This window comes from Micromys minutus (genome assembly GCF_963924665.1).
Source record: "Micromys minutus genome assembly, chromosome: 6".
In the NCBI taxonomy this organism is placed as follows: domain Eukaryota; kingdom Metazoa; phylum Chordata; class Mammalia; order Rodentia; family Muridae; genus Micromys; species Micromys minutus.
The window spans coordinates 20,809,725-21,061,556 of NC_137975.1; the positions used below are offsets into that span (position 1 = coordinate 20,809,725).

General features: G+C 40.0%; 1 pseudogene across 1 annotated transcript; it reads right to left on the reverse strand.

Annotated features, from left to right (window-relative positions):
- Nucleotides 1-82,239: 82,239 nt before the first annotated feature.
- On the reverse strand, nt 82,240-238,099 carry LOC308421720 (heterogeneous nuclear ribonucleoprotein A3-like; annotated as a pseudogene). Its single transcript has 3 exons — nt 238,026-238,099; nt 83,534-83,613; nt 82,240-83,342 (listed from the first exon to the last, which is right to left on the reverse strand). The product of its transcript is annotated as a heterogeneous nuclear ribonucleoprotein A3-like (transcript).
- Between the last annotated feature and the right edge of the window lie 13,733 nt (nt 238,100-251,832).

Consider the following 251,832-nt stretch of genomic DNA (forward strand, 5'->3'; position numbering starts at 1 on the left):
ACCATTTGTTGAATAGGCTGTCCTTTTTCCATTGAATGTTAACAGCTCCTTTGTCAAAAATCAAGTGACCATATATGTGAGGGCTAATTTCTGGATCTTTTATTCTATTCCATTGGCCCACCTGCCTATATCTGTACCAGTACCATGAAGTTTTTAGCACAATTGCCTTGTAATATAGCTTGAGGTCAGGGAAAGTGATTCCTGCAGATGTTTTCTTGTTGTTGAGGATGCATTTTGCTATTCTAGGTCTTTTGTTATTCCAGATGAAATTGCACATTGCTCTTTCCAACTCTATGAAGAATTGGGTTTGACTATTATGTGTCGGAAAGAATTTAATTTCTGGTGCATTCTATTTGGAGCCCTGTGGGCTTTTATGCTCAAGGTGATCTCATTTTTGAGGGTAGGGAAGTTTCCTTCCACAATTTTGTTGAAGATATTTACTGTGCCTCTTAGTTGATATTCTTCACCCTCTTCTATTCCTATTATCCTTAGGTTCGGTCTTCTCATTGTGTCCTGGATCTCCTAGACATTTTGGCTTAGGAACTTTTTGGCTTTTACATCTTCTCTGACTGTTTTGTCTATGTTTTCAATGTTGTCTTCAGCCCCTGAGATTCTCTCTTCCATGTCTTGTAGTCTGGTGAAGAGGCTTGTATGTGTGACTACTGATTTCTTTTTTAGGTTTTCTACCTCCAGAGTTGTCTCTTTTAGTGTTTTCTTTATTGTTTCCATTTCCATTTTCAATTCCTTCTTCAATTCCTTTATCTGTTTGGTTCTGTTTTCCTCTATTTCTTTGATTTCTTTGAGTGTTTTTCGGTTTTCCTCTTTTAAAGCTTCTATTTCTTTATGCTTTTCTTCCTGTTCTTGTTTAAGGATCTCTATCATCATCTTGAGGTGTGATTTCAGGTCTGAGTCTTCTTTTTCTGTAGTGTTTGGCATTCTGCTCTTTGCTGTGATGGGAGAGCTGGGTTCTGATGTTGCCAGGTTGTCTTTGTTTCCATTGGGTAAGTTCTTTAGCTTTCCTCTTGCCATTTTGTTGTCTGTGATTATACGTGGTCTTGTTGTCAGTGATTGGTTCCCATCTCTTCTGTGTACCTTGCCTGTGTCCCTGGATCTCTGCTGTTCCTGGTGGCAGATGGCCTGAGCATTTGGTCCGCATGCATGGGCCCTCTGGGTGGAAACCGAGTCCCTACAGCAGAGTTCCTGCTCCCTGAACCGATTGGGGGGCCACTTTCCACGCACTCTCCCCACAAATCTTTTTGCCCTGGCTACTCGCAGCGCAGTCTCACCAGGCCTGCATCTGTGGATCTCCTCTGTTCCCAGTCACAGATGGCCTGAGTGTTTGGGTCTTATATGTTTCTGGTGCTATTATGAATGCGGTTTTTTTTTCTCCTGATTTTTGTGTCTGCAAGTTCATTACTGGAATATAGAAGTTACTTATTATTGTTATTGTTAGCTGTGTGCATGTATACAGCATATATGCATATGTTTATGTAGGGATGTATGATGCCTACAATTAGAGAAATCAGAGGAGGATTTTTGGGGTCCTGCTTTTATCGCTCTATGCCGTATTTCTCTGAGACAGAATCTCACCGGACCTGGAGTTAGACTGGCAGCCAGCATGCTCCAGCAATCTTTCTGTTTCCGTCAACCACATCACTTGGGTTCCAGGGATGTGGGACAACAGTTGGCTTTACATGTGGCTTCTGCTGATTTGAACTCAAGTCCTCGAATTTACACAGATAGCACTTTTCCCTCTGAGCCGTCTCCCCAGCTCAGGCCCTGAAGTCCTCAGTGCATCAATTCCATTATCACAGGAAGGGTTAGTTATTGTGACAATAGGTGCCTGAGAAGGAACAAATCTGCTTGCTTTCCTATTTGTATACCTTCCCTGGCCTTCACATCCCTGTTCTTCATGGTATGTGTGCCTTGATTTTTTCTTTTTCAGGAAATGAGCTAAATAAGTATCTACTTATAAAGTTCTCATCCTCTGGTATTCCATGATAGAAACAGAAAACTGCCAGGAGAGGCAGGTGGGGAATAAATTTCCTTTAAGATACTGACAATGACAGTACCTGATTTTTTTTCTTTTTCTTCTCACTCCTAGGTAGCAGACGGCCCAACAGCCATGCTAGTCACAAACAGTAAACCACTCCAACAGACAAGAAATCTCTACATATAATGAACATGAGAAGCTGGCTCTCCCACAATAACCTCTGCTGCAGCTGACTATTGGCAGAGGCCTGTCCTACTTCCTTTGTTCTTTCCTCCCTCCTCCCTGCTGGAGCTACAAAGCAGGAAGGAGGAGGGACAGGAAAGCTCTTCCTTGAATTGCCACCTGCATCACCTTCTGGTAGATATTTTTAGTGACTGTCAATGATGCTCTGGTGAGCTCATTGGGAGTTTTGCCTGGGGACCTGCTGTAGCAGTCTTGGCTCAGGCTCTGCAGTTGCCGGCCTATTTACTCCCCTTCACCTTTGTTTCTCTGCCATGTTGTTCCACCACACACACTCTCTTGCACCCTCCCTGGCAGGCTTCAGTGCTGTCCCTCTTGGTCAACATCTTGTCCCAACGGAACCTCATGTTGTTGGCCAGTCCTGCTGTGCATGTTGCTCAGTCTTGTCAACAGTGAATGGTGTCTGCTACCTATTTTGTGAGCCTGTGGTAGCTCCTGTTGAGTATCAACTTGACAGGATTGAATGACCTTGGAGTCAAATCTATTGGCATGGTTATGAAGAAGTTTCTAGAGTGCATTAAGTGAGGTGGTGAAACTACCCTTGTTGTAGGCAGTGCCATCCCATTCTAAGTGTAGTAGTACTATCCCAGCCTAAGTGTAGAGTACCATCCCAGCCTAAGTGTAGAGTACCATCTCAGCCTAAGTGTAGTAGTACCATCCCATTCTAAGTGTAGTGTACCATCCTAGCCTAAGTGTAGAGTGCCATCCCAGCCTAAGTGTAGAGTACCATCCCATTCTAAGTGTAGAGTACCATCTCAGTCTAAGTGTAGAGTACCATCTCAGTCTAAGTGTAGAGTACCACCCCATTCTAAGTGTAGAGTACCATCTCAGTCTAAGTGTAGAGTACCATCCCATTCTAAGTGTAGAGTACCATCCCATTCTAAGTGTAGAGTACCATCCCATTCTAAGTGTAGAGTACCATCCCAGCCTAAGTGTAGAGTACCATCTCAGTCTAAGTGTAGAGTACCATCTCAGTCTAAGTGTAGAGTACCATCTCAGTCTAAGTGTAGAGTACCATCTCAGTCTAAGTGTAGAGTACCATCCCATTCTAAGAGTAGGCAGTACCATCCCATGGGCTGGGGTTCTGGAGTGCATAAAATGATCAGGCCAGCTGACCATGACTATTTGTCTGTTGCTGTTTCCTGACAGCAGGGCCACATGACCAGTGACCTTCCCCACCATGATGGACTGTGCAGCCTCACTTAGGGAGCCAGAATAAACTGCTCCTCCCTTAAATTGCTTTTGTCTCTAGTTCCTTCACAGCAATGAGAGAAATAACTGCAGCAGACACCCTTTGTGTTTTAAAACAGCCCAGGGTTACCCTCTGTCTAGGCGCAAGGTCAGCTCAGGTGCCGCCCACAGCACTTTCACAAATACCTTCTTCTATTCACTTACTTAACCAACCTTACATTACCAGAGTAACTAAGCCCTGCTGGTAATGGAGATCATGAGTTACAGGAAAGAGCCTGGACACTTCCTGTCAATTCCCCTCCATCTCTCTCCCTCCTTCCCCGGCACACCCCATCTCACTCTCTCTCTCTCTCTCTCTCTCTCTCTCTCTCTCTCTCTCTCTCTCTCTCTCCTTTTCTCTCCCCTCCATCTCCCTCTCTCTTTCTCTGTGTGTTTGTGGTCAGTCTCACTCTGTACTCTGGATTGACCTAGAACTTGGGCTCCATGCAGTCCAGACTGACCTCAAACAGGATTCTTTTTTTGCCTTATCCTCTTAAATGGTGAGCTTAAGGGTGTGCACCCTTTCATCTGGCTTATTTCTGCTCTCTAATATGTCTAGTGTCTTCAGTGCTGTCATCTCAGTTGGAGCAGACAGGAAGAATTCCTGTTAGCATGTCTGTGCACATGACCCATGCAAGGTGCTCCAACCCCCCACCTCCAAACCATACAACAAACCCAATCTTCAATTTGTTGGGATTTGGAATCGAGGCTTCAGGATGGTGTTTATGTCTTGAGGGGAGAACACTGAGGACTGTCATGTGTAGCCTTACAAAACTCTCCAGGGGTCTGGGGAGTCAGTTCATTTAGTAAAGGTCTTACCTTGTGAGCAGGAGGATGTGAATCTGAGTCCTAGAACTTACACAAAAACAGCCAGGCATGGTGGCTTATGCCTGCATTCCATCTCTGGAAAGGCAGATCCCTCTAGACGCTGGCCTACGATTTATGGTACTTGGTGAGTTACAGGCTTAGAACAGATCATCTCAAAAGCCAAGGTAGACAGCATCCTATGAATGGGGCCTGAGGTTATCCTTTGTCATCTACGTGCTTTTACACACATGTGCACATGCATTGAACACATATGTATAAATATATACACATGAACAAGAGACTCTAGGGAATTCACTTGCTTCCTTCCCCTTGTTTCTGAGTGGTACATGAAGATGGTCTCCTTTTAAAGAAGTGGGATGTAAGACCTTCCCAAACACAGAAATGCTGCCACTTTAATTCTGAACTTACCAGCCTTTTCAGCAGTGAGAACTTTCCATTCACTCTAACCATGCAATCTATGGTACTCTATTATAGCAGCCTGAACAGACCAAGATACGCCCCCGCCAAGGCTTCTCTGAATGTTAGACAAAGAAGGCGCCTGTTCTTCTTGGCATTGAAAGAGAAAGAAAAAGCCAGCAATTGTTCTGGCTACAATAAGTTCGTGTAATGACTTACATAATCCAAACAGCTGTGAGAATGAAGAACCAGCTCACAGAGGAGGTTAGGCAAATCCGAGTTAAGGGGCAAACTGCTGCAGACTGTCATGGTCTATGGAAAGTTCTGGAAATGCCTCCAGGAAGAGGATGCTGGAGTTACTATGCTGCTTTGGATAACAAACTGGTGTTTTATTACTTGGTGGTTATGCAAAATGTAAATTCACTGGTGGCTGTCAGTCTTGTGGAAAGCTGAATCACATGGGTTTTTTTGCATCGTTGAGGAAGATGCATCCTGACTATAAGCCTAGTGGTCCCAATTCACTGCACCCCAGAAGCACTGCCAGAAGGCTGGCTTTGATGTCATTATGACAGAACCACAGATCAAGTAGGAAACACACTTCCGGGTTGTCTGAGATGGTATTTCCAGGAAGGATTACCTGAGGGAGAAGAATGAATGGGTGCCATCTTCTTGTTTATAAAGGGCTGGGAACAATCAGTGCTGTGCGCCTGCCTGCCCTCACTTCCTGATGGCTAGTGCATCTGTTGCTGCTGCCATCCCTCCTGGCCATCAGACACTAGCTTCTTCAGTCTTCCAAATGGGATGATGATCAGCAACTCTCCAGGAGTTGTCTAGGCCTTCAGCAGCAGACTGGAACTCTGAGGTGTGCAGACAGACGAATGGTTGCTGGAATCTCAGCCCCTCCAGCATGCACACACCCATTGCCAGACTACCCAGAAACTACTGGTTGTAACCCATTCTAATAGATTCTTCTTTATAACCCACATGAATTCTACATACCCTGTTCATCTGGACAATTATTCTAGGTTCCTTTTGCTGCTTGATAAAACAGGTTGGCCAAACACAACTTGGCATACACTTCCAGGTCACAGTTCATCATGCAGGGAAGTCTGAGCCAGAACGCAAGAAGGAACTTGAAGCAGAAACCATGGGAACACTGCTTGGTGGCTTGCTCCGGCTCATGATGGGCTAGGTTTCTTATTTAGTGAGGACCACCTATCTGAGAAATGGTGCTTCCCACAGTGAACCGGGCTGGCCTACATCAAATAAAAATCAAGCCAGTACCCCACAGACATGCCCACAGGCCAAAACAATCTAGATAATTCCTCAGTTGAGATTCCCTACTCAGGCGTCTCTAGGTTGTGTAGAAGCTGACCTGGACCGGACCCTGCCTAATACCCTGTCTATTGAGTGTCGGTGTTTTCCCTCAGTTCCCCTCCCTCCATGAAGTCCTCCTGAATCTCTTGCTTGGGAGACATCTCTTTGAAGTTAGTCTGAGTGCCACAGCTGTTTCCTGCCTCAAACTGTTGCTAGGTCCCTTGGGTGATGCTCTTGTTGCTTTATGTGCCTTTTAGAAAAATCCAAAGTCCTACATTAAGGATCAGTGTGCTGAAGAACCCCCAGTTAGACACAGGAGTGGGGGACCTTAGTGGAGCTAACACCTTCTGCCATGCTCCTGTTGCAGAATTAAGGGCATCCCAGTTCCTCAAAGAGCCATCTCAGCCTGAAGGTAAGGACTATGATTTCCTCTCAATATTACAAAGATGTTAAACAAGCTCTGTGCTATGTGCTAGGTTCCCAGCCTCTTCATCAACCCTTGGCACTTGCTCCTCCAAGAACCCAGTCTCGAGTGGAACCTGACAAATGAGAATATATAATGGGGGGGCTTCATCTGCTCAGTTTTGAGGCCAGTATTTTGAAAGAATGAACATTAGAGGGGTCATCTCTTTCCAGGAGACACATGTGACCCACAGTGTTTCCTGTTACAGGCTGGTGTGTGTGTGTGTGTGTGTGTGTGTGTAAGTGTATGTGTGTGTGTGATAGGCAACACAGCAGGGAGGGTTAACTAGAGGAGTGGAGATTTTGGCAGCTTCTGGGCATAGGAGGCTTTGAGAAGACCGTGGAAGTCTGAAGAGGATTTTAAAAAGGCCTTTCTGTGGATTGTGGAGTTGTAATTTCCTATTCCCCGGCAGTGTCCTTAAAAAACGGAAAAAAAAAAAAAAAAAAAAAAAAAAAAAAAACTAGCAGATTTGGAGACTGGCAATTACCAGCTGGACCCAGAGTATTTCACAGTGGGCCCAGGAGGTGATGCTGGCTGGGGACAAGAAGGCCACCAAGGAGATGGTTCCTGTGTAATGACCTGTATTTCTCTCTCTCTCTCTCTCTCTCTCTCTCTCTTTTTGTGTGTTAACTGTCAGAGAATTCCCTTTGCAGAGTTTATGCACCTTAAGTGGTTTTATTCCATATTTAATTTTTTAAATATATCCCCTACCCATCACCCACATCAGTCTTCCCAGCTGTAGCCTTTAATGTGTTATCCGTGCTTCATGTTCTGATCTTACTCACGCTCCTCTGGGCAATCTTTTTGAGAGCTAACATTTCAAGTGCAATGTCCACTCCTCACACTTACTTCCTAGACTTTCTCCATTATTTTTTACTGGTTTTTATTTCAGCAAGTTTTCAGCTAGTGTGTACTTATGGCCTTTTACTTCTTCCAAAATGTTTTAGCCTGCCTTACAAATGTGCCTAGGTTCCTTCGTAGACCCTGTCACATCTCTTACCTTCTCTTGGTGTCCGTTAATGTAGCCATTGTCAATATTCGGAAAGAGTCATTCTGATCAAGTCAGTCACTGTGTTCTGGCTTTTTTTGTTTCTAAAATGTTTTAAGTCCATCTGGTTAGCCTACTGTATTGCTGTAGTTACTATCCCTCCCTTACTGGGCCCCACGCTGTCTGGTTTTTTTTTTTTTTCAGAAGCACTTTTCTTTTTCTTTTTCTTTTTTTCCACTACCCCTCCCCTGCTTCTATGAGGGTGTTCAGCCACCTACCCATGTCCTCCCACCTTCTCACCCTGACATGCCCCTACACTGGGGCTTCAAGCCTTGGCAGGACCAAGTGCCCCTCTTTCCATTGATGCCCAACAAGTTCATCCTCTGATACATACAGCTAGAGCCATGGGTCTGTCCACGGTACTCTTTAGATAGTGGTTTAGTCCCTGGGAGCTCTGGTAGGTTAGTATTGTTGTTCTTATGGGGTTGCAAACTCCTTAAACTTCAATTCTTTCTCTAACTCCTCTATCGAGGACCCTGTCTTCGGTGCTACAGTGGCTGTAAGCTTCTGTCTCTGTATTTGTCAGGCTCTGACAGAGTCTCTCAGGATACAACTATATCAGGCTCCTGTCAGCATGCACTCCTGGCATCAGCAATATTGTCTGGTTTGGTAGTTGAATATGTACTGGATCCCCAGATGGGGCAGTGTCAGGAAGGCCTTTCCTTCAGTTTCTGTTCCAAGCCTTGTCTCCATATTTTCTCCTGAGAATATTTCTGTTCCCCCTTCTAAGAAGGACTGAAGCATCTGCACTTTGGTTGTCTTTCTTCTTGAGCTTTATCTGGACTGTGAATTGTATCTTGTGTATTCTGAGCTTTTGGGCTAATATCCACTTATCAGTGAGTGCATACAATGGATTTTTTTTTTTGTGATTGGGTTACTTGACTCAGGATATTTTCTTATTTGCCTAAGAATTTTATGAACTCATTATTTTTAATAGCTGAGTAGTACTCCAGTGTGTAAATGTACCATATTGATATGAATACTGTCTCTGTGTCCTCTGGTTAGTCTGGGTAAGAGTTTACTATCTTGTTGATTTTCTCAAAGAACCAACTACTGGTTTTGTTGATTTTTTTGCATAGTTCTTTTTGTTTCTACTTGGTTGATTTTGGCCATGAGTTTGATTATTTTCTGCTTTCTACTCCTCTTGGGTGCATTTGCTTTTTTTAAAAAGAGCTTTTAGGTGTGCTGACAAGCTGCTAGTGTATGCTCTCTCCAATTTCTTTTTGGAGGCCCTTAGAGCTATGAGTTTTCCTCTTAGTACTGCTTTCATTGTGTCCCATAAGTTTGGGTATGTTGTGCTTTCACTTTCATTAAATTCTAAAAATTATTTAATTTTTTCTTTATTTCTTCATTGACTAAGTTATCATTGAGTAGAGAATCATTCAGTTTCAATGTGTATGTGGACTTCCTGATGTTTTTGTTGTTATTGAAGACCAACCTTAGTTCATGGTGATCCGATTGATGTATAGTATTATTTTGATCTTCTTGTATCTGTTGAGGCCTGTTTTGTGACCAATTATATGGCCAGTTTTGGAGAAGGTACCATCAGGTGCTGAGAAGATGGTATTTTTTCTGTATTAGGATAAAATGTTCTATAGATACCTGTAAAACCCATTTGGTTCATAACTTCTTCTCTTTGTTTCACTTTGTCTCTGTTTAGTTTCTGTTTCTGTGATCTGTCCATTGATGGTAATGGGGTGTTGAGGTCACCCACTATTATTGTGTGAGGTGCAATGTGTGCTTTGAGCTTCAGTAAGGTTTCTTTTATGAATGCAGGTGCCCTTGAATTTGAGGCATAGACATTCAGAATTAAGTTTTCATCATGGTGGATTTTTCTTTTGAGGAGTCTGAAGTGTCCTTCCTTATCTTTTTTGATAACTTTTGGTTGAAAGTTAGCTTTATTCCATATTAGAATGGCTACTCCAGCTTGTTTTTTGAAACCATTTTCTTGGAAAACTGTTTTCCAGTCTATTATTCTGAGGTAGTTTCTGTCTTTGTTACTGAGGTATGTTTCCTCTATGCAGTAAAATGTTGGGTCCTCCTTATGTATCTAGTCTGTTAGTCTGTGTCTTTATATTCAAAAATTGAGTCCATTGATGTTGAAAGATATAAGAGATCAGTAATTGTTGTTTATTGTTACTTTTGTTGTTAGAGGTAGAATTATGTTTGTATACCTGTCCTTTTTTTTTTTTTTTTTGTTAGTTGAAAGAAAATTACTTCCTTGCTTTTCTAGGGTTGTGTTTTTATCCTTGGAACTTTTCACCTATTATCCTTTGTAGGGGTGGATTTGTGGAAAAATGTGTAAATTTGATTTTGTCATGGAATATCTTGGTTTCCCCATCTATGTTTACTGAAAGTTTTGCTGGATATATTAGCCTGGGCTGGCATTTGTGGTCTTTTAGGATCTGTATGACATCCACCTTTCATTCTAGCTTTCATAGTCTCTGTTGAGGTATCTGGTGTGATTCAGATAGGTCTGCCTTTGTATGTTATTTGACCTTTCCCCCTTACTGCTTTTAATATTCTTTGTTCTGTACTTTTGCTGTTTTGACTATTATGTGACATGAGGAATTTCTTCTTTGGTTCAATCTATTAGGAGCTCTGTAGGCTTCTTGTATGTTTGTGGTCATATTTCTTCAGGTTAGGGAAATTTTCTTTTATAATTTTGTTAAAGATATTTATGGGCCCTTTAAGTTGGGAATCATTCCCCTCTTCTACACCCATTATCCCCAAGTTTGATCTTCTCATTGTATTCTGAATTTCATGAATGTTTTGGGTTAGGAGTTTTTTGCATTTTGCATTTTCTTTGACTGTGTGTCCGTGTTTTCTATGGTATCTTCTGCCCCTCTGATTCTCTCTTCCATCTCTTGTATCTGTTGGTGATGCTTGTATGTATGACTTTTGTTCTCTTTCCTAGATTTTTTATCTCCAGGGTTGTCTCCCTTTGTGATTTCTTTATTGTTTCTATTTTCATCTTTAGGTCCTGAATGGTTTTGTTCAAGTTCTTCACCTGTTTGCTCGTGTTTTCTTGTAATTCTCTAAAGACTTCTACCTGTTTACCTGTGTTTCTTTAAGGAGGTTATTTATGGCCTTCTTAAAGTCCTCTAACATTATCATGAGCTATGATTTTAAATGATAATCTTGCTTTTCTGGTGTGTTAGGGTATCCAAGACTTGCTGTGGAAAGGAACTTGGTTCTGATGGTGCCATGTGGCCTTAGATTCTGTTGCTTAGGCTCTTGGACTTGCTTCTAGTCATCTGCTTGTCTCTGGTGTTAGCTGGTCTTTCTATTCTGACAGTGGCTTGACCCTCCTGTAAGCCTGTGTGTCAGCACTATTGGGTACCAGTTTTCTCCCAGCGGGGTTTGGGTAGAGATAGCGGTGGCATAGTGTCAGCACCGGCACCCTGGCTTATTGATGACTCTGGTCTCCTTCTTTTCATGTCATGCTTTCCTACAGCATAACAATGATGTGTGTGTGTGTGTGTGTGTGTGTGTGTGTGTGTGTGTGTGTGTATGTCATGTCTGTCTTTCTGTCTGTCTGTCTATCTTTGTGTGCACAAGTATTTGAGGATGAGTGTGTATGTGTATGTGAGTTCATGTAGAGATAAAAAGAGAGACTTGCATGCTGTTCCCTAGAGCTTTCTGGCTTTTGTTTGAGACAAGGTCTCTCATTGGCTTGAAACTTCACCACAGACTCCAAGCTATGTGACAAGCAAGTTTCTAAGAGCTGCTTCTTTCTATCTCTGGCCTTGATTTTGTAGAGCTTCCAGGATCCTGCTACCACACCCATCTTTTTTTATGTTATATGTGATTTATATGTGGACTTGAGCAGCAAGCACTTTATAACTGACACATTTTCCTACCTCCAGTGTATTTTTTAAAAGATTTATTTTTTATTTATTTCTCTTCACTCTTCCTGTGTGTGTACATGTATGTGCAGGTGCCAATAGAGACCAAAAGAAGGCATTGGCTTCTTTGGAGTTGGAGTTATGGGTCTGTCAGTTACTAACTGTAGGAACTAGAAACTGAACTTAGGTCCCTTGCAAGAGCAAGTGTGTCCTATTAACTGTTGATCAATCTCTTTAGTCTCAGCATAGTAATAATTCTTTTTTTTCTTCCCCAGATTTTTTATTGAATAGTCTCTGCATTTACATTTCAGATGTTATCCCTTCCCCCTCCTCATCCCACTGCCTCCATGAAGGTGCTCCCTCTTCTAACCACCATCTCCCACCTCAGCACCTTGGAATTTCCCTAAATTGGGGAAAGGAGCCTTCACTGGACCAATGGCCTCTCCTCCCATTGATGTCAGAAAATGTTATCCTTTGTTGCATATGCACCTGGGACCATGGGTCTCTCCATGTGAACTTATTGGTTGGTGTTTTAGTCCTTGGTAGCTGTGGTAGGTTTGGTTAGTTGATAATTTTGTTCTTCCCATGGGGTTGCAGACCCTTTCAGTTCCTTCGGTCCTTTTTTTAGCTCCTTCATTGGGATCCTCCTGTTCAGTCTGATGGTTAGCTGCAATCCTCCTCCTCTGTATCAGTAGGTGTGTGTGCGTGTGTGTTTGTGTGTTTGTGTGTGTGTGTGTATGTGTGTGTGTGTGTGTGTGCATGTCTGAATGTAGAAGTTTGTGCATGAATGGACCCTAGAATTTGCTGTTAGATATCTTTCACATCATTATTTTCCACCTTATTTTATTTCATTTTATTTTGAAAGAGTCTCTCACTGATCCAGGTTCTTACTGGTTTGATAGACAGGTTGACTGGTGAGCTTCAGGAATATAAGATTACAACAATGTGCCACTACATTAAACTTTTATGGGGATGCTGGAGATTAAACCTAGGTATTCATGTCTGCGTGGGAACCAGTTCACTGACCCATATGTTTCTCCAGCCCCACCTTGGTTTTCATCCATCCTTCCTTCAGTTTTTATGATGTGCTTAAGTGGTACTTTTCTTCTTTGCAATCCCCAGATGCCAGGTCATTTCCATAGCATAGTTCTGAACCCCAAATATGGATTTGTCAGTGGGCTGCCTCAGACGTGTCCACATCTCTGCGTGGCCAACAGGTTGGGTAAGTACTACCCTGCGCACTCGTTGCCCTTGACTGTGTATGAGCCTCTTGGTGCTCACATCTCCCAGGGAGCCCATAGCCTCCAGGCGTCTATAGCTCTATCTGTAGCTTCTGCTTTTGAACATGCTTTTCCTTGGCATCTCTCTCCTGGCTGGTCTCTCCTGTACTTTCAACCCCTGCACACCTCTGATTTCTTTCTGTGTGAGATCTAAGCTTCACTATCCTGGACTCTGGGAACCATCGTGACTTTTCTTGTCCGTCTTCCCTTTGATTCCTTACCCCCTGACTTCCCATTTTCACATACATGCCAGAGTATGAATCACCATTGTTTGTTCTTGCGTGTTTGCTATTTCCATCCTAAGCTATGGCCTACTTGAGTATGTAGGATTGCTAATGTTGGTTAGCAGCTTGAGAAGGTGTAGAATTCCATATTAGACAAGCCTCTGAGCATCCCTAGAAGGTGTTTTCTAGATTGGATTAATTGAGAAGGAAAGATTCATTCTGAATGTTGTCTCGGATTTAGACTTAATACAAAAGAGAAAGGAGAGCTGAGTACCAGCCTTCACCTCTCACTTTCCTTTTTTTTAAACGACTTTATTTTACAAAACAAAGATAAATGTACAAATTTTAAACAATTTTTGCTTAAAATTATACATTTTTGTCAGTACTGTTCTTTCAGACATTGAAATAATTTTTTACATAAAACCATGTGAATATATTTTTTTAGTCAGTACTTAATTTTTTTCAAGGGCTTGACAGTATGCATTGAAAACCTAATAGTTACAATAAGCGTAGAGTACATGCAAAACAAAACGCAACATGGAAATAGTCAAAGTCTTCTTGTTTTGTAAATATATGTATTTTTTTTGTTTTCTTTATTTCTTGGACTTCTTGGACTTCATACAGTCTGTTGTTTCTGAAGGAGTGCAAGCCTCTGGGGTTAGCATCCCACTATCAGTGACTGCATATTATGTCTGTTCTTTTGTGACTGGGTTATCTCACTCAGGATGATATTCTCTAGATGCAGCCATTTTCTTAAGAATTTGGTTAAGTCATTGTTTCTGGTGGCTGAGTAGTATTCCATTGTGTATATGTACCACAATTTTTGTATCCATTCATCTTCTGAAGGACACCTGGGTTCTTTACAGCTTCTGGCTATTATAAATAGAGCCGCTATGAACATTGTGGTGCATATATCTTTGTTGTGTATTAAAGAGTCCCTGGGGTATATGCCCAGAAGTGGAATAGCTGGGTCTTCAGGTAGTACTATATCCAATTTTCTGAGGTATCGCCAGACTGATTTCCAGAGTGGTTGTATTAGCTTGTAACCCCACCAACAGTGGAGAAGTGTTCCTCTTTCTCCACAGCCTCGCCAGCATCTGCTGTCATCTGAGTTTTGGATCTTGGCCAATCTGACTGGTGTGAGGTGGAATCTCAGGGTTGTTTTGATTTGCATTTCCCTGATGGCTAAGGATGTCGAGCACTTCCTCATGTGTTTCTCGGCCATTCGGTGTTCCTCAACTGAAAACGTTTTGTTTAGCTCTGTACCCCATTTTTTAATAGGGTTATTTGATTCTCTGGTGTCTAGCTTTTTGAGTTCCTTGTAAACCTTGGATATTAGGCCTCTATCTGATGTGGTGTTGGTAAAGATCTTTTCCCATTCTGTTGGTTGCCGTTTTGTTTTCTTGACGATGTCCTTAGCCTTACAGAAACTTTGCAGTCTCATTAAGTCCCATTTGTTAATCTTTGACCTTAGAGCTTGAGCCATTGGTGTTTTGTTCAGAAAATTTTCTCCTGTACCTCTGTGTTCTAAGGTTTTCCCTACTTTCTCATCTAATAGTTTCAGTGTATCTGGTTTAATGTGGAGATCTTTGATCCACTTACACTTGAGCTTTGTACAAGGATATAAGAAAGGGTCTATTTTCATTCTTTTGCATGCTGAGTGCCAGTTGGACCAGCACCATTTGTTGAATAGGCTGTCCTTTTTCCATTGAATGTTTACTGCTCCTTTGTCAAAAATCAGGTGACCATATACATGAGGGCTCATTTCTGGATCTTCTATTCTATTCCATTGATCCACCTGCCTATTTCTGTACCAGTACCATGCAGTTTTCAGCACAATTGCCTTGTAATATAGCTTGAGGTCAGGGATAGTGATTCCCGCAGATGTTTTTTTGTTGTTGAGGATGGATTTCGCTATTCTAGGTCTTTTGTTATTCCATATGAAATTGCACATTGATCTTTCCAATTCCATGAAGAACTGGGTTGGAATTTTGATGGGGATTGCATTGAATCTGTAGATTGCTTTTGGTAGGATGGCCATTTTTAAGATGTTGATTTTTCCAATCCATGAGCATGGGAGATCTTTCCATTTTCTGAGATCCTCCTCAATTTCTTTCTTTAGAGGTTTGAAGTTCTTGTCATACAGGTCCTTCACTTGCTTAGTTAGAGTCACACCAAGGTATTTCATAGTTTTTGTAACGATTGTGAAGGGTACCTTGTCCCTAATTTCTTTCTCCACATGTTTGTCCTTTGAGTACAGGAAGGCTACTGATTTGTTTGAGTTAATTTTTTATCCAGCCACTTTGCTGAACTTGTTTATCATCTGTAGGAGTTCTCTGGTGGAATTTTTGGGGTCACTCAAGTACACTATAATGTCATCAGCAAAGAGTGATGTTTTTATCTCTTCCTTTCCGATTTGTATCCTTTTGATCTCCTTTTGCTGTCTAATTGCTCCAGCCAGGACTTTCAGTACTATGTTGAATAGGTAGGGGGAGAGTGGGCAGCCTTGTCGAGTCCCTGATTTTAGTGGGATTGCTTCAAGTTTCCCGCCATTAAGTTTGATGTTGGCTGTTGGTTTGCTGTATATTGCTTTTATTATGTTTAAGTATGGGCCTTGGATTCCTGTTCTTTCCAGGACTTTTAACATGAAGGGGTGTTGGATTTTGTCGAATGCTTTCTCAGCATATAGTGAGATGACCATGTGATTTTGGTCTTTGAGTTTGTTTATATGGTGGATTACGTTGATGGATTTCCTTATGTTAAACCATCCCTGCATCCCAGGGATGAACCCTACTTGGTCATGATGAAGGATCGTTTTGATGTGTTCTTGGATTCGGTTTGCAAGGATTTTGTTGAGTATTTTTGCATCGATGTTCTTAAGTGAGATTGGTCTGAAGTTCTCTTTCCTTGTAGGGTCTGTGTGTGGTTTAGGTACGAGGGTTATTGTAGCCTCAAAAAATGAGTTGGGTAATATTCCATCTGATTCTATCTTTTGGAATAGTTTGGAGAGTATTGGTGTTATATCCCCAATAAAAGTCTGATAAAATTCTGCACTGACCTGTCTGGACCTGGGCTTTTTTTGGTTGGGAGGCTTTTGATGACTTCTTCTATTTCTTTAGGTGTTATAGGGTTATTTAGATGGTTTACTTGGTCCTGGTTTAACTTTGGGACCTTGTATCTGTCTAGGAATTTATCCATTTCCTCCAGATTTTCCAATTTTGTGGAGTATAAGTTTTTGTAGTAGGATCTGATGATTTCTTGAATTTCCTCAGTTTCAGTTGTTATGTCCACACTTTCCTTTCTGATTTTGTTAATTTGCATACTCTCTCTTTGCCCTCTAGTTAGTCTGGCTATGGGTTTATCAATCTTGTTGATTTTCTCAAAGAACCAACTCTTGGTTTTGTTGATTTTTTCAATGGTTCTTTTTGTTTCTATTTGGTCTATTTCTGCCCTAATTTTGATTATTTCTTGCCATCTACTGTTTTTGGGTATATTTGCTTCCTTTTGTTCTAGGGCTTTTAGCTGTGCTGTCAGGTTGCTGATGTGAGCTCTCTCCAGTTTCTTTTTGGAAGCACTTAGGGCAATGAGTTTTCCTCTCAATACTGCTTTCATTGCATCCCATAGGTTTGGGTATGTTGTGTTTTCGTTTTCGTTGAATTCTAGAAAATCTTTAATTTCTTTCTTTATTTCATCTTTGACCCTGCTATCATTTAACAGAGCATTGTTTAGTTTCCATGTGTATGTGGGCTTTTTGTTGTCTTTGTTGTTGTTAAAGACCAGCCGTAGACCATGGTGATCTGAGAGGATGCATGGGAGTATTTCAATCTTCTTATATCGATGAAGGCTCATTCTGTGTCCAATTATGTGGTCAATTTCCGAGAAGGTGCCATGGGGTGGTGAGAAGAAGGTGTATTCTTTTACTTTGGGATAGTATGTTCTGTATATATCTATTAATTCTAGTTGGTTCAAAGTCTTTGCTAGTTTTGCACTGACCTTGTTCATTTTCTGTTTTTTTGATCTGTCCATTGGTGAGAGTGGGGTATTAAAGTCTCCCACTATTATTGTGTGGGGTGAAATGTATTTTTTGAGCTTTAGTAGGGTTTCTTTTATGAATGTGGGTGATTTTTTATTTGGAGCATATATGTTAAGGATTGAGAGTTCCTCCTGACAGATTTCCCCGGTAATGAGTCAAAAGTGTCCTTCGTTATCTTTTTTGATAACTTTTGGTTGGAAATTTACTTTATTCGATATTAGAATAGCCACTCCAGCTTGTTTCTTGGAGCTGTTTGCTTGGAAGTTTTTTTCCCGCCCTTTTACTCTGAGATAGTGTCTGTCTTTGTCCCTGAGATGAGTTTCCTGTATGCAGCAAAAGGCTCGATTTTGTTTATGTATCCAGTCTGATAGTCTATGTGTCTTTATTGGGGAGTTGAGACCATTTATGTTAATAGATATCAAGGAATAGTTGTTTCTGTTTCCTGCTGTTATTGCTTTTTTGGGTTGAGTTGTGTCTGTGTTTTTTTTTTTCTTCTTTTAGTTTTCTTGTTTAGGAGTTTTCTTGTTCTTACTAGGCTGTATTTTCCCTCATTGTATTGAGTTTTCCACCTATAATTCGTTGTAGTGCTGGGTTTGTGGTCAGATATTGTGTGAATTTTGATTTGTCTTGAAATATCTTCGTCTCTCCATCGATGGTGATTTATAGTTTTGCTGGGTATAGCAGCTTGGGCTGGCTCTTGTGCTCTCTTAAGGAGTGCATGATGTCTGTCCAGGCTCTTCTAGCTTTCATAGTCTCTGTTGAGAAATTGGGTGTGAGTCTGATTGGTCTGCCTTTATATGTTACTTGACCTTTTTCCCTTACTGCTTTTAGTATTCTTTCTTTACTTTGGGCACTTGATGTTTTTATTATTATGTGTTGGGAGGTATTTCTTTTCTGGTCCAACCTATTTGGAGTTCTGAAGGCTTCTTTTATGCTCGTGGTCATCTCATTCTTGAGGGTAGGGAAGTTTTCTTCTATGATTTTGTTGAAGATATTTACTGTGCCCCTTAGTTGATACTCTTCTCCCTCTTCTATTCCTATTATCCTTAGGTTCAGTCTTCTCATTGTGTCTTGGATTTCCTGGACATTTTGGGTTAGGAGCTTTTTGTTTTTTGCATCTTCTCTGGCTGTTTTGTCTATGTTTCCTATGTTGTCTTCTGCCCCCGAGATTCTCTCTTTGATCTCTTGTAATCTATTGGAAATGCTTGCTTCTGTGACTCCTGATTTCTTTTTTTGGTGTTCTGACTCTAGGGTTATCTCTTTTAGTTTTTCTTTATTGTGTCAATCTCTGTTTTAATTTCCCTCTTCCATTCCTTTATTTCTTTTGTTCTGTTTTCCTCTAGTTCTTTGAGTTATTTGAGTGTTTTTCTTGTTTCTTCTTTAAAAGCTTCTGAATCTTTTTGCTTTTCCTCCCTTTCTTGTTTAATTAACTCTATCGGCATCTTGAGGCATGATTTCAGGTCTGTGTCTTCTTTTTCTGGAGTGTTTGGAGTTCCGATGTTTGCTGTTATGGGAGAGCTGGGCTCTGGTGTTGCTAGATTGTCTTGGTTCCCTTGGGATATACCCTTTCTCTTTCCTCTTGCCATTTTGTTGTCAGTGATATGTTCTTACCTTTCCCTTGTATCTGGTCTGTATCCCTGGTTCTCCACTGGTTGATGTGTCAGATCGGTCAAACCCTGTTTTGTGCCTCAGAGTCGTCGGGTGTGAGCAGAAGTTACACCGTTCTGTTTCTGTTTGCTGGTTCAGGCACAGTTGCTCAGCCTCTATGAGCCTGGCAGGTAGGCCAGGCTCCGCTCTGCGTCCGGAAGTCGCCTCGGAGTGGATACAGAAGGTCTAATTTTCTGTTCCCAATTGCAGTTGCTCAGCCTCTATGAGCCGCCGTTCCGCCTGGCAGGTAGGCCAGGCTCTGCTCTGTGTCCAGAAGTCACCTCCGGGTGGAAACAGAAGTTCTGATTTTCTGTTCCCAATCGCAGTTGCTCAGCCTCTATGAGCCGCCGTTCCGCCTGGCAAGTAGGCCAGGCTCCGCTCTGCGTCCGGAAGTCGCCTCTGGGTGGAAACAGAAGTTCTAATTTTCTGTTCCCAATTGCTGGATCGGGCAGAGCGGGGCAGGGCGAGTTACGGTGTGCACTTTCAGTGTGCACTTCGCAGAGATCTCTCTGCTCCCCTGCAGTCTTGGTCTCTCACTCACCAGTTGCTCAGCCTCTATGAGCCGCCGTTCCGCCTGGCAGGTAGGCCAGGTTCCGCTCTGCGTCCAGAAGTCGCCTCCGGGTGGAAACAGAAGTTCTAATTTTCTGTTCCCAATCGCTGTTGCTCAGCCTCTCTCACTTTCCTTTTTTTAAAATTAAAATTAAATAGATGTGACTAATGACATAAAAATATACATAACAGGATATGGACCTAGTTTTCCTGTCGACATGAACATGTCACACAAGGTCTGATATGTCTTTTTCCTCAAACTCTCATCATTTCTTCATGGTGAAAATCTTTCAAAGGCCTTTTCTCCAGCTTTTTGATCAAAATGATTGTCTTAATTCCTACTGCATGGATGGCCAATGGAATGAAAGATAAAGTCCGTTTTCACAATCACTGAAAGGAGTAACACATGTTTGAGTCTTATAAAATGAAGAAGTTGTTACTGCTTCAATGTGCAGAGAGTTGAATGCGCCCAACATGAAAACAAGAACCTATGATAGGGTTGAAATGAGAACAACATTAACTTTATATGCTCTTTATGACTCCTGTGTGCTTTCACTTGGATTTTGTCCTTTATCACTTAATGGCACCCTCTCTGCCTGGTGCTAATGTCTACTCCTCCTACAAAGGTCCTAATGACAAACCAAAAGTACACTTTTATCAGGGATCTCTCTGGGAAACCCATGAGTTTGTTAAGCTTAACTAGAGAGCAATGTGGGTGATGGGCAGAAGTATGGATAACCTTAACACAGACAGCATGGGTGATGGCCACCTCCATGTCCATACAGACGGAGCCCCTCTCCATAACTTCCCAGTCTGTATACTAATAGCTCTTCCCAAAGTCTTGTGCACTTAAAGCAGAACTGCATACATCCGGTGGATGAGCAGCAGGTGGATGTCTCAGTGAGGGTCCCACCATACTTCCCATGCCTTCTTGTATGAAGCAAGGACAAAAGTCATCAAGCCCAGCTGAGGGGGTCTTTTCCAATGAGGCCCAGACAAACTTATGACAGTGGTGATGGCAATGGTAATAGTTGGGCTCAGAGGGTAGTCCTGTACAATGTCTTCCTTTCTATACTGAATACTCCACCGATACTTATACCTCCTTACATCGATATATGTATACAGTATAGGCGAGGATCAGAACTGTGCATGCACTTTTTCTTTCTTTCTTTCTGAGTTTGTTTCACCTAGATAGGTTTTCTAGATCTATTCACTTCTTGAAATTTTCCAAATTTTATTTTTATTTACAGATGAATGATATTCCTTTTTGCATGTATACCACATTTCATTACCTATCCCTCTGTTGATGGACATCTGAGCTGGTTACATAATCTCGCTAGGTTTGATAGTATGCATTGAAATCTTACCAGTCATCATAAGCATAAAGTACATGTAAAACAAAAGGTTACATGGAAATAGTCAAAGTTTTCTTGCTGTGTATAGATTAGACATAATGATTTTTAAATACCAAAAATTGCCACAAGGCTATCTTCTTAGCTTTTGAGTTATTAATGATTTAACGTCTAGGTGTACCCCACTCTGAGTGGGTGCTATACACTTGTTGTTGTTGCTGTTTCTTTTTTTTCCCTACGGACTGAGGCTTCCACTTTTCGGCCTTTCTTTTTTTGAGCTTCATATAATCTGTGAGTTGTTTTTTGGGTATTCAGAGCTTTCTGGGGGCTAGTATCCAATTATCAGTGACTGCATATTATGTCTGTTCTTTTGTGATTGGGTTACCTCACTCAGGATGATATTCTCTAGATACATCCATTTTCCTAGAAATTTCTGACAAAAACATGTTCATATAGTTTTATGCCAAAATGCTTTAAAAAATTTGTGCATCTCTCTCTCTTTTTAAAATAAAGTTGTAAGAAAAAAATAGAGTAGCAATATACATGGGTGTGCAAATGTCTTCATGGAAAAATGTGGTCAGGTGTGTGTGTGTGTGTGTGTGTGTGTGTGTGTGTGTGTGTGTGTGTCCCAGGAATGGTATAGCCAGGTTATATGGTAAATCTATTTATAGCTTTTGAGGAACCTTCAAATAAATTTCCATAATGGCTGTATTAATTTGTACCCTCACCATCAGTGAAGAAGGACTCCTATTTCTTCACTTCTTCTCCAACATTAATTGCTAGATTTCGAGCTAGAATAAGGAAGAATTTCTCTAAATGTTTTAAATTGCATTTTTGATGACATGGAATGTCACACACTTATAAAAATAGTTATTGGCCGTCCGTGTTTCCTCTTTTGAAAACTATCTGTTCATTTTATTAGCCCACTTGTTGATTGAGAGTTTGTTTACTTGGTGTTTAAGGCTTTTTAAATTTTAGTTCTTTATAAATTCTGGATGTTTCTGCCTGTCTGAAGTGTATCTGGGAGAGAATTTCCTCCATTCTTTGGGACAGCCGTTTGTTGATAGTTTCTTTTCCTGAACAGAAACACACAGACTGATCTATTGATCCTTAGGGTTGGTCTTTTTGAGACTGAAATTTCATTTGTCTAACTCAATATCTTGAAAAACAGTCCCTGTGTTTTTCTTTAACAATTCTATCATTCCAAGTCTTTTTAAAAGATTTATTTATTTCATGTATGCGAGTACACTCTCACTGTCTTCAGACACACCAAAAGAGGGCATCATATCCCCATTACAGCTGGTTCTGAGCCACCATGTGGTTGCTGGGAATTGAACTCAGGACCTCTGGAAGAGCAGTCAGTGCTGTTAACCTCTTAGTCACCTCTCTAGCCCTCATTTCAAGTTTTAAATTTTGGTCTTTGATCCACTTTAAGTTGACTTTTATACAAGGTCAAAGATATGGATCTAATTTCATTCTGGATGGATATACATCTTTGTCAGCTTTGTCAACTATTATGTTGAATGGTCTGTCTTTTTTCATATTGCAGGCTTTTGGCACCTTTATTTAAAAAATCAAATATGTATATAGCTTTATAGTTTAAGTCTCCTATTCTGTTCCATTGCTGTTTGTTTTCATGTCAGTACCTTTGTCACTATAGCTCTGTAGTATAGTTTGAGGTGAGGTATTGTGATACTTGAAGCTGTGTGCTTAGACTTTAGGGCTGATTTAGCTATGTTTGCTCTTCTGTGATGACACAGATATTTCAGGATCATCTTTTTGTAAACCTGCAGCGTATGACCTAAGAATGTGGGTAGGTATTGCACTGGGTCTGTAGATTAATTTTGGAAGCATTACCATTTTCATGATGTCAGTTCTGCTATTCCCACAGCATTGGTGGTCTTCCCATCCTGTAATGTGTTATCTGATTTCCCTTTTCAGTGTCTTCAAGTTTTTTTTTTATTGTTCATGTCTTTCATTTATTTTGTTAGGTTTATCTGTAGCTACATTACCTTTTTTGCATCTACTGTGAATGAGATAGTTTCTTTTTCAGAGAATTCACTGCTGGTATATTTGAAGGCTAGTGCTTTCTTTTGTTAGTTAATATTGATTTTGCATCCTGTTACTCTACTGTGTTTATTAGATCTAAAAATTTTCATATAGATTCTACAAGCTCCTTTAATTATTGAATTATGTCATCTGCAAATAAAAACAATTTAACTCTCCTTTCCTATTTTCATCCCATTTTTATCTTTCTTTCATTTCCTTGCTTTTATACTTCAAGAACTATTTTGACAAAAGCATTTTTTCTTAAATAAGGAACAAGATGGGAAATGCTATTAGCTTGTTTCTATCTAGTATCATGTTTCTATAGCTTTGGTATATATTGACTTTAGTATCTTAAGATATGCTCCATATGTCCCTAATGCCTCCAGGATTTTTATCATGAAAGCACTTTGGACTTTGTTGAATGCTTTTAAGCCATAGATAATTATATAGTTTCCGTCTTTAACTTTATTTATACAGTATATTGCATTTATTGATTTACATATATAGAACCAAACTTGCATTTTTGGAATGAAGCTCACTTGATTATGATGCATGATCATATTAGTATGCTTTTGAATTTAATTTGAAAATATTTCGTTGATTATTTTTGCATTTATGTTCATCAGAGAAACTGATTTGTGGTTTTCTTTTTGTTGGGTCTTTACCTTCTTTTGTCACCAGGTTACTACTGACTCCACAGATGGACTTTGGTGGTGTTTCATCTCTTCCTATTTTGTGGAACAAATTAAGAAAGATCAACTTTAGGGTTACCTTGAAAGTTTGATAGAATTCATGAGTGAATCCCCTGATTTCAGGCTTTTTTTTTTTTGTGAGTAGACTTTCAATTATTGCTTTTATTTCATTATTTGTAATGATTTGTTTATTACGTCTTCTAGATTTAATCTTGGCAGATCATATGCATTTAGAAATGCATCTATTTCTAAATATGTTGAAAACATATTCTGAAATTTTTTAGTCTGTTTTTAGACTGTGGGAACCACGTGACCTCACCCTCCTGCAGTCATCCTTCCTCACCATGATGGACTGTGAACCCTCAAACTGTGAGCTACAATAAGCTTTCCCCGCATTCCTTGAATTGTTTTGTCGGGTATTTTATTATATCAATGAGGAAAGTAACTGATGTGGTGTGGGATGCTTATGTTCTCCCCACTGTTAATTATGAGAAATAGTGAATGAAGTGGAAGCTGATAGCAGATAGTAGGGTATTCTGTTGCTACAGACTGGAGCCATCCTGACAACTTTGTCACCTATTCATGGTGTATCCCACTGTTCATCATCATCTTACATTGCTTACTGTGTGCAGCCTAGGACCACTTGGTAAGAAATAGGGCAAACAAGAAGCATTTGCGGATGCATTTTCTTGATTTATTGTTAGGTTGAGGATTTTGTGTGGCATTAGAGTCCTCTGTACTCCCAGCTCCAAAAGTTCTGAAATTCTCTGGGCCAGTGACCCATTCTTGTCCTGGCACTAAAGAATTTGTGGATTTATGTGAGGCCTGATAATGAGGTGATATCTATACATACAATCTGGTTCATAATTTTCTAGATGTTATGACAATAGCAACTTGAGAAAGGATGATTTTCTTTGGCCACTGTTTGAGGGTCTAGTCCATCACAGCACGGGCATTATAATGGAAGTTCAGCTTGCTTTCTCTTTTTATTCAGTTCAGGTATCCAGTCCAGAAAAAATGGTACTGCCTATATTTAGGAAAGGTTTTCTGATCTCAATTAATATAACCTAGAAACTCCCTCATATACATGCCCTGAGAAGTTTCTTCTTGCTGTTCTTGATCATGCTGATGGTTAATATTAATTGTCACAGGTGCACAAGGCTATCTGTCCCCTGGATATGGGCCGGCAGATCTGCCTAATGGCTCTTGCAATTGTTAGAGGCCTGAACATGGAGTGCTGAACACTTGCCTCCCTGGCGGAGCTGTATTTTATCCCTTCTCTTGCTCTTGTTCCTATCTGGTGGATTAGGGAGCTCAGCTCTGCTTCCCTAAGATAGGGCAGAGTTTTATACTCACATATAATCTCTTTTCTAAGAATATTGTTCAAAAAATAGGCCATCTATTGTAAAGAAAATTAGCTAGTAATTAAATTTAACTGGAAGTTACAGTATTGGTGCTTTCACTCGGAGACAGTATGCTCCCCTAATTACTTTATTGCTACAGTTACCCTGACTGAGATTTATTATTATTTGTGTGTAGGGGAGGGTAATGGGTAGTGGTGGGAAAGGTTATATTTAATAAGTTAGATAAGGAATTTTGGACTTGAATTTTTTAATTGGCAGAGGGCCTTCTTCAAAGGGAAACTTTCCTTTGTGCCCTTTTCTGGTCTATCTGACAGAAGTCAGCTTAGTTTCACTCCAAAGTCATTCTGCTTTGCCACCTCCTGGGAATCTCTTGGCAAAGAACAATGTTTCTACATAGACAAGAACAGCTTAGAAGGAAACAGCTGACTTTGATGCTCTTTGTTAGTGTAGCCCATGGCCATGGCTGGGTAAGACTATATAGTCTCCTGGATGTACTTCTTCCCAAGTTGATTTCTCCCTCCCCAGGGCCTTGCAAGGGAAGCTGATAGAGTACAGGTTAGAACACTCCTTGGTCCAGCAGCCTGTTTCCTATCAGCCTTGGATGCTGTGGCTGGGTGAAGGGAGAGCTGAGGCCAGGAAAGTAAAGCCCCAGCTGGGATTTAGATTTATCTTGTCCACAGGAGATGCTTAAGGGACCAACCATCCTTGGAGGCAACAACCTGAGTCTTCTGTGTGTGAGTTCCTTGGCTGTTTTACATTTCTCCTAGCTCTATGATATGTTTGGGTAACCTAGTTCCAAGGAACAAGAACCCCGTGGCTCCTTCACTTTGATCCCCATTGTTAGTGGTAGTGTCTTTCCTTTAAGAACATGCATTTCTCTTGCTATTTAGAGCCTCTAGACAAAGTAGCTATTTTAGCTACTTTTCTCATCATTGCGGAGCACCCTAATGGAAGAGAAGTTCCTTCTGCATCATCGCTGAGGGAACACATTCTGTCATGGCGGGGAAGACAATGGAGACAGCTGATCACCTGACTCCACAGTCAGGCAGCAAAGAATGAGCAGGAAATAGGGCCAGGCTATGAAGTCCTATCTTCAGTGACCCACTTCCTCCACTGAGGCTCCGCCTTCTAAAGGTTCCTTAACCTTCCTAAACAGTGCCCCCAGCTGGGAACCAGATGTTTAAGCACACAAGGCTCAGATGGGGATATTCACAACCAAACTATAACACTGGCAGTGGTGGTTTAAATATGCTTGACCCAGGGAGTGGCACTATTAGGAGGTGTGGTCTTGTTGGAGTAAATGTGTAAGTATGGGGGTGGGCTTTGAGACACTCCTTCTATCTGCCCATGAGACTATCTTCTCCCATGTGCCTTTTGAATAAGATCTAAACCTCTCAGCTCCTTCAGCTCCATGCCTGCCTGGGTGCTGCCATGCTTTCTGCCATGATGATAATGAACTGCATACCAGAGTCTGTAAGCCAGCTCCAATTAAATGTCCTTTATAAGAGTTGCCTTGGTCATGGTATCTCTTCATAACAGTGAAAACCCCAAGACACTGACCAAGTGAAGACCAAGGGTGTTCCAAGCAATGTGCTGGATCCCTGTGCCTTCTTTATGGGGTGTTTTTTATCTTTACAGTTCTGCCTTTACACTCAAAGATTTCTATGTTCCTTTACAGTTAGGTAATTTATTTTGTCTGAAGGCCCACAGTGATGGTACAATGACCCTTTCCTAATAAGAACTTTTCATGCTGACTAACTTGTTCTTAATTAGGTAGTGCAGGGACAAGGCAGCCAGCCCAGGGGAGCTGTACTGTGTCTTTGTTCAGAAATTGCCCATTGGCTGAAGCTAGCAACTGACTTCCAGATGGAAACCTTGCCGAATGAAGATGACACCAGGGTCATGCCTCAAAACCCTGCCTTGGTGCAGTACCTGTGAGGTCCTGGTAAAGGAGGGCAATTTTACAAACAAGGAGAAAACTCAGAAATGGCAAAATAACAGCTCAGCCTTAGAGATTTCTTAAGGAGTCAGAAAGGACCCTGCCGAGTACATTTTTAGCTGGTTAATAAGGAAGCCAAGTGCACTGGGCCCTGTATATAACCCATGCCTACACTATATCAATATATAATTACCACATTTTTCCCCAATCTGCCCCTGGGAGAGGTGTCAGGTAAAATAGATTGAGAAGAAAATAATGGTACTTGCTGCACAATATATTAGATTGATATCTGTTAATACCTGAGCAGGCTGCTGGCAGGAGAAATGGAGGGGTGGGAATGCCCCAGTGCATTGAGACAAAGTGGCTGGTTAAGCTTTGTTCTCCTAAGTGCCTGTGCAGAGACAGAAGAGAGAGGGAAGCCAAGATGTCCCAGTCTTTGGGTTTGGAGGGATTGCTAAGCTTGTCCACTGGGAAGGCTAGGCTTATGTGGACACCAGCTAGAGTCATCTGGGAAGAATGAACCTCAGTTAAACAAATGCCCTTGCCACATTGGCCCATGGGCAAGTCTGTTGTGCATTTTCCCGATTGTTGACCGAGGTAGATGGACCCATCTCACTCTGGGTGATGCTACCACTGGGGAGTTAGTACTGGGTGCCACAAAGAACAAGCCAGTTAGAAGCACCCTCCATGGGTACTTCAGTGTGGCTACAGGTAGCCAAGTAACTTGAATTCGAGCACCATGGGCCAATGTCCAAAGTCCTTTTCAGTTCCTAGAAGTTGGCAAAGTCTTCGGAGCTGTCATAGACACTGGTAAGACTGGAGGGGGTAGGGATGGAAACATGTCATCTTTTCACATAGCATATAACTATGTGCATTCTTATTCAGGTTCTTAGCTTGCCTTTTCTAAGTAGACTACAAACTGTAAGCTGAAATAAGCCCCTGCCTACTCAAGTTGCTTTAGGACAGTATCTCATCATAGCACTAGAACCCTGACTAAGAGAACAAGGGTAGGGCAGTGTTGAACCCTTTCTCTACTAGTGCCCGGCGAAGCATTGGTGAAGCTTTCTGGGGTTTGTTGGGGTGATGGTTTGTGGTGCCAGGGACTGAACCAAGCATCGGTCAGGAATGTGAAAAAAGCCAGGCATGCTGGTTGGACACCTAGAGTCACATCAATGGGGACATAGAGCTAGGCAGATCTCTGGGGTTCACTGGTCAGACAGCCTAACCCCTAGTGAGAGACCCTGTCTTAAAAAAAAATCAAGGCAGATGGAGCCTGTAGAAAAACACCCAGTGTTGGTCTGTAGCTCAGCATGTAAATACCCACTTGTATGCCTGCCCACACATGGACACATACACATGAGCACCCCCTAGAAAGAAACTCCACTCTGTGTTTTATTATGCATTTAAAATTATTGGTAATTGCTAGTGCGCATGCGCACACCTGTGTGTGTGTGTGTGTGTGTGTGTGTGTGTGTGTGTGTGTGTGTGTGTAGGTATCCATGTGTAGCAAGCATGTGGAAGTCAGAGGGAAAATTCCAGAAGTCAGTTTTTCCCTCCTAGCTTGTTTTGAGGTAGCATCTCCTTTGTTTCTGCTTTTCTGTGTGCTCCAGGCTGGCTGTCCTGCGAGCAACAGGGCAATTCTGTCTCCATTTTCAGTCTTGCTGGAGGCTTCAATTGCAAACCATTGCATCTGGCTTCTTTTATGCGTTTGGAGTCTGGAACTCAGGCTTCCAGGTCTGCACAGTGATTTTCCTGCTCAAGCCATTTAGCTAACCCTTCCCTTCTGCTCTTTGTTAGTGATTTCATCTCCAGTGCCTTGTTTCGGCAGGAAAACATCGACCAAGACACTTGCTTTTGATTCTGATATGATCCTCAAATCTATGATAAATATCTATGCTAAGTCAAATCATCCAGAGCTGAACAGAGTTGTCCTTTCTTTAACCCTAACATTGGATTCCATCCGTGTCAAAAGTTGAATATAGGTGCGTGTGTGTATGTGTGCTAAAATTTGTGTACCGGAAGGAGATTTTTTTGTAGATGGCTGAGGGTTGTGAAGCTCTTCGTTAGGCTGAAATTCATTCTAAGATTTCCCTTCATCCTGAGTCCCTAAGGAGCCAAACTAGAATGAGTCCTCAGCTGGATGTGGGCACATGTATGTTCACAGTGTGGCTGCAGGGAAAGTTCTTTTAGGTTTTCATGGGAATAAGAGAATGGGCACATATGGCAAAGGGGGCAGTTCTTGTCCTACGGAAACTATTTTATTCCCACTACTGGAAAAGTGGCATTTGATGGCTGCTTTCCCTTCTGCCACCACTAACCGCAGGTGCCCACTGTGTCCATCTTTAAGACGGATTGGCACCACTGATTATAAGCGCAGCTTTCTGGAGGGGTTTGAGGCAGAGGTCAGGCTCAGAGGGACCCACAGTTGGGGATCTGTGACTAATGAGCAGGGTCAACAGCCCGTGTGCTCTTTCTTTCCAGTTGCGAGGTGTAGGTCAGGAGGACCCAGGGCATCTGTGATGTTGTCAGAGCGAAGACGGCAATTTGAGCGTTTGAAATAATAAAACCATCTAAGCTGGGACCCTTGTTCTTCACTTTATGATATTTTTAATGCTACTTGTGCATGTGTGCTTGTATGTTCAGTTACATGTGGAAGCCAGAATGCTGGGTCTCGCATGCTGTCAGTTTTAGTTTTGGGGGACAGGATCACTTACCTGGAACTTGCACTCACTGGCTAGCCGAGGCTAGCTGGCCAGTGGGCCCAGGGACTCTCCTGTTTTGTCTTCCTGTGCCAGAATTATTAAGTGTGCACTACTATGCCCAGCTTTTATTTATCTTTATTTAATAAAGATGTCACCAGACCAACTTTTGCTTTGGGTAGACAATGAAACTCTTTTGACTTACATTTCTGCACCTGTGAGGTGAACTTGATGGTCCCTGCATCATACAGAACAAAATGAAGAACTACGCACAGGTGCTTCTTATGACAGTTGCCTTATGTGCCCACACCAAGGCTGTGTCCCAGGATGCCCTTGGGTTTCCATGACTCTTGGGCTGGGTGTTACAGAGCCAGCCCCTGATGGTTAGCTTGGAGCCATTAGTAGCATGTTAACGTCCTCAGCTGCTTTCCCACGTCAGGCTGCAGCCATCTCTTCTCAGCCCCGAGGCTGGCTGCTTCTCTGTGTTTAACTTTCTACTCTTTCCATACAAACTTTGATGTGTGTTTTAATGGGATTTCACCCAGGGCAGGGGCTGGCTGTGAGCACTGCATTTCATATTTGTCTGCTGTCGATCTTCCAGCCCTACAGTGATGGGCACCCACTGTGTATCCCCCTTAGCCCCGGGCTTGACATAATCTATGCCTTGGTGCCCAAAGGGACACCATCTTTACAGCACCCTGTGTGTTTGTCTCCTGCCTTAACCTTGAAATGGTGGATTTAACTGATTTTGTTACCCTCGCCCAGGGGACAGACGGCTGGTTCTTTCCACCCTTTTCTCATCCTGCTTCATTTTTCTGCAAATGGACGTTCTCTATCTCCAGGGAAGAGCTTTATCATCACAGTTCGCTCACACCCCAGTTGGAACCAATATGTGTGTGTGTGTGTGTATCTGGAAATAGAATCTGCTTGGATTTAGGAAGGGAGGGAGGGAGAGAGAGAGAGAGAGAGAGAGAGAGAGAGAGAGAGAGAGAGAGAGAGAGAGAGAGAGAGAGAGAGAGAGAGAAGGGGGGAGGGATGGAGGGAGAGAGAGACAGACAGGCAGAGAGACAGACAGAGACAGACAGACAGAGATAGACAGACAGAGAGAGACAGACATAGAGACACAGAGAGCACATTATCTTCATTGCAGCAGAAGGTGTCAGCTTGTCTGAGACTCAGTCACCAAGGTGAAGCTCCTTGGGTGTCTGGCCTACAGAAACTCTGATTCCAGCATTTGGAGATACTACTCCAGGGTCTTTATTAGGTGTCAGGACTTGGATGCTAAGATTTGGAGGCCAGGACATACAACATACAGCTCAAAAAGGGAACATAACGTTTCGCTATTAACTCCTTTCTAGTTGTTTTTAAGACATAACATGATTATTGGATGGCCATTAAGATATGATGTAATCACATTTAGAAAAGAGTTTAAGGTGGCTGAGGAGAGAATGCAGTTCATGGAAAATGTAATTTTCTCTCTCTCCCTCTCCCCCTCCCCTCCTCCCTCTCCCTCTCCCTCTCCCTTTTCCTTTCCCTCTCTTTCCTTCCTTCCTTTCTCCTTTCTTCCCCTCCTTTCACCCTCCCTCCTCCCCTCTTTTTTTCTGTGTGTTCACATGTTTGTGTGCTATGACGATATGCCTGTGGAGGTCAGAACAACCTTGAAAACTGGTCTTTCGTCTCTATCAGCCTATATCAGGGCCATGAATTTCTGGGGGCGTCTTCTGTCTTTACCTCCTATTGCCTCATAGGATGACAGATACATGTTCTACTATGTCAGACTTTTATGTGGGCCCCAGGAATCTAAACTCAGGATCTTCTGCTTGTGCAGCAAGCAGATTACCACTTAACTACCTTCCTACCCTACTTTAGCTTTCAGAAGTGTAATGCTTTGCAAAGGACATTTGCTTTTCATAAAGACAGGGTCTCACTATGCAGCCCAGCTTTATCCCAGACATGTGGTGATACTCCTGCCTTAATCTCTCAAATGCTTGAATAACAGGTGTGTGCAGCAACTCCACTTGGCTAGCTAAACAATGTGTTTAAGAACTTAAAAAAATACTCAGTTCTTAAGTGTCTCCCTTAGTGCCCTCTCTTCTGCTCCCTGTAAGACAGAGTTCATAGGTACTGCTCATCTGTAGCTGCTTTTCTGAGCAGGTGTACTAAGTCGGCATCTGGTACATTTGGAATTAGGAGGTTATTTGTGAAAATAGTGTTAAAATTAAAGAAGTCTTTAAGTATGGTGTAGGTAACTTTCTGAGGTAGAATTCTTTATATGATGTTTCATCATCCCTGAAAATTGTGTTTCTTTATTAAATAAGGATTTTCCAGTTCTTTGTCTACCTACCCTCCACAGAACCACCCACCATTTATTTATCTATACATCTGTCCTTTCCCCATTCGCTTACCATCCACTCACCCATCTACTTAAAATCCACTCATTTATCATCTCTACAACCATCCATTCACTCATCATCTATCCATCCATTTATTATCCATCCATTCATTCATCCATCCATCCATCCATCCATCCACCATAATCCATTATTTGTATTAGACCAATAGATTTATGCTTGCTTTATTAAATAAGCCACAATTCATTCCTATCAAGATTTTGATATTCAAATCATTTCAAAAAGGGCCAGCAGAACTCCCTTCAAACTTGTGTCCTCTGCTATGTCCATACCATTTGATAAACACCTTCATGCTTTCTGGTTTAATGTTCTAGACATGTTATATTTTCTCTCACCCAGCCCTAGAACCCATTTTTTTTCCAGAGTTGAGTCATTTATCACTTTCTCTCTTGCTCCTTCTCCTTTCCCCCTCTCTCTTTCTTACCTCTTTCTTCTTCCCCTGCCCTCATCTTCTTCTTCTTCTTTTTTTTTTTTGTTTCCTTCTCCAATGCCTTAGTCCCCCATCTTCTGCAAATGCTATTTAAAAATCAAGATCTGGATCCAGATGTGTTCAGTGCTACAGGACTTCCATTATTCTAGGTCCACCCAATGGATAGAATAACATATGTACACATGTACACGTGTTAATACCTGGAGGTATTGTTTCAGTATCCAGCTATGCACACTGAAAACCACAAGTTCATGCTAGAGTCACTAATTCCATCCACTGTCACGGACTGTTCTGTTGAACTTTCTTCTGTACTTGTAGCCTCCCATGATGACAGTAAAGAGTCTGATCTCTGTCTTTGCTATGTTATATATTTTATTGTTTGTTTGCAGATGGCCTTGCATGTCTCCTATCATGACTACTACCCACTCTATGCCTAGACATCTTCTCACCCTGCTTGGGACCTGGGCTGATACCTGCTACTTTCTGGGCTATCCACATCCTTGATGACATCACTTGTGCATCTTTGTGCTGAACCAGTGCCCTGCCTAGGTGACTTCTTTATCACGTGCTGAAACATTTTTCTACAGAGATCCTGCTTTTTCACTGCTCAGATGCAGACACTGTGGGCTAGATTGTTCCTTAACTGCATATGCAAGGTTTGAACCCTTCCAAATCTAGGCTCCCTTCCCCACCCACTCAACATATTGTATCACCTTACCCAGCTAATTCTTGCCTTCTCTGCACCAGCCTTTTTCTTGCAGCACCTCAGTTCTAGAAGCAGCCACCAACCCCTCCTTCTCTTGAGAATGCCTCCCTCTCTGTACCCAAATTTTAATACACTACCCAAAGGAATCCTCCCCTGTTCTCTCCCTTTTTCTTTATACATATTGGGGTGTCCTTTTTGCCCTGTAAATCTCTAATACCCACTTTGGGCTTTGAAAGTCTAGTTTTTTCTTTTCTTCTTCTTTTTATTTAATCATCTTTTTACACTCCAGATTTTATTCTCCTTCCAGTCACCCTCTGACTGTTCCACATCACATACCTCCTCCTTGCCCTCCTGTCTCCACAAGGATGTCCCCACCCCACCAGATCTTTAAACTCCCTGGAACCTCCAGTCTCTTGAGGGTTAGATGCATCTTCTTTGACTGAACCCAGACCCAGAAGTCCTCTGCTGTGTATGTGTTGAGGGGCCTCATACCAGCAGGTGTATGCTGCCTGGTTGGTGGTCCAATGTCTGAGAGATCTCTGGGGTCCAGGTTAATTTAGACTGCTGGCCTTCCTATAGGGTGGCTCTTCTCAGCTTCTTCCAGTTTTCCCCTAATTCAACCACAAGGATTAGCAGCTTCTGTCCATTAGTTGGGAGCAAATATCTGCATCTGATTCTATCAGCTGCTTGTTGGATCTTTCAGAGGGCAGACATGATAGGTCTTCTTTTGTGAGCACCCCATAGCCTCAGTAATGGTGTCAGGGCTTGGTGCCTCCCCTTGAGCTGGATCCTACTTTAGGCCTGTCCCTGGACCTCCTTTTTCTCAAGCTCTTCTTCATTTTTCTACATTTTTGGCAACCCCACTTCTCATTTGGTGCCCTGTCTTTCTCTACAAGTTCCCCTTCTCCACTGTAGGGCATTTCATCTTAGGGTCCTCCTTTTGAGTCTTGAAAGTCTCTTACCTTCTAGGTTTCTGGTACATTCTGGAGGGTCCCTTCAACCTCCCACCTCTTGAGATGGCCTGTTTCCATTCTTTCTGCTGGCCCCAGAGATTCAGTCCTTTCCCCCCACCCAATACCAGATCATGTTCCCCTCTTCTCCCCCACCTCTGTCCCCTTTCTCTCCTAGGTCTCTTAACTCCCCCCACCCCCTGTCATTGCTCTCTTCTCCTTCTCTTCCACTTGTGGCTTTTGGATTGAATTGTTAAGGATGGAAAGAAAAAGGACTAGATTAAGGAAAACAATGAGATTTTAATAAAATTTAAAGACCAGTATCTTTATGTACAGTGCTGGTATATTTTCCTTTTAACATTTGTCTAGTCAGAGTTCAGGAATATTTCCAGTTTAGTACAAAGCTTATGAGCCATATACTCTCCTAAAATAATATATTTTAACTCTCTATATAAAAATAAAGTTCTTAGATACTTTTTCTAGTATTTTCCTGCCCAGAAGAGGTTAGATGAAGATCATGGGGTAGAATTTTCTTTTTAACTTGATCTGTTGGGAATTCTTGACTTTTTCAAATTATCATAGTGCTATATAGATCTTTAAAAATTATACTAACATTTCCTTGCTTGTGTGTGTTATGTGAATGCATGGTGGTCAGAAGACAACTTGCAGGAGTTTATGGTCTCTTTCTACCCGTGAGTCCAGGAGACTGAACTCAGGTCATAAGCCTCAGTAATTATTGTATTTGCCCACTAAGTCATCTTGCTGTCTCTGTGTAATTTTTAAATTTTTATTTATTTTTCATCTTTAAAATTAGTGTTTGAAGAATTTCACATGATGTGTTTTGAGTATATTTACTTTCTTTTTTGAAACCTCCCAAATCTATTCTCCCCTCCCCATGCACTCAACATACTGTATCCTATTTTTTTTAACCCATTTTGTTTAACTTGTGCTGGCCATATATTCTTGGGTGGGTGGCCGTCCAGTGCTGTGTGGTTCTTAAAGAAACTGACTCCTTCTCCCAGAAGCATCAATTACCAATAGGTTTACATCTGAGGGTGGGACTTTGTGCCCATATCCCTTTCTCCACACTCCATCTAAGGGTGGGATTTTGTCTGGCTTGATATAATGTGCAGGTCTTTTGTTCACTGTCACAACTGCTATGCTTTTTTCCCAAATGTATTACCCCCGTGCTGGGTAGATGTCTAATTAAGGACTGAATATTCCACAGTCTTTCATTCTAATTGCCTTATGCTGCAAGAAGAAGCTTCTCTGATGAGGGTTGACAGATACACTAATCTATGAATGTAGCAACAAATCACTCAGAATTGATTTAAAACTATGTCCATTTAGCAGAGTAATAGTCATACATTTTTCTTCTGGGGTCTGTGACTTGTTTGGGCAAATGCTCTTGTCTCTAGAATGGTACCAAATAAGGATTTCATCTTGTAGAGTGAGAATTAGATCTCACCAGTAAGTGGTTGTTTTCTTCTATGATGTTTTTGCTACTTCTAAAGCACACATCTATAAAAAAATTTCTAAGATATGTACATCCTCACATGTAAAAAGAGTTAACACACTCATTCCTTGCTGGTACAAACTTGTACAGATATTATGGAAATTAGTGTGGTGGTTTCTCAGGAAGCTAGAAATAGATCAAGATTTATCTCTATATCTCAAGATCCAGCTATACTGCTCTTGGGTTTAAACCCAATCGATTCTTCATCACACTACAGAGACACTTGCACAACCAGGTTTTGTTTTATTCTACATAATACCCAGAAATTGGAAACAGTTTAAATGTGTATAAATGAATGAATGAATAAAAAATGGTCCATTTATACAATGAACTATTACTTGGTTGTTAAAGGGAAATCATGAAATTTGTAGACAAATGGGTAGAGCCTCAAAAAAAAAAAAAAAATCTTGAGCGAGGTAACCTAAATTCAAAATGACAAATATGGTATGTGTTTGCTTATATGTGGATATTAGCTGTTAAGTCTTTGAGTAACAGGCTACAATCTGTATAACCCCACAGGTTAGTTATATAATAAGGAACTATTGGGAAAGGGAAGGATCTCCCCAGAGAGGAGAAAGAGAATTGTTATGAATAGATGTGGGGGTTCTTCAACAGGAACATTAAACAGTAAAGAAAGATGTGGCTAAGAGAGGGATTATGGGGGAGGGACAGTTAAAACTATAGATCATTTGAAGAGTTGTATAGAAACCAAATACAGTAAACTATTTACATATATGAAAGAAGGTTAAATTATAATAACCAAATAATAGGCAAGACAAAATTCCAAATTGACATCTCTTGCCAGAAAATGAAACCTCCAGTACTGAGAATGGGTTACATCTAATCAAGTTGTAGGCCAATGGGGCCCCATAGAAACACCTCAAAAACTCAAGGCTTTTGGTTGTCCTCTACAATCTGATATTCAGTCCTGATCCCTGAAGACACCCATATAACTAATTGAATACAGAGCAGCTGAGCTGGTATCTACCTGGAGCCTTCACCCTTACTGACTAGTGTGTATGGTCCTGGAAGGTACTCTGTATCCTGCCATAAGAGGACATCTCCAGACCTTCTGATTTACAGTGATGACCTGTGCTGCTGTGACAATAACACAAAGCCTGTGAGAGTAACCAATCACTATATGATTGGATTAAATTTCACTCTGTAAGATGGAGCTTATATTGCATGAGTGGCCAAGAACCTGAGACTGAATAGGCCATCAACCTAGGGGAAAACCAAACATGACTGTTCTGCTAAAGGAACCCAGCAATAAAATGGCTCCCATAATATTCTGCTACACTCATATATCAGTGTGTTGCTCAACCATCACCATAGAAGCCTTTTCCTTCAGTAGATGGAAACAACATGGAGACTCACAAGTAGACAGAGAGTAAGAGACCTTGAAACACTCCATCACATCCTCAAGAGTCAGAGAACTGTGTGGGAGAGGTGTAAAGGTTGCAAGAGCCAGTGGGGATGGAGGACACCAAGGAAAGAAGGCCATCTAGACACAATGGGGCTGATGCACATATGAATTCTCAGAGACTGTGGAAGTATTTACAGGGTTTGCATAGGTCTAAGCCGGATGGGGTCCCAGTGCTGAAAGGGGAAGTAGACAAAAGGCCCCATCCCTGACTCAGAAGCTGTCTACAATTGATAACTGTTTACAGAGGCATTTTTTTTTCTCTAATGGAGTCTCACTGGGTATACAGACCACACTTAAAGACAGGCTCCGTTTTCATATAAAACAAACACAATGGCATTTTTGGAGTTCATATCTAGGATTTAAAAGAAATTACAGGTCTTTTGCATATATGTTGTGGTTTCTGGTTTTGTGTGTTTATGAAAGTTTGTGTGTACAAATAAGTGTGTCTTTGTGTCCATATGTGTTTCTTATGTTTTTTCCTTTGGCTCTTTTGGTTGTTTTTATTTTATCATATTTCATTATTATTTTAAGATGCCTTTTTAAGAAATGAGATAGAGATAGAGAACTACATAGATAGATGCATAGAGTATAGATATATAGAGAAGCTATGGACTTGGGTGAGTGAGGAGGAGAGGAAGATATGGGAGAAGCTCATGGAAGGGAAATAATAATCAGAATGTAGTGCATAAAAATATCTATTAAAAATGGAAGCTCCCAGTTACAGTTCCAGCTCCATATTGCCTGCCTGATCCCACTGTGATTGTCTTAGACTATAGCCCTCTGAAACTGTAACCTTCCCAATAAACTATTTCCTCTATGAAAAATAGTTAACAAAGTTAACCTTTAATGAGTCAGCAGTGCCCTTACTAGACACTACAGGCTAACAAATAAAATGTCCAATGCCTGCAAAAAAAAAAAAATCTTTTGACGTTGTTGGCTATTGAGGACTCATTGACCTCCAAACGTTACAAGCTACTGCCAGAGTTCTGTTACTATCAAGAGCCTGGTGGTGAGATTTTATTGCTGAAGGCAGCACAAACTTGAATCATAGGCTACAGATACATCAGGAATATTCAGCTTTGCAAAGTAAATACTTTCAAAGTTCCCTAGAGTCTTTTTAGGTCTACTCTTAGCCTGGTACTTTCTTTCATTATTTTAAGTTGGTTATATTGTTTCTGGAATCATCTATCTATCTATCTATCTATCTATCTATCTATCTATCTATCATATGCATACCCATAAGTATATATATATATATAAAAGACTTTCATTTTACTTTATGTGTATGAGTTTACCTGCATGCATGTATGTCTATCATGTGTGTACCTGCAGGAGTTAGAACAGAGATTGAGTCTCCTAGAACTGGAGTTACAGAAGTTTGTAAGCCCACATGTAGGAGCTGGGAACCAAACCTGGATCCTTTGCAGAAGCAGATTAAATACCCTTGATCTAGAGAGATCTGAGCCATCTTTCCAGCTCAAGTCTTTTAATCTTACCTTTAATTTAATTCTTTTTCTCACCTTTGTTCTAGTGGACTTTTTCAACAGCTATTTCAGAAAGTGGTTGTGGAAGCAAACTTCATGAGTTAATGCATATCTATAAATGCCTTTTATTTTGCCCTTGAACTTAGCTTAGTATAGACTTTTGTATTCAAAGTAATTTTTCCCTCTGAGCTTTGAAAGCATTGATTTATTGCACTCTTCTTACTAAAATAGCCATAAGAGGTTGTCAATTTTTAATATTAATCTATTCACTAGAGGTAATCTATTTCCTTCTCATTCTCATTCTTATTTTAATTTTACCATTAAATCTATCTATCTATCTATCTATCTATCTATCTATCTATCTATCTATCTATCTATCAATCATCTATCTATCTATCTATCATCTATCTATCTATCATCTATCTATCTATCTATCTATCTATCTATCTATCTATCTATCTATCTATCTATCTACCTATCTATCTATCTATCTATCTATCTATCTATCTATCTATCTATCTGTCTATCTATCATCTATCTATCTATCTATCTATCTATCTATCTATCTATCTATCATCTATCTATCATCTGTGTGTGTACATGTCAGTACATGTAAGTGTGTGTGTATATATATGTGTGTGTGTGTGTGTGTGTGTATTTGTAGGTCAGTGGACATTTTGAAGGAGGAGTTCTCATCCTATGTGGGTTCTGGGTATTTCTATCAAGTATATACATGCATACTCATGTATTTAACCACAAGTACACACACAGACAATCATCACATTTTGTACTTTGATAATTCATAGACTAATTTTTATTTTTGTCATAATTTAAGTTTTATCCTCTCGACTTCTGAAGGCAAATCTTAAATGTTTGACTGGGAATGCTCCACTGTGCTCCCTTTGGGAAAGGTTTATAGACTTCTTAGACTGTTAGTCTGAGTGCTGCTTCTTGATGCTGTTACAGCTTCAGAATTTTCCCATGGGTGAAACGACCTTCTGTATGCTCTACACATTCCTACCTGCAGACTACCTCACAATCAAATAGAATTTAGTTATTTATTGCTGTTTCTCCATATATGTCAGGGACTCCTTGGAATTGTTAACTGTCATGTGCATTTAAAAAAATTATTTATTATATGTAAGTACACCGTAGCTGTCTTCAGAAACACCAGAAGAGGACATCAGATCTCATTACAAATGGTTGTGAGACACCATGTGGTTGCTGGGAATTGAACTCAGGACATTTGGAAGAAGAATCAGTGCTCTTAATCACTGAGCCATCTCTCCAGTCCCCATGTCACATGCATTTTTGTATATATCATCCTGTATATACTGATCAAGATAAATACTTAGGATGCATATAAGGTTGAGTTGAGCCTTGACCATTGCAAAAGATGACAATGTTCTTCACCTTCTCTTGATGCTCAGAGATCAGGTATCTATTCAAAGCTTGATTTACAGACCAAATCCTCAACTAAACCTAAGAGTGTGATGATATTTATTTTCCATATGTTGGCAATGCTATTTAGATGATTTTGGGTTATTGGTAAGCTTTATAATATTCTGAAGAGTTGTTGATTATATTGATTCACCATGTTTCCAGAAGTTTCTGGATTATGATGTTGTCACAGATCACTTTATGATAGAATTTCAGGATGACATTCTTTAGGAAATTATATAGTGATATACCATAGGGTAAAGTGCGCACAGCAGTACCCCATCTTTAATTCTACTCCATTGTTTTCCATATTATGGAAGATTGTAGAATTCTGATCATAAGGCAGACATTTTGGGACATGCTAACCCTTCCTTACTCACTCCTCTAGCTGAGCAGAAAGGATACTGGTGAGAACGACTGTGAGATAGTTTGGTGACTGAACCATGAGGTGTGGTTTCTTAGTGTCTGGTCTTGGAAAGGTTTAGCTTAGGATCTGTCCGTTTTGGTAAGACACTAAGACTGCAAGAAGCCACCAATATAAAGGCATTTTAAACTTCTTTCTTTCAAAAGAAAGCAAATACTGAACTCCCAGAGTTGAGAAGAAACAATCAAGCAAAAACTCAAACACAAATCTCCCAGCAATCCGTGTTCTGAATGCACAGAAGTTTAGCAGGGTGTGGTGCTGACAGAGAGATGGCTCTTTTTGTCAACATTTGCTAGAAGAAGGTCCAGAAAAAACAGAATCCAGCTCTGTAATGTGTGTAGATGTATTAGAGGAATTTATTGTGGAACTGTATGCAGGGACTCCCATAAATCTCAATATCCCAGGCTTTTTGACCCTGTATCGAATAAATAGACTCAACTTGGAGAAATGAGCCTGTTCCTCGTGAGAATGCAATTTAGGGAGAGTCAGTAAGAACTTGGAGACAAGAATTATGTACTATATGCTGTTGTTCAAAAAATGAGATCAAAATTCATCAAGTGGGGGAAAGTCTATCAAAAGTTTAAATAAAGGTCCAGGAAATAGGAGAGGTGGCACATGAGAAGGAGGAAGACACAAAGAAATTCCTCTGCTGTAGAAACTTGAACTTAATAAATAACAAATGAAAATTGAGGACCTTTACAATGTAGGCAGAATACAGTCAATAGATTTTTCCAGTGTTCTCTAAGAGAGTCTGGAAACACAGCCTTGCTATGGTGAGGAAGGGCATCTTCAGAGACAACTTACAAGGCGGAAAGGCCCTCAAAGATGTCAAGGCCAAGAAAACTAAAGCATTTGGAATTTGTTGATTGATATATGTTGCACTGGAGATCTCTGGGTGGATATAGCCACCTTGGAAGCGAGTCTATTTTGGGGGTAAGATTTCATTGGCCTGCTGGTGTCTCACAGAGATAGATATTCCTGAAGCATCTCTAGATGTGTGTCTGCTAATCACTCCTGACTGTCATTTAAACAAGGATTTAATCATCTCCAAGCTCTCATTGCCCATTATCAAATGCCCATTTCTTCCCACTGTGGATCTGTACCCGGCCTGGTCTCAATAAGCTTCAAGGTTGGCTCTGTGAACAAATTCAAAGATCTTTTCATCTGTGCAGTTTCTTCGTAATTCATTCCAAGACACTCCTGTAAGTAGACATGAGTTTCTTCTATAAACACAATAAAAAACATAGCTTAGGGTTTGGCTTAAAAAGTGCTTGTTGCACAAGTGAATACAAGGTTTTAAGTTTGATACCTGTGATAAAAAATAGTTGGGTACACTTATTATCTTGGGCACAGTGGAAGGTGCTCTCTGGGGCTTGGGGCCACTGAGTCCTGTAAAATTGGTGAATTCCAGTCTTAGTGAGACTGTGTCAGAATCTAAAATGAAGAATGATTGAGGAAGACACCAGATGTTGAGTTCTGGTTGGTACAAACATCCTTACCTACTCTCATACACAGGATGTGTCCTGTACCCCACTCCCTCAGCACCCCTAAGTCCCCTTCTGCCAGATAAACAGATCATTTATTCATTGCTTTAACAAACACGTCGCACTCCTTGTTTATAAGGCTGCCTCAGAGAACAAGGACACAGTACTGAAAAGCAGAGAGTGCTTTGACCTGATGTGGGAGCTGGACACCTGCAAAAGGTATTGGTAAATATTAGGTTTTAAAAATTAATTAATTGGGCTGGGAGGCCAAGGTCCACCTTGTGCATATTCTTTGGTTGGTGGGACCTGCAATCCTGCCTCCTATCTTTTCATCAGAGCCCCCAAGCTCCATCCACTGTTTGACTATGAGTGTCTGCATCTGTCTGGGTCAGCTGCTCGGTGGAGCCTCTCAGAGAACAGCCATGCCAGACTCTTGTCTACAAGCATAACAGTATCATTAATGGTGTCAGGGATTGGTGATTGCTTATGGGATGGGTCTCAAGTTGGGCTGATTATTGGTTGGTCATTCTCTCAGTCTTTGTTCTATCCCCAGTCTTTGGATTTCTTATAGACAGGATAAATTTTGGGTCAAAATTTCTATAGGTGGCTTGGTATTCCCATTGTTCCATTTGGGTTCCTGCTATAGAAGGTGGTCTCTTCAGGTTTCATATACCCAAATGCTGTGAGTCACAGCTAAGGACATTCTTGGGTGCCTCCTTTATTCCAGGTCTCTGTCTTGCCCTGGAGATGTCCCTACCTACTTACCTCTGTTCCTTTCCATTCATTCTCATGGCCATCTGGCCATCCCTCCCCACACCTGATCCCAACCCCCTATTCCTCTCCCCATCTCCTCTCCCACTCACTTTCCTCTTCCTACCTACCTCTTATGGAAATATTATTCCATCTTCTAAGTGAAATTCAAGCTTCCTCACTTGTGCCTTCCTTTATTTTTAGCTTCTTTGCATCTGTGGAGTATAGCATCTTGCATTTTATGACTAATATCAATTTATAAGTGAATATTTACCATGCATATTCTTCTTGGTCTGGGTTTTCTTACTCAGGATGGTATTTCCTAGTTCTATCCTCTTTCTTAGGAAATTCATGATGTCCTTGTTTTTAATGGCTGAGTAGTATTCCATTGTGTAGATGTACCACATTTTTTTTTAAATCTGTTCTTCAGTTGAGGGACATCTATATTGTTTTCAGTTTCTGGCTATTATGAATAAAGCTGCTATGAACATACTTGAACAAGTGTCTTTGTGGGATGGTGATGCATCTTTTGGGCATATGCCAGGGAGTGGGATAGCTGGATCTTGAAATAGAACTATTTCTAATTTTCTGAGATTTCACCTAATTGACTTCCAAAGTGGAAGTTTATATAAGTTTGCACTCCTAACAGCAATGGGAGTATATAATCCTTGTTCCACATCCTCACTAGCATGTGCTAATACTTGAGTTTTGCTATTCTGACCAGTTTAAGATAGAACATCAGAGTTGTTTGGATTTGCATTTCCCTTATAACTAAGGACTTTGAGCATGTCTTTAAGTGCTTCTTGGTCATTCAAGATTTCCCTGTTGAGAATTCTCCATTTAGCTCTGCACCCCATTTTTTTTAAACGACTTTATTTTACAAAACAAAGACAAATGTACAGATTTTAAACATTTTTTGCTTAAAATTATACATTTTTGTCAGTACTGTTTTTTCAGATATTAAAATAACTTTTACATAAAACTATGTGAATATATTTTTTAGTAAGTACTTGATTTTTTCAAGGGCTTGACAGTATGCATTGAAAACCTAATAGTTACCATGAGCATAAAGTACATGCAAAACAAATCGCAACATGGAAATAATCAAAGTCTTCTTGTTTTGTAAATATATATATTTTTTGTTTTCTTTATTTCTTGGACTTCATACAGTCTGTGAGTTGTTTCTAGGGGAATGCAAGCCTCTGGGGTTAGCATCCCAATATCAGTGACTGCATATTATGTCTGTTCTTTTGTGACTGGGTTACCTCACTCAGGATGATATTCTCTAGATGCAGCCATTTTCTTAAGAATTTGGTTAAGTCATTGTTTCTGGTGGCTGAGTAGTATTCCATTGTGTAAATGTACCACAATTTTTGTATCCATTCATCTTCTGAAGGACACCTGGGTTCTTTACAGCTTCTGGCTATTATAAATAGAGCCGCTATGAACATTGTGGTGCATATATCTTTGTTGTGTATTAAAGTGTCTCTGGGGTATATGCCCAGAAGTGGAATAGCTGGGTCTTCAGATAGTACTATATCCAATTTTCTGAGGTATGGCCAGACTTATTTGCAGAGTGGTTGTATTAGTTTGCAACCCCACCAACAGTGGAGAAGTGTTCCTCTTTCTCCGCAGCCTCGCCAGCATCTGCTGTCATCTGAGTTTTGGATCTTGGCCAATCTGACTGGTATGAGGTGGAATCTCAGGGTTGTTTTGATTTGCATTTCCCTGATGGCTAAGGATGTCAAGCACTTCCTCAGATGTTTCTAGGCCATTTGGTGTTCCTCAACTGAGAACGTTTTGTTTAGCTCTGTACCCCATTTTTTAATAGGGTTGTTTGATTCTCTGGTGTCTAGCTTTTTGAGTTCTTTGTATACCTTGGATATTAGGCCTCTATCTGATGTGGAGTTGGTAAATATCTTTTCCCATTCTGTTGGTTGCCGTTTTGTTTTCTTGACAATGTCCTTAGCCTTACAGAAACTTTGCAGTCTCATTAAGTCCCATTTGTTAATCTTTGACCTTAGAGCTTGAGCCATTGGTGTTTTGTTCAGGAAATTTTCTCCTGTGCCTATGTGTTCTAAGGTTTTTCCTACTTTCTCATCTAATAGTTTCAGTGTATCTGGTTTAATGTGGAGATCTTTGATCCACTTACACTTGAGCTTTGTACAAGGAGATAAGAAAGGGTCTATTTTCATTCTTTTGCATGCTGAGTGCCAGTTGGACAAGCACCATTTGTTGAATAGGCTGTCCTTTTTTCATTGAATGTTTACTGCTCCTTTGTCAAAAATCAGGTGACCATATACATGAGGGCTCATTTCTGGATCTTCTATTTTATTCCATTGATCCACATGCCTATTTCTGTACCAGTACCATGCAGTTTTCAGCACAATTGCCTTGTAATATAGCTTGAGGTCAGGGATAGTGATTCCTACAGATGTTTTTTTGTTGTTGAAGATGGATTTAGCTATTCTAGGTCTTTTGTTAATCCATATGAAATTGCACATTGATCTTTCCAGTTCCATGAAGAACTGGGTTGGAATTTTGATGGGGATTGCATCGAATCTGTAGATTGCTTTTGGTAGGATGGCCATTTTTAAGATGTTGATCTTTCCAATCCATGAGCATGGGAGATCTTTCCATTTTCCGAGATCCTCCTCAATTTCTTTCTTTAGAGGTTTGAAGTTCTTGTCCTACAAGTCCTTCACTTGCTTAGTTAGAGTCACACCAAGGTATTTCATAGTTTTTGTGACGATTGTGAAGGGTACCTTTTCCCTAATTTCTTTCTCCACATGTTTGTCCTTTGAGTATAAAAAGGCTACTGATTTGTTCGAGTTAATTTTGTATCCAGCCACTTTGCTGAACTTGTTTATCAGCTGTAGAAGTTCTCTGGTGGAATTTTTGGGGTCACTCAAGTACACTATCATGTCGTCGGCAAAGAGTGATGTTTTTATCTCTTCCTTTCCGATTTGTATCCCCTTGATCTCCTTTTGCTGTCTAATTGCTCCAGCCAGGACTTCCAGTACTATGTTGAATAGGTAGGGGGAGAGTGGGCAGCCTTGTCACGTCCCTGATTTTAGTGGGATTGCTTCAAGTTTCTTGCCATTAAGTTTGATGTTGGCTGTTGGTTTGCTGTATATTGCTTTTATTATGTTTAAGTATGGACCTTGGATTCCTGTTCTTTTCAGGACTTTTAACTTGAAGGGGTGTTGGATTTTGTCAAATGCTTTCTTAGCATCTAGTGAGATGACCATGTGATTTTGATCTTTGAGTTTGTTTATATGGTGGATTACATTGATGGATTTCCTTATATTAAACCATTCCTGCATCCCAGGGATGAAGCCTACTTGGTCATGATGAATGATCGTTTTAATGTGTTCTTGGATTCAGTTTGCAAGGATTTTGTTGAGTATTTTTGCATCAATATTCATAAGTGAGATTGGTCTGAAGTTCTCTTTCCTTGTAGGGTCTTTGTGTGGCTTAGATACGAGGGTTATTGTAGCTTCAAAAAATGAGTTAGGTAGTATTCCCTCTGATTCTATCTTTTGGAATAGTTTGGAGAGTATTAGTGTTATATCCCCAATAAATGTCTGATAAAATTCTGCACTGAACCTGTCTGGACCTGGACTTTTTTTGGTTGGGAGACTTTTGATGACTTCTTCTATTTCTTTAGGTGTTATAGGGTTATTTAGATGGTTTACTTGGTCCTGGTTTAACTTTGGGATTTTGTATCTGTCTAGGAATTCGTCCATTTCCTTCAGATTTTCCAATTTTGTGGAGTATAAGTTTTTGTAGTAGGATCTGATGATTTCTTGAATTTCCTCAGTTTCAGTGTTTATGTCCCCACTTTCCTTTCTGAGGTTGTTAATTTGTATACTCTCTCTTTGCCCTCTAGTTAGTCTGGCTAGGGGTTTATCAATCTTGTTGATTTTCTCAAAGAACCAACTCTTGGTTTTGTTGATTTTTTCAATGGTTCTTTTTTATTCTATTTGTTCTATTTCTGCCCTAATTTTGATTATTTCTTGCCATCTACTTTTTTTGGGTATATCTGCTTCCTTCTGTTCTAGGGCTTTTAGCTGTGCTGTCAGGTTGCTGATGTGAGCTCTCTTCATTTTCTTTTTGGAAGCACTTAGGGCTATGAGTTTTCCTCTCAGTACTGCTTTCATTGCATCCCATAGGTTTGGGTATGTTGTGTTTCCTTTTTTGTTAAATTCTAGAAAATTCTTAATTCCTTTTTTTATTTCTTCTTTGACCGTGCTATCATTTAAGAGCGTTGTTTAGTTTCCATGTGTATGTGGGCTTTTTGTTGTCTTTGTTGTTGTTAAATACCAGCCGTAGACCATGGTGATCTGAGAGGATGCATGGGAGTATTTCAATCTTCTTATATAGATTGAGGCTCGCTCTGTGTCCAATTATGTGGTCAATTTTCGAGAAGGTGCCATGGGGTGGTGAGAAGAAGGTGTATTCTTTTACTTTAGGATAATATGTTCTGTATATATCTATTAATTCTAGTTGGTTCAAAGTCTCTGCTAGTTTTGCAGTGTCCTTGTTCAGTTTCTGTTTCCATGATCTGTCCATTGGTGAGAATGGGGTATTAAAGTCTCCCACTTTTATTGTGTAAGGTGAAATATATTTTTTGAGCTTTAGTAGGATTTCTTTTATGAATGTGGGTGCTTTTTTATTTGGAGCATATATGTTAAGGATTGAGAGTTCCTTCTGACAGATTTCCCCAGTAATGAGTAAAAAGTGTCCTTCCTTATCGTTTTTGATAACTTTTGGTTGGAAATTTACTTTATTTGATATTAGAATAGCCACTCCAGCTTGCTTCTTGGAGCTGTTTGCTTGGAAATTTTTTTCCCACCCTTTAACTCTGAGATAGTGTCTGTCTCTGTCTCTGAGATTAGTTTCCTGTATGCAGCAAAAGGCTGGATTTTGTTTATGTATCCAGTCTGATAGCCTATGTCTCTTTATTGGGGAGTTGAGTCCATTTATGTTATTAGATATCAAGTAATAGTTGTTTCTGTTTCCTGCCATTATTGCTTTTGTGGGTTGAGTTGTGTCTGTGTCTTTTTCTTCTTTTAGTTTTCTTGTTAAGAGTTTTCTTGTTCTTACTAGGCTGTATTTTCCCTCATTGTATTGGGTTTTCCACCTGTAATTCATTGTAGTGCTGGGTTTGTGGTCAGGTATTGTGTAAATTTTGATTTGTCTTGAAATATCTTCATCTCTCCATTGATGGTGATTGATCGTTTTTCTGGGTATAGCAGCTTGGGCTGGCACTTGTGTTCTCTTAGGGTGTGCATGATGTCTGTCCAGGCTCTTCTAGTTTTCACAGTCTCTGTTGAGAAATCGGGTGTGAGTCTGATTGGCCTGCCTTTATATGTTACCTGACCCTTTTCCCTTACTGCTTTTAGTATTCTTTCTTTACTTTGGGCACTTGATGTTTTTGCTATTATGTGTCTGGAGGTATTTCTTTTCTGGTCCAACCTATTTGGAGTTCTGAAGGCTTCTTTTATGCTCATGGTCATCTCATTCTTGAGGGTAGGGAAGTTTTCTTCTACGATTTTGTTGAAGATATTTACTGTGCCTCTTAGTTGATACTCTTCTCCCTCTTCTATTCCTATTATCCTTAGGTTCGGTCTTCTCATTGTGTCCTGGATTTCCTGGACATTTTGGGTTAGGAGCTTTTTGTTTTTTGCATCTTCTCTGGCCGTTTTGTCTATGTTTACAATGTTGTCTTCTGCCCCCTAGATTCTCTCTTCCATCTCTTGTAATCTATTGGAAATGCTTGCTTCTGTGATTCCTAATTTCTTTTTTAGGTGTTCTACCTCTAGGGTTATCTCTTTTTGTGTTTTCTTTATTGTGTCAATTTCCGTTTTAAATTTCCTCTTCCATTCCTTCATCTCTTTGATTCTGTTTTCCTCTAGTTCTTTGAGTTCTTTGAGTGTTTTTCTTGTTTCCTCTTTAAAAGCTTCTGAATCTTTTTCCTTTTCCTCCCGTTCTTGTTTAAGTAACTCTATCAGCATCTTGAGGTATGATTTCAGGTCTGTGTCTTTTTTTTCTGGAGTGTTTGGAATTCCGATATTTTCTGTTATGGGAGAGCTGGGTTCTGGTGTTGCCAGGTTGTCTTGGTTTTCTTGGGATATACTCTTTCGCTTTCCTCTTGCCATTTTGTTGTCAGTGATATGTTCTTGCCTTTCCCTTGTATCTGGTCTGTGTCCCTGGATCTCCACTGGTCCAGGTGGCAGATGGGTCGAGCCCTGTTCTATGCCTCAGAGTCACCGGGTGGGAACAGAAGTTGCAAAGTTCTATTCCTGGTCGCTGGATCAGACAGGGCGGGGCAGGGCAAGGCAGGGTGTGCACTTTCCGTGTGCACTCCGCAGAGATCTCTCTGCTCCCTGGCAGCCCAGGTCTCCCACCGACCAGTTCCTCAGCCTCTATGAGCCTCCGTTCCGGGTGGTAGATGGGCCAGGCTCTGCTCTGTGTCCTGAAGTGGCCTTCGGGTGGAAACAGAGGTTCCTAAGTTCTGTTCCAGGTCATTGGATCGGGCAGGACAGGGCAGGTCAAGGCAGGGGGTGCACTTTCCGTGTGCACTCCGCAGAGATCCCTCTGCTCCCCAGCAGCCTAGGTCTCCCACTCACCAGTTGTTCAGCCTTTACGAGCTGCCGTTCCGGGTGGCAGATGGGCCAGGCTCCGCTCTGCACCCCATTTTTAAATTGGATTATTTGGGTTGTTAGTGTCTAACTTATTGAGAAATATATGTCTATATCTATATCTATATCTATATCTATATCTATATATAATCTATATCTATATATAATCTATATCTATATATAATCTATATCTATATATAATCTATATCTATATCTATATCTATATCTATATCTATATCTATATCTATATCTATATCTATATCTATATCTATATCTATATCTATATCTATATCTATATCTATACCTATACCTATACCTATACCTATACCTATACCTATACCTATACCTATACCTATACCTATACCTATACCTATACCTATACCTATATCTATATCTATATCTATACCTATACCTATACCTATACCTATCTATATCTATATCTATATCTATATCTATATCTATATCTATATCTATACCTATACCTATACCTATACCTATACCTATACCTATACCTATATCTATATCTATATCTATATCTATATCTATATCTATATCTATATCTATATCTATATCTATATCTATACCTATACCTATACCTATACCTATACCTATACCTATACCTATACCTATACCTATACCTATACCTATATCTATATCTATATCTATATCTATATCTATATCTATATCTAATCTATATCTATATATAATCTATATCTATATATAATCTATATCTATATATAATCTATATCTATATCTATATCTATATCTATATCTATATCTATATATTATCTATATCTATATATAATCTATATCTATATATAATCTATATCTATATCTATATCTATATCTATATCTATATCTGTATCTGTATCTGTATCTGTATCTGTATCTGTATCTGTATCTGTATCTGTATCTGTATCTGTACCTGTACCTATACCTATACCTATCTATATCTATATCTATATCTATATCTATATCTATATCTATATCTATATCTATATCATCTATATCTATATCTATATCTATATCTATATCTATATCTATATCTATATCTATATCTATATCTATCTCTATATCTATGTCTATGTCTATGTCTATATCTATACCTATACCTATACCTATACCTATACCTATACCTATACCTATCTATATCTATATCTATATCTATATCTATATCTATATCTATATCTATATCTATATCTATCTATATCTATATCTATATCTATATCTATATCTATATCTATATCTATATCTATATCTATATCTATATCTATATCTATATCTATATCTATATCTATATCTATATCTATATCTATATCTATATCTATATCTATATCTATCTATATATATATATATATATCTGTCAGATGTAGGGTTACTGAAGCTCCTTTTCCAATGTGTAGGATGCTGTCTTGTCCTATTGACTGTCCTTTTTCTTACAGAAGCTTTTCAATTTCATTAGGTCACACTTATCAATTGTTGATCTTAGGGCCTGAGCCATTAGTGTTCTATTCATGAAAATGTCTCCAGTACAAATGTGTTTAAGGGTATTTTACACTTTCTCTTTTATGAGACTTAGTGTATTAAATTTTATGTTGAGGTCCTTGATTCACTTGGAGTTGAGTTTTGTGCAGAGTGATAAATATGGATCTATTTTCATTCCTCTATGTGCAGACATTCAGACATTAGTTATTAGATGGTAGATGTTAGATAGATATTAATTGCTTCTGTTATGATCTAGTCTATACCATCTACTCTTTCAAGTGCTGGAGACATTTGTCAATTTGATGATCAGTTCAGAGGGTGAAAATTAGAAAAGAATAACAATTATTTGAAACAAAATTGACAGTTTGAGGTAAAGATGACTTGTTCAATATCATGGAAATTTGATTATGTACAAAGAAGCCTAGATAGCTAATCATGTGTCATTTCTAATGCTTCTGTGAGGCAGCATTCCTAGAGTTTAGGTTCGAGCCAGTTGATGGGTAAAGGAAATATGCCCTTACTGGTATGAATGAGAAACATTATATCAATTGGAATCTGCTTGTGGGTCTGTTGGAGTCTACAAGGGCCCAGGTATTCTCTCTTTCCCCTTGATGTAACCACCCCAACTTCTTAACAAAAGCACTAGAATTCTTTTTCTTGGCCCTTTGTATATAGAAGTTATACTAAAGGAGTGGTTCTTTCTTTTTAAGCCAGTGATCTTGACTGAATTATATCATCATTTCTCCTGGTCTTCCTGCCTGTAGATGGCAGAGTGTACTTTCTCAGCCTTATAATCGTGTGAGCCAATTAACAAAAGGCGTCTCTGTATGTCTATCTCTTTATCTGTCTCTCTCTCTCATAAACACTCAATTTTGTTTATCTCAAGTGCCTCAGCTAGTCCAGAAAATAAAATGAGCACAGGTTTGAGAATGTCTGGGAGAGATGAGATATGTGTTATAAAGTGATTTCTTCTGTGCTGAGAGATTTATTCTGAATTAAAACATTTTAACCTGGAGGGAAGAGGAAGAAGGTTCATAAGACTCAGGAGATAAACAAAACTTGTAGGTCTCAGAAATCTGAAAGATACAAGATTCATAAAGTTCCTTCCCAAATTTCTACAATGAGTAAACAACTTCAGGGGAGGGTACTGAGGCCAGCCAAGCTGCCTACTAGTTGTGTGTGGAGCTCTAGGGATTCAGATTGTGTGAGTTTGCATTAAGACTGGAGAGGGATTTTTGTAGATACTGTTGTCTTTGAGTAAACCATGTCCTGTTAGTAAACCCAGAAAACTTACTGGTTTACTAAGATAGCCTAGAAGAGTTGCTTCTTTGAACAGTAGTCAATGCCTGCAGTGACACCAGAGCCCTGGGGTTTTGAATGCTTGGTTGGGCTTTTGGGAAGGTTATGGAAATCTTAGGAGGTGTGGTTTTAATCACTAGGAGAAGGCTTTGAGAACTCAAGGTCTTGGATGATGTCCAGATCACTTTCTGTGCTTCCTCTGTATGGCTGAAGATGTGTTCTCTCAGCTTTCTGCTCTGATAGCCTGTTGGCATGCCTTCCCCATCACCATAGACTTACTCTCTGGAACCATAAACAATAATGAACTTTTTCTTTCACAGGTTACTGTTGTTCACGCTGTTTGCAAAAATTAACTAATTTAGCACCCTGCTGAGATAAATGGACATTCATTCACATCTACTCAGGAACAGTCATATACATGTGGTAGGGAGGTCCACTTGCTAAAATAATGGTAAAGCTTCTCAGGAACGTTCTAGAAGGTGAAAAGAGGTACATGATAAGAATTTGATAGGAGGGTGAGCAGAGTTTCCATGTGTCTTTAGTTAAAGTTTCCACTGCTATAAAGAGACACCATGGCTATGTCTCAATATCTGGATCAAAAGCCTATTTTTTCCAGCTTCAGAATCTGGATCACACGTGTGTCTTCCATTTCTGAGATACAGTTTATTCCAGATTAAATGAATACAATAACCAGGTAACAATAATAATGCCTAAGTATAACAATCCCTTGTTCAACTTCAAAAGCCTAAACAATAAGTTTAGCTGGGTTGGATCTTGTCCCTAAGTCACCACTCCCTTAATTCTATTTAATATCCATAAACATGGGATTTAGCTCCATTCTACTTCCTAGTGCTCTTTTATTGCTTGAACCATACATTTTGTATTTCTTTCTTTCTAAGTTACTCATTTGATCAGAATGCTCTTTACGAGAGTAAACCAGAGGACAAAGTCTATGCTGGGCTTTTCTGAAATTTCATTTGTCAATGTAATTAACTGAACTCTATCTTAGCCCCAGGTAGATTCTTTAGATAAGGGCAAAGAGCACCAACATTTTTCACCAAAACATCATCCAAACAATCTCCAGAGTTTGAATAACCCTTAGCACCAGTGTATTCCATATTCCTACTAGGATAGACCATTAAGCCCCACTTAGAGCATTTTATGGCTTTTCCAAATTCAAAGTTCCCAAAACTATATTATTCCAAACATAAACAGGGTCAGGCCTATTACAGCAATACCCTAGTCTCTGGTACCAAATTCTGCCTTAGTTAGGGTTTCTATTGCTATGAAGAGACACCATGATCACAACAACTCTTATAAAGGTCATTTAATTGAGGTTGGCTCACAGGTTCAGAGGTTCAGTCCATTATCATAAAGGTGGGAACATGACATGGGAGGAGCTGAGAGTTCTACAAGTTGATCTGAAGGCAGCAAAGAGAAGAATGGCTTCTAGGCAGCTAGGAGAAAGGTCTCAAAGCCTATCCCAAAGTGATACACTTCCTCCAACAAGACCACATCTCTTAACAGTGCCACTTTCTGGGCAGATCATATTCAAACCACTACAGCATGTGTAGAAGCCTGGGGAAGAAATTGAAGGAAGCCATAGAATGCTGTATTCGGGGAGAATGAAGGATCACAGGATCTGAGGTGCACAAGAGCTCTGATTGTGATTGGTTTCATGGACTATGCTATGGTTTGGCCCAGTATTATATCCTTAAGTCAATGTAAAGCTTTAGAAAGTTTGATCAGAGGAGTGGTGAGACCTGAATCTTGCTTGAAGGAGGCTTTTATATGTAGAAATAGGATGCAGTGGGAAAGAATAAAGGCAGAGGAGTCCATGGAATGGTCATGTGGTGGTCCAGGCTAGCTGGCTTGGATCAAAATTAAGACAGTCCATAGAGAGATACACAAACCAGGTCCAGGTGACAGTTTTGAGGCAGTGCAAAAATATAAATATAGACAAAGTCTGGCAACATTAGGAACAAGGAAATTGATTTAGGTGGTTGAATAAGATGTTAATTTGTGAAGTATGCATGTTGAAGAAACCCAGAGATTTGTCAGTTGCCATGTTGCAGAAGATACCCAGAGACACACCTGGGCACACCTGACAAGATGAAGAGTAAGAATGTGATAGGGAGTTGGGAGAGAAAAAGAAATGCAATAGTTTGTACACTATAAAGAGAAGAGGAGCCGGAAATGAGGGAAGTGTGGAACAGCCTGAAGTGAGTAGCCTGTGCTGACACCTGAGGATATGATGAGTTCCCATGGTGCTTCTGAGGGCCATGGCTAGGTTCATGGCCCTCATACAGCAGGGGTCTGTGTCAGTGTCTCTGCCTTATGTTACCACCAAAGGCCACATGGACATCCCTGATCTGGGCTGTTGCCTGGGGCCATCTTAATATCTGAGGGCTTCTCATAATTGGCCTCACCCCTTGCTGACCTATGGTAGCACAGGATTGTGAGAGATGGCCCTGTCACTTGCCTCCAGTGGCAGGTAGGAGACCTAGCCCTTCCCTTCACCTTGGCAGTGTTTGAGAGTTGGCCTGAGGGCTGCAGACTGCATGAGCTGCCCCTCACTGGCTGTAGCACTTGGGCAAGCAGACCCTGCACTTTGCCTGGGCAGTATGGTAGAGCTAGCTTGTTGTCATGAGCTCCAATCTTCCCTCTTGCTGGCTGCAGGAAGCAGGAGAGCCATTGGATGAATAACATCACCACTATCCAGGCTCAGATCCAGGGCTTTGAGTTGGCCCACTCCAATGTCTACATTATCTATGAACTGCTGGAGCATGTAAAGGGGCCAGGCCTCTAGAATCAAAGCTGCAGCAACTCCATGACACAAGGCAGCAACAGGATATCTGAGAGGAGCCTCTGTGAGGATCCACTACTGATAGTGTAGTAGAATATAGAGGTCTCAAAGAAGACCAGTGACTTTTGCAAGTAAAGTTGTTTGAGGAAAGGGTATATGCTGTTTATTATACATCATGACTTCCACAGTAAGAATTTATTTTTCTTTTTATTTTTTTGTATTAAACTAATTAATTAATTTAAGATTTTTTTTTCTGGGGCAATTGCAAGGGTGGAGGACAGATATGGAGGGATGGGGAGATGAGTGGGATTAGGGTACATGATGTAAAATTCACAAAAATCAATATAAAGTTTAAAAAGCTGTTAACGTGTATGTCTTATTTACATTTGTACACATGTGTGCATACACGTGAATGTGGAGGCCAGAGGTTACCATTGTGTCTTTCTCAATTACTCTTTCCTTTGTTTTGTTGAGATAGTGTTTGTTCATTGAACCTGAAGCTAGATTAGCTAGACTGGCTGACCAGTATGCTCCAGGAAGCTTCCTGTCTCTGTGTCTCCAGTTGTCTTAGGATTTCCATTGCTGTAAACCCATGACCAAGGCAACTCTTATAAAGGACAACATTTAATTGGGGTGGGCTTACAATTTCAGAAGTTTAGTTCATTTTCATCAAAGTTGGAGCATGGCAGCATCCGGCAGGCATGGCACAGGAGGAGCTGAGAGTTCTACATCCTAATAGTGGCGCTCCCTGGGCCAACCACATTCAAATCACATTAGTGGCGGGATGGCAGTTGTGAGTGATCACGTTTTTGTTTGTTTTAAATGGGTTCTAGAGCTCCAACCACAGGTATTCATTCTTGCATAACGTGGAGCCTTTTAGCCCCAAGATGTTAACGTTGAAATAAAAAAATATCCTTTCCAGGTTGACCTGTGGACAGAATGATTAATCTCTCTGGGCTCTGCTGGCGTCATACAAAATACACATGCTCCTCTTGGTTTGTTGTATGTGTTCAGTAAGTTAATATATGTTTAATTGTTTCAGCATAGACTATATTCCTAATAAATAATAGCTATTATTACTACAGGTTTAAAACTTTCCTGCAGTCTGACCTCATAAAAAGTTTGTGCGTGAAAATGCTACTATAGAATACGGTATTTTATTATCTTCAAAGCATCAGCTTGCCTAGACGCTACCATGCTTCCCGCCATATATTCTGCCAATATTCTCCCAGCAGCCTTCAGATGAAGACATAGAACTCTCAGCTCTGCCTGCACCATGCCTGCCTGGATGCTGCCATGCTGCCACTTTGATGATAATGACCTGAACCTCTGAACTTGTAAGCCCATCCCAATTAAGTGTGAGCTTTTGCAACATTAGCCCTTCCATGAGATTGTTGACTTCCCCTTACAAAAGTATAGTATTACTGGGCCCTTTGAGGGTCAAGCTACCCTCGCCAACCATACAAATGGCTAATCTAATTCTGCCCTAATTTCAGGATGCCTTCTAGGTCTTGGGAAGCACTAGAGTATATAGGCTTGTGGACGTTAATGGACTAGGGCCTCTATTCAGCTACGAGGAAGCCATCATCCATGCTGAGTGAAGACTTTCTACTGTGATTGCTTCGTGGTCCCTTACACAGTCACAAAAGGTGAATTGTCCTTTACTCATGCTTGATTAGTAAGCCCAGTAAACCCATTGGTTTCCCAGGGTGAGCTTTGGTTAAATCCTACTTTGGTTTATGGTTGGAACGTTTTGAAGAACAGGTAAATGTTTTCATTTTGTGGTGGTTTGAATAAAAATGCCCTCCCTCATGCTTATAAGGAGTACCCTTATTTGAAAGGATTAGCACATATGTCCTTGTTGGATTTGTTTGGCTTTGTTGGAAGAGGTATGTCACTGTAGATGGGCATTGAGATTTCAGTGCTCCCTCTTTCTTCCTGTTGCTTACTGAGATGTATAACTCTCAGCTACCTCTCTAGCACCACGTCTGTCTGAGTGTCACCATGCTTTAAGACATGACAATAATGGACTAAACTTGGTAAGCCAGACCCTACTGAGTGCTTTCTTTTAGAAAAATTTCCATGGTCATAGCATCTCTTCATATCAATAGAAGCCCTAACTAAAACACATCTCCTCCAAGCAACAATCATCAAAACAAATACAAACACAGGCATGTCATACCCAAGTCTTTCAAAATCTTTCCAAACAGGAGTGGTTTAGGTAGAGCTGGTGAATGAGAAAGGTTCTCTAGTATTGCTGGTCATTTTTGTTTTTTTAAAAAAAGTTCTTTCAGATTGTATGATTGGATACTATCCTTCATGCCCTTTAAACCTAACATTATTCATTTCTTTGATTGGCCATGACTGACCTTATCTGAAATTAAAGTAGTGTTGTGCTCATTGGTTCTTTTATGTGCATTTTCCAGTAACAGGATGCATTTCAGTGCCCCTGATGCACTCCTGCCTCACAGAGGAGAATGGATACTTTCAACCTTCCCAGAGCAGCAGCCATTTTATACAGTTTCTCATATTGTGGTGACCCCTTCCTCCAAATGTAAAATGATTGTTTTGTTACTTGATAAATGTAATTTTTCTACTGTCAGGAATAATGTAAATGCCTAACTTTTCCCCAATGGTTATAGGTAATCCCTGTGAAAGGGTTAACTCTTAAAGAAGTCATGACAAACCAATTGAGAAAGCTGTTCTAGTGTTTAGTGTGATACTGGACACATTTTGGAGGTTTATAAACATTTATGGGGCTGGAGGTGTAGTTAGGTAGTAGCTTGCCTAGATTCATGAGGTTCTGGGTTTAAGCCTCAGTACCACAGACAAACAAATGACCAAACATTTATGGGGTAAGTTACTATAAAAGGCACATTAAAGAAACTCTTGTGTGAAGAGTAGCTTTTCATGTTTCAAAGATTTGCCTCACTTTTAATTATGTGCACTTGTGTGTATCTATGTGTGGGTTTGTGTCTGTGAGTACAGCTACTTACAGAGGCCAGAGGACATGAGATACCTTGGAGCTGGAGTTAGAAGTGATTACGAGCTGCCCAGCATGGGTTCTGGGAACCAAACTTATGTCTCCTGCAAGTGTAGTGTGCACTCTTAGCCACCACACAACCCTGTGATGGTTAGCTGTAACTGTCAACTCGACATAACTCAGAATCACCTGGAAAGAGGGTTCCAAGGAAGTATCATCTGCATTGGATTGTCCTGTGGGCATGTCTGTGAGGGCTGCCTTAATTAACTTAACCAACTTTCTGGGAATGGCACCACTCTCTGGGCTCTATTTAAGTGGGGGAAGCAAGCAGAGGACAAGCAAGCACACTGTAATTCACTTTGCTTTGTTCTTGATGTAATGAGCCATTTGAAGTTGTCGAGTTCCCCAAAGTGATGACCCGGAGTTGTGAGCTGAAATCACCCTTTCTCCTCAGAGCTGCATGCTGTCAGGATATCCTATTATGGCAACGTGAATGAGGCTAGGAACCACAGGTAGTCCGAAGGACTGGGATGTGGTTGGAGAGGAACTACTTGGCTCTCTGAAACTCTTGTGTTCTCACATCTTGCCTAATAATGTTTCATCAGTGAGGGACTGTGCACACACAGTCCTGTTATGGTTTGCATATGAATAACATCGTCCAAAGGTCTATATGTGCTACAGAATTGGTTCCCAAGTATCACTTCTAGGTGGTGGTAGAATGTTTAAGTGGTGGGGAAAGGGCTGGAGAGATGGCTCAGTGGTTAAGGGCACTGGTTGCTCTTCCAGAGGTCCTGAGTTCAAATCCCAGCAACCACACGGTGGATTACAACCATCTGTAATGGAATCAGATATCCTCTTCTGGTGTGTCTGAAGACAGCTACAGTGTACTCATATGTAATAAATAAATAAACAAACAAATAAATCAATCTTTTAAAAAAGAGGTGGGGAAAATCTTTGTTTCTTTTTTATTTTTTACTTTATTTTTTTAATTGAACAACTTTATTTAAAAAAAACAAGATAAATGTATAGATTTTAAAAGCATTTTTGCATAAAAGTATATATTTTTGTCAGTACTTGATTTTTTGTAAAGGTTTGATAGTATGCCTTAAAATCTTACTGGTTACAATGAGCATAAAGTACATACAAAACAACATGTAACCTGGAAATAGTCAAAGTTTTCTTGGTGTGTAAAGATTAAGCATAATGATTGTTCATTTTTTTGGCCTTTATTTTTCTTGAACTTTAAGATTCTGAGAGACTTGCTTCTCCCTTTCTTTTCTCTTTTTCTCTGGCTCATCAAGTGATGAAGATGGATCTACTCCAAGTCATAAACTCTCAAAAGAGGCTGTACTAGTTAGTTTGAACAGTAAATTTAACACAGACTGGTTTCACTTGGGAAAAGAGTATTTTTCTTCTATTGAATATTTAAAAAAATTACATTTCAAATGTTACTTTCTTTCCCACTTTCCCCTCCAGCATCCTCCTATCCAATTCCCTTATCCAATTCACCTCCCCATATTTCTATGAGGGTACTCCCCCAACTACCCACCCCTCTTGCCTGCCCAACCTGACATTCTCCTACACTGGGGCATCAAGCCTTGGCAGGACCAAGGGTTTCTCCTCCAATTGATGCTCTACAAGGCCATCCTCTGCTACATGTGCAGTTGGAGCCATGGGTCCCTCCATGCATACTCTGGATTATTTGTGTACTCTGCAAGCCAACATCAGCCTTCCTCTCCTCCCAGTACCCTCAGACAAATCCTTCCCCCATTCCACATTCCTCTTCTCTTTTGAGAAAGCTTCCCTCTGGGTGTTGATCCCTAGCCTCCACATATCAAGATACATCCTCTCCTTCTGAGGACAAACAAGGCTTTCCACTTAGGGCTACAGGATCCACAGGCAAGCAGGCAGGCAGGCAGGCAGGCAGGCAGGCAGGCAGGCAGGCAGGCAGGCAGGCAGGCAGGCAGGCAGGCAACAGGCTCAAAGACAACCCTCTCTTCAGTTGTTCAGGGACCTGCGTGAAGACTAAGCTGCTCATTTACTACATATGTGCAGGGGGCTTAGGTCTAGCCCATGCTTGCTCTTTGGTTGGTGATTCAGTTTCTGGGAGCCCCCAACCATTCAGGTTAGTTGACTCTGTTGGTCCTCCTGTAAAGTCCCTGTCCTTTCCAGATCAAGACCCAGGGATTCTTTGAATTTCCACAGTGTCTGTTGTGATGGCTCCCCTTTCGTTTCTGATTTTGTTGATTTGGATACTTACTGTCTCCCTGCATTTTAGTTTGGCTATCTTTTTGATATCAAAGAACCAGCTCTTGGTGTCATCAATTCTCCATATTGTTCTCCTTGTTTCTAATTGATTGATTTTAGTATTGAGTTTGATTATTTCCTGCCATCTAATCTTCCTGGATATGCTTGCTTCTTCTTTTTTTCTAGAGCCTTCAGATATACTTTTAATTTGTTAGTATGAGAATTCTTCAATTTCCTTATGAGGGCACATAGTGCTATGAACTTTCATTTTAGCACTGCTTTCATGGTATCCCACAAGTTTGGGTATGTTGTGCCCTCATTTTCATTGAATCATAGAAAGTCTTTAATTTCTTCCTTTATTTCGTCCCTGACCTAGTGATCAGTGAGTAGATAGCTGATCAGTTTCTATGAGTTTGCAGGCTTTCTGTTATTTCTGTTGTTGTTGAAGTACAACTTTAATCTGTAGTGGTCTGTTAGAATATAGTAGATTATTTCAATTTTCTTATATCTGTTGAAACTTGCTTTTAGATGGAGTATAAGTATATGGTCAATTTTGGAGAAGGTTTCTTGAGGGCCAAGAAGGTATATTCTTTGGTGCTTGGGTGAAATATTCTGTAAATATCTGGTAAGTCCATTTGACTCATAATGTCTGTTAGTTTCATTATTTCTTTGTTTAGTTTATGTCTTGATGACCTGCTAATTGTTAAGAGTGGGGTATTGAGGTCTTCTGTTATTCATTTGTGGGCTTTGATGTGTCATATAAGCTTTGGTAATATTCCTTTTTCAAATGTGGGTGCCTTTGCCTTTGGGGTATAGATGTTTAGAAATGAAGTGTCCTCTTGGTGGACTTTTCCTTTGATGAGTATGAAGTGTCCTTCCATGTTTTTTGATTACTTTTGGTTGAAAGTCTACTTTGTTAGATGTTAGAATGGCTACTTCAGCTTGTTTCTTGGGTCCATTTGCTTGGAAAAACCTTTTTCTAGACCTTGATACTTGGCTAATAACTATGATTTTTGCTGAGATGTGTTTGTTGTTTACAGCAGAATGATGGATTCTGTTTATGCATTTATTCTTTTAGCCTGTATCTTCTTACTGGAGAATTGAGTTCATTGATGTTGAGAGATATTAATAACCAATGATTGTTATTTCCTGTTGTTTGGTGTTAGTGGTTGTGTGTGTGTACACGTGCGCATGCATGTGTGTGCGTGTTTTGCTTCTATTAATTTTGATGGTATGAAATTATTTATTTATTGTATTTTTTTAAGTATAGTTAGCTTTATTGAGCTGGTGTTTTCCTTTTTGTATCCTCGACATATCTAGGTTAGTGGAAAGGTATTGTTTGAATTTGGTTTTGTCTTGGAATAATTTGGTTTCTCTATCTATGAGGATTGCAAGTCTTGCTGGGTATAATAGTCTGGGCTGACATCTTGGTCTCTTAAGGTCTGCAAGCCCTCTCTGCTCGGGTCCTTATAGTTTTTTATAGTCTCAGATGAGAAATCAGATGTAATTCTGATAGATCTTCCTTTATATGTTACTTGACTTTTTTTCTTGCTGTTTTTAAAATTCTTTGTTCTTGTTTTAATTATTATGTACTAGCAGGATTTTCTTTTCTGCTCCAATCTGTTTGGTGTTCTGTAAGCTTCTTGTACTTTTATTTGAATATCTTTCTTTAGATTGGGGAAATTTTCTTCTGTGATTTTATTGAAGATGTGTTTTGGCATTTGAGTTGGGAATCTTTTTCTTCTATTCTGATTCTTCTTAGATTTGGTCTTTTTGTAGTGTCTCATATTTCCTGAATGTTTTGTTTCTTGAACTTTTTTGATTTTGCATTTTATTTGACTGATATATTCATTTCTTCGCTTGTACCTTCTACACCTGAGATTCTCTGTTCCATCTTCTGTATTCTGTTGGTGATTTTTACATCTGTGCTTCCTGTTCTTTTTCCTAGGTTCTTCCATCTGCAGGATTGTCTCAGTTTGTTTTTTTATTGCTTTCATATCCTTTATTCATTTCCTTCCCTGCCTGGTTGTATATTCTTATATTTCTTTATATTTATTTGCTCTATCTTTTTTTCCTTACAACTTCATTAAAAATGGAGATATATGTACAGATTTTTAAAAGCATTTTGGCATAAAACTATATGAATATATTTTTGTCAGTACTTGATTATTTTTAAAGGTTTCATAGTATGCATTGACATGTTACTAGTTACAACGAGTATAAAGTACATTTAAAACAAAACATAACATGGAAATAGTTTTCTTGGTGTGTAAAGATTAAACATAATGATTTTTAAATACCAAAAATTACCACAAGGCTATCTATTTAGCTGAGTTATTAATGATTCAAGGTCTAAGTGTACCTCACTCTGAGAGTGTGCTATACACTTTTTTTTTTTTCCTAAGTAGAACTGAAGTTTCCACTTTTTGGCCTTTTGAGCTTCATATGGTCTGTGAGTTGTTTCTAGAGTATTCAGAGCTTCTGGGGCTAGTATCCAATTATCAGTGATTGCATATATTGTCTGTTCTTTTGTGCCTGGGTTTGCTTCCTCTTTTAATGGCTCTATCTGTTTGAATGTATTTTCCTGTATTTCCTTAAGGAATTTATTCATGTCCTCTTTAAAGGACTCTATATTTATTATAAGAGGATTTAAGATCCTCTTCTTGAGAGAACTTGGAGTGTTTGAACCACAGTCCTCAGAATTTTAGTAATGGCACAACAAATTAAAACAACTTATGCCCTAGTACGATGTCTTCATGTGTCTTGCCATGAACTCTTTCAGTAGCCAATCCTCCTGGTATGTGACAGTGATGTTGTTGTTGTTTTTAAAGTTTACTGGGGAAAGCGTATCTGCCCAAATGCTAGGGCAGTCAAGCTCATTGCAACAAAACTAGAAAGTTTATTGTATACATAAGCATATGAAAGTGCACTTAAAATAAATCTTTATCATTTCTGGGATTTTAAATAGTCAATCCAAAGTCTCCTTTTCTGTTGCCATCACCTTATTTAATCAACTATTTTTTAAGGCACTTAATCAGTGTTGCAGCATCTCACAAAGTACAGCTACTATGCCTTGTGTTACTTATTCACATAGTAAACAGGCCTGGAAATGAATGGAACTAGTACTCCTGAGAATTAAATTGTATATTCCCAAATTAAAATTTACTTCACAAGTGTTAAAGATTGTATGTCCTAAATTAAAGTACAAATAGGCTAAGGCTTAATTACTGATAATTTAATACAACTTCCCATCCCTAGTCTTCTGTGTTTGTGATGTTAATTTCTTTTGTTGTATAACAAAAGCAAAGAATTATATATATTTTTAAGAAGGATCCTCTTCTTGTGATTCAGTTTCATTAGGAGATTAGAGTTTGCTGTAATAAGATAGCTGGGCACTGGTGGTACCATATTGCCCTGGGACTTACTGATTGGGTTCTTGAGTTTCAGCAAGTGTTCTTGGGAAGGTGGGGGAGTCATAGGCTAGAAAATGGAGATCAACCCTACTCTATTGGCTGTGCCTCCGATAAGACCCCACTCTGCAGACTGTGTTCCCGACAGAGCCATCTAGGGACACAGGCATATCTGACTCTGCAGGTTGTCCAGGCGGACCACCTGAGGTGGAGGGTGGATCTGACTAGGATGGGTGGTCAGACAGGGTTTCAAGCTGGTTAGTTTTGGGACACCTGAAGATTTCCACTGGGAGACAAGGCTCCTCTGGACTGAAGAGCAAGGCCATAGCTAAACAACGAGGCTCAGGGGACGGCCTTGATGCCACTCACCTCTTGGGAAATGAGAATTAATAAAAAATTATCTATACTAGCTTGACCTGTGGGCAGACCTGTGGGGAACTGTCTTGATTATTAAGTGGTGTAAGAAGATTCAGCTCACTGTGGGTAACACCATTCCCTAGGCTGGGCCACATGAGTCAACAACAACAACGACAACCACCAAGCAAGCAAGTGAGCAAACTAGGATTTATGTGTGCATTTAGTCTCTCTTTGTTCTAGGCTATGGTACCTTGACTTGCCCACAAACATGGACTATAGACTGGGATTATGAATTAAATAAATCCTTTCTTCTCTAAATTGCTTTCTGTCATGCTATTTTGACATAGCCACAGAAATGCAACCAGGAAAGAATCTTAGTGACGATTCAAACCAAGGTCTGCCTACCTTGAAAGGTCGGCTTTTTCCCACTGTGAAACAAACTGTCCCCTTCACATTTAAATGGTAGAGTCAGGGTCAGAAAGGGGGAACTGAGATCAGAAAAGCGGTATGGACACACTTTTGCAATTCCAAAGTACTACAGAAGGCCCTGTAATCTGTCTGATACCACAGTGAATGGGACTGTGGAAAATAAAACAATAACAACAAAAGGAGAGGATCTCATTCTTCCCACAGCAAAGCTAGAGCGATGGTAATGGGCACAAAGCGAGCACAAACACTGGTGTGGTGCTGGGTTGTCATCAAACCTGCCCCTGCATGGTTCCTGTCATCACACAGCATAGACACAGCATGCATTATTAAAAATAGTTCTGAGGTCAACGATACAGTTGGGCCACCTAGGCTAACACAGTAGCAAAAGAAAATGTGTCAATTTGTTGCAAAACACACAGCAGACATTTACTCTTGGATGTTTCCAAGAACAGAGATATTTGTACTTAGAGCCTATTAGTTATTGTAGAGGAATGGTCGGTCGCTGGAGCTTTTTTCATTTCCAATCAGGGGAATCAAATTCCTGGTTGTGTTATCAGTCTCCCACCACGTCATTTTTAAAGGCGAGCTGTAAACTGTTTTTGTCTACTGTGGAGCTAGGAAGAAAACTTTATTAGCAGAAAAGTAATATAGTTTGGAGGTGTCCTGTAAACTCGAAATCTGTTTAGGACACTCAATTCTGGGCATTACAAGGCAACCATGGTTTTCTTTGCAAATAAACAAAAGGTTCCCCTATGTGCACAGATTTCATGGTATGTGTGGGGAGGGGAAATGGAGGTAGACTTCGTCTTTCCTCCTGTTGGGACGAGTAAAGAGCTGAGAACTGGATGTGAGGCAGAACTGGCTGGAGGAGTTCTGCAGATTCTGCTCATCTTTGGCTGGAGTATGTATGGACCAATAGCGTGCCTGGCAACATGGCACCTTGAGGTCTTCCTCTGGTCTATCCTTGAATTCATCTCAAAGGGTAACAGGCAGCCTGGTTATATTCCAGTGATGGTGAGTTTGATTTGTTCTTTTTGCTTCACAAAATTATATATATATGTATATATATATATACATACACACACATATATACTCATCATGTATATGTGTAGTATATGCAGAATTATGCATATATTATGTACATGCATACACACACACACATACACACACACCACCCATTCCATGGTCCACATGTACCAAAAATAACAGTTATAATGTTAATACTGTCAATTTGAAAAAATCTAGACTCATCCAGTCTAGATCTGACAACTGTCCAAACATCTGTATGAGGGATTATTTTGACTAGGTTGATCAAGGTGATAAGGCCGTAAGTGTGGGCAGTGCCATCTAGGCTGGGTTCCCAGACTGACAGAAAAGGAGAGAGTGACCTGAACACCAGCATTTCTCTTTTTTCTTCTGGGAGGCCTGCAACCAGCTGTCTGTAATTCCTGCTACTGTGACTTCCCGGCCATAACGGACGGTGCCTCTAAGCTATGATCACAACAAACCCCTTCTTAATTGACTTCCTCAGGAATTTTATAGCAGGGACACAGTCATAAATGGAACCTAGCATGAAATCATAAATTTACTTAAAACAGGAGATTGCTCTGATGATTTCATTTTAATTGATGCAGTGTGTGTGTGTGTGTGTGTGTGTGTGTGTGTGTGTGTGTGTGTGTGTGTGTGTGTGTGTGTAGCTATATGCATGCAAGTGCAGTTACTCACAGAAGCCAGAAGAGGGCACTAGATCCCCAGGTACTGGGGTTACAGGTGCGATCTATGAACGAAACTCTGGTTCTTTGCAAGAGTAGCAAATGCCAGAAACCACAAAGACACCTTTTTAGCGCCAACATGGGATTATGGGTTTTTGTTGTTGTTGTTGCTGTTGTTGTTGTTTGCTGTTAATTTTTAAGAACTCCTTTGTGGTTTTCAAGTGTGAACATTGTAGATAGAGAAAGCAACACCATAGCTCAAGGTTGTGCAAGCATGACAGTAAGACACATGGATCTTAAAACACTTGGGAAAGAAACAGAAGAAAGCAGCAGTAGCTGCCTTCTGACTAAAAAGAAGAAACATTGTTTTGGTGTTGTTGTATATTAAAGACATGGTTCTGTTTATTACATATACCTGTGAGACATATATATATATGTCTGTTTTTGTGGTAATGAAAGTTGTCCATGCAGGTTGCTGGCAGCCTGAAAAAAATAAAATATAAAGAAAAAATATAATTAGGCAGTACATCTCCCAGCCAGAGAGAGATGCTATGATTGCTATTGTGCCCTCATATCTTTTCTCCAGTGCATTTTAAAGCATGCTTTTTGCAAAGCTTAAAATATCATAAAGGCAGGGAGTTTTGCAGCTTTCATGTAGAGAATGATAAGGAAAGGATTGAAGAAGATAGTATCTGACTTAGAATACTTTTTTATTTAGTCTTTACCAATAAAAAAGTAAAATTCTGAGGCTCAGGTCATCCAATATGAGTTTTAAAGTCACAGAAAATCATTACTTTGGGTGCTTTGGCAATGAAAATGGCCATTACATTGTGCTGTACAGCTCTACTTTTTATGGGAGAAGAAAGAAAAAATAGTTCAGTGATTCTCTGAGCACAGCGTCATAACCATGTAAACAGATGAGCTATTATTTGAGCAAGTGCTGGCATTGAGTAATATAGGTTATTTTTAAGAGGTAATCAAACATGGAGGAAGCTTTTATCTGAACCCTGGCAGAAACAACAGGTTCCAAGGGTGAGTGTTTCCTGGTTCAGATGAGAGCACAGTCACTAGTGGGTCACATTGCAAGGGCAGCTGGTACCCTGGGCTGTGTGTCCATCAGAGAAGATAATGAAATACAATATCCATTTTCAGTTGGTCCCACTGAATAAAAGGATTCATAAATTGCTCGAAACCACAATACCACAACTTAAAAAAAATAACCTTTAATTTTTTCCTTCCTAAAATTTGTTAAGTAACTTCTTTTTCAGTAGGAAAATATGGTAAACTTATTCCTTTCTTTCTTTCTTTCTTTCTTTCTTTCTTTCTTTCTTTCTTTCTTTCTTTCTTGTTTGTTTTATGTTTTGAGAAAAGAATATGCTGATATTTTTTTCTTTGGATTTCCACTTTCTTTGTTGTGAACCTGATATAAAATAGAGTTACTTGGGAAGAGGTTGGAACCTTATGTGAAGAACTGGTCCAATCAGACTTGCCCATTGGCATGTCTATGAGGAATTGTCTTGATTTATGATTGATGTGGGAGGGCCCTGCCTGAGGATCCAGCCCACTGTGGGCAGCACCATCTAGGAGCATGTGGTCCTGGATATATATGAAAACTAGCCGAATGTGAGACAAAAAAAAAAAAAAAAAAAAAAAAACAATCTAGTAAGCAGCAATTAGCTATGGCTTCTGCTCCAGGTTCCTGCCTTGAGTTCGCTCTCTGACTACCTCTGGTGATATATTGGTACCTGGAACTATAGGTTTAAACAAACCCTTCTTTTCTAAGTTGCTGTTGGTCATGGTGTTTATCATAGTAGGAGACCAGTTAACTAGAACTTAAGGTCCGTATGACTGAGTCTTGGCTGGAGCTCTCTTCATAGCTGAGGCTTACCTTAAACCTCTGACCTTCCTTTCTCTACCTCTTGAGTTATGGGGTTACAGACATACACCATCTTTATGTAGTAGTCAAGATGGAACTCAGGGCTTTGTGTATCTTAGACATGCGCCAACTGAGGTACAACCTGAAGCTATGATAAGTTACTTACTTTTCTATTTGAGAAAGCACACAATTCTTGGTTAAATACTCCCTCTTCAAAAACAGTAATTTTAGTTTAAAAAACTGGGAATTCTAATATAAATATTGATATAAAACCAACTGAATAAGTTTAAAACTTCCTTACTGTTTGTTATTTATTTCGAGATTCCTTGCCTTATGATATACCAACAAGCCCATTATAAATACCTTAAATTTTGGTTTATTTATTTTGAGAAGAAAGGGTCTTATGCAGCACAGGTGAGTTTCAAACATACTCTACCAAAGTTGATCTTCAACTTCTGACCCCTCTGCCTCCACCTACCTTCCAGGTGCCACCATGTGGTTTATGTGGCTCATGTGATTTATGAATGGCACCAATTTATATATATAATTAGATTTATTTGTTTCTGTTTTTGACTGACTCCAAGACATAGTCATTGACAATTTGTTTACTCCTTAACCATATGAAATAAACATTATCTCCTCTGATAGAGAAGAAGAAAGAACTTACACGGCTGACATCTGTGTGAATAGTAGCAACAGGACTTCCCTCCTGAGAAAGCAAGTGTTCTGTTCTCCAAAATCAACTTCAGGGGCCATGGACATCTTTATCTGCACTGGGAATCAGTGTTTCTTTACCTAGGAAATAGGACACCATATTTCCATAGAAAGCGAAGGCTTACTTTCATTTAGTTTCATTTTTAAATAGATGAAATACACACTCATTTCAAAAGTCGGTGTTCACAAAAGTAGAGTTTAGACAATTTCCTGTCCACATTTTTACTTTTACCAACACTCTTTGCAGTGAAATATTTTAAGTTTTTTTGAAATAAGCAAATTGTGTGACTACTTATTCCTCTATCATCCTAAATCCAACGAATCATAGAATGTATGTGTGTGTGTGTGTGTGTGTGTGTGTGTGTTTATCACAAGTCAACCTTTTGTGTAATTTTTTAGGGAGAATAAGTGAGGGAGAATCTCTCAGTGGCCTGGAGCTCCCCAAATAGGCTAAGCTGGCTGATGATCCCTGGGGTTCTTCCTCTGCCTCCCCAGTGCTGGAATTATAAGCATGCCTCATTGTGTCTAGCTGTTTCATGTGAGTTCTGAGGATTGCTTGAACTCAGGTCCTTGTGCTTAGTTATCGGGTACCTTACTGACTGAACTCCAGCCCCATGATGCTTTGCATGTTTATTTACCTTAGGGATGCATTCACTATGTTGCTCCATATGCATTCTGGGAGATCTTACTCTGCTCTATTGTTATAAGGGTCTCCACTGGTTCTTCAAGTAGTCGTCCACGAAGGTCCATTTGCTCTAAGATGTTTTTGTCATGAGATTCACAGCTAGAAATAACTTTGTGCACAGGGCCATAGCTTTCTCTCTCTGCTGTTACCTTTTCAAGGAGTCTTACTGTGAGGCTCCTGGTTAGTTCTCCTTAATTGAGTTTTATTTTCATTAAGTAAATTCCTTTTAGATCGATATCAGCTTGAAGTCTGTGTCCTCATCCTTTTTGATCAGAAGTACAAGTTGCTATCACCTCTCATACATCATCTATTCTTGAAAGTTTTCTGTCAGGGTGGAGAAGCCAGACACTAGATTGACTTATCGGTTACAAAGACATTAGGAGAAGTTCTATTTGAAGATTGTTAAAATGTAATAAAATTCTTAATTTTACCTCAGTTCTTTAATCACAGTCATTTATGATTCATGGCCAGCATTTGGTACACGTTTTTTTAATTGTGTTCTTTTTCTTCACAATTAATTAAATACACAATTGAGCTGTGTAAAGCCAATGAGAATCTGATTAAGGTGAAAGATTCTCTGTCTGCAGGCTGTGTGGTGATTTGCAGCTTTGTCTCAATGGTGTTGAGACTATATGACCTGTTCTTGTTATCCCTTGTATCAGCACGTTCATTGTTCTGTTTCCTCCTCATTTTTATAAGGCACTTGGACAAAATGCAATAAGCCTCCAAGTGATTGCACAAATATTGCTGGTCTGAAACAACAGTGATCCCTGAGGTGATGCCTCTGAGTGATAGCTTGCATTGATCATTCCTGGAGCTTACACGGAAACACTGAAGCTTAGTACGCGCAGGGAGTTTAGCATAGTCAGTGAGGAGACAAATTGTGAAAGGTGAGGCACCGTACATTGTATAAGAAGCTGCAAGAGGCGGCCAGGCTGATCCCTCCTACAACAGAACAACAAGAATGCTGAGGAGAATGTGTGGGTAGGTAGGTGATGACCTACTCTGAATATAGCTCACATTACAGAGCTAGTGATACAGCTTCAACATACAGGTCTAATTCTTCTTTCCACAATCCTTCTATCTTTTCCTTTTATTCTTACCTACCCCTTGCTATGTATGTATGTATGTATATATATATATATATATTATATATATATATGATGTATGTACGTTTGTTCGTTTGAATGTATATATGAATCTATCTACTGCCTATGTGTTATCTATCTATCTATCTATCTATCTATCTATCTATCTATCTATCTATCCATCTATCTATTCACCCACCCATCTGTTATAAGTCTATCTGGCTTACAATCTACCTATCTATCTTATACTTATTATTTATCTATGAACCTATCTATGTATGCATCTCTGTCTGTCTATGTAGATATGTACATATGTATGCATTTATTTATGTATGTATCTATATATCAATGCATCTATGCATCTTTCTATGTCTCCATCTCTCCATCATCTATCCATCTATCTATTCATCTGTCTGTATGTCCATCCATCCATCATCCCATATCTATCTATCTATCTATCTATCTATCTATCTATCTATCTATCTATCTATCTATCTCTGTCTGTCCATCTGTCCGTCTGTCCATTACCTACTTAAAACAAGTACACTAATCCATAAGTCTCATCTACGCTGGCCTCAGATGCTTTCTCCTTCTGTCTTAGCCTTCTATGTTCCAGAACACTAGGATTTCATGTATGAGCCATCATACTTGGCTCAAGTATATACATCTTTGTCACTGTGGTGTTTTTGAATGAGATGTCTGCCATATTCTCTGGAATCTAAATACTTAGTCCCCAGATAGTAACACTCTTTGGTAGGTTTAGGAATGTGGCTTTGCTAGAGGAAGAATGTTAGTGACGGTGGGCTTTGAGACTTTAAAAGCCATCTACTCTCTGCAGGGTACTCTCTCTGCTTCTTGTTTGAGAGCTTCTGCTGACATGTTTGCTTGCTGCAATGCTGCAATGTTTTTCCATCACAATGCTCATGGACTCTTATCTTTCTAGAGTCATAAGCCCAAATAAAAATTTCCCTCTATATTATGCCTTAGTCATTGGACTTTGTCACCAGCAATAGAAAAAAACATCAAATATTGCTACTAACAAAATGCTGTATTTGGGGGCTGGATAGATGGCTCAGTGGTTAAGAGTACTGACTGCTCTTCCAGAGGTCCTGAGTTTAATTTCCAGCAACCACATGGTGGTTCACAAAATGCTGTATTTGGAGAGAGTGTGGTAGGGGTAGCAGCTTTATAAGCAGTTCCTGGGTGCTCACACTGAGAAGATAAAACATCAACACTCCAGGGACCAGTCAATGATTTTAAGTTTAGAAATAGTCTTTTCAAAAGGGAAAAGCATGGAGAACTTCGTGAATCATCTTTGGATATCTTTGCATCTTTCTCCTCTGTGCTCTCCTTGGAGTATCCCTGGCTGTGACAGGAGAGAAGAGCTGCCCTGGGCCCCAGAGCTCCAGCCAGTAGATGCTGCAGACCTGGTCATAGTATGCCAGCTCCTCTCCAAATGATTCCCTTCATTAGGAGTCATCTGGAGGTTTAGGGAGGGTGATTGCACCAGGGAGGCCATTTGGCATTGAGCTGATTATAAGTGCAGCTGCAGGGGCCCTCTCCCTGATTAGACCCAAGATGCTGAAGCCAGATGAATTACTAATGAGCTGGTAGGAGGTAGGGGAGACTGACATTGTCCTTCTGTGTGTTGAGAGAAGTCTTAGGTCTTTTCATTCTACAGAGCAACAGTCTTTCTTAAATTTGAAACCATGGAAGAGTGCGTGGAGTAATTAAGCCAATCTTCCCAGAGCGTATCCCTTTTCCTAAGCACTGCCCATTATATCCTGCATAAGCTATGACTTCTGGGTCATGCCGATTAAGAGCTAGGGAGGAAGGAGAATGGGGACATGACTGAATGCTACTTTCAGAGGTATGGCTTGGGAGCACAGCAAAAATTTAAACCAAGTAGGGTCTTTCTCCTCATTTGATTGCAAGAAACCACCTAAATGCAACACAGCCAGGTTAGTATTATTTAAGCAATGTAATTCTATCTCAATTACAAACATTAAAAAAAAAACCCCTATTATCCTTGATTAAATCTAAGCACAATAAAAATGCTATCCAGTTGGGTTTTTCCCCTCCCAGAAATGAAAGATAAACTACAGTTCTAAGTTCTAGTTGTAAGGCTAGCATTTTGCCAGATTTTGTGGTGGTAGCAAACCCTATATTTATTTGAAATTGCTTAAATTTGTACTCCTCCCAGCCTGATTGAGCTAATTAGAACCCATGGGGAATTATACGGGTAATGGAGGGAGCTGTGGAAGTATAAATATGCAATGCAATTAGTCCCTGTCTTTGTGTGTGTGTGTGTGTGTGTGTGTGTGTGTGTGTGTGTGTGTGTGTGTGATAATCTTGAAGCTCTTAAGCAAAAGATTTAGAACAATGGAAGCTGTTGATTCTCAAGCTGCTATGGGAGTCCATAATTATGATATAATATCTTACCAGCCTCTTCATGCATAGAAGGGAATGTGAGTAAATAAACCCCAGCAATTTCCTCCACCTAACGTTCTCGGTATCAATAGCATACTTTCTCCGTTCTTTTTTCCTCTTGCTTTTGTTTGTTACAGAGCTCAGAAATTCACTCATTTGAACATTTTGCTCACAATTGAAGGACTTTATTGCATGGGATGGAGTTTGGTTTGCAGTTCGGTGAAAGGCTATTTAGATGTTATACATAAGGAAAAAGCGGCTCCCCTTCAGTGCCCTACACCTAAAACACCTAACCCCAATTTTGCTGACTACTGTTAATGTTGTAAGACCCTCAAAGTCTCAGCCTAGGTGCACCGCCCCACAGAACACAACTTGACTATAGATCTCTGCAATGGCAGGAGGTTTATTTTTGGTCTGACATTTGTGGGGTTGCTCAGCCACACAGGGAGAGTCAAGCCCGAACTCACAAAGCACACATCTTTTGTACCTTTTTGTGAGGGGGGTGAACTACTATATTGTGATTGGTCCGTGAAGCAGGAGTATAATTTTATTTTATTTATTTATTTATTTATTTTTTTTAGACTTTATTTTAAAAAACAAAGTTAAAAAAAATTTTAAACATTTTTGCATAAATGTGTACAAATACAACTGTGTCAGTGCTTGGCTTTTTTTTTTTTTTTCTTCTTCTTTTTTTTTTACAATGAGCAAAAAGGACATGTAATACAGGGTGTAACCTGGAATTTGTCAATGTGTTCTTGGTGTGTAAGGATTGAGCATGACTTTTTTTTTTGTTTTGTTTTCTTTTTTCTTGGACTTCACACAGTCTGTGAGTTGTTTCTGGGGCAGTGCGAGCCTCTGGGGTTAGCATCCCACTATCAGTGACTGCATATTATGTCTGTTCTTTTGTGACTGGGTTATCTCACTCAGGATGATCTTCTCTAGATGCAGCCATTTTCTTAAGAATTTGGTTAAGTCATTGTTTCTGGTGGCTGAGTAGTATTCCATTGTGTAAATGTACCACAATTTTTGTATCCATTCATCTTCTGAAGGACATCTGGGTTCTTTCCAGCTTCTGGTTATTATAAATAGAGCTGCTATGAACATTGTGGTGCATGTATCTTTGTTGTATATTAAAGTGTCTCTGGGGTATATGCCCAGAAGTGGAATAGCTGGGTCTTCAGGTAGTACTATGTCCAATTTTCTGAGGTATCACCAGACTGATTTCCAGAATAGTTGTATCAGTTTACAACCCCACCAACAGTGGAGAAGTGTTCCCCTTTCTCCGCAACCTCACCAGCATCTGCTGTCATCTGAGTTTTGGATCTTGGCCAATATGACAGGTGTGAGGTGGAATCTCAGGGTTGTTTTGATTTGCATTTCCCTGATGGCTAAGGATGTCGAGCACTTCCTCAGATGTTTCTCAGCCATTCGATATTCCTCAATTGAGCACATTTTGTTTAGCTCTGTACCCAATTTTTTAATAGGGTTGTTTGATTCTCTGGTGTCTAGCTTTTTGAGTTCTTTGTATACCTTGGATATTAGGCCTTTATCTGATGTGGAGTTGGTAAAGATCTTTTCCCATTCTGTTGGCTGCCGTTTTGTTTTCTTGACAATGTCCTTAGCCTTACAGAAACTTTGCAATCTCATTAAGTCCCATTTGTTAATCTTTGACCTTAGTGCTTGAGCCATTGGTGTTTTGTTCAGAAAATTTTCTCCTGTGCCTATGTGTTCTAAGGTTTTCCCTACTTTCTCATCTAATAGTTTCAGTGTATCTGGTTTAATGTGGAGATAGGAGTATAATTTTAAACTCTTCGGTCAGAAAGGGGAGAGGAAGAGGGGGAGAAACTTTGGCAGTAAGGTTGTTGACAATTTGTAGTTCTCCTTGGAATTCAGTACAGGAAGAGGCAGGGGAGCTGTTCCGAAAGCAGTTATTAGTTTTGTTTTGTCTTAACTCAGTTGGGTCAGCGTAGCCTGGTTATTCTGACCTGTCTACTAAAACTTTGTTTTTACGTTTTAAAAATCTTGTTTATACATTCTTAAAAACTTTGAGGGGGTTTAGGCTGATAATGTATATTTGAACTTTTCTATGAGACCTTGTGGCTGTCATTCAGTAAATTCTGTCTTCAAAAATGGGTGTTTTAGAAGTCTCAGAGCCCTCCAAAACTTTATTTTTACATTTCCCTTTACATTTTTTAACTTTGCTTTTTACATTCCAATGTAAGTTTATGGTAGAAGACACTTGAATTTCGTCATATTCGCTTTGATTTGTTAGGACTACCTGAGCCAGGTTACCTTCCTCTATAGTCTTCCTGATACTCCACAACAGAAAGATCATTTCCAGCCTCCCTAGTACTTACGATAGTCATACTTTTTCTTTACTAAAAATGACATTAAATAGCAAAATATACTGGCAAATATGTGTGTGTGTTTGTGTATGTCTGTGTATATGTGTTGATGTGTGTGTGTGTGTGTGTGTGTGTGTGTGTGTGTGTATGTGTGTGCATGTATATTTGAGTATATAAATGAGAAAGACCACAAAACACAGGACAGACCTGGTGTTCTTTAATGTTACTCTCCCCAGATTTCTTGAGCAAGGGCACCAATTTTTTTTTTTTTGTGCTGGGCCCTACAAGTTGTGTAACTAACTGTACACAAGTACAGAGATCCTGCCCTTACTCAGCAGGCCATTTTGTTGAGTAGGTCATTGTGCAATAAGCCACAGTGCTGACAGAGGAATTCTGCAGCTTAGGTGGGGACTGACTGGGTTCACTCTTGGTGAGACACCTGCCTGTCTATCTTAAGCTCAGGTCTTGGAGCTGCTTGGTCTTCAGAAGTCACGACTCTGTCATGGAGGAAGAGAAGTAGTACTCACAAGTATTTAGGAGCTGTGCATGGGGCTAGGAGGAGTTGGGAAAGAAGGGTGCTTCCAAAAATATGGGAATTTGAATTTGCACGACATTTTAGCATTAGAAGTATCTGATCTTTAATATGTGTGTGTTGAGAATGCTTTAAGGATGTATCACATAGAATTTGCAGTTTTCAGTACTTCATTGTGAGTAGTGGTTACCATGCTGTACGTAGGTTCATTAAAAACATTTGGAGAAACTTCATTCAAGTGAGAACAAGCAATTGAGGACAGCACAGCTTTTTGCTGTGACCACAGGCTGTGACGCATGTCTAATGTGTCTCTATTCAGATTTGAGATGACGGGTCTCTTCTGTCACTGGTGTCAACAGTTAGCTCTGAAACCCACATTGGCTGGTTTCCGATTCTGTTCTATTCCCCTGACTGTGATACCCTTAGTCCCTGCCCCACAGTGTGACAACAGTCCCCTGTCTTGTTACTGGTATTAAGTCATGAAAAATAATATAGGATCTTCAAAGCACTTTTGCTGTTGTTTAATTACAAGACTCATAAGAGCTCCTCATTCTTTCTTCTTGTTAATAATTTTATTTGTTTACACTTCAATGATCTCCCCCTTCCTGTTACCCCTCCACCAACCCTCCATCCCACTCCTCCTCTCTCCACTCCTCTTTGCCTCTATGAGGGTGCTCCTCCATCTATTCACCCACTCCCACCTCACCCCTTTTGCATCCTCCTATGCTGGGGCTTCAAGCTTTCCTCCGCTTCCATTGATGTCAGATAAGGCCATCCTCTGCCACACATGTATTTGGAGTCCTGACTCCCTCCATGTATATGTACTCTTTGGTTGGTGGGTTAGTCTCTTGGAGCTCTGGGTATTTCAGTTAGTTGATACTGTTCTTTTATGGGGTTCTTATCAACTGCTATGTTTGTCATGTGGCTTTTCTTTAAGAGACATAGTTTCTATTTCAATGCATATATGGTGCCAACAACAGATCCAAGAAATGGTTCCACCCATCTAGCTTAGCAAACCAATAAGTTTGGGAGTGCTTACAGGAGGAGGGGTGAGGGGTCACTTACACTGGAGCATGGGTGAGAGGGGTTACACACAGGAGCAGGGGTTTGGGTCATTTTCAGGAGTTAGGGGTTACTCACAGGAGCATGGCTATGGAGTTACTCATATGAACACGAATGGGGAGTTACAAAAAGTATGGATAAGGTGTTAATTATGGGAACATTGGTTAGGGTCGGCCTTTATAAATGTGGATAAGGGATTGTACTGGCTGGTTTTGTGTCAACTTGACACAAGCTGAAGTTATCACAGAGAAAGGAGCCTCAGCTGAGGAAATGCCTCCATGAGATCCGGCTGTAAGGCATTTTCTCAACTAGTGATCAAGGGGGAAGGGCCCAGCCCATTATGGGTGGTGCCATTTCTGAGCTGGTAGACCTGGGTTCTAGAAAAAGCAATCTGAGCAAGCCAGGGGAAACAAGGCAGTAAGCAAGATCCCTCTATGGCCTCTGTTTCAGCTCCTGCTTCCTGACCTGCTTGAGTTCCAGTCCTAACTTCCTTTGGTGATGAATATCGATATAGACATGTAAGCTGAATAAACCTTTTCCTCCCCAACTTGCTTTTTGGTCATAATGTTTTATGCATAAATAGAGACCCTGACCAAGAAAATATAGAAACATTGGTGGGGGCATGCTACAAGAGTGTGGGCGAGGAGTGCACACTGAACATGCCTGACTGAAACATAGTTACATCACTGAAAATTCCACCCCATCCTGGGCTATAACTCAGGAAAGCTATTATATGCAATACATTCCCTTCATTCCTGCAGGGCTTGTAGACAGCCTCACAGAAAAATGCTCTCTCCTCAACACCTCTTACTCCTTGTATAACCTTGGGAAGGGGCTTCATGATATTTATACATTTCTGCATTTTGTGAGCCTGGTAAGTTACCTGAGCATCTTTTTCCCTCCACTAGGTATTATTTTAAATTGAGGAAGTAGCATCACAACAAAATTCTATTAGTAAATTTAAATTATAATTTGTTTTATTAAGGAACAAAATGATTTTTTATTTTGTTGAAAATGGATTTCTTTTTTCATACAATATGTCCTGACTATAATTTCTCCTCCCTCTACTCTTCCCATTTCTTTACCTTCCTTTCCCTTCATATTTACTCATGTTCTCTCTCTCATTAGGAACGAACATGCTTCTAAGAGATAACAATCAAATGCGACAGAATGCAACGCATTTAGATGATGCAAAAACTATTTTATCAAAGTTGGATATGGGAACCCAACAGGAAAAAAAGAGTTCCAATGGCAGGTATAAGTCAGAGACCCACTCTTTCACATAGTCAGGAGTCCCCTCAGATATTAAGCTGATAGATATAATATATAGGCAGAGGGCCTGTTACAGACCCATGTAGGTCTTCTGTCTCTAGATTATATGCACCTTCTTAGTTGTTTCAGAGGGTTTTGTTCTCTTGGCATCCTCCATCCTCTCTGGCCCTTACACTCTTTCTGTCTTCTCTTCTGATTCCCTGATCTCCAAGGGGAGGAATTTGATGGAGAATGAAAGCAAATTTAGACTCTCTCCACATAGCGTCTGGTTGTAGATCTCTGCATCTGTCCCCATTCTGTTTGTCAGGGGAAAGTTCTCTTATAACTAGATAAGGCTTCTGTCTTAGAGTATAGCAGGATATCATTAGACATCATTTTAAATGATTAAAAATGATTTGAAACTTTTTTAAAGAATAGCAATGTTTTGTTTTACCCTAGATCTTGTGACTATCCCATTTCTTGTTCTTGGTTACCCAAGCAGTGTTGGGCATGGGTTCCTTCTTGTGGACCTTAGGTAAAACAAGATATTGGTTTGTTTCTCCAAGTTCTGTGGCAACATTGCCCTAGAATACCATATGGACAGGATAGATTGTTGCTCAAAGGGATTGTGGCTGGGTTGATGTCCATGTCTCTCTTCTGGTAGTTGGCAGACCACCTTCCCACACCAAAGAGACTAGAATGGAAGGGTGAAGTCTCCATGTCGGTACCAGCTCAGCCTTTTCATGCTATGGCTGCAGCACAACAAAATTCTACTAGTGCATTTAAATTGGAATTTGCTTTATTTAAAAACCCATCACCCCTGGTATCTGCGGTCTGAGCCAGCCTTGGACTAGTGAGTGAGGATGGGCAGAGCTCTCTTGCTGGTTTGCAGCCCGAGTCTGCCTTAACAGAGTCACTTGATGATCACTGAAGTGAGCTTCTCTGAACCTCAGCTTCCTCACCTGTCAACAAGCGATGTCCTCTGCCTTACATAGACATAGAGGGTGGGGCTAGTAAATTGAGATTATGAACTCTAACACATATTATTCCATTAGTGCTTTGTTCATCCCTTGAAAGGTAACACATTTTCCTACTTCTTAAGGGTTTTATCACATGGAAACCATACTATTTTACACCAAATAAAAACTTCTGTGGCTTTTAGTGTCCCATTCTTTCTATTTATAGAAAAAGTGATTATTAAGTTTAAAAGTTTTCTTTCAATGTTCACTTTAAAAAAATCTCAGCAATGAATTTTAAGAGTATCAAAAACTCTGGGGCAGATTTCAGAATCAATAAATAAATCAGTGATTTATGATTAGAAGATGCTTTGAAGAACACCATCATAGCTTCCATGAGCAGAGGGCCAGGTACTGCTCTGAAATTACCATAAATGAATTTGATAAAATCTCATAAGGCATCTTTGAGAAGTAAGTATGTGATTGTATCAGACAAAAAACATACCCAAAGATACCCTGGCTGGCCAGCACCATCATTCTATACTATGGTAAAAGGTGTTAATATATTTATTATTATACAGGGTTATTGCACTGGCTAGCTTTATGTCAACTTGACACAAATAAGAGTCATTTTAGAAGATGGACTCTCAATTGAGAAGACTCATACCAGACTGGCTTGTGGGAAAGTCTGTGGTTACCTTTTCTTGATGGATTATTGATAAGGGAGAGTCCAACTGACTGTGGGCAGTACTGCCTCTGGTGCTCCTGATGATAGAAGAAAACAAACTGAGCAATCCATGAGGAGCAAGCCACTAAGCAGCATGCCTCCATCAGATCCTGCCTGCAGCTTCCTACCCTGCTTGAGCTGCTGCCTTGACCTCCCTTTGTGATAGAGTGTGACCTGGAAGTATAACATGAAATAGACAGACCCTTCCCTTCCCAGGTTGCTTATGGTCATGTTACTGTGTTCAGCAGTAGAACTTTAACTAAAACAGTTATAGGAGGTCATGTTCATGCAAGTATCTAATATGCTTTGAACATGTCCCCACCCTGCCCACCTTCCCTCTGCTCTTCTCCCCTGATCCATCTATTAATGGATATATATGTATTATATATATATATATCCACAGTGCATACATGACTTTATGCATCTATAAAGTCTCAGACTCACAAATGAGGAAAAATGTGATAGTTGTCTATCTGATAGTAACGTAAATTTTACAATATGGTCTCAGGTTGCATTCATTTTTCTTCCAAGGACCTAATTTCATCTTTTTTTCACAGCTGCATAAAATTTCCTTGTGTATATAATCCACACTTTTGTTATTCATTCTCCTGTAGTTGAACACCTTGGTTAGCTCTATAGCTTGTACTCTTATGGAGACTGCACTAATTCCTCTTGTACAAGTATCTCTGAGATTTGCTGGCTTGGAGTCTTTTAAGTAAATATAAGCTGCCTATAATTGTATTGTGTTACAGGCTCCCAATTTTACGTATGATAAACTGAGACCCCTACAGAAAAATGTCTTCATTTAAGCAAGATGGTCTGCTTGCTTAAATGAGTGTGTTGGGGCTTGAATGAGAACTGGTCCTCAGAAACTTGTGTTTGAACACTTGGCCTCCAGTTGGTGCTGCCGTTTGGGAAGGTATTTGGAACCCTTAGGAGAGTGGGCTTTGAAGGTTTGTAGCCTTACTTTCACTTCCTGTTTCCTGTCTTTGCTTCTGGTGTGAAGATAAAATATGATCTCACTGCTTTTTGGCCTGCCTGCCATGACTTCCCACCACAACACACTCTATCCTCTTGGAACTGTGAGCTAAAACAAACCCGTCCCTCTTCAAGCAGCTTTAGTCACTGAATTTTATTACAGCAACAGAAAAGTAACTAACACAGGGTGAGAGTTGGAAGATCTGCCCCCAAGTCCTGGTCTAAGTCTACCCCCCTCTCCCCGGAGTTATTGGCATGGCAGCCTCACAACCTTCTGAGCTCAGTAATACAATTTCTATTTCTGAGTCTTTCATTAAAGATGCATAATTTGTATAATTCTTTCCTTTAACAGTAATTGTTTTGTTTTGTCTTTCAGAAATCTGGGCAGGAGGAGATAAGCCAATCTATTTACCTGTTGAACCAAAGTTAAAAAAAATAATTAGAAGCAAACAGAGATAGTCCTGAAGCAATAGTGTAGTGGGACTTTTTTTCCTTCTCTCTTCTCTTCTCTCCTCTCCTCTCCTCTCCTCTCCTCTCCTCTCCTCTCCTCTCCTCTCCTCTCCTCCTCCCTCCCTTGCTCCCTCCCTTCTCCCCCTCTTGAAATAGGGTCTCACTATGAAACTGGCTTCAAATTCATACATTCTGCAATTTCTTTCTGAGAACTGTGATTACAGGTATAACCATGCCCGATTTAAACATTTTAAAATCCTGCTTTTTTACATTACCCAAATCTAGTATTAAGGAAATACCCATGAGCAATTTGTTATCTACAGTTTTCCAGAAGAATAGATAGAATGAATATGTACCATGTAAGGGGATTTACTAAATTAGTTTACACCACAGCGGCTGGGTAGTCCAACAGGGGATGTCTGAGGGTCTGAGACTCTGGAAGCTGCTCAGCCCACTGGATGCAGGAAGGACTTATGACCACTGACTTCTCTCCAAACCTCTCGTAGAACATATATCATTAGGAATTAGTTCACAGGCAAGCTCAGGCATGAGGGATTTTAGTAACTTCTGTCTGTCCACAGCCTCTTCACCAGGTCCTGCCTTTAGGTTCCTGCCCTGCTTAAGTCCCTGGACTTGTAAGAGAAACAAACCCTTTCCCCTACAGGTTCCTCAAGATCATGTTACTTACCCCTTTCTATTCCACCAACGGAAAAGTATGAGTGAAAAATAAACCTTTGCTTCTTTTAAATTGCCACGTCAGCTACTTTGTCACAGTGATGGAAATCCTAACACATTTTCTGTTAAAATCATTTAGAAGCTGAAAAGCGAACAGTCAGAAATATTAATCTCGAAGTTAAATTACTGGGAATGTTGGTCCATGTTTGACCTAGAAGAGTCAGAGAAATGCATTTTTTTAAACTTTTGAGAGCCTTTCCATTTGAAGGTAACCTTAATGCTATTAAATTCACAAATATGCAATTTTTTATTACCCAATCGTAATTATTTAAAGTACACATTGCAAACATACAAATATCTACTTTCTCCACATGTCGGTTTCCATTCACCACAGCGTTGGAAATGGGGAGAACAGATTCCCCTTTAACTGCAAGTCAGTAGGTATTTCTTTACAGTGAACTTTACAAAAGGCTTACAAAACAGTAATTAAGAATGATTTTCTTTCTTGTTAACTCACAAGGAAACACTTTCAAAACTGCATTTTGCTAAAATTTCTGTACTAAAATGTAGAAAAACTGAAATACACAAATATTGAAAAGTTAAAAATTCCTTAATTTTTTATTCCTGGTACGACTACTACAATTTACAGGGCAATATGCCCCGATGTGATGAAAAGAAAAAAGAAAAAGCTACGTCAGATAAAAGGCCTCAGGTATGTACATCTAACTGACACCACATTGTATTAATCAATAGCTGCACTTTTTGCAAACTGGGACTGTGACATTCCTGAACAGGAAGGGTTTCCTGTTTAAGCTGCAGTAACTTTTCTGACTGTGGATCATCGTTCCTCCTGCAGCAGATTTTTACAGTTCCTCTAATGCATTTAGGACGACTGTCTCAGAGTAACCTGTAGCTTTCCTGACAATCCCTCACTGTCTCTCCTGCTAAGAACTGTAGCCGTTTCTGTTTTATCTGAAAACTTTCTGCTTCCATATCCACCACTTCCACCTCCAGATTCATAGCCACCAACACAGGGACTGCCTGAGCTTCTGCCACCAGACGCCCCCATGGGTCCATATTTTGATTGTTGGTGTCCACTATCATTTCCAAAGTCACTGTAGTTCCCACCACCACCATAGTTACCTCCACCAAAATTCCCTCCTTCACTGTAACCATCATATTCTCTTCCTCCACCACTATATCCACCACCTTGGTTTCCATATCCTGGTCCACCACCTCCATAACCTCCTCTACCACTGTAACCAGGACAACCACCATAGTTACCACCATCCTCCAAATCCATTATATCCACCATCACCACCTCCATAACCACCTCTGCTGCCACCACCTCACCACCACAGCCTCCTCTTCCACCACAGCCTCCTCTTCCACCAAAGTTCCCTCCACAACCCATAAAGTTGCCAGATCCACCTCCACGACCTCTCTGAGATCCAGCAGACTGCATCTCCTGTTTAGAAAGGGCCCTTTTCACTTCACAATTATGCCCATTAACAGTGTGGTATTTTTGAACAACAATTTTATCAACTGTGTCATGATCATAAAAAGCCACAAAAGCAAGTCCTCTCTTTTTCCCACTCTGCCTGTCTTCCATAACTTCTATGGTTTCAATCTTGCCATACTTTTCAAAGTAGTCTCTCAGATTATATTCCTCTGTATCTTCTTTAATACCATCAAAAATTTTCTTCACCATCAAATGGGCACCAGGCTTCACAGAATCCTCTCTAGCAACAGCTCTCTTTGGTTCCACTACACACCCATCAACCTTGTGTGGCAGAGCATTCATTGCAACACCAACCTCTTCAATGCAAGAGCAGGTCACAAAACCAAAGCCTCTGGAACATTTTGTTTGAGGATCTCTCATAACCACACAGTCCGTAAGTGTGCCCCACTTCTTAAAATGTTCTCTTAAGCTGTCATCTGTGGTTTCAAAACTCAGCCCACCAATGAACAGCTTCCTCAGCTGCTCTGGTTCCACTCAGCCCACCAATGAACAGCTTCCTCAGCTGCTCTGGTTCCACTCAGCCCACCAATGAACAGCTTCCTCAGCTGCTCTGGTTCCACTCAGCCCACCAATGAACAGCTTCCTCAGCTGCTCTGGTTCCACTCAGCCCACCAATGAACAGCTTCCTCAGCCGCTCTGGTTCCACTCAGCCCACCAATGAACAGCTTCCTCAGCTGCTCTGGTTCCTTTGGATCATGGCCCTCCAATTTGAGACCAGACTTGCCTCTTCCAACTCTGGTTCAATCTCAGAAAAGCATTTCAAAGCAAGTTATAGAGAGTTTCCATATTGATGCCTGCTGTCCTGCAGTTCACACAGTTGAACCTAGATTCGAAGAGATGAGAATGGCTTCCTGGCAGTTTGACTGACATGTTCGTGGGCTGCAACAGCTTGAGATGTGGCAAGGTCTACATTCACCTCAGTTTTCCAGGATACCCAATAAAGTAGGTCAGTAGATCACAAAGGGGAAAAATTAGAGGATTGTTTTTAATGATATGTGTATGTGTGTGTGTGTGTGTGTGTGTGTGTGTGTGTGTGTGAGAGAGAGAGAGAGAGAGAGAGAGAGAGAGAGAGAGAGAGAGAGAGGGAGGGAGGGAGGGAGGGAGGGAGGGAGAGAGAGAGAGAGAGAGAGAGAGAGAGAGAGAGAGAGAGAGAGAGAGAGAGAGAGAGAGGCTACTTTAGATTGTCCACAGCACCTGACTATTATTTGTCTCATGCTCTGGCAGGGGCGTGATTTTACCAGCTGAACACAGTTAGTTTGGAATTCTGGGGACTCCTTAGAAGGGATAAAAAATGCTGGAGCCTGGAGAGAGGCAGCAGCTGATGCTTCCCCTGCTGTGGTTCTTGCTGCTGTTGCTAGATTGTGGTTTGCAGGTTTGCTGGGTTTCTGGGTTGGTGGATGGCAATATCCTGCCAGTGAAAATTGAACTTGCCCCAAAGGTATTGACACCCTTAATAAACAGGAAGTAGTCTAATGAGTTGGAAGCCCCCACTCTCCTTTACCTTCTTCTTGGGGATTGGAAAGGGCACCCAATAAATTAGCCAATAGTGTGTGTGTGTGTGTGTGTGTGTGTGTGTGTGTATTGCTTGCTTGAAAACAACCTCAGGTGGTGTTCCTCAGGAGCCATCCACTTTTTTTTTTTTTTTCCTTTATTACTGGTATCTGGAGCTCACTGCTTAGGTTAGATTGGCTGACCAGTAAGCTCCAGGGATCCTCCTGTCTCTTACCTGCTCAGAGATTACAATCTAGAAAAGTGTCAGGGGCTTGGAATTCAGAGAAAAGAGAGGGAAAAACTCTTGAGTGCTTTCTTACATACTAAACCAAGGACTGGGTTTTTCCTTTGACCTTCAAAACAATCCTGTGGGGCTGGGGATACTATTACTTTTCCTTTTTACAGTGGAGAACATTAAAGCCCTAATGAGGTCAAACCTGAATGTCAGACTTTACAGGAGAGCGAAGGCAGAATGTGTTGGGTCTGAGTCCAAAAAAAGTTGTCTGGGTGTCTGGGGTAGTGAGACCTGCATGGTGGGAACAGTGGCTGGGCTGGGTCACTACCCTAGATTTCAAGTGCACCAAATTTTCATATATTTTACAGGCCCCAGACTGAGGTGGCATCGATTGTTTTCAGTGTGTTTGTACGAGAGTGGACACGAGGACATCCATGTGGGCCATAGGAAGATGTCAGCTGCCTTCTGCTCTTACTTTCACCATATTTCCTTCAGACAATGTTTCTCAAAGAACCTGGTGCTCACCGTCTTTCAACTAGACAGTTTGTAAAACTCTCCGGCCATCCTCCGTCTCCATCTCTGCAACTGTGGTGCTGGAGTTACTAGTGTTCCATTTACATGGGTGCTGCGGATTTGAACTCATGTCCTCATGCTTGCATAGGAAGTGCTTTTACCCACTGAACCACTGCCCAGCTCCTAGTACTCTGGAGAAGTCCTACTGTGGCATGCATTTACATTTTTCTGTGCTACAGCAGTAACCTGCCATCAATATTTTATGGAGGGATTTGATTATGCCTCATTCCCAAAACTTCAGGAGAAGAACATATTCTTTAACATTAATAAGTAAGTATTTTAGCTCAGCACTGTTAACCACACTTGATCGTGATAAAGCTCCCCTCGAATGGAAAAAGAATGATGTCCCACATTCAGGGATTTTTGAAATCGATTATGTTTTCCTTAATTGGTTTTGTTCTCCTTTTTTTGGCCCTAACACAAGAAATAAAATCTGGGGTTAGGCTTTCCCTTTGATGGATAGCACCCAGGGGCAATACAAGCATTTTTTGGTCGTCTGCTTTGTTTTTCCAGAATGCTCTGAGTGGCCATTACATGAGTTTGAAAGACCCAGGGTCAGCTTCTATTTATGTGACAGAGTCTTCGAGTTTGTTTATTTCACCTGAACAGCTAACCCAGTGGAAACATTTTGGGATGCTGACCTTTAAGCACTGTGGATAAAATCTTTTTTTTCTCTGTGCTTAACAGAAAAAAAAAAAGAAAACAAAAACAAAGCCCAATCCCCCAAAACAAAACACCAACCACAACAGTAATGAAAGCAGTTAATCCCAAAGTATTGATAGATTTTATGTACTTTATGAAGGAATTTTCAGACACAGTATCTCATTTAAATCCCCCCAAATCTTCTGAACATGACAATGTTTACATATCTGTTTGATAGAGGAGAAGACTAAGAATTAAGGGAGTCAGCTGTCAGGCAGAAGGACACTGGGTGGTATTGAGGTATTCATAATGATAGAATTTCAGGTGAGTGTTGCCTATGGAAGAAGTATCAGATCTTTGTGTTCTGAACCTATGTGCTCAAGTGGGTATGAGTGTGAGCTCATGAAGGTGTGTTGTGGCCTGAGGTAAACCTCAAGTATATTCCCTGATCACTTCTTGGACCTTATCTGTTTGGATAGGATGCTTTAACGGGCCTGGAACTCAATGAATGATTCAGCTAGACAGGCTGAAGTTCCCAGGATCTGCCTACCTTCACCTCTCCAGTGCTGGGATTACAAATGTGCCCTGCCATTCTTGTTTCTTCTGTGGGTGCTCAGGATCCAAATCAAACCTTTTTGCCCAGGAAGCAGGCAGTTGATGTCCTTGAGCTACCTCTCCAGATCTTCAAATGTAGTGAGAGCAGTATGATTGTGGGTCTTGATGATCAGGTCACCTTGACTGGGTTTGGAAGCTTAGCAATTGGCCAAGAACACTTTTTGTGTCAGTGAGGATGTTTCTAAGGCTAATTCATGTGTAGCTCAGTCCACTGAGATCCACCTTGAATGGAATTGGATTGCTCAATAGCTTGGGTTTTTATTAGTGAACGAATATGTTTCTTCTGTGGTTGCTTGTAGACATCACACCCTACATACATGGTTCTTCTCGACTGGACTCCATCAGTAACTCTTCAGGCAGCTTCCAAGACTTCAACCTGTGATTAGGTTGGCATTATTAGTCCCTTCTACCCCAAGGTTCCAGCTTCTTGAACTGAATGGCTACTCATTTTCCAAGTTCTCCAGGCTGCAGTGGACCATTGTGGGACTTTACAGTCTCCAGTCCATAAGCCAATTTAGCTAAATCCACCCTTATATATATGTTCCAGTGGCTTCATTGCTCTGGAGAATCCTGACTAATATAAGCAGTGAATAGGCCTTAACTTTCTTGAACAATTCACAAAATACAGTGTTGTATATTTGGGGTTTCTAAAGTAAAGAGAGCAGATTCATTTCACCTCAGACACCTTGAGTCACTGTCTACACTGTCCAGATTCATGCCAAGCTCAGGCCTGGGGACACATCATAAAACCTGACCTAGCAAATAACCAGCCAGCCTTGGGAATCACACATCAATTTCTGCTCAACAATGTCCCCAAGTATCTGCTCTCTCCAAATTAGATGATTCTCAGATAGCTCCTCTTCATTCCATATTCCCTGTTCTATCACTGAATGCTCCTACTCCTGGGCAAACTTGGCCAGTTCTTCATCTTCCCTCTAGGAGAGTTTCCAACTACTACAATCCTGGTATTCAAACCCTTCCATTTATCGATAAGGTTCTCCTATGTCAAGAGCTTTTCTAAGCCCCCCAGACAAAAGTTCCCCTTGACCAAACTCCAGCCTCTTCAAAGTCTTCTTCTCAAGAGGACCTCAACACTGGCCTATAAAGACTTGAAAAATGATGCTTCTTGTGGAGATACATGGCTGTAATCTCAGCACTCAGGAGGTTTAGGCAGGAGAATGAGTTCCTGATCAGCCTGGGCTACATAGTATAATTACCTCAAGTACAAACCCCAATATAGTTTCTAACAGCTGAAAGCCACATCTTGTAAAGGCCCCAGGATGATCTCTTACAGAATATGAGAAGACTCAGAGGACAGATCTACTGTCTGTTCCAGCTAACATCCAAGAACTGGGTATCCCTGTCTCTTAGCCAGTATGAAGGCAGAAAGCCAGCTTTAGTAGCTTGTTAGAAAACCTCACTGGGTTTCTATAGTTTATCCCAATTCCTAATGATCTGACATCTTCCCTTTAACACTCCTGGTCACCCCCATAAAATTGAATGCTCAGCAGTGTCCCCAAGTATCTGCTCCCTCTGAATTCTTGTCAATTGCAAAAATATTTTCCTGTCCCAATTATTCTTCAGATCTGTACTTGTGATGGTTTGTATATTCTAGGCCCAGTAAGTGGCACTATTAGAAGGTGTGGCTCTGTTGGAGTAGGTGTGGGCTTGTTGAAGTAGGTGTGGTCCTGTTAGAGTAGGTGTGCCACTGTGGGTGTGAACCTTAAGACCCTCATCCTAGATGCCTGTAAGTCAGTCTTCTGCTTAGCCTTCACATGAAGATGTAGCTCTCAGCTCTGCTGTGCATTCCTGCCTGGACTCTGATCTGAAAGCCAGCCCCAACTAAGTTTTGTCCTTTATAAGACTTGAATTGGTCATGATGTCTGTTCACAGCAGTAAAACCCTAAATAAGACAGAAGTTGGTACCAGGAACTAGAGTATTGCTGTGATAACCCTGACCATGCTTTTGTTTGGAAGAATGTGGATTTTTTGGAACTTTGAATTTGTAAAGCAATGGAGCTTAATGGGCCATCCTAGTAGGAATATGGGTGACATTGTTGCTGAGTATGATTTGAACCGTGCAGACCTGGCCCAAGAAGTTTCAGTGAAGAATTTCAGAATGTGGTCTAGAGACTCTTTTTGTGGTATTTTGGTAAAAAATGTGGCTGCCTTTTGATCTTGTCTGAAAAGTTGACCTGAGTCTAAGGTGAAGAAACTCAGATTAATTGAATTGACAAAGGAAGTCTCAGAGATACCCATTATGGACTTTGTTTTTTGGTTAAGTCTCTTGAAGAGTGTTTTGAACAAGCATAGCAAACTTAGAAAGGAAAAATATAAAATATATGGTTCAAGCATTAGAGGGGCACTAGGAAGTAAAATGAAGTTGAATCCTGTGTTCTAGGAGATAAATTGAGGGATTTGGGGGCAAGATCCCATCCAGCTAAGTTCAGATCCAGACACGGTAGAGCATGTCAATCAGATCTCTGAGTTCAAGGCTATCCTGAGACAAAGCAGGTTCTAGGTAAAGAAAAGCTTAAATCCTGGCATGGTGGCACATACCTTTAATCCCAGCATTATAGGAGACAGAGCCACTCAGATCTCTCAGTTCAAGGTCAATCTACAGAGCAAGTTCCAGGAAAGCCAAGCTTAGGCAGAGAGGGGATCAGAAAACAGAAATCTGGTAATAAGAATAAGGGGGGCATGTTCTAGCCCCAGAAAGCAGCAGAACACAGCAGCTTTGGTCATGTGCCTCTGGATTTATAGTCAAGAAAAGGAGCTGACTAGGACAATTGATTCTGGTTAGCTGTAGTTAAGAAATTAGTGGTGATTAAGAAGATACTAGCATCACTGAGGTGAAATCTTCTGGGAAGTATTTTCTGAGAGTACAAAGAAGCTGTCTTTCAGAGATAGCCAAGGTTTTCCCTTGTGCAATAGCTATATTCAGTAATGTGTAAGAGTCACCCAGATAGTACTGGTTTTAAAGGCATGAAGGGGTTATCAAGACCAGCTGAAGCTTGGCACTGTGAAAGTCAATGGAAGGTTACTGATGAAGCTGCAGCCTCAGTTATAGTTTACAGCCTAGGACTAAAGGGGTTATACAAAGGATTTGAAGCTTGGCACCATGAAGAAAGTCTATGAGAGGTTATTGGTGCCTAGTTGCAGCAGAAGACCCCAGTGTATTGGAGATTCCAGTACCATGGGATGATCACCAAGAACAGAACTGGCAATGGAATGGATCAACCTGAGCTTAGAGTGCTACAGAGGGCAGAGCTAGAGATATGATGCCAGCACTTTGGAGGAGCCCAGAAGATCATGTGTGGATCCCAGACATTGAAACAAGAAGCTGTAACAAGATGCCAGAGCCATGGGCTATCTGCTGAGAAAAACTGCTAACAAGAAGTGGAACCAGACCAGGAGAAAAATGTTGCAGTCAACAAAGATGAAAAAGGAGTTGAAGATCTGAAGACTGCTTTGCCATCAGACATGGAGATGCAGAGTTAGAAATTTTCCCAGCTTGTCTCCTGCCTTGCTTTGAGGATTAAAATTAAGTGATTGAATGAATCTCAGAAGATTTTAACGTTATTAAGACTGCTATAGACTATGGGGACATTTGAAGTTGGCTTAGATGTATTTTGCATCATGCTTTAAGTAAGGCCCTCATAAACTCACATGTTTGAACAAATCTATGAGAACCAGGCAGTGGAATGTGTTGTATATTCTTTACCCAGGGAGTGGCACTATTATTAGGTGTGGCCTTGGTGTATGTGTGTCACTGTGGGTGTGAGCTTTAAGACTCTCAGCTACCTGGAAGTCAGTATTCTGCTTAGCAGCCTTCACATGAAGATGTAGAATTTTCAGCTCTGCTGCACCATGCCTGGCTAGACTTTTCCATGCTCATGCTTTGATGATAATGGACTAAACTTTTGACCTGTAAGCCACTCCCAATTAAATGTCCTTTATAAGCTTTCATTGGTTATGATGTCTGTTCATACAGTAAAACCCTAAGATACCACTCTAGTGTCTGGTGTGGTCACTTCCTTCATTATGTCTGTGTTGATTTTAATGCCAGTCACCCTTCCAGCTGAATCTACTCTTTAAGGAACTCTTTGTGGGTCTTCAGTGCTAGTTCCAGTTCTGTTTCTCCACACTCCTGGTGGTTGTCTTTGGCTCTCCTATAGCACTCAACCTTGGTGACTCTCCCCAGGGAAATAGGATGCCTTATATAAAGTTGTCTTCTAGGTAGACATCATATATTGGTCTCTGTTCTCTAGTTTCTTTGGAGTAAGATGGTCTTTTGCCTATTTGTGCACCTAGGGCACGAAGATAAACTCTTCCTCTCATAAGCTGTTCTTGGCAGGTGTTTTATCAGAGCAACTAGTGAAGTAATCCAAGTAAATCAAAAGTTTGTGGTGTGTTATCAGGGAAAGGGTTGGAGGAGGTGGTTGTCCTAGAGGTCTTAATTTGTGAGAAACACACAAACACACAAACACACCACACACACACACACACACACACACACACACACACACACACACACACTTTTGTACCAATAAATAGTTAAGGACACAATATTTGGAGTCATAATGAAATGGATTTCCTAGCTCTGAGTTCATATGTGTGTGTGTGTATGTGTGTGTGTGTGTGTGTGTGTGTGTAAAAACTCATGTGTAGTTCCTCATGTTCTTGAGGGCACTGTCCATTGTGTTTTTGATAGAGGGTCTCAGTTTTACTTGGAACTCACTAATTCAACAGACTGTCTGGCCAGTGAGAACCAGGGACACATATCTCCACTTGCACCACACAAGGCTCTTTAAAGTTGGTCCTGGAGTCTGAACCTCAGGACCTCAGGACCTGCTCTGTTTATTGATTCATGTTTATTGACTGAGATAGCTCCCCAGCTCATAGAGTTCACATTTTAAACTTGTGGACACATTTGTTTCCCTTCAGTAAGCTTCATTTTGGCACCTGTAACATAAGCATACTATGTCGTTCCTAGGGGACAGTGGCTGTGAGCAGGATTAAGTGTCATAACCATACCTGCCACACAGAATGTAGGTAGGATCAATGAAAACCATCTATCCAGCTATCAAAACGAGATGGGATTAGACAGTTAAGTGATCACTGTGGTGTTGGATGAGGAAAAATATAGGGAGTTGAATAGAAATTGGAGCCATAGAAGGGTCAAAGATTTGGGGTAGGAAGGGCTTAAAAAGCCTTTTTAGAAATGTGAATGACAATAAACAGAATTTAATTTATCTGTTGAGCCTGCACTTTATGCACTAGTGTTGGAGGTCAGCTCGTTCAGACAATAGGCTCCCCAGGGCAGGAGCAGGGATTAAAAGAAAAAAGAGGCAATTAGATAAAAATTATAACATGACTCTGGCTAGTTCTGAGGCTGAAGCAAAGTCTTTTTTATTCAATTCTCTTTTAAACCACTTTAATAACATACAGAAAAATAGCATCAGTTCTGAGTCAGGAAACAAACAAGTTAATAATAATCAAAAACCTGTAAACATCTTTCTGGGGGTTAGGTGGGGAGACCAGAGACAAAGGGGGGTTCCAAGAGACAAATGAACTGCCACACCTACACCTGCTGAGCCTGCCCTGAGCTACAGATGTAAATGTTCTTAATCTAGGCCAGTTTCCTGAGTTTAAGGCCAGAGTCAGATTTCTGCCTTGACTAACTTCTAATTGTCCTGGTGATGTCAAAAAATTCTCTCCACCAACTGTCTAGTGGCACCCAAAAGCTCTCCACACACTAGCAATTTTCTAAAGTGTGTAACACTTGATTCTCAGAAGGATGCTGCAAGCTACACATCTGTGCCATCATTTACAGATGTTACTGTTTTCTTGTCTGAGCTGAGAAGAACTTCTGCCTGTCTTATTTACATAGACTACATCAATTCTATCTGTCTGTCTATCTGTCTATCTATCTATCTATCTATATATCTATCTATCTATCTATCTATCTATCTATCTACTTATCTTTCTATTTACTAACCTAGCTACCTACCTATCTATCTATCTACAGATGTTACTGTTTTCTTGTTTGAGCTGAGAAGAACTTATGCCTGTCTTATTTACATAGACTACATCAATTTTATCTGTCTGTCTGTCTATCTATCTATCTATCTATCTATCTATCTATCTATCTATCTATATCTTCATCATCATCATCATCATCATCATTAGAGTTTCTATTGCTACAGTAAGTCATCATGTCCACAAAGCATGTTTGGGAGGAAAGGGTTTATTTGGCTTACACTTACAGATCATAGTACATCATTGGAGGAAGTCAGGACAGAAACTCAAGCAGAGACCATGGAGAAATTACTGGTTTGCTCAGCCTGCTTTCTTATAAAAGCCAGGATAGCCATCCCAGGGGTGGCACCACTTATCATGAGTTGGGCCCTCCTCCACTGAACACTAATAAAGAAAATGCCTATTGCTGGATCTCATGGAGGACTTTTCTTAACTGAGGGTTCTCCCTCTCTTCCTTTCTGGTGAATCTAACCTGTGTCAAGTTGACACATCTATCTATCTATCTATCTGCCTGCCTGTCTGTCTGTCTGTCTATCTATCTACATCTATCTATCTAGTCAATTTAGTTACTGAATCAGGTCTTATATAGCCTAGTTTGGACTTAAACTCATCATGCAGCTGATAATGACCTCAAACATTTGATTTTCCTGCCTTTATCCACTGAATGCTGAAATTACAAGCATGCACCACCATGGTTTGTGTACTGTTACAGATGAACCCAGAGCTTTGTTCATGTTAGGCATGTACTCCACTAACCGAGCTGCATCCACAGCCCAAATATATTAGTTATTTTGATTGCTATGATGAAACACTATGAGCAAAGCAAGTTATAAAATTATTTAACTGGGTTTACAGTTTCAAAGGGTTAGGGTCTGTGACAATGGAACAAAAGCATAGTGTCAGAAACATCTTGAACCCACAAGAGGCAAGAAAGAACACTGGGAATGGTGAAAATCTTTAGAGACCTGAAGTCTGCCCCCAGATTTACACCTTCTCCAACAAGGTGACACTTTCTAATCCTCCCCAAAGCCATCAACGGGTGACCAAATATCTGAATGGCTAAGACTTATGAAGGGGATCTTATTAAACCACCACACTAAGGCACTTCTTACGTTTTAATAAACTTCTCTTTAATCAGTATCATCTGAAAGGAGACCCTATGTTAATATCAAACCTTTCTCATGCCGATCTCCCCACTGTGTAGCTATGCTAGCAAGAAAGTTTACATTGCATCTCTGAGCAGCACCAAGCAAAACACAGCTCTGCTTAACCCAGAGGCAAAATGACTTAACCCAGGAGCTGGTTTTGAGGTCTTTATAAATCCTGTCTAATAGAGCAAGAGCAGCTTAACACAGAGTGAGTTCTGATTATAGAAGATTTTAAGAAATCCATGGTTATATCATTTTCCAATGCTGGCAGAAATTTGGGTAATAAAGAGAGATAACTCCAGTGTGTGTGTGTGTGTGTGTGTGTGTGTGTGTGTGTGTGTGTGTGTGTGTTTGTGTGTGTGATATGTGCATATGAATAATTTATAATGAGCTTATCAATTATTTGTATTTAATTCTTTGCTATAAAGTGCTCATGGTGGCTGAACATGAATGCAGTCTTGCCAATTACTTTAACCTTTTGCTCAGAAATCTTGTTTGCACTATTGATTCAGACGGCCAATTCTGAGCCTGAAGTAATAAGGGTTTGGTCTATTTCTGATTGAAATCTCATCTGTTCATCAGGGTTTTTTTTTCTTTCTTTTGGACATAACAGGACATTTGATATTTGGGTCCTAGCTTGTTGGGAAGCTAGCTGGAAAGAAAAATTACCTTTTGCTATTATAGTTATCTGCAAAGGGAAATGTGAAGATCTGTACAATCTATTTCTTATGTTTTAATTAAAATGTGGAAATCGTGGCTGAGATGATAATTTAGGTGGTAAATACTTTCTGTGTGAACATGAGGTCTTGAGTTTGATCCCTAGGACTTAAGGAGAAATCTGGGTGTGGCAGTGTACAACAGCAGTCCCAGGGATGGGTAGGTAGACTTGGAAGGATCCCTGATGCTCACAGCCAGTCTAGCTGAATTGGTAAACTTGAAGTCCAGTGAGAGTTTCTGATTCAAAATATAAGGCAAAGAATGCCTGGGAAGATGCTCTATTCTCCAACTTCCTTATGTGCATGCAAACATGTGCACTTACTCACGTGTGCATGCACACATGAAGGCACACACATGCAGACACTAACCATATACATTTATATGGCTCTAAATGTGCACATCATGGGTAGGTTAACTCAGGCCACTTTTCATCTTGTCTCATATGACAATCATTTTGTGATAAAGAGTACTAAATGTCTGCTCTGTGACTGTCAGGTGTATAGGGTGTTGGCCTCTCTACCTCTTCTCAATCTCTGGTCCTTTTCATGTCACATGACCTTTCCCCTTTCTTCCACTTCCTTAGCACCTAAGTTCTTTTTTTCTCTTCTTTTAAATTAGATACTCTGTATTTACATTTGAGATGTTATCCCTTTACCCCATCCTGCTCCCATCCTCCCTCCCCCTCCAGTTGCCTTCAGAAAGGTGCACTCCCTTCTGATCCTCCTCTCCATCCCATTGTCTTGGCATTCCCCTACATTGGGAAAATGTGCCCTCTCTGGAACAAAAGTCTCTTCTCACACTGATGCCAGACACTGCTGTCTTTAGCTACATACACAACTGGATCAATATGTCTCTCAAAGTATGCACAAAGGTTGGTGTTTAACTCCATGGGAGTTTTGGAGGGTTTGTTTGGTTGATAATGTTGTTATTATTACAACCTCTTCCCATGAGGTTGCAACCCCTTTCAGCTTCTTAGGTTCTTTCTTTAGCAGTCTCATTGGGATCCCTGAGTTCAGACTGCTGATAGTTAGCTGCAAGCATGCTCAGATGTATCCATATGACTCTACCATAGTACCTGAGGGGGCATTTCTGTCTGGTTCTTGCCAGTAAGTACTTTTTGGGATCAGCTATAGTGCTTGGATTAGGTGACTGCATATGTGGTAGATCCCCAGGTGAGTTGGCTTCTGAGTGATCTTTTCTTTAATCCCTGTTCCTCTATTTGACCTTGCATTTCATCCAATGAGAATTCTGTTCAATTTTCTTAGAAGGACTGAGGCATCCCCATTTTCGCCTTCCTTCTTTTTGATCTTTATAATGTCTGTGAATTGTTTCTTGGTTATTGGGCATTCAGAGCTTTCTGGGGCTAGTATCCACTTATCAGTGAATGCATACCATGTGTGTTCTTTTGTGACTGGGTTACTTCATCAGGATAATAGTTTCTAGTTCCATCCACTTGCCTATGAATTTCGTGAAGTCATAATTTCTAATAGTTGAGTAGTATTCCATTGTGTAAATGTACCACACTTTCTGTATCCATTCATCTGTTGAAGGACATCTGTTTTTTTCCAGTTTCTGGCTATTATAAATAAGGCTGCTATGAACATGGTTGGAGCATGTGTTCTTGTTATATGTTGGAGCATCTTTGGGGTATATGCCCAGGAGTCTTCAGGTAGTACTACGTCCGGTTTTCCGAGGAACCACCAGACTGATTTCCAGGGTGGCACCTAAGTTCTTGCTACTAGATCTTGATTGCCTTTCTAGTGTCTTGGCATTATCTACATTTATACCCATTATATAAATCCATGTCTACATTATGCACTATGATTCACGTGATGGCTATTCTTTATTGTCAACTTGAATACATTTGGAATGAACTAAAATCTAAATGGCTGTGAGAGGTTTTTTTTTTCCCCCACAGTTAAATCATTTGAAGGGGGAAGAACGTTTCTAATTTGGATCTTTTAAATGGGAAGATACACCTTTAGTCTGGGCCACACCTTCTCCTGGAAGCATAAATAAAGAAGGAAGAAGGAAGCTGACTCTCTGCCTACTTGCTCTCAATCTTACTCACATTCACTGGAATTAGAATTTCCTTATATGGGATTCTGGTGCATACTGAAGACAAGATGAGACATTTAGCTTTGTAGGCTGAATACCTACTGGAGTCTTGGACCTTCCATTTATAGGCAGTTCCTATTGGTTTAGCTGAACCACAGCCTGTAAGCCATTCTAATAAGTCCAAGATATATAATATGTGTCTAATAAATTATATATATATATTCTATAAGATAATTTATTCTGAAGAACCCTGACTAACATAGCTTATATAAGAGAAAACATGTGACTTTGTCATTTAGAGTTGGGTCACCTTGTTTAATATTATGCCTTACAAATACATCCATTTCTTGCAAACTTCAAGTTTCTTTACAGTTGAATAACAGTCATTTGTGAGTATGTACCAAATTTTCATTATCCTTTCATCTGTTGATGGACATCTAATTTCTTGGTATTGTGAATAGGGCAGGAATAAGCAGGTAGTTATGTCTGTGGTGATGTACTGAGTCTTTTGGAAATGTGCTCAGGGACATATGGAAGTTTAATTTTTAGTTTTTGAGAAACCTCCATACTGATTTTCCTAATGCTGCAGCAGTTTGTTCTCCTGCCAGGATTGAACACAAGTTCTCTCCTTCCACATTCTTAACAGTTTTCAGATTTGTGGGTGACAACCATTCTAACTGGGGCAAGGTGGCATCTCAAAGTAGTTTTAATTTTCCTTTCTTTGGTGGCTAAAGATGTTGAACACTTTCTACAGTAGTCATTCCTTGTCTTGTTATTTGCATAATGTCTTCCATGTAACTGTTTCCATACAACTCAATTACATGTGTGTGCCTACCTCCTTTATCTGTTGTATGGACATAAAATTCTTTCATGTGCTTGCTGTTCTGAATAGAGCTGCAGTAGACATGGGGATGGGGGTACAGATTTCTCTTTTCAATACTGGCTTCCTGTGGAACTACTGGACCTTAGGGTAAGTAGTTTTCAGTTTTCTGAGGACCCTCCATTCTGTTTGTTCTTCCACTTGTGCTAATTCACATCCCCCACATGAGATCTGCCCTTCTCCACGTATGGAAGGTGATACTTGTAGTCATTTTGATAATATTTACCCTCATAGGTATGACTTGATAGGTCACCATGGTGTTAATTTTTATTTCTCTCACAATTACTGTTTGCTACACTCTTCTCTGTATGACACAAACGTGACCTGACCTTGGATTGTTAATGGCTGAGTCAAAATTTCCTCACTGTGCAGGATGTTGGAAAGTGGATGGGGAATTTACCAGTTCGTCGATGTTTGGGTTACTTTCTTTTGGGAGTGGGTGTTAAGTAATCTTTGTTCTGTACTATATATCAAGTCATTAGCATAATTTTGTCCCACAAGAGTGACCATGTGGCCCATGTTAACCTCTCATTTCATCGAGAATAGCTGAGGGCAGTTTTTCACCTTACAGAGAACCTGAGGTTGTTTTCTCCTGCTCTTCTTCCTCTCTGTATCCTTTTAATACAGATGAGGAACCTTTCCCTAGACTAGTGGGTGGAAGTGAGGAGGAGTGTCTGTGGTCTGTGGCTGGATATGGTAGTGTAGGGCCACAGGGTCCGTGTTTAGTTGGTGAATAGGAAAGTCTTTAAAGGTAGAGAAAGCTTAGCTCTTCAGAGCTGCTCTGTTGAAGCTGAGCCTCTCCTTTTTAAAATGTGGCTCTGTACTGAAGTGGATTCTTTCAGCCACATCCTAGGGATAATCTTTGCATGCTCCGTGATTTGACCCATAAGGCCAGGACAGAGAAATTAACTAGGTATAATAAATAATATACAATCTGGTGAATATTTAGGGCCTGGTAATGATGATAAATCAGGGTTGAAATGCTCCTCGAGGAGATGGTGAGATTCTGAGAAATGAAGCTGGGAAGATTGATTAGAACCTCTTGCCGCTCAGAAAACTGGCTGTAGAAAATACGAGGAGGTTTGCTGGGCTAATGGGAAAGTGAATGCAATCTACCCCGGTTTCCGAAGCTGGAATGGGTGTAATCAACAAATGCCAAGACACTTAGGGGCAAGTGAGTAGAAAGTAAAGGACTCCCCAAAGCACACAGTAAGATATGTTGGAATGCTGTACTCCAGGCTTGACATGGCCATGGCCTTTTGAAATCTCGAAAGCTGAGATTACAGAAATTTGACCTGCAGAAGACTGGCTCAATTAATGTACCATCAAGGAGAGGCTCACAGGGTTATATCCATCCTCAATGACATAGAGGCAGAGAGGAGTCAATTATAAAACCCGTCCCTTTCCCAAGACTATAGAAGTGAATAGTTTACTGGGGGGTGGGGGGGAACATTTCCTCAGTTGTGGAGCTGCCTGCAGCTTGTCTATTCTCCTACAGGTGATCTTTTATTCCTGATTCTGTATTTAACCCTGCCCACATCCTCACCCAAGAGGGAGATGTAGGCATCCTCTCCCTCACATCCCTGTGAGAATTCCCAGACCATGCTCCTGTGAGCAACCCCCACCCATGCTTCAGTAAGGAGCCCTCATTAAGTTCATTGTCCTCCAAGCTAGATGTGAGTGGAGTTATTTCTTTGGTCTGTCATTGGTGCTCTGTCAAGAGTGAATATATGCTTGTTCATGTTCAGGAAGAGTTCTAAAAGTATGGGGTCATTCATTTGATTCCCTGATAGCTATGAAAGAGCACATTAGGGGGTCTCCATGGTGTGATTTTTTTCCCCTGAAGATTGTTATTCATTCATTTGTTCATTCATTCATTTATGTATCTATTTTTAGAAACATATTATATATATTATATGAATATTTGCTTGCCTGTATACCTGTGTGCCACATGCATGCTTTTCTCATGGAGGCCAGAAGAAATTATCAGATTCCCTGGAACTGAAGTTACAGATAGTTGTGAGCTGCCTTGTGGGTATAGATTTAAGGACCAGTTCCTACAGAAGACATTGGTGTTATGTTTCTTAAAAGTTTATGCCACAAGAATCTTCTTCAGATCTTGGTGTGAAGATTCTTACCCCAGATTTGTAGGTGGGTGGATCCCATCAAAAACTTTAGTGAGAAATTACTCTGTTCCCTCACATCAGCCCAGCTGACTGGCGAACTCTGCAGAATTGCAAAATATCAAACCTTTTGGAAGCTTTCTGCAACAAGAATAGTTTTAGTCCTTCAATATTAAAAAGTAAAAATGAGGAAAAAACAAGTCATAAACAGAAGAAGCATAAAGGAATTGTGCACAGGGGTTGGCAGGCCAGGGGCATGTTTGTGATGGGTAGGAAGGAAGACTATGTGGTCAGTGGGGATAGAACCCACAATTAACTCTGGGGCATGGGAGAGTTCCATGTCTCCTCTGGGTCCACTTCTGCCTGGGTAAATTGGAAAGAATAAATCTGCATATCTAGGGAATTAATGAAGCTGTGTATCCCTGCATAACCCTGAGTGTGGCATGTGATGGCTCCCTTTCCCCTGACTTTTGTCTCCAGATACATGTCTGTGAGGGTTAATTTTATGACCTAATATTTCTGGAACATACAATTCCTGAACACTTGTTCAAACATGATTCTGTGTGTTAGTGAGGGTTTCTTAGGATGAGATTAACATTTTTTTTTTTGTCTTCAAAACAAGATTTATTTCTTTTTAACATGAAAATACATGGAAAATACATTGGACTCTTATCTGTTACGAATAAGACTCAAATTATTAATCATAACAAGAAGTGTTTCTTGAGATAGTTCCATCTACACAAAAGACTAACAGCTTATTATTTTTTTTAAAGATTTTAAACATTTTTTGCTTAAAATTATACATTTTTGTCAGTACTGTTTTTTCAGACATTAAAATAAATTTTACATAAAACCATGTGAATATGTTTTTTAGTCAGTACTTGATTTTTTTCAAGGGCTTGACAGTATGCATTGAAAACGTACTAGTTGCAATAAGCGTAAAGTACATGCAAAACAAAACGCAACATGGAAATAGTCAAAGTCTTCTTGTTTTGTGAATATATGTATAGTTTTTGTTTTCTTTATTTCTTGGACTTCATACAGTCTGTGAGTTGTTTCTGGGGGAGTACAAGCCTCTGGGGTTAGCATCCCACTATCAGTGACTGCATATTATGTCTGTTCTTTTGTGACTGGGTTATCTCACTCAGGATGATCTTCTCTAGATGCAGCCATTTTCTTAAGAATTTGGTTAAGTCATTGTTTCTGGTGGCTGAGTAGTATTCCATTGTGTATATGTACCACAATTTTTGTATCCATTCGTCTTCTGAAGGACATCTGGGTTCCTTCCAGCTTCTGGCTATTATAAATAGAGCCGCTATGAACATTGTGGTGCATATATCTTTGTTGTGTATTAAAGTGTCTCTGGGGTATATGCCCAGAAGTGGAATAGCTGGGTCTTCAGGTAGTACTATATCCAATTTTCTGAGGTATCGCCAGACAGATTTCCAGAGTGGTTGTATTAGCTTGCAACCCCACCAACAGTGGAGAAGTGTTCCTATTTCTCTGCAGCCTCGCCAGCATCTGCTGTCATCTGAGTTTTGGATCTTGGCCAATCTGACTGGTGTGAGGTGGAATCTTAGGGTTGTTTTGATTTGCATTTCCCTGATGGCTAAGGATGTCGAGCACTTCCTCAGATGTTTTTCGGCCATTCGGTGTTCCTCAACTGAAAATGATTTGTTTAGCTCTGTACCCCATTTTTTAATAGGGTTATTTGATTCTCTGGTGTCTAGCTTTTTGAGTTCCTTGTACACCTTGGATATTAGGCCTCTATCTGATGTGGTGTTGGTAAAGATCTTTTCCCATTCTGTTGGTTGCCATTTTGTTTTCTTGACGATGTCCTTAGCCTTACAGAAACTTTGCAATCTCATTAAGTCCCATTTGTTAATCTTTGACCTTAGAGCTTGAGCCATTGGTGTTTTGTTCAGGAAATTTTCTCCTGTGCCTATGTGTTCTAAGGTTTTCCCTACTTTCTCATCTAATAGTTCCAGTGTATCTGGTTTAATGTGGAGATCTTTAATCCACTTACACTTGAGCTTTGTACAAGGAGATAAGAACGGGTCTATTTTCATTCTTTTGCATGTTGAGTGCCAGTTGGACCAGCACCATTTGTTGAATAGGCTGTCCTTTTTCCATTGAATGTTTACTGCTCCTTTGTCAAAAATCAGGTGACCATATACATGAGGGCTCATTTCTGGATCTTCTATTCTATTCCATTGATCCACTTGCCTATTTCTGTACCGGTACCATGCAGTTTTCAGCACAATTGCCTTGTAATATAGCTTGAGGTCAGGGATAGTGATTCCCACAGATGTTTTTTTGTTGTTGAGGATGGATTTCGCTATTCTAGGTCTTTTGTTATTCCATATGAAATTGCACATTGATCTTTCCAATTCCATGAAGAACTGGGTTGGAATTTTGATGGGGATTGCATTGAATCTGTAGATTGCTTTTGGTAGGATGGCCATTTTTAAGATGTTGATCTTTCCAATCCATGAGCATGGGAGATCTTTCCATTTTCTGAGATCCTCCTCAATTTCTTTCTTTAGAGGTTTGAACTTCTTGTCATACAGGTCCTTTATTTCCTTAGTTAGAGTCACACCAAGGTATTTCATAGTTTTTGTAACTATTGTGAAGGGTACCTTTTCCCTAATTTCTTTCTCCACATGTTTGTCCTTTGAGTATAGGAAGGCTACTGATTTGTTTGAGTTAATTTTGTATCCGGCCACTTTGCTGAACTTGTTTATCAGCTGTAGGAGTTCTCTGGTGGAATTTTTGGGGTCACTCAAGTACACTATCATGTCATCGGCAAAGAGTGATGTTTTTATCTCTTCCTTTCCGATTTGTATCCCCTTGATCTCCTTTTGCTGTCTAATTGCTCCAGCCAGGACTTCCAGTACTATGTTGAATAGGTAGGGAGAGAGTGGGCAGCCTTGTCGAGTCCCTGATTTTAGTGGGATTGCTTCAAGTTTCTCGCCATTAAGTTTGATGTTGGCTGTTGGTTTGCTGTATATTGCTTTTATTATGTTTAAATATGGGCCTTGGATTCCTGTTCTTTCCAGGACTTTTAACATGAAGGGGTGTTGGATTTTGTCGAATGCTTTCTCAGCGTCTAGTGAGATGACCATGTGATTTTGGTCTTTAAGTTTGTTTATATGGTGGATTACATTGATGGATTTCCTTATGTTAAACCATCCCTGCATCCCAGGGATGAAGCCTACTTGGTCATGATGAATGATGGTTTTGATGTGTTCTTGGATTCGGTTTGCAAGGATTTTGTTGAGTATTTTTGCATCAATGTTCATAAGTGAGATTGGTCTGAAGTTCTCTTTCCTTGTAGGGTCTTTGTGTGGCTTAGGTACGAGGGTTATTGTAGCCTCAAAAAAAGTGTTGGGTAATATTCCATCTGATTCTATCTTTTGGAATAGCTTGGCGAATATTGGTGTTATATCCCCAATAAATGTCTGATAAAATTCTGCACTGAACCCGTCTGGACCTGGGCTTTTTTTGGTTGGGAGGCTTTTGATGACTTCTTCTATTTCTTTAGGTGTTATAGGGTTATTTAGATGGTTTACTTGGTCCTGGTTCAACTTTGGGACCTTGTATCTGTCTAGGAATTCGTCCATTTCCTCCAGATTTTCCAATTTTGTGGAGTATAAGTTTTTGTAGTAGGATATGATGATTTCTTGAATTTCCTTTGTTTCAGTTGTTATGTCACCACTTTCCTTTCTCATTTTGTTAATTTGGATACTCTCTCTTTGCCCTTTAGTTAGTCTGGCTAGGGGTTTATCAATCTTGTTGATTTTCTCAAAGAACCAACTCTTTGTTTTGTTGATTTTTTCAATGGTTTTTTTTTGTTTCTATTTGGTCTATTTCTGCCCTAATTTTGATTATTTCTTGCCGTCTACTCTTTTTGGGTATATCTGCTTCCTTTTGTTCTAGTGCTTTTAGCTGTGCTGTCAGGTTGCTGATGTGAACTCTCTCCAATTTCTTCTTGGAAGCACTTAGGGCAATGAGTTTTCCTCTCAATACTGCTTTCATTGCATCCCATAGGTTTGGGTATGTTGTGTTTTCGTTTTTGTTGAATTCTAGAAAATCCTTAATTTCTTTCTTTATTTCTTCTTTGACCCTGCTATCCTTTAACAGAATGTTGTTTAGTTTCTATGTGTATGTGGGCATTTTGTTGTCTTTGTTGTTCTTAAAGACCAGCCGTAGACCATGGTGATCTGAGAGGATGCATGGGAGTATTTCGATCTTCTTATATCGATAAAGGCTCATTCTGTGTCCAATTATGTGGTCCATTTTCGAGAAGGTCCCATGGGGTGGTGAGAAGAAGGTGTATTCTTTTACTTTAGGATAGTATGTTCTGTATATATCTATTAATTCTTGTTGGTTCAAAGTCTCTGCTAGTTTTGCAGTGTCCTTGTTCAGTTTCTGTTTCCCTGATCTGTCCATTGGTGAGAGTGGGGTGTTAAAGTCTCCCACTATTATTGTGTGGGGTGAAATGTAATTTTTGAGCTTTAGTAGAGTTTCTTTTATGAATGTGGGTGATTTTTTATTTGGAGCATATATGTTAAGGATTGAGAGTTCCTCCTGACAGATTTCCCCGGTAATGAGTAAAAAGTGTCCTTCTTTATCTTTTTTGATAACTTTTGGTTGGAAATTTACTTTATTCAATATTAGAATAGCCACTCCAGCTTGCTTCTTGGAGCTGTTTGCTTGGAAGTTTTTTTCCCACCCTTTTACTCTGAGATAGTGTCTGTCTCTGTCTCTGAGATGAGTTTCCTGTATGCAGCAAAAGGCTGGATTTTGTTTATGTATCCAGTCTGATAGTCTATGTCTCTTTATTGGGGAGTTGAGACCATTTATGTTAATAGATATCAAGGAATAATTGTTTCTGTTTCCTGCCATTTTTGCTTTTTTTGGTTGAGTTGTGTCTGTGTTTTTTTCTTTAGTTTTCTTGTTTAGGAGTTTTCTTGTTTTTACTAGGCTGCATTTTCCCTCTTTGTATTGGGTTTTCCACCTATAATTCGTTGTAGTGCTGGGTTTGTGGTCAGATATTGTGTGAATTTTGATTTGTCTTGAAATATCTTTTTCTCTCCATTTATGGTGATTGATAGTTTTGCTGGGTATAGCAGCTTGGGCTGGCACTTGTGCTCTCTTAAGGAGTGCATGATGTCTGTCCAGGCTCTTCTAGCTTTCATAGTCTCTGTTGAGAAATCGGGTGTGAGTCTGATTGGTCTGCCTTTATATGTTACCTGACCTTTTTTCCTTACTGCTTTTAGTATTCTTTCTTTACTTTGGGCACTTGATGTTTTTACTATTATGTGTCGGGAGGTATTTCTTTTCTGGTCCAACCTATTTGGAGTTCTGAAGGCTTCTTTTATGCTCGTGGTCATCTCATTCTTGATGGTAGGGAAGTTTTCTTCTATGATTTTGTTGAAGATATTTACTGTGCCTCTTAGTTGTGAGATTAACATTTTAATCCACAGACTCAGTTCAGCAAATGGCCCTTTCTGGTGTGGTAGACTTCATCCAATCAGATGGCAGACTGAAAAAAACAAAACAAAAAACTAAACAAAAGAATTTTGTTCTCAGTGCAGAAAAATTGTGCTGTTTGACAGATTTCAAACTGGGATCTCAGTCTTTTTCGAGCTTTTGGATTAGAGCAGTGAGCCCATGCTGGGTCTTCTGTTTTGGCTTTAGGACTGGAACCACAACATTGGCTTTCCTGTATTTTTATGCTTGTACACTGTGACTTGAGGAAAACCATTAGTTGTTGGCTATGAAGCATGCATAATAACCCTGGAGAAATTGGGGTGTTGCAGTCCTAATAATTTTGCTAGTCAATTAAGCCTCATTATATAACCAGCAGTATACATAGATGCATCTTATTGGGTTTGCTGTGTTTGTGTGTGTGTGTGTGTGTGTGTGTGTGTGTGTGTGTGTGTTTGTGTGTGTTTGTGTGTGTATGTATATGTGTGTGTTGTATACCATGAAGGTCAGGTAGACACCTTGTGAGAGTTGATTCTCTCCTTCTACTATGTGGGTTCTGAAATTGAACTCAGATCACTGGGCTTCACAGCAAGTGCCTTTATTTACTGAGGGACAGCTTCCTCACCACCCTTTTTAGAAGACTCTTCTAATATAACCAGTACCTTGAGCATAATAAGCATTGAAGATGGCTGGTGATGTAGCTCACTGGGTAGAGTGCTTCCCTAGCAAGCATGAAGCCCTGGGTTTGATATTCAGCACCACATCAACTGGGCATGGCACCCCACGCCTCTAATTCTAGAACCCACTCAGGAGTTGGAGGAAGAAGGAATCAGAAGTTTAAGGTCATCCATGACTAGAGAGTGAGTCGAGGCGCACCTGAAGTGGACACCTGATGGGTAGTCTACTTCAATGCTCTTTCGGAAGAAACCTGAGCCTCATGCCACAGAGCACGAGTTGTGTGTTGAGAGACAGACACTCCACTCTTCTCTTGCAAACCTGAACAAACACAGGTACAGCCCACCAGGCAGAGCAGAGTTTATGCACAGTGCAGTGCGTTTCCTTTAAATTTTCCTACATTCAACCATGGTCCACATTTAAGGCTCTAAGAATGAGAAGTTGTTCTTCTTTTCCAACTGGGAAGGTCGAATATGAATGCTGAGTCTGTGTAAGTAATTTGAACAGCACACCCTTATGCTCAGTGGTTAGACTTGTTAAGCATTGTGAGGAGAGATGGTAATGGCTTTCTAATTTACTCAAGATTAAATAATGCAATAAGCTCATCAGCTATATCTGATCTAGATCCTCAAAGCCAAGAGACTTGTGACAGAGGAGGGAAATATTGCCTGAAAGCTGTTTTTCTGCTGGAGGAATCTAAAGTTGGGGGTGGGGTGGGTGGGAATACATGTTAGCATCATATTAGAAATCTGTCTTCTGCTAGAAAAGGAAACTGAAAGTTAAAGTAAATGTAACTCCCAGACTTGCTTCTGTTAATCAGCTTACATACTCAGCAGTCTATTTAAAGATTGGCTTATTAAATCTGTCTGTGGCACATTAATGTGGGCCTTACCCAATGGCCTCCATGGTTGTGAGCGTGAGCCATGTGACAGGAAGTGACTTATCAAAAGGAGATTCCTAGGTGAGCGGTGGTGTGTCACTGTAAGACTTTCTAATGATATACATGCTGTCCTCAATTGGCTGTGAACTGTGACTGACTGAAGGCACCATGGCTGTGTCAGATAAATACTCAGTTATGATGCCTGCTGTCCTTGAGCAGGTGGGCTATACAACTAATACCAGTCTCCATCTAAATCACCACACCGCTGTAGAGCATTTCTGATGACTACTTCCCTGACATAGGAAGCGGCCAGAGCATACTTAGCTATGAACATCTCAGTGCAGCTACGTTGACTAGTTTAGTTCATTCATTAGACTATCCAGTCCCAGCAGCCATTCTATCTTTAATCCTTTCTTTATCTCTTCTCTCTTTCTCCCTTCTCCCTCCCCCCTGTTTTCTACCTGAAAATATGTATTGGGTAAAAGTCGAGATTCTAAAGAGACCCCAGTCAACACTACAGAAAAAATACCTGTTTCTTTCTTACAATTCTTGCATCTCTCTCGCTCTTTCTCTCTCCTTGCTTCCCTCCCTGAGAGTAGATACTAAAACCTGCTCATATATATTATTCATGCACATGTGACTATACATGTACACACCAATCTTCTTTTCCATTAAAATGTTGGTTGTATAATCAATCAGATAGCAGAAAAACTGAGTAGAGACACCCAAGATTACAAGGAGTTTTTTAGAAGTCTCTCAGCATCTCAAAGAACAGTGAAAGGCACTACAAAGTATCTGATGTTGGGTCTCCAAATGCAGGGCTTTGAGTAGTTCTATGGAGAGTCAAATGATAGCCCAGGTTGGCGGATGATAGTTGTTCTTGAAATCCTAAAATACGTTTGAAGTGTTGCAGGAGTTCCCGAGGATGTATAAGGAACAGATCATTCAGGTCAAAAAGACTTGAATTTCAGGTCCAAAAGACTGCATCCGTGACAGAGGGTGCTGGACACCACTGGAGTCTCAGCTGCACTATGGTTTGGGCCAGTGGATTTTGAGGTGTGATTTGGGATAGAACTCACAACCCCACATGTCACTGGTATGCTCATTGTTTATTTCTGTGCAAATATGAGTCATCAGGCATATTAATTTTCTATTGCTGCAGGCAAATTTCCCACTGTCTCTGTTTTTAAGCATGTGTTTATTTGCTATCTCAGTGTTTCTGTGGATAAGTAACTTGGGGTACTAATAGGATCATTTGGGATTTTTGTTTTCTTACTGAGCTTTTCCTAAGCTATGAGCAACATATGGACTATCTTATATTCTCAGCTGGACATTTGTTTGTGGAAGTATCGACTTTTAAGTTCTCTCAGGTGGTGACAGCCTTTTCTTCTTTGTAGTGGCTGCGATGAGGGCCGTGGTGATTTTCTGGATGGAGACTACATACCACCAACAGTTATTGGCTGCTACCTTCAAGTTTGAAAGCTGCGGTTAATCACTAGAGGCTGCCTTCAGTTCCTGGAGGCCACTTCTGCTTCTATATGTTACCTTTGTTTTATGGACATTACCTTTGGTTCCTGGAGATCACCTCAGTGCCAGGAAGCCATCTTCAGTTGTTGGATGTCACCTACCAAGGTTGTTGGGATTCTGTAAACCCCACCCATCAGTTACCTAGCAACAGCCAGGTATACCCCACCCTTCAGTTACCTGGCAATAGCCAGGTATGCTCTGCCCCCGTGACCTGACACTATAAAAGGGGCTGCTTGCACCCTCCTCCCTCCCTCCCCCTGCCTCTACTACCCTCTTAACTCCCCCATGACTTAAATAAACTATATCCTGTACTATCCCATTGTGTGGCTGGTCCTGCAGGGAGAAGGGATTCCCAACATGAGCCTCTTAGAGGCATCTCCCTTGCCTCCAGGCATCACTGAATCTTCATGGGCCATATCTCCCCCACTCTCTTTATCCTTTTTCTAACATTGGTGCCAAAACCTAGGATGTCATCATTTAACAACATTGGCGCACCATGACTTTTAACAACAAAGGTGACCAAGGATTTCTATATGACAGCTGTTGTTCTTGGGTACTATTCTTGTTTCCAGGAGGCCACCTTTAGTTCCGGGGGACCTTACCACTTTCCTAAGGGCCACTTGTAGTTCTTGTTATATGAGATTTCCTAATGTGACCTCTTACTCTGTCAGGCCATAAATGCGAATCTCTAGACTAAAAGTTGTCTAGCATCTCATGCTGAGTCTTCTGCAATACAACCTGTTCTAAGTAAGGTCTCATTTCCTTTGCTATATCATATTCATTACAAACAAGTCAGAGGTCCTGTTAACATTTGATGAATGGAAAACTGTGACAACTAAGGAGATTCTGGGAGTGAAGGACTAAGCAGTGCTGTTACCATGACAGCTCATTTTAGCATTTATGTTGTGCCTGGTTTGCTTGCTATAAATAAATGTAAGTTATTAAAGTCATCCTAGACTGACTGGATTATATTCTCTGACATAGAAGTGAAGAATGTACAGTGGTCCCCTAGGTACTTCCTATATAGTTATGGTTGAAGAAGCTGGGGAAATAAGACAGACTTGAGTTCTGTGGTGGTAAGAATAAGAATGGTCCCCATAGGCTTCTAGATTTGAATTCCTGGTCACTAGGGAACAGCACTATTTTGAAAGGATTAAAAAGTGTGGACTTGCTGGAGGACATATGTCCCTGTGGGTAGGCTTTGAAGCCTCAGAAGCCCATGCCAAGACCAGATTCTCCTTCTTGCTGCCTGTAGATCTGGATGTAGAACTCACAGCTATGATGTTTATTTGCAGGCTACCATGTTCCCTGCCTTGAGGATAATAGACTAAACCTCTTTTATTACAACTTTATTTTAAGAAGAGAGATACATGTGCATATTTTTTTAAAGCATTTTGGCAAAAAACTATATAAATATATTTTTGTCAGTACTTGATTCTTTTAGAGGTTTGATAGTATGCATTGTCATCTTACTAGTTACTACAAGCATAAAGTACTGTAGAATAGAATGTAACATAGAAACAGTCAAAGTTTTCTTGGTGTGTATAGATTAAACATAATAATTTTTGGATATCAAAATTGCCACGAGGCTATATTCTTAGCTCTTGAATTATTAATGATTTAAGGTCTAGGTGTACCACACTCTGAGAGGGTGCTATAAACTTAATTTTTTTTTCTAAGAAGAACTGAGGCTTTCACTTTTTGGTCTTTGGTTTTTTTTTTTTTTTTTTTTTTTTGAGCTTCACATGGCCTGTGAGTTGTTTCTGGGGTATTCAGAGCTTTCTGGGGCTAGTATCCAATTATCAGTGACTGCATATTATGTCTGTTCTTTTGTGACTGGGTTACCTCACTCAGGATGATATTCTCTAGATGTATCCATTTTCCCAGGAATTTCATAAAGCTATTGTTTCTGATAGCTGAGTAGTACTTCATTGTGTAAACATACCACTATTTTTGTATCCATTCATCTACTGAAGAACATCTGGGTTCTTTCCAGCTTCCGGCTATTATAAATAGGGCTGCTATGAACATGGTGGTGAATGTGTCCTTATTGTATGTTGGAACATCTCTGGGGTGTATGCCCAGAAGTGAAATAAGTGGGTTTTCAGGTAGGACTATGTCCAATTTTCTGAGGAACCACCAGACTGATTACCAGAGTGGTTGTACCAGTTTATAACCCCACCAACAGTGGAGAAGTGTTCATCTTTCTTCGCATTCTCACCAGCAACTGCTGTCACCTGAGTTTTTGATCTTAGCCATTGTGACTGGTGTGAGGTGGAATTTCAGGGTTGTTTTGATTTGCATTTCCCTGATGACTAGGTATGTTGAGCACTTCCTTAGATGCTTCTTAGCCAATTGATATTCCTCAATTGAGAATTTTTTGTTTAGCTCTGTACCCCATTTTTTAATAGGATTGGTTGATGTTCTGGCATCTCACTTGAGTTCTTTGTATATATTGGATATTAGACCTCTATCAGTTGTGGGGTTAGTAAAGATCTTTCCCACTCTGTTGGCTGCCATTTTGTTTTCTTGACAGTATCCTTAGCCTTACAGAAACTTTGCAATCTCATTAAGTCTCATTTCTTGATCCTTGGTCTTTGATCCACTTGCAGTTGAGCTTTGTAGAAGGCGATAAGAAAGGGTCTATTTTCATTCTTCTGCATGCTGAGTGGCAGTTGAGCCAACACCATGTTTTCAGCTTCTTTGTCAAATATCAAGTGACTATATGTGTGAGAGTTTATTTCTGGGTCTTCTATTCTGTTCCATTGATCAAAGTGCCTATCTCTGTACCAGTACCATGTGGTTTTTAACACAATTGCCTTGTAATATAGTTTGAAATCAGGGACAATGATTCCCATGGATTTTTTTTTTTTTGTTTTTGAGAATAGATTTCAATATTCTAAGATTTTTGTTATTCCAGATGAATGTGCACATTGCTCTTTCCAACTCTATGAAGAATTAATTTGGAATTTAGATGGGGATTGCATTGAATCTGTAGATTACTTTTGGTAAGATGGCCATTTTTACAATGTTGATCCTTCCAATCTATGAGCATGGGAGATCTTTCCATTTTCTGAGATCTTCTTCAATTTCCTTCTTCAGGGATTTGATCATTGCCATACAGGTCGTTCATTTGCTTAGAGTCACACCAATATATTTCATACCGTTTGTGATTATTGTGAAGGGTATCTTTTCCCAAATTTCTTTCAAAGCATGTTTATCTTTTGAGTAGAGGAAGGCTACTGATTTGTTTGAGTTAATTTTATATCCAGCAACTTTGCTGAACTTATTTATTAGCTGTAATCACTGGAGGAATTTTTGGGGTCAGTTATGTATACAATCATGTCATTGGCAAATAATATTTTGACTTCTTCCTTTCTGATTTGTATCCCTTTGATTTTCTTTTGCTGTCTAATTGCTCCAGCCAGGTCTTCCAGAATGGGCAGCCTTGTATAGTCCCTGATGTTAGTGGGATTGCTTTGTTTCTCATGTTAAGTTTAATGTTGGCTATTGGTTTGCTGTATATTGCTTTTATTATGTTTAGGTATGGGCCATGGATTCCTGCTCTTTCCAAGACTTTTAACATGAAGGGGTGTTGAATTTTGTCAAATGCTTTTTCAGCATCTAGAGAGGCAACCACGTGTTTTTTTCTTTGAGTTTGTTTTTATGTTGGATTACATTGATGGATTTCCATATGTAAAACCATTCATGCATCCCAGGGATGAAGTCTACTTGATCATGGTGAATGATTGTTTTGATGTGTTTTTGGATTCAGTTTGTGAAAATTTTGTTGAGTATTTTTGCATCAATGTTCATAAGGGAGATTAACCTGAAGTTCTGTTTCCTTGTAGGGTCATGTGGTTTAGGAATGAGGATTATTGTGGCTTCAAAGAATGAGTTGGGTAGTGTTTCAACTGGTTCAACTTTGTGGAATAGTTTGGAGAGTATTGGTATTAGATCATCAATAAATGTATAATAGAATTCTGCACTGAACCCATCTGATCCTAGGCTTTTTTTTGGTTGGGAGGCTTTTGATGACTGCTTCTATTTCTTTAGGTGTTATGGGATTATTTGGATGGTTTAATCTGGTCCTGGTTTAACTTTGGTATCTTGTGTCTGTCTAGGAATTCATTCATTTCCTCCAGATTTTCCAGTTGAGTATAGGCTTTTGTAGTAGGAACTGATGATTTCTTGAATTTCCTCAGTTTCAGTTGTTATGTCTCAACTTTCATTTCTGATTTTGTTAATTTGGATACTCTCTCTTTGCACTCTGGTTAGTCTGGTTATGGGTTTATCAATCTTGTTAATTTTCTCAAAGAACCAGCTCTTGATTGTTTGAATGGTTCTTTTTGTTTCTATTTGGTTAATTTCTGCCCTGAGTTTGATTATTTTTTCCTGTCTACTTCTCTTGGGTGTATCTGCTTTTTGTTTTAGAGCTTTCAACTGTGCTCTCTCCAGTTTCTTTTTGGAGGCACTCAGAGCTGTGAGTTTTTCTCTTAGAACTGCTTTCATTGCATCCCATAAGTTTGGGTATGTTGTGCTTTCATTTTCATTAAATTTTAGACAATCCTTAATTTCTTTATTTCTTCTTTGTGCATGTTGTTCTTGAGTACAGCATTGTTCAGCTTCTATATGTATGTGGGATTTTTGTTGTTTTCCTTGTTATTAAAGACCAGCCTTAGTCCATGGTGATCTGATAGGATGCACGGGAGTATTTCAATCTTCTTATATCTATTGAGGCTTGTTTTGTGACTGACTTTATGGTCAATTTTGGAGAAGGTTCAGAGAGGTGCTGAGAAGAAGGTGTATTCTTTTGTTTTAGGGTGAAATGTTCTGTAGACATCTGTTAATTCCAATTGGTTCATAACCTCTGCTAGTTTCACTGCGTCCTTGTTCAGTTTCTACTTTTACAATATGTCCATTAATGAGAGTGAGGTGTTGAAGTCTCCCACTATTATTTTATGTGGTGCAATGTATGTTTTGAGCTTTAGTAGGGTTTCTTTTATGAATATGTGTGCTCTTGTATTTGGAGCATATATGTTAAGGATTGAGAATTCATCCTGATAAATTTTCCCTGTATGAGTAAAAAGTGTCCTTCCTTATCTTTTTTGATAACTTTTGGTTAAAAATTTACTTTATTTGATATTAGAATGGCTACTCCAGCTTGTTTCTAGGGGCTGTTTGCTTGGAAGGTTTTTTCCCAACCTTTTACTCTGAGATAGTGTCTGTCTTTGTCTCTGCGATGAGTTTGTTGTATGCAGCAAAATGCTGGACTCTGTTTATGTATCCAGTCTGATAGTCTATGTCTCTTTATTCGGGAATTGAATCCATTTATGTTGTCAGATATTAAGGAATAGTGATTGCTGTTTCCTGCTACTTTTGCTTTTAGAGGTAGAATTATGTCTGTGTGTCTTTCTTCTTTTGGGTTTCTTGCTTACTTTCTTGTTTTTTTTTTTTTTCTAGGATGTAGTTTTCCTCTTTGTATTGGGTTTTCCATCTATTGTTTTTTGTAGGGCTGGATTTGTGTTCAGACATTGTGTAAATTTAGCTTCGTTCTGGAATATCTTGGTCTCTCCATCTGTGGTGATAGAGAGTTTTGCTGGATATAACAACCTGGGCTGACAGTTGTGTTCTCTTAGTGTCTCTATGATGTCTGTCCAGGATATTCTAGCTTTCATAGTCTCTGTTGAGTAGTCAGATGTAATTCTGATTGGTCTGCCTTTATATGTTACATGTCCCTTTTCCCTTACTGCTTTTAGTGTTCTTTATTTACTTTGAACACTTGTTGTTTTGATTATTATGTGTCAGGAAGAGTTTCTTTTCTGGTCCAATCTGTTTGGGGTTCTGTAGGCTTCTTTTGTGCTCGTGGTCATCTCCTTCTTAAGGGTAGGGACGTTTTCTTCTACGATTTTGTTGAAAATATTTACTTTGCTTTTTAGTTGATATTCTTTGCCCTCTACTATTCCTATTATCCTTAGGTTTGGTCTTTTCATTGTGTCCTAGATATTCTGTAAAATTTTTGTTAGGAGCTTTTTGGTTTTTCCATCTCCTCTTATTGTTTTATCTGGTTTCTATGTTGTCTTTGATCCCTGAGATTCTCTCTTCCATCTCTTGTCATCTGTTGGAGATGCTTGCATCTGTGACTCTTGATTTCTTTTTTTTTTTTCCGTTTTTCCATTTTCAGGGTTTTCTTTGTGTGTGTTCTTTATTGTTTTCATTTTCATTTTTACTTCCTTCATCTGTTTAGTTGTGTTTTTCTGTATTTCTTTGATTTTTTTTTGTTTCCCCTTTAAAAGCTTCTATTTGTTTATGTGTATCCTCATGTGCTTGTTTAAAGGAGTTATTCATGTGCTTCTTGAAGATCTCCATCATCATTGTGAGGTATGATTTTAAGTCTGAGTCTTCTTTTTCTGGAGTGTTTGGCAATCTACTGCTTACTGTGGTGGGAGAGCTAAGTTTTGATGTTGCCAAGTTATCTTGGTTTCTGTTGCTTAAGTTCTTTCATTTTCCTCTTGCCATCTTGTTGTTTGTGATTTTATGTGGTCTTTTTGTCAATGACTGGCACCTGTCTCTCCTGTGAATCTGAGGGCCCATGGGCTTAGGAGGAAAATTGTTTCTGAGTGTTCTGCTTTTAGTGGGCAAGCAGTGAGTTCTGGTTACAGTGACTCAGCTCTGTCTTTGTGGGCTCAGGTGTGGGAGCTCTTGTGAGGCTGTTCTGGGAGCTCAGCCCTCTGCCTGCAGGTCCTGAGTACTACTGGCAGGGACCTGGCTCTTTCTCTAGGCCACAATTGACCCTTTTCCAGATAGCACAGTACTTGCTGCTCTCTGCGAACTCCTGATGTGTTCTCCCTGGGCCTATGTACCAGGCTCCCCTCTGGTCCAAGTGTATGAGAGCTTGTCGAGCAAGCACTTACTTTCTCGGGCAGACCCCAGTTCCCACTGTCAAATGCTTTACTGTGGGCCTGTGCAATTAGTCTGCAAGCATGGGCTTCCTGGGCAGATCTTGAGACACTCTGCCAGAGACCTGGCACTCATTGTGGGCTGCAGTGGCAAGCTTTCCATGAGCTCCATCTAGCACTCTCTGTGCTTTGGATACTCACCGCACAATCTCACCAGGCCTGTGTCCCCAATCTCTGCTGTTCCTGGTGGCAAAGGGCCTGAGCATTTTGTCTGCTGCACGGGCCCTCCAGACGAATCCCGAGTCCCTCTCCCAAAGGTCCAGTCCTACTATTTGCTCTATTTAGCCCTCTCTGTGCTTTGGTTAATCACAGTGCAATCTCACCATGCCTGTTTCCCCAGATCTCTGCTGTTCCAGGTGACAAAGGGCCTGAGTGTTTGGTTTGCTGCATGGGCTTTCCAGCTCTGTCTCAATTTTTATTGTAAGAGTTGCCATGGTCATGGTACTTCTCCCCAGCAACAGAACACAGACTAAGACAAGTTAGCTTGAGGGTTCTCTGAACAATGTAGTTGTACCTTGTCTTCCTTTCTGCCAATTTTGCTGCAGGTCTTCCAAGTCGATACTGGAGGTGACCATTGACCATATGGTTATGAGCCCATGAGTCCCAGGGACTTGGCAGCTAGCCCTTCAGTGAAGTGCTGTAACCACGGCAGCTCATCTATATACAGTGAGTCTTATGCTCAGTGGATACCTAAAATTAGAGCCTGCTTCAGAATGTGGCCTTTGAACTTTATTATCCAAGAACATTTAAAATCAAGTACTGACAAAAATATATTCATATATTTTTATGCTAAAATGCTTTTAATAATCTGAGCATGTATCTCTGTTTTTTTTTAAATAAAGTTGTAAGGAAAAATAGTGTGTGTATATTTGAAGCAGCTTCCTTCATGATGACTTAAAACTAGTCACTAGTCAAATTTCCTTTCTAGTAAAGGGTCAGACTATGGTGTATCCACACAAGACTGTATTATTCAGAAAGAACAAGAAACAAAGTATGGGTATATGCAGAAGCTCAGATAGCTGGCTAGGGAGTTAGGTTGAACAGAACCCACTCCTAGCCATGGAGATGAGTAGTAGGTAAAGTGTTTCTTTGTAATCATGAAGACCCAAGTTCAATACCCCCCAAAAGCATGTAAAACTAGTACATGTTTATAACCCAAGTATATACATACCTAGATCCCCATTCACATAAAAGCTAAATGAATGAATGATGCCCACTCTGTTTCTACCCAGCTCCTCTTGTGTCCAGGCACACTCAGGATTCTTCAAAGACAACACATTGTGGCTGTTGTGGAGATTTATTTTTCAAGAGTGTGTACCAGTGTCAAGATGGTAGTTTTTTTCTGATTTGCATTTCATGAGTAAGTTATCGCTAAGCAACTCTGAAAGAAACCTAATAGGAATCTTAGTCTAAAGGCTTGAAGAAGGGAGTCTCTTAGGCGTGGTAGCTGGGCAACTTGCCTTCTGTGATCATTACTTTTTAAACATTTGGGAGAGTTTGTGTAAGAACTTTGAAGTAAGGGATGGAGGCGAAAGCTCCCATTTAATGCCAGGGCATCCCTATTATCCACCCCCTACTTACTCCCTTTCTGAGACATCCTTCCAGGGAACCAACTCATAGGAGATGTTTTTGCAAATTCTCTCTGATTGATGGCTTGAAACTGGATTCTGTCTTCAGTGTCTCTATAAGACCAGTTCAGCATGCAATAAATTGCTTGGAAACTCTGCAAGTCTGACTTCAGGAATTCTTGAAAAAGATGCGTTCAAGAATATCAGCAGGGATATCAAGTACCTTGTCTTAGTTTGGGTTTCTATTGCTGTGAAGAGAGACACCATGACTATGGAAACTCCTATAAACAAAAATGTTTCATTGGGGTTGGCTTACAGTTTCAGAGACTCAGTTATCTTCATGGCAGGAAGCATGGCCACATGGAGGCAGACATAGTGCTGGAGAAGGAGCTGAGGCTTCTACATCCTCAGAAGCAGATGGCCACACTAGCCCTAGCTTGAGCATATGAAACCTGAAAGCCTGTTTCCACAGTGACACACTTCCTCCAACAGGGCCTTACCTCCCAACAGTGCCACACCCTATGAACCAAGCATTTGTATGGTCCATAGACATGAGTCTATGGGGATCATTCCTATTCAAATCACCACACACCTCATTGTTTGTAGAGGAAACGGGATCAGGCTTGGGCTTTCAAGGGTATGTGCTCTGAATATCAGTTTCTGTCATTGGCTGGATAATCCCAGTATCTTGTCAGAAGGTTGTGTGGTTTGGATCTCCATGTGAGAGTAATTTTATAGCTAATAGTTACATATGATTAGAATAAAGATCTAAGGGCTGAGGAGATGACCTGTGTGCTTGCTATCTGTGGTGGTTTGAATGAGAATGTTTGAATTCTTGATCCTAGTTGGTAAAACCCTTTAGGAAGGAATAGGACGTATGGCCTTATTAAAGGAGGTATGTCACTAGGGGTAGTTTTTGAGGTTTCAAAAGCCCATACTGTTCCCAGTTATCTCTCTCACTCTGCTCATGCTTATGGATTAGATGCAAATTCTTAGCTACTGCTCCAGCATCATGTCTGCCTACCTGCGACCATGCCCCATGCTGTGATGGTCATAGACATATCCTCTGAAACTTTAAGCCTCTGACAAACTTTTTACTCTGTGAGCTGCCTTGGTCATGATATCTTGTCACATTAATAAAAATGAACTAAGGTATAAGCTGGAGAGGGTTATTTCTGTGATAGACCTGACTATGCTAGTTTTTGGAAGAATGTGGAAGACTGGGTTTTTGGATTAGGAAATGAATTGAATGCTATAAGGGAGTCAACAGTCTATCTTAATAGGAGCTTAGAACACTGTATAATTAAGAGTAATGTGAACTGTAGAGACCCAGCTTAAGATATCTGAGAAGGCAACAGTGGGCTAAAGACAACTCTTGGGATATTTTGGATAAAAATGTGACAGGTTTTGTTTATTTGTTTGTTTATATGTTTTTATTGCCCTTGTCCTTAGAATCTGCCTGAGGCCTGAACAGTTTTAGACAAATTTATTGTCAGATGAGATTTTTCAGACAGTCCAATACTGAATTTGTCTTGTAGCTACTAGTCATTGTTCTTATGCAGGGCTACAATGAAAATGAACAAGTTGAACAAAAAGAAATACAAGATGTGCAGTTTGGGGAAAAAAAAACAGTACCAGAAAAGTTAGTGTTGGAGTCAAGGCTTGTGCTCAAGGAGATAAGGGGAGGCCTGATATGAAATGGAATATAGGGAGTGGTGCTATCATGGCAAGATCCCATCCAGTCAGTTCTGGAACCAGCGGAAGAATAAGACCAATGGAGTTCTGTCTAAAGAGGAACAAAGGGAAGCTTGTGCAAATGTAATTGAGGGAGGGACCAGGTGTCATCTTAAGCAGGTGACCAAACCTAACTGCATAGGACATGTGATTACTACATCAGAGTCAAGATGGGTATAAGAGTAAAGAGGTTGTAGATCCTTCTTCAGTGAGTAAGGAAAGCTGTTGAAGTCAGGCATGTGCCATGGAAGCCCATGCATGGAGGTGCTGAGAGGTCACTGTATAAAACAGTAAAAGTGAAGTCTGGATTGTGTTGAAGGACACAGAATACTAGAGCAGTCAGAGATGTGGGATGTCTGCCAGGGAAAGCTGCAGACAAGGAGTGAAATCAGCCCAACAGAGAGAGTTTTGCAGAAAGCCCAGCTGGAAGGGTAGAACCATCTAAGTCTTTTACTTTGGACACAGAGCTATAGGATTTGGAGTTTGCCCTGCCAGGTTTGGCTCTTGGCTTTGATTCAGTATTTCCTCGCCATACCTCTATTTCTCCGTTTTGGAAGGGTAATGCATTTTCTATACCATTATATGATGAAAATATGCAGTTTTGCTTTTTGCTATTACGGGGGGGGGTTATAGTTAAGAGCTTGCTTTGAATTTCAAAAGAGTATTTGGATTTTTAAGCAGTTGAGACTATGTACAACTATGGAAACTTTGGAAGCTGGACTGAATGCATTTGCATCATGACCTGACTACAAGTATATGGGTTCCAGAGAATAGAATGTGATGTTTTGAATGAGAATGGCCCTCGGGTTCATATGTTTGAATTCTTGGCCCCAGTTGGTAAAAGTAGATTAGGAAGTGTGGGCTGTTTGGAGGAGGTGTGTCACTGGGAGTTGGCTTTGAAGTTTAACAGGTCACAGCATTCCCAGTTAGCTTTCTGTGTCTCATGCTTGTGGATCAGATGTAAACTCTCATCTGCTGCTCCAGTACCATGCCTACTTGCCAGCTGCCATACTCCTATCATGATGGGCATGAAATAACCCGAAACTTTAGGCCTCTAATAAACTCTTTCTTTTATAAGTTGTCTTGGTCATTGTGTCTTATTACAGCAGTAAGAAAGTAACTATGATACTCTGCAAGAAGACCTGGGTTTGGATTCCCTGGACAGATAGATATTAATGCTGAGCTTAGCAATGTCTGAAGTGATAGGTACGTCCTTAGAGCTTGTTGAATGTCTAGTCTAGCCAATTAGAAGACCATATTCAGTGACAGACCTTGTATCAAAAATAGTGTAGAGAATAGGAAAGGAAGATATCTCTGGCGTCCACATGCAATTATATGGGCACGTGAACCCATTCATACACTTTTACACATGTGTACATAATAACAAAGCAACACATAGACCACTGAGTGGGCTTGCTCCTTATTGCCTCTCATATTTTTGGCTGAAGTGATATTCCTCTTCTCCATACCCCGTATTTCTCATGACATTGCTCATACTGGGACCTCTTAATTTAATGATTACTGGGCTGGTTGTGGGGAACAATGTTTATGTAAAGGCAAGGTTATATGGAAATTAGACTAGTCCTTCTTCTGTATTTATGTAAACAAAGACTTTGATAGACTACTCCTGCTGTTATTGGGATGACATATTAGCTACTTTTATAATTACAGTGATAAGATGTCTGAAAAAAGTGACTTAAGGAAAGAAGGGTTTATTTTGGCTAACCATTTGAGGGTGTGGTCCAAAAGAATGGGGAGTCAAGGTCACAGGATTATGAGGCAGATGGTGACATTGCATCCACAGTTAGGTATCCCAGAGAGATGAATTCTGGTACTTGGCTTACTTTCTTCATTTGATTCAGTCCAGAAGTCGGACCCAAGGAATGAATGGTACCATACATATAAAGAGTTGGTCTTTCTACCTAAACCTAATCTAGAATCTCCCTCACAGATGCTCAGCTGTGTCTCCTAGATGATTTTAGACCCCCTCAGATTGACAAGATTAGCCACACCTATCCACTGCTTTAAAGATATGCATCTGTACTTACTCTGAAACAACAGAAACAGGTACCATATACTGAAATCTTTGAAACCATGAGGAAAACTAAATCTTCCCTTCTTTAAGTGAGTCAGGTAGGAGCATCTAGGCCACTGAGGTAGACCGTTGCTGATTTACTATTTGGAGAGTATTGGGGTATGTTTGTAGAGCATGTGTTCCCGTGTTGTCCCTTTCTCCTATACCAGAGGCCAGAATCTATGTCACAGCTCTTGACTTGCCAGAATCTTTGATCGTCTCAGAGTGTAGGGGTGAAACTTGGATGTTGTACGTGTTAACTTGAATAATTAAACTTTAATGAATTGGCATCACATTTACTTGAGTGACCTAGTTATGGCTTTAACAAGTAAGTCACATCGTAAATAAGCTTATCTAAAAAAAAGTCCTTTTTATTGAAGAGGGAATGGCCACTGTGCACCAGGAACATTTTGCTAGATAAATAGAAGCCATCTTCATTATAGTTAGAGCTGTTGGGGAGACAGAAGCACTGTACCACTTTCAGCCTCACAGATCCCTATTACTAGCTCCCTGGTTTTACCAAACATGTATAAAGCCAAAATGCTACTTCTGTAGGGACAGTATAACAGGCACGGGAACATGAGATTACCTGAAATCCAGGAGACAAAAAGAGCTTCCATAAAATTACCTATCAAGTGTAATAAACAGGCACAATAAGACATTATCAAGGACTTTTGAAACAGACCACATAATGAGCTATGATGGTAACTAAATGAAAAATTTAAGAGTAAGGGGGTGTGGAGGGAGGGTGTGGGGGAGAATAAATAAGGTTGCACACAAAGCAAAGAGAAAACAGAAAACGGGGCCATCAAAAAGGAGCAGGGCTGTTGGGAATGGAAAGTGAAGACAACTCTAATGAGCGCCTCTGCCTTTAGATTTAAATATAATATTCTGTTCTTAGAAAACCAGGCTCTTCATTTGTCAGTGGAATTCTGAGTTGTCTTCGCACAGCAAATGCATACCATAAAATAAAAATTACATTTCCTTCCCTCCTTAGGAGTGGCACAACTCTAGTCTCTTTAAAATTGGTTACTGATGACAATTTTCTTTTTTCTGTTCATTTTGAGGAAAGGTCTTGCTATATAGCTTTGGTAGTCCTGGAACTTACTATATAGGTTGACTTCAAACTCACAGAGATCTTTCTGACTACTGTGATTAGGGTTGTAAGCCACCAGCCTAGACTTGTAGCAGCTTTCTTATCCCTAGAGAGATTCATTGATGTGGTGTGTGAGTGAGTGTGTGTGTGTGTGTGTGTGTGTGTGTGTGTATGTGTGTGTGTGTGATGGATCTTATATGAGAGATATGTGTATATGTGCAGGTGTATGTCCATGTCTAGCTGTGTACATGTATATGCTTCCCTGTGTGTATGTTTGTATATGTGTATTAGTTATGTGTGTGTGTGTGTGTGTGTGTGTGTGTGTGTTTGTGTGTTTTATACGAATGAGCATTCACTTCAGTGTGCAGATTTTATGATTCCTTTTAGCCTCTGAAACCAGTATATGTGTGAGGATTTAATTGACAACTCGTCTACCCTTTTGATGATTTGTAGAATGATGCCACTTCTTGTATCAGTCACATCCTAGATTGTAAATTTGATTTATTTGGTGAGAGAGGTAGAGGCAAGAAAAGAGAAGAAATAGAAGCAAATATGATGATACATTTTTTTAGTTATTTTTCTAGTATGGCATCAAAATACATGACAAAAGCAGGTTAAGGAAGATAGAAAGGAAAGAAGGAAGAAAGGAAGAAAATAAGGAAAGAAGGAAGGAAAGAAGGAAGAGCCTTACTTTTTTGGTTCACAGTTTGAGGGCATGGTCTGGGATGGTCAGAACACCCTGTTGACAGGATTGTGAGGAGACCACTGTTATCTACAGCCAGGGAGCAGAGATAGAGGAGTGCTGGTGCCCAGCTTGCTTTCCCTTTATACTTCAGCCCAGTTGTCCAGTTCATAGATGGTGCTGTCTCCATTTGGGGTGAGTCTACCCATGTCAGTGCACCTAGTCTAGATGCCCTCTCACGGCCATACCCAGAGATTTGTGGACAAGGTGCTTCTAGACCTTTCAAGCATACAGTCAGCATTAACCATCACACTATCAATTAGCATTTACTTTGCATAGTTACATGAAGCCATTTCCATGCATGAATAGAATAGGTTTTTAGTGTAGCCTTTTCCATACTCTGTTCCCTCTCCCCTCTCATTTTGAAAGTTAGGTTTATATTGTGTGTTTTCATGACTGTTTCATGGCTTAGATGTGGCTTGTCTCCCAGTAGCTCATGTGTCGAACATTTGGCCTCCAGTCTGGAAGTAAGACACAGCATAACCTCTGCAATGTGAGGCTTAGTGGAAGTTGATTATCAGGGGTAGGGTGGGGTGGGGTACCGATCTCAATGCAAATTAACAACTGGCCTCCTAAAGCAACTTAGTTTTCTGAGGAATGGGTTGCTATAAATGAATGAACAGGACTCTTAAATCTCCCTTTCCTTGTATTTCCACGTGGTTCCTTCTTGTCCTGTGTTCTCCAGCCACGATGGCATCTTTCATATGATTACATAGCTGGGAAACCTTTATCAGAGACCCCAACAATAGGGATACCCACTCTTGCACTTTCAACCTCCAAATGCAGTAGCAAAGCAAATCCTTTTCTTTATAAAGCTCAACTTCAGGGTTGTTTTTCATAGCAACAGAAACAAAAAAAGCTCACTAAGATTATCTGGTAATGATAAAAAAAATCACATTTCAGCCTTCAGAAATTAGCCCAATCAGTAAAGTGATTGTTTTAAACAAACGAACAAACAAAATGTGAGTTCTAACTCTGAGCCCATGGAAAATAAGAGGGGTGTGCTGGTTAGTTTCTATTGTCAATTCTACACAACCTAAAGTCACTTGGAAAGCAGGAACTTCAATTGAAAGATCACTTCAGTGAGACTGACCTGTGTGTATGTCGTCATGGGTGCAAACTTGACGTGCACAACTTGAGTGATAACTGAGGTAGAAGTTCCCATCCCACCATGGATGGTACCAGTTATCAGGCAGGAGGACCTGGGTTCTATAAAAATCTAGCTGAATATGAGCCAGAGCAAGGTATCCAGTACAGGCTTCTCTGTGGTCTCTGCTTCCATTCCAGCTAGAGTGGCTGCTCCGCATTCCACCAAGGTCACAGCTGAAACAAACCCTTTCCTCAGAGCAACAGGAAGCAAGTCAGAACAATGGGCATGGTGGCTCATGACTGTGATTCCAAGGCAGAGATAGGCAGGTCTCTAGGGTTTGTTCGGCAGCCAGCCTAGCCTACTTGGCAGTCTGCAGACCAGTTAGAAGCTCAGCCTTACAAAACAAGATTGGGGGCTGGAGAAATGGCTTCGAGACTGAGAGCACTGTCTGCTCTTCCAGATGACCCTGGTTGGATGCCAGCACCCACTCAGATGACAGATCACAGCCATCTGTAACTCTGTGCTCCGGGGTTTCAGCCCCCTCTTCTGGCTTTAATGGGCTGTGAATGCATGCGGTTCATAGACATATGCAATCAAAACCACACATAAACATAACCATTAAAATAAAAACAAAAGAAATAAAACAAGGAGGAGCTTGTGTAGGCAGCCAAATTGTAGTGGCAGGATGAATGTAGATTCCCTGTCATTTCTAGGAGAGGAGAGTTAGTCTTTGGGGATGAACCAAATGGTCAGCTCTGAAGTCATATAAGAAACACTACATAGGCCTGTCAGGTTGTATTTGTATAGGATTGTGTGTATGTATGTGTGTGTGTGTGTGTGTGTATGTGTGTGTGTGTATATATGTATAATTGTGTATATATAATATATATGTATAATTGCAGCAATATATATGTTTATATGTAACAATAATAAAAAATATACCACAGATTTGAGAAAGAGTCGGGGGTGGGAGGGGCTGAAGGGAGAGGACATGAGAAAAATTGGAGGGCAGAATGGGAGGGAGGGAAACAATGTAATTATATTTGAATAAAAACAGCCAGAACACAGAACTCCAAGGCGAATAGAACCGGAGGACTGATGGCTGAAGTTGCCCTTTGGCCTTAGCATGCAGGTACACTCAGGAATGCGTACCTCCTCCTGCAGTGCACCTGCACACGCATGACGCATACCTACATATCACATATATAGAATTCTTTGACTGGATTTATGGACATTGTTAAGCTTCTCCTACTAAGCAATTCTTCTATCCTTTGCTTCTCATAAACTTTGACCTGCAGCTCTTCACATTTCTATTTTCCACAAAGCCCTGCATGGCTCAGAGCAGTTAGCTATGACGAGAGCAGCTTGCAGACCTACAGCGTGAGGCAGGATGCAGACGTCCTTTAATACCTGGCAGAATACTTGCATCCGTGCACAGAAGAGTGCGTTCTCCCCACACTCTGCCGAAGCTTCCATTTCTCACTATTGAACTCTGGTTGTCCGAGAACATGCTCTTGGCTCTTGCAGATGCCAAGCAATTGTAAGCTTCAGCTCTACAGCTAATGAAATTACAGCGCCTTGGCTTTCTTTCATAGCAAAGGATTTGCTTTTCACCCCTCAGAGTAACTCCTTTTGCTTCTTTCTGTGCCAGCAGGTCTTGTGGATTTTTACTGAGATGCCTGAGCATTAATTGTCATGGGTTCAGTTGTTATGTCATTTTTCACTTAGATGGAGAGGAAGTGAGGTTGGAAACCCAGATGCCTCACTTCCTCAGGTCAGAGCATGAGTGCTGGGTGACTAAAAAAATGCTTTTAGATTTAGTTTTTAATAACGGATTTTATTACTTTTTTTGTGTGCAAGCATTGTGTATCCGTGTGTGTGTGTGTGTGTGTGTGTGTGTGTGTGTGTGTGCATGTGTACAAAGGTCAGAAGTCAACAGTAGATGTTTTCTCAAGCCACTTTCTATCCTTGCTTTTTGAGTTAGGGTCCCTCACTGAACATGTAACTTCCCAATTTGGTTAGACTAATTAGCTAGGAAGTCCTGTGGCTTCTATCTCTACCTCAGTGCTCCACCTCAGATGCACATCACCACATCTGGGTGCTGATAATTTGAACCTAGGTCTTCAAATGCTTTCACAGCCAGCTTATTACTAGCTTGGCCACCTCCACAAGCAATGTTTGATGAGCCTTTTTTAGTTTCAGTTTTGTGGTATTGAACTTACATGAACAGGTGATAAACTATCTTGGTAGCTGGCTCAGAAAGCTATTGAAGAGAGTTCATAGGTGCCAATCTGAACAGCTGTAGTGTGTAGTTGAGTGATAGGTTGGGACAATAAGTAAGGCAGAGGAAAAATCAGGAGCCCAGGGTACATGCCTGTAACAATCATCTAAACAAATTGCAGAAATTAGGTGAAAATATTGATAGTGTCAATTGAATTGGATTAATGTAGACAAGGTTTGAGATCTGAGCATGCACCCCTTAAAGATAGTAGGTGATGCCCAAAGCATAGCCAGAGCTATGATGATGGCCATGTGTGTGCTATGCTAACATTCTTTACACATCCGGAAAGTTGTCAGCCTCACCTGAACAAGTCTTTCATCTCCAGACACCAAGTAACCATCACGTCCCTCTTGGAGAGATTTACTCGCTGGTGGAGGCACACTTTCACTTATTTACCAAGACAAGTGTCAACACTGACACAAAGATCGTACCTTTTACTTTCAAAATGGTTTTAGAGGAAGCAATTTTAGCTAAAATGGCTTTCCCCCCACTTTTCTCAGTTTTATCAGCAATGATTATTCACTTTGATACCACATTGGGTCTCTGCTGTGTCAGCCCACATCCAGAGTGACTGAATAATTGATTGCCTTCTGTCTCAAAGAGAAGCTTGAACTACCCAGGTCTTAGAGATGACCGGAGGACACTTGAGCAAGGGTTATTTGTTGTGTCATAGCTAGAGAGATCTGTATGGGGGGAGGCAAGGCTCTGTGTAATAAGAGCCCTATTCTGGAGTTACCTCTCTGGGTATGGTCACTGTGATTACTCATAAATGTCTACTTGATTTGATTCAGCATCAACTAAGAGGTTTGCTTTTAGATGAGTCTGTGCGACTACTTCCAGGAAGGGTTAGATGAGGAGGGTTTTCTGCCTTTAGTGGGTGGTGCTGCCCCATGGGCTGGGTCTTGGAGAAAATAAAAAGGAAAAGATGAATTGATCCCTAATGTTCATCTGTCTCTGCTCTCTACTTATGGATATAATATGGCCAGACATCTCAAGCTTTCATGGCCATGAATTCCCAACCTTGATGGGCTACACCTTCAAACTGTTAATCAAAGCACTTATTTTCTTAACTTTCTCTAGCCAAGCATTTTGCAATAAGAAGAGTACCTAATGCACTCACCACATTGAGAAGATATGCTGAAGGAGAAGAGCTGAGCCATGCCCAGATATATGTGGAAGCAGGGATAGAGAAGGAGACAGTAAGGCAGAGAAGAGCCAATGCTGAGGTTGGCCACATAGCTGTGTCTCCAATTGGAGGAGGATCCATCCCTGATAAAGTTTCTTTCTGTTGCATCACCATTAAAAGCAACTTAGAGGAATCAAGGATTTATTCTACTTTACAAGGCACAGTAGTCCATTGAGAGATGTCAAGGCAAGAACTTCAAGGAGAAACCATGGAGGGATACTGATACCTGGCATGTTCAGACTCCTGCTTAGCCAGTTTTCTTATGTAGCTCAGGAACACCTGCCCAAGGAATGATGCCACCCACAGTGGACAGTGTTCTATATCAGCTAACAGCCGAGATGACCCGCCCCCCACAGACTTCCCACAGGCCAATCTGATCTTGGCAAGCCTTCAGATTAAAGCTAACCAGGACAGTACTTCTGTGATTCTGAGGGGCCATCTCGGAGTCCCACTGGCTGCCTTTAAATCCCAACACTTCTAACTGGCTCTGTGACCTTTGGTGAGTTTCTAACTCTTTCAGAATATCATGTATAAAATGAGGATAATGATTTTTATTCACCGGGGGCTTTGATGATGACACACGTAAATCATTTTCCTTACTTTGTGTCATTCAGTAAGTGCTCAATAAATGTTACACCAGTCTTTTATTTCTTCATCAATCATATCAGCCTTTCTCATCATAGTATGCACTTTCCTGGAATGAGAATTCTAATGTATTCGTCACTTTGCTTTTGCATTTCTTCCACCTCTCTGCAATTTTAAAACCACCTTGCAGCAGATGCTCTCCTGGGTTTCCCCACATCCAGGCTGCTCCTTCCACATGTTCTTTGCTGCATTGTCCTCTTCTATTAGATTTCAAACCATAAGCATTTTCTCTGGGACTCTACATTTGCTCTCTGATTAATTTTCTTTATGTATGTTCTAAAATGTAGATATGTTCTGTATGCATGTATACATACATGTCAGAAGAAGGCATCGGGTCTCCTTATAGATCATCATGAACCCCTGCGTGGCTTCTGGGAATTGAACTCAGGATCTCTGAGAGCATATTGTGTTCTAAACTGTTGAGTTATCTTACCACCTCTCTTTGTGATTTATTTTATTTTTAATATATATGTGTTTATTTGAATATGCACGGGTATGTATGTGTGTACACATATCTCTCTGTGTGTATGTGCACACGTGTGTGCCCTCATGTGTACTGGTATCCTTGGAGGTCAAAGGAGAACATCAAATCCTCTGGAACTGGAGTTACAGGTATTTATGAGTGAACAAATGTGGATTCTAGGAAACCTAAACGAAAACCAAAACCTTGGCTCTTTTAGTGGGCCATCTTTCCCTTCCCCTATGTGTTCTTTTTTTCTTACTCTCCCGCCTCCAAAAGTGCTATGTTATGGCTCAGTCTCTCCCGAATCCTGTAGTCAAAGCCAGTTTTTTGTTTTCTTTTTTAATTTTGTATTATTTATCACCCTTACAGGTTTTCCTCTTAAAACTTATATAAATCTAACCTCATCAGTACATTTAAAGATTCATCTGAATTGCAAACAATATTGTAAATTTGATCTCCAGTTATTTATATTCTTAGTATTGGATTACAAAATTACATTTGTTTTATCCATTTTTTTAACAACTTAATTTAAAAAACAGAGATTAGTGTACAGATTTTAAAAGCATTTTTGCATAAAAACTATATGAATATATATTTTTTCAGTACTTAATTTTTTTAAAGGTTTGATAGTATTAATTGAAAACTTACTAATTTCAATGAGCATAAAGTACATGTAAAACAAAATGTAACATGGAAATAGTCAAAGTTCTCTTGGTGTGTAAAGATCAAACATAATTATTTTTAAATACCAAGGATTGCTACAAGGCTGCATTCTTAGCTCTTGTATTATTAATGATTTAAGGTGTAAGTGTACCACACTCTGAGAGGGTGCTATACACATATTTTTTTTTTCTAAGAAAGACTAAGGCTTAAACATTTTGGTCTTTCTTCTTTTTGACCTTCATATGGTCTGTAAGTTCTAGGATTTCAGAGCTTTCTGGGGCGAGCATCCAATTAACTGTGACTGCATATTATATCTGTTCTTTTGTGACTGGGTTACCTCACTAAGGGTGATAGTTTCATCCATTTGCCTAGGAATTTAGTAGTCATTGTTTCTAATAGCTGAGTAGAACTCCATTGTGTAAATGTACCACAATTTCTGTATCCATTCCTCTACTGAAGGACATCTGGGACATTTCCAGCTTCTGGCTAGTATAAATAGGGCTGCTATAAGCATGGTGGAGCATGTGTCCTTATTGTACATTGGAGCATCTCTGGGGAATATGTCCAGAAGTGGAGTAACTGGGTCTTCAGGTAGAACTATGTCCAGTTTTCTGAGGAACCGACAAACTGATTACAAGAGTGGTTGTACCAGCTTACAACCCCACCAACAGTGGAGGAGTATTCCTCTTTCTCTGCATCCTTGCCAACATCTGCTGTCATCTGAGTTTTTGTTCTTAGCCATTCAGACTGGTGTATGTGTGAGAGTTCATTTCTGTGTCTTCTATTCTATTCCATTGATCTACCTGCCTATCTTTGTACCAATACCATGGTTGTTTTTTTTTTTTTTAACACAATTGCTTTGTAATATAGCATGAGGTCAGGGATGGTGATTCCTGCAGAAGTTTTCTTGTTGTTGAGAATAGACTTGGCTATTCTAGGCTTTTTGTTATTCCAGATCAATTTGCAAATTGCTCTTTCCAACTCTATAAAAATTGAGTTGGAATTTTGATGGGGATTGCATTGAATCTGTAGATTACTTTTGGTAAGATGGTCATTTTTACAATATTGATCCTTCCAATCCATGAGCATGGGAGATCTTTCCATCTTCAGAGATTTTTTTCAATTTCCTTCTTCAGAGATTTGAAGTTCTTGTCATAGAGATCTTTCACTTGCTTAGTTAGGGTCACACCATGGTATTTCATAGTTTGTGACTATTATGAAAAGTATTGTTTCCCTAGTTTCTTCTCAGCATGTTTATCCTTTGAGTAGAGGAAGGATACTAATTTGTTTGAGTTAATTTTATATCCAGCAACTTTGCTGAAGTTGTTTATCAGCTGTAAAAGTTCTCTGGTGGAATTTTTGGGGTCAGTTAAATATACTATCATGTCATTGGCAAATAGTGATATTTTGACTTCTTTTTTTCCAATTTGTATCCCTTTGACCTCCTTCTGTTGTCTAATTGCTCTGGCCAGGACTTCCAGTACTATGTTGAATAGGTAGGGGGAAAGTGGGCAGCCTCGTTTAGTCCCTGATGTTACTGTGTTTGCTTTAAGTTTCTTACTGTTTAGTTTGATGTTGGCTACTGGTTTGCAGTATATTGCTTTTACTATGTTTAGGTGTGGGCCATGGATTTCTGTTCTTTCCAAGACTTTTAACATGGAGGGGTGTTGAATTTTGTCAAATGCCTTCTTAGCATCTAGTAAGATGATCATGTGGTTATTTTCATTGAATTTCTTCATATGATGGATTATGTTAATGAATTTCTGTATAATGAACCATCCATGCATCCCAGGGATGGAACTTACTTTATCATGGTGAATGATCGTTTTGATGTGTTCTTAGATTCTGTTTGCAAGAATTTTATTGAGTATTTTTGCATCAATGTTCATGAGAAAGATTGGTCTGAAGTTCTCTTTTTTTGTAGGGTTTTCGTGTGTTTTAGAAATGAGAGTAATTGTGGCTTTGTAGTATGAGTTGGTAGTGTTACCTCTGTCTCTATTTTGAGGAATAATTTAGAGAGTATTGATATTAGGTGTTTTACGAAGGTCTGATAAAATTCTGCACTAAACCTATCTGATTCTAGGCTCTTTTGTTTGGGGGGCTTTTGATGACTGCTTTTCTTTCTTTAGGTGTTATGGAATTGTTTAAATGGTTTATCTGATCTTGATTTAACTTTGGTATCTGGTATCTTTCTAGAAATTTGTCCATTTTCTCCTGATTTTCTAGGTTTTTGAGTATAGTCTTTTGTAGTAGGATCTGGTGATCCCTTGAATTTCCTTCATTTTCTGTTGTTATGTCTCCCCTTTCATTTCCGATTTTGTAAATTTATATACTCTCTCTGTGCTCTCTAGTTAGTCTGGCTACCGGTTTATTGATATTGTTGATTTTCTTAAAGAAACAGCTCCTGTTTTTGTTGATTCTTTGTATGGTTCTTTTTGTTTCTACGTGGTTGATTTCTGTTCTGAGTTTGCTTATTTCTTGCCGCCTACTTCTCTTGGGTGTATCTGCTTCTTTTTGTTCTAGAGCTTTCAGCTGTGCTGTCAAGCTGCTAGTATATGCTCTCTCCTGTTTCTTTTTGGAGGCAGTCAGAGCTATGAGTTTTTTTCTTAGTACTGCTTTCATTGCACCCCATCGGTTTGGGTATGTTGTGCTTTCATTTTTATTAAATTCTAAAAAATCCTTAATTTCTTTCTTGACCACGTTATCGTTGAGTAGCACATTGTTCAGCTTCCATGTGTTTGTGGGCTTTTTGTTGTCTTTGTGGTATTAAAGACCAGCCTTAGTCCATGGTGATCTGATAGGATGCATTGGAGTATTTCAATCTCTTTCTATCTGTTGAGGCCTGTTGTGTGACTGACTATATGGTCAATTTTTGAAAGGTGCTGAAAAAAAGGTATATTCTTTTAAAATGAAATGTTCTGTAGATGTCTGCTAATTCCAATTGTTTTATAACTTCTGCTAGTTTTGCTGTGTCTCTGTTCATTTTCTGCTTCCATCAACTGCCCATTGATGAGAATGAGGTGTTGAAGTCTCCCTCTGTTATTGTGTGTGGTGTAATATATGCTTTGAGCTTTAGTAGAATTTCTTTTATGAATGTGGGTGCTCTAGTTTTTGGAGTATAGATGTTCAGGATTGAGAATTCATCTTGATAGATTTTTCCTGGTAATGAGTATAAAGTGTCCTTCCTTATCTTTTTTGATAACTTTTGGTTGAAAATCTTTTTTTTTTTTTTTTTTGATATTAGTATGGCTACTCCAGCTTGTTTATTGGGGCCATTTGCTTGGAAGCCTTTTTCCAGCCTTTTATTCTGAGGTAATGTCTGTCTTTGTCTCTAAGATGAGTTTTTTATATGCAACAAAATGCTGGGTCCTGTTTACATATTCTTTTTGATAGTCTATATCTCTTTATTGGGGAATTGAGTCCATTGATATTTAGAGAAATTATGGAATAGTGATTGTTGTTTCCTGTTATTTTTATATATAACAGGTAGTGGTAGAATTATGTTTATGTGTCTTTCTTCTTTTGGTTTTCTTGCATATTTATTTCCTTGCTTTTCCTAGGGTGTAGTTTCCATTCTTGTGTTGGGTTTTCTATCTCTTATGGATTAAGGCTAGATTTGTGGTCAGATATTGTGTAAATTTGGTTTTGTCCTGGAATATCTTGGTCTGTTCCAAGATATCTATGGCAACTGAGAGTTTTGCTGGATATAGTAACCTGGGCTGGCATTTGTCTTCTCTTAGAGTCTGTATGATGTCTGTCCAGGATTTACTAGCGCTTCTCAAAGATCTCCATCATCATCATTGAGTATGATTTCAAGTCTAAGTCTTCTTTTTCTTGTGTATTTGGCAATCCACTACTTGCTGTGGAGGGACAGCTGGGTTCTGATGTTGCCAGGTTGTCTTGGTTTCCAATGCTTAGGTTTTTTCACTTTTCTCTTGCCATCTTGTCATCTGTGATTATAGGTGATCTTGTTGTCCCAGACCTGTGCTTGTCTCTCCTGTGGATCTGAGGGTCCATGGGCTCAGGAAGGAAATTGCTTCTGAGTATTTTGTTCTTTGTGGGCCAGCAGTGAGTTCTGATGGCAGTGTCTCAGTTCTGTCTTCGTGGGCTCAGGTGCGGGAACTCTTGTTCGGCTGTTCTGTGTGCTCAGCCCTCTGCCCACAGGTCCTGAGTCCCAATAGTGTAGACCTGTCTCCTTCTATAGGCCAAAAAGGACCCTTTTCCAGAGAGCACCACACTCCCTGTGCTCTTAAAACTTTGTTCTCCCTCACTGGACATTACTCTGGCATATGTATCAGGCTCACTCTTGGTCCAGGTGGAAAAGAGCCTGTGAAGTTGTTGTGCAAGCTCAGCCTTCTCTGGGCAGATCCTGAGTCCTAACACTAGAGATCTGGCCCTTACTGTAGGCTGGAATAGACCCTTTTTCAGAGATCACATCACTCTCTGCACTCCAAGAACTCCTGGTGTGTCCTCTCCAGGCCTAAGTGTCAGGCTCACCTTTGGTCCTGGTGCTGCTAGTTTTTTTTTTTTTTTTTTTACTAGACAGTTTTGTTTGATGTTTTATTAGCAAAACAAAAGTACAGAAATCAAGAGTTTGAGGCATGGGGAAATAAATCATCTATCCAATACTTGTTGCATAAAAAAGAGGACCTGATTTTGATTCCTAGAACCCATGTCAAAAACCTCTGTCATGGTGGCACACACTTGTAATCTAAGAATTACAGAAGCAGAGACATAAGGATCCCTGTGGCTTAACAATCACCCATACTAGCTGGATCTAGCTCTAGGGTCAAGGAGATACCCATCTCAAACAATTAAGGTAAAGAGAACTAGAGGATATCTGATGTTAACTGTGGACTCTGTAGGTCTGCTCATACATGTGAACTCCCCCATGTATAAACACTCCCTATGCACACATATCAACAGTTCTCTTGAAATGAGAACTGCTGTTCTTTCCTTATTGATTTCATCCCACGTACAGCTCCTCCACTCATCTCAGTTCTTCAATAGAAACCCAATCGCCTTCATGTTTCATAGTCGATCAGTTAACAAGTCCTTTAGGTTCAGTTTTCAAAGTGTCTTACAGCTAGCTACCTCCCTCCTCTGCTGCTGCTGTCATGGATCTCATGGTGATGTTGGTCTTTCCTGTGGTCTTCTAACCGTTCTTTCCAAGTCTACCTTGATCACTTTTCAGATACAGACTGAGAAATCTCTTAAGGTCAGACCTGGATCACTTCCCTTCCTTGATTGTACTCCATCTTGATTGTTTTGCACATGGCATAAACCCAGAGTCCCCATAGAGCCCTCCCAACCCTGAAATATCTACTATCTCTGTTCTTAAATAACCCTGTTTTCTGTTTTTTCTTCTCTCCCCATTCTCTAGTCCAGTTAGCTTTCTATAACCTGACTACATGTCTCAGATTGTCTTCATAGTTGTTCTTGCTGCTAGGAAACTCATTTTTCCAGTGTTTATAATTGTTCCTCTCCTTCTTCAGATGGTGTTTTGAATGTCACCTGATGCTATTCTGCATCTGGTATGTTCTATGCAGCCTCTCAGTTATTCCCTTTCTGGCACACGTCACACGTAAGATTTGCAATTATCTTGCTTGTGCACTTTTCTCTAACTGAAGTACAACTCTCAATGTCTAGCACAATGTTGGCACAAAGTAGGACTCCATGAATCCATGCTAAATGAACAAGTCCAACAAGGTGCTATGTATCTGTTCTTTGAATGAATGAGAGAGGGTAGCTCACTGTAAAAGTAAGAGATTGTTTTTAGAGGTTATTTTACTTTAGAGACATTGGTACCAATAAGTAAAACATTAAATCCAGTAGAGGCATATGTGCGTAGGGGAGTTTGGGATTTGGGGAGCAGAAGGCTACAGTGTCAGCCATTGTTCTGCCTCTTATTACCTGTACATTTCTAACATGCTGATTAACCAACTTTAGCTTTCGTGAAGTTTTTTTTTTTTTTTTTTTTTGTCAACTTGATAGAATTAGAATTGTCCTGGAGGCCAGTCTATGCGCATGTTTGTGAGGGATCTAGATTAGATTCAGAGCATCCATCTGTCTTTGCTTCCTGACTGTGGGTACCACTTGACAAGCTGTCAGGACCATGCCTTCCTCACCATGATACACTGTGCCCTAAAACTGTGATCCCAAATCCTCTCTCCCTTTCTTCAGTTGTTCCTTCTTTTCAAGTATTTTTGTCACAGCAACAAGACTACTAATGAATACAGCTCTGCTCTGATGTCTTTTTTTTTTTTTTAAGTAAAACGAGGATTAAATGTCTTTCCTTCAGAGAATGAGTAGGGGATTAAATGACATAATTATGTAAATCTTTTGTCACAGATTTAGTACATGTTAGACAGTATGTGGCCATCTATTTATTTATGTATTTATATAATATTTATTTTATTTATTGTTTTTTTACAATTTCTGAAATTTCACGCACCAATAAGCTAGCAGGAAAATTTGTTTGGGATGAGACAGGCTGTCTAGGTATAGGCTGTACCTATACACCATACCTTTGCATTCAAACCCCAATCATATCCTATTGAAGCCTCAGCCCGGAGCAGGAAATAAGATTGGTTCTCAACCACTGTGGGGCACAACACCCAGGCAGCTGCCACAGCTCATTGTCCCTTAATGTTTCAATTTTCAAGTTATCTCAGAATATCATTGCATATTTGGGAGTAGCTGGTGGCTTTTGCTTGTTTTTCCTTTTCATTTCCCCCGTTGAATGTTATTCCTATTATTTGGTGGCCTCAAACAGACCCTGAGGATTTCCTAGCACTTCTCACTGTTTTTGGAGTGGCCTTTTGGTCTGTCTTTGCAAAGCTCTCCTGGTTGTATGGGAACCTGCCTTCTGTTCTCTTTTCTTTCCTTCAGCAAGTGGCCCAAGCTCTTTTGGACTCTCACTACTCCCTTGCCCTTGGTACCTTGTTCTTGTTTTTTTTCCCCTTTATACTCCTCCTCCTTCTCTTCCTTCTCCTCCTCCTCTTCTTCTTCTCCCTCTACCTACTCCTCCTCATTATTTTAACAGTGTTTCAAGTATACTAGAGTGGCCTTGAACTCACTATGTATCCAAGGATGACCTTGACCTTAAATGATCCTTTTATTCCCATCTCCTGATAGCTGGGATTAAAGGTGTGCTCCACCACACCCAGTTTATTTAGTGCTGAGGCTTTCTTTGTGTCTTTGTCTGCCAGGCAAACATTATACCTGCTTTCTTCCTAGCATTTTACTCCTTTGTCTCCTTCCTTCTATAGATGTTTTTCTCTCTCCCTGCCTGTCTGTTTAGTGTCCATTTTCTGCTGCGATGGTGCAACTGATGGAACACTAAGGCATCCGGTCTCACATCCCTAGGTTAACCATAGGTATGGAAGACAGTTTAGCCCCTCCCTGCTCTTCCTTTTTCTGCCTCAGAGCATCTCCAGGCCCACAGAAGAGTTGTTTTGGCTGGATGCAAGTCCCATCCCATGGAGAAACCAACTTGGGTATATCTAGCTCTTAGACTTGAGGGAGGAGGGATGACTGCCAGGGAGTAGGTCAAGGAGATTAGGTGGTTATGGACATGTCAAGACAGAGGGTCCAGGAGAGTCAGCACAAGGATGGGTGGGGCAGAGATCACATCCGTGGGTTTCTGTTTTTTCGGTATAGTGTTAGCATTTATGTACCCAGGATTCTGGGAACAGCTTGTCTATATGGCTTCTTTGGAAATTCAGATACCACCACCCAGTTATGGTACTATTATGCTGAAATTATCCCAAGATTTTCTTCTTTAAATATGTGTTTCATTGTCACAGAGAATGTCAGTATTAGATTCATAAAACTGTTATTTCCCTGTCATTTGTCAAGCCACTTTGGAAGTCATTTGCTTTGGGGAGGGGATTAATCTTCTAGAATATTAGCACTGCATTCTATTTCTGAAAGCATCATAAATGGTTTGGTAAACAAGAGTTTAGCATTTATGTATCACTTAGATTTTTCTAGGAGCTCAGCATTAGTTAATTCTTAAAATGTTTGGAGATAAGTGCCATCCACAGCTCTTTCTCTCTCTCTCTCTCTCTCTCTCTCTCTCTCTCTCTCTCTCTCTCTCCCTCCCTCCCTCCCTCCCTCCCTCCCTTCCTCCCTCCCTCCCCCTCTAATTTTTTTCTAAGAGCTATTTTACCTTCTATAACTAACACTTCTATGCTGTTGACAATTCTCTCTGTAGAGTGGGACTATCCGAAGATTGTGTGTGTGCATGTGTGTGTGTGTGTGTGTGTGTGTGTGTCTGTCTGTCTATACGTACATGTAGAGACCAGAAGTAACATCAGTTATATTCCTAGTTGTTAGAACCCCTAAAATTTTGAGGTAGAGTCTCTCATTGAATCTAGAGCTTTGGGACTCAGCTAACCTGGCAGCCAGCATATTCCAGAAATCCCCTTGTCTCTACTCCTTTCCATCCCTAGCCCTGGGGTGACTGAGATGGTTACCATTGTGCCTATTTAAAAAAATTTCAACTTTATGGGTATTTTGCCTCCACATATGTCGGCATACCACGTGCATGCCTGGTGCCAATGAAGGCCAGTGGAGGGGGTCCTATTGCTTGAATCTGGGGTACTGATGGTTGTGATATGCCATAGAGGTGTTTGGAATCTAACCCAAGGCACCTGGAAGAGCAGCCATTGCTCTTGGCTACTGAAGCATCTCTGGACCTCATCAGGCCTCCTTTCTTTTAGGAGGATTGTAGGGATCAGAAATGAAATAAATTCCTCATACTTGCTTGACCAGCATTTTACCAATTTACCAAGGAAATCTTTCATCATACTTGATACATAAAGACTTTTGTTTGCTATACACCAACTACTTGCACAGTTAAGAGCTTAACATGGCTGCCAAGATGTACATCTTGCTTGGGCAAGTTCGTTAACATTTTGTGTCAACAGGAAAAGAACATAAACTAGGGCATTGCTTTATAAAAGACAGAGTTACCCTGGGTTCTAGCTGTTCACTTAGAAGAATATCCGGTAGACTTCACTCAGACATCATTTGCAAACCTCCTGCTATCTAGACTCCTTGAGCAAAAAAAAAAAAAAAAAAAAAAAAAAAAAAAAAAAGTGATCATTAGCTCAGGAGTGGATGCCAGCATGATTCCCTGAAAATATCAGGCTATAATGAGAGGTACCCCAAAGCGGAAGACATCCTGGTGTGGAAGTGCTGCTGGTGACAGCCGTGGGGGGCCCATAGTCTATGAGAAATCTTTATAGAAGAAGGGCTAAAAGAAGCTGAAAGCTGTTAGACACAGCTGCATACCACCCCAGATGAGGAGGTGTAATAGAGAAAACCATCAACCATCAATGTTAGATTAACCCAGATGTGGGGCAGAGCAGCTCCAGGCAAAGGCAGTGGCTGGCATGGACTCCAGACACATGGACCAGAGCACAGGTGGCTTCCTGTGGTGCAAGCAGGCAGCTATCACTCTTGAGGTACAACCCTGTATCCAGATGTCTTATGTGGACAGGAAGAGGGTGTGTTAGTTACCTTTTAAAAGACTGTGACAAAATTCCCCAACAAAAGCAATGTAAAACAGGGAAGGGTTTATTCTGGTCCATCGTTTGAGGGGATAGTCCATCAACATGGGGAAGGCATGGCCACAGGAGGCAACTGGTAACATTGTGTCTGTCTATAGTCAGGAAGCAGAGACAAATGTTGCTTCTCATTTCCTTTTCTCCTTGCTATTCAGATGATACACATGTATGTCCAACCACAGTGGCCTTCTGTGAGAAGGGTGACAAATTCTTCCAATGCAAGTACAACTAAGTGAGGCTTTGTGACACCAGAAAAGCCCATCCTTAACACACAGACACTTCCTAAGTCTGTCCCTGCCAGCCGTGCTCTACTCCTATTGTCCTGACTCCTGATAGGCTAACTTCTGCTGCTCTCATCTCTTGCTGATTATCCCACAACTGCCACCTTCCCCTCACCCAGCCTAGGCCCTTTTCTGGCAGGGCTTGCTTCTTCAGAAGCACACGAATGCTCTTTCCTGCTTCCTGGCTGTTCTTTGCCAAGCCTTGTACCTCTGTGGCTCACCTTCCACAACCCTCTCCTGGTCCTCTTGGCCACACATATGCCCAAGTCGTCAGCTGGCTGCTGTGGTTTCTGAGCCATCCACAGAGAGGCCATGCCATCTGTTTGGCTTCCAGACATCCCTGACATGTTTCCTCCATCTCCCAACCCGTCTCCACCACCTCTGTGCCTTTGGCTTCCCACATGGTGGGCCTGTCACTTTTTCTGGAAGAGGTCCAGGACTGTGGGGTTGAGTGGCAGCGAGTTTGCCTTCCATGTGGGAGAACTGGTGCAGAGCCAGGCAGCTTTGCCAGTGACATTGCCCTTCCATTCTTTATTAACCATGACTTGTGCCTAGATGGGTAGAATTGTATTTCCATGGAGAGCTGAGCTTAACATGCATATGGAAATGATTTTGGTGGTAGGTAGAAGAAAAGAATTTACAGAAAAAAAAGCTCACCCATCAAGAAAGATTTACTTGCCACATTTAACTCACTGCCCTAACTTTCTCTTTCTTCCTTTCAGTTAGGATTTTTAATAGTGTCTGTTCGACCCTAAGATAGTGTTGTAACTCTGTGATAGAATCACATACATTCTCAGGCACACAGATACAAACTTTAATAGTGTTTCATTACTTATGACCCGACAAGCTTGGGCAAGAGGCTCACTCTTTTTGATCTTTATTATTTTTTACAACTTGTCAAAAAGAGTCAGAAATATTGTAGTAATAAGTATTTATTGTGTTCAGTCATTGTTTGGCACCCACCAGGATCCCCCTTGCATTTTGAAATCCAGAGATATAGCCTCCTTATATGTATAATTCTTTTAGTCATTTCTATGTTACATAGAATACAACATTTGTTGCACTGTTTTTAGTGGCTATTGACAAGTAAAAAAAAAAAACAACCCTATACTTGCTTAATTCACACAGTAAATTTTTTCTGGTCCCTTTTCTGTACCTCCCCTCCCCTCCCCTCTCCTCCCTTTTTCTTTACCTTTCCCTTTGCCTTTCCCTTTCCCTTTCCCATTCCCTTTCCCTTCCCCTTTCCCTTTCCCTTTCCCTTCCCTTCCCTTCCTTTCCTTCCACTTCCCTTCCCTTCCCTTCCTTTCCTTCCACTTCCCTTTTCTTCCGTTCCCTTCCGTTCTCTTCCGTTCGTTCCCTTCCCTTCCCTTCCGTTCCCTTCCCTTCCCTTCCGTTCCCTTCCCTTCCCTTCCCTTCCCTTCCCTTCCCTTCCCTTCCCTTTCCTTCCCTCTCCTTGCATTTCCTTCCATTCCCTTCCATTCCTTCTTTCTTTAATGCAGGATATCATGTAGTTTAGGTTGACTTTGGACTCATTTTCTCACCAAGATCATATCACTTTCATGATGCTCCTACCTCCACCTCTCAAGTGCTGGGATGCCAAGCATGTATCACCCTACCCTTTTTATGTGCTGTTGAAAATGGAACCCAGTGCTTTGTGCACCTTAGGAGAGCACCCTATCACTTGAACTGCACTCCTGGACCCTTTTCTAGGCATTTCTATCCTGTGATTGATGGCTCTGAGTAAAATACCCATGGATATAGAGACCAGCCGTATTTACTATTGGATTTTATACTACTATATTAAATTTAGTTCTTATAGACATGGTAAGTCTACAAGATTACTTTTTTATAGATGGGGCATAGGAAATTATAAAGGGCCTAGATATCCAGATTCACACAGCCTTTGAGGAATGGAGCCAGTGTTTGTAATTAGTCAGATCACTATGAACTGACAGCTGCAGTCTATGCTATTGACATGTTTCCATGAAGTCACAGAAGCACCTATTTTTAATTTTTTTCTTTTAATATTATGATACAATGACATCATTTCCCCTTCCTTTCCGTCCTTCTAAACCCTTCCATACATACCTTCTTGCTCTCTTTCAAATGTATGACCTCTTTCACATTATCTATCTATCTCTCTCTCTCTCTCTCTCTATCTATCTATCTATCTATCTATCTATCTATCTATCTAACATCTATGTATCTATCTAAACAAATAAATACAACCTGCTCAGTCTATATGATTGTCTTAGTTAGGGTTTCTCTTACTATGATGAAACACCATTACCAGAAGCAACATGGGGAGGAAAGGATTTATTTGGCTGACACTCACACAATGTAGTCCATTACTGAAGGAAGCCAGGACAGGAATTCAAACAGGATGGGAACCTGGAGGACAAGAGCTGTTGCAGAGGTCATGGAGAAGTATTATTTACTGGTTTGATCTTTATGGCTTGTTCCTCATGGCTCAATGGCTATCCAACATGAGATATGCAGCAGTGAACAATAAGAGACTGTCTCAAATGAGGTATAAGGAGGGGGCTGACTAATGAGTTTGTCTTTCAGCCTCTTCGTGCATGAAGTGGCATACGCCACCAATGTTCACAAACAAACATAAATGTACACACACACACACACACACACACACACACACACACACACACACACACAGAGGAATATCTCAGCACTTTGTAACCAAAGATCAGGAGGTGCCTACTTCCCTATCTCATATCTGTGGCTATAGGCTGAGTCTCTCAGACCCCATGTGACAATGAGCAATGAAACTCCTGTTTATGATCCCCTCTCCTCTTTCTGGAACCTCTGTTCCTGTATCCCATCAATCACTGCCACCTCAAAATTTTGCAGTGTCTTAAAAAATGAATGCATGTCAATTTTTTCATTTTTTAGGCTTCTTCAATAAAGATCTGTGCATATCTTGTCCCCCATGAGTGGGAATTACATTACATGGAATCTTCAGTGACAAGAGACCCTCAACAATGGCAGGTTGACAATTACATCATCTGCCAGGATGGTGATAAATGTTAAACAGGAGAATACCCTACAGGGTTCCCACAGTTTGGTGCATTAAGTACATAGCTTAGGGACCTAGGGCTCATATTTCTGCTGTCCCATGCAGGAGTTTAATGAGGAGACAGGACAGTGGGATGGAAAGCATGGGATCCCCCAAAGAGATGGTGTCTTAGCGCTGGCCAATCACTGCCATGCTGTGTTATAATTTCTTTACATTTCTCTAGAGAAATGCAACTGTAGATTTTATATGCAAGTTCCTTCTATAAAAACATCAGCAGCCAGTTCAAATTAAAAACAGATTCTCCCATTCCAACCAGAGCTCTTAGAGATTAAACTACTATCAAAAAAGTACACATGGATGGACCCATGGCTCCAGCTGCACATGTAGAAATGAATGATCTTGTTGGGCATCAATAGGAGGAGAAGCCCTTGGTCCTGCCAGGGCTTGATGCTGCAGTGTAGGGGAATGTCAGAGCAAAGAGGTGGGAGGGGGTGAATGGGTAAACACCCTCATAGAAGCAGGGGGAGAGGAGATAGAATATGGGATATGGAGGGAAATCCAGAAAAGGGGATACATTAGAAATGTAAATAAAATATATCCAACCAATAAAATAAAAAAAAAAAATAAAAACAAGTCCTCATGTGTGGAATGCATGTCCTTTTGTTTTAATGGGCTGTGATTCAGTCTTTCCAAGCTCCTGAATGAATACAATACAGTAATCCAAACCTGATAGGGCTTGGTCTTGGGGGAGAGAACTTAGTCAAAATCCCTACACTCCAGAAGTCTAAAGAGCCATTTACAAGGCCACTACCATCCCAGCAATGGTCCAAGAAGCCACAGGGCTCTTCAATATAGCCACCCTAATTTCGATGGCTTTCATGCTACTTCCAGGCTCCCATTCAGGCTTCCTCATTGAATCAATTACTTTCCCCACACTGGGTCAAAGTTCCTGACAAAATGACCTTAAGGAAGGAAAGTCTTATCCTCTTCTCAGCCACAGGGGCCAAGCCCTCACAGTGAAGAAGTCACTAGTTCGAGGCAGCTGGTCACACAGAATCCACAGCCAGGAAGCAGAGAGAGATGAATGCTGGTGTTCATCTCAGCTTTCATGATTTTTCTTAGGTCAGGACCCACTCCTATGGGGCGGGGTTCACCACAGTAGTGTAGTTCTTACTGATTCAGTAAATCCAGTCTAGAGACTTTCTCACAGATATGCCTAGTAGTTTGTCTCCTACATGCCTATAGATTTTGTCAAGGGGCCAATCAGTATTAATCAACACCCTCAGCTTTGCTTTCATCTCTTGTTAGCTTTTCTGGCTTGCTTTCCTATCCACAACCTACAGGAACCCTTCAGTTCTCCTCAGTGGTTCCTCTACAGGCGCCGGAACCTTCCATCTGCTTCTTTGGAGGAAGCTGAGCTGCCAGCCTACATGAATAATCCGGCAGAGACCAGGATTTCTGGTAGCTTCTCTATGCATGTCACTGTGTCTCTCTGAGGTAGAAAAGAGCCCATAGATTCTAACCATGCAATGCTGTTCTTGTGAGTATCAGTTGTCAAACTGTACTAAAGGATCTGAGTAGAGCTCAATTATTTCTGCCCAGTTCACATACAGGAGCACCATTTCCTCAAGATGCAGTTCTGTTTGGACATAGAATCTTTATAGTGGATTGGGTTGCTTAGGATTAGGACATTGGGCACTGTCCTACTTCAGAATACTCAGTGCCATCTCCTCAGCTCCTGATTGCTCTCTCCCTGTGTGTCTTATCTATGCCCATGTCTGTGATCTCACATCCTCGCTCATGAGAACCAGGGTTGGATCCCTCATAACCCAGATGTTTTAAAGGGGTTTTAAATCTTAGCTCAGAGGAGGTAGAAACTGGAGGCTCTCTTGAGGTTTCCTAGTCAACAAGTCTAGCAAATTTGGTGAGATCCAGGTAAAAAGAGAAAGACTAAGTCTCAAAAATAAGGGAGATGGTATCTTGAAGAGTCACAGTTGAAGTTGACCCCTGCTCCCCCCGCCCCCACATACACAGTCATTTAGAGTCAAGACACAGACGTCTTTAGATACCAGTCCCACTGATCTTAGACTTTCTAGCCTTCAGAATAGGTAGATAGTGTTCTGTGGGGATTTTGTTATGTCAGCCTAGCAAAGTAAAAGTCTCCAAGCAAAGATCTCAGTTTTGTGCTACAAGCTCCCAAGTGAGGCCTTTTCCATCTTTATGAAATGCAGCTCGACATCATGGCTACCGTGGGCTACATTACAGACTTTGTAAAGGAGTTCTAAATACATGTTTCAGAATGGCAGCATGGGTGTATGCAATTCTTCTGTGTAGTTGCCTTTCTAGTGCCGGCATGAACACAGTGGAACTATTTGGCATTGGGGGTGTGGATAATTGGTGGGAGTGCATTGTAGAGATTGAGGAAACCCCAAGCCAACTCCCAAAGGAGAGGCCAGTTATGCTCTGTTGGGAGAAAATGTCTGTTTGAATCCTGTGACCAGGAGGCACTTCGGTTCTGTTCTATTTTGTGGTGAAGTTGGAATAGGTAGCTTAAGATGAAAGGTACTGGTCATGTCAAGATATTACAGGCTACTTTGTGTGTGTATCTGTGTGTGAGAAAGAGAAAGAGAGAGGTAAATGCACGCCCTGGAGGTCAAAGGTAGCAAGCATACTGACCTACCACTATCAACTGTTTTCTTTTGATACAGGGTCTCTCACTGAACCTGGAGCTAGGCTGACATCTGGTAAGCCCAGTGAGATTCCAGACTCTACTCCCAACAGCGCTGGGATAAGAGGTGTATGTATGGCCACACCCAGCTCTTTAGGTGAGTTGGAGATTTAAACTTAGCTTCCTCATGCTTGTGCAGCAAATGTTCTTACCCACAAGGCCATTTCTCCAGTCTTTATAATGCTATTTATACTATCAGATTTAAGGGCACGAGCAAGGTCAGCTTTAAAATTCTTTAGTTGATTAGTCTTGATGACATAGTTTTGTCATTTTCTGTCAGACAAATCTTGTTTATTGTGTTTGGTCTGATGAACATTCTTAGCTTCTCAGCATAATTTTGACACTTGATCTTGTTGTTTTTACATTGCGTCTTACAGGTATTGATCAGCAATGAAATTAGCAAAGAAAAAAATCATAATTAGTTGGTAGTCATAGAATGAACATTTCCCAAGAAAAGACAAAACTATGGATCTATATTGTTTTTAAACTGGAAAATTTCCAATGGACAAAGCCCCCTCTTCTTCCTGGCAATGATTTGGAAGTCACTTGGAGCTCCTGGCTGTGGCTTTGACAAGGTGAACAGCTGTGTTCATGCACTGACAGGTAACTACAGATATTAGTTCCGGCCTGTGGGTTCAAGAAGTTCACAGCATTGATGTTTGGAAATGAAGAAACGGAAATGCTGGATCCTTGCAAGAGTTGAGCATCTCTAGGGCAAGAAAATGCACTGATTTTGAATTTAAGAAGGAAACAGTTGTAAACTCTGGTGTGTGGAACCTTAGATTTCATGTATATGTATAAGGGAAATTGGCAATAGCTTTACTTGGACCAACACAGTCCCTGATTTGGACCTCAATCATTTGTTCTTCAAACATTTGTCAAGACTCCCATCCTCTAGATGCTGGGGAAGAAGTAGTCATTAAGAAATATGCTAATTGTGCCAGTGACTCTTTTGCTTGAGTTAGTTGTGGGAAGGCACTGAATACATATGTGTGATGTCCTACAATGGGGTATGTTAAAAATGTGTAACAAGAAAATGAGAGAGATGAGATGGTGGAGGGCTTTCCCTAGGAGAGGAAACTGTTCAGGACACCCCGAGAAAGTGACTTTGAAGGTGAGATCGTCAGAGAAGCTTCATAAAAAACCATGTGTGAGATAGTGACTGGATCAGAGAGGACATGATGAGAAGGAGAGAGTGAAGGAGAGGCAGAGAGAGTGAAGGAAAGGAAAGGAAAGAAGGAGAAAGGGAGGGAAGGAGAGAGAACAAGACATGAAGAAAACACCAGGTTGCTTGAGGAAGAAGTGAGGACTCATTCAGTTAGAACATCATGAATAATCGCTAGAAGAAAAGAGGTGAGGCCAGCAGGGAGTTTAGTTTGCATTTTATCATGTGCATTTGAACATGTTCACATAAGTGTGCGCAGGTGTGTAAAAGCCATGACAAATCATCTGCAGCTCTAGGTCTGTTTGACATCAATGTATGTACATTACCTGTTCTCTCTAACTCCCTGATGCCTGATGCTTAAGAGAGAAGTTTTTTGGCCTGAGGATATGTCTTTAGATTTCATCCAGATACACACTGCATGTGATCACATGATTTTCTAAGATTCAGTGTCTTCATTACATAAAAAGCCTCAGGGGATCATGAAGCCCTTGTCTTACCTCTGAAGATCTGGTTAATAGTCTGAGAATAATGGGATTGAACAAGGATATATTGTCTAGAAGTCTACAGAAAAAGGGAACCAAAAGATTTTATATGGATACATAAGAGAAGGCTTACAGGGGAATTGGGTCATGTGATTGCTAATAGAGAGAAGTGTGCACAGCACACCACCTGCAGGGAAGTGAGCGGCATCAATCATTCTAAGGACAAAGGATGGAGATCCAGAATCTGATGTAGAAAAGCAGATAATAGGTGAGAGAGAGAGAGAGAGTGAGAGAGAGAGAGAGAGAGAGAGAGAGAGAGAGAGAGAGAGAGAGAGAGAGAGAGAGAGAGATTGAGAGAGAGAGAAGGGGGCAGAGGCAGAGACAGAGGAGACAGAAAGAGAGAGAAAGACAGAGATGGACAGAAAGGGACAAAAGAAGAGATTGTGGAAGAGCAGAGAGAAGAAGAGAGAAAAGAAAGAAGATTGACGAGGAAGAGCAGGAAAAGAGAAAAGGAGGGAGAGAATAAAGAGAAGATAAGGAAATAATGGAGTCAATAGAAAAGGATAGGAGAAGGCAGAAGAGAGGAGAGAAAGAGAAGAGGAACAGAGAGGGGAAGAAAGGAGGGAGAGGAAGGGGTGGGGAGGATAAATGATCTTACCTCTGTCTCCTTGCTTCAGTCAGCCTCTCAGAGGATGCCTTATGCCAAGGTCATATCTTCTTTTATGAAAACTGTGCTGAATCCAATTCTTTTGGCAGACAAACTCAAGAATAGTTTTACCTATTTTCCAGCCATTTCTCCATGCAGTCAGACTGACAGTCAACATTAGGCATCATGGAGAAGTTTATCAGTTTCAAACATGTATGAATGATGGCGTTAGTAGTTTTTAGTGGAGCAAGTTTATCCCAAATAGGTTTCTTTTAAGCAGGAATTCTTAAATGATGTCTGCAGCAGGCTAAAGGATTCATGAGGGCCAGAGTGGGGTCCATCAACTATTTTCTACATTTTGAAAATGTCAGCTATGGAGTGGTACCACTTTGTCAGAATCTATGTTTTTGAGTTGAGCACACAAATACCCTAGGGCCCAGCAATTTCTTTACTAAAAATGTGTTCTAGATACAGAAACACTTACATATATTCCCCCAAAGATACATAGCAAATAATTCAAAGTGGTACTGTTAGAAATAGCCGACACTGGAAAATGACCTAAATGTCTGTCAACATTAGAATTGAAAAATAAATTCTAGTATATTTATACAATAGAATGCACATTAAACTCTGAGAATGGAATTTATGTGAAATGTGGAATTTTGCTGATGCTAAGTGAATGTAGCCAGACGCAAAATTTACTATAAAAGTCATTTAAGTGAAATTCAGAGACAGAGGGGACTATTTGGTGTAACTGTGAGTCAGGAGATGGAAAAAAACTTAAAGGATGCTGACAGGCAAGTTTGGGATCCTGTTAATGTAAATGCTGGTTTGGAGGGCATCGTTGATATGTGAAGAGAATTTGCCAATATGTTTTTGGTATGTGTATTTTTCCTTTGTGGGTTACACCTCAATTAAAGTTTTTAAAAGTGCACAATGAAACTTCAGCACTATAGCTATTTCTTCTTTTATTTACACCAGTTGAGTATGACAATTTATTATGTAAGATGCAAAAGAAAATTAATTACCTCTAGAAAATTATTTGTATGGTAACCATTTTTTAAAAATGTATGCTCAGTCCAGGAAGAAAATAATTAAACATTTCTGTTTAGACAATTTATGAAAAACTTTTAGAATCTTGGTGTAAGCATTTTAAAAAAAATAACCCCCTGCCATTTTCCCCATTTCTCTCTCTCTCTCTCTCTCTCTCTCTCTCTCTCTCTCTCTCTCTCTCTCTCTCTCTCTCTGTGTGTGTGTGTGTGTGTGTGTGTGTGTGATCTTTGTACTATGGAATATATGAAAGTCAGTGAACAACCTTGGGTATTAATTCCTACCTTTTTCCTTGCCTGAGACATGGGTTGCCTGCTAAGTACACCCAACTAGTTAGTTAGCCTATGAGTTTCTGAGAATTTCCTTGTCTCTGTTCCCATGTTACTTAGGAGCATCGAAATTACAGTTATAGATGTGCTTGGGTTCTGGTACTCTGAACTCGGGAGCTCTCATTTGCATAGCAAGTATTTTACCTAATGAAATGCCTGCTCAGCTTCAACTTTAAAAACAAACCATTTCTTTAAGAGTATGAATAATACAAGAGAGTTAATCAAATTTTTTTCATAAGATATGTAAGAGATATTGTAGGACATGGGGAGGTGGTTTGGTGATCGTTAACTGTAGCATTTTTTTGCTTCATTTATTATGACAGTCCTCTTTGGAGAGGTCTGAAGTCATGTGGGCTTCTTCCCTCTTATTCATCCAAAAAGTGTAGGGCAGCTGTGTTGTATAATACTTGGGTGCCATCTCCCGGTTGGTCTGTCAGTAATTAAACAAGGAAGACGTCAGGAAAGAGGAGGAATCGAAGGTCTGAGTAAAAGTGAGTTTGTCACATGTCTGAGTAGAAGTGAGTTTGTCACATGCATCAATTAGACAAAAGACCCTTGTTCTGCTAGTACCATGGTTGACCGCTCCTCTTGGCAGCAAGATGATCTTTAACCATCTGCTGGCTACCCTTGCTACCATCTGCTGTCCATCTAGGCGATCTAGTTTCCAGCTTGCTATGTGCTCTGGAGAGAACAGCCAGGCATTTTACATAGCTGGACCAATCCATCCAGACTCTGCAGAGACAAAGGCAAGGCAGGACAAGCTGCAGGTGGCATTTGTGAAGTGTGAGAAATGTCCCCTCCCCATTTCATTTTTGCATGGCTTCATTTAATTAGTTTGTGACAGTGGCATTGCCCTGGGTGGCTTGGAGAAATGAGTGACTGCTGTCTTTCTTGGAAGGACATGAATGCCCAGGTTCTGGAAAGGTTCTGCCTTTAGCTGGAATCACTCAACTGTGAAGAAGAGCTCACTGAAAGCATGGTGTGGTGAAAGAATCAATCAACTACATGAGGTGGTGTGAGCTCATACCCGTGGAAGTATAAGCTCATCTTCCACCTACTGTCCACTGTCTCCCAACCCAGGGTAAACTCAGTAAATCTAGATTTATATGAGCCAAATGTGAGTGAATTGCGTTTATGTTTTGCCTATAATTGATTCGGGGAAGAGAAAATTTTCCAAACCATCAAGAGAGGAATGATGCATTAGGGGAGATCTGATAAGAAAAAAATGGCCTCGTTGTTGTGTCTGCAGTCATGAAGATACCACCTCTGTAGAGAAAGACAGAGGCTGGTGGAGTGAAGATGGAGAGAACCCAGATTCTTCAGGACATCATAAAGTCTTTAAGATGGTAATCAGTGCTAATGTCTTGTTAGAGAAACTATAATGTTTTCCTTACCTTTTCAATGCATGGGGTTTAAGAATTTGCTTCCTTGCATCACAAACCTCCAGTTAATTTGAAACTTCAGCCCTGTGTCTTCATACTTGCATGTCCATATGGCTCATTTCAAGCTGGAAATTTGTACTTGGCTATATCTTCTAAGCCATTGTTTTACTGACTTAAGATATTGAAAACTTAGACTATTTTCCTCCTCACTTGTAAATCTTAAAATTTTATTGGAAATAATTGGAAATATTGGATTTGTCTTACTTCCTGTTTCCTAGGAAACTATACTCATACACAAAACCTGACAACTATACTTTAACAATTGTGTAAAATATTTTTACCATGCACTGTGAATGTTTTCTGTATGACACATTATATGATAGTGAATTGTATGTGATTTATAAGAACTGTTAAAAATGATTAATATGGTTCTGCAGGGTAGATAATTTTTATATCCCCTGTGTCATGGAAAGGAGAGCTTAGTGTCATACTCCAAGTCACACAGCAGAGCTTCCCCCCCCCCCTTACAACTTTATTTAAAAAAGAGAGATACATGTACAGATTTTTAAAAGCTTTTTGGAATAAAACTATATGAATACATTATTGTCAGTACTTGATTTTTTTTAAAGGTTTGATAGTATGCATTGAAATCTTACTAGTTATGATAAGCATAAAGTAATGTAAAACAAAACGGAACATGGAAATAGTTAAAGTTCTCTTGGTGTGAATAGATTGAACATAATGATTTTTAAAAACCAAAAATTGCCACAAGACTATCTTCTTAGCTCTCAAGTTATTAATGATTTAAGGTCTAAGTGTACCCCACTCTGAGTGGGTTCTATACACTTGTTGTTGCTTATTTTTCTAAGAATGACCGAGGCTTCCACTTTTTGGTCTTTCTTTTCTTTTCCTTCTTTCTTTCTTTCTTTCTTTTTTTCTTTTTTTTTTTTTTTTTTTTTTTTTTGAGCTTCATATGATCACACAGCAGAGCTTTGATAAAAGCAGACTAGCAGGAACCCAACATAGGAACTTTCCTCATAAATGTCCCTGTTCTCTAGTTGCCTCTTCTTTATACCTGCCCATGTTAGGTGATTTTTCCTCGGAAAATGTGAACAACATCTTCTCATTTCAGATAGATCACCATTGACAGACCAGCTTCAAACCATGTGAGCCAACAAGTTTATAAATGTCCCGTACAGAAGCATAGATGAAGGCTTACTTCTTAGAGCATGACTGAGTCAAATGCAGCCACATCATGGTAAGACCATTGTCAAACTAAATGTTAACTCACAGAAGGTATATTTTGAAGCTCCTTGCATGACCTCGAGGTAGAGCTGGATAGGTCAGAGTCTTCTCCCCTGGGAAGTTTTTTCTGCTTCTCTGACCTTGAGTGGCATTTGCCCAAGGTGGCAGTGATGGGGCAGGACTTGTGGATCTTGTAAGTTTTTTGAGCTTCCTGAAACTTACATTTGTTTACTTCTTGGGGCCTATAAGCTTTGTTTTCTTTCTGAGTTGTAAGGAGTCTGCATATGGGATGGAATGTTTCAGTTCAGAACAAACTGAAGAGTTCTACACCTGCACCTTCATGTTTCTCAGTGTTACTCTTTAGGATTTGACTGAAGTGTTTCCTGCCTAGATGATTGCAATTCGGAAGGCCCCTTAATTTTTCTGTCCCACTAGCCCTCCTAATTTGGCCTTTCCACTTTAAAATCTCTAGCAATTTATTATTATCTCTAGCAGCAATTACAAGGAAGGCAGATACTATGCAAATGTGGAATTTCTAGGCCGAATAACCCAAGACTCTAAATGGCTTGTCCTAAAGTCAGGTGCTTTCAGAAGTAATGGCACTTCATGACAGAAGGCATTTACCAGTTTGTAATAAAGACCGCTAGGACAAACATCTGTGTTTTTTTTTATGGCATCCAATATCACCTAAAACAAATCCCAAAGTTGCTTCTCTTTCATGGCTACCAGGCACTACTTCTCTGAAACCTTAATCACTTGGGCCAAATCCCTTTATATGTGCCCATGTCACACCCCTCAAGTGAAGTTGACCATAATAAGCTTTCTGTAATCAGTGAACTGAACACTAGAAAGTATTACCCTTACGGAGCATCTAGATACAGCTAATAGTTACTGAGGGAAGAAGAGACATTCTCTTTAGTCCTGGGCCACTGGCAAGTTGGCTATGTTTCTGTAAATGGTATCTCACTCACACTCCTATACATACCCACAAGCAAAGTCACTAAGTACCTAAGCAACACATAGAAGTAAAAGGGTGAATATGTATATAACATACTGTGCTATAATAAAATAAAATATAATACAGTATAATTAATATAAAATAAAATGTAATAAATGCATTTTCACATTCATGATAGTCATAATGAAACATTACATTATATAATCAATTAATAATAATTTTTCTTTTTTAAGTTGAAAATAGTCTTTTCCACATTTATAAGAAAACATTATTAAAGTGAACATCATATATTGAACTGCACACATTAATAGTTGAAGACTTCCAACTCCTTACTCTCACCAATGGAAAGGTCATCAACTGTCATTAAACTAAACAGAGAAATAATGTATGTAATAGATATTTATAGAACATTTCACCCAAACACAAAACAATATACCATCTTCTCAGCACTTCATGGAAAATCTCTGAAATTGAACATATACTCTGTCACAAAGCAAGATACAAGATAATTGAAACACCCCATCCCCATATCTTCTCAGTACACCATGAATTAAATCTGAATTTCAAGAAAAACAGAAACAACAAACTAATGGAAACTTAACATCTCTGTTCTCAATGACCACTGACTGGGACATGGAAGAAATAAGGAAAGAAAGTCAAGACTTTCTAGAACTCAACGAATATGGATGCACAAATTTATGGGACACATTGAAAGCAGTGATAAGAAGAAAGTTCATAGCCCTAAGTGCCTTTATGAAGAAATTAGTGAGATCTCATATGTATTGGTGCTTCTGTGTTAACTTGACACAAGCTGGAGTTCCCACAGAGAAAGGTGCCTCAGTTTCGGAAATGCCTCTATGAGATCCAGCTGTAAGGCATTTTCTCAAATGATCAAGGGGGGAGGGCCCAGCCCATCGTGGGTGGTGCCATTCCTGGGCTGGTAGACCTGGGTTCCATAAGAAAGCAATCTGAGCAAGCCAGGGGAAGCAAGCCAGTAAGTGACATCCCTCCATGGCCTCTGTATCAGCTCCTGCTTCCTGACCTGCTTGAGTTCCAGTCCTGACTTCCTTTGGTGATGAATAGCGATATGTAAGTGTAAGCTGAATAAACCTTTTCCTCCCCAACTTGCTTCTTGGTCAAGATGCTTTGTGCAGGAATATAAACCCTGACTAAGACGTCATACTAGTGACTTAACACTATATCTAAAAGTTCTAGATTTATGACAGGAGCCTAGCGTGACTGTCCTCTGAGAGAGTACCAGCAGCTGACTGAGACAGGTACAGATACTTATATCCAACAATTGGATTGAGATTGGGGTCCCGTATGAAAAAGTTAGGGAAGGATTGAAGGAACTTAAGGAGATGGCAACCCCATAGAAAGAACAACAGTATCAACTAACTCAGGTCCTTTGGAGCTCCCAGAGACTAAGCCACCAACCAAAAAGCATACATGACTGGTCCATGGCCCCTGGTGCATATGTAGAGGATAACATCTGTGTTTGGTCTCACTGGGAGATATGCCCAATCCTGTAGAGACTTGATGGTTCAGAGAATGGGGAAGCAGGGCTTGTAGGGGTAGGAGGTGTGAGGTTGGTATGGGGAGCACCCTCTCAGAGGCAGAGGAGAGGAAGAACAGTGTGAAGAACTCTTGAAGGGGGAAACAGGAAGGGGACAACATTTGTAATGTAAATAAAATAATTAATAATAATAAAAAGAAGTAAACATATCAAAGAGGAGAAGATGGCAGGAAACAGGAGGGGGCAACATTTGTAATGTAAAAAAATAATTACTAATAATAAAAAAGAAGCAAATATATCAAAGAGGAGAAGATGGCAGGAAATAATCAGGGCTGGAATCAATAAAAGAGAAACAAAGAAAACAATACAAAGAATCAATGAAACAGAGTTAGTTCTCTGAGAAAATCAACAAGATAAACAAGCCCTTAGACAAACTAAATAAAAGACAGAGAGACAAAATCCAAATTAACAAAATTCAAAATGAAAGGGGAGACAGAACAACAGACAAGGAACAAATCCAAATAATCATTAGGTCTTATTTTGAAAGTCTGTACTTGACAAAATTGAAAAATCTAAATGATATGAATAATTTTTTTACAGATATCACCTACCCACATTAAATCAATATCAGGTAAACTATCTAAATAGTCCTATAATTCCTAAGAAAATAAAAACAGTCACTAAAAATCTTCCAACCAAAAAAAAAAAAAAAAAAGCCCAGGCCAGGTTGTTTCCGTGTAGAATTCCACCAAACTTTCAAAGAAGAAGTAATAGTAAGACTCTTCAAATTATGCCACAAAATTGAAAAGAAGGAACATTGACAAATACATTTTATGAAGCCACAGTCACCCTGATACCTGAAACCACCCAAAGATTGAACCAAGAAATAGAATTTCAAATCAATTTCCCTTATGAATATTTATGGAAAAACAATAAAATACCTAAAAACCGAATCCAAGAACAGACCAAGGACATCGTCTACCATGATGATCAAGTAGGATTTATCCCAGAAATTCAGGTTGAACATATGAGAATCTGTCAATATAATCTACCATATAAACAACTGAAAGGGGAAAAAAGCCACATAATCATCTCATTAGATACAGAAAAATTCTCTGACAAAACCCAACACCCCTTCATGATAAAAGTGTTGGTAAGATCAGGTAACAGCACATAAAGGCAGTAAAGACAAACACAATAAAGTCAATATACAGCAAGCTGACAGCCAGCATTGAACTAAATGGAGAGAAACTTAAAGTAATTCAACTAAAATCTGGAACAAGGCAAGGCTGTCCACTCTCTGTGTATCTGTTCAATGTAGAGGTTTTAGCTAGAGCAATGCGACAGCTAAAGGAGATCAACAAGATAGATTGGAAAGGAAGAAGTAAAAGTATTACTATTTGCAGATGAAGTGATAGTATACATACATGACCAGTATATATATATATATATATATATATATATATATATATATCTTATATATATATCTTATATCTTATATACAAATGACAAAGAAACCAAGAAAAAAACCTAGGAAAACAACACCTATATAATATAATGTAAATATTTTAAAATATTTTGTAAATAATGTAATAATTAAAATATTTTGGTATAACTCTAATCAAGCAGGTGAAAAACTTCTATGACAAGAACTTTTTTTTTGAAGAAAGAAATTAAAGAAGATCCTAGAAGATAGAAAGATCTCCTATGTTCATAGATCAGTAGGATTAATATAGTAAAAATGGCAGCCCTTCCTAAAACAATCTGCAGGTTCAACACAATTCTCATCAAAATTCCAGCACAATTTTTTACAGACATTGACAAAAAATATTCCATATGGAAAAAATAAAGAAAAACAAGGATAGCTAAAACAATCCAGTACAATCGAAGAAACTCTGGAAGCATCACTAGCCCAGATTGTAAGTGGTACTACCGTGCAATAACGATAAAAACTGCATGTTACTGGCATAAACACAGACAGGTTGATCACTGCATTTGAATCAAAGACCCAGAAGTAAATCTACACACCTACAAATACTTGATTTTTGACAAGAAAGGCAATGGAAAACCGAAAGCAACAAATGGTGTTGGTATAACTGGATGTCTACATATAGAAGAATGAAAATGGACCTATATCTACACAAAACTCTAATCCAAGTGGTTCAAAGACTTTAACATAAAAAAGGGCAAACTAAAGCTCATTGAAGAGAAAGTGGGAAATAGCCTTGAACACTTACTTTGACTGAGGAGACAACTTCCTGAATAGAAAACCAACAGCTGATAATGGGACCTTACGAAACTGAAAAGCTTCTGTAAGTTAAAGGACACTGTCAATAGGATGAAATGACAGCTCACAGAGATTGAACCATAATCCCAAGAGCATGCATGGTATAGACTTAGGCCCTCTGGATATATGTAGCAGCTGTGCAGCTGGGTCTTTATGTGGGACTCCTAACAGTAGGAACAGGGGCTGTGTCTGACTCTGTTGCCCACCTTTGGATCCCTTTCCCCTAACTGGGCTGCCTTGTCTAGCCTCGGTCGAAGGGGATGTGACTAGGTGTAGAGAAGAAGATGCCCCTACTCTCATAGCAATGTGATATCCCAAGGCTAGTTGATATTCATGGCAAGCCTCCCCTCTTCTTAGAAGAGGAGGGAAGGGGTGTGTGTTGGGGAGGGGAGGTGAGAAGGAGGGACTGGAAGAGAGGTGGGAACTGAGATCAGAATGTAAACAAATAATAAAATTTTTTAAAGAATCACTAAATTCTCCAAATAGATGGTCTTTTATACAATTTTGAATATGGCCCTCTCCCCTAACTCTTCTGAAATTCTCCCCACTTCCCCACCCACCCTAATAAACAACATTTTTTCTCTCTCCTTCTCTAAAAAACAGGCATTTATAAAATAGTAAGAAGATGAAATAGGATTAAGATAAAAACAAATGAGAATAAAGCAAAACAGACAAAAAGCCTAAAAAGCCACAGGGGAAAAAAAACTACAGGAAACATGCACTTATGTTAATTTTTAAAGACCCTGAGTTTTTGAATATTAATTTTTCTTTTACCTGCAGCAAACCCTTGTAATAACAAGGTATGCAAATTGTGAGGGCTCTACCGTAATGAAAAATTTATAGTATGTAAACAAAATTCAATATGTATTTGATACAGTTGGACATACAGAGAGGTAGGTAGATAGGATTTTTCATTTAGTTAAAGTGGGCTATTATGATTATTACTTACTTTTCTTCTTTTCCCATATCTCCGGGTAGAAACTTTCATTGTAGATCTTCAAATGAAACACTAACAAGTCACAAAAAAGCTCCTAGCCACATTCAGGGTTTTTGTTTAAGTAATGAGTTCCACACAACATCCCTACTTACATAGAGAGCCTCTTCTGAAACAGTGCGCACTGTCTGAAGAGGTACTGCTATACTTCAATTTTAGTGTTGGGTGTGAGTCTGAACAGGAAAGGGTATGCACTAAAGATCGCTCGCAGGAACAGAACCTCTTTTTCCCATGCATTCATCATAATCAGAGAGTTGATACTCATCCTAGTATCTTTTATTAAGAGTATTTTATATCTGTGTGCCTGTCTTTGTCTCTGTGTAGGTTTGTGAATGTGAAGGCAGGTGCCCACAGTGACCAGAAGCATCAGAAGCTCTGAAGTCACAGATTGAGCCACCCTATATTAGCTCTGGTAAGCGGACTTGGGTCTTCTGTAAGAAAAGTACATGGCTCTTAAACCCTAAGCCATCTACAGATCCCTGCTACAGTTCTTTCTTAAAATTTCTTAATGAACAGATATATCCATTCACTTATTCCTCTACTTAGTTAGCCTCTGTTGAGGCAGTTGTATGCTTGAATCTCTGTTAAGGTAAAAAATAGGTAAGAATTATTTGTAGTTAAGGAACTTGTAACCTGATGTCATAGTTCATTTATTGAGCAGTTATCATGCACTGGCACCACTGAGCCCTGTAAAAAATGCTACCAGCATGATTTAATAATTTAATATTTATAGTAAGTTCATGACACAGGATCCCCCATCCCAACATAATAGATGAGGACTGTGAAACTCAGAAGTTTAAACTATTTTATCGAAAGTTCTTGAGTTGAGGGCCAGGTTTGGCTACTGTTGTTGTTACTTTTCTGGACACCTATATGTGATCGCCTTTCCTCTTCTGTTGATATTTGGCTTGGCCATAAAGCTGATTTCCGACCTATGAGAAGAGAGTAGAAGAGATATCCCTTCTAAACAGGAGCCTGAAGACTGATTTGTCATTTACACTTCTCTCTGCCATGGAGACAGTTCTAGGTAGAGACTAGGTTCTAAAAAGAAGATGCAGTCGTCATGGCAACAATCCATCTACATTGGGCTGTAGAGAGAATGAATGACAGGTGAACTTTTGCTGTTGTAAGATCCAACAATTCTGGGGTGATTTCTTATGCAACATGACTTTTTGATTCAAGCTTTAAGTCATGATGGCAGAAGCCTGTCTGTCTGCCTGTCTGTCTGTCTGCCTGCCTGGACTGATTATGTGTGTGTGCATGTGCGTATGTGTGTGTGAGCATGAGTGTATGCACACTGATGGAAGTTCATTTAGAAGCAAGAAGTCTACCCTGGGTGTCATTTCTCAGTCATTGTCTACCTTGTTTTTGAAACAGGGTCTTTTACAGTCCTAAAACTTCTCAATTAGGCTAGGTGGGTTGTCTATCAAGATACAACGATCCACCTGTATCTTACTCCCACAGATGAAAGTACAAGAAAACACCACCAAACCTGACTTTTTACACTGGTTTTGTGATTTAAACTCAGATCATCTGCTTTCAAAGTAAATGCTTTATGGCCTGAGCTGTCTCTCTATCCTGAAAGTGACTTCTTACATTTCTATAGATGGATGTGAGCCTCTTCTCTGCCCCAGGCTTTGGCTGGGCTGCTACTACTCCACTTTGGCTGACACCCATCTCTGAACTCTCCTCCTTTCTTGCCAGATATCTATTGTCCTTCAGCTGCATCTCAAACAATGCTTTTTATACTATATCCTACTTGATCTTTGCTGAAAGTCCTCCAGTTAGACATAATCTGCTTCAATATGACAAACCCAGGCTAGAACTTTCCACTCCTCACACATTCTTACAGAACAGCGGAGCAGCTCTGCAGCCACTCTGTTATATACACCAAATGTCTACCAGAACTCTTGCAAGTGATCTTGCTGATGCAGTGGTCCTCACTATATTTATGGAAAAAAAGAAGTACATCTTCCTCATGAACTACTATCAAATCAGGTGTCTTTTAACCTATATTTCTCCAAGCAATTTGATGACTGTTAACTGTTTGTTACATAAATAGGTAGTGGCATTATTTTTTTCTTGTTGGTGCTTTGTACTTTAAAATATATTTTCTTGTGAGTAAAAATAAGGCAGTATTAGAAGTTTTCTGCTTAGTTTTTTCTGTGTATTTTAAATTTTACTTACCTTTGCTTTTATATGCGATTGTATTTTAGTGTGTCTTTTGTGTTTATCAATATAACTGGAATCACTGAAAGTTTGGTTTGACTAACATAATCTATAACTATAAACTAAGTATTCATCTTTGGATTCACACACACACATACATACGCATATCATCATCATCATCATCATCATCCCTCATCAAAGCAGCTTTTTTTTTTTTTTTTTTTTTTTTTGCAATGGTTGGAGACCATTATAACTGATTAAAATGCAGGATTGTGGATGCCAGTTTCTTCTGATGCATCTTTAACACAGGTCCTACACTTAAGGGTCAGGTTATGGAAGATTGTTACAGCCAGAGAAACAGGGAGTTGACTCTAAGACTGTGTCTACTGGAAATGTCAGCAGCTGCATGAATCTCACCAACATGACTGTCTAATCATGAATGGAACAAGGATGACACTAACAGACGTGCTAAAGCAGACAGGGGAAGATCACAGTGTTTCAGCCCTGTACGAAGGGCTAAAGTCAATAGGGAATGCTGACAGTGGGAGAGACGCTCATCCTCAGGGTGTGTGGCATGTGGTATGGTGCACATATTGAAGTCAGAGGACAACTGGCTTTAGTCAATTCTCTCCTTCCACCATACAGGTCCTGAGGATCAAACCCAAGTCTTCAGTGTTGGAATCCGCTGCCCTTCCTCACCGCTCCCTTTTGCTGTTCCTGCTCCTATTTTATTTTAAGTCTTTACTCTTTAAAACGTTTTGTATTCTTTTTCTTCGTTTTAGAGATTATTCAATAATTTTTTTTCTATTTTTTAAAGTGAGCCTCCATTGCTTTAATAACATTATCTTGCTTCTGCTCTGTATTTCTTTTGTATTTTTCCTCACCCTCAGGACAAGGCTTTATATATATATTTTTTAATTAAAATTAATCTCATTAGTTTCAATCATCCTCTGGCTGGTGAGGGATTCTGAGGTCCTGGTCCAGGGCTCCAAGTGGCTCTCTTCCTGTTTTGTGCCATCTTCAATTTTAATTTGCATAAATCTAGCCAAGTCATTAATTAAAGAAATTAAATAATCAAAGCTGTGGCTTTGTGTTTTCCTTTTAGGAACCCAATGTCTTGGAGCAGAGGGGGAAAAGTCCAACAGAAAATCTACTTTCCTAAGTAGCATGATCTTGTCTGAATTTAATTAGCCCCCCCCCCCCCCACTCTTGACTAGTACAGGACCATTTTATCACTTCCTAGTCCTAGTTCCAATCACTTCTCCTCCATCGTGGAAGGCTGATTGTTGATTAAATTAAGCGAGGAAGAAGCTGCCCCTCTCTCTAGTTGCCTCTTCGGTTTTCTGAGTGATGGAACTGTCATCTCCGTGGGCAGGGATTCATTAGGGTTTCACAGAATGTGACTGCGAAAACAAGAACCATGCAAATGTGTAGCTGCGCTGGGGTTGACAATGCAGAAAAGAAAGGGACACAGAAGACACTTGTATCTTCTAGTGTCTGTATAGAACCCAGACCTTGGTTGGAAGGCTGTGAGCCTGGACACTGGTCTCTGTTTTGCTGCCAATGTTACAAGCCAATGCCTGAAAACTTGGCACATTTGAACACATAAGGGCACTAGGTTGCTATCTAGTTACCCTGGAGACACTTCCTGTTTCTTCTCAACTCCTTGCAATCTAGCTTTGAGTTGCTCTTTCATCAAAGCTCTTTTCTCTGCCCTTAGTGAAGATCTCAGAACTTGATTGCTGTGTTGGGATTCTAGGAATGCCTTTTGAATTTGGCTTCCTGGACTCTGCTCTCTTCCTAGAATCCCATCCCCCACTTCATTTCTGTCACTGAACTCTCCTGTTCTCCCTGGTGCTCCCTTCTCTTTTTTCCTTTCATCTGTTCTTAATATGAACCTTCTCTTTCCTCTACTCTTAGGCGCTGCTCCCAATTCTTGTCTCTCTACTGCTCCTTACACATTAGTGCTCCCTGCACTAAATTCTTCATGTCATTTAATCTCCAGTGTCTCCATTCTGCTAAATATCACCATTGTCTTCCCATCCACAGCGACTGAAGATCTGACATGTAAAGATTGAGCTGTCTCCGATCTTAAGCACATCATACATTCACAATACATGCTGAGGTCTATGCTTTTCATTGACCAGTGAGCAGAGGTATATGCTTACTAATAACTAGAGAGGGCTGAGTGGACATGCGTGCTCAGAGGACTTCCCACTTGCCATTTCTTCTACAAGGCTCTTCAATGCACATCTCAGCCGAATTTAATAACCTGCTGAGGAAGATTTTACAGTCAAGGAAAGGTAAGCTTACAGGGGTTGAGGTTGGATGACTTCATTATGAATGCTGGAACCAGAATTCAGAATTTCATCATTTTTTTCCCCAGAACACTACATTGGCTCATGGTTGCCATAGACCAAGTGATATATAAATTAATAATTTAAGGCTTAATTTTTCTTATTAGGTAATATGTAGAAAACATGCCCAGTATGGACCCTAAACTATAAAAAGTCACAGAGGTTTAGAGCAGGATAAATTAGAGTTTTATATAGAGATGAGGATTATGGGAAGTCAGAAAAAAGATGGCACGTTAAATCTCAGAGGTGTTGAATTTGTGACATTTCTAGACTACCACATATGAGTTTGGGGAAAGGCAGAAACTGAGAACTTATATTTCTATCTTATCAGTGTAAGGTAAAAGTTAGAACCTCAGGCATGGTAAAATATGTGTGTAGTCTAAAAGAAGGGACAAGGAGCTGATGAGAACAGGAGAGGAGAGGGAGATTGCAGAGGGACTGAGGTGGGTGTAGACAGAGCAGATGAGGCAAGACAGAGGCATTCCAAGGAGGTCAGATAGTAGGTTTTGCAAAGGGAGAAAAGAAAACTAACAGCACAGTCAAAGAATTAGGAAGTCACTAGTAAAATTAAAGAGAAGAATGAATTCAAAGGTGGAGAATGATTATAGGTTGGGTACAGAGGTTGGGAGATCAGCAGGGGTGAGAAGCAGAAACTTATAATATCCTATTACCTACAGGGAGTGCTTTGTGTGTTCTCTATAGTGGGGTCTTCTATTTCCCTGGCCTGGGTAAGTACTCTCTCTGTATTCCAACTTGTCTATGTGTCTCTTTCCTTTCTTCCTCACTTCCCTCCTTTTATTCCATTCTTCTTTCCTTCTTAACTTCCTTTCAACAATTTATTCATGTGTGTGCATACACATGTGAGAGTGTGTATGTACCTGGGTTTGTGTGTGATGACCAGGAGCTCATATCAAGCATCTTCTTGTTCTTTTTTTTTTTTTTATGGATACTGTCTCTCAGATCCAGAGATCAATGATTTGCTAGACTGGTTGGCCTGTGAGTTCCTGAGATTTTAGCTCCACTTCCTCGTGCTGGGATTACAGGTATATGGCGTATCAGTCTTTTTATGTGGTGCCAGAAATCTGCGCTCAGTTCCAAATGCTTGTGCAACTGACATTTTGCAGACTATAGTATTTTCCCCAGCTGCACAGCCCAGTTTAAAAATGTTTTTTTATTTTTATTTCTTATGTGCCTTTTTGCCTGCATGCATGTATGCACAGCATACATGTGTGTTGTTTTCAGAGAGACCAGAGAGCACACTGCAGCCTCTAAAACCAGAGTTACAGATTGCTGTGAGCTACCATTTGGGTGCTGGCAACCAAACCTAGGTCCCCTGAAAGAGCAGCAAGTATGCTGGACCAATGAGCATCTTCCTAGCCCTCCAAGCCATTCTTACCTCTTCTACTCCTTTACCGTGATTTAGTCTGTGGTTGCTTCTTAGATACAGCCCTGTACAGCTGGGAGCTCTATGAGGTGGGAGGTCCTTACTTTATTTTTCACACTAGCCTTGCACACTATGGGTGTTCATTTAGTACCTTGCAAACAGTAGGCACCTCAGAAACATTTGCTGAATTGAATTGTGTGGAGACCAATGTAACAAAAGGCAGTGGGGATTCCCATCATACTTCTATCAAGCCTTGCATTCTGGAGGAGGAGGAGGGGAGTGAGTCTGTGCTGAGTGAAAGAATTTCAGACAGGATTCTGACTAGAATTTCTTCCGGTAATTGGAGTCTGTGTTCCAAAGTTGGATAGCTCAGTGAATAAATCTTTCAGAACTTACAAGTATTTTGTCTACATAAAGTCACAGAATTGGCACATGGTTCTGGGTAACTTGACAATTTCTTCAACTTGTTAAAGCTTTTTTTGACTTGTTAAAAATTTCAAACTGACTTATCTGGGAAATCTGCCTTTTTTAAGAAATAAAATTTCAGGGTTTTGTATAGTTCATTTATTTCTCGGGATTTTTGGGGTATGAACCAGAAAGAAAGAATGTTAATCAAAGAGAGAGGATGCTACTACACATATATTCAAGGGAAAGAAAAAGATCTGGTCCTGACCTTACTTCTCTAATGAGTATTATCTTATTCAATACCTTTGAGCTTTGTTCTACAAATGATATAAAACAGTTAATAAAGCCTTTCTAAGAGTTTGAATTTTATGAATCTAAGGAAAACATTTCTATGGTCTTTGTTTACAAAATATCTTTGCTTTCCTGCTCTTCACCTTCTAGTATCCATCTGGCAGGCATAATGGTTAATGTTAGTTATCACCTTGACAGATGTTAGAATCACTTTTGATGGGTCTTTAGATATGTTAGGGGCATTATCTTGATTACATTCTTGAAATGGGAAGACCTGTACACTTCGGGCAGTATCATTCTCTAGGCATACATCTGTGGCTGTCCGCTGCTTGACTGCAGATACAAATATGAGTAGCTACCCAAGCTTCCCCTGTAGCTGTGACTCCTCCCATCAATGTTGGACTGTAACCTTGAACTCTGAGCAGAGACAAACACTTTCACCTTTAAGTTACTTTTGTCAGATCATCTTAACACAGCGCCAGATGAAGAAGCTTAGATAACAAGGAACATGGAACTGCATAGGAAAGGAAACACGAAGTCTTCTTATTTCTCCACCTTAATCCTGTTTCATTGTGCTTACAAAGAATGCTAAGTAGATTGGCCTGGATATGATGGCTGAAAAATAAACTCCCGAGAACAAGAGGCCATGCTGAATTTCCCTAGAACCATGGCTCTCGAACTCAAGCATTCTGTTTGCTCAACTGACTGTGTGAGAACTGGAGCGTGACTGGATCGAGTCTGTGTGGTGACCTGCTGAAGGTGACATACTCAGCTTGGCTGGTGTGATTTATGGTTCCAATTTGTTACTATTGATTTTAATTATGTTCTTTATGTTCATCAATATTCTGTATGGACCTAGAAACTTTCAAAAACACGCATGTGAGAGAGGGAGAGGGAAGGATGGAAGGAGAGAAGGAGGGAGGGAGGGAGGGAGGGAGGGAGAGGGTGGGAGCAAGGGAGAGAGAGAGAGAGAGAGAGAGAGAGAGAGAGAGAGAGAGAGAGAGAGAGAGAGAGAGAGAGAGAGAGAGAGAGAGAGAGAGAGAGAGAGAATAAAAACTAGCAGAAAGGAAGTCTCAAGTTTTGGTCTCTTTGTTAGCTTTCATATTCCTAGTTGTGAGACAACCCCCAGTGTTTTGACATTTCTGCTTCTGAGCATTTTCTCAGCTGAGGTCTGGAGGGGTGAGTAGATGGTGAGAATCTTTTCATATGATGCTTAGATGATTGACAGACATGTACTTGTGTTTGTGTCTTTAAGGGCTTCTACCTCTTTACCCGAGTTCTCCTGTATGTTTTAAGGGAGTTGTTCATATCCATCTTCAGGTCCTCTATCACCTTCATCAGATGGGATTTCAGGTGGGAATCTTGCTTTTTAGGTGTGATAGGGCATTCAGGGCCTGCTGTGGTGGGAGAACAGTGTCAAGTGGCATTGTTTCCTGTTGTGCTTTCCTCTCACCATCTGGTTATCTTTGGTGATAACTGGTCTTGCTGTCCCTGACTGGAGCCTGTCCCTCCTGTGAGCCTGGTTATGACAGACCTCCTGGGAGTCAAGCTGTCTCTCCAACATTTTCAAACTATCATTATTTTTCTTTTATTTTTACACCCATGTTTCATGAGCTTGTAAATTATTTAGTTATATATTTCAACAAATGTACCACACAACAGTTGACACATTTCATATGCTCTGGAATGGCAATGGGTAGGACATCTCAACGTGGTCCAGGTCTTCATATGCCTGGGTTTTGTCCTGTTAGAAAACAGGCTACTGATCCCTCTTCCTTTTTGCTTACTGGAGAGCCCTAGCAATTACTTCAATGGTACCTTTCAAGTATATCTTCCACCAAAAATATCAGAGCTATTTTTCTCATTTTCTAGTTTTATTGATGTATAATGGTCAGATTAAAAATTACACACATATGCCATGATGCTCTGTTAAAGATGTAGATTATGAGACATACCATAAAGTCAGTGACTGTCAGTCATTTCATATAGCTATCGTTTGGAGGGGACACTCATTTAGAAAATTTCAGGTAGTGAATCATCTCTTGTTAGTTGAGTCCATATATCTGTGATGATGCATCCTTTGGAACACTGTCTTCTCACTCCCAACCCCTACTACCTTATAAGCACCAGGCTCTTCTCTAAACCAATTGGTCTACACTTTCCACATGTAAGGTTGAACAGTATTTGTCTTTCAGTACCTGGCTTATTTTCCTCAGCATCACATTCTTATGCATTAATATGATCACAACAGAGAGATTTAATTTTTATTGTAAGGCTGAGTAGAATTCCACTGTGCTTATATAAAATACTGTCTTTATCCACTCATCTATTTGTAGATACTGAGTTGTTGCTAATGCTAATATTGTTGATGGTGCTCCAGTAGAGAAGAAATGACCTACAATTGAGAAAATATTTGAAATAAAGCATCTGAGAAAGTGCGATATTCAAAACATGTAAGACAGATACCACATGTTATTTTTCATCTGCAGTTCATAGTTTGAAACTTTCAGAGGTGGATCGAGAACATAGAGTAACCAAGGTAATCAGGAAAAGATAGATGGACCGTAGGCTGGGGAGGGGGAAGTATATGTGTGATATAAAGCAGGAAATAGAAAAATGGTAATGGAGTTCAAACTGGGAGTGTGGAGAGAGATCAAAGTAGAAGGAGAAAGATGCATGAAAGACAAACACTACCAAGGTTGTTTGATAAATCTTCAGGGAATCATATTACTTTATGGTTTACTGTATATGTATATATACGTGTATATGTACATATGTACGTATTCTTTTATGTGTGCATATTCTTGTACCCACAGATAAAAATATACATATCTTTTACCCATAGATAAGTGTATATATATATATATGTAATAAACATGTATATGTTATATATAATTATATATTGCCACTTAAACTTGCCATGCTCCTTGTAAGAACAATAGAATAACAAAAACTCTAATACGAGGCCCAGGAAACCTTCTTTAGAATGGTTGGTTGGGGTGCATACGCAGAAGAAGATAGCATTCTCTGTCATCAGTGGGAAGAGAGGTCTTTGGTCCAGCAAAGGCTCATTTTCGCAATTTAGGGAAATGCCAATGTGCTGAGGTGGCAGAAGGTGGTTTTGAGAGGGAGCACCCTCATGGAGGCAATGGGAGGGGGAGAAGAGATGAGATTGAGGGATGATAATAACTGAAATGTAATTGCAGAGAATATCCAGTAAAAAGAATCTCCCAACACATGCATATGTGTCTATGTATATTTAAACAGTGTAACAATAAATATACATATGTATGTGTATATATATAAAAATATATTTGCATACATACATGCATATTTAAAACATGCTTGTTAATATGTTGATGTTTTTCTTTTCCTAAAATTTTGTTTATATTTGACTTTCTACAATATATTTATATTTGTTAATTATGTATTCATATTGTATATATGAAAATATGTATAACATAAAAAAAGAACAAAAAGAAGAATGGTTGGTTGGTTGTTCAACATAGATTGTTGATGTAATCCTTGGTTGCCTCTCAGGGGTGAAAGGTGGACCCCTATTGCCGAAGGCACTGCGCATTTAGGACACAGGACTTGGATTAATCAATCTATATTTAACATGAAAATCTCTTTCTTGCTGCCTAGCTCCCATGGCACAAGAAAATGCTACATAACTTGTCAAGGGAGGAAACAGTTAGTGCACCTGCCAGATACAGGAACCATGAACCACAGTCATGGCCAGTGTGATGCTGAGTCCAAAAAGATGAAATGAGTCGCAGCACTCACAGATCAACAACTGTCTAATTGGACTTTAGGGTCCGCTGACAGAAGAAACATGCCTGGCACTAGAAACTAGCAAACTTTCCATGGTTACTGAGGACATGGACTTTAGAAAGACTATCTACTAATGTCACTTTGACAGACCAACACAATCCCTTTATGTATCCTCAGCGTTATCCCTATACCCATAGATAAGTATAGTGTGCCCCCTTATCAAAGAAGCTTCTCTTACAGCATGTGGAGATCAACAAAGAAAACCACAGGTGGAGATAGGGCAGAGATCAATAGATTGTAGTGAGCCCAGACCTATCAGGCACATCTCCATCACAGCTCCTGCTTCTAAGGCACAGAACATCACAGAATAGGAGAAGAAAGACTGTAAGGGCCAGGCTGCCAGAAAGTCTCCTGCCAAGTTGTCTCCATTAGTTAAAAATGGCGGCATAGGCAAGATGGGAGCTGTGGAAATATTAATAGATACACCAACATGTAAGGGGAACAATCTCAGGGGGTCCTACCCCTAGGTTAGGAACTACAGAGAAATGATGGCTGCAGAGGAAGGGAGAATGAGCATGTCCCAGGGATGTGCCCCTTCACTGGTTATTCAAGACAAAGTGGACAGTGATGACACCGTATACACACATACAACAAAATGGACAGCAGGCTATGTCTATATATTTATACACACAAATATGTGTGTCACACATGTATATATGTATATATGTATATACGTGTGTGTAAAATAATAGTAATTGAAGGAGGAGGACGAGGAGAAAAAGCTATCAATTTGAGAATGGTTTGGATGGGAGGGATGGAAGAAGGGTATCAGAGAGGAACTAGAGGGAGAAAGTGAAGGGTGTAAATGGGTAAATGCTGCAATCCTAGTTCTCTGTGTGTGATGTGTGTCTGTCTGTCTCTCTTTCTGAGTGTGTGTGTTTGTGTGTATGTGTGTGTGTATTTTGTATGTGTGTGTATGTGTGTGTTTATGTGTGTGTGTATGTTTTGTGTGTGTATGTGTGTGTGTGTATGTGTGTGTATGTGTGTGTGTATGTGTGTGTGTGTGTGTGTGTGTGTGTGTGTGTGTGTGTATTCAAGAGCATGGCCAGAAGAAAACATTTGAATGGCAGCTGAGGAATGTGAAAATGTGTTCAGGATTACTCTGAACCAGGAAACACTAAAATTAAATCTGCAATAAGATAGTTCACAACACCTGTTGGAGTAGTTATGATTAAAAGCACAAGTGGTAACGAGTGCTGGTGAGGATGCAGGGCAAAGAGAATCCTTGCACACTGCTGTGGATGTACACTGGTATAACTGTCATGAAGCAAAAAGAAGGAAGCTCTTCCCAGTATCTGCAATAGGACTATCAGGGCTGCCCTGGTAATGCATCTGGCAGAGCGTTTCCCTAGCAGTGCATAAACTGGGCATGGGCGTGCAGACTTGGGAGGGGGAAGCATGAGAATCAGAAGTTCACAGCCAGCCTCATCTGTGTTGTGAGTTCAACACAGATGGAATATGCTAGATCGTATCATATATATATAGTTGGATATAGTTGGACACAAGTGAAGCAACCTGATTTCTCGTCTCACCTACAGAGGAATCAACAAGAGACATTCGCAGGTGGGTGCAGACAGAGAGCTGGTGCATGTGTCAGGCAAAAAGTACATCCCAACTGCCTGCAGCCGGAGTTCTGTATTATTTATCTGCAGATGAGTTGGAGATGAACTGTGAGAGACAAATATTGTTTAAATGTTCCTAGGAAGAACATTTAAAAAATTATTCCCATATCCCTTCTGCTCTTCTCTGAAAAACCAAATGCTTGGTAGCATAGAGAACAAACATTTATTTTCACATGAGTTGCAGAATACTGGCAGCAGAGAATGGGCCGAGTCCAAATAACTAATTTTAGACACAGAAATAGTCAGATTGGTCCATGACAGGGGCATCCTCACATTTATTCCATGAAGTTGTTGTTCTGAGCCTCACTGTCCCATTGATCTTTGCCTCCTCTGGAAAATATGCCAGCTTGTCGCTGACCCTGCCTTCCCCACAGGCCAGTGCCTTGAGGCCAAAGCAGTAGACTTGGCAACAGAAATCCTAGCCCCCGTCCATTTGGCCTGGATTTATTAAACTCCATTGCTAGGAAATTATGTGTCACAGGGAGATTCGGGATATGTACAGTAAGCCCTGGCCTATATTTCTAGTCTCTCCTCTGTCCATGTCTCCTGCCTCTGCCCAGAATTTTTTGTGTGTGTTTCTCTTGTGTACCCAGGGCATCTGTAAAGCACCCATTTCTCTCTCCTCACCTGCTCCATTGTGTGATTTATAATGGGCCCAGAAGAAAATGTTCATTCATAGAGAAAAGAGATTATGTCACAGAAGAGAGGGATTTGGCAGTGTTATTTGGAGTTGAGGCCTGTGACATTAAAAATAAAATTGTATGCTGAGCAAGGCTACTGGGGAAGGTGTCGACTGAGAATCCTGCCGGCCGAGAGAAAACCATTCCCACAGGCTGATCACGTGCCTGAGGCACCACTGAAATTGGAATCTAAGAGCTTCAGGGATTGATTGTTTTTCTGTGTAAGAATTATTTAGGAACAAACAATGTTTTTTTTTTTATTATCACCTACTGATTTTTTTTTAAATAAAGGGGCTAAAGTAATTAAATGAATTATCTTTTAAGTATATAGCATAGCAGCAGACATTTGGGGTGGGGTGGGGGGAGATGAAAGCCGTCTGTTTGATCTTGTCCAATCAATATGAACCTCAGGGGTCCCTGTTCAATGAAGATTTTCAAAAGACCCCTGGAATTCTCACAGGCAGGGCTATGCTTTCTGAAATCTTAATATAAACTCTGCAGCAAATGACAAATTGGTTTCCTCTACAACATGGGTATCCATCTTGAATTTAATTTTGTGGTACGCATGCAAGTATATATATACACACACGTATACATGTGTGCCATGTGTATGTGTCTGAGTGAGGACCTGAGGTTGACACTGGGTGCTTTCTTCAATCCCTCTCCACTTTATTTATTGGGGCAGGGCCTCCTGATGGACCCGAGCTTCTCAAGATAGCCAGGATGCTCTGATATCCCGCATTCACTATCCTAGTGCTGGGATCATAGGAGGTTGCCCACCTGGCCAGAATTCTATATTCAAATGACGTTTGCACATGTGTCCAGAATGTAAGTGTATAAATTCCCCATTTCCAGAAGTTTTAATGATGTCAGTGACAATTCAGAGCTTTTCAGAACCAATATTCTACTGTCAAGTTCTGGCTGGTTGGTTCTCAGAGAGTTGCTATTTTAGCCTGAAGATTTGCATAATTTTTTACTGGTCGAAAACTATACAGGTAAGTGGTTGATGGGGGAAACTTCTAGGTTTCTTTGTCAGCTCATTTCTGGGCTTAAATGAACTACAGTCTTGTGACAGTTTCAGAACATGACACTCCGTGTTATCATCTCTACTCACATCACTCAGATCCCAAATCGGGTTTTCTTTCAGGCTCTCACCTCTCAGTATGTGAACCTGAAATCTGTCTCCTTCCGTTTGGCACATCTCTCTTCATAGTAATTCCCCTCTCCTGCCTGCTTTCTGAGCATTACTCTAATGAGCCTTAGTAGACGTCTCTTTTAAAGACAACCGCAGAAACACCCAGGGCTGCCGATTCTCACTGCCCTCTGCCCAGTTTGGTCCCATTCACCCTGCACTCATCTTTGTTGCTTTGGGTCCTTTGGCTTCTCTGGGCACAGACTGTGTGACACTTTTCGGGGGAGAGACATGCATGAATAATATCTATCTGCCTCAATAGCATACTGACAACAGGCAAACACTTTCACCCAAGTCTACCTTAAATCAATGGTTTTTATTCTGGGGCTTGCTTAATTAGGAGCAGAGCATGAGTTAAAACCCATCCCAGCATGGATGACAACTCACGAAGCTGCATCCTCCACCCTCAACTAGACAGAAGATGGGGGAGGGGAGAGTGGGCATTGGGAGAGTAGGAGGCAGCTCCATGGAATGGACTCGGTCTCTTCTAATTGTAATGTGACTTGGGGAAGGGTCTTGTGAATCCTTTAAGTTCCAGTTTGGGAAAACTAGCTTTGTTAAGTTTGTGAGTCTTGTCAGCCTCCTTCCTGGAGTGTCTCAAATCTCATCCCTCAGCCCCCCATTTTCTTGTGACCCTCTCCACTAAAACTCAGCTTAAGGTTTCTTCCTCCATCATTGTGGACATGGTGTCTGTATGAAACTGCCATGCTTTCAGCCTTTGCAGACTACTACAGTTCAGAGAGCAACACGGATCTCATTTCTTACTGACAGTTTCTTCAGTCTGGTAGGCCATTGGCTCCATTAGAGTAGGATGGGCCTGCCTTCTTCATAGAACTCGAAATGTATCAGATGCTTAGTTAATACTCACTGCAGGCAAGAAAAAAGATAGCAACCATAGATTTCCCTTATAGAAGTGTGTTTCTCATGTGGAAAAAACAATTTAACTCAACACATAAAAAAGAAAGGTAAAGGCATTATCTATGAAGATAGGAAGTAGTCGAACTAGATTTCTAAAGTGAATTTCTAAGCATAATTCATCCTTGGACATCTAAATAGACATGTATACCTTGTGTGGGACATATACATCGAGTGAATAAGTTGTCTGATTTTAATTAGTAATCATGTATCATTCATTTGGTTGACCGTGCTCGTGTGGATGGTGGATAACTCCATAACCATGCACATATGGACAAGCACCAATCAGACTTGGTTATTTAGAAAAGGGGGAAGAAGTTGGGAGACATTTGGGGGAACTGAAGGAAGATGAAGAAGGCTGATATGATCACAGTTTATTTTAAACATGCATGAATTTAGCAAAGAATAATTTTCTCATAGGAAGGATATATACATTTTATTTATTTTCCTTTTTTAAAAATCAATTAATAAGTTAATTAATTAACTTTACATCCTGACCATAGGTTCTGCTCTCTCCTCCCCTCCCAGTCCCTTCCTCTCACCTTCCTACCCCCATCTACCCCTCAGAGAAGGGGAGGCTCTCTGTGAGTATCAACTAGCCTTGGCAAATCAACTTGCAGTGAGTCTAAGTGCATCTTCTCCTGTTGGGGCTAGATAAGGCAGCCCAGTTAGGGGAAGAAAATACAAAGGCAGGCAACTGACTCAGAGACAGCCTCTTCCCCTGATGTTAGGTTGCACATAAAGACCAAGCTGCACAATGTAGGTCCATCCCATGCATGGTTGGTGGTTCATGCATGGTTGGGCTTTCTCTGTAAGCCCCTATGGGTCCAGGTTAGCTGATTCTGTCCGTTTTCTTGTGGTGTCCTTGACCTCTATGGCTCCTATAATCTTTCTTACCCCACTTCCATGGGATTCTCCTAATGCTTGGCTGGGGATCTCTGCATTAGTTTCACATCAACTGGTGGGTGTCAACTGATGACAGTTAGCTAGGCTACTGTCTGAAACTATAGTAGAATATCAGTAGTGTAAGGCATGGGCTCCCTCTCATGTCATGGGTCTCAATCTGGGTCAGTCATTGGTTGGCCATTCCATCAATTTATGCTCCATCTTTACCCCTGAACATCTTGTAGGCAGGACAAATTGTGTGTTTAAAGTTTTATAGCTGGGTTGGTGTCCCAGTTCCTCCATGCAAAGCCTTTTCTGATTCTAGGAGATGGTTGGTGCTAGGAGTCCCTTTCATAGATTCCTGGGCATTTCCATTGTTTCTAGCTTGTTGCTGAGATAGCCCTCCATTCCAGTTGTCTCTCCAAGTACTACCCCCCACACCCTGCGACTTGGTTCCTTCTTTTCTTATCACCATTTCCACCTCTGTCCCCTGCCCAGTCACCTCAAAGAATAATTTTAAAAATGAGTTAAACATATACCAAAATTAATGACGAGGAAAATTTCACTAAGAAATTAAATTAAAAAAAACCCCACCAATTATGGAAAGATTGGAAAAAAAGAAAGTTTACTTGTTTTCATACAGCCCTTCTTGTACTTTTAATAATTTATGCTGTTTTCTCTACTAACATATGCTGCTTACAAACAGATAATCTATACATAGGCTCACAGGGTTGTTTTGTGGGGTGGGGATGGGTAAGCTGTATATACTATACATCTTGCTAGTGCATTAGAATTTACAGCCATCTCAAGTCAGAATTGTTTTACAAAATGTTGCTGGGTAAATAAACAAAATGCAGATTGGAGAAATGGTTCAGCAGCTAAGAGCACTGGCTGCTCTTCCAGAGGTCCTGAGTCCAACTCCCAGCAACCACATGGTGACCCTCAACCATCTATAATGAGATCTGATGCCCTCTTCTGGTGTGCAGGTATACATGTAGATAGAGCACTCATATATATATATATATATAAACTAAATTAAAAACCATTAAAAACCCCCACAAAATTCAAAACAACCAGAACCTGGGTGAAAGACAAAAAATAAATGCTATACTTTCCACACATTCCAGCAACAGAATTTCTCTTGGTGATCAACCCTAAAATAGATTCTACCCCTGTGTTTATGAAACTGCATCCATAAAAGCATGGAGACAAGAAACAGCCCTGTAACTAATGGCTCCTTCGATAAGATGGGGATGGGAAGTAACAAGCAGGTCCAAAAGTGCAACCTCCAAATGAGCACCAGTACGGCACTGGAACTTGGCACTTTTAAATAATGAGTGTCTCGGTTTGGTAGAAATTTTGGCATCAGCTGTGCCACAGGCAGCACCTCCTGGGGAATTTCTTGAAGGCACAGTACATTTGTAGCCCTTTGAAGATAGATGGAGACTTTGATCAGATGTAGAGAAGAAGAGTCAGTGTGTTTTTGGAAGGCATTGGCTTTTTTCTTTTCTTTTCTTTTCTTTTCTTTTCTTTTCTTTCCTTTTCTTTTCTTTTCTCTCTTCTCTTCTCTTCTCTTCTCTTCTCTTCTCTTCTCTTCTTTTCCTTCCTTCCTTCCTTCCTTCCTTCCTTTCTTTTTTCTTTCTTTCTTTCTTTCTTTCTTTCTTTCTTTCTTTCTTTCTTTCTTTCTTTCTTTCTTTCTCTCTTTCTAACCAACAGTAGAGATCAGCACCTTCACTGAGTGTACACCTCAGTAGTGGATTTAATTTACTCTTTGAGCTAAGCATGGAATGGAGGAGAAATCCCTTCCTATATTTATGATTTTACAGTGCAAATTTAAGAAGTAGCCGTGTTCCCAGATGTGTTTTTTCTGGGTGTTCTCAGGAGCCTTACTAAGCCTACCATGATCAGGTCAGCACACTTCTCAAGACAGCCAGGGCAGACTGCAGTGTCGTAGTAGATTTCCTTCCTTTCATGTACATACAAGACTTTTTGTTTATAAATCGTGATTTTCCAACTTCTGGAGTAGGTAGGATAATTTTGGTGTGTGTGTGTGTGTGTGTGTGTGTGTGTGTGTGTCTGCGTGTGCACATGTGCACATGTTTGGAGGACAAAGGAAGACACTGAGTGTTCTGCCCTATCATTTCTGTCATAGTCCACTGAAGCAAAGTCTTTCATTGGACTTAGAGCAAGGTTGAAAGGCAGCAAGCCCTAAAGATCTTTCTGTCTCTGACTGTCACTGTTACAAAGGATGAATGAGGCCATGGCTGGATTTGTATGTGAATACTAGAGACTTGAACTCAGGTCCTTGTGCTTGTGCAGCAAGTGTTCTTATCCACTGAACTATCTTCCTACCCTCTCCAGTTTCTTTTCACTGTCTTCATCCCCTTGACTTTTGATCTGTGCATGCCTCTTTAGGATGAGGAAATAGGTCATAAATTCTACCAGTCAATCAGCAAATGTTATTTATCCATTTTTAGTTGGTACAGTATTGATGATCTTCTTGTTTTTCCAGAGAGCTAGTATCCATGAGAACATACCACAAGCAAGGTGGCTTGCTACCACATGCAGAACTGGTGGCTCGGAATACACAAGGGACATTGAAGCTCAATGAAAACTATAAAAAATAAATATGACTAAAGAGAGTTTTCATTTACTTATAAATCTTCAGAGGAAGGGAGGATATGGGTGGGTGTCAGGTAAAGACAACAGCATCATAAACTTCCATTGGACCTGTTTTCAGCTTAGGATGTGTGATGTCAGGAAAATGAGTTTTGGAACAGAGAGAACTAAATTCTAAACTTCTTTGACCATAGGAGTGACCCTACATGAATATTTAGCCTTATGAAGTAGGCAGTGAGTCACTGATTATTTTGACCTAATCTCTGAAACTCAGAAGACTTAGCCTCATTTTTTTAAGAATCTTCAGTGAACCACAGGAGAAAGGAGACTGAAAAGAGGGGCTAAAATTAAGTTTGGAGGCCATGGGGAGATGGGTTGACAGTTACAGTACTTTCTGCTCAAGTGTGAGGACCAGAAATCAGAGTTTGGTTCATTAGAAACTCATAAATGCCAGTTGGGTGTAGCTATCCACTTGTGTTTCCAGTCTCGGAAGATGAAGACAGGTGATTCCCCAAAGCAAGCTGGCTAGGAAGACAAGCCATGTCTGAAAGCTCTGGGTTTAATTGAGAGACCTGCCTCATTGAATAAGGCAGAAAAGTCACCAAGGATGGTTCCTTACATCAACCTCCACAAGAACACATGTGCAAACTGCCCCCTTACATGAAAAAAACATTTATTTGCACACACACTTCACTCCTTACCAACACTGTACTACATACACACACACACACACACACACACACACACACACACACACACACAGATACACACAAAATGGAAAACAAAATAAGCTTTTGGACATTTATCTCTTAACTTAGGGCATTTCAGTCTTTTTAGTTTTCAGAGCTGATGGAAAATTAGTTTCATGCCATTTCCCTCTTCTTTGTCTTGCCCTTTGTGTGCTCATAGATAGGAGATTTGCATATGAAAAGTTTTTTATAGATTCTGCTAGAAAAATTGTACATTGTTGATAAGTGTATCTTTTTATAATCCCTGCTGTTATTAGGACATTGCAAATTTTATTAGGACTTTCTCAAAGGAGAAATAAAATGAAATAAATGCGCGAGTAACCTGCCATTATCTTGTCTGCCCCTGCTTTACTCTGCTTGCCAAAATTCTAATGGAGAGAAAGGGGTTTGCCCAGTGATTTTGTTTTCTGGTGACTTTTCAGTAAACTCCTCCAATACATCGCTATACTGAAAACTAGCAGTTCTCGAGAAGAACACAAACCATTCAGAGGCAAGCATCTGCCACATGGACAGTGAACAGCAGAGATGCCACTCCAGCCCCAAAATGATGTTGTTTTTCAAATAAGCCCTCCTTATTAGATGGCCATAGGTTAGCTGGTTTCAGAACAGTAGCCCAGCAGATGTTCTATCCCCCATGCATTGGCATCTGTGAGTGCATTCGTAGCAGTCAAAGTTTGATGGCAATAATGCCCCAAGGCCATTACCATTTTTCTTTCAACTTCTCAGCAACAAGCTATTATACAATATGTTCAAAATAACACTGACTTAGAGGGTTATTAGGTCCTTTCCCAGTTCTTAAAAATCTTTTTTATGAACTATTTGATCTAGCAGTAGTTAAAACAACATTCAGTTGTTTCTCTCTGCGGGATAAGATAAGTGACTTTATTGTCACAAATCTGGAGATTTTTAATAGACCATTTCAACATTGGTGTTCAAAGGTGTTATCTCAGGTCCCAGTGTTTATGGCCACTATGGAATTTCAGATCAGGACCTTTCAGCAGCACCTTTGGGAATTTCTCTAAAATAGTTGATACGTCATGCTTGGAAAGCACACTCACATCCCTTCAAACTGAAATGAGATCACTGGCAGGGCTACCCACAATGTGGACCAGCTTTACTTTGAACAGCTCGTGGCTCCCCTTATGTAAGTGCCAGTCTGAAAGAGTAAAGTCGTGTCATCACTGAAGATAATCAAGAGTGTCTTTAAGTGAACAACAGTTCTGAAGTGTTTGCACAGTGATTTCCAACAATGTCATTGGAAGGGTGTCATGTCAGGATGCATGTGAACAAGAAAAGATATAACTTTAACCCTTCTTACCAATGAGTAGTGTAACTAACTATGTGTGAATTAGAGAAGATAAACTAGGTTTAGATTCAGGTTCTGCTGCCCTGGAGAAGAACCTACAGGCATGAATACTCAGATTCGTCGGGTAATATGGGATAGGGGTATCAATTTTGTAGTTTTTTTTTATGTTTAAATCTTTAACTTAAATGTAAGTATTCATATGCATATGGACATCTGTTTGTTTATCCATTCATTCATCAATCTACCCAATAATCCATCCATCCACCTCTTTACCTATGTACCTATCATTTACCCACCTACCCACACACCTACTTACTACCATCCATACATCATTACATTCTTCCACCTCTGTGTTTGCTTGAATAAAGTTGGCTCCATAGGCTCATAGGAAGTGGCATTATAGAAGGTGTGGTCTTAATGGAGGAGCTGTCTTACTGGGGTAGGCTCTAAGGTATAAGATGCTGAAGTTTCAAGTTTCTCACCATGAAGCAATCCCACTAAAATCAGGGACTAGACTAAGCTGTCTACTCTCCTCCTACCTATTCAATATAGTACTAGAAATCCCGGCCAGAGCAATTAGACAACAAAAAGAGGTCAACGGGATTCAAGTTGTGAAGAAAGAAGTCAAAACATCACTATTTGCTGATGATATAATCATATATTTAGGCGACCCCCAAAATTCCACTAGAAAACTTTTACAGCTGAGAAATAACTTCAGCAAAGTGGCTGGATATAAAATTAACTCAAACAAATCAACTGCCTTTCTCTACTCAAAGGATAAACATTCTGAGAAAGAAATTAGGAAAAAGACACACTTCACCATAGTCACAAACAATATGAAATACCTTGGTGTGACCCTAACTAAGCAAGTGAAAGAAAGATTTGTATGGCAAGACCTTCAAATCTCTGAAGAAGGAAACTGAAGAAGATCTCAGAAGATGGAAAGCTCTCCCATGCTCATGGATTGGAAGGATCAACATTGTAAAAATGGCCAGTTTACAAAAGCAATCTACTGATTCAATGCAATCCCCATAAAAATTCCAACTCAATTCTTCATAGAGTTGGAAAGAAGAATTTGCAAATTCATCTGGAATAACAAAATACCTATGATAGGGAAATCTATTCTCAACAATAAAAGAACTTCTGGGGCAATCACCATCCCTGACCTCAAGCTATATTATAAATCAATCAGGAGGGTATAAACCACATTGTACTGATACAGAGAGAGATAGGCAAACAAATCAGTGGAACACAATTGAAGACCCAGAAATGATCCAAACATCTATAGTCAATTGATTTTTTACAATGGAACTAAAAACATTCAATGGAAAAATGACAGCATCTTCAACAAATGGTGTTGGTTCAACTGGCAGTCAGCATGCAGAAGAATTCAAGTAGATTCTTTCTTATTTCTTTGTACAAAGCTCAAGTGCAACTAGATCACAGACCTCAACATTAAACCAGGCACATTGAAACTATCAGAAGAGAAAGTGGGGAAGAGCTCAGAACACATACGCAAGGGGAAATTTTCCTGAACAGAATACCAATGGCTTATGCTCTAAGATCAAGAATTGACAAATGCGACCTCACAAACTTGAAAAATGTCTGTAAGAATAAGGACACTGTCAAGAAGACAAAATGGCAGCCAATAGACTAGAAAAGGATCTTTAGCAATTCTACATCTGATAGAGGGCTAGTATCCAAGATATACAAAGAACTCAAGAAGTTAGATGCCAGAGAATCAAGCAATCCTATTAAGAAATGGATACAGAGCTAAACAAAAAATTCTCAACTGAGGGATACTGACTGGCTGAGAACACCTAAAGAAATGCTCAACATACCTAGTCCTCAGGAAAATGCAAATCAAAACAACCCCAAGATTCCACCTCACACCAGTCAGAATGGCTAAGATCAAAACTCAGATGACAGCAGGTGCTGGTGAAGATGTGGAGAAAGAGGAACACTCCTCCACTGTTGGTAGGGTTGTAAGCTGGTAAACCACTCTGGAAATTATTCTGGCAGTTCCTCAGAGAATTGGACATAGTCCTACCTGAAGACCCAGCTATTCCACTCCTGGGCGTATACCCAAGAATGTTTTTCTAGAAGCTGGAAAGAACCCAGATGTCCTTCAACAAATGGATACATAAATTGTGGTACATTTATACACATTGGAGTACCACTCAGCTATTAGAAACAATGACTTCATGAAATTCTTAGGTAAATGGATGGAACTAGAAAATATCATCCTGAGTGAGGTCACCCAGTCACAAAAGAACATTCATGGTTTGTACTCACTTATAAGCAGGTACTAACCCTAAAAGCTTGACTACCCAATAAATAATTCACATAACTTATGAAGCTCAAAGAGAAGGAATATCAGAAGGTTGATGCCTCTGTCCTTCTTAGAAGGGAGAACAAAACTCTCATGGGAGAAAATACAAGGTCAAATAGAGGAACAGGGATTGAAGAAAAGATCATTCAGAGGCTGCCTCATCTGGGGATCCACCCCATAATTAGCCAGCAAACCCAAGCACTATTGCTGATGCCAAGAACTACTTATTGGCATGAACCAGATAGAAATGCCTCCTCAGGGGCTCTTCCAGAATCATACAGATAAACCTGAGCATGCTTGCAGCTAACCATCAGAATGATCAAGGGGACCCCGATAATGGTGCTAAAGAAAAGACTGAAGGAACTTAAAGGGGTTGCAATCTAATGAGAAGAACAACATTAACAACCAACCAAACCATCCACAACTCCCATGGACTCAAACACCAACCAATGAGCACACAGTGAGACCTATGGCTCCAGTTACATATGTAGCAGAAGATAACAGTGTCTGGCATCAGTGTAAGAAGAGTCCTTTGGTCCAGTGAGGGCATGTTTTCCCAATGTAGGGGAGTGCCAAGGCACTGAGGTAAAGAGGGAGATTAGGAGTGCACTTCTGTGGAGACAAGTGGAGGGGGAGGAAGAATGGGAAGGATGGGAGAGGGGATAGCATTTCAGATGTAAATACAGAGAGTATCTAATTAAAAAAAAAGACTTGCAAGCTAAGAGCACACATTTTGCTTCCTACAGATTAATATGTAAAACTCTTAGCTCCTTCTCCAGCAGGTCTGCCTACATACCACAATGCTTCCTGCCATGATGATAATGGAGTAAAACTTTGATCTGTAAGCCAACTCCAATTAAATATTTTCTTTTATAAAAGTTGCTGTGGTCATGTTGTTTCCTCACAGCAATAAAAACCAAAACTGAGACAATTTGTGTATGACACGAGGAGATGCTAGTGAATTGTTACCAACTCAAACACTGTTGGAGTGATTTCTCCTGTTCACTATAATCTGAATTTTCTGAATACTGTTCTTCATTGTGTTTTTGTCTTATTCTTTTACAAGGTTCTGTTCTCCTGCTCTTCCTCCTTTCCTCATCTTCCTCTCTTTTAAATGCCTTCACTCTCACAAATGAGGACTTGGCTTGCTTCCTCCGCAGGGAGAGGGAGCGTGGATGAGCAAAGTCTGTGAATAGTTCCTGCTCCTATTTTTGGAGTTAATTAAACTTCAGGACTCTGAATCTCAACCAAGTGCCTGGACACCCTAGAGGGAAAACTCAGGATTTCTTTGCAGAAGAGCTGGGGGAGGGGTCATATGCAGTTGAAAAAGAATATTCACTAAGATAATGCATTTCTATGACAAAACCATATGAAATTGAACAAAATTTCTTATTTTAAAAAATAAACTTGCAGAAGAAAGTGAGACAAGTAATTTTCCTTCATTTGAATATTTTTGCTTCATAGGAATCTTTTGAAGACAGGTTCTGTCTTTGGAGTAACATAAATTATCAACATGAAAAGCCTGTCTATGATCATTAGTAGTCTTATTTTTGATGGGTAACTCAAGGAGAATGTTATATTCACCAAACGAAGAATACAATCTGTAAAGAACTGCCAAGAATCGCTGTTTATGAAGTTAGCAAAACTGTCACTATAATCCAAGGAGACAGGTCCCTAGAGACCCATTCCTACATTGAACAGGGAACCTATCCAAGAAAAACCATCTGAGACTCTCTAGCTTGGGGTATTTTAATTGACGCTTACCTGTTCTTTTCAGAGAATTCACATGTAGCCTCAACCATTATGAACCCTACTTTATACTTCAGTAACCTGAATTAATAATTCTTGGGTAAACTGAAGATACAGAGCTGATGATAACTTCCTCCTGGCTTTTTCTATTTGTCCCAGAATCATTTGCTGGTTTCATTTTGCTTTCCAAAAAAAAAAAAAAAAAAAAAAAAAAAAAAAAAAAAAAAAAAAAAAACTCGGAAACTCCACTGGATATGTTCATAGCCATAAAATTCTCAGTTTCATTACAATGAATTCTGCAGATATTCCATTATTGTGTCTGAGTCCCCTAATAGTATATCATCATTTGGCTATTATCCATTAAAAGGCACTATATATTTGACATATGTATGAAACACAGAAAATTCCAGTGTCCTAGTTTGATTTTTGTCAGTTTGACATAAGCTAAAGTCACCTGGGAAGAGAAACCTCAATTTTTGAAATTTCTCCATCACATTGCATGTGTGCAAGTCTGGGAGGCTTTTTCTTAATTAATGATGGATGTGGGAGGGCTCAGCCAATCAGAGGCAGTGTTACCTGTGGCCAGGTAAACCTGGATCTCATAAGAATGTACACCAAAAGCCAGTAAGCTGTCTTTCTTCATGACCTCTATTATAGTTTCTGCTTTCAGGTCCTTCTCCAATTTCCCTCGGAGATGTATTACCATCTTCAAAGAGTAAGAAACTTTTTCTCCCACAAGTTACTTTATCACAACAGAAAGCAAACCAAAGCAAGCAGCTTTTGACCAGGGATTATTTTTTTTAATTTCTAAGTATTTGTAAGGGTGTGTCTGTGCATGTGTGTGTATTGGTGCCCTTGGAAGTCAGAGTTCTTTGGATCTGGAGTTTTAAGTGGGGTTTTAACATTCCACTTAAGTTTTGGAACCTGAACTTGAATCCTCTGTAAAGGCAACTCACACATTTAGCTTCTGAACCTTCTCTCTTCTCTTATTTACTTTGCACACTGTCCATTTTAGGGAGAGGGGTTACAGGTAGTAAATGCAGAGACACCTCGGAGTAATGGACACAGCATTGGTCTTGCGTAGGCATGAGATGAGTTGAATGATGGCTTTGCCTTTTGAAAAACCTGGATGTATGTCTGTGCACCACATGCATGGCTTTTACCTAATGAGGCCAGAGACGGATGCATGTCTGTGCACCACATGCATGGCTTTTACCTAATGAGGCCAGAGACGGAATCCTCTTCTGAAACTGAATTGCTGATACTTGTTGGGCTGCTCTGTGGATGCTGGAAATCTGGAAGTCAAACGTTGGTCCTCTGGAAGAACAGACAGTGTGTTCTCTTAACCACTGAGCCATCCCTCCAGCTCTGAGTTGATGAACATGGGAGACAGATGAATGTTTGTTAAAACCCAGTGTCTTCATCTAAGTGGTAATAGTAAGACCTTAGTAGGTGCCTTTTTGAAGATAATCAGAAAGAATCTTCTGTAAGGCCCTATCTGCAGCACAGTTTGGAAGTGTATTTATGCTTCTGTTCTTATAGGGTAGCTTTTTTTTTTAATTTGGTGAATAAAATTCACAATAGACTCATTGCTAAGTATACATTCTTTTTTATGAAGTAGAGCTTGGACTTAATAAACATCTTAGTATAGGCCTAAACACTACAGGTTAAGAGAAAGGGAGGTGCTCAGAAGAATTTCTAATACACCTGAGAGTATTGCTGTGGTCTTCGTTAAAAGAGTTGCAGAGAGTAAGATATACCTGTGTGGGCATGGCTCCTTTAGTGAGACTGGCCTAAGTATACACTCTTACCCTAAGCACACTTTCATGCTTCCTGAAGCTCACCCATTGAGGTACTCATGTGCATAGTTTCTTTCTTACCTATACTAAGACAACAGTCAGTTCCATATATTCAGATGACTAACAAAGATACACATAAACACACACACCTTAGAGCTAGGCTGTTTCACTCATCAATAAGACATGTCCACAGGAGGATGGGAGGGGAGACAGTCCTCACACATAACCCTTGCTGATGACTGTGACTCTCAGGTGAGGGGAACCAAGAGCTGATGCCAGGAGCAGTATTTACTTCATGCTAGTGTCACTACAGCAGGTCCAGGTGCCGGGTGGCTGAGCCCCAGCACTATGGAGTCTGTGACATTGCAGAGAGCCCTACTTTTCTTGGAGGAAAGGGAAGGGGGTTGGCTTGTATAGTAGTAAACTCAGAGTCTTGTGTGTGTGTGTATGTATGTGTGGTTTGTTAGATCCCCACAGCTCTACATTTTTACTTTGAGATAATGTCTTACGACTTGCTTAGGGTGCCCTCGAACATGCAATCCTCACACCTTAACATCCCAAATTGTTGGCTTGGCAGGCACTTATTCCCAGATAAAGTCCCTACTCCTTACTATAGAAATGATGAGCATGCTATGATAGGTTGGCCAGAAGCCAGGTCGAGCTGTGCTGCAGCATCTCTGTCATGAGTTTTGTATACTTAGTTGTGTGCATTTTCTACATCTTCGAACCAATATCCAAGCTTCTGTCATTCTGGGCAGGATTTGCACTGGAAGCAACTAACTCCCTCCCCCAACCCCAAGCAGGGAAGATGATGGTCTTGGAAGCTCCCGTCTGATTACCAAGCCACCATTCTAAATGTCAAGAACTGACTTGGTATCTGGGCTTCTCTGGCTGAGAAATGTGTGTCCTCACTGTCGTGGTAAAGAAAACCCTTCTGTGATTGGGCGTGGGAAGAAAGAGAAGAGAGATGCCAGTCAGCTGTGAGCATCCTTGCATGTGATCAAGGTTAGAGTTGAAAGTGATGTGTGTTTTAAACTGTCTCTTGATGAGTGTGTGTTTGTGTGTGTGTTCATGTAGACATGTGCATGTATACGTAGCAGACACTTTACCAACTAAGTTGTCTCTCTAGCTCTTTCTATTGATTATTTTTTCAAAACGAAAAACATTATTACTGTGGTTTTCTGATTATGTAAATAGTCATAATCATTTAAAAATATTTGCACAATGCCAAGCTATATAAAGCGGAAAGTGGAAATTATGTGGAACAATAATTACTCCCGAGATTACTCCCACTAACATTTGGTGACCTGTTCTTTCACAAAACTTTCTATGCATATCGATCTAGAAATACCCAATTTCACGCAAATCTTACCACCCTGCGTTTTCTCACATTCCTGGGCTTGTTTTTGTTTGTTGTTATAAAGGATGCACATCTCTGCACTATGTTTTTCTATCTTAACATTCTGGAAACCTCTCTGTAAACCAGTCTGGATTTAACTTGTGGTCTCTCAACCTCAGCAGTGTTGGGACTTTGGGCTGAAAAAAAAACCTTGTTGTGAAGGGATAGTCTTATGCACTGTAGGAGGTTAGGATGTTATTTTTAGTTTAGGAATATGGCTCAGTAGGTATAGTGTTTGCTATGAAAACAGAATGGCCTGAATTTGGATGCTCAGAATACACATAAGGTGGAAACAAATGTCTACAGTTTCAGTGGTCCTGCAGCAAGACAAGGAGACCTAGACAAGAGGCTGTCTAGAGGCTGATGGGACAGCTAGCCTGGCATCCACAGCAGTGAACAATAAGAAAGCCTGTCTGAAACAAGGTGAAAGGTAAGGACCAATATCTGCACACTGTGGCACATGTTTACCAGATATAAACATGTACATACATGCAGATTAAAAACATTTTTAAAAGATATACTATTCTCTACTTTTAGACATAACACCCAACCTTTATTTCTCTCATCCAAGGGGTAACTTAAAAATTGACTCGCATTTGCCACCGATAACAGCGGAGATCCAGGGACGACGCAGGCCTGTAAGACTGCACTGTGAGTACCAGGGCACAGAGAGGGCTAGACCTGGCATGCGGAAAGCACAGACTCCCATTGGTTCAGGGGAGCAGGAACTTTGCCATAGGGTCTTGGTTTCCACCTGGAAGGCCCTTGTGTGCAGAACAAATGCTCGGGCCATTTGTCACTGGGAAAAGCAGAGATTCAGGGACTCAGGACTGGTGAGACTATACTGCAAGTAGTTGGGGCGCAGAGAGGTCTGGGTGTGCATGTGGAAAGCATGCCCCCCCCCGATTGTTTCAAGGAAGATGAGTTCTGTCTTAGGGACTTGGTTTCCACCCGAAAGGCTCTTGCATGAGGACCAAACGCCCAGGACATTTGCCACCAAAACAGCAGAAATCCAGGGAAGCAGGCCTGGTGAGACTTTGTGCTACAAGTAGCTGGGATGCAGAGATGGCTAGGCCTCCCCCGTGGAAAGCATGGCCCCCCGATTGGTTCAGAGGAGCAAGAACCCTGCTGTAGGGACTTGGGTCCATCCAGAAAGCCCTTGTGTGTGGACCAAATGCTCAGGCCACTTGCCACCGGAAACAGCAGCGATCCAGGGACACAGGGATGGTTTTAAATGTGGAAATCCATCAATGAAATCCACCATATAAACAAACTCAAAGAAAAAAACCACATGGCCATCTCACAAGATGCTGAGAAAGTGTTTGACAAAATTCAACACTGCTTCATGTTAAAAGTCTTAGAAAGAACAGGAACCCAAGGCCCATACCTAAACATAATAAAAGCAATATACAACAAACCAATAGCCAACATCAAACTTAACGGTGAGAAACTTGAAGCAATCCCACTAAAATCAGGGACTGGACAAGGCTGCCCACTCTCCCCCTACCTTTTCAACATAGTATTGGAAGTCCTGGCTGGAGCAATTAGACAGCAAAAGGATATCAAAGGGATACAAATTGGAAAGGAAGAAGTAAAAACATCAGCTTGCAGATGACATGATAGTGTACTTAAGTGACCCCAAAAATTCCACCAGAGAACTTCTACAGCTGATAAACAAGTTCAGCAAAGTGGCTGGATAGAAAATTAACTTAAACAAATCAGTAGCCTTCCTGTACTCAAAAGACAAACATGTGAGAAAGAAATTAGGGAAAAGATACCCTTCACAATAGTCACAAACAATCTGAAATACCTTGGTGTGACTCTAACTAAGCAAGTGAAGGACCTGTATGACAAGAACTTCAAATCTCTGAAGAAGGAAATTGAGGAAGATCTCAAAAAACGGGAAGATCTCCCATGCTCATGGATTGGAAGGATCAACATTGTAAAAATGGCCATCCTACCAAAAGCAATCTACAGATTCAATGCTATCCCCATCAAAATACCAACTCAATTCTTCACTGAGTTGGAAAGAGCAATGCATAATTTTATCTGGAATAAATAAAGACCTAGAATAGCAAAATCCATCCTCAACAACAAGAAAACATCTGCGGGAATCACCATCCCTGACCTCAAGCTATATTACAAGGCAATTGTGTTAAAAACTGCATGGTACTGGTACAGAGATAGGCATGTGGACCAATGGAATAGAATAGAAGACCCAGAAATGAGCCCTCATGTATATGGTCACTTGATTTTTGACAAAGGAGCTGTAAACATTCAATGAAAAAAGGACAGCCTCTTCAACAAATGGTGTTGGTCCAACTGGCTCTCAGCATGCAGAAGAATGAAAATAGACCCTTTCTTATCTCCTTGTAGAAAGCTGATAACTGATCTTGAAGCTTTCATAAAGAGTATTGCTTTCTTCCATATTGTCTATGGCAGTCTTTGCCTTCCTTTGTAATTCCCATCCTCTCTCAGGTTGACCTCAGCTCCCAGTAGTCTGTATCATCTTAATATTTGACTCTGCCTGAGCTACTCTGGAGCTTGGAGGCTGCACACTCAGCTATCCTCAGGAGCACTAAAGTAGGTAGGTACCACGTGATGACCCATAATCTCCCTGTCTCTATCTTTTACCTGTCCCTATGGTGATAGAAAGGGCTTCATCAGAGGGTGCTTCTGGTGACTTAGCATCTTTCAGCAGCATGGGGGCCTCTTTGGAACCTACCATTCTTTTAGATAGCACGGTGATGGCTTGCTTAGTGAACCCACCCCTCAAAGGCAAACATTAGAGACAAGAAGAGACACAGGATCTTTAACTCCTACCTTCATTTCACAACCAGGGAACGTGAAGCTCAAGGCAACCAAGTGAGGTCAAGGTGTCTCTGCTGGTGGCCTCTGGCTCTCTTTCATCAAGTCTGCTAGTCAGCTCATAGCAGCCAGCTTCAGTAAAACAAAACGAAAGAAAATAAACAATTCAAAACAAAACTTCCTTTTCTGCTTCTTGATTTCAGCTGAGCTGCTATGGCATCTACCTTTCTTTGACCCACCTCTGCAAATGATGCTCATACCACCATGTATTTATATGCACTGGTTGAAGAGTTACTTTCACACATCCTTCAAGGCAATGTCCTCTCTCTTCTGTGTAGGCACACTTAAAATAGACAAGATTGTTCTTACAATAGCCTGAGGTGGACTTTCTGATCCTCCATCTTAAATACTCCCTTATATCCAGTCTGTGATACCGCCTCAGTCAATTCAACTTTGGAGCCTGTGAGGGATTCTTGAAGACACAAATACATGGTAAAACTCACATTTTTTCCCAGTGGTTGACAAAGCAGCTTCTCCTTCTATTTAGAAATGTATTGGACTTTAGTTTTTAAAGCCTCAACTGGCTGATTCACTGTTTCCACAGCTGCCAACAGCTCTTGGGTGCTGAAGAAGGCAGAATGGATAGTCTGAACACAGTGCCAAATGATAGACCAGGCTTTGATCCTGGTGCCAACACCACTGCCAGCTTCTGTCAGAACAGGCTGAGAAACGCCTCAGTGGCTTTTGTGAATCTGACTCCTGGCTAGGAGAGGTCAGAACCTTTCAGAATTTGATAGCTCAGCGGTGGTCAAAATAGCAGAAGTGATGGAGAAGAGACATTGTTCTGAGACCAAAAGAAGTGATAGATCCCTGACACTAGAATCCTTCAATCCTGTAACTTCTCTGATCTCCAGCAATCTCTTCTTGAGCATAGGGAAAAAATGAAATGGCTCTTTGTATTTTCTTCAGATGCCCTTAAAGCAAATGTTATGCAAAACTTATGTGTGTGTATCCTCTGGGCTGAATTTTATCCACTCCAAAACTATGCGTTTAACTCCTAGCTCCCAGAACTTCAGAATATGTTCATATTTGGAAACCAGGTTGTTGCAGATTTAACTATGCAGTTTTTCACCATTCTATTCCTTACTCTCATCCCCCAAACCCACGAACAGCACTTCTTATCACAAAACACCTTTACTGTGTATTTGATTTTCAACAGCATATCAATGTCAGCTCAAAATTAAAAGTTCAAGAAAAGCACTGAGTGCAAAACTACCTGACTTACTTGTAGCGAGCAAGTAGCTTTTCTCTTGAAATACTCTGGGTCAAAAGGAAGACAGTAAGTGACTAAAATCAACCAATCAAATTACAAGCCTCCATATCTATCCACTGTTCATGTGTGACTTTACTACCATGAAAGAGTCTCTCTGTCTCTCTCTCTCTCTCTGTGTATGTGCTCATGTGTGTGCTCATGTGTATGGAGGTGCAGGGTATGTGTGTATGTATGGTCAAGTATGTGTGGAGGCCAAAAGACGACATTAGGTATCACTATTTGAGTTGTATCCACTTTCGTGTTTGCTTGTTTGTTGTTTATTTTTGTCTTATTTTTACAGGGTTTTTCATTGGTCTGGAACTCCCCAGGTTGATAGGCTATCTGGGCAGCAAGCCTCAGACACATATCCCAAATGTGAGAATTTCCATCACATGCTACCTTGCCTGGGTTCTTACCATGAGGTCTAGGAGTTAAACTCTGGTCCTTATATTTTCACAACAAGTAGTTTAGCAACTGAGTCATCTTCCCAGCCCTGTTGCTACTTCTCTTGAGTCTCAATTTTAAAGTGGGTTGATTCTTACCAGATGTGGGTTGCTATCTATCAGTGATTAGATACTTAAGGTTCTCTTGGATCTAACATAGAGGAGGGGAAAGTAGCTTGGTTCACAGCATGATTTTGTGGCTATAAATACAGCCTTTGACATTGTGCAGCCTCTGACAAGGACTAGGAAGGTGAGGAGGGTAGACTCCTAGTTTGCTACAGTTTCTAATTTAAAGCCATTTTCATCTTGTGAGCATTTTAGATATTTCATACTTGTGCTTTAGCCTAATAGGAAATTCAATGCCAACTTTAATTTTTGGCTGTACTTATCCCCAAGAACAAGTCAAGAAGGTAGCTACAAAACATGTTTTATTTATGCAGAGGACTAAAAATATACTCCTGCAAGTGAAGGTGGGACTTAGCAGGAGGCAATGCCTTTTTACCAGATGTGATTTACTCCCTATTCACTATAACTTTACAGCTTCCTCATTAAAGAGGAAAAAGTTGCTTTCTGCTTTTTAGATGGTGAATATGGTTAATGTTCTGAGTGGTGGGATGGTTAATGGGAACAGGAGTTGCATAGTAACTTCTACTTTGGCACAGATTTGAGTCTCTAAAGATCAAATAGGGCCATATAAAATAGTAGTCCCTGGGACTCATAATGAATAACCACAATGACTGCAGAAAAGATACATTGTGGTTTTAAGTATGAAACATTCCCATGGGCTCAGAGTTTGAATACTTGGTCCCCAAAGAGGGATGCTGTTGTGGAAGGTTGTGGAACCTCTGAGAGGTGGAGATTCTTCTAAGGAAGTGGGTTACAAGAGATGAGCTTTGAGGTTTGATAGCCAGGTCCCATTTCCTGTTCCTGCACTGCATATGAATACAGTATGTCTGGGGGTTTGACTGCTCTTTCTGCTATGTCTTCGCATAGCCGTAATGGAATGGCCCTCCTTGAACCATGTGCCAGAATAAATCTTTACTTCCTTAACCTCTTCTTATCAGACATCTGATCACAGCAACTAATGCTATGAGCAAAGAATATTTCTCATTTCTGGGTCATTTTTTCATTTTTAAAGTGATGCAGTGTCAATGCCTTCACAAGTTATGGCATCATTATTCACTTAGGTTTATGAACATCTTCTGAGTCCAGAGTGGGACAAAAGAGAGGTAGCGAAAGGGAAGAAGATCTTTGGCCATTATCAGCAGGCCGTGAGGAACTAATTATGTTATTAGCAATGCTCAGGTCAATTAAACTGAGACTTAGCATAAGTGGTGCCAGGAGACACAGAGCCACCAGAATTCTGGGATCCTTGCTTTATGACATTTCTGTTTAACAGAAGCAGAGCATGTGCCACACACTAAGTGTGTGTCTTTTCTAGGAGTCAGATTTTTATAAGTAGAAACAATTTTAGCAAAACAGTTTAACATCAATATTATTCTATTAATGGCAGACAATACCAAAATAATATACCAGGTAGGTTGCATTCTTCTGTAAGTACCAAAAGAACTATACATGTGGGCTGGAGGATAGCTACCTGGAAGTGCAATCTTGCAAACCAAAGTTCAACTCCCAAAACTCAAATGTGGGGGTAAAAGTCAGATATGGCAGTCCATACTTGAAATCCCAAGCCTGAAGAGATAGAGACAAATGAATTCCTACAGCTCACTGAGCAGTAAGTCAGTCCAGCTTTTGCAAGTTCCAAGCCCAAGGAACTATCTCAAAAAACAAAAAAAAGTGACCACCTCAATCCCTACAATTAATGAATTCTCATTCACAAAAAACTAGGCATAATACTACATGTCCATAATCCTGGAACTGGAAAGCAATTTTAAAATGATCCCTGGGGTTATTTGGCAAGTGGCCTAGATAAATGAGCCCCCAGACTAATCAAAGACTTTCTAGAAAATCAAGATGGATGGATAGCTTCTATTGACCTTTGGCTGGTACACACACACACACACACACACACACACACACACACACACACACACACTTTAAAAATGAAATAAATCTTTTTTTCTCCCGAAAAGGCAAACTATTTTTGTGAATATTGACCCATACTGTGCATCTCTTCTAGTAGCTTTTACATGCCTCAAATGTATATTTTTCTGGACTGCTTCAGTTTATGGAAAGCTCTTTAGATACATTTGACAGAATGTAATCTTACTTTTAAGTTCAATTATTTTTTCACCTTTTATCTGAAGAGTAACATTTCATTTAGGACACGTTACATTTTATGTGTTTGTGAATATAAATTTTCTGCTAACAGGTTTTAAAAAAGGCATTATCTTCATGTCAGAATTTTATATAAAGCTTCAATATTGAGACTAACAGGCAATAAATAACATCATTCAAAGAGGGGCACGGACATGGTTGTCTGAACTTAAGGAGACAACACAGGAAAACGAAGGAAGTTTCAGCATCTCTCCCCTTTACATAAAAAGACATCTTCAAAGTGGGATGTAATTGTGGGTTACAGACCTAGGAGGAGATATTTAGCTTCAACTCTTCCAAGGCCTTTTCTTTCCTGGACAAATAAAATCTCTATTGGTAGATGTGGCCAGACTTTGGTGACCTTATGGGTTGGTTCTTCTTTTCTTCCACCCTTCTCCACCGTTTTTCTTTCACCCTTTCAATCCCCTAACACTAGATAGGAGAGAAAAAGGATAGAGAAGAAAGGGGGCAATTGTTAGACTACTTTCTGCTGATTATGGTGCTGAGTTTTGGGGGCAAGTTTATTTTTCTTCACAAGACATCTAACTTCTTTTTGTTGTTTCTTCTTTGAGCATGACTACTTAGCAAACCAAAACCAACAGTAACCAACCAACAACCATCAACCCAGCACTACTACCACCATCACCACTAATAGCAGCAGTAACACCCCTAAGGCCCTAGCATTTAGTACCCTCTGAAAAGTCCTCAGAACTCCAAACAACACACACTCACAGAAACTATCTGCCACTGGCAAAAATCAGACCCCTTTTAGAGCATGAGGAAAATTATAATCAACTGCTGTGGGTGATCTGTAACAGCCCTATATCTCTATACTTGGGATTAAAACAAAAACATATTCCCATAATATTTCTGTGTTTTTCTAAGGAACCTCTCACTACAGGTAGAGAAAAGGAAACTCCCCAAGGAGTGAGATGAAGCTCTCCCTCCCCAGGCACCTTAGAACATGTGAAGTTGCAGAATTCACAAGTCTCCTCTGAGCCAAGGAGCCCAGAGAACAGTAGAAAAGACTGCAGCAACTGTGGGCTCTTATATCAGTGAAGGATGACTGCAATATCATCAGGGACAAGTGTGAAGGAGCAATGGCTGACCAACAAGAAGCACCCATCACCATCAGCACCAGTGAGACTGTAAAACATCAGTTCACTCTGTGACTCTGGTGGATACTTACTACATAAGGTAACGAAGCCCCACCAAAGCACACGAGAGGTGGAACATGCTGTGTGTGTGGGGGGGGGGGGTAGAGAATTCCATAAAACTCTAAGAATTATTCTTTGAATGTCCTTGTGGCTTTTGGACCATTCCTTTGACCTGCTCCCTGCATCCTCACTATTCTGGCTCTTGCTACCTTACCACTTCTGCCCTACTCTTTAGGGTTCTGCTCCCCACTTATTACAAGCATCAAAGGAGGACTGTCTGCAAAGGGCTCACCTTTGTCTGATGCCAGAAATATTAAAAGTGGATTTGGGATATCCATGGCATCTCAGTTCCGTGTTTGGTCAAATATCAAATTTTAGCTGCTATTTGCCCAAAGGTCTAGAAATTATTTTCTGAGGGGAAAGTAGTGAGTGATAGGCATGGGGATCAGGAAACAGGGGCTCAAGAATATAGGCAGGAAGAATCATTTCTTGTGAGCTACTTCCATCAGCCAATAATATCAGATAACTCCTTCTTTTCTTCCTTTTTGTCATTTCCCTTCTCTCCCTCTTTTCTTTCCTCCCCGTTCCTCTCTTTCCTTTTTCCAGTTTAGATTTATCTCCTTTAAAGCAAAGCCATATACTAAGCTTGTTAATGCGGGGGATGATTCTAGAAGGAGGAATGAGAACTGCCAGAGTGTGCTAAAGAAAGACAACATTTAATATGAAGGTACATTACTGGGATCAGTTTAAGAAATGTGAGTTTTGATCTTGCAATGACACCAGAGGAAGTTGCAGGCTCAGGATTTGTTAATCTTTCAGCTCTTATCAGAGAGACTTCTTTTTGCAGTAGATGACAATTCACAGTGAGAACTACAACTGACCAACATACCAATAATAGGATATGGTTGAGTTTTCAGCTCTAAATGCGAAGTCTATCATATACTCTTCTGCAAAGACACAGGGATAATTGTAGAAGAGGAAGCAGAAAGATTCTAAGAGTGTGTAGAAAGATGGCATTCAGTAGGCATGACAGCACAGTTGCATACATGAACTTAGAGTTGAGATTATGTGTACCAGGCTTGTACAAGATCAGGCCCACGAAGCCCGGTGAGGATGTAGGAGGTGCTAATAAGGGTCTATGAGGTTCTCACTGAGAAACTACTGGTGGTTATTGTGTACTGGAAGAGGAAAATTTACTTTACTTTAGGTATGTGACCTCTGATATGTATTCCAGTACACAGTAACCTCATTCAATGCACTCAGTTGGTATCAAACCAAAAGAGAGTGCATGACTTGGTGAGAAAAAGTGGGGAGAATAGAAGGGGGATGGTTAGATTTGGTACAAACACATATGCATGAATGAATATAAAATGAAATATTTAATGAAAAAGGAGTTATGTTTAATCTATACACACCAAGAAAATGTTGACTATTTCTATGTCACGTTTTGTTTTACATGTACTTTATGCTTATTGTAACTAGTAAGATTAAAATGCATACTATCAAACCTTTAAAAAAATCAAGTATTGACAAAAATATATTCATATAGTTTTATGCTAAAATGCCTTTAAAATCTCTACATGTACCTCTGATTTTTTAAAATAGAGTTGCAAGAAAAAATGTTTTACTTATTTACTTTGTCTAAGTGTTATGTGTGCACATGAATATTTGTGTGTGTATGAGGTGTGTGTGTCTCTATGTGTGTGTGTCTCTATGTGTGTGTGTATGTGTGTGTATGTGTGTGTGCATGGCCCAGCCCACACACTGAGGTCATTCCTTACCTTCCAGTTGCTTTGGAAAGGAGCCTCTCTGCTGCTGTTGCTGCATAGAGGAAGCCAGTTATCCTGGGAAGTTCTGGTAATTCTCCTCCCTCTACCTTCTCTCTCCTTGGGAGCACTGGGATTGCTAACACATGGTATCACATTTGGCTGTATGTGGCTCTGAAAATTCACACTCAGGACTTCATATATCTGTGACAAGTGCTGAGTCGTGTCCTGAACTCCAGAAAGAGTAGTTCTAGTACATCAGATTATTCTAATTTTTCAAAAAGGCTTCACCAACATTTTAAAAGATTTTTCTTTCTCAGAGGTCTTTATTCCCTTCTCTCTCATTTCCCTGTACACCCAATTCTCCCTGAATTCTGAGTTGCTCTCTTTTTTTTTTCAGACACACATGTCACTTAACTCAGGTCCCATCTTCATTCCATTCCTTCCCCCAACCAAGTCTATTTGCCAGAGTCATCTTATAAGTTGTCAGTTTTAATGGATCCTCCAGAAATGAGTGGCGATTTACAACTGTATCCAAAGCCTGCCAGGCTACTTGTGGAAGTTTCTCAAGAACAGTACCCTGGCATTTTCCACCCAAAACTTATCCTCCTCATTTCTAGATCTATACTCTCTAATCTTTTGATTTGTATAGTGACACTACAGTCTGCCCCCATGGATCCAAGACATTCTTTATTTTACATTTCTTGCTCCTCTTCCATAAAAGAGTTAAAGTCGCACAGTTAGTACAGAGCACAGCAAAGGCAATTCATATAAAACAACTGTATTAGTATTAATGAATAGCCTCTGTTATTTTTGTAGCATAACTGTACCTCAATATATATATATATATATATATATATATATATATATATATATATATATATATATATATATATATATATACTCTTTCTGCTGTCCAGGGAAAAAAGAAAATGACCATGGAAGGACAGCTGAGAGAAGAGAGAAAAGGAGAAAAAAAAAAACATTTACAACAAGTCTCAGACCAAAAGTATCTGGTCTATTCCACTGGTTTCTAAAACCATCTAATTTTTTTTTTATGAAAAGCACCATTCTCAGCAATATCTGATCAAATCCTCTTCTCTGTTTTCTCCTTTGCCAGGTCCTTATTAATCACATTGGGAAAATCCATTCACTCATATTCAAACATAATGAAAGCAGCAACCAATTCTACATTAAAGATTTTGACAAGGACATAATTCATTGCATGACTTTGTCCTTTCTGCAGATAAGAGAAATTTCTGATAGCAGTGCCTGAAGGTGGTATTGCCTCTACTGAACAACTGGCTCACTTTTCCAATCTGTTACTAAAGTTGACACTGTTTATTCTCTTTTTTTCCCTGCCAGTTGTTCAAAGTTCAGTGACTTAAGTTCTACAAGTTAGAAGCACAGAAGATTAACTTGTTTTCTTATAATACCTTGTTAGCAATGTCTCATTTTAAACTCATTATACATTACTATGTTATATATTGCGAATATAATTGCAAGCTTATAAATGGGTTTGTAAGCTACTGTAAATTAAATTAAAATGAGCATTGTTTCTATGTCATAACCCCTGGCCTGCGTTTGATTTCAGCACCAACTGTTACAGACAGCCCCCAGCACCAACATCCTACACTAAAGGTAATTTTTCCCCCTGTGACTTGAAAGCTAGCCAGCTTTTCTAGGCAAAAACACTGTCAATAGCACAAAACAACAACCAACAGATTTGAAAAAAATCTTCACCAATCCTACATTTAATAGAGGACTAAAATCCAGTATGTACAAAGAACTCAAGAACCCAAAAAGTTAGACTCCAGAGAATCAAATAACCCTATTAAAAATGGGGTACAGAGCTTAAACAAAGAATTTTCAACTGAGGAATATCACATGGCTTAGAAGCACCTAAAAAATGTTCAACATCTGTAGTCATCAGGGAAATGCAAATCAAAACAACCCTGAGATTCCACCTCACATCAGTAAGAATGGCTAAGATCAAAAACTCAGGTGACAGCAGATGCTGGCAAGTATGTGGAGAAAGAGAAACAACTCCTTCATTATTGGTGGAATTTCAAGGTGGAACAACCACTCTGAAAATCAGTCTGGCTATTTCTCAGAAAATTGGACATCGTACTACCTAAAGACCCAGCTATTCTACTCCTGGGCATATACCCAAAAGATGCTCCAACATATAACAAATACACATGCTTCACTATGTTTATAGCAGCCTTATTTATAAAAGCCAGAATCTGCAAAGAACCCAGATGTCCTTCAGCAGAGGAATGAATACAGAATTTGTGGTACCTTTATGCAATGGACTACTACTCAGCTAGTAAGCACAATGACTTCATGATATTTCTAGGCAAATGGGTAGGACTAGAAAATATCATTCCAAGTGTGGTAACCTAGACACAAAAGAACATGCATAATATGCACTCACTAATAAGTAGATATTAGCCCCCAAACTCTGAATACCCAATGTAAAATCTACAGACCACATGAGGATAAAGAAGGAAGACCAAAGCATGGATGCTTCAGTTCTTAGAAGGGGAAACAAAATACTTAAGGGAGGAAGTATGGAGACAAAGTTTTGAGCAAAGATTGAAGGAAAGGCCACCCAGAGATTTCTGCACCTGGGGACCCATCACATATACAGACACCAAATCCAGACATTATTGTAGATGCCAAGAATTACATGTTGACAGGAGCCTGATATAGCTGTCTCCTGAAAAGCTCTGCTAGTTTCTGACAAATATAGAGGCAGATGCTCACAGCCAACTATTGAATTGAGCACCGGATCCCCAATGAAGGAGTTAGAGAAAGGACTGAAGGAGCTGAATGGGTTTGTAACCCATAGGAAGAACAGCAATATCAACCAACCAGACCCCCAGATTTCCCAGGGACTAAACCACCATCCAATGAGTACACATGGAGGGACCCATGGCTCCAGCCACATATGTAGCAGAGAATGGCCTTGTTGGACATAAATGGGAGAAGAAGCCCTTGGTTCTGGGAAGGCTCAATGCCCCAGTGTAGGAAAATTCCAGGGCAGGGAGATGGGAGTGGAAGCACCTTCATAGATGTAGGTGGAGGGAGGATATGTTGGGGGTTTCTGGAGGAGAAAGTGGGAAAGGAGATAACATTTGAAATGTAAGTAAATAAAATAAGAAAACAAAACAAACAAACAATCAAACAACAAAAAAGGAAGAAAGCTTGCTAAGCTGGCACTATCTGACATTTGTCCCTCGGCATCACCATCAAATCAGGGGAGAAAATAGTGTTTAGAGGCCTCCAGTCTTTCTTTTTGGCTGAATTTTTCTTACAAGGTGACCCCGTGTTCTTACCGGGTTTTATTCATCTATCTCTATTGCTTTGGGGGTGGTCTCTTGAGTGGTATACAGGTTAACTGAGAAATAGCAGGGTGTAGAGAGAATTCATTCAAATAAGCTATAATTACAGAGACCAAGTGACGCATGTGTTTCTCCCAGACAGGTCGGTGCCAGCTGTGGATTAAGATGTGAAAGAAAGAAAGACCTACAAAAATGACTGAAAGTGAATATGCTCTGCTTAAGCTGATTATGGGCAGGCGGAAGCTCTTTCAATTGTTACTGGCCTTAACTGTTTTCTAGAATAATTGGGGATTCCTATGAACATTTTCAGTAATTCATAGACTTCTCCTGTGGTGTGTATGTGCATACATGTGTGTCATGGGTGTACAGAAGTGCGCATGTAGCAGTGTGAGGGCAATTTGGGGTGTCAAGTCCTTGGGTACCACCCATAGATTTTAGGATAAGGTCTCTCATTGATGTGGAACTCATCCAGTAGGCTCTGCTGGGTGGCCAGTGAGGCACAGGTAGTCACTTGTCTCTTCCTTCCCAGTGCTGGGATTATAAGTACATGCCACCATGGCCTTCATTTCTGGTGATGAAGCACATGTCCTCATACTTACAAGGTGTTCAACTTTTTTTTAGTATTGCTGTGATAAAACACCCTAACCAGTAACAATTAGGGAAGAAAAGGATTTATAGGTCTCAATATATTATTGAGGGAATTCAGAGGGAACTCAAGACAATTACCTGGAGGTGGGAATCACTGGAGGTGCTGCTTCCTGGCTCACTCTTAGACTTAGACTTAGGCTCAACTTGATTCCTTATACAGCTTGTGACCACCTCCCCAAGGAATGGTGCTGCCCACTGTGGTCATGGTATTCCTATATCAATTAGCAGTCTCTCACAGACATACCTAGAGACCAACTTGATGAATACAATTTCTCAACTGAGACTGCATTTTCAGGAGATTTTTTAAATGTTATGTAAAGTGAGCAGTAAATTCTAAATAGAGTACAAGACAAGTATTTGAATGAGTGAGTTATCTTTTCATCCTGGGAAATTAATTCTTAATTTAAAGGATGCATGGATTTTACAGTTGAGGTCTATGGACAAAATCCTGCCAAAATATTTCCATTGTTGACTCACAAAATGTTTCTTGTATGAAACATAGTGGCTCATAGCATATTACTTAAATTTAAGCACCCCCATGCTGTCACAGGAAGAATACAAATAATACACACCAAAAGGAGTGATCCGAGAAAGGCTGAGGGTGTCCCTGCAGGAAGGAATTTTATGAAGACATTTTTCTTTATTCGATATTAACATGAAATATTGATTCCACCTTAAATAAATAATTGAACTTCAAGATATCCAGGGAAACCTATTTATTCTGTTCTTCATGGGGTGTATGACATGGGGCCGGCTTAAAGGTAAGGCCACTTCTAATAATGAAGTCTTTCAGTACTTCACTAAATAAATCCCCTCGAGGTAAAAGAATTTGTACTTTACTGATTTCCGCTTCGGAGTTCTCCAGCGAAATTCCTCTATAAATAGGGAAATAAGATTTTTTGCTTTGTCTTTAGGCAGGTTGACTAATGAGAGGAATAGTCCCTTAAGAGGCATCTATGTGCTCAGCAATCTAAACATTTTAGAATTACCCAAATATAGAGTTTGGCAGTTATTGGTTAAACTAACCCTTAAAAAGCCACAGTATCATGCAGTTCACTGGGTGCCTGGGCACTGGTGAGGTTTGCTGGACCTTGTAAAGGACAGAATTAAGCCTTGGGGTCTGCTGACTGTTGCATTATTCCCGATGCCACTGATTCTGGGCTCTGACTATTTTAGAAGCTCCTCACATCTACATGCACCATGTACTTTCCCTCCAGTGAGCTACAGTAGCTTGAAAAAGGTCAACAGTGAAGTGCCCAACAGGTTGCTGATAGGCAGAGACACAGTGAATGCCATATAAATGAATGAATTCATGATAAGCCAAATGCAAAGACACCAAGTGGCATTCAATAAGGGGTGCCAGTATAGGCAGGCAGGTAAGCAGAAGGGACCAGGTATGGGGAGAAAAAGGGACATGAAGGGCAAACGCTTGCTTTGGGATTTCTAGGTATATTGTTAAGGCAAGAATTTGGGCATAAGGAAACAGAGCAGGAATTCAGTTAGTGGATGGAAGAAAGTTGCAGGGCAATCAAATAAAGGCAGAAAATAAATTCTCTGATTTTAAAGATGTGAGTTTAAACCTTGGCCAGTTGGTTAGCTGGTGGTAGGTACCTCCAGTGCTCTGTGATTCTATGTTTGTTTCTCCTAAATAAATAAGGCTGTAATTATTATGAAGACTGAGTGAAACATTGCTTGTGAATCACTTAGCACATTGATGAACAGAGAACAATGCATCAAAACTAGTTAGAGTATGATTAAAGCTGAATGCTGGAATTGAATCTTTTGAGCAGGGACCAGGACCTAGGGAGTCAACCCAAGGCATTTTTCAGACCTTATGTAGTCCCAACTGTAACCAGTGGATTGTCAGGAAATGGGACAAATGTTCTACTTCAAGAAGTTTCTAAAAAAAAGAGTTTCTAGAACGTTCTATGTTTTCTTATTTCTTGGTATACTTGCTCTTCCCTTTAATTAAATTGCCTACATAAAATCATGGTAGTTCTCAATATATTTTTAGGGAATTTGCCTAGAATATAAAGTAATGTGACCTTAGATCATTAGAATGAAAGTAAATAAAAATACTCTAATGGAAACATGACAACATTTCAATTTATCTTAAAATAATGAGAAGAATTTTCAGAGAAGCCACTCCTCCTATATTTATTTTTACCAACAGTTATAAAATGTTTATTTCTTTATAAAGAAGGGAGTTCACTCAGAACAATGTCTTACTTTAATCAATGCTGTGACAAAGGAGTAGGGGGATTACTTTGGCTTGCACCTTGAGGGTACAGCTCATCATGGTGAGGGAGCCATGGCAACGGGGTGGGGAGCAGCTGCACACATGAAATCCTCAAGAAACAGTGACTGGTGGATCCTGGGGCTCACCTTACTTTCTCGTTTTTACGAAGCTCAGTGCCCAAGTCTATGGAGTAGTGCCAATCACATTCAGGGTGGGGCTTGTCGTACACACTTAAGGGTTAGAAGGTCAGTTAGATTGGGTGGCATTTTGCTGGGGCAAACATGTGAAGGAACATTTTGCTGAAGCAGACACAGGTGAAAGCATGTTCTGGTAATGAAAGCATGTAAAAGGACACACGATGGAGGATTTTTTTCCCAATGAAACCCATGTATTGTTCTGTCTTACACTGCATAGTTGAGCTACATTTGTAGGGACTACATAGAGAGAAACACACCAAGAACTTCTGGTGTTACGCTATGGCTTCTTGCCGCTTCCATGGACTTGGATTTATTGGCAGTGATGTCAGTTGAGACAGACTCATGTAGAGTTTTGCTAAGAGAAGACCCATGGAGGACACGTGATGTTTGGAGAGTATAAATAGACAGTGACAAAGGCTTGCTTGGGCATGACTGTAGAGCTAGCTGTGGAATGCTTGTTGGTCTTGTGAGAGAGGTATGACCGAGAACTTTTCCCAGTGTTCCTGTTGTCCCTGATCCCTCCTGATGATTCAGGCTGATTCATCTAAGGCCTGGCTGTTCCTTCTAGGTTGTGCCACTGCTGCTGAACTGGACTGCTGGTATATTTGTGAAGTGTTTGGGAGTGTATTGAGTTGTGAATTGAACTGCTGACTTCCTGACAACACTTGGGATTTGCTCTAAAAAACGCTCCCTTCCTTCCTTCCTTCCTTCCTTCCTTCCTTCCTTCCTTTTTTTCTCTCTCTCTCCTCCCCCCTCTCTTTCTTTCTTTTTTATTAATCATTCCATTTGTTTACATCTCAAATGATACCCTACTTCTTGGTTACCCCTCTACTAGTCCCCCATCCCACATCTACCTCTCCCCTTCCCTTTGCCAGCATGAGGTGCTTTCCCACCCACCCACATTCTTCCACCCCACCACTCCAGCATCCCTTTATCCTGGGGCATCAAGCTTCCTCAGGAACCAAGGGCCTCCCCTCCCAGTGCTGTCAGGCAAGGCCATCCTCTGCTATATATGTATATGAAGCTATGGATCCCTCCAGGTACACTTCTTAGTTGGTGGTCTAGACTATGGGAGAACTGGGTGGTCAGACCAGCCTATGTTGTTCTTCCAATTGGGTTGCAATCTCCCTCTGCTCCTCCAGTCCTTCTGCCAGCTCCCCCACCAGGTTTCCTAAGCTCATTCTAAAGGTCGGCTCCAAGCATCCACATCTGCATTGGTCAGTTGCTGGCTGGACCTCCCAAGAAACCTCGACACAAGTGACTCTTGACTACAGCAATGGTGCTGGATGACTATAAACATGATGGGTCTCCAGGTGAGGCAGTCCCTGGTTGGCCCTTCCTTCAGTCTCTGTTCCATTTATAAACAGGTCCACTTCTCCTGTATCCTTTCTTTTCTACTACCTCTGGTGAATGATGGTCTAGAAGGAAAATTAAAGCATTTAAGAACCATCATTAGAAATAGGCTTTGAAAAATTAAAGTCATAGGTCTTCCCACACCCATTAATTCTTTAAGTTTAAGAGGCTTGGTGAATATCTGCAGTGTTTATAGAGATAGAAATCCTTTGGTCTTACTCAAGAAGGTTAGTTAGAGTCTCTTTGTAGTGAGCTGAGGATTCAGCACAAACCAGAGTTTCTGCTCTGTCCGAAGCAATCTTGGTACCATCCATCAGTTGTTTTCGTCTATGAGATAATGTTATGAAGGAATGGTAGAAAAGAGCCTGCTACTCAAACCAGCAAATCCATCCACACATGGGGTACCCCAGCTAAAGGCATGACCATCTTAGCAAACAAGTCAATCTGGCTCTTCATCCAGACTACTTCAGACTCAATAAAAACCCTCTCTCATCATCTGCTTGTTAGAATCTCACTGTGATATGCTAGGCCTTGAAAGAGAACTGAAGCTTTTCTTTAAATTTATAAGTTGGTGCCTTTCCCAGAGGTTGGTTCACATTTAAATTCCAGTTTCAAATGATTGTCTAAAGAATCATTACCTGGCACTTCTGAGTTAAGCATTGGCATTACAATCCTGCTCCCTTCCCCATGAATAAGGAGATTTCTTTAATTAAATATGTGGTTTTCTTTAACCACAGTAGTTATTTTAGATGGTGATAACTATATAAAATTTTATCCAAGGAAGAGCTATATCATAATCACATTGATGTTACAGGAAAGGCGCAGTGAAAAAGCAAGGAGGAAAAAGTGAGGAATCTTACTCCCCAGTGGCCCACAGCACTCAGGAGAGGTAAGGTTCTTATCTGAAATTTCTTGCATTTCAAATGTTAATAACAGTCACAATATCCTTTAAGTAGATACCCCCCTGCTTTTATGTTTTTTTTCCAGACCTTTACATTGAGAGTATGCAACTGAGCTCCCCCAATAGTTTACTTCTGAAACCAGTATCTATGCTCTTTTCTAACCCTAGGGATTTTACTATCCACTTTTTATTGAAAATGTCTCCTACTACCATTTTCACCAGACTCAAATGAGCTCTGTGGATAATATAAAAAATCAACATGGTACCTTATCTGAATGGCAACAGTGTAACAGGTAAGTGATTTGTAATTAATTAATATGCATCTAATATACAAATGCATAATTAAACATAATAAACTTTTTAGCTACTCATTCCTCTAGAGAGAATCACATTGAATGCAGAACCTTCCTGCTGGGTCCTGTTGTTCACTCAAATGCTCAAGTGGCATTACATTCATTTGTTCATTCATTCATTCATTACTTGACTTTCTGAAACAAAGAAGGATTTCTGGTGAAGTTCCAAGAAAGCAAAAGAGACTCTTTCTCCAATTCTGTTTTTTATTTTCTCTGCTCCTGGAAGTATAGTTTTGTATAAGACATAAAAAGAACCGTAGCAGAACCTTTCCCCTAATGAATAAAGATTTCATGAGACTAATCACTGGTCGAGGAGTGGGCAGGACTTCCATCCAGGTCAGAAAGAGGAAAATTGGAGACAGGATACTTCCTTTTGGATGGGAGAAATAGAGGAGACAAAATGTAGGTAGCAGAAGCCCCTGGTTCAGGTGGCAGATTCATTGGGATCTGCTACCGGAGACTTATAACTTAGAATGACTTATAAATTAGGATGCTAGCTGCTACGCCCAGTGATTGTGCTACCTATTGATTCTAAACTAAGATTTTGTGATACTTTTCTTCACGGGACAACTCAGCTGGGTCCCAGAGAGAGAAAGGTCAGGTGGCAAAATGTGGGTTTGTGAGAAGTGCACCCCAGCCAGCCTTGGGAATTCGGAAGTATGGGGCTGGTGTGGCAGTGACACCTCCCACCTCCATAGGAACTTAGTGATCCAAGTAGAGACATTTCAGAGCTCTGGGCCAGAGTCTGCTGGGCTGAGAACCAGCTGGGCTGAGAACAGGTTCCTTCACCGGTGCCTTGCTGGTGGTATCATGGAGTCTTCTTTAATATTTCCCACTACAAAGAACTGTGTCCATGTGAGATGGAGAGGAAATCTAGGAATAAAGATGTCTTAGCTGTCTAAGCATATGCCTAACAAAAGCATGAGGTTCTGTGTTCTCTGCCCAGCAGCACATAAAACCCAAATGTGATGCTGTGTGCCTGGAGCTCCAGCATTTTGAAGACAAAAGAAAAAAGATCTGAGTTCTAGGTGTTCACACAAAAATACAGCATTCACTTCAATTGAGTTAAGGGTGCTCTTATTCTGAAGCCAAGTGTGGGTGACCATAGTTCTGAAACCGGGATTAGCTAAATTCCATGTTGTAACACAGTAACAGTTTGAAGAAGTTTTCATGGAGCAAAAATGTCATAAATCAAGACACATTTTACATACACCAATGGCAACATTAGAGAAAATGGGTCATAGCAAACAGGGGCGCTTCAGATGCCATCAGATGACATTTGGCCTTTGTGTTGGTAGAACCTATCAGCCTGTTTGTATATTCCAAAATGTGACCTAATGTTCTGAAAGCTATTAAATTAGCTACAGTGGAAGACAATACATGACTATTAAGAAGTCTATAGATTGCCAGAGATAATTCCGCAGTCACTGACATTCTGATGAGTGCATCAGCCTCGCAAAGGCTTGGTTGGAAGACAAAGCTTCTTTCACAGAGCTTCTGTTCACAAAACTCATTCTTCACTAAAGGCAGAGTCTGAGGAAAGACAGGATCTCTGTGAGATCCTATCTTGAAATGTGAAGCAAAACCAAACCAAAGTAAAATGAAAAAGTGGGCTCAGGAGATTGTAACATTTCATCCTCATAAAGGGGAAGAGCTATGCATTATCTTGTCCACTGCCTTCAGCTTCCCACATACTAGCTGCCAGTGTCATCAAAATGCCACTAAAGGTTTTCAAAGCTCCTCTCACGAGGAATCCTGGGACAGAGACAAAAGGGAGAACTCATTGTCAGCATATGAGGGAAGCTAGGAGACAAGAACAAGGCTCACCCAATGCTGTGCCACATGGAAATAAATCCTAAATAAGCCTGGTCTTAGAAACATTTTTATTAAGTCATTTTTTACTTTATAACTCCACCTTCCCCTCTCCTTTCTCTCCTCCCAGTCCTTCCCTCTCCCCCTCCCTCTCCTCTCCTCTTTCCCTCCAGCACTTATCTTTCTCCCCAGAAAAGGGAAATCAGAGGGTTAAGGACACCACAAGAAAACATACAGAGTCAAGAATCTTGGGCCCTCTGCACGTATGTAACAGCTGTGCCACTGGGCCTTCATGTGGACTCCTAAACCAGGTGCACCGGCTATGTCTGACTACATTGCCTACCTCTAGATCCCCTTCCCCTATCTGGGTTGCCTTTTCCAGCCTGAGTGGAAGAGGAGGACCTTGTCTTGCCCTGGCGATCAACAATGTTCAGACATAGGAGTTGAAGGGCTGCAGCCTGACTCTTCAGTTAAGAGCTCTTTATGCTCTTGCTAGAACAGAAGTTAGGTTCCCAGCACTTACGTCAGCTGGCTTATAGCCATCCATAACCCAAGTTCCAGGAGATCTGTATCTCTCTTCTTGCTTCCAAAATGGGTACTTTATACATATGCCACACACACACACACACACACACACACACACACACACACACACACACACACACTTCATAATCTCCCTACTTCCACCTTTCACAGAGTTCCAGGCATGTATTATATATATATATATATATAAAACTTTTAAAAAGTAGAAGTTGATTGCTGGTATAAGAAAGTTTTTATTCCCATTTATTGTCTTTTATTTATGCTGCTCTGGTTATCCATGTAACTTGCTAGTTCATTTTTATTACACTGGTCTTGCTTTTCTATAATATCTCAGCTCATGTCTAGTTAATCCTCACAAACACACATCCATGTAGGGATCCTCTATTCTCCTTAATCATAGGTACAAAGAGATTAACTCACCTAATATCATGCAACTTGTACATAGTGTCATCAAGATAGAGTCAAATCTGATGAAATCCATAAAACTGTGCCCTTTCTGTAACACATTCACTGTTTATGTGAACCATGTCTGACTGTAAATACGCCTCTTGGATAAGTGGCCTCCATGCTGGCCTTGAATAAGTGGCCTCCATGCTTGCCTTGAAAAGCCTTAGTTTCTGACATGGCTATTTGAGGTGAATGTGTGGTGGTCCCTGAAAAGGAGACATTAGGATCACATACTCTAGCTATTCCAAGGGAGACCAATAAACATTAAACTCTCATCACATGCTGTTCCTGCTGAGTTTGTCTGGTCTTGTTTAAGCAACACCACAGCATCTATAAAGATTTTTCTCCACAGAGTGCTTCTGTAAATAAGAAGTTTATCAAATAAAACCTTCCACAAAGAGCAAGAAGACAAGCCCTATTGAAATCCCCTGTCTGAGCACTGGTTTCTTCCAGGATCCTTGTGAGGAAAATTCACCTCTTGTTCAATAACTGCATTTATTGGAAGTCTTCAAGTTTAAGTAGTTTGGGGTTGAATTTGGGTATCCAATTTATTTGAACAATCCCAGCCTTTCAATTTCATCATGAGGAATAAATTCCTTGGAATTCAGTAATGTACATGACACACAACCCATTTCCCTAGGTTTTTGTGTAATTATCTTTGGGAGATAAATCTCACATATATGAGAAGGCAAGGCTATAGGATGAGTGTTATGGTATTTATTTGCCCTGGCATTTGGGGAGGTAATGACTATAAAATTCACTTACTGAGCACCTGAAAAGTGTCAGGTACCACAAGGATAGTAGTCTAGCTGTGTTCCTTCTTTGCATCTGTGTATCCCTGGTTATAGTTACTGGACAAGGATGGGCAATTGACTCCATTCCATTGCACTTTCCGAATTTGGGTTGAAAACTGTGGTTTATAACTCGGTGACTATAAATCAGTGAACTTGGAAGATGTTTCCTGTTGTACAGAAGAGATGACATTCTCTACCACTGAAGGAGATGAACATATGGAAAAGAGACTTAGGGGTCTGGAGGTGGTAACTTCTCAGAGTGTGCCACCTGAGCAGTCTAAAGGACATCACTTTTGGGATTCATTTCATGGGAGCCCTAAATGCAACAAAGGACTCTTAGAGTTAAGTGAAGTCCACGATGGTAAAAGCACTTTGTGTCATAAAAACAACGAGATTCTTTACATATTTTGTTGCCTTTCACCATTACACCAACTCATTGAGATAGGTGCTCCTCTGTCATTTTTATAAATGAAGTCCTGGAGATTCTCCCATTCTTAAGAATGCATAGAATGAATGCTGAGTATGTGTCTGATTATGTTTTCTTATATCCCTTGTAGTATATTTTAAGTTCCTATTTTTTACACTACTGATTTCTCTTGTGTTAATATTTAGTAAGGGATTTGAATTCTTACATCATTTAAAAATATTACAGTAGTAATAGTAGTAGTAGTAGTAGTAGTAGTAGTAGTAGTAGTAGTTGTGTGTGTGTGTGTGTGTGTGTGTGTGTGTGTGTGTGAATAAGCCATGTATGTGACACATTCCATGTGTGGAAGTCAGAGGACAACTTTTGCATCAGTTTTCTCTATCCACCTTTACATGGGTTTTGAGTAATAAACTCAAGCAATCAGAACAAATGCTTTCCCAGCTATCACACAGGTCCTGTGTTCTTTCTCTTCATCTGTCATATTAATATCTATCATCTATCATCTGCCTGTCACTATCACCCACATATTTATATTTCCCATGTATCATCTATCTATCTATCTATCTATCTATCTATCTATCTATCTATCTATCTATCTTGTATATACTTATCTATCATCTAATTTTTATATATTTATTTATATATCATCTATATATTTATCTGTTTATCATCTATCATCTATTTATCATCTATATCTGTCATCTATCATCCATATATTATCTATCTATCTATCATCTCTATATTTATCTATCAGTTATCTTTTGTGTTCTATTCAGTTTCAATAGCACACATGGCCTCTGGCTTTTCATATCTCTGGCTCAACTCTTTCACTTGTGGATGCTCATGTTACACGATTATAAAATATCCCGGTTTAGTAAGATGAGTCATTGGGTAGTGGTACTACCCACTGTTTCACAGCCTGAGTTTGATTCTTAGGACACACAAGGTGAAAGGAGAAAGTCAATTCCTTCCAGTTTTCTGCTGACATCTACACATGCACTATTGCATGTGCATACCTATACCCTTACACAGAATGCAATGTAAGTAAATACCTAATATTAAAAAGTAAACAAAACAAAACAGGAAGTCTCTGCTGTCTGTGAGCCTGGATGCTAGCTCTCTCACCCCCTCAGAAGAGGAGAGGGGAGTGGGGGGAGTATTGTGGGAAAAGGTGATGGGGGCAGTGAGTGGGATGTAAAGTGAATGAGTCAAAAATAAAATTAAGTAAAAAACCCTACAAGGTAAACTGTGTCTAAAAATAGAAATTGATTTGAAAGATTACAGATTTCTCTTCAATTGTGTAGAAAAAAAACATGGAGTTACAATACTAGATTTCAGGTTAATAGCTGCATTTTAAACTTTTAAATTTTAGACAAAAATAATTGTCATTGCTTTCTGGAAAATGTATCAACATCCTAAATTACATGAAGAGTAGAAAAAGTGAAAAAGTATTTCATTAAATTGGTTGTGTGTGTGTGTGTGTGTGTGTGTGTTATGGTTCTTTTCTTTTATTGACTTCAAATGTTTTCCACTACACTCTCTGCTTTGTCCTTCTGGAACTCTCATAATGAGTGTCAGTTCATTTGATGCTGTCTCTTCCATCTCCCTTTGCATTTTACATTTTTTTTCTGTTCTAAGGCTCAGTGTTATTATTATTATTATTTTACATCCCAGTTGAAGTATCCCCTCCCTCCTCTTTTTCTATTTCCCACCCTGCAACCTCCCATGCCCTTCCATCCATTCCTCCTATATCACTCTTTAGAAAAGGGTCAGCCTCTATGGTTATCAACCAACCATGGCATATTAAGTTGCAGTAAAACTAGATATCTTCTCTTCTATTAAGGTTAGACAAAGTCATCCATTAAAGGTAAAGTGTCCCAAAGACAGGTAACAGTCAGAAACAAGCTCCTGCTCCCACTGTTAAGAGTCCCACAAGAACGTCAAGCTACACAACTGTAACATACATGTGGAGGGCATAGGCCAGTCCTTTTCATGCTCCCTGGTTAGAGATTCAGTTTCTGTGAGCCATTGTGGACCCAGGTTGGTTGATTCTTCTTCTTCTTCTTTTGTAGTGTCCTTAACCCCTCTGCCTCCTACAATTCTTCTTCCACAGGATTCCCAAAGCTCAATGTAATATTTGCTTTCTGCATCAGTTTCCATCAGTTGCTAGGTATAGCCTCTCTGATGACAATTAGGCTAGACATAAATCTATGAGTCTAACAGAATGTTCTTAGGGATTATTTCATTGAGTTTTTTTTTTTTTTTTTTTTTTTTTTTTTGCCTGTTGTGTTTGGGCCTATCCTAGGTCTCTGAGTTATCTAGCTCCTGATTCCTGCCCCTTCAAAAAGTGCCAGGGGTTGTTGACCCTCAAAGCATTGATCTTAAACTGGAGCAGTCATTGGTTGGCCATCCCTACAATTTGTGTGCCACCTTTACCCCAACAAATCTTGCAGGAAGTCAAAGATTTTGTGGCTGAGTTGGTGTCCCAGTCCCTTCACTGGAAGTTTTGCCTGCTTACAGGAGATATCTAGTTCAGGATTGGTATCCCCCATTACTAGAAGTCTTAGGGAGGGTCACCTCCATTGATCTTTGGAGTTTTTTTTGCCATAGGTCTCTAGCTTATTCCAGAGATGCCTCTCAATTTCAGTTTTCTCTTACAGTATTCTCTCTATTCTCCCCACACCTGATTTTTCCTATTACCATCCAATTCTTTATCACTACCCTGTCCAGTCTCCTCTCCCATCTCCCTGTGATGTCTATTCTGTTTCCTCTTCTGAATAAGAGATTCATCTGTCTAGTCACTCCAGTTCCTTTAGCCTTCCTTGTTACTATGCGTCATAGCATGGTTATCCTGTACTTTATGGCTAATATCAACTTATAAGTGAGCGCATCCCATGCTTATCTTTCTGGGTCTGGGTTACCTCACTCAGGATGATCTTTTCTAGGTCTGTTTGCTGGAAAGATTCATAATGTCATTGTTTTTAATGGCTCCATGGTGTAAATGTACCACATTTTAAAAATCTATTCTTTAGTTGAGGAAAATGTAAGTTGTTTTTAATCATCCATTTTCAAGTTGTCTCTTTCCTCTGGCTATTTAGATCTGCCCTTGACTCCCTCTAGTGAATTACAGTTTTCAGTCCCAGAGCTTTTTATTTTATTTTTTTAAATTTTTTTGGCCTCCTTTGAGATTTTTTGCATTGTTTATTGACATTTATGTTTGTATATGTCTCATCTTCTTGACTTTCTTTGTGTATTATTGATTATATTTCAATTTGTTGTTCAAAAGTCATTTTCTGGACTGGAGAGATGTCTCAGCAGGTAAGAGCACTTATAGAAGTTTGGTTTCTAGCTCTCATAATAGATGGCTCATAATTGGCAGTTTCATCTGGCTTCCACTAGTACCCACACATATGTGGCACACAACTCCCATATATACATGAAAATAAATCTTTAAAATCAGTGCCTACTATTCTGCTAGTGAGTTGTTTTCAGGACCTGTTTCTGTTTCCTAAATGGATTACACTATCTTGTTTGTGTGGCTTGTGGCTTTGTTGTCAATCAACATTATCCATAATGTTGAAACTTTAATAATCACATTCTCCCCTTTGCACTGATGTCTTGGAGTGTCTCTGTGCTAAGACCCAGCCTGAACTATAAAACTAAGGGTTCTATTAAATCTTTTTCCAAGCCCATCCCATTCTGGGATGGCTTGTAACTTTTAAATTATCACCATCTATTGGTTGCTTTTACTTGCTTTAGTCCTTTGTTATTTTCTCCCAAAAAGAAAGAGAAACATAGAGGAGATAAAATGTATACTTTGCTTTCCAGATTCATGAAGTTTGTTTTGACTTGATGAATAGGAACCCTCAGAAGGATGCTATGTGATGTCTGCTTTTCTGTGAAGTTGCATTCAGCCACCCAAGCACCCAGTTTATAGGATCAAGTCTAATTTATAATCACAGACCCCAGGGCTGGGATGAGGGACAGACATATGCTACTGTGCTAAGAGCTGAAAGTGACAAATGTTTGCAGTATACTGTTCAAGGCATCTGTTTCAGTTGCAAGACTTCAATACACTCCAAGGTCCCAAACCACACACTAGACAGATTCTGTTGTGTATTTGCTATCTACATAGGGAAATACATTTCTTTTCTTAAACTACCTAATCTGCTATTGTCCCAGAGCCCTGTAATAAGTCTATCTTCCTGCTTGGAATAGGAGTTTCAGAATTATTAGTTTTCCCCCCACTTAAACCCATATGCTTGTTAGCTTGAAATATTCTTCCTGTGTCAAAAGACCACAGTTATGAAGTTAGTGGGAAAAGGAGTCAAAAGTCCAGGTATTTGAGTCCCAAGAGCCTGACAAGACCGCAGACTGCACATAGTAGCTTATGTGGGTCCTAGCATACATCAAACAGTTTGGTGTGTCATAGCCTGCTTGGAAGTGGCTGTAGTACTTTCATTTGGAGGGCTCTTTGGGTTCCTCATAAATTGATCTAGCCACTTGTTAGTTGCTCAGTTTTCCTTTCATATCAGAGACTCCACTTATTTAAATCTTGTTGCCATGAAACCAAGCAACAGGCACTTGATCGATGACTCAATTAACAAAGTGCTAGTCATATGGGTGTGAGGAGCTGAGCTTCGATTGCTGGAACACATATAAATCCAGATGCTGTAGTGTACAGATGCTGTAGTATACAGCTGCAATCTGAGCCCTCCGACATTAAGAGGCAGAGACAGGAAAATCACTGGAAGCCCCTGCCCTGGTTCGCCTGCAGTACAGGCTACACTGGAAGAATAGCAGAGGCCCTCAAAGAAAGGTGTGATATGATTACTGACACAGTTGTTCTGTGACTGCCACACATGCCTGGTAGCACATTCCTGCCCTCTTCCAACCCATATATTCACACACACACACACACACACACACACACACACACACACACACACACACGTATATGAATGAAAAAAAAAACCAAGAAGCAAGAAGTGTTGGACATCCTCTATGTTTGGGTTTATGCAGAGCAACATGAAACTCTCAAAATATTTATAGTGACTTCTTATGAAATCAAAATAAATGTAAATTTATTTTCAACTTATTTTTGATATTGATATTTCATCTTTCAAATAGAAATGAACATTTTTTTCTGCAATCAGAAATAAGTAACTTTTATTTTATCCAATCTTCAGTGGTGGCCAAAGTTAAAATAAAAAGAAATAGAAGTATAATATAGAAGGAGGAGGCACTGTGGGCTTATCATGATGTTTCTAGTCAAGTAACAATTAACTTTTAGAGAGCTTTTTGTTTGTTTGTTTTGGCTATTTTTTTTTTTTTTGGGAATAAATCTTGTTACCTGTGAGATTTTTTTTCCCAATTTTCTACTTCATGAAAAATGAACCAATACACATTTTGTCTGCACAACTCTCTTAAAAGTACTGCTCTCAGATTCAATAGCAAGCTGGCAACTCTGGGGAAAACTCATGAGGTACAAATTGAGGTCTATAGTAAGGAGAATAAGAAGCAATCAGTTACAAACATGGTGTGAAGTTTGTAATTTTCCTAAGGAAATATCCTCTGTTTAGGAGTCTAGCTGAATTACACGTAATAAAAAAAACTAATAAAAAATCAAGCAATTTAGATTATATAATATTAAATTATGGGCTTGTAAATTATTTTTCACTATTTTTATTTATTAAATTCTCATCTATTTGAAAAAAAAGGAGACAGCAGTAGATACAGCCTTGCATTTACTAGCAATTTCAGACATAAAATCTTTTTAGCACCCAGTAAAGGTGGCAATAAAAAATAATTCCATCTAGTAGAAAACCTGAGTATATTTGCAGGTTCCTTGCGTAGTTGACTTGTAGAAGTACATGTCTGAATACATTGGCACTTGTGTTTTGATGTAGTTCTGCCACAGAATCATCCTGTAGTCTCTGCGGTTGCACCAGGGTCTTAACCTTACTGGTTACCAAGAAGATAATAGTGACTTGCTCATTCCAAGCTTACACTGCAGCATTCCATATGTCTCTGTTCAGAGCATTGTGCAGTGCACATATCCCACAGCAACCATAAAATCACTGAAGAAAATAGTCTAAATAAAGCTCTCATTAGAGTGTCCATGGCTCTGCTATACAGCAACCTCACAAAACTATAGAAAACGCAGCACTATGACTTAGACATCTTTCCACACTCACGGTTGTGTTCTCTGCAGTCACGTGGCCCATCACTCCCAATCCCCAGCCCACACTCATTCTTCACTACATCTCTTTGTGCCTGGCCTGGAGCTTGCTCTCAGAAATAGCTCCTATTTAAAGGAGCAGGAACAGCACCAATATGTTCTCAAAACATCCATAGGAAGGAACTTGAGAATCTTGACTTCTTGAGTGAGCCCTCTTATAGATGCATGAGACCATAAAGAGGTTCAGAAAACCATCTATATTCTTTGTTCAAATGAAACTCATTGGGGAGATTATCTCAACTGTCCATCTTCTTGTAGTTTGCTACACATACTACATTTTAGCAATATTACCTCAGGAATTATGTCATTCTGCCAAGAAAGTCCTCATGCCATGATTTCAGTCAGTAGATGCCTATACACGTTAGGGTTCATTCTCTATCATTTGAAGTTTTCTTTCTTGGTTTGAGTGGTAATTGCTCTCTTTAAAAAATACAATGTCTTGTATTTTATTTAGGCCATTCTTGGAATTTAAAATGTTACTGAATTTTGTTAATAATCACTTTACAGGCCTTCCAGACCACGAGTTTCTAGGTAGCAGAATAGAGTGCCTTCTATTCACTTTCGATCCTCATCTCTATGAGACATGGACTTCAAATTTTGTACAGGTTTTTGAAAAGAATTAAACTCCACTAAAACAACAGGGTTTTCTAGACATCTTCAGGAAAATCTGGTATATTTTACCCATTAGTGAGAAGAGTCCAAATCTCCACATTGCCTCTTATTCCCATATTTCTTCTTTATTAAGTCTTGAGTTCATTGTGCAAATTGAAAGACACCCATAGTAGGGGGTGTATCTGTGCTTTTACCTGCCTGTGGTCTCCAGAAAAAAGCAGCTCAACAATGTAATACTGTGAAGTGAGTGGATGCATATTACTCACTGCTGCAGTCAGAAGTCTGGACCATTCATTACTTAGCCTAAAATCTAAGTTCTTGGCTTTCTGGGATGCCTGGAATTCAGAATGTTCATGGATCCAGGTTTTGGATACAGTCCAAAGTTTACATTATCTTCAAATGAATAGAAACTTTCTTAGTTGAAGTGTAAAAACTAAACATATTGTTCTTTCTTTTGCATCTGACTCCAGTACCTCAAATCCACTGTGTGGGTTGCAGGCTGTCAGGTTGTTGGGGTTTGAGATGCAGCATTGGTTGCTGCTGATATTTTTATAGAGTTCTTTGTTTTACAGAGTAATTGGAATCCCTCACAGGTAGAAACCTCTATGGATTCACACCTTGTCAGATCCCTGGCCCAAGGTGCTCAGTGTTTTTATTCTGCTGTGAAGGATAGTTGGAAAAAGCAATAATTCCTGAATATTAGATATTTTAATGAAATGACATTTGATTAGAAAAGTTGTCTTTGAGTTATTTGTCTTATTAGTGCATCAAAGAATCTGACAAAAGCATCTCAAGGGAAAGAAGAGTTGATTACTTGTTTGTTGTTTTGGCTCACAGTTTGAAGGTACGGTCCATTATGGTGGAGAAGTCATGGTAGGGGGGTGTGAAGTATTTGATTCCATTGCACCACAGTCAGGAAGCACGGTGAGATTAATGCCAGTCTTCAGCTTGCTTTTCCTCCTTTTTAGTCAGTCTGGGTCCCCACCTGTCTATGAGATATTGCTGCCCACACTTAAGGCAGGACTTTCTACCTCAATAACCTAAAATAGAAACTCACTCAAAAATATTTCCAGAGATTTATCTCCAAAATGATTTAAAATCATGTCAGGTTGACAATCTATGTGAACCATCTCAGAAGAAGTTGATAGTAATTGAGTTTTCCCCAATGATCCCTTCTTTTAAAGTTCATTGTATTTCTACCCATCTCTTTTTCAAGTGAAATTTTGAGCTATTTTGTTAAATGTCCTGGACAATGAAATAGTGAGTTAAGAAGGCAGCAACTTTCATTTAAAAATGTTCTAGAACTTTTATTCTTCCATTTGCTTAACAAAATTCTCAAGAAATATGGATAATATTTTCTCCAGCTAACTCTCAGTCTAATAAGGAAGAGAACCACTAAAAGAAAGATAACAGGCCCTCTATGTACTCCATTCCCTGGACCACAGCTCTGTATGCATCTCAGAGACCTGCTGCTGCATGGGACAACCACATGAGATCCTTAAGGCCCACATTCTTGCCTGCTGGTTCCCTGGACAAACCCAGCAGCTAGCAGGCCTTTTCTGTTCCTTCTGCAATCTGTTTCCCAGTCAACAATTCTACCAGAGACCTGCAACCATAAGGGACCTACATTCATGGAGGCCTGCCTACCCAGAAGTCTGAAGCCATAGGGACTGCCACTTCTGCCTGCATACCTGAAATCCTGCTGCCACCAGGGACAACTAGCTCTATTGACAATCCCAGAGGACTGGTGATATTTGATATTTGATACAGAAGTAAAAACCATACAGTGCAAAGGGGAGAACATCTTTAACAAATGGTGCTGGTTTAACTGGGTGTCTGCATATAGAAGAATGCAAATAGATTCATAATTATCACCCTTCACAAAACTCAAGTCCATGTAGATCAAAGACCTCATCATAACACCAGATACATTAAATCAAACAGAAGAGAAAGTGGTGAATAACCTTGAACTCATTGGTGTAGGAGACAACTTTCTGAAAAGAACACCAAGAGCTTAGTCACTAACAAATAGGACCTCATAAAACTTAATAGCTTCTGTTAGGCAAAGGTCACCATCAATAAGACAAAATTACAGACTATAGAATGGGAAAAGGTCTTCACCAACCTTTCATCTGACATAGGGCTAATATACAAAATATAAAAACACTCAAGAAGTTATACTCCAACAATGCAAATAACTCAATTAGACAATTCTCACAGAGCCAACAGAAAATTTTCAACAGAGGAATATAATGGCTGAGAAACCCTTAAGGAAATGTTCAACATTCCTAGTCATCAGGGAAATGCAAAGCAAAATGAATCTTAGATTACTTTTTACACCCATTAGAATGGCTAAGATCAAAAACTCAAGTGACAGCACATGCTGAAGAGAATGTGGAGCAAAGGGAACACTTCTCTATTGCTGCTGGGAGTGTAAACTTGTACAATTACTTTGCAAATCAACTTGGCAGTTTCTTTGAAAACTAGGAATGGTTGTACCTCAGAACCCAGCTACATCATTCCTGGGCACTTACCCAAAAGATGCTTCACTATCTCAGATACTTGCTAAACTATATTCACAGTAGCTCTATTTGTAATATCCAGAAATTGAAACATCTCAGATGCCCCTCAACTGACAAATGGGTAAAGAAAGTATGGTTCACTTACACAATAATACTACTCAGCTACTAAAACCAAGGACATCATGAAGATTGCAGGCAAATGAATGGAACTAGAAAATATCCGGAGTGACAGAACTCAACCCCAAAAGGACATGCATGATGTGTACTCACCTATAAGTGGATATTGGCCATAATGTACAGGGTAACTATGCTATAATCCATAGATCCAAAGAAGATAAATAACCAGGGGAACCCAAAGGATGATGCTTGAATCTTACTCTGGGGGGTGGGGGAAAGGAATAAAATAGACATTAAAAGTGGGTAGAAGGAGAGGGGATGTGGAATGGAACAGGGCATGGGATTCAGATGTAGGGAGATCAGGGGAGAAAGGAAATCAGCTGTGGGCTATTGGGGGTATCTCTAGAATATGCCAGAGACTTTGGCGAGTGGGAGTTCCTAGGGATCTATGAGACTCTAGCTGAGACTCCAAGTAATGAAGGATATAAAGCCTCAAGTGGCCATTTTATGTAGCCAAGCAAGACTTCCAGTAGGAAAATAATGACACCAACCCACCTACAACATTTTTGACACGATATTTGTCCTGCCTACAAGATGTGCTGGGACAGAAGATGGAGTAGAGATGGTGGGAATGGCTAACCAATGACTGGCTCAACTTGAGACCCATCTAATGGTCAAGAACCAATCCTTGATGCTATTAATGATACTGTTATGCTTACAGACAGGAGCCTATCATAACTGAGAGCTCCATCCAGCAGCTGATGGAAACAGATGTAGAGATCTATAGTCAAACATTAGATGGGGCTTCGGGAGTCTTGTGGAAGAATTGGAGGAAGGATTGAGGGACCCAAGAGGTTTAGGACTCCACAGGAAAAGCAATAGAGTCAACTAACCTGTACTCATGGAGGCTCCCAGAGACTGAACCACCAGCCAAAGAGCAAACATGGGCTAGACCCAAGCTCCCTGCACATATGTAGCAGACGTGCAGCTTGGTTTTCATGTGGGTTCCCCAACAACTGGAGAAGGGAATGTCTCTGAATCTGTTGCCTGTCTATGGATCCCATTCCACTGACTGGGATGCCTTGTCTGGCCTCAGTGGGAGAGGATGTGCCTAGTCCTGCAGTGACTTAATGTGCCAGGGTGGGTTTTTACCCAGGAGTGGCCTTCTCCTTTATAGACAAGAAGGGAAAGAGATATGGGGGAAGGACTGGGCAAAAGGGGACCAGGTATATATATAAAGTGAATGAATAAATCAATTAATGAAAAGAAAATAAGGCTAATCATGTCTGGGGGAAGATTTGAGTACTAAGGTACATACATAGACAAGTGGTGGCTCAGTATACTTGGGAGCAGAGAGAAGCCAAGAACACTCACTAGAGAGTCCACCCGCTTCTCTCAATAATGTCCAATATAGAACCAGTGGAGGACTCTTCAGTTTATGGAGGATGGTAGGGTATAGCAAATGTGTGGAGGTCTAGAAAGAAAGAAAGCTGCTTCTCTTCATAAAACTTAAAGCCATCAGGATGAAGTTGATTCATGTTAGAAAATGTCCAGGAAAATAACCATACCCTCTACTCCTCCAAAAGAGAGAGACAGACCTGAAATCCAAGTATCTCTAAAGTAGGCTCTCTCTGGCTTTCCCATTACCTGCCTCTGATATCTGGTCAACTCCTGGGATTTTAAATTGTATATTCAAGTAAACATCTAGTTCATAGGAGAAAGGAGATACTGAAATGAGTGCCCAAGGGAAAAATATTCAGATAAATATGAGGAATTTTGGACAAGAAGGGTTGATAAAACTTGGATAGAGAATATCATGGTTGACTGGATCATAAATCATTCTCTAGTCACTGAGTTTCAGAAAAATTGAGATATATTTCCAGTAGCTGGTAGGAACCCAGTGTGAATATCAGCATCTAACATTCATATTAATCAGGCTTCTCTGTTGGACAAACAGACTCCTCAAGAGTCTCAGTGGTTTCATATGGCCAGTGCATTGAATCTCAGTTCTACTGGATGTTCTGAATATTTATTAGGGGGTTCTGTTCACTGTAATTCAAGGACCCAGAGTGATAGGGTGTTTCATCTTAATATGTAGTTCCATGGTTGATTCAGCTTTCTAAGGGAGACAAGGTGTGAGGCTCAAGCTTTTGAAATTCCCTTTTAAAGGTAGGACAACAGGCATAGCTCACTTGGTAAAGAACCTGCTTAGAATAAATGTAGGTCTGGGTCTGATTCTCAAAGCTCAATAACCCAGAAGTGGTGACAGATATCCTCAATATTAGCACTCAGAAGATGGAGTCAGGAGAATCAGAAATTCAAGGTCATCCTTGGCTACATAAAGAATTTGAAAACATTTTAGACTATATGAAATTCTGTCCTATATAAAAGACTCTATTTCATTGGCTAAAACCAGTATAACTTTCAAGGATGTGGGAAAGTGTGGTTTTATTTGTTTCCTTCAGAGGCAAAACAGAGTCTTGCCTGCTCCCTTCCAAGGATGTAGGGAAACATAATCTTCCCTCTTCCCAAAGGTTGTGGGGAAATATAATCTTACCTCCTTCCAAAAGGAAGAAGATATTTGTGAAAAGCCCTCAGAATTTCTCACTGGGTAAACAAGACGACTGTATGATGGGGCCGGAATTCAGTGCTAACCTGTTCTTTTCCACCCCCTGTTCAAGAACTAAAGAAGAACACATAATCAAATAAGACATATTCCCATCCATCAACAAAGGAGAAGAGGGTCTTCTTTCCTCTATAGGTGGGAGGAAGGGCTAAGAAAGAGTAAGGGTCAGGAGGAAGAGATCGGGGAGGTAGAGAATAGTCGTTTAAGCACAGGAATATACATGTGTCAGACTGGCCTAGTATGTTCTTGCCAGATTAGGAAAGCAGATAAGGGAAGGAAAGAGGAAGCTGTTAGGATTACAGAAAAACAAACAAACAAACACAAAAGTAGTCAACTAAGAGCCTGTAAATTAGGAAGGTCTTCTAATCTCACTGTAATGGTTCTCAACCTTTCTAGTTCTGTGGCCCTCTACTATGGTTAGTGTTGTAGTGACCTCCAATCATAAAATTATTTTGTTGCTACTTCATAACTGTAATTTTGCTACCATTATGATTAAAATATAAATATGTCATAGGCAAGATATCTGATATGCAACTACCAAAGGGGTCACAATCAGGCTGAGAATCATTGGTTTAAAGGAAAATAAAGTGGAGATCTTTGATCGATCTCCACATTAAACCAGATACACCGAAACTATTAGACGAGAAAGTAGGGAAACTTTAGAACCTATAAGCACAGGAGAAATTTTTCTGAACAAAACACCAATGGCTCAAGCTCTAAGGTCAAAGATTAACAAATGGGACTTAATGAGATTGCAAAGTTTCTGTAAGGCTAAGGACATTGTCAAGAAAACAAAACGGCAACCAACAGAATGGGAAAAGATCTTTACCAACTACACATCAGATAGAGGCCTAATATCTAAGGTATACAAAGAACTCAAAAAGCTAGACACCAGAGAATCAAATAACCCTATTAAAAATGGGGTACAGAGCTAAACAAAAAGTTCTCAGTTGAGGAATATCGAATGGCTGAGAAATATCTGAGGAAGTGCTCGACATCCTTAGCCATCAGGGAAATGCAAATCAAAACAACCCTGAGATTCCACCTCACACCAGTCAGATTGGCCAAGTTCCAAAACTCAGATGACAACAAATGCTGGCAAGGTTGTGGAGAAAGAGGAACCCTTCTCCACTGTTGGTGGGGTTGCAAACTAATACAACCACTCTGGAAATCAGTCTGGCGATACCTTAGAAAATTGGACATAATACTACCTGAAGACCCAGCTATTCCACTTCTGGGCATATACCTCAGAGACACCTTAGTACACAACAAAGATATATGCACCACAATGTTCATAGCAGCTCTATTTATAACAGCCAGAAGCTGGAAAGAACCCAGATGTCCTTCAGAAGATGAATGGATAAAAAATTGTGGTACATTTACACAATGGAATACTACTCAGCCACCAGAAACAATGACTTGACCAAATTCTTAAGAAATGGCTGCATCTAGAGAATATCATTCTGAGTGAGATAACCCAGTTACAAAAGAACAGACATAATATGCAGTCACTGATAATGGGATGCTAACCCTCAGAGGCTAGCACTGCCCCAGAAACAACTCACAGACTGTAGGAAGTCCAAGAAATAAAGAAAACAAAACAAAACAAAAAATTCTTTATATAACAAGAAAACTTTGACTATTTCCATGTTACATTTTGTTTTACATGTACTTTATGCTCATTGTAACTATTAAGTTTTCAATGCATACTATCAAACCTTTAAAAAATCAAGTACTGACTAACAAATATATTCATACAGTTTTATGTAAAAATTATTTTAAAATCTGAAAAAAAAGTACTGACAAAAATGTATTGTATAATTTTATGCAAGCAATGCTTAAAATCTGTACATTTATCTTTGTTTTGTAAAATAAAGTTGTTTAAAAAAAAAGGACAATGAAGGTCCATGAAAGTGAACATAGTACAGATTATACTGTTTGAAATGGTTGGAGCCAAGGGCGTAGACTTGCTCTGGCAGTGGCCCAGTAAGTGACCATAAGCATATGGGCCACAGGGACCTCACTTAAATTCTCAGCCTTCAGCTACCTCTGCTTGCAGCTGGGTTACCCAAGAGCTTGGCTCTCCAACTCACAGTTTCTAATGTCCAGTTTGTAAACCCGGAATTTTACTCTAGTTCCTCATCCACAGCACAGAAATAGAGCAAAACATGAGACTGTGCTGATTTTTGCCTTGCTTTTACCTTTAGAGGATTTTCTCTTGAGGGGGGGAGGAGGGATGGAGAGAGACAGAAAGACAGAGACAGAGAGAAAGAGAGAGAGCATAAAGTTGAATGGGTAGGAATCTGGATAACATGTGGGAGGAGCTGATAGAAAGAACATGATCAAAATAAATGGTATAAAAACCATTTAAAATAAAAATATATTAAAAATAAACAAATGCAATTAAGTTTTATTGTCATTATCATTGTGCTTTGCTCATGATCAGCTTCTAACATTATTCTTCATTGTTCTTCTCCTCATTTCCCTGATATCATCTTCCTTATCTAAATAATCTCCATATTCTTTCATACTATACATATGTATATACACACATAGTTGCATGTAGATACCACAAATGAAAGAACACATGTAATATTTCATCTTTTTGCCCTATTAATCTCTCTTGGTCCCTATATATCCATACATCCATCTATCTATCTATCTATCTATCTATCTATCTATCTATCTATCTATCTATCTATCATCTTTGTCTATCAATCGTCTATTACCTATCATATATTTATCTGTCTGTCATTCTATCATTTATCTATCATTGACCTATCATGTTTACTTCTCACCCATCTCTCTATAATATATCACCATCAGCTATTACATTCATTTGTGATCTAGTTATAATAGTATCATAATCTAACATTTAGAGTTTTAGAGAGTAATTAGTTAATACTTGTCTTTATTTTTCATTTTTGAGATTCTAATTTTATCACAACACTTTCCCCTTCCCCTTTCTCCCTTCAAGCCCTTCTGTATGCCTCTCCTGCTCCAGGCCTCTCATATGTGTGCAATAACAATTAGTTTTTTGAGTTGTTTATAGAATCTCAATATTAACTTCTGGTCCTATGTATAATTTGCATACAATTTCTCCTGTTCTACAGGCAGACTCCTCATGATGCTTGTCTGCCCAAAAGAGTCTTTTAATTTCCTGAAAATTTCTTTTGTCAGTTTTCAGAGTTATTTGAGTTATTGGAACCCTTTTCAGCAAGTTCCTTCCTATCCCAAGTCTTGAAGTATTTTGCTGGCGTTTTCTTCTGGCCGTTTTAGAGTTTCCAGTCTTACATGCAGGCCTTTGATCCATTTTGAATTGATTTTTGTACAGGATGAGAAATAAAGATTGAGTTTTCGTCTTCTACATGAACTTTTTCAGCACTATTTGTTGAAGTGGTTGCCTTATTTTTTTTCAAGGTACATTTTGACCCCTTTGTCCAAAATTTGGTGTCTGTAGTGGTTCAGGTTTATTTCTTAGTTCTGTTTCATCAGACTATGTCTGCCTGCTGAAGGTTCAGAGTGTCTGATAACATTGTCAGTGAAATGCAGGACAGACAGGCAGCTCCAGAAGTTCAGCCACTCACTGACCTTAGGTTTGGGACTGTCATATTCTATAGTCATTCTCCTGCAATATTATTGGCATGGACCTGGGGCCCAGAAGCACTTACTGAGGCTTCCAAGCTCTTGAGTCACAGAGCAAAAAATTGGACCATAGAGACAGGGTTAGAAATAGAAATAGAAGCAGTTTATTAAGAAAAGGAAAGCATCTCCTAGAAAGAGAGTGGGCTAGAGAGATCAAAGAAAATATGTGCTCAGAACTTCAGGGCCATGAGCCGCATGGCCCTCTATAGGTCATCTGCCTCTCCCATGGTTGAATATTGTGAGCTTTACTTGGGCATTCTCGGGTTTGTATGTCGCTAAGATAGAGAAAGATTTCCTGTCTTTCTCTGATAAATAGATTTTTGCATTTGTTAATCTCCTTATCTTTCTCTCTCCAGTGTCAACTTTCTTGTCACAGTGATGAGGGCAGATTTCAACCTCTAAGAGTCCAACTACCTTCTATTGTACAACTCAATAATGAGATTCTTATCAGTATCAAGCACCTCTTTGCCCTGAATTGACTCCCACTTTGGGAGTGTGGCAGTTTGACATCAGGATTCCTGATGTGTCATTCTTCCTGGTTTTTAGACTGTTTGTCCCCAGCATGGGTCATTTTCTTTTTAAAGTTTTTTAAGTTTCATTCATGCATGTACAGTATCTACAAGAGTTTATGTGTATATAGAAACCTGCAGAGACCAGAAAAGGGTATTAGATCCCCTGGAATTAGAATTATAGGTGGTTGCAAGCTGTCTGACATGGGTGCTGGGAACTGAACCCAGGTCTTCTGTAAGAACCGTGAGTAAGTAGTCCTAATTAGTAAGTTACATCTCCTGGCTTCAATTTGTTGGCTATTGTTCCTGTTCAAAAAAGGAGTGATTTGCTTTAGCTTTTGTCCAGCTACTTGTTCTAAGCTAAAACACACCATTCTGAAAGAAGGCACCGTGAGACTCAGGAAGTTAAAAAAAAGGATTAGTTAGTAGCTAAAAATTAAAAGTCTCATAAGCTAATGAATCTTAAAAGGGCTACAACACCTTTCATGCTATGGAGATGTACTGCTACTAAAAAAAGATACTCTACAGTCAGTTGGATTGTCTCTGCAACCTGCTCAGTATTGAATAAGCTTGCTATCGAGTGGTTCCAGGTCACTGCACTAAGACAGGAGAACTGACAGAACAGATTTGGTCTCCGGTAAGATAAAGTTCTTTTCATCCCAGAGATGCAGGGGTGGTTTTATATAATAAAATAGATAAACATAATTCAGCACATAAATAGAGTAAAAGTCAAAAATCACATGGTAATATTATTAGATACAGAAAAGACCTTTGACAAAATTTAATATTGCTTCATGATAAAAGCCACAGAAAGACTGGGTATGTAAGTGACATACCCCAATATAATAAAGGCAGTTTTTAGCAAGCCTACAGAGAACACCATACCAAACATCGAGATACTCAAAGCATTTCAACCAAAAGCTGGAACAGGATAAGAATGACAACTCTCTTCATATTATTAAATAGTACTTGACATCTTAGATTAAAAAAATCAGATAACTGAAAGAAATTCAGGTGGTTCAAATAAGAAGGGAAAAGTGAAACTCTCCTTGTTTTTAGATGATATCATTTGACATAGAAAAGACCCTAAAGACTCCACCAGGAATCTTCTACAGTTGGTAAACCTCTTATGCAGAGTAGCAAGAAAAAATTAATACACAAAACCCAGTATATTTTCTATATACAAATATGTGGACAAAGAAATCAGAGAAACAAAAATTTTAGTAACAGCCTCAAAAAAGATACATTCTGGGATAACTCTAGCAAAACAAGTGAAAAAATTGTAAAATAAAAGCTTTAAGACATTGAAGAAGAAATTGAGGAAGACACTAGAAGATGGGAAGATCTCCTATGTTCGTGGACTTGTAGGATTAATGTTGTGAAAATCATCATCCTTCCAAAAACAATCTACAAATTCAATGAAATACCTATCAGAATTCTTGGCATAAATTGAAAAAGCAATCTTCAACTTCAAATAGAAGCAAAAATACCAAGAGAGCTAAAGTAATACCAAATAATAAAAGGACTGCTGAGGGTATTGCCATATCAGATTCTGAGTTGTATTACAAAGCAATAGTAAAATCAGCTGACCAAACAAATAAAAAACCAAAACAAGCATGGTATTGGCCTATAAACAAACATGTTAATCAATGGAATTGAGTTGAAGTGTCAGATATAAATCTACACACCTATGGGCATCTGGGTTTTCACAATGAAGTAAAAAAAATAGGTACTGGAGAAAAGACAACATTTTTAATAACTGGGGCTAGTCAAACCAAATAGCTGCATTAGAAACTTCATAGCTAACACCCTGCAAGAAGTTCAATTCTAAATGGGTCAAGTATCTATACATAAGACATTATATCCCGAATCTGATATGAGAGAAAATGGGGAATCTGATTACACTCATTGTTATAGGAAAGGATGTTCAGAACAGAACACTGATATCACAGGCATTCGGACCAATGATTGATAAATGGGACTTCATAAAGCTAAGGAGCTTCTGTATGACAAAGGACACCATCATTTGAGCAAAGTGGGAGCTTAGAGATTTGGAAAATATTTTTTTTTTTTTTACCAATTATATACACTTTATAGAGGGTTAGTATGTAGGATATACAAAGAACTAATAAAACTAAATACCCAGAAAACCATCCAATTAAAAGAGGGTTTAATGTCCTTAGTTATCAGGGGAATGCTAATTAAAACTGTTTTGATGTTTTATTTCACCCCAGACAGAATGTCCAAGATCAAGAGGATGCAGGAATGTGAAACACTTACTCATTGTTGGTGGGATTACAAAGTGGTACAGCCCCTATAGAAAAGAGTGTGTAGCTCCTCAAAAATCTGAAAATAAATCTACCACAAGATCCAGCCATACTACTCAAAGCACTCTACATATTACTAAAGAGATACTTGCTCATCTGTACTTGTATAAGTTCAGCTCATAACAACCAGAAATTGGAAAGACCCTAGATGTCCATCAGTTGACAAATGGCTGATAAAATTGTGGCACATTTAAACATGGAATATTATTTACCTATAAGAAAAAAAAACCAAATTTATAACATTTTCAGGTAAATAGATAAAGCTAGAAACAATCATCCAGAGTGAGGTAACTCAAAGCCCAAAAGACAATTATTCTATATCTTTTCTATGTAGATGTTAGCTTTAAAGCTTTTTGTTACGTGTGTTATAATCTGAGTAGTCGAGTAGCCACCATGATTAGGGTTCTATTAAGAGACCAGGAATGAGAAAGGGATCTTCCAAGAAGAAGAACTGGGATATAGTGTTATAAAAAGATAGAAAGGAAACAATAAAGAGAGATGAGAAAGCAATGTAAAACAGAACATATAGGGAGGGCTTTTCTTGAGCATGCTCAGGTTTGTATGTGGTTCAGTTGGGAAAAGCTTTCTAGTCTTTCTCTAATAAATTTAATTGTTATTAAATGAAAACAAAAGTTTTTGAAAAGCTACATGGAAAGCCATGTGGAAACCTACTACAGCAGAAACTTTCTAAAATATATTCATATATGAAAGAAATTTGAATAGTTAAAACATAGTGGGAGCGACAATGCCCCAACTAGACATAGTAAGATACCAAGTAAAACTGTCAGGAATAGGTCCCATTGTGAACCATTAGCAAAAGGAAATAACAGCATAGGCTTTTAGCAAGGTGATTGGTTACTCCTTATATACCAGTGAACATAACTCAACCTTGTGCCCAATTAAAAGCCTCATCTCTACTCATTGGCATGCATAGAGCTAGAAGGTTCTCTGTAGTCTATCAGAACAGAAAAGTAATTATCAACATCATAATATAACCAACTACAAACCCTGTGACCCACAATAGCAACCTAACTGGCAAGATGTACTGTGTGAGATAGTGGCACAAATGTTAAGGGAGTAACTAACTACTTTTAAAAGATTGGATTTAGGCCTACACCAGGAAATCATCACACTGCTGAAGTGGTCCAGAACTAGAGACTAAGTAGGTCATAGGCAGAGGGGAAATCCACTGCTGTTATTTGGTTAAAGGAACTCCTGCTAAAATGACTCCTGAGGAAATATTCTATGCCCAAAGATCAATGTATCTCTTAACCCCCACTATACAAGCTTCTTTTTGTAGTGGACGGAAATTAACCAAGAGATACAGAACTAGACAGTAGCAGAGAGTGAGAGACTTCATAACTGAGTCCTAAGTGATATTCTTTTATCAAACCACTCTTGCCAAAGTTGAAGGATCCATTTAGAACAGGATGTACAAGGATTGTAGGAGCCGGAGGTTGTGGATGATTTCAAGGAAATGGCATCTTGCATGTACAACAGGAATGATGCAGATATGAGCTCACAGAGACAGTGACAGGACACATAAGACCTGCACAGATTCAAATCAACAAATTCCCAGCACTTGACAATGGCTGTGGATACAAATTCCTATTATTATTATTATTATTATTATTATTATTATTATTATTATTGTTATTATTATTATTAATTTATTTTTTTAAGCAAGAAGCTCCTTGCAATTGGTACCTGCTGGGAAAAGGAATATAATTTTTTTCCCAGTGGGTATCAGTCACAGTCTAGGTCAAATCCCATGTTCAAAAGTAGTTGGGTAGTTGGTCAACACAAAACGAACTCGATGTTTTCTGTGTAAACTTTTTGTTTTGCTTTATTTTTTGTTCTGTTGATTTTAGTTTTTAAATTTTGTTTGTTTGTTTTGACTTTGTTTTGTGTTTTCCTAGTTTTTTTGAGAGGGAGAGAGAGAGAGACAAAGACAGAGACAGAGGAAAAGAGAACATGAAATTAGGGAGGTGGGCATGATCTGAAAGCAGTCAGAGGAGAGTAAAAACATATTAAATATGCTGTATATATTATTTTAATAAAAAGCAAGTTAGGGACAACATTCAGCCTGAAACTACATAAATTTGAATTCATTAAACATGCAGAAGACTATTTAGTTATAGGCTTAAAAATTCCTGAGTGGGCATAAGAGTACTTAAATAATTTTAGTAAGTATGTCAGTCAAGTAATTTCTTTTGTGCTTGTGTATTACATGTGATTTTATGTGTGTACATAACAATCCAACTTCAGGTGTTAATCCTCAGGCACCTAGGTACAATCCAGGTTGTATCTTAAAATGGCTTTTTGGTTTTTTGGTTTTTTAGTCTGAACTTCATCAGAGAGACTAGGCTGGCCTGCCTGTAAGCCTATTTCTGTCTCCCAGCACTGAGATTACAAGTTACCACGATCACAAACTTTTAAAAATGGTTTTTGAGGCTCAAATTTGGGTTCTCATGCTTGCAAGACAAATAATTCTCCAACCAAACTACGATCCCCTACAGCAAACTGTTAATGATGGTCAGGCCTTTACTCTAGACACAGGGTTGGTTTGGCTTGAGGTTGAGGTGGCAGAGCCTAGTCCGGTAAATTTTTAAATATCATGGAGTAGAGAGCCAGTAAAATATATGGGACCCAGGGGATGTTAGGAAAGAAAGCTAAGGACGAGTGTTCTAAGACAGTACAGCAGCTACTGACTGTGTGAGGAGAGTCTGGATAACGAGGCCAAGCCCATTCCCTGCAGCTGAAAGCCACCATCCACAGCTCAGCACAGTGTGTGCCGTCAGAGAGGACCAGTAAAGGCGATATAGGTTTGTACCTTAGCCGGAAACCATCATCCCTGGCATAAAAATAGCTCTGAGCTGGTGTTCTGAAGCTGTGAGGTCAGAGACATAACAGGGTAAGGAGAGAAACCCTTAAAATAGACTTGCAAAAAGCACTTTGAAAGCCCTTGTGGGGGATGTGTGTGGGAGCCAGGTGTTCCTGTGGTACTCCTGCCAGCCTAGCTCAGCCCCTGGCCTGGAAGCTTCTGGAGAGGTTCATCCGTCACTTGTTCCTGTGGGGAGCTACTGGAGAGTGTCATCAAAGTAGTACACAGCCACCACAGCAAAGAAAGTGGCATCCAAGTCTGCCCATGTCCATAAGAGGCTGCTAAAGGAATGCTTTTATTTTTCTTATTCTTAAGCAGGAGAAAAATATTTCAGTGGACTACTGTGACCAAAGAATAAAGAATGTCTTTGGTATGGTGTGTTTAATTTGTCTTTTTATTTTCACAAAGGAAAAGTAATTGGGACACGTTAAGAAACATTGATACTGACTTTCAGTGTGAATCAAAACTGTGAAAACAGAAAAAGGACCAAGGAGAAAGGTGTTGGATCTTAATTAGTCAGCTCTGCCAAGGGAAACAAGGGCAGGATGTCTGAGACATGCTCTGTTCTCATTCCATTACCGATTCACTCACTTTCAGGGCCCTGCTGCTGCAGCTCTTGCTGTGACTCTTACCCAGTTCTAGGCCTCTGTTCCTGGGCTTGGCAGAGCCACAGATAGGGATAAGAGAGCTAGAAACTTAAGCTTGAGTTGCTCAACTAACACTTAGGGTATTCATGGCTGAGGACTTTGGCTATTAATACTAATTAAGAAGTAACATCTTAGGGGCTAGAGAGATATCTCAGCTGGTTTGTATTGCTCTTCTGGAGGATGAGAGGTCAATTTCCAGCATCTTCAGGCAGCCCAGAACCACCTTTATATCTAGTTCAAGGGCTCAAATGTGTTCATCTAACCTCTGAGAGACACTGAGTTTATGTGCACACAAAACACACACACACACACACACACACACATACACACATACACACACACACAGGAGCACAAATAAAATCCGAGGAAACATCTGTTCCTTTTGTACTGCATTTAATCCAATCCCCATAGGCCCATTTTACAGATAAGTACATCAAACGTTGGATAGTTGAACAAATTACCCAAGTTTCCACAGCTAATGAGAAGTATGGCTGGGATTTGTATTCATGCTGACTACTCAAGAACTGAGGCTCCGAATAAAGAACATTATCTCTTATTAATCACTGCAAACAAAAGATGAAATAGCCTTTACCAATCATGTTTTCAAGCCCATATTTTTATTTCCATTTACGAAATATGTATGTGTGTCAGGAAAATAGCTCAGTTGGTGGAGTGCTTACAGGGGGATCTGAGTTTGATTTTCCCAGAGCCCAGATAAAAAGCTCAGCATGTTGCTCTGTGCTTGCAATTGCAGTACTGAGGGTGAGATCAGGTGCAGTCCTGGGCCTTAATGGCCAGTCAGCTTAGCTTTTGTGGTGAACCTTTGGCCAATTAAAGGTCCTGATTCAGGAGACAAGGTACTAAAGTTATCCTTTACCACACACACACACACACACACACACACACACACACACACACACAAACAATATACACTCATACTTGCATATACATGAATGTATACACACACAACCACAAACACACACACACTTATATATACTTGAGCACACATATACACATACATAAAATGTAATGCTTTCCTGAACCTCTTGTGAAATAGCTTCTTGTCATAAAACTATCAGTGGCTTACCGTTCTTTCAGCTTCTGCTCCTATATGACAAGAACCGAGTCTCTTTTGAGTCCCAACAGTTCAACAGATGTCTGTTGGACACAAATAGTATCTGTGCATATGTTATGTATGATACGAGCAGTGCCTAGGGCAAGGCAATTCCATTCCATATTAATTTAGAAATGAGATATGAAGAACATGGCTTCAGTTCAGAGCATCACTTCATGGTGCAGTGGTAGAGTCATCATCGCTTTCTCATTGTACCGTTACTACAACCTGTCAGCTTCAAAGTCTGATCTCTGCCGTTCAAAACCCTAGAATGGGCCACCCATCCTTGCAGGCCAGTAGAACAAATAAATAATGGTAAATTCCAAAAAAGAAGATCTTTGAGTGTGGCCACTTTGCGAAGAACAACAAAAGAGGTCCAGAGTCCATTCCCTTTCTCCAAAATCAATTCTTAGTCCGGTCTGGACGTGAGATTCAGTTTCTAACAGAAAACAAACAAACAAGAATATGTGTAGCTTATAAGTCATGGTCATGGTATGGTCCTGGCCATCACTCACCTCATGATGTCTGACCGTCTATGCTCTTGAAAGGTGGTCAGACTAGTGTTAATAATTGTGAAATCAGTTCCCTAGGAAACAAGTTCCTCTTACCACTGGCTGACACCAGGCTTCAATAAATGCAAATATCTAGGGTTCCATTCTTTCAAAAGTCTGATAACCAAAGGGGAGGGAACAAAATATCTCTTTAGATTACCTTTTCTCTGACAGGGCAGTTAAAGTACAAAAGTACCCTTTATTCCCCATGATTTGGGAGGGAGTGGCTGAGGGGTGATGCACCAAAGGAGCCCCCAGGCAAGGCTATCAGATTAGAAGACAGATTAAAAAGATATAAAAGGATTTGGGTGCAGGAGTGTATTAAAAGCATGAACTAAACCAAGAAAGTTGAGAGAAGAAAGACAACAGAATGAACTGCCTTGTGCTAAAGAATTAGTATGTTATACCATATCGACATTCTTCTGGAAGACCCGGAGCCATAAAGGCGAATCACCTTATTTGTGTTTTAGAATGAAGTCTTGCTAAGGTGTGTCTAATGAAACAGGGCCGAGTGAGCACCGGGATCTGCTCTGGGCTTCATTGACATAGCAGTGACAATAGGAATCCAATCCAGGTTAATCTTAGAACATGGTTCTGAAGTGTTGTCTCTTTTACACACCACCCTGGTTATCTTCAATTATTGACTTGACACAGCCTAAAATTATTCGAGAAGTGAGTCTTAGTTGAAGGATTGGTCAGATCATATTGACCAGTGGGCATTTTTGTGAGGACTATCTTGATTATTAATTGAGGGATGTAGGTGGGACTGGTTCATTGTGGGCAGTACCATTTCCTGCCTAGGTCATCCTGGGTAGTATAAGAAAGATAGGTAAGCCTAAGCCCATGAACAAGGCATCAAACAACATTTCTCCATGATGGTCTAATTCAAACCACTGTTTCAGTTCCTGCCATGACGTTCCCCCAGTGATGGACTGTGTAACCTCTAAGCTAAAGTAAACCCTTTTATTCCCTAAGTTGCTTTTGGTCACAGCATTTTATCACTACCGAAAAGCAGCTAGAATACTCTCCCTCCTGCTAGTAATGCACCAAGGCTTCCTTTCAATAAGAAGAAGTAACTCACTACTGTTCACTGAGCCTGGTTCAGCTCCTCTAGGCATTTGATAAAGAAGCAAAGTAAGGGGGAGGCTGACAGGGGCAAAGACTGAACAAATAGTTTGGTGACTACCAGGGGCCTCCCCGTCTCTTGGAGATAAGTTTAATGAAGGCCTTGCTATCTGTTAGGCTGGGAGAAGGATATAGGTTGACATTACAATTGCAAGGGGTCTGCTTGCAGGGCTGTTATCTCAGTCAATTCTTGCCTGAAGGATACAAGAAAATAGTTGCTGAAAAAAATAAGGAAAGAAGAGGATATAATTCTAGGTGAAATGAGGCATTGTTCTGTTCACGATATTTTTATGGCTGTTGAGCAGGAATGAACTGGTAAAGTATAATAGAAACAGGCAGACTTGTCCAGAATCTATAGTCTAAACAATAGATGTCTTAAAATGACTTGTTCCAGACCACTGCTATATTATTTTGATAGTGCTGAATTGTAAGAGTCCCTTTTTGTTTTGAGGACATTGTGAAAGTTACTCTAGATAGTAAGAAAGCAAATCTTTTTTTTTTTTTTTTTTTTTTTTTTGCAGTCTTTGGGTCTTGAAATGTTCACCTTCCCTTTCTTTCTTTCAATTCAGAATAAAGAGCTTCCCATACAGTCTAAAGTTAGGGGTGAAATCAGAAACTTTTTCTTTTATCATGAAAGAATTCTACTGCAAAGTTTTTTCCCAGTCAAGAATGGCTAAGCTATGAGTGGTTCTTAGGGAGCTCCGACTGGGAGGAAGGGAATTAGAGGGCAATCCACACCCTTCTCTTGTCCTTAACTCTGAGTGGAATTTCCATATACCTTGTGCTCAAACTGGACACGCCAAGTAAAACCATCCAATCTGTGAGCTGTTGGTTATCACAAAGTATGTGTGCCATCATGCATCATAAGAACTACTGTGCTCTGTTGGTCACTGGTGTGGTTCCTAAGTGAAGGAAACGCTGTTTTACTGTTACCCTCTGTCCAGAGTTAGGGAGGCCAGTCTATTTGCAACATATCTTCAGGGACAATATTTTCAATTTATTTTTTTAAAACTGTATTATAAAAACATGTTACAAGAAAGCCAAAACTGTCACATGCTGAAATTATCCAGACTGCAAATATATACATCTTAGTGACTTTCTATACATTTAGGATAACCTTTTGGAATGGGAGGTGTGAAGCTTCACATTGGGTCTTATATTTTTAGTATCAAATATATTCTTATGCACTTAACTACTATCAAACTGGAAAATCATGACAGAGATAGAACAAGAAAAACCATTAGCAAGACATTTTGAGACTAACAATCTTGCATCTAAAATGGGGGGGTGTGACACAAGTTTCCTTCCAGGCTAGCTTCTAAATGAGCTCAAATATGTGACAATTAAAAACCCACAGACTGTGTGAAGATCAAGAAAAAAAGAAAAAAAAGAATATGTTTTAATTAAAATAGAATTGTATCACATTCCCCTTTTTTTTCCTAAAGCCCCTCCCAGTTTCTCTCCTATACTCAAATTAATAACCTCTTTTGCTATATTATGGCTACATATATACATATGTGTATGTATAGGTACCCACAAATACTTAATTACAACCTTATAAAAATGTGTTTGTATACTTTTATGCAAAAATGCTTAAAAATCTGTACATTTATCTTTGTTTTTCAAAATAAAGTTAAAAAAATAAAATAAATTGTACATTACATATAAATCCAAATTTGTTCTCTACTCTTTAGCCGGGAAGATCTTCCCAAAGTCTAAATTTAGTTAACCTCATGTAGCTCACTCAGGTCTACTTGACTAACTTCATATTTTGCTATGATTGCTTGGGATTAGCTTCAGTATCCTTTATTACTGGGATTGCATGGTTGGGGGCTTCTCACCAAAGTCTGCGAGGTTAGGGATTGTGCTTGTTTTCTTGTTATTTTTGTCTTCAATGCCAAGCTGCAATTCTGTAAAATTGCGAATGTTTAATACACATTTATCATCTGATACAGTGGGTGAGCCAAATAATGAGCAGAGAACATGGTACACTCCCCAACTCACAGGAAAGGGTTCAGGTTCTCAAAAGACAAAACATGGAGACTACAAAGCTGGCTCAGGTAAAAGTGGTACACTTTAGTGATCTTGGGATAATACTTTCTAGGGGTTCTGATCATTTTATTCCTGCCAGTTAAAAACTTAAGATGCGGGAAACTTTGAAGCACAACAGGCAGCAGAAGAGAATCTTCAAGCACCATGGGCAGAATTGGCATAGGAAAAGACCCTTTGCAAAGCCAAGGGGTGGTCTCAGAAAACCAATGTCTAGTCTCGTCTTCAATAAAGGCTGGGGATTCTAGAGACCCAGAATTGTTTTCCTCTCCTAATTTTTAGGGTTGGTCAATTTGAAGAAAGATAGGATGGTTGATTGACCTAAAGCTTTTTTGAACTTGTTGATTTACTGCCTCAGAAGGGGGTCAGCTGCTGGAAGATAGAGCCATGAGTGCTCTTTTGTGACTGGGTTACATCATTCAGGATGATCGCTTCAAGTTCCATCCATTTGCCTAGAATTTTCATGAACTCATTGTTTTTAATAGTTTAGTAGTTCTCCATTGTGTATATGCACCAAAATTTCTGTGTCCATTCCTCTGTTGAAGGACATTTGGTTTTTTTTTTTCCCAGATTCTGGCTATTATAAATAAGGCTGCTATGAACATGGTAGAGCATGTGTCTTTGTTATATGTTGGAGCTGATTTGCGGTATATGCCCAGCAGCGGTATAGCTGGGTCCTCAGGTAGTAGTATCTCCAAATTTTTGAGGAACAGTCAGACTGATTTCCAGAGTGGATTTACCAGTTTACAATCCCACCAACAGGGGAGGAGTGTTCCTCTTTCTCCACATCCTCCCCAGTATCTGCTGTCATCTGAGTTTTTTTATCTTAGCCATTCTGACTGGTGTGAGGTGAAATCTCAGGGTTGTTTTGATTTGCATTTCCTTGATGACTAGGGATGTTGAGCATTTCTTTGTGTGCTTCTCAGACATTCAATATTCCTCAGTTGAGAATTCTTTGTTTAGCTCTGTACCCTAATTTTAAATAGGATTATTTGATTCTCTAGAGTCTAACTTCTTGAGTTCTTTGTATATATTGGATATTTCCCCTCTATCAGATGTGGGATTAGTAAAGATCCTTTATCAGTCTGTTGGCTGCCATTTTGTGTTCTTGACAGTGTCCATGGTCTTACAGAAACTTTGCAATTTCATGAGGTCCCATTTATCTATTCTTGATCTTAGAGCATAAGCCATTGGTGTTCTGTTCAGAAAATTTCCCCATGTGCTTATGTTTTCTAAACTTTTACCCACTTTCTCTTTTAATACTTTCAGTGTACCTGGTTTAATGTGGAGGTCTTTGATCCACTTGCACTTGAGATTTGTTCAAGGAGACAAGAATGGATAGATTTGTATTCTTCTGCATGCTGACTGCCAGTTGAACCAACACAATTGGTTGAAGAAGCTGCCCTTTTGCATTGAATGTTTTCAGCTCCTTTATCAAAGATTAAGTGACCAGAGGTATGAGGGTTAATTTCTGCATTTTCAATTCTGTTTCATTGATCTCCCTGCCTATCTCTGTACCAATACCATGTGGTTTTATCATGATTGATATATAATATAGCTTGAGGTCAGGGGTGATGATTCTTGAAGAAGTTTTGTTGTTGTTGACAATAGATTTTGCTACCCTAGGTTTTTGGTTATTCCAGATGAATTTGCAAATTGCTCTTTCCAACTCTATGAAGAATTGAGTTGGAAATGTGATGGAGTTGCATTGAATCTGTAGATTGTTTTTGGCAAAATGACCGTTTTTACAATGTTGATCCTTCCAATCCATGAACTTGGGAGAGCTTTCCATCTTCTGAGATCTTTTTAAGATTCCTTCTTCAGAGATTTGAAGGTCTTGTCATACCAATCTTTCACCTGCTTAGTTAGGGTCACACCACAGTATTTCATATTGTTTGTTACTATTTTGAAGGGTGCCTTTTCCCTAATTTCTTTCTCAGCATGATTGTCCTTTGAGTAGAGGAAGGTGGTTGATTTGTTTGAGTTGATTTTATATCCAGCCACTTTGCTGAAGTTGTATATCACCTGTAAAAGTTCGCTGGTAGCATTTTTGGGGTGAATATACATGGACCCAAATATGACCAGACACACTCAAGCCTTTTCTCTGCAACAAAGATAAGTCAAAGCAAGTCAATGGTTTTTGTTACACAGTGGAATGAAATGAAATTTGTGTTATCAGACCGGCCATAATAAGTAGGTAGGAAATTTAGGAACCCTTATATTCAGTTCCCTGCTCTGAAAACAACTGGACTCCTGGTTGAAAAGTATGTGAAGTTAATACACTACACAGATAATATAATTGGGGCAGTTACAGAAAGATTTAAAATTTATTCCTAAAAACCATAATAGTAAAACTCAATCACCTCATAGCACCCTCTGGTCAACATGCCACCGGATAACCAAGTGATTGTCTAAATTGACTGACCGAGGGCCTCAGGAGTTAGATAGTTCTGTCAGTGCACTGCATTCATCACAAGCATGAAAACCTGTGTTTGACTGCCAGAGCCCATGCAAAGAAGCTGGGCTTGGTGGTTTGTGCCTGTAATCCAGTACTGAGAAGTCAGACACAGGAAGATCCTGGGGCTTGCTGGTCAACTAACCTCTCCTTCTAGGTTAGCAAGAGACATTTTCACAAAAATCAAAGTGGATATCTTTAAAAAGACAACTCAGATGTTCTGAGGTCTCTGTACACACACACACACACACACACACACACACACACACACACACGGACAGACAGACATAGACACATGTTTACATACATCCAAGACCAAAGGACGTACCCCCTAAATACAGAGTGGAAGAATGGGTGATACAGAGATAATCTTTTGTGACAGTTTCCATGTATGGGCTCTCGGTCATCAGGTTTATATGATTACATTTATGTTCTTTAGTGAGGCAAACAAAACACAAAACTCTTTTGTGATTCTAGTTTCATGTGTATGTGTGTTCGCTTGCAACTTTATCTGTATCACACTAGTTCAGTGCCCGTACAGGGGAGACAAGAGCATTGGTTTCTCTGGAAATTGGTTATAGAGAGCTGTTAGCCACCATATGGTGCTGGTACACAAATCTGGGTTCTCTGGACAGTCGGCCAGTGTACTGCCAGTGTTCTTAACTTTTGTGATAACTTTTCAGTTTCCCACAGATTCTGGGGGCTTTGAGGGGATGGTTTCATATGTGGGTTCAAAAGAGACTCTGAGATGTATCACTAGGGAGTAAAAATTTTATTAGAAGAGTTATTGATACCATGAACAGAGACTACAGCATGGTGAGGGTTCTGAGGAGAGAAATCAGGTTCACATACCAGAGTACTAGATCCTTCTTTTATGATCGTTCCTGAAGATGGTAAGGCTTCATGGCACCACCCTATAGGCAGGCAAACTTTTTAATTCTCCAGTAGGAGGAAGAGAGTTTGTGGGAGCAGGTTGAATGGTCACCAGTATCTCTTCTGATGTAAACTCACTCCTCTGACCTCTGGAAGTCTTTTAGCTGGAGTCTCCCAGACAGTACCCAGGCAGGGTCTCTACAAGTATCTGTGGGAATGGAAGGGCTGCTGCAGAAGCTGTGGGCTGAGCAGCACCTTGGTCTGGAGTCTTACATTACATTCTTTCATTTTGAAAGAGGTAGGCCCAAGGTCACCTGACGACACTGATCTCTAATGCTTCTGTGCACATGGGCACACGTGTGATGTTGGGTTCCCAGTTTAAAAAAAATCAAAGCAACTTATCCATCAAAGATGAAATCAAAAGAACTACCATAAAACTCTAAAACTCTTGTCCAATCTCCTTTAAAAATCAAAGAAAATGATAGAATTGCAGACATTCCTAACGTTTTGACATTGCAACAACATTGTAACCTACAAAGTTGACATTTGAGATTAAACAATTGAGACACACATGCACATGTAAGCGTGTGTGCGCATGCACACACACAAACAAAGCTACAGAAAAAGAACTCGTAATGATTTAACTTAGTTTATAGTTTTGTGTTAGGAAACATTTATAGCCATCCTTGGCTGCATATGGTGTTGGGCACTTCTGTCTGAGTTTAGATCATAATGTTTAAAAATGTAGAAAAGTGATGTTGTCAAGATTACATTTGGTAGTCACTTTTATAGAGTGCCTGTGTATGTGTGTGTGTGTGTGTGTGTGTGTGTGTGTGTGTGTCACAGTGAATTGCTTAAATTGTGCTAAATGACAAAATGTATTGGCCATAAGCCATTAGAAAAGATATTTAACACATTTATTAAAAATTCTAACAGGAATATACTATTAATATCTAATAACAGGATTCCTGTGTGTAGTTATGTGTGCACCACAGTGCACATATAGAGGTCTTAGGAGAGTGTTCAGGGTTTGGGTCTTGCCTTCCTTGTCAAGTTTGATATGTTTGTACCTGTCACTGAACTTCACATTCCAGGTTGGCTTGCCCATGAACTTCCAGGTGATTTTCAGGTCTTCATTTTCCATCTTACCATAAGGGTACCAGGATTATAGCTTTTTCATTCATTCCAGGGATTGAACTAAGGCGCTTTTGTTGTGTAGTGAGTCCTTTAAAATGTACTGAACCATCTCCTCCATTCTAATCTTACATTTCTAGGTGCAGATGAAGATGACATTGTGTACTTTCTACATTATTGATTCTAAAGTGTCTACATTAACTTCTCACTGTAGCCCTGGATGGCCAGTTGGTTCATATGCAGACAAGGCTATCCTTGATTTCACAGAGGTCTGCATTCTTTTTCCTCCCAAGGTATACATTAAAGGCACACATATTTATGTCCAGTGAGATTTAAGTTTTAAAATTATGTATTTGTGTGTGGCTATGTTCAAATGAGTTCAGGTACCTAAGGATGTCAGATCTCCTATAGCTAGAGTTGTTAGAGGCAGTTGTGTTAAAACCAACATGGGTTCTGGTAAGTGAACTTGGGTCACTCCTTGTTTCTGAGGCACCCCTCTAGCCATGAGCCCCACATTTAGAATGTTGTGTCAGAAACCATTCAGAACACAGACTGGTTTTGATCACGAGTCTCTCAGTTAAACTGAATTGGTTAATTTTAGAGTTGAGGATTCTTGGATGGCAACTTCTCATCCGAACAATGGGCTTGAGGCAGTGAGTCAGGTTCAAGTGTCCAGTGGAATTGAAAGAGCAGAGTGTTTAGTATTGAGTATGGCTTGGAATAGGCTACAGGAATATTATGTTTCTCATCTCAGAGTCACAGAGTTTCAAGTGCTCAAGGCTATTTTTCTCAACTTTCAACTTTTCAATCACAGAGGTAAGGAAACTGAAGATGATAAAAGAGTTTTAGATGAACAGTTCTAGGCTGATGAGCTCACATGTGGCAACTTAAGCTTGAACCCAAACACCTGAAGTCTGCATCCTTGCATCCCTTTTTGTCCAGCTAAGCCTTTTTGTTTCCCTCAGAGAGACAGAGTTCAGCTTGGTATTACTCCTGGATTTTGTTTGGTTTGCCTTAGTTTGTTTTCACGCTTCTTGTCCCTGTTAAGTGGAGCAGTAGATTTCCCTGAGTGATTATTGATGCTAAATCCAAGAAAATTACACCCAGAGAGGATTTTAGATAACAAACACTGCTTAATATATTCTGAAGATCAAGAGTAAAGACAGCAAAGATTGCAGAAAACTGCATGAACCAGGACTGGGGAGATGACTTAATGGTTTACATGCATGTGTTGCTTTGGCAGAAGACCAAAGTTCAATTCCCAGTACCCACTAGAAGCTGCTCACAACTTCCTGTAACTCTAACTCCTGGGGTAGCTCTACATTCTTTTCTAGCCTCTGTGGGCACTCATGTGCACATATCCACACATAGACACAAGCAGATACATACAACTAATAACATAGCAACGCTTTCAATAAAAAGAAATTTGGATACATGTATTTAGAAAATCAAGCTTTGAGAAGAAAAGGCTTCCCCTGGGGAGAGGGTCTTGACAAATTAATCACAGAATAGCTTTGAACTGTCTCCTGTTGGGGATCTTTGACCATCTTTTTGATTCTCCTGATTTCAAAATGCAGGTAGAGTTCACTCTACAAAATTTAGTATTGTTTGAAAACCCTCTCCCATTTCCAGGTATTTGCATCTAAAGGAACAATATATGTACAAAGTCTCAACCCCTTTGCTTAGTTATTCTTAGTAACTCTGTCTAGTCTCTAGACCCTCCATGCATGAGTTTGGTTCCAAACTGTAACCACTCACTGATTTGCCTGTCTCCAGTATAAAGCTGCAAAATTCTTTAGAGCAGATACCATCTTGTATTTGGGCAGACATTTCCAGTATTCTATGTATGTAGCTTCTTAATAAATGCTTCTTGTCATTCAGAGGCTGCCTCACCTGGGGATCCACCCATATGCAGCCACCAAACCCAAGCACTATTGTTGATGCCAAGAAGTGCTTAAGGGCAGGAGCCAGATAAGGATGCTCCCCTCAGAGACTCTGCCAGAGTCATACATAAACAGTTAAGGATGTCTGCAGCTAACCATCAGACTGAATAAGGAGTCCCCAAATGAAAGAGCTAGAGAAAGGACCGAAGGAGCTTAAAGGGTTTGCAACCTCATGGAAAGAACAAAATTATCAACCAACCAAACCCTTCAGAATTCTCAGAGACTAAAACACCAACCAATGAGCACACATGGAGAGACCCATGGCTCCAGTTACATATCTAGCAGAGGATACCATTATCTGGCATCAATGGGAGTAGAGACCTTTGGTCCAGCCAAGGATTTGAGGTGAAAAGGGTGTCTGGGAGATGGAGCACCTTCATGGAAACAAGTGAAGGGGAAGGAGTGATAGGATTAGGGGGAAAGGGTATAACATTTGAAATGTAAGTAGAAAGAATATTTACTAAAAAATAATCAACAAATGCTTCTTGATTGGTCCATTGTATAACTGTTGTCAAATCTAATTCACGTTCTTTTCTTTTTTTAACATATGCACATATATGTGTGTGTTCACATGTGTTTGGAAGTTGATGGGGAGTGTTTTTTTTAAGATCACTTTCCATATTATTATTCAGTGAACTTTGGGCTCAGCTCCTTGGATAGACTGGCTGACACGTAAACTTTAGGAATTCTTCTGTGTTTATTTTTTATAGCAAATGATGCCATGCACTCACTGGCACATCTAGCTTTTTATGAGGATACTGGGAAACCAAACTAAGGTGCTCATGCATCCACAGCCAGCTCCTTACCAACTGAGTCATCTCCTGAAACTTTCTTTCATGATATTTATCTCTTATTTTCCTGTCATTCTATTTTCACTAAGATCATTAACTTCCTTGTAAAATCTCATTGATACATAGTCTTGCAACTGCTGTTAAAATTAACAATTCTCCTTCCTCTTTCTTTTTATATTTTTTAAAAGTTTTCTCAAGTAGTGTCTTCATTAAGATGTTCCTGATATTATCTGTGCTTGGATTTCAATGTTTAACACACACATAGCTTTGGTCACACTGAAATGCAGTTCTGGTGTTTGAAATGAAATCAAGAGCCCTTCTTAAAAGGATAATAGTTATATAAATCAATTGTGATTGAAAAATTGATTAGCAATTCTTTGCTTTTGGAGATTAAAGCATGCATCTGGTCTTTATCAAAGATAACATAAATTGAAAAGTTTAAATCTTTTGCATGAAAATGTAGGCTTCATGCAATCAAACCTCAAAGAACACACACACACACAAAGGTAAATCCAATTTTCTTGAAAATGACAGTTTCAGTCAAATCGGTTCATATGGCCTTTGTGTCTTTCTCCCTTGCCCTTACCTCCACCAACTCACTTATGATCATGCTGGAAGACCCTGGCTACAGGGAAATGAGAACAGAGCCTCTAGATGGATGCCCTAGATCCTATGAAAGGAATTCATATCATTTTTACAGTAAACATGCTCTTGCATAAGTGACAGAGATGGTTATAGCAACAGGAGTGTAGTATTTTCCATCATCCTCTTCTTAGAGAAAGCTTTTCTGTCATTCCCACAAGAGTTCTGAAAACTCTCTTACTTTAAAGTCATTCTTATGCTTATTATAAGGCATATAAGAAAAATATTGATGGACAAAAGAGATTATAGAGCAAAGATTATGTATGTATGTTTGTGTGTCTTTCTGTATTCATACATTTATTTGTTTATTTATCAAATAGTCAAATAATTTCTAGATGAAAGCTATGATTTTAAAATATTTATTTATTGACTTGTTTATTTACTTGTGTGTGTGTGTGTGTGTGTGTGTGTGTGTGTGTGACATTAACATATGGTTCACAGAATTCAGAAAGTGTAAATTTCCCTAGACCTGGAGTTACGAATAGTTGTGAGCTTCCCAGTGTTTGAGCTGGGAACTGAACTTAGGCCATCTGGATGAAGAGCAAGCATTCTCAACTATTGAGTTATTTTTCTAGGCAATAATACAACATATTTCCAAATGCCTACACATGTGCTTATTTGGAAAATTAAATTATACCAAAGCCCCATTCTCATTGACTCATATGTTTGTCATTTTAACTTACTGAGGGTCTCTCCTTCCTCTCCCTTTTCCTCTCCCCTTTCCTCCCCGTCTTCCTCTTCTCCCCTTGCCTCTCCCACCCTCCTTTTTTCCCTCTCTGTCTCTGTCTCTCTGTGTCTCTGTCTTTCCCTCTGTCTCCCACCCAACACCTGTCTCTCTGTTTCTGCCAGGCATGGATTACAGGCTGTATTCTATGTGCATTCCTGTGGACCAAAATTAGGACTCCATATTTGCATAGAAGGCATTTTACAGCCCTAGCCTATTCTCTTTAACCAAATCATGTTACATGTAAGTAGCAGAGTTTGGGTTTAGTTTCCTCATTCTGAAACTCAACTTTATAGTGACAGTCCCTCCTATGAATACCACATTCACAGAAGTGGATAAATACAGAAGGAATGTATTACCTATTTTGAGAAGCTGTTGAGAAAATAAAACCATTTGCTAAATCTGTAAAATCAATTTGGTTATCTAGAGGTTGCTGTGTGTGAGCTCTAAAATCGAGTGCTTAAAGTAATGCAAACTGACTTGCAGCTGCCTGTTTGGGTGTGGATTAACTGGGCAACCTTTCCTTACACAGTTAATCTGCCTGAGTGGACCTCCTCACAGTATGTTGGGTGCAGGGGTTTTCCTCATACATTCAGCTTGGAATCCCAAATGCCTTGGGAATGTAACTATCGGAGAAACATGAGAATATAAGTCTTCTTGTGGAAACCAGGTCAAATCTCTGCACATCCACTGAAGTTCCATTGTTCTAGGTCACCTTCATGCTACTGAAGTGGGGTGCATTATGCCTGCCAAGACATAAGCAAGTTACATGGTTTCAATCAATTTTTGACAGAGTGAGGGTTCATGTCTATATTTCAATGTGGAGGAAGGCTTGGGCATAACTAGTTTTGAATAACACTGTAGTCTCTCAAGAGTGGGTGAGCAAATATGACTACCAAATCTGAGGAATAAATAAAAATGCAGAACATCAGGTTTCTTTGGTTTGGATTTAGAAGCTTTTCAAATGCTCATGTATCTGGCAAAGGCTTAGCTCCTGCTTGCTGCTATGTAGGGGTGCTGGATCAATAAGAGGAGAGACTTAGAGGAAGATTGTCTAGTCATTAGGGGAGTGCCTTAATGAGACAGTAGCCTCATCTTACGATTCATTTTCAGCTTCCCAGCTGCCATTGGTAAACATTACTTGACATGATATACTACCTCTCTAGTCCCCAATGTGATGATAAATAAAAACCTTTCTGCTTTATACTTGATTATCTCAAAAAATTTGTCATAGTAGCAACAAACTAACACAAAGATAGATTTTCAGTTCAGATAGACATAAACTATTTTTAGAATGACTATAGTCTACCTGTCACACAGGACATGTTTGTTGGTTTTCCTGCCACTCAAATTAAAATGAGTGCTTTATGTTTGATGTAAAAATTCTACTTTTAGTTGCAGTTGCTGCTCTTCATAGGTTCGAGTAATAGTAAGACTATATAAATGACAAAAATATTTAAAAAATATAACTCTGCTGATTTTTCTAGGAACTTTCTACCTTCCAGAATTGACCTTGGTCTCAGAGAAAGGGTGATAGCCCTCCTGAACACTGGTTATTTCAAGGGGCAGAGCTAACATTCCTCAGGGTCACTGGCTCAGTTGGTATTAGAGCTTCTCCTCCAAAGGCTATGGAACATCACAAAATTGATATGAAATGCTCTAAGATAAAAAGCCAGTGTGGGGAGGACTGGAGCGAAGCTGCATCTTTTAGGCATGAGAAGACCTGTGTACTTAAGAGCCTATAGAGATGCAGTTACCTGCACCAGACCTGCATGAGATTAAGCCAATGGTGCTCCAATGTGTAGAGAGAAAGGGCTTGTGACCCTCTCTACCTCTTATCGAAGAAGTTAATGATATTTGATGGCTTCTGGGGAAGGGTTAGAGCTCTTTAAGGTTGTGGTCCTTGGGAGGTCAACTGAATTCCAGCAGATACTCATATGAGTGAATGGAAAGTACACGTTGGATTTGTTGAGTTATAAAACAAACCAACAAAAGGATACAAATATGGGAGAGTTCATTTCTGCATTTTCAATTCTGTTTCATTGATCTCTCTGCCTATCTCTTTACCAATACCATGAAGATTTTTATCATGATTGATCTGTAATATAGCTTGAGGTCAGAGCTAGTGATTACCCCAGAAGTTCTTTTATTGTTGAGTATAGTTTTTGATATACTAGGCTTTTTGTTATTCCAAATGAATTTGCAAATTTCTCTTTCTAACTCTATGAAGAATTGAGTTGGTACTTTGGTGGGGATTGCCTTGAATCTGTAGATTGCTTTTGGCAAGATGACCATTTTCACTATATTAATCCTGTAAATCCATAAGCTTGTGAAATCTTTCCATCTGAGATTTTCTTCAATTTCTTCTTTTTCGGGGACTTGAAGTTCTTGTTACCCAAATGTGATTAGAAGAAGGTATATTCTTTTGTTTTAGGATGAAATGTTCTATAGATGTTTGTTAAATCCAATTGGTTCATAACCTCTGCTAGTTTTGCTCTTGCTTGGAAGGTTTTTCCCCCAGCCTTTTATGCTGAGGTTGTGTCTGTCTTTGTCTCTGAAATCAGTTTCCTGATTGCAACGAAATGCTGGATCCTGTTTACATATCTAGTCTGATAGTCTATGTCTTTTTATTGGGGAATTGAGTCCATTGATGTTAAGAGATATTTATGATTAGTGATTATTGTTTCCTGTTATTTTTTGTTGTTAGAACTATGTTTGTGTGCTTTTATTTATTTGTTTATTTTTGATTTTCTTGCATGATTATTTTCTTGCTTTTTCTAAGTTGTAGTTTCACTCCTTGTGTTGAAGTTTTCTATCTATTATCCTTTGTAGGGCTGGATTTGTAGACAAATATTGTATAAATTTGGTTTTGTCCTGGAGTATCGTGGTTTTTCCATCTATGATAATTGAGATTTTTTTTTTTTTCTGGATATGGTAACCTGGGCTGGCATTTGTGTTCTGTTAGGGTCTGTATGACATTTGTCCAGGATCTTCTAGCTTTCATAGTCTCTGTTGAGAAGTCTGGTGTAATTTTGATCTGTCTTCCTTTACATGTTACTTTTCCCTTACTGCTTTTAGTATTCTTTCTTTGTTTTGAACATTCAGTGCTTTGACTATTATGTGTTGGAAAGAGGAGTTTCTTTTCTGGTCCATTCTATTTGGAGTTCTGTATGTTTCTTGATGTTCATGTTCATCTCTTTCTTTAGGTTAAAGAAGTTTTCTTCTATAATATTATTGAAGATATTTACTGGGCCTTTTAATTGGGAGTCTTTGCTCTCTTCTATACCTATTATCCTTAGGATTGGTCTTCTCATTTTGTCCTGGATATCGTGAATGTTTCAGGTTAGGAGATTTTTGATTTTTGCATTTTCCCTAACTGTTTTGTCAATGTTTTCTGTTATCTTCTGCCCCTGAGATCCTCATTCATCTCTTGTAGTCTGTTGGTGATGCTTGCATCTCTGACTCCTGATATCTTTCCTAAGTTTTCTATCTTCAGGGTTGTCTTATTTTTAATGTGGTTTCTAATTGTTTCTATTTCCATTTTCAATTCCTTCACTTGTTTGATTTTTTTTTTCTGTAGTTCTTTGAGTGATGTTTGTTTTTCCTCTTTAAATGCTTCTACTTGTTTATGTGTGTTTTTCTGGTTCTCCTGTAATTGTTTAAGGAAGTTATTCATGCACTTTTTGGAGACTTCTATCATCATCATGAAGTATAATTTTAAGTCCATATCTTGTTTTCTGATGTATTGGGAAATCCACTACTTGTTGTGGTGAGAGAACTGTGTTCTGATGTTCCCAGACTTGGTTTCCATTGCTTAGGTTCTTGTGCTTTCCTCTTTCTATCTTGTTATCTATGATGTTAGGGGATCTTGTTTTTTCTGATTGGAGCTTGCCTCTCCTGTGGGTTTGGGGGCCGGTGGGCTCAGGAGGGAGATTGCTTCTGGATGTTAAGCTCTTTTCGGGCATACAGTGAATTTTGATGGTGGTTAGTGAGCTCTGTCTCTGTGGGTTCAGGTGGGAGAGCGCTTCTGAGGCTCTTCCGGGTGCTCAGCAGTCTGCATGCAGGCCCTGAGTCCTGATGTTGGTGACCCGGCTCTCTCTCTGGAATGGACCAGTTCCCATAGAGTACCAGAGTACCTAGGCCCTGAGAGTTCCCAGTGGTCCCTACTTAAATAACTGGTGTGGGTGTGTGGGGTGGGCTCATTGTGGGCTCAGGTGGGAGAGTACTTCTGGATATTCAGCAGCCTGTGGGTAGGTCCTGAGTCCTGGTGGCACTGACCCGGCTCTTTCTCAGGGCTGGAACAGAATTGTTTCCAGAGAGCACCATGCTACCTGTGCTCTGAGAGTTCCAGGTAGTCTCTTCCTAGATGGTCAGTAGGGGGCTCACCTGTAGGCTCCGGTGGGAGAGCACTCATGAGGCTTTTCTGGGTTCTTAGCCCTCTGTGGGCAGGTCCTGAGTCCTGATCAAGTTTTTTTTTTTTTTTTTTTTTTTTTTTTTTTTTTTTTTTTTTTTTTTTTTAGTTAGAAGAGAGTAGAGTTCACTCAAATCATGTGAGAATTTTCACCTGTGGTTTGGAACTAAGATAGAAGACTGTACACTAGGCAGAGTGAATACAGGCATATACTGGGGATAAATGAAGATCTGATGCTCCAGACTGGGACCTATACAGATCAAAATACTTTGGACTACAGTCCTGTTTTTACATATTGCTTTCTTATAGACTAGTAATTGACAGTCAGTTAGTTTGTTTTGTGAATTACCCTGCTAAGGCCATGTGGCTTATCAGATGCCGGCTAGTGAGAGTTTGTGGTTAACTCAAAATTACCACAAGAGGCTCATATTTTCTTAATGTGGGATCCACAGGAATTTGAGTTGATTTCTTGACATGACAGATAGTTAGAAGCCTAAGAATAAGATCATACACTTTTTTAGTTTATTCATTTGTTTATATTGTTTTATTTCAAAATGGGTATGATGTTGAGTTTCGTGATTATATTCTTTCTCTAGAAAAGAATACAAGATACAAGATATTCTAGTTGCTGACTAAAGGACACACTGCTTTGTGAGAAAGGTTTTGTCTTTGTGTTTTTAAAAAGTATGATTCGCCTCTGTGTGTCTTCCAGAGTTATATGATCAGATTTGACAGAGGTAGACTGCCTGAAAAATTAAATCTAAGAGGAGCAAACAAAATCTATCTCGACATTAAAATGTTTTCTGTTGAGTTTTATATATGTTGCATAATGTGCAGCTATGGTGAAGTTTGTCATCAGAATGCTAAATTGGCCTGATTCCAGATATCATACAACAATCATCAGTGTGGCTTTCCTTCTTAAGGTCTGTCCAGCTTCCTCACTCCCCTCCTCCCTTCTAAATCCTCAATGCCCATATATTTTGCTTGTAGAGGCTATGAAGAGTCATCAGCCTGATTCTCTGGACATTGGGGAGGTTATTTTAAAGTTGTTTTAATGAAGAATTTAGAAATGTTCATAATTTAACAGGAAGGAATTAGCTAGATTGATTTATACTGGCACAATCTTCACTTGGCAACTAAGCTAAAGTCATACCTTACATTGGTAAAATCTTTCTAATTGATACAAAGTTGTAGTTGTAATCTCTGAAGTGATATAGAATTTATTTGATCCAGATTTAAGGTTTTCAGTGGTATAATTTCTTATTGATTTAAATTTGTGATTATTATTGTTACTTTCATATAGGTATTGTACCTATACAATACATTTGGGAATGCAAGACTTAGACACAGTTCTATAACTGCTATACTGTTTTTAGTTGATTAAACAATACTCCTTAAGGGACAGACAGCCAACTCATGGTTCTGAATCAATTAAAAGAGTGTTTTTGAGATATTTCAATTGAAAATGGACAAGAGTAGTCAAGGCTTAACGGTTCAGAAATGCATTTTTATAGTTAGATGGTTTTGAAAAATGTCAGAAATCCATAAATTATGACATTTAATGCTATTTATCTTTTGTTGAGACATATCTGCTCCTTACACTTCCCCTTTGGTAGATTTAACAAAGGAAATGAGCATCTCTTCCTCCAGGTGAGGTATACTTTGTGGATAGGCAGCCATTGGGCAGAAACCACCTATTACATCTAAAGACTAATACTGCCCAGAAATGGACACGTTATGCAGAGAAATCAACTGATACTTGTTGCTGAGTCAAAATTATCATCCCTTCAAAATTTCTTCATTTCAAAGTCTGTCAGTGATTCTGGGCCAGAAGGCCAAAGATTTACCCTCACATGTTGCTAACAGGGGGCTGCTAGTATAGATTTCTCTCTATAACCTGTCTCAGCTTCGGAAAGCATGTTTGGCTTCCTATGGTTTTAGGTATTTGGTCATTCTCAGATTTCTGATAGAGTTGAAGACTAATTTAGTTATATAGCCTACCCAAGCTAATTAACTTTGAGAAAACATAGTTATTTAGAATATTTCATGTAGTAAGTGTTACACACAGCTTACATTTGAAGGTAAAGTTTTTTTTAAGTAAACAGAAAGGGTGATATGTAGATTTATGTTAAAATGGTACATAACTGGACAATGGAGAGGTAGGTGGGAAAAGAGGCTGGAGGAGTTAAAAAGAGGGAGGCAGTAGGTAGAGATTGACAGAGGAGAAGATAGAGGCAGATGTGTATGTTTCTCTTGGTGTGTCTCTAGCTTGATGAGATTGTTATTATTGGTTCTAAGGGTATCTGTGGTCTATCTCATATAGATGGGAAGTTTATATCTTTGTCCATTGCTTGCAAGCTTATTGTGTATAGGGTTTGTAGATTGAGAATTTAACATATAAACATGTTTAATAAGTTACTGGACTGTGGAGTCATGTTTGTACCAGGTGGTGGAAGAAAGGACCACACTGGTGCAGTTATATCCACCCAGGACAGAAGCAACAAGGGTGGCGGTGTGAACTGTGTCTAAGTTCTTATATGTGGCATAGAATGCCAAGTTAGAAATCCCAGCAGTGCCAGATTTCCCCGAAGGATCCAGAAAAGCCCATGATAAAAGGTTAAGCCACCATTTAATATTTAGTGCAATACAGTAGTTACTAGTCCTCAGTGCTCTTTCAGAGAACCAGGGTTCAGTTCCTAGAGGTGACAGTGTGTGGCTAACAAACACTTGCACCTCCAGACTCAGGGAATTCAATGCTTCTTCTGGCCCCTGTGTGCCCTGTGCAAGTGGCATACATGCACACACACACATGCACACACCACCACCGTCAACACCACCACCATCACCAGGACCACCACCTCAAACACCACCACCACCATCACCACCAGCACCATCACCACAACCAGCACAATAACCACCACCACCACCATCACCACCACTACCACCACCACTACCACCACCACCACAACCACCACCAATGACTTATGCTCTAAGATCCATAATCAGTTAATGGGACCTTGAAAAATTATAAAACTTCCATAAGGCAAAGGACATTGTCAATAGAACAAAACAGCAACCAACAGTTTGGGAAAAGATCTTTATTAATCCTATATCTGATAGAGGGCTAATATTCATTATATACAAAGACTCCAGATAATCAAATAACCCTATTAAAAATTGAGGACATAGCTAAACAAAGAATTCTCAACTTAAGGAATATCAAATGGCTGAGAAGTACCTAAAGAAATGTTCAATATCTCTAGTAATCAGGGAAATGCAAATCAAAATTTCCACCTCACACCAGTCAGAATGGCTAAGATCAAAAACTCAGGTGACAGCAGATGCTGGCAAGGATGTGGAGAAAGAAGAATGCTTCATCATTGTTTGTGGAATTGCAAGATGTTACAACTGGCAGTTCCTCAGAAAATGGGTCATAGTATTTAACTGAGGACCCAGCTATATCACTCCTGGGCATATACTCAAAAGACACTCCAACATATCACAGAGACATATGCTGCACTATATTCATAATGCTTTATTTATAATAGCGAGAAGCTGGAATAAACCAGATATCCTTCAACAGAGGAATGGATACAGAAACTGTTGTACATTTACACAAGGGAGTACTACTCAGCTATTAGAAACAATGACTACATGAAATTCTTGGGCAAACAGATGGAACTAGAATCTATCATCTTGAGTGAGGTTACCCAATCATAAAAGAACACACATGGTATATACTCACTAATAAGTGGATACTAGCCCAAAAGCTCAGAATACCCAAGAAACAATTCACTGACCATATTAAACTCAAAAAGAAGGAAGACCAAAATGTGGATGCTTTTAGTCCTTCTTAGAAGGGAGAGTAAAATACCCATGGGAGGAAATAAAGGGACAAAGAGTAGAGCAGGGACTGAAGAAAAGTCATCCAAAGAATGATCTGGGGATCTATCCCATACGCAGCCACCAAACCCAGTCACTATTGCTGATGCCACGAAGCACTTGCTGACAGGAGCCTGGTATGGATGTCTCCTGAGAGGCTCTGCCAGAGTCAAACTGATACAGATGAGGATACTTGCAGCTAACCATCAGACTGAGCACAGGGACCCCAATGGAGGAGCTAGAGAAAGGGCTGAAGGAGCTGAAGGGGTTTGTTTAGCTCTCAACCCTATAGGAAGAACAACAATATCAACCAACCACACCCCCAAGAGCTCTCAGGGACTAAAACATCAACCAATGAGCACACATGGAGGGAACCCATGGCTCCAGCTGCATATGTAGCAGAGGATGGCATTGTCTGGTGTCAATAGGAGGAGGAGCTTTTGGTCCTGTGAAAGCTTGTTTCTCCATTGTAGGGAAATGCCAGGGTTAAAGTGGGAGTGAGCAGATAGGAGAGGAATTACCTTTATGGAAGCAAGGGGAGGGGGAGGGGCATAGGAGAGTGGGGAGGGAATGATATTTGAACTATAGATACATAAAATATCCGATAAAAAGATTTTTAAAAGGTACATTTTTGCATGTATAAAATTCTCGACGAATTGTAAAAATTGTCAGTGAGGGGGATCAGAGCGGGAGAAAGGAGCATAAGGAAATAAGGGTGACCATGTCAGGAACTGGAGGAGATGTGAGAGAGGTACAGAAAGTTAGGAAATCGAACAAAAATATGTAGCAGGGGGAATGAGAAACTGGGGATAGGCAGCTGGAGGGTTCCAGGCACCAGGGAAACATGAGGTTCCCAGGATCCAAAAGGGATGGCTTTAGCCGAAAAGCACAGACAAGGAGGAGATGGAAACTGTTGAGACCACTTTCAGTAGATGGTTGAGGAATGTGGCCACCCACCCATCTCAAAGTTTATTTGACCAGAAATATTCCTGTCCAAAGGAAGAACAGGGACAAAAAAATGGAAAAGAGACTGAAGGAAGGGTCAACTGGGGATCTGTCATGTCTGCAGACACCAAACCCAACACTGTTGCTGTGGTCAAGAGGCACTTGTTGACAGGAACCTAGTGTGGTGGTTCCTGAGGAAGTCCAGCCAGCAACTGACCAATGCAGATGTGGATGCTTGGAGCCAACCAACAGACTGAGCTCAGGGAACCTGATGAGTGAGCTGGCAGAAGGACTGGAGGAACAGAGAGGGATTGCAACCCCATTGGAAGAATAACATAGTTTGTCCTAACCACCCAGTTCTTCCAGAGTTGAAAGCACCAACCAAAGAGTGTACCTGGAGGGATC